The 288,358-nt window shown below is 46.0% G+C and overlaps 4 protein-coding genes across 7 annotated transcripts in view; 2 read left to right on the top strand and 2 right to left on the bottom strand.

Moving 5' to 3' along the window:
* Positions 1–1,141, bottom strand: part of snrnp25 (small nuclear ribonucleoprotein 25) — a 33,654-nt gene extending 32,513 nt beyond the window's left edge. The window contains exon 1 of one of the 2 annotated variants that reach the window (XM_060840906.1): positions 965–1,141. The gene's annotated coding sequence lies outside the window, so the exon portion shown is untranslated. The remainder of the gene's footprint in view (positions 1–964) is intronic. The other variant, XM_060840905.1, reaches the window with a different exon arrangement.
* polr3k (polymerase (RNA) III (DNA directed) polypeptide K) lies at positions 1,077–19,305 on the top strand. Its single transcript, XM_060840907.1, has 3 exons — positions 1,077–1,224; positions 2,102–2,189; positions 18,964–19,305. Exons 1-3 carry the CDS (start codon positions 1,114–1,116, stop codon positions 19,089–19,091), a joined length of 327 nt encoding a protein of 108 aa, XP_060696890.1. The 5' UTR covers positions 1,077–1,113; the 3' UTR covers positions 19,092–19,305.
* A 1,414-nt stretch (positions 19,306–20,719) lies between these two features.
* On the bottom strand, positions 20,720–48,593 carry cdip1 (cell death-inducing p53 target 1). 3 transcript variants are annotated; one of them, XM_060840902.1, is made up of 5 exons: positions 48,520–48,593; positions 33,661–33,755; positions 31,727–31,864; positions 28,575–28,857; positions 20,720–23,336 (listed from the first exon to the last, which is right to left on the bottom strand). In XM_060840902.1, exons 2-5 carry the CDS (start codon positions 33,743–33,745, stop codon positions 23,225–23,227), a joined length of 618 nt encoding a protein of 205 aa, XP_060696885.1. In that variant the 5' UTR covers positions 33,746–33,755; positions 48,520–48,593; the 3' UTR covers positions 20,720–23,224. The 3 variants fall into 3 exon arrangements, with proteins under 3 accessions (XP_060696885.1, XP_060696884.1, XP_060696886.1); XM_060840901.1 differs by lacking the exon at positions 48,520–48,593 and adding an exon at positions 48,163–48,305; XM_060840903.1 differs by lacking the exon at positions 48,520–48,593 and adding an exon at positions 48,163–48,305 and having other exon boundaries at positions 31,727–31,813.
* Positions 48,594–64,611: 16,018 nt separating this feature from the next.
* On the top strand, positions 64,612–176,838 carry LOC132825294 (uncharacterized protein C16orf96-like). Its single transcript, XM_060840397.1, has 21 exons — positions 64,612–65,130; positions 75,135–75,218; positions 83,075–83,122; positions 89,151–89,237; positions 89,695–89,775; positions 100,140–100,272; positions 107,551–107,636; positions 108,900–109,001; positions 109,213–109,287; positions 115,679–115,843; positions 118,425–118,543; positions 120,483–120,545; positions 131,355–131,444; positions 135,548–135,710; positions 155,460–155,559; positions 157,803–157,889; positions 163,247–163,330; positions 164,374–164,418; positions 165,516–165,575; positions 175,557–175,646; positions 176,639–176,838. The coding sequence occupies exons 1-21, from the start codon at positions 64,612–64,614 to the stop codon at positions 176,836–176,838; spliced, it is 2,481 nt and encodes an 826-aa protein (XP_060696380.1).
* Positions 176,839–288,358: the final 111,520 nt, after the last annotated feature.

The raw sequence follows: 288,358 nt of genomic DNA, 5'->3' as shown, positions 1-288,358 counted from the left end.
CACAAAGACATGTTGACTATGCCGAATTTATGACTCTATGACAATAGATTTTCAAAGTACCCATGCTTACTATGTTAATCTCATTAGTATATTAAAGACTTGTCAGCCTTGCCAATGGCTAAATAGTTTGGTGCTCAATCTCAGAAGAGTACACAGCGTACATGGGAGATATGATAGGGCATGGAGGGGGAATGTGGTAACATGAGTGGGATGGAGGAGAAACAGGAGATATAGAACATACAGCACAGGAATGGGACCTTCAACCCACGATGTTGTGCTGAATGTGACGCCAAGTTAAACTAATCCCACCTGCCTGCCTACAGTCCATATCCCTCCATTCCTTGTTTGTTCATGTGCTTATCTAAAATCCCCTTAACTGCTTCTATTGTATTTGCCTCCACCACCACCCCTGGCAGAATGCACGTAGGGGTATGGAGGATAGCTTGGGAAATAAACTATTCTGTGAATCAGAACATCTACACAGTCAAGCTTTTTGGATAAAACCTTCAAGTATTTTTACATAATGTAATTCAATTCTTGCACAAATCAAAGAACCATATCCTTCCTAACTTCCTAGGCACTGACAATGTACAACATATTTTTTAAAAAAAATTAACTCAGTGCTAAAGTAGACTGGAGGCCTGTGACCAGTGGAGTGCCACAAGGATCAGTGCTGGGCCCTCTACATTTCTTCTTACACCAGAGTGTTCAGCAAATTCACCTCACTTTCCATCAGTGAGGGTAAGGAAGGTTGTGGATTGTGGTAATGTCCAACACTCATGCTGCAGAGTCATCCAAGACAATCCTGAACCAGCAATGTGCAAAGCTGTTTTGTTTTTGAAAGATGAAAGCTTAATCCAGCTGCCAATATGGCAGCTCTTGACATCAACAACATCCCAGTAAAGCCCCAAACATCTTGGACACAGCTGGACCATGAATATCTCAATGTTATTTTTGACTCTACCTTGACATGGAATGAATCCTGGAATTGGGAACCATCCGGCCCCGGAACCAAACCGCGGGCACCCGCTCCCGAGCGGCTGTGGGCCGGGGGAAGGGGGAAGGGGGAAGGGGTTAGGGGTAGGCCGCTGGTTTCCGCTTCCGGCTCCGGAGATGCTGCTGTTCTGTCCGACCTGCGGGAACGTCCTGATCGTGGAGGAGGGACAGAAATGTTACCGCTTCGCGTGTAACACCTGCCCGTATGTTCACAACATCACCCGGAAGGTGAGGGAGAGAGAGTGGGGGGGGGGGGTGAGGGAGAGAGAGTGGGGGGGGGGGGGGGGTGAGGGAGAGAGAGTGGGGGGGGGTGAGGGAGAGAGAGTGGGGGGGGTGAGGGGGAGAGAGAGTGGGGGGGGTGAGGGGGAGAGAGAGTGGGGGGGGTGTGAGGGGGAGAGAGAGTGGGGGGGTGAGGGGGAGAGAGAGTGGGGGGGGTGAGGGAGAGAGAGTGGGGGGGGATGCGGAGGGGGGGCATAGAGTGGGGGGGGATGGGGAGGGTGGGGGAGAGAGTGGGGGAAAGAGATGGGGTGGGGGGGAAGAGAGTGAGACTAGGGGAGAAGTGGGGGGTGGGGAGAGAGGGAGGGTGGGGGAGGGTGGGGGGGAAGAGAGTGAGACTAGGGGAGAAGTGGGGGGTGGGGAGAGAGGGAGGGTGGGGGAGAGTGGGTGGGGGAATGGGGGGGAAGGATGGGAGTGAGGGTGTGGAGAGAAGTTTAGGGGCAAGAAGACAGACGGAGTGGGTTGGAAAGCAGAGCTGGGCAGGGAAGTGTAGAAGAGAGAGGTGACAGGGCGAAGAGAGAACAGGATGGAGGGAAGGTGGGGCAGTGAGAAAGTAATGAGCAGAGAGCAGTGGGAAAAATGTGTGAGAGTAAGTGGAGAGTGTGTTTTATTATTGCATGTGTTTACTAAAATTGTTCATACGTTGTTGATAATGTTCATATCTTAATGAGTGGGAATTGGCTTAAGTATGTAGAGTTTTGGAGACTAATGTAAATTGGAAATCAATGATTTAATGACTCTGTTCAAGGCGCTCTCCTTTGAACTTAACTTCCTTGAACTCAGTACCTCCTTGTACACTAAGTAACACAATATTTTCTTTGTATTGAAGGTAACAAACAGAAAATATCCCAAGCTGAAAGAAGTTGATGATGTGTTAGGTGGAGCTGCTGCTTGGGAAAATGTTGACTCTACCGCAGGTAAGAATTAAAACAACTTGTGGTCACACATAAGATGCAGATGGTGAATACCGGTTGTTGTATTATAATATGTTGTTGTCATGGTGTAACATTGCCTCTAGAGATCTATAGTTTTTAAAAGATAATTTAAAATTTTAGTTTATTGCTCAGAGAATGATGCATTGAGATTTCACATTTTAAAACATGTATTGTAAGAAATGAGTGTAGTTACTTAATTAAACATCTCTTTATGGACAACTTGTGACTTAACCCACAGAATGGAGTGCAATACAGGGAAAAAAACACACTTCAAACATATACTTTACACTATCCTTCATGTAGGTATTAAATATTCCCAGGATCAATTCAAAGTGATCCTGGGCCACTGGAGTTAATGCAAAGTACTGCAGATGCTGTATAGCTGAACTAAAAACAGAGATATCTGTTCATTTAAGCGGCAATTGGATAGGTACATGGATGGGTGCTTAATCTAGGATAGATGTTCGGCACAACATTGTGGGCCGAAGGGCCTGTTCTGTGCTGTATTGTTCTATGTTCTATTTCCATTTACCATTACCATTAAGACCGACACTTTATCTGTACCTTTTCTCTCCTTCCATGCACATTCGCTTCATCTTTTATTCTGGACAGCTTTTCCGACTTGTTCCTTCTGTCTCATTTTCAATAACGTACCAACTATCACTTTTCCAGCCACCTTCAATTCTGAAGAAGAGTCATATAGACTTGAACCTTTACCATTTTACTCTCTGCAGAAACTGTCAGATGTGAATTTCTTCAACATTTTGATTTTATTCTTACCCCCAAGAAATAAGTTCCTTTATAATTTTCGTGGAGACACACTTTCTGTAGCCCACACTAAATGGTTCTTCCAGGCTCATATTAGCTCCCTGTGAATTTGAGCTTTTCTACCTAAGCATGATTCCAATGTAGTAAACATTTTTGGACTTTTTGGTTACTAGCTCCCTAAATCTTAGAAACAGACAGATCATAGAGTCATGGATTAGTGGTGCTCGAAGAGCACAGCAGTTCAGGCAGTATCCAAGAAGCAGCGAAATCGACTTTTCGGGCAAAAGCCCTTCATCAGGAATAAAGGCAGAGAGCCTGAAGCGTGGAGAGATAAGCTAGAGGAGGGTGGGGGTGGGGAGAAAGTAGCATAGAGTACAATGGGTGAGTGGGGGAGGGGATGAAGGTGATAGGTCAGGGAGGAGAGGATGGAGTGGATAGGTGGAAAAGGAGATAGGCAGGTAGGACAAGTCCGGACAAGTCATGGGGACAGTGCTGAGCTGGAAGTTTGGAACTAGGGTGAGATGGGGGAAGGGGAAATGAGGAAACTGTTGAAGTCCACATTGATGCCCTGGGGTTGAAGTGTTCCAAGGCAGAAGATGAGGCGTTCTTCCTCCAGGCGTCTGGTGGTGAGGGAGTGGTGGTGAAGGAGGCCCAGGACCTGCATGTCCTCGGCAGAGTGGGAGTTGAAATGTTGGGTTAGGGGGCGGTGTGGTTGATTGGTGCAGGTGTCCCGGAGATGTTCCCCAAAGCGCTCTGCTAGGAGGCGTCCAGTCTCCCCACTGTAGAGGAGACCGCATCGGGAGAAACGGATACAATAAATGATATTAGTGGATGTGCAGGTAAAACTTTGTTGGATGTGGCAGGCTCCTTTAGGGCCTTGGATAGAGGTGAGGGAGGAGATATGGGCGCAGGTTTTACAGTTCCTGCGGTGGCAGGGGAAGGTGCCAGGATGGGAGGGTGGGTTGTAGGGGGACGTGGACCTAACTAGGTAGTCACGGAGGGAACGATCTTTGCGGAAGGCGGAAAGGGGTGGGGAGGGAAATATATCCCTGGTGGCGGGATCTTTTTGGAGGTGGCGGAAATGTCGGCGGATGATTTGGTTTATGCGAAGGTTGGTAGGGTGGAAGGTGAGCACCAGGGGCGTTCTGTCCTTGTTACGGTTGGAGGGGTGGGGTCTGAGGGTGGATGTGCGGGATGTGGACGAGATGCGTTGGAGGGCATCTTTAACCACGTGGGAAGGGAAATTGCGGTCTCTAAAGAAGGAGGCCATGTGGTATGTTCTGTAGTGGAACTGGTCCTCCTGGGAGCAGATACGGCGGAGGTGGAGGAATTGGGAATACGGGATGGCATTTTTGCAAGAGGTAGGGTGGGAAGAGGTGTAATCCAGGTAGCTGTGGGAGTCGGTGGGTTTGTAAAAAATGTCAGTGTCAAGTCGGTCGTCATTAATGGAGATGGAGAGGTCCAGGAAGGGGAGGGAGGTGTCAGGGATGGTCCACGTAAATTTAACATCAGGGTGGAATGTGTTGGTGAAGTTGATGAATTTCTCAACCTCCTCGCGGGAGCACGAGGTGGCGCCAATGCAGTCATCAATGTAGCGGAGGAAGAGGTGGGGAGTGGTGCTGGTGTAATTACGGAAGATCAACTATTCTACGTAGCCAACAAAGAGACAGGCATAGCTGGGGCATAGTCATAGAGATGCACAGCACAGAAACAGACCCTTCGGTCTGGATCATCCATGCCGACCAGATATCCTAACCCAATCTAGTTCCTTTTTTCAGCATTTGGCCCATATCCTTCCAAACCCTTCCTATTCATATACCCATCCAGATGCCTTTTAAATAATGCAATTGTACCAGCCTTCTCCGCTTCCTCTGGCAGCTCATTCCATACACGTACCACCCTCTGTGTGAAAACGGTCCCTTTTATATCTTTCCACTCTCACCCTAAACCCATACCCTCTAATTCTGGACTCCCCCATTCTAGGGAAAAGACTTTGTCTATTTATCCTATCCATGCCCCTCATGATCTTATAAACCTCAATGAGGTCACCCCTCGGTCTTCAATGCTCCATGGAAAACAGCCCCAGCCTATTCAGCCCCTCCCTATAGCTCAAATCCTCCAACTCTGGCAACATCCTTGTAAATCTTTTCTGAACCCTTTCAAGTTTCACAACATCCTTCCAGTTGGAAGGAGACCAGAATTGCATGTAATATTGCAAAAATGACCTAACCAATATCCTGTACAGTCTGAACATGACCTCCCAACTCCTATACTCAATGCTCTGACCAGTAACGGGAAGCATACGCCTTCTTCACTATCCTATCTACCTGCGACTTTTCAAGTTGTTATGAACCTGTACTCCAAGGTCTTTTTGTTAAATGACACTCCCTAGGACCTTACCATTAAGTGTATAAGTCCTGCTAAGATTTGCTTTCCCAAAATGCAGCAGCTCACATTTATCTAAATTAAACTCCATCTGCCGCTTCTCAGCCCATTGGCGCATATGATCAAGAGTTTAGATCAGTGTGGTGCTGGAAAAGCACAGCAGGTCAGGCAGCATCTGAGGAGCAGGAAAATCGACGTTTCAGGCAAAAGCCCTTCATCAGGAAAAGATCAAGATCCCATTGTACTTTGAGGTAACCTTAGGAAAGTAAAACAGTCCATAACATGTATGCATCTTTAACAGTGATAATTAATGTGAGAGAAATGTAAATTTAGAGCCAAGGAGTGGTCAGATACCACACAGAATGTACCCAACTGCGGATCAGACAGGTCAAGAGAGATCCCATGGATTTCCCAGCAGCCCAGCCAGATGGTAGTGACACTGCAGGCACTAGTGCCTTCCCCATACAGAAATAACTCTGATTTGCTCTCCGAGCTACTCTGACAGGCTGTTTCAAAACTGAGCACACCTAGATAATTCAGCCTCTCCTTCTGAGAGTACATTGCCTGGGACAGATTGAGTAGGTTAGGTCTGTGCTTTTTTGAATTTAGTGGAATGAGGGGTGACATTATTGAAACATATAAAATCCTTAAGAGGCTTGACAAGGTAGATGCAGAAAGGTTGTTCTCCCCCCTGTGGGGAGTGTGTGGGACCAGAGGGCGTTATCTCAAAATGAGGGGTCATGCAATTAAAGCAGATGAGTAAGTTTTTTCTGAAGGTGGTGAATTCATTGAATTCTTTACTACAGAGAGCTGTGTCATTAAGTATATTGAGGCCTGAGAATTTTTAATCAGTAAGGGACTTGAGGGATATTGGGTAGAGGATTGACTGACTGGCAGAAGGAAGGGAGTTGATATAAGGGGTGTCTTTTATGTGATGGTAGCTGGTGACTAGTGGAGTTCCACGGGGGTAAGTGTTGGGATCACAGCCATTCACTTTAACGGTCTGGATGAAGGAACTGAGGGCATTGTTGCTAAGTTTGCAGATGACACAAAGATAGGTGAAGGGACAGGTAGTGTTAAGGAAGTGGGAAATTGCAAAAGGACTTGGAGATACAAGGAGAGTCGGCAAAGAAGTGGTCAAACACAGACAATGTAGGAGAGTGTGAAGGTATGCACTTTAGTAGGAAGAGTAGAGGTATAAACTATTTACTAAATGGAGAAAGTCTTCAAAATATGAAGCCCAAAGAGACTTGGGAGCCCAGCTTCAGGATTTTGAAGGTTAACGTGTAGGTTCACCTGGCAGTTAGGAAGGCAAATGCAATGTTAGCATTCATTTCAGGAGGGCTAGAATACAAGAGCAGAGTTGTGCTGTATAAGGCATTGGTAAGACCGTGTTTGGAATATTGTGAGCAGTTTTGGGCCCTGTATCTAAGAAAGGATGTGCTGGCCTCGGAGGGAGTCCACTGGAGGTTTACAAGAATGATGCTGGGGTTGAAGGGCTTGTCATATAAGGAGCGGTTGAGGACTCTGGGTCTGTACTCGATGGAGTTTAGTAGGATGAGGAGGGTTCTCACTGAAACTTACAGAATACTGAGAGGCCTGGATAGAGTGGATATGGAAAAATAATATTTCTACTAGTAGGAGAGACTAGGATTCAAGGACACAGCCCCAAAGTGAAGGGATGAGGAATTTCTTCAGCCAGTGGTGAATCTGTGGAACTCATTGCTGCAGAGATCTGTGGAGGCCATATTGTTGAGTACATTTCAGACAGAGATAGTCCCCTTACTAGTCAAGAACCTCAGGATTCCAGGGAGAAGGCAGGAGAATGGGTTTGAGAAAGATATCAGCCAGGAACGAATGCTGGAGACAACTTGACCAAATGGCCTAATTCTGTGCCTATATCTTATGGAGAAACTAATAGTAGGTTACCATTTACTGTAAGGGAAATTTAGTACCAAGGGAGGGAGTTTGGCTTCAAGTCTACAATGCACTGATGGTTTGGAAGCCTGTTCCTGAAAAGGATTGCTTATTGCTCAGCAAGGGGGTTACAGCTAGGTGGATTTGAGGTTACAATTAGATCGGCCCAGATTCGTCATCCGGCACCCCCAAGTGAGGTTGAGACCCACCATGGCAGATGGTAAAACCTGAATTGAATAAAAGTTCAGAATAAAAAACTTACCTGATGCCCACCATGAATTAAGTGTTGATTACTGGAACAGGAAGTTCAGAGAGACAAATGACTTCGCCACTTGTCTCTGTGTAAGAAGAGCTTGTTCAAAGCATATGGTCAGAGTAAGCTGCAAGGTCGGAGTTAGAGAGCCTTCATCAGAGTGAGACTTGAGATAGAGTATGTAACTGAGAACTTGGTTCAAAGTGGGAATTCAGAGCAGAGGGGAAAAGATGTGCATTAATTAAAGTTTACTGTCAGAAATCAAGTCTCAACACCTAGATGTTGAGAGTGCAGGGAAAGCATCTGATGGGGGAGTAGGTTTGGTCAGTATTGCCAATCTTTTTAAAGTGCACGTTGTGTATTTAGTTTTTTATGTTTAAGTCTCCAGAGTTCTTGTCTCTCTTTCTGAGACGTAGCCTGTTAGTTTATTGTAGTGCATCTGTACTTTAAAGGTAACAAATAGGTTTTAGAATGACAGGATGGCAAGTTAGAAGGGCCGTGTGGAATGTGCTTTCTGCTGTAACTATGAAGCATGGACATTCCATGTGTGTCAGACATCTGCACAACGTATCACAGCTGTGCCAGTTTAAACTCTGGGCTTTGGAACTTGAGCAGCGGTTGGAGTCACTTGTGCATTTATGAAAAAGAAGACTATTAAGGATAGCACATGTAGGGAAGTAGTCGCGTAGATTTTATAAGTGTTACTGGCAGAGAGGGAATGGGTGACACCAGCCAGACTGAGAAAACCAAGCAGGTAGTGCAGGAGTCCCCTGGATCTATTGTGCTTTCTAATTGGTATTCCACTTTGGAAACTGGTAAGGATGTGGTTCCTTGAGGGAGTGCAATCTGAGCCAAGCCCAGGGCATCCTGAGCGACTCGGCTGTACGGAGAGGAGGAGGAAGAAGAAGAATGGAAGAACAATAGTAATAGGTTATTGTCATTGTCATGCGGATCAGACAGGCATTTCTGTAGCGTGAAACATGATGCCAGCATGGCACATTTCCTGGTGGTATATTTTACTCAGGACATCCTCTGACAGTGAGGGATCAGCCCAGACATTGTGGTCCACATTGGCGCCAGCGATATAGGTAGGAGGAAGAATGAGGTCTTGAAAGCAGATCTCAGGGAATTAAGTAAATTAAATCAGGACTTTGAGCAATAATCTCAAGTTAACTCCCTGCATGTGCTAGTGAGCATAAGGATGGGGGGATTGCTCAATTGAATACGTGACTGGTGACCTGGTGTAGGAGGGAGAGCGTCAGATTTCTGAGGAATTGGGCCTGGCTTTGGAGCAGTTGGCACCTGTATAAGCTGAATGTGTTGCACCTTAATAGTCTGGGACTAATATCACCATGGAGATTTGCTCGTGTTGTTGGAGGATGGGTTTAAGTTAACTTCTCGGGATAGGAACCTGAGCAGTAACTCGAATTGGAAGGAAGCATTGTTGGTAACCGAGTACAATAGTCCCCCATAGGAAACTAGTTAGAGAAATTAAAACATGAGATAGGAAGTAATGTACTGGCATGATTTAATGATTAACTAACAGACTAAAAGCAGAGTGTAGGAATAAATGTGTCTTTGCAGTGTAGGGTGTCACAAGCCTCAGTACGTGGGGTCCCAGTTATTGACCATATTTGGGGATCAAATATAATATTTCCAAATCTGTAGATGCTGAGTGGAAATATGTATGAGAAAGATGTCAGTAAGCTTCAGGAGGGTTTGGACAGGAATATAAAGGGTAAAAAAAATTGAGGTAATCCCACTTTGGCAGGACAAACAAATGTGCAGTGAATTTCTTAAATGGTCAGAAATCTCTGAAGGCTAACAGTTAACCTTTACTGCAAGAGGATTTGTGTACAAGAGTAGTCACGTCTGTCTTCAGTTGTATAGGAATTTGGTTAGACTGCAACTGAAGATCGGTTTGTTGTTTTACTTATCTAAGAAGTCATATTGCCATAGAGGGAATGGAACAAAGGTTCACCAGATTTCTTCCTGGGATGGCAAGACCATCCACTGAAGAAAATTGGGAAAACTGAGCCTGTATTCTGTAGGGTTTCGAAGAATGAAAATTGGAATTTCCAAAATACTAAAAAAAAGAGACACAAGGTAGATGCGACTACGATGGCTCCTCTGGTTAACATATTTAGAACCAAGGAGTACAGTTTAAAAATAAGGCAGATGCCAAGTAGGCTTAAGTCAAGGAGAATTGGTTTTCTCAAGAGAGTTGTGAACTTTGGAATTCTCTACCGCAGAGGCTGTGGAAGCTAGTTTGAGTAAGTTTGAAGGTAGAAATTGAAGGAAGGGTGGGTTCAGATTTTTGAGACATTGGGACCCGTTCTGGGGGAGGTGGGACTATTACAAATTGGATAGTCTACACCTGGGCTGGACTGGAACCAATGTCCTTGGGGGTGCTTTTGCTAATGCTGTTGGGGGGGGGGGGTTTAAACTAATGTGGCAGGTGGGTGGGAACCAAATGAGGTTCATGGACAGTAAGGAGGCAGTAACTAAAGCCGTAAGGAACTAGATAATAAAGTCAGCGTGACTAAGGGGAAGAGTAGACAAGGAGCAGATGATGAACGCAAAGGGACAGGTGGTCTGAGGCGCATTTGTTTTAATGTGAGAAATGTAGAAGGTAAGGCAGATGAACTTAGGGCTTGGATTAGTACCTGGGAGTATGTTATTGCTATTACTGAGGTTGAGGGACTTGGTTGAGGGTACGGCATGATTGGCAACTAAATGTCCCAGGATATCGATGCTTCAGGCGGAATAGAGAGGGAGGTAAAAGGGTTGGAGGAGTTGCATTACTGGTTAAAGAAGATATCATAGCTGTGCTGAGGGAGGGCACTATGGAGGACTCGAGCAGTGAGACCATATGGGCAGAGCTCAGAAATAGGAAGGGTATGGTGAAAATATTGAGGCTGTGCTATAGGCCTCCTAACAATGAGTGTGAGATATAGGTGCAAATATGTAAACAGATCATGGAAAGATATAGGAGCAACAGGGTACTAGTGAAAGGAGATTTTAATTTTTCTCAACATTGACTGGGATTCACTTAGTGTTAGAGGTCTAGATCGAACAGAATTTGTAGGGAATATCCAGAAGGGTTTTTTAGAGCAGTAATGTAAATAATCCTACTCTGAAAAGGGCCATATTGTACCTGGAGTTGGGGAATGAGCCCAGTTGGGTGGTTGACATTTCGGTAGGGCATTGCTTTGGGAATAGTGATCACAGTTCTGTAAGTTTTAGAATACTCATGGACAAAGACAAGAGTGGTCCTGAAGGAAGAGTGCAAAACTGGGAGAAGGCCAACTACAGCAGGAGCTGGGGAATATGGATTAGAAACACTTGTTTGAAGATAAATATACATTCGATATGTGGGAGGCTTTTAAAGAGAGATGAATTAGAGTTCAGGAGAGACATGTTCCTATGAAAATGAGGGATGGAAATGGCAAGATTAGGGAACCATGAATGACTGGTGAAATTGAGATTAGCTAAGACAAAAATGGAAGCACACATAAGGTCTAACCACCATATTCGTAGCTTTGGAAGGATTTCGGGAATGTCGGGCCCATCTGAAATGAGAAATTAAAATGGCCAAAGGGGCTCATGAGACATCCTTAGTGAGCAGGGTTAAGGAAAATCCCAAAGCCTTGTATTTGTATATAATGAGCAAGAGGGTAACTAGAGAAAGGGTTGGCCACTCGAGGACAAAGGAGGAAAGTTATGTGTGGAGTCAGAGAAAATGAATGAGATTCTTAATGAGTACTTTATATCGGTATTCACTGAGGGGAGGTTAGGATGTTGAGGTTAGGGATAGATGTTTGATTACTCTAGGTCAAGTTGATATAAGGAGGGAGGAAGTGTTGGGTATTCTAAAAGGCATTAAGGTGGACAGGTCCCAGGTCCGGATGGGATCTATCCCAGGTTACTGAGGGAGGCTAGAGAGGAAATAGCTAGTGCCTTAGCTTTGCAGCATCCTCGAGCATGGGTGAGGTCCCGGAGGACTGGAGAATTGCTAATGTTTCCCCCTTGTTTAAGAAAGTAGCAGGGATACTTTAGGGTAATTATAGATCGGTGAGCCTGATGTCAGTGGTAGGGAAACTGCTGGAAAAGATACTGAGAGATAGGATCAATTCCCATTTGGAAGAAAATTGGCTGATCAGTGATAGGCAACATGGTTTTGTGCAGGGAAAGTCATGTCTTACCAATTTAGTAGAATTCTTTGAGGAAGTAACAAAGTTGATTGAGGGAATGGCTATAGATGTCATATACATGGACTTCAGTAAGGCATTTGATAAGGTTCCCCATGTTAGGCTGATGGAGAAAGTGAAGTCTCATGGGGTTGCTGGTTAAAGCGCAGCAGGTCAGGCAGCATCCAAGGAACAGGAAATTCGACGTTTCGGGCATAAGCCCTTCATCAGGTGATGAAGGGCTTGTGCCCGAAACGTCGAATTTCCTATTCCTTGGATGCTGCCTGACCTGCTGCGCTTTAACCAGCAACACATTTTCAGCTCTGATCTCCAGCATCTGCAGACTCACTTTTTACTCGAAGTCTCATGGGGTCCAGGATGTTCTAGCTAGATGGATAGAGAACTGGCTGGGCAGCAGGAGACATAGTAGTGGAAAGGAGTTCTTCAAAATGTAGAACTGTGACTAGTGGTGTTCCACAGGGATCTGTGCGGGGCCACTGTTGTTTGTGATATACATAAATGATCTGGAGGGAAGTAAAACTGGTCTGATTAGCAAGTTTGCAGAACACTAAGATTGGAGTAGCAGATGGTGAAGGGGACTGTCAGAGAATACAGCAGAATATACATAGATTGGAGAGTTGGGTGGAGAAATGGCAGATGGACTTTAATCTGGGTATATGCGAGGTAATGCATTTTTCAAGATCCAATTCAAGAGCGAACTATACAATAAATGGAAAAGTCTTGGGGCAAATTGATGTACAGAGAGATCTGGGTGTTCAGGCCCATTGTTCCCTGAAGGTGGCAATGGACGTCTATAGTGTAGTCAAGAAGGCATTCGGCATGCTTTCCTTCATTGAATGGGGTATTGAGTACGAGAGTTGGCAGGTCATGTTATAGTTGTATAGGACTTTGGTTCAGCCACGTTTGGAATACTGCGTACAGTTCTGGTTACCACATTACCAAAAGGATGTGGATGTTTTGGGGAGGTTCACCAGGATGTTGCCTGGTGTGGAGGGTGCTAACTATGGAAAGAGGTTGAGTAGATTAGGATTATTTTCATTAGAAAGACGGAGGTTGCGGGGGACCTTATTGAGATCTACAGTATCATGAGAGGTATAGACAGGGTGGATAGCAAGAAACTTTCCACAGAGTGGGGGACTCAATTACTAGGGGTCATGAGTTCAAAGTGAGAGGGGGAAAGTTTAAGGGAGATATGTGTGGAAAGCTCTTTACGCAGGGGGTGGTGGGTGCCTGGTGGTTGCCAGTGGAGGCTCAGGTAAGATAGCATTATTTAAGATGTGTCTAGACAGATACATGAATGGGCAGGGAGCAAAGGGATACAGATCCTTAGAAAACAGGCAGCAGGTTTAGATAGAGGATCTGGATCGGCACTGGCTTGGAGGGCCGAAGGGCCTGTTCCTGTGTTCGAATTTTCTGTGTTCTTTGAAGCTTAATGACGGCACCCTCCAAATCCTTACCTCTGTCCAGCTGCCTGTTTCCATTACTTTGTCCAATCGTAGCCAAAGTATCATTTACAATGGTTTCTTGCTTCCACTCGAGTATTGCCCAAGGGTGTTTTGTTAGACCTATCCTCCTTAACATCTAGCTGCATGTTGGCACAGTAATTGCTTTCACATGTATGTTCATGACACCCAGCTTCTCCATCTCATCATGTCTCAACCCCTGCACTGATACCAAATTATCAGAGTGCTTATACCCAACATCCAGTAATGGCAGAGCCTAAAGTTTCTCCTGTTAAACACTGGGAAGGCTGAAGCCATGGTATTTTGTTCCCACTCTAAACTCTATTCCTGAGGCACCAACTCCAAGTCTATCCCTGGCAACTATCTGAAATTAAATAAGATTTAATTTAGTAGCTTGTTGAAGGCGCATCATCTCAGTCTTAGGGTATTGGCGATAGGATAGATGCTATTATTCTGTTCCGAGCTGTTAGGCCATGCATGTGGAGCAGGTGTAATTTGAACACAGACCTTCTGATTCATAGGGTGGGACTTTGCCACTGTGGAGACAAGAGTCCCATGTTCTTCAACCGAACTACCTGCAGTTCTTTCATCATTGACCTTCTTCCCATTATAAGGTCAGAAGTAAGGTTATTTGCTGATGATCACACAATATTCAGCATAATTTGCAACTTCTCAGATACTGAAGTAGCCTGTGTTCATATATATAAAGAACTGGGCAATGTTCAGATCTGGGATAATAAGTGGCAAATAATATTCACACTCCACAAATGTGTCCATAACCATCTCCAACAAGGGACTGTCTACTGTTTACCTTTAATATTAAATTGCATTTGTGTTTGTGCTCTTTCTCTTGGAGATGTTTTGCCACAGTGCTGCAGGAAGATCTGCTTCAGAAGCAGTGAGGAAACGGCTTGAAGCTCCTTGCGTGTTTAGAAGCATGAATGAGTGGGTCAGGTTCAGACAGACTCAGGGTTCTAGTTTTGCTTTCAGTTGGATTTTGGAGTTTGCTGTTGAAGCTGCCAGATACAGCTCTTTCTCTCTCTCCCCTGCTTGACTGTTCCTTTTGGTGTTCCTTTCTCATGGACTGGAGATGACACATAAGAAGATTGTTTTGTTGAATTTGCCTTTGCCAAGGGTGGGTTTGAGATGCTGTTAAAATATTTAATTATCGACTGTCCATTATAAGTATGATAGAGTTAAAGTTATGCCAATTCTTCTTTTGTTTGTATTTTAACTGTTGTGAGAATAAAGTGTGATTTGCTTCAAGTCTAATGGTGGACCAGTTGAATCACAATTGGAACACAGCATCTTACACTTGTCTTTAAATAAAATAAGAAGTTGGAGTTTAGGCTACCTCCTTGATATATGTTGAGGTGGTGTTTGTGGGGTGGGGAGGGGAGATACTATCACAGGCTATCAGTGTTTTAGGAATAGCCATTGACCAAATACTTAACTGGGCTAGGAATTCTGCAGTGAGTAACTCTCTTCACTCTCCAATATCTGTCCACCATCTACAAGTCACAGGTTCGGAGTGTGACGAAATACTCTCCTCTGAGTAAAGCTCCTATAACACATTTAGGTAAACATAGCCAATTTGATTGTCTCGACTCCATTTTATTACCACAAATATTCATTATCCACCGCCAATGCTCAGTGGCAACAGCATGTTCAAAAGGTACACTGCAATTGACTGCCCTTGGCTTCTTCGTTAGCTCTTGCAAACCTATGGTCCATACCGCCAAGGGCAGTAGATGCATAGAAACACCACCTGAAAGTTCTCCAAGCCACTCACCACCCTGACTTGGGATTATTTCATCAATACCACATTTGTGGTTAAATATATCCCATGTGATCTGCAATGGTACCGTACCTGCTCACCACTGCCTTCCCTGGGGTAATTATAGATGGACAATAAATGCTGGCCTTGCCAGCGACACTCCTCCCAATTTTTGGCGGGGGGGGGGGGTTGGAGGAGGAAGAATCTTTTAAAGTTGCTGCAATCATGTTTTACTGGGATAGTTATAGAGTCCTACAGCATGGAGACAGGCCGTTTGGCCCAAACTGGTCCATGTATGTACCACCCTCAGTGTAAAAGTTGCCCCTCAGGTTCCCATTTATTCTTTCTCCTCTTACCTTAAACTAATGCCCTCTACTCCTTGATTCAGACTGAGTGCATTCACTCTATCCATGCCTCTCATGATCTTTTCCACCTCTATAAGGTTCTCCCCTCAGTCTCCTGTGCTCTAAAGGAAAAGTCCTAGCTTGTCCAACCTCTCCCTATAAACTCACACCTTTGTGTCCAGGCAATGTCCTTGTAAATTTCTTCTGCAGTCTTTCCAGTTTAATAACATCCATCCTATGACAAGGTGACCAAAACTGAACACAGTACTCCAAGTGCAGCCTCACCAATGTTCTGCAACATAACTTCCCAACTTCTATACTCAATGCCCTGACTAATGAAGACCAATGTGCCAAAAGTCATCTTCACTGCCCTGTCTACCTGTGACTCTGCTTTCTGAGAACTGTGTACCTGAACTCTAAGATCCCTCTGCTCCACTACACTCCTTAACGCTTTACCATTCACCATGAAACTCCCACCTTGATTTTACTTTCCAAAATGCAAGACCTCAAACTTATCTATATCAAACTCCATTCCTTGGTCTACTTCCCCAGCTGATCAATCTCTGATAACCTTCCTCAGTGTCCACGATACCACCTATTTCGGTGTAATCTGCAAACTTACTAATCATGCCTTGTACATTCTCATCTAAATCATTGATATAGATAACAAACACCAATGGACCAGCATCAACCCTGAGGCACTCCACTAGTGATAGGCCTTCAGTCTGATAAGTATCCTTCCAGTATTACCCTTTGGTTCTTACTATCAAGCCAATTTGCAAGCTCCTCCATGTGACCTAACCTTCCAGAGCAGCCTAGTGTGGAACCTGATTAAAGGCTTTACTGAAATCCATACAGACTACCGCCCTGCCCTCGTCAGCCTTCCTGGCAACCATCAAAGAACTCTAACGAATTTGTGAGGCATGATCTCCCACTCGCAAAGCTATGCTGACTACTGGTTATCAAACCGTGTCTTTCCAAATGCATGTACATCTTATCCAAAATTTGTGCAAAGATTTGTAGCTCGGGTGCTCGTTGTTGTGGTTCTGTTCGCCGAGCTGGAAGTTTTTGTTGCAAACGTTTCGTCCCCTGGCTAGGCGACATCATCAGTGCTTTGGAGCCTCCTGCGAAAGGGCCACAATACACTGCAGTACACCAGAACTGCAAAAAGAAGAGGAGGAACACCTATACAAGGTATTCGCCAAAAACGGATACCCGCGCAACTTCATCAACAGATGCTTAAGAGAAAGACCACGGAACAAGGACATGCCACAACCCAAAGGATTAGCCACACTACCATACATCAGGAGCGTTTCTGAACTGACAGCCAGACTACTGCGACCCTTAGGACTCATAACGGCACACAACCAACAGCCACGCTCAGACAACAACTCACTAGAACGAAGGACCCGATACCCAACATGAGCAAAACTAATGTAGTGTACAAAATACCATGCAAGAACTGCACAAAACACTATATAGGACAAACAGGAAGACAGCTAACAATCCGCATACATGAACATCAACTAGCCACGAAATGACACGACCAGCTATCCCTAGTAGCCACACACACAGACAACAAGCAACATGAATTCGACTGGGACAACACCACTATCATAGGGCAAGCCAGACAGAGAACAGCCAGGGAATTCCTAGAGGCATGGCATTCATCCACAAACTCCATCAACAAATACATCGACCTGGACCCAATATACCAACCACTACAGCGGACAGCTGAAACTGACAACAGGAAGCGGCAAGGACAGACCACTATAAATACCGGAAGAAACATCAAAGAAGCGCTTCGCAGGAGGCTCCAAAGCACTGATGATGTCCCCTAGCCAGGGGACGAAACGCGTGCAAAAAAACTTCCAGCTTGGCGAACAGAACCACAACATCTTATCCCTCAATTTTCTCAATAGCTACCTACTACAGATATTATACATTTTTTTTCTAGCTCTCCATAAATCAGTCTGCAGGATTTCATCCCTATTTCTAACTATGTCATTTGTGTCAACGTGCACAATGATTCCTGGCTGTTCACCCTCCCCCTTGAGATCATTCTGCAGCCACTGAGACATCTTGGACCCCGACACCTGGGAGGCAACACACCATCCTGGATTCCCTTTGCAGCCACAATCTCCTGTTTGTCCCCCTAACCATAGAGTCTCAAAGTCCTGTTTACCTTTACCATTTCCTATTCTGCACCAGAGCCAGTCATAGTACCATCGATCTGGCTACTATTGGAGGTGTAGTAGACAATAAAGAAGGTTACCTCAGATTACAACAGAACCTTGATCAGATGGGTCAATGGGCTGAGAAGTGGCAGATGGAGTTTAATTTGCATTCTGAAAAAGCAAATCAGAGCATGACCTATACGCTTAATGGGAAGGTCTGAGGTAGTGTTGCTGAACAAAGAGACCTTGGAATGCAAGTTCATAGCTCCTTGAAAATAGAGTCGCAGATAGATAGGATAGTGAAGAAGGGGTTTGGTATGCTTTCTTTTATTGGTCAAAGTATTGAGTCCAGGAGTTGAGGTCATGTTGTGGCTGTACAGGACATTGGTTAGACCACTGTTGGAAGATTGCATGCAATTCTGGTCTCCTTCCAATTGGAAAGATGTTGTGAAACTTGATAGAGTTTAGAAAAGTTTACAAGGATGTTGCCAGGGTTGGAGGATTTGAGCTACAGGGAGAGGCTAAATAGGCTGGGGCTGTTTTCCCTGCAGCGTCAGAGCCTGAGGGGTCACCTTAGAGGTTTATGAAATCATGAGGGGCATGGATAGGTAAATAGACAAAGCCTTTTCCCTGGGGTGGGAGAGTCCAGAACTAGAGGGCATAGGTTTAGGGTGAGGGGGGAAAGATATAAAAGACGTAAAGGACAACTTCTTCACAGTCTGTTTCCATGCTGTACATCTCTATGACTTTATGCTGCTTTCCCCTGAACACAGTCATGCCCCCAACACTATCCAAAATGGTATACTTTGAGGGAAATGGCCAAAGGGGATTCCTGCACTTGTCTACTCCCTTTGCCTTTCCTCGTGTGACAAACTCACTAAAACTCTTATCTCTGAAACGCTCAGCATCTCGAATGACCCGGAGTGCATCCAGCTCCCTAACACTGTCTAAGGATCTGCAGCTGAGTGCACTTCCCACAGACGCAGTTGTCAGGGATAATGCAAGTCCTCGAGCTCCCACATCCTGCAGGAGGAACATATGACTGCCCTGCTGTCTTAACTGCTGTAAAACTAAAAAGGAAAGTTAAAGGGACTTTTATATGAACTTACCTGTACTTTTTGCTGTGTTAAGCTTGACTTTTAAATCCTCGGCCTCATTTCAAATCCCTTAATTTATTTCACTCCTTTGTATCTTTTATAAATATTCTCTAACCAACTTATGCACGGTCACCCAGATGTCATCTTGCTGCCCTAATATAGTCTGGCCAGGTGTTTCATTTTGCATCCTTAAAAAGGTGCTTATGAATGCAGAATCTGGTCAATGAAGTAGATTAGGAAGAGCTTTATTGTACACTGTGATAAAACTACTTGCACGTGAATTGCATGTAATGTGTAACAAGTGTACTGTGTTGACCTCAGTCTTACAACTATCCAACTTTTTCTTTCCCACGTGTTTATGTAGAAACCTGTCCCAAATGTGAACACCCTAGAGCATATTTCATGCAAATACAAACCAGGTCTGCAGATGAACCCATGACTACATTTTACAAGTGCTGCAATCCAGACTGTGGACATCGATGGAGGGACTAAGTTTTATACATGCTGAATCCTAACATTTGTGAACTGAAGATATTTTGAATGATGTATATTATACTCAAATTATTGGATTTGTAACTGTGATTAACAGCTGTATTTGATTTGCTTTTCTCAAGCTTTAATTCAGTTGCTATGAAAATTTGTAAACTAGCATTGTAGGAGATTACTACCAATGATTTCAGAATTTATTAAAATAAAATTGATTGCTTCTCTTTGTAGTCCTAATAACTGCTAGAAGAAGATGGACAGAGAATAGAACTTGAAAATAACATTGGACATGACCATTTGCAATAAGTACAGAAAAAAGTGGGGCTTTTATGAATAAGAGAACAGAATAGTTGAGGGATAGGAATGTAAATTAAATACATACAAGATCAATGACATAAGGGGTTTAAAAACAATGAGGCACCCTGAACCCATTTACTGTTACCAATCCACTCCCTTATAAGGAGTCATAATAAATATGTAGATGACAAAGTATCAAAAAACATCACCTTAAACCAGTCTAAGGTGACTGTTTGCCATTGGGCACCATTAAGTAAATGGCAAAATGCCTCATTGCAGAGAGGTTTTAGTTAGAAATGGATATCAAGGTAGAAGAGTAATGGGAAATAATGTCAAGCTTTAAAAAGATAACTTGGCTTAAGGCTTTCCATTCAGCTCTTGGTTTACACTAAGACATCTGTGGTATAAATGGGTATGCCTTCCTTGTGTAGGATGGTATTTAATTTGCTGACATTCCTGACTGTGGGATATTGTTATGTGAAACTGACAAAATTTTGTGGTCAGCATTTGCTGTCTTAGCTTTGACCTAGTGAATGTAACATGTACTTGTTTGTATTAAATTACAGACGGGAAATTAAGTATTTTTGTAAATAACTAATTACATGAGGAATAAAATGTAAATGTTTGGTGATATGTAGGTAACTGAGGGGCATGGATAGGATAAATATTTTCCCTGGGGTCGGAGTCCAGAACTAGAAGGGATAGGTTTAGGGCGAGAGGGGAAAGATATAAAAGAGACCTATGGGGCAACTTTTTTTTTTAAAAACAGGGTGGTACATGTGTGGAATGAGTTGCCAGAGGATGTGGTAGAGGCTGGTACAATTGCAGCATTTAAGAGGCATTTGGATGGGTATATTAATAGGAAGGATTTGGAGGGTTATGGGCCAGGTGCTGGGCAGGTGGGACTAGACTGAGTTGGGATATCTGGTCAACATGGACAGATTGGACTGAAGGGTCTGCTTCCATGCTGTACAACTCTATGACTATGACTCTAGTCTGCATCCCAAACACGCTGCTGCAAATAGGACAGAATACCAGAGTTTTTAAACAAGTTATTGGCTCAGGATTTCCTCTCCATGCACATTTAGCTCCTTTAAATGTAATAAAAAGATGGAGTGTGGTTATGAAACAAAGGCATGCAGTGAGGAAAACCAAGGGCACAGATTCAGCAATGGTGGAATTGGATAATTATCTGAATAAACCATAGCATGGGAGCAAAAGTAAGACATTCTGCTCTGCTGTTCAATATGGTCATGGTCGATCAACCAACTCCGTATCCTGTTCCTGCTTTGTCCCCATATCCTTATGCCGTTTAGCCAAGAAAAGATCAGAAGAGCTTCACGTCAAAATTGTGCCATTCGCATTTAATAATCTCCAACATGTATATACCCATTTCTACATGAGAATGCATGAACATGTACATTGTAGGAATGTTTAAACAATCAGCTTGTACACAAAAGCTGTCTCAACCAATAATGGTTTGAGTTACAGAAAATAGCCACTTGGCAATTAAGATATTTCCAGCAAGAACTTTGTGCATACCACCACTTTCAACTAGAACAAAGAATGCTTTTTAGAACAGATTTCAAACATGATCATATCACTTAAAAGACCAAAGGAAAATCAGGTACAAAAATGTTAAGATTTAAACTCAGACATTATAGAGCCAATAATCAATTTTTCCTGGCTCATTCCATGTGAAAGGTGATGAAGGCAAGTAAGTGTTAGCTTTGCATATCTTTAAAGAGACAAGAATTCATGCAAATAGTGCAAAACAAATTACCATATGTTTGAGAATTTAATTATTTGTGTTACCATTTATGCTTTAACATAAATAGTTAATTAAGCTCCAACTCAGAAGCTGTGTTACTTAATCACAAATTAGATTATTTTAAGTCAACCTATTTTTAAAGGAAATGTAACTTAGTTACTCAGGCAGCATCCTTGTGAAACAGTTAAGATCTAATGCAGTATTAAGACACAGTATGAAACAATTAATTAAATCTCTCCCACCCACGTGGTCACCAACAAAATCAGTAAGATCGGGATGACTAAAAACTGCAATTTTGGGCTAAATAAACAATTACCTGTTTTGCCTCTTTTCAAAACCAACAACTTTCACAAATGCTTTAACAATGAGAAGTGGCCTACCAAATGACCCCCACAAAACATATTCCATCTGAGAAAATAACCTGCATAGTATCCTTCCAGTGATGCACTTCAATTGATAGAACACAATTGGAGAACTATTGCATGTACATTTAGTTTGCTTTGATAACTGCTAGATCTTGTGACAAAAGGAGGGAGACAGTGTTTTGCCCTCCTGCTGTTGGTCTTTATAGCAATCTGAGCTGAGACAACAAAACTGGTTGAAACATAGCTGATATCTAAAATAATTTGTTTCTTTAACCATCAACAACCAATACATCTAATACTGACTACTTTTAATGCTAATTTGATGGCTAAATAACAGGCACATTAAAACACAAAGAACCAGATGACTGGCTGACGTAGGCTCTGGCTACTGCTTCTTAAAGATAAATACATTTTCTAATAAATGTCTTGTGTGTTGCCTCATTTGCTTTCAAAGCAGAACACATTTTGTAACAAGTCTCTGCAATTATAATACTGGAGCAAAGTGAGAGACTCACATATACTGCATTTAAGTTCTCAGCAAAGGCAATTGCAAGCTGCCAAAAATGGCACAAGCAGAGTATAATATTACATTTACATTCTGAATATATATCCAAGATTTCTGCTCTGTACAGTGTTTCAAAATGTTACTGTAAAGAACATCAGGAAATCCTGGTACAGTTCTGTATTGTAACAGACAAAACCTCAAAAAAAATTCTATTGACCCACAAAATCTAAGCTCTGCATAATTAGTCATTCAAACATGGTAATTTTTAGAACCTCTGCTGTACACACTCCATTTGGGTTAAAAATTACTTGACTGGCTATCATTGCAATATAATTACAGTCAAAATCATTTGTGACAGTTTAGAACTTTCTGAACATTTGTTTAAAATTAGCAGTCTGGCAACAACCAACTGACAAGTATTAATACTGACATTTTAGCAAAACATTTTACTTCAAAATTAAATAGTGCCTTTCTAAAGCATGCCTTCATTGTACCATTCTCAATAATCTACATATCAACTTCAAAATGTGGTGTTGAGATCTATATCAGGATGGGTTTCTAAATAAAACTAAAACTTCAGTAGGATGCAAATGTAAAATTACTCAAATGCAAGAATATTACAACAAAACACATTCATGCATATGATTCCACTAAGAGGCATTTGGGATGACAGACAAAATTATATTGTCCCCTGGAGTTTCAAGTATAAAGCCACATGCCTGTGATAATTTCTACACAACATTTTAATGATTTATCAAATTGCATACTGAAAAATAAACAGAATGCATCACAAATATCACTGTGGTGTGCAATGTTTTGGGCTAGAACCAGTTATTGTCCCTTAGTTTTTGAACACCATCAGCACAATGACCAAATATGCATATATAAATACTGAAAACCAATCGCCATCTTAAAGATAACTATGCACAGGTTTTGCTGTACAGGGAACTTCAAAAGTTAGAAAGATATTTTAGGTAGGGAATGACATTTATACTGTTTACACATAATTATACATAGGTAAATTCAACATATGTTCTGCAAGTAAGGCATTCACAGTTGCTTGAATTACAGCACAGTACCTGCTGTAAATATCACAATCATTTAGATCATTAGATTTAAATTGAACTTAAAAAAAGTGAACAATTTAAGTTGGCTGTTTTAAACTTATTCCAACACTTCTTGGACAGGATCAGGATGTTTGTTAGCATACCCGCTTGTATGTATATATGTAAGCTTTACAGTTTGGACAAGTGTGCATCACATCCTTCAGATCATCTATCAAGCAGGGGATTAAGCAGCAGCCCAAGTCACATCTAGATTAAAACAAAAAAAAATCTTTTAAAAACTTTGCAGCCACATTTCTACAACCTTAACTTGTTACAGGTCAAATTCTGGTACCGTCAAAAGGTGATTGGAAAATACAGGGCAATCCCTGTATCCGTGGAATCATTTTCTGCGTTTCAGTTACCTGCAGCCCGAACATATAAAAGGGAATGTTCCAGAACCAGGAGGCTGCCAGGAAGGTAGTTTCCCATTTAAATGAATGGGTTTGCTCCTATCCACAGGATGTTCTGGAACTATCCCCGTGGGTACAGGGAGACTACTGCATTGCAAAGACACGTTATCTGTTGCACCAATAAAGCTCCCGCACTTGTTAGAACTGCAGACTAAAATGCCAAAGTTCAAAACAGATCCAGTTCCTTTTGTATTGTTTAATTACAAAATAAAATCACAGTGCCAAAACATACACAGAAATTTCTAGAAAACTCAGTCTGGCAACATCTGTGGATAGAAAGCAGAGTTAACATTTCAGTCCAGTGGGCCTTCTTCAGTACTGACTGTAGAGATAATAACATATGACAAAAAAATGCTAAAGATAGGGTGGGGAAGAGCCAGCATTGGGTGGAGATGGAGCATTGAGGGAAATGACAGCAACTGGGCGGACAAAGGAATAGGTAATGGTCAGCCTGGGAGAATAGGGGTCAGCTAGTTGGTGACAATGAGGTAGTTATGGTAGCAGCCCATGTGATGGCAAGGCCTAGTGTGCAGGGATTGGGAGAAGGACAAGGGAGAAGGTGCGCAGGTCCTAAAATCATTGAACTCAATCTTGAGTCCTGAAGATTACAAGGTCTCCAGGTGGAAAGCAAGATATTGTTCTTCCAGTTTGTGCTGAGCTTCACTGGAGCACTGCAGCAAGCCCGAGATAAAGATTTTGGCTTCACACCAAGTGTTTTATTCTGTGGCCATATTACAAATCAAAAAACACAATATCGTGTAGTGTATTTGTCTTTAAACAAATCATAAGATTTTAAAAGGAAGATAAGATCCCACAAAAACATATGTCAGTGAAACCTAATGTTCAAGAGTCTGGGCACCAGACGCTAATTTAACCAAAATATAGTCAGAGATGTACAGCATGGAAACAGACCCTTCGGTCCAACCTGTCCATGCCGACCAGATATCCCAACCCAATCTCGTCCCACCTGCCAGCACCTGGCCCATACCCTTCCAAACCCTTCCTATTCGTATACCCATCCAAATGCCTCTTAAATGCTGCAATTGTACCAGCCTCCACCACAACCTCTGGCAGCTCATTCCATATACGTACTACCCTCTGCATGAAAACATTGCCCCTTAGGTCTCATATCTTTCCCCTCTCACCCTAAACCTATGCCGTCTAGTTCTGGACTCCCTGACCACAGGGAAAACACTGTCTATTTATCTTATCCATGCCCCTCAACTTTGTAAACCTCTACAAAGGTCACCCCTCAGCCTCCGTGCTCCAGGAAAAACAGCCCCAGCCTATTAGGCCTCTCCCTGTAGCTCAAATCCTCCAACCCTGGCAACATCCTTGTAAACTTTTTGTGAACCCTTTCAAGTTTCACAACATCTTTCTGATAGGAAGGAGACCAGAATTGCACGCGATATTCCAACAGTGGCCTAACCAATGTCCTGTACAGCCGCAACAGGACTTCCCAACTCCTGCACTCAATACTCTGACCAATAAAGGAAAGCATACCAAACGCCTTCTTCACTATCCTATCTACCTGCGACTCGACTTTCAAGGAGCTATGAACCTGCACTCCAAGGTCTCTCTGTTCAGCAACACTCCCTAGGACCTAACCATTTAAAAGGTGTAGAAGTCCTGCTAAGATTTGCTTTCCCAAAATGCAGCACCTCCCATTTATCTGAAGTAAACTCCATCTGCCACTTCTCAGCCCATTGGCCCATCTGGTCCAGATCCTGTTGTAATCTGAGGTAACCCTCTTTGCTGTCCACTACACCTCCAATTTTGGTGTCATCTACAAACTTACTAACTGTACCCTTATGCTCGCATCCAAATCATTTATGTAAATGACAAAAAGTAGAGGGCCCAGCACCGATCCTTGTGGCACTCCACTGGTCACAGGCCTCCAGTCTAAAAAGCAACCCTCCACCACCACCCTCTGTCTTCTACCTTTGAGCCAGTTCTGTATCCAAATGACTAGTTCTCCCTATATTCCATGACATCTAACCTTGCTAATCAGTCTCCCATGGGGAACTTTGTCAAATGCCTTACTGATAGCATGTAAATGTAATTTGTGGAATCACTGTTGGTAAATGCAATTCAATTCAGGAGTCTACTGTGCTCCTTGTCGTTAAAAGGCAAATTTATTCAGTAACAAGAAAACTATTCATCCAAATTATAAAACATTACATAATTCAGTTTGATATAACTGAAACTCAAACTGAAATTAAAATTTTAGTTGTTTTTAACAAGTAGTAAAACATGAAAATATATTTTACATTCATCACATTACAACTGGGAGGTATGTAAATATTAAAAGATGTTTTTCTCAGGTTAAGCAACACTTAGCCATTTTCCTTCTACAAACTCATACTTATGTGCTTCTCCATTTTGAGTGAGAGAATCTGACCCAAACAATCGTTTCCATGTAATACCACAAACATTTATTAACAAGCTCCTGGGTGACAAGAGACTCATGGTGTTAGCAGTAACCATAAAATCAGAGTTTGCTTCAACAATCTGAGAATTTCCCTTTTTGTTTAGAAAAACCAGACACTCACACAAACAAGTTTGCGTTTATATTCCCTCATATTTGTGGCAAGGTCCCAATATTTTAATTCTAAAAACTGTACTAGCATTACAAATACTATTCTGAGCCATCTAGGATTTACACAATGTGCCGAGCGCAAACTTGTCCATCCAGGATAGTACTTGCTTCAGTCAGGCATCTATTTCCTTGAAAAATACATTCTCTGACTTCTCAAGGAAGTTATTCCACTCAATTTTCTTGCAGAGATTTAAAAACAAACTCAGGCTTCTTGTACAAGTGGGGAAAAAAAGACTTGTATCCTTTGGACCCCTGGGTCAACTCGATTTTTAAAAGCAATACTCTAAGTTTATTCAGCTACATTATTTTGTATTTTTCTAATTATCTTAAGCTTCATAGTTTGTTGAAATAACTTTTTTTGGGGAGTCCCTTTCAAATGCAGCAATTTTTCTATTAACTGGCACCTGCGGGACCAGGAGAGTGCCAGATGATCAATACTCCGGATAATCAAAAAGGTCCACATAACATGGATTTTTCAGGGTTTACTGCGGTTAAGACATCAACAAGCTTCCTAAAATCAATGTAAAAAAACACAGTAAGTAATAGAAATGTACTGCAAGGGACATGCACATCACCGTTACACATTAAATACCACAATATATGCTGTAAGTACATTGTTTTAATCGGCACTCAATTGACTGGCAAAAACTAAGTTTGTAGTAGTTTTTAATCTTCCAAATTGGTTAACACTTAACAGTGTTACTGATATGTAACCTGTACCTGCCCTCTATTTTAATGGTTTACAGAGTTAAGCAATTTATTTAAAGTTAAACAAAGATGGTGGTCTGAAATGGTGGAGAAGCTCAGTACAACTAGCAGCATCTGGAGAGAAAGAAACAGTTGATGTTTTGGGGCCATTGACAAAACATCACCGTCCCCAAAACATTAATGGTTTCTCTCTCTCCCTACAGATGCTGCCAGACCTGCTGAACTTCTCTAGCATTTAGGTATTACAATTTTTAAAAAAATATTTTAAAAGAATCATACTACATTAAATTTGACTTGGGAATAATAGACTCCTTTCATTTTACGTGTTTCCTTTTTTTTTCTATTTAAATGTGTAAAACTAATTCTCTGCCTAGTTATACAGTTGACCTAAATGCATTACCAAAGAGTGAACAAACCCAAAACAAGTCAAACTGGGTGAGAAGAATGACAATATTTCATTCTTCTTTTTCAGCTCTCTGCACATCCATGGTGATTATTTCTGATGCACTGTAAATTGCTAGGGTATTTTTTTTTTGTTTAAAAAAAATGGGTAGGACATGGAAGCAGAACCAGTCTGGAATGGGGATTGAACTCTGTGCCATTAATCTGATCCAACTCTCTAGTTGTCTAACAAGCCAAGGTGTGACTGAAACCTGCAGTTAGTTATCATTACCAATCTCCTAGGTCTAATTATTTTGTTTGAAGTTATATCTCTCACCTCTGAAGGCGGCTGGAATGGGTTCAGAAACGGAGTGACCTACTGAGCATCAATAAGCAATTTGCTACTAAGTAAGTGCCACCTGAGAGTACAGTTGCCAACCATTTCCATCACTTTGCTGATCAGCCAGAGCAAATTTAAAAAGGTCTGGATTGTGTGTACAGGACATAACTGAGCAATTGTCTACACTGCTGGTTAAGTGCCAGTGTTGTGGCTGTACTGGAGCAGTTTGGCTCGTGAAAAAGCTCGTTCTGGTGCCAAAATCTTCAGCACTGTTTCTTGATTAATTGAAATACCTAAGTACAGTGAAAAGCTTTGTTTACGAGCAGTACAAGCAGATCATAGTAAGCAAGGACATACAAACCAAAGAGTGAAAAATAAGATTAGACAGAGGCATACACGTTACATCGCACAAGGCACATGCTAGGTGAAATCAGTATAAGTTAGAGTCCATTCATCAGTCTAATAACAGCAGGGTAGAAGCTGTTCTTGAACCTACTGGTGCATGTGCTCAAGCTTCTGTATCTTCTGCCTGACCAGAGGGATTGTGAGAAAGAGTTGCCAGGGTGGGAGAGACCTTTGATGTTGGCAACCTTTCTGTGGTAATGGGCTGTGGTAAACGGAATCCATAGATGGAAGATTGGCTTCTGTGATGGTCTGGGCAGGAAGTCAAAGACTGAAAATTGGTTTAATGGAAAGAACCTCTGAAAAAGACTAGTTGCACTCCACAAGATACTGTTCTGTGATCAATTCACTGATCTACCAATAATTAGGATAAAGGTGTACTGCTAAAGTTTTCAGACAATACAAAAGTAGCTGGATTAGTAAGTCAAAGCAGAGGACCAAAAGATACACTGATATCTCAGAAGAGTGGGTCACAAGTTTACACGTGAAATTCAACTCATCTTAATTCAGAGTTCCAGTTTGTGTGCAATTCTTTATAACCAAAGAAACTGCAAGAAGTTTCCATAAGCTTTCATTTCTATCATTTTTCTGTGGTAGTTACTTACCCCACAAAACAGCAGAAGAGGCAGAACAAAGTATTCAATAAGCCGACTTCATAAGTGATCTTAGTTGTAATGGTCTGCTGGCAGTGAGGGCACATGGTCTGCACTGGTGCAGCTTGAAACATTTCCCCTTGCAGCACTGTCACTGTTGTTGCAGCACCCGGGGGGACTATAACAGTTGCTGTTTGTCCAGTCTGAGGTGCATAGTGTCCAGGAGGGGGAGGATAGTGACCCGGGGGTACATAATGGCCTGGTGGTGGGTAATGTCCAGCTGTTGGATAGTAACCTGTCCATGAAAAATGAGAAAAACAGAAAGATTAGTAACGTTATCAATAAAATGTTAAAGGCAGCTCAAATTTTTATTATCTTGCCTTGCAAAAATAAAAATTTTTAATTTTAAAGTTTAGATAATTTGGTGTAGGCTCACACTAAATCTCAAACTGAGTTCCTGTAGCTCTTTGAGCTTTTGTGTCACAATCCTATGTTATTATCTATGTACTAAGCATGAATTTGTGATTGAGGTACATCAGAAATGGCACTTTAAACTTGCATAAACTACAACTGTTTTTTTTAAAAAAGTGAACAAATGGACAAAACATTAAAATTCACATTTTGGTAACATTTGACATTCTATAATGTTCACTGATAGAAAAAACTAGGTCATTCTCATGCTGTTTCACTCATATGCTGCTGCTTATCATGATTAGAATATAGATGGATTGCCTATCAATTAATTTTCCACAATTACATCTGGTTCTAAATTTATGACTGGAACATAAAACCTAGATTGTACAGTACAGAACAGCAGCTTTATTCAGCAAAGGGTACCAGGAAGGTACATAATTCAACTTCTCTCATTTTAAAAATTATTTTGGATATCAAACTTCATGAAGGCTGTAATGTCTTGGGAAGCAGCACAGAAGAGATTTATTAGAACTGTTCCAGGGATGAAGGAATTTCATTTAAGGAGAGAAAATTAAGAGGAGATTCATGACAGGGATTTAAAATGAAGAAGGGTTTAGTTAAACGAAATAAGGAGAAATGATTTCCAACAGCTATCAGTTGGGAACTGGAAGACGTTAATTTGTGAAGAAACAGAGGCAACATAAGCAAAAAAAAAATTACCAAACATATTGCTTGGTTTTGAATGCACTAGCTACTGAGTGATGGATATAGATTCCACACTAGCTTTAAAAAAAAAGTAATAACTATTTGAAGGAAAGAAAGTTGCAAGGAAAAAGAATGAAGCATGGGACAAATTGGACTACTCTTCTGGTGCAGCAACTGGGATAAATAGCTGCATTCTGTGTTATACAATCCTATACTGAGTGTATAACAGTTAATCTTGGAGCAAACTGGAATATTTAGTATCAAAATTTCCTTAATCAAGACTAATCCAGTTCTACAGATTGGTCACCATCTCAACCTGGCTTGAGATTTTTTTGATTCAGTTTACATGGGAACTCTGCAACTTGCATCTGATTGGTTTGAGTACAATTCTACTACAACCGCAGCTGGAGTATTGCGTACTGTTTGGGGGCCCTTTATCTGAGATACACTCACAGTGGGGACAGTCTAGAGAAGATTTATTAGGCTGATATCAGGTATGGAGGGTCGGCCTTACAAGGAGACGTTGAACAGATTGGGCCGATACTTGTCGGAATTTAGAAGAATGCAAAGTTCCTGTATTAAAACAGGATCTGACACTGTAGATGCAGAAAGGTTATTTCCCCTTGTGGGAGAGTCTGGGATCAGAGTGCATAATCTCAGAATCAGAGGTCACATTTAGGACAGATGAAGAGAAATTACTTTTCTAAGATTTGGAGATGCCAGAGTGATGCTCCGAAAGCTAGTGTGTTTCCAATTAAATCTGTTGGACTATAACCTGGTGTCGTGTGATTTTTAACTTTACTTTTCTAAGGGTAGTGAATTTGTGGAATTCTTTACCGCAATGGTTGAGTTGTTAAATTCAAGGTCGAGATAGATTTTTTAATCAAAGTGAATCAAGGGTTCTGGGGATAAGACAGGAAAGTGGAGTTGATGGTTATTAGATCAATTTTTATCTCGTTGAATGGAGCAGCAGACTCAAAAGGGCTGAATAGTCTCCTTCCACTCCTATGTTCTACAATCTACGCACCAGAACCAATAAGCCAATGCTTTCTCCACTGCAAGAAGAAGAATGCAGGAGTTATATGTGGTTACTAATTTATTACTGAGAAGGCTGGATTTGAAGAGACACTGTAAATCACAGACAAATTTTAAAAATAGCATGGAAATGAGGCTCTTTTTGAAAGAAAACTTATTTAGCCCTATTAGCAAAAACAAACCCTGCAAGAAAGTGTCAGCTTCTGCACAGAAATAGTGCTTACGTTTCAATTTGGTAACCCTTCATCAGAATTCAGTTCTGCTTCTACTGATACTGCTAGGCCAGCTATTTTCAACATTTTCTGTTTTTAATTTTACATGTAGGCCAGCTATAGGAAGAGGCTGAATAGGTTGGGATGTCAGAGGCTGAGGGGGTGACTGTATAGAGGTTTATAAAAACATGAGGGGATTCGATAGTGTAAAATCAAGCCGGTCTTTTTCCAAGGGTAGGGGAGTCCAAAATTTTAAAGGTGAGAGGGGCAACATTTCCACACAGAGGGTGGTGCGTGAATGAGCTGCCAGAGGAAGTGGAGTAGGTTGGTACAATTACAACATTTAAAAAGGCATCTGGATGGATATATGAATAGGAAGGGTTTAGGGAGATATGGGCCAAGTGCTGGCAAATGGGACTAGGTTAATTTAGGATATATGGTCAGCATGGACGAGTTTGACCAAAAGGGTTGTTTCTGTTAGATTAGATTAGATTACTTAGTGCGGAAACAGGCCCTTCGGCCCAACAAGTCCACATCGACCCGCCAAAGCACAACCCATCCATGCTGTATATCTCTATGTCTCTATAACACAACATTGGATTCCACCAAACCAGTTGAATACAGGAAATACTTCTGATAAATTTTTAATTGAAAAGCAAACCTGAACCCTTCACACCTTAACTCTGAATATCTACATAATAACCAGTATTGTTTCATATTTATGAAGGTTAATTCAATCAGCTGTCTATCAGATTCACAAATTCAGCAATCACGCTAAAGTTTTTGATATTTAATTACCATGTGGTGGCATACCACCTTCTGCTGGTGTGTGGAGTGGTACAAATCCTGGTTGTGCCATTGGCTCATAAGGAGGTGGTCCACCATCTGGTGGGACAGAATACCCATGAGTTTGAGTAGTCGTGGGCGGCATATGCACTGAAGAAACAGGCAAAAATATTTCCACATTGTAACAAAAAATACAACTGAAAAATTATCGTGTGAATTATTATTTTGAGGTAACATTGGCTTATCTAAGAGATAATTGTTTATCCCTCCCGAGATGATTAAGTTCCAGATTAGATTAGATTACTTACACAGTGTGGAAACAGGCCCTTCGGTGCAGCAAGTCCACACCGACCCGCTGAAGTGCAACCCACCCAGACCCATTCCCCACATTTACCCTATCACCTAACACTATGGGAATTTAGCATGGCCAATTCACCTAACCGGCACATTTTTGGACTGTGGGAGGAGACCGGAGCAGCCGGAGGAAACCCACGCAGACACGGGGAGAATGTGCAAATTCCACTTAGACAATTGCCTGAGGCGGGAATTGAACCCCAGTCTCTGGCGCTGTGAGGCAGCACTGCTAACCACTGTGCGACCGAGCCGCCCCTGTCCAACTTTCTTTCTGTTTCACAGGTTCTACTTAAGAGTCATTAATAAAACAATCAGGCAAAACTGTTGCATTTGTGAATGATGCTCAATTGCCTATACCTTTGAAAGGATGACACTCAAAAATCAAGGTTAAACTGGGAGGTGCACACCTTGTAAAACAGTAACTCCTCCACTCTTCCCTCCTCAAAACACTTATTGATGCTGTTGTACACAACATGCAAAGTCAAACTATAGGATCAACATGCAGTTAACAGTCAGTCATTGTTCTGGTGAAACTGATAAAATCAAAATATTAAAAAGACAAAATAAATTCAATGGACTGTATCAAAACAGTACTTTTGATCCTTTAAAAATTAAACTTAGAAATCCAAAATCTTGATTTACAAGCTTCATTTACCAAAGAACATTTTCCTTAATTACATTCAATAAAGTTTCAAACATTGAATCACACCATGTAAATGACTTTCAGAATTGATGTATTGTGAAAACCAAATTGTTTTCCAGTGGTAGCTTTCTAGTTACTGGTTCTGCTTTTAATTCTTACTGTCTTTCACCTTTTGCAGTTGTCCACTCTTTTACATTGTGCTATAACACTTTACCAGCTCAAGATGCGAAGGACATCCTGGTGCAAAATGTCTTGTAAACACTAAATTTATATATGGATTATTATTCATCACATATTTAATATTAGTGATTTTTAAAGATGTAATTTAAATACAAAATGTGTTTGCAAGGTAAAGCAAGTTGCCATATCAAATTAGTTTTGTAATGGATTTCAAATTGCATTGTTAATATAACCTCATTTTCTGTTCGCTTTCAATATAAAAGTGATTTTTTAAGAAGTCCATAATAATTCAGATCACACAAAAGTTTTGAAGTCTTAAAAAATTTGATGCAAATATTTCCACTAATAATGTTCAGCATGGAGACAGATTTATTCTTCAGATATCTGCAAAGTCTAAAATCCAGCACCTTTAGGACAGAAATCATGCTGAATTGGGATCTTCCTCCATCCCAATCTTTCACTTTCAGCGTCACAAGTATGTATTTTGACTGCACAAAAAGCATTTTTTTATACAAGTACTTTATGTCAAAAGGTATTCTTACAGTAAAACACTGTCCCCTATTCTCTGCAACAGTTTTGTTTTGACTTTTTGATTTATCGCCACAACGGTGATTGAAGTACACACCTAATAACTGACAAACTGTCAGACGTTTCACCTATGCTCAATTCTTTTGTAAATTCTGGTCTTTGGACTGCCCAATTTTGGGCAATATGTTTGTAACTTCAGTAAGTATTTTACAAAATATTTTAGCCAAAATATTATTTGTACCTGTTGATGGTGTCTGTCCTGGTTTCTCTTCAAGTAATGGAGCAGAAGGTCCCCCAGGATATGGAGGTGGTGGTTCTTCCGACATTATTTCACCACTATCGATTTGAAAAAAAATCAAAGAGACCAAATCTTATAAACTCAATTAACAAGGCTCCTAAAACTTGTGTAAATAAGCAAGGCCTTTTCTACCAAAATCGTTCCATTGTGAGCACTCCTGCTAAATCTCCCCACAATACTTCTGCTCCAAGAACAACAATACCAGCTTCTCTGGTCTATTCAGGTGTCAGAATGCTCCGACAAAGGGTTCTGGATTTGAAACTTTGTTGCTCTGTCTACAAGATGTTGCCTGACCTGAGTTTCTTCAGCACTCTTTGTTTTATATTTCCAGCATCTGCATTTCTTTGTTTTATTGTAAGAAAATCAGAGGTTATTCGCTTTGGCAGCAAGAATAGAGGAGCTGAGTATTATTTAAGTAAAGGCTGCAGAAAGCTACAGAACAGGGGATTTGAGAGTTTTTAAATCCATGAACCATAAAAAGCAAGCAGTCAAGTTCAGCAGGTGATAGAAAAGACAAACTGAATGATTGTCTTTATTTCAAAAGGAAAGGGAAGAGGACTTGAAAAGAGAATATAGGGAGTTAGGTTGGAAGCTAGACGGCAGGACAAGCAGAGTTGTAATCTTAATGGCTACAGGTGCCATGTGCTAGGAATAGAGAGCAAGTGCAGATTATCACGTAGCAGCACAGCTGTGAGGGGGGGGGGGGGGGCTTCAAATATGTGGATCATTTGGACACCTTCTGGGGAAGGTGGAATCTGTACAAAAAGGATGGGTTACACCTGAACTGGAAGGCACCAATATCCTGGGCAGGAGGTTTGCGAGAGCTTTTCTGAGGGGCTTTAACCTAGATTGGCGGAGAGGGTGCTGGAAACCTAAGCTACAGATCAGTTGATAGAATATGTAGTGAACAGCCAGACACATCGTGCAGAGTCTGTGAGGAGGGATAGGCACTTGATAGGGCAAAGGTGCAGTAGGTGGGATGGGTTGAAGTGTGTCTACTTTAATGCAAGTGGTAGCAGGATTAAGGCTGACGAATTCAGAGCATAGATCAGTACTTGGAACTATGATGTTGTGGCCATTACCGAGACTTAGAAGCCAGAAATAAGAAAGGCGTAGTCACTTTATTCGGAGCTTTCTACAGAGCTGCCAATAGCAACAGAGACACGGAGAACCAGATTGGGAGGCAGATTTTGGAAAGGTGCGGAAGTAACAGGGCTGTTGTCATGGGTGACTTTAAATTCCCTAATAATGATCGGAACCTACATAGTTGAAATAGTTTGGATGGAGCAGTTTTTGTCAGGTGTGTCCAGGAAGGGTTCCTGACGCAATACGTCAAAGGCCATCTAAAAGGGGAAGCCATGTTGGATTTCGCGCTTGGCAACGAACCATACTAGGTATCAGATCTCCTAGGTGGGAGAGCATTTCTTGATAGTGATCACAACTCCGTAACCTTTATGATACTCCTGGAGGGGGAATGGAGCAGACAGTATGGGAAAACATTTAATTGGGGGAGGGGGAAATTAGTGCTAATGGACAGGATCTGCGGCATCTAAATTGGGAACAGATGTTCTCAGGGAAATGCAAGACTGAAATGTACAGGTTGTTTAGGAAGCACTTGCTGATAGTCCTGGACACATCTGTCCCACTGAGGCAAGGAAGGGATGTTAGGGTGAAGGAACCTTGGATGACAAGGGATGTGGAACATCTAGTCAAGAGGAAGAAGCAAGCTCAGGTTGAGGCTGCAAGGATGTTTACAAGATTACAAGGTAGGCAGGAAGGAATTGAAGAATGAACTTAGAAGAGCTAGAAAGGGGCATGAAAAAGCCTTGGAGGGTAAGATTAATGAAAACCCTAAGGCGTTCTACTCTTGTGTGAGGAACAAGAGGATGGCCGGAGTGAGGGTAGGGCTGATCAAGGATAGTGGAGGGAACTTGTGCCTGGAGTCAGAGGAAGAAGAAGCGGTTCTTTTGAATACTTTGCTTCAGTATTTACTACCAAGAGGGACGTTGACATTTGAGAGGACAGCGTGAAACAGGCTGAAACGCAAGAACAAGCTGATTTTAGGAAAGAGGACGTGCTGAAAAGTTTGAAAACAATAGGATAGATAAAGCCCCAGGGCCAGACGGGATACAAACTAGGTTCTACAGAAACAGGGGAAAAGTCTGTTGTGCCTTTGGCACTGTCCATGAAGTAGTGCAGATGACTGGAGGGTGGCAAATGTTACTCCCTTGTTCAGGAAAGTGAATAGGGTTATTCCTGGGAATTACAGACCAGTCAGTCTTATGTCAGCAATGGACAAAGTATTGGAGAGGATTCTGAGAGATACGATTTATGATTAGTTGGAAATCCATATAATTTGATCAGAGATAGTCAGCATGGCCTTGTGAGGGCAGGCAAGCCTCAAACCTTATTAAATTCTTAGAGGATGTGACAAAACATGTTGATGAAGGTGGAGCAATAGATATGGTGTACATGGATTCTAACAAGGTGTTTGACAAGATTCTCCATGGTAGGTTAATTCTAGAAAGTAAGGAGGCATGGGATACAGGGAAACCTGGCTGTCTGGATAGAGAATTGGCTGGCCCGTAGAAGACAGAGGGTGGTGGTAGTTGCAAAGTATTCAGCCTGGAGCTCGGTGACCAGTGATGTTCCGCATGGATCGGTTCAGGGAACTTGGCTCTTTGTGATTTATTTTATAAATGACTTGGATGAGGAAGTGGAAGGGTGGGTTAGTGAGTTTGCCGATGACATGAAGGCTGGTGGATAGTGTGGAGGGCTGCACATTGACAGGATGCAGAACTGGGCTGATAAATGACAGATGGAGTTCAATCTGGAAAAGTATGAAATGATTCATTTTGGAAGGTCGAACTTGAGTGCAGAATACAGGGTTAAAGGCAGGATTCTTGGCAGTGTAGAGGAACACTGGAATCTTGGGATCACAGATCCCTCGAAATTGCTAGCCAAGTTGATAGGGTTGTTAAGAAGTCGTATGGGGTGTTGGCTTTCATTAGCTGGGGAATTGAGTTTAAGATCTGCAAGGTTATGAGCCCTGGTTAGATCATACTTGGAATAGTTTGTTCAGTTCTGGTTGCCTCATTTTAGGAAATATGTGGAAGCTTTAGAAAGGGTGCAGACGTACCAGGATGCTGCCTGGACTGGAGGGCATGTCTTATGAAGAAAGGTGGAGGGAGCTAGGACTTTTCCCACTGAAGTGAAGAAAGATGAGAAGTGACTTGATAAAGGTGTATAAGATGTTGAGAGGCACAGTTAGAGTGGATAGCCAGATACTTTTTCCCAGGGCAGAAATGTCTATCACAGGGGACACAATTTTAAGTTAATTGGAGGAAGGTTTAGGGGAGGTGTCAGGAGTAGGCTCTTTACACAGAGTGGTGGGTGCGTGGAATGCACTGCCAGCAGTGGTAGAAGAGTCAGATACGTTAGGTACATTTAAGCGACTCTTGGATAGGCACATGGAAGTTTGTACAATGAACGGTATGTAGGTTAGTCTGATCTGGGCACAACATCGATGGCTAAAGAGCCTGTACTTAAAGTCTGGTTGAAGATTTGTAGCTCGGGTGTCCGTTGTTGTGGTTCTGTTCGCCGAGCTGGAAGTTTTTGCTGCAAACGTTTCGTTCCCTGGCTAGGGAACATCATCAGTGCTATTGGAGCCTCCTGTGAAGCGCTGCTTTGATGTTTCTTCCGGTATTTATAGTGGTTTGTTCTTGCCGCTTCTGGTTGTCAGTTTCAGCTGTAGTAGTTTGTATGTGGGGTCCAGGTCGATGTGTCTGTTGGTGGATGTTCTTGCCGCTTCCAGGTGTCAGTTTCAGCTGTAGTGGTTTGTATATGGGGTCCAGGTCCATGTGTCTGTTAATGGAGTTTCCTGAGTGTGCATTCTAGTGCTGCTAGGAAGTCTGCTGTGTTGGCATCCCTGTAGTTGTATTTGAGTCCCTTGGCCAGTATAGTTCTTTCCATGTCTGTGAGCTGTCGGTGGGAGAGGTTTTTAACCCAGGTGTGTGTTGTAGTGTCCTCCTGTTAACTCCATTAACAGACACATGGACCTGGACCCCATATACAAACCACTACAGCTGAAACTGACACCCGGAAGCGGCAAGAACATCCACGAACAGACACATCGACCTGGACCCCACATACAAACTACTACAGCTGAAACTGACAACCGGAAGCGGCAAGAACAAACCACTATAAATACCGGAAGAAACATCAAAGCAGCGCTTCACAGGAGGCTCCAATAGCACTGATGATGTTCCCTAGCCAGGGAACAAAACGTTTGCAGCAAAAACTTCCAGCTCGGTGAACAGAACCACAACAGAGCCTGTACTGTTCTATGTTCCAACGGAGTACAGAAATGGAGGCTGTGCTAAAACTATACAAGGCACTAAGACCTGAGCAGGAATACAGCCAACAGTTTTAGGCACCTTAATTTAGAAAAGATACAATCTCTACTGGCATTGGAGACAATCCAGAGAAGATTCACCAGGCTGATATGAGAAGTGGAGTAGGTGGGACCCATGCTTACTGGAATTAAGCACAATGAGAGGCAACCTTATTCAAGCATACAAGACTTGTACAGGACTTGACTGGGTATATGCAGAAAGGCTGCTTCCCTTGTAGACACTAAGAAAGTCTGGGAGTAGAGGACAATCTCAAAATAAGGGGTTGCAGATTTAACATCAAAATGAAAGTGAATTTCTTCTCTCAGAAGGTAATATATTTATGGAATTATTGTTTGCAGAAAATTGTCAAGGCTGGGCTGTGCATATTCAAGGCTGAGATAAACAGGTTTCTAATCAGCAAGGGAATGTTGGTGGGGTTATTGAGAAAAGGAAAACAAAAGTTGAAAATGAAATCAGCCATGATTTCATTGAACGGTGCAGCAGTTGGGCTGAATTACCTAATTAGCTCTCTCACTTTAAGAGCACAAAGTTCTCATCCTCATGCTCAAATCTTTCCATGTTTCTTGCTTTCTGGTTCTGTCTCAACAACAGACTCCGTACTCTCATCTGAGCTCCCTTTGTTCCATTATAGATGACTGGATTCACCTTCACCCAATAGACCTCAGATTAGAGCAATCCTTCAGTATTGACCTTTGTGAATTTGACTTGAATATATCATTTAAGTTCATATTTCAATCTCTTTTCACCCGATCTCCAACTTCTCCTCCACTGAGACTTTCTTCCTCTCAATCACTTCTAAGAGCACTTCAACTAGACTCTTCACACCCTCCAGCCTGACCATACTGCAGTCATCCACTACAGATCACTTCTTGACTGCACTGTCGCAAAGATTACAATATATTTAGACTTCCCTCTGAGAAATGTCATCTTTCTAGTACAATTCGCTATGTCTAGGTTTATAGCAAAAAAAATTATAAAGTACCTTTTATTATTCGCTATTAGTAATTTTGTCATGGTAGGAGGATAACATTAATCGTACTAATCAAACAGCAGAATACTGTGGATGCTAGAAATCGGAAATAGAAATAGGAAAATAATGGAAAAGATTTCAGTAGGTCAGGCAGCATCTACACAGAGGAATTGTTCCCAATGTCTTTCCTACTGTGACCACATTTCAAGGCTTGAAAATTATTGTTCAGGGAGAGAAATCCCAGGAGGGGGACTGACAGAAATTGATCATTACTGCTTTTGAACACATGACCTCTGAAATTTCAGTTCGCAATCACACTTGGGATCACAACACCCAAATTGGAGATGCTCTAGTGTAGACGGTGCAACAGAGAAACCTTTAGGTCTGTGGTCCTTCACATTACCACAGCTCAGATCTAAATTTGAGTTAATTTCAGCACTCTCTTATTTGGGATCATTATAGTTTATTTTACATAGATGGATACAAACATCCATAAGAGACATTAAAATGGTGAATAACACTATTGCTCAAATACAGGAATAAACCTTTTTAGAGGAGAGGGTGTGCATCACTGCTATTAGTTGCAGAAACAAAATAACTTGAGAAAAAAAACTGCATTTGTGAAACAATATCTGACAAAAATACCTGAAGTGAAGTGTGGAATGAAACCACGTAGGAATTACTAAATAATAGACATAAAATTTATTGTGAAGTCCCGTATCAATGACACAACAATGCTATCAAGTAGTGTAATCAACTACGTGACCAAGACAACACAGCAACCTCTGAAACGAACTGATAACTTGTTTAAACCTCAGTCAAAGTGCCTGAAGAGTATCACCTTCAGTAGTTACTGTGTTATCCATGCTGAGAATCACCTCAATTGAGGGATAATTTGTAGTCCCTGATAATCACTACCTGTAAGCATATAGAATACAGACTTCCTTTCTGCTATTAATGCAGAAAAAGCTCATTAGGTCACGTAAAATCAATTAAGTTTGCTAACCCCTCATCAGATTTTAATAGGTATGGGACAGAGTGGGTGGAAACAAACTGTTTCTCATTCCTGTGGAATTTATTTTCAAGGTCAGTGATCGAGGTTGAAACTATTGTCAATATTCAAGATTAGATTGATGGCTGAAGGAAAATGGGTTGAAAGAATTTAAATGAGGAACTGTTAGAACTACGTACTTGCAGAGAATTTGAGCTTTATATCTATTCGTTTTTACAAATTAACATTTTATGAAGATATGATGGGGTGGATGGGAGAGTTGGAAGAGAGAGACAGAGATAGACAGACAGGGAGGGGGAGGGGGAGGGGGAAAGAAGGAAAGAGGAAAACGTGTGGTCGAGAGAAAATTTGTTTGAGAAAATTTGTTTAAGAAAATTGTTCAGGGAATGGATGAGAAAATTACTTCATAGTTCTACAATCCTATTTAGCAGTATGAGCTGAATTCTGTTTCATGTTTTCTGCAGAGAATGTCACAAGATAGATATATGGCAGAAAAGCGCTGAAACACATTCCAATTCAAACATCTAGAAAAAACGTTTCTCTGCAAACTCCTTAAGCAATCATCTCAATATTTAGCTGCTTTTTCAATGAATTTAGCTTTTTAAGAAAACATTTCTTTCCCCAGAACACCATGCAAACATTTAGCAAATTGGAAATTTTATCAACGAAGGGCTTTTTTCTGCCTCTATCCTAAACTATATTATTCCTGCCAACAAACTATTTGAGTTTGTATGCATACACTGCCTTTCTGCCTTATACTTTGATTTCAGATCCTTTGACTAAGTTAATTTCTACAACATGCTCTACAAAACCTGTAAAACATCAACTAAACTTGTGTACCAGCTAGCTATCACTTTCTGCTTCTTTAATTTTGAAGAAATATGCATCCCTTCCAGTCATTCATGTTTTTCATCAATTTCTAAACCTGTCCATCAAAAACTCTGCAAAACCTAATTTTTAAATCACTCTAAAAACACTTCCAAATCCTGTTTTTCTTTATCCCCAAACCCCCACATAAGTATCTGCAGGCCTTTAACATAATCATGCTAAGTGCAAGGAATTAAATCTTAAATCACGTCTCAGTCATGAAGATTTGGTTATTCAGCTATTCAGAATCTCTACAACATGGAAGTGGGCCATTCGGCCCATTCAAGAGCACAACAACTCTCCGAAGAGCATCTCACCCAAACCCACCTTTTCCCATAACCAATCCACCTAATCTGCACATCCCTAGATATTATGGGCAATTTAACACAGCCAATCCACCCAATCTTTGGACTGTGGGAGGAAACTGGAGCACCTGGAGGAAACCTACACAGGCACTGGGAGAATGTGAAAACTTCACTTGACAGAGTGAAATTGAACCCAGGTCCCTGCCACTGTGGGGCAGCAGTGTTAACTAATGCCAACTGCGCCACCCCATGGGGATTTTTTAATTCTCAACAACTTTTGGTTCCATATTATGAAAAGCCACTTAGTATTTTAATAGTTGTTGAAGCAAATTGTAATAATTGAGGTATGGTATGTATAGGACTTTGTAACAAAAAAAAAATGCAGCACAGTAAACTTTCTTATTATCACTTTTAAAGAAGGTCAACCTGCTCCTACGCCTCCAGGTCGAGTGGGGCTTGAATTTGGATTGCAGGTAGGGACATTTTCACAGCACTATAAGACCCCACAAAATAATTATTATAACTATTAGACCACAGGGATACTTCTATACAAACTGTCCATGTAACAATGTTCAGGTGGTTAATTAGTATGCATCAACACATTTGCTTTCCATGGTCATGTATATGTAGTTACCTCATACAGCAAATTGTTTTTACATTGGTTCGTTTGAGCTTTTCTTCCTAGTACGTTTAATTATTTTAAAAAGTTGCAAATGGAACAGATCTATTGAAAGCGTGACTTCTGCCACAAAACAATTCTAAGTGTAGTGCTAACATACATTAATATTTGCATCGACAAAATCCAAGCTAATTTATATTGCCAAGGATGATTTAAACGTCCAAATATTACACACAGACACGTTTAATAAAACTTGTCTGAATATATTTGCAAGGAGAAAGTGAGGACTGCAGATGCTGGAGACCAGAGCTTAAAAATGTGTTGCTGGAAAAGCGCAGCAGGTCAGGCAGCATCAAAGGAGCAGGAGAATCGACATTTTGGGCATAAGCCCTTCCTCATTCCTGAAGAAGGGCTAATGCCCGAAACGTCGATTCTCCTGCTCCTTTGATGCTGCCTGACCTGCTGCGCTTTTCCAGCAACAAATTTTTAAGCTCTGAATATATTTGCAAACTACTACTGCATCAAACATCAATTCCAGCAACTTTACTGTTTTAGTTCCAAAATCTAGATTCTGAACAGGCATTCCGAAGAGTCCGTTTCTGTGCTGTACATTTCGGACTCTATTCACAGCTTTCGTGTACAACATGTACCATTGTGCTGAAGAAAGTATACGTCTTCCAAATATTACACCGAGGGATGGCTGCATTTTCCCACTCACCCACCATTTGCCCCCTCTCCAAAAACAAGCAGCTGAAGTCGGTAAGAAAACAACTTGCTTTCACAGGTCTGTCATAATTATGGGCATTTTTATCCAATCGGACAGTTCTTTTTCGAGAATGTGCAATTTTATATAACACTAGTAAATGCATGGGAAACATCACTACCTGAAAACTTTCCTGCAAACTTCCCTCCAAACTACTACACGATGGTGTGTTGAAATTAAAATTGCTGTTTCTTTATCACTGGATCAAGATCCAAGGAGTTCCATTCCTGACAGCACTGAGTGCATCTAAATCAAGTGAACTGCTGTGATTCAAGAGAGCAGCTCACTACCACCTTCTCAAGGGCAATTAAGGATGAACGAATAAATTCCTGAAACGCATTTTCTTTTAGTTGATTTGAGTCACAGGTTTGGAATTATCCAAAGTGGCTTTCTAACTTGCGTCATTGCATCGCATAATAATTACATCGTGCTGGGGTAAGGAACTGGTTGTTCAATCTGGTGGATGGGATAACAAACACAATCTTGATGCCAGTAAGGACAAGGTAAGTGTTTGTGTAATTGTGCATATACTGGCAAAGAGGCAATTGATTTACAGAGCAGGAGGCCATTCATGGTTTGCTGTAGACAATCCAGTCAGTCCACTATCCCTACTCTCTCCCTGAAAGTTTATTTCTTTTGAAATGGCCATCCAATTTCCTTAGATCATCTCAACTTCCACCATCCTTATGGACAGTGGTTTCAGGTTATTTGCACTCACTGCTGAAGAAATCACTTCCTCACAACCTCCATGCATACCTTGTTCATATTTTTAAGATTTTGTTCAAAGTCCTTACAACACCAGCTAATGCAAAGTTTTCTTTGTTTATAGGATCTAAGCCTATTCTCATCTGGTACACCTACATCAAATCTTCATTCTCCTTTACGAGACAGAGTAAGCCTATCTTCACCAATCTAACCTCGCAACTAAATTTCCACACCTCTGGAATCCCCTCACATTCTCTCTAACGTGTTACAGCAGAACTGAATGCAATACTATTTGTTGGCTAACCAAAGGTTTTTGTATTCAAGTTCCCTACTTGTGTCATTTTGGGCTACATATGCTTTGCTAACCACTCTCTCCGTACATCCTGTCAAAGATTTATGTATAGTTTGGCCCCTCTACCTCAAACAGACTTTAGAACTGGGCCACTGAGTTCACATTGCCGCTCCATATCCCTTCTGCAAAAAGCAATAAACCCAGCAATTCCTTTGGCAAAGACAGTCTTCTCACCAAGAGCCTAACATGCCATACTAAAGGTGATAGGATTACTCCCTCAAACTTTATGCAACAAAGAATCTTGACAAGGAAGAAGCTCTCATGGTCATTCCTGACATGACCCTGCAGGAGTTGGACAGCAAGCCTACCATTGTAGAACGCAGCATTACCATGTATTCCACAATCTAATTCTTAATAATGGAGTCTAAAATCTTACCAGTGACCAAGATCAGGCTGGTGACTGGTGTCTTGCCAATGGTAAAGCCCAAGGAAAGATGGCATTCCACCCAAGACTATCGGAAGTGGAAAATCAATATGGCCACGACACAGAGCTTTTGTCTTTCTGTTGAAACAAAAGGTCTGTGCTTCAGGATATTCATGGTACAAACATTGTCACCTTGACTGTGTGGAGTTTGCACGTTCTTCCCGTGTCTGCGTGGGTTTCCTCCGGGTGCTCCGGTTTCCTCCCACAGTCCAAAGATGTGCAGGTCAGGTGAATTGGCCATGCTAAATTGTCCGTAGTGTTAGGTAAGGGGTATATGTAGGGGTATGGGTGGGTTGCGCTTCGGCGGGTCGGTGTGGACTTGTTGGGCCGAAGGGCCTGTTTCCACACTGTAAGTAATCTAATTTAAGTTGGAGTGGGGGAGAGGTAGAAATTACAGACATTAACAATTACCAAGGTATCTACTTCCAAATACCTTCCCAAAAAAAAACTTAACTAGTGCCTAACGTTTTGCACACCCTGGCGACACGTAGAGTTTCAGTGCAGTTTCAGAGCTGGTAAAGCAACTGCAAATATGATTTTCTCACTTTGCCAGTGACAGGAAACTCCCATGAATAGAGCAGGCAACACCAACGCCTCTGACCTATTAATGGAGTCAGCCACCTCTACCTGTACAGAAAACAAAAATCCTCCTACGCACCATTATCTTCTTACATACAAACGTGCATAGCTTCAGTTGAGTTATGATGAAGCAACAGATGCTTTCAAGATTAGCAACAAGATAGAGCATGACTGTATTCTTTATTTCAATTAATTCATGGGTTTTGGGCTTCGCAAATTTGGCAAACATTTATTCACAATCCCTAGATTCCTTGAGAAGGTGGTGGTGAGCTGCCTTCTTAAATTGCTGAAGCTCTGGCACATTCTCTCTTGGGCATATTATTCACCATGTTGCTATTGTACATTTTCAACAACTCAAATGAAAGCATATCTTTGCATACCAGAGCTAATGGCAAGATAGGCAGCATCCAAGGAGCAGGAGAATCGACGTTTCGGGCATGAGCCCTTCTTGCCCAAAACGTCGAATTTCCTGTTCCTTGGATGCTGCTTGACCTGCTGCGCTTTTCCAATAACACATTTTCAGCTCTGATCGCCAGCATCTGCAGTCCTCACTTTCTCCCCTAATGGCAAGATATTCAACCTGACAATTTAAGACCCCAGTTTAAGGGAGGCAGAAGGAAATTACAGGATATTTAGCCTGATCTTGGTTCTGTTAAGATCTTAGACTCCATTATTAAGAATTAGATTGCAGAATACTTGGAAACGTGTGGCAAAAATCAGGCTGAGTCAGCACTGCTTTGTCAAGGGGGTATTCATGTGTGACATCTGTTAGAATTCTTTGAGCAATTTACAAGTAAGTTAGACAAAGGAGAGCCAGTGAATGTGATCTATTTGGATTTCCAGTAGGCCTTTGACAAGGTGCCATTCAAGGCTGCTAAATAAGAAGAGCCCATGGTGTTAGGGGCAAAGTACAGCACGGATAGAGGACTGTCTGACTGGCAGAAGGCAATGATGACAGGAGTCTTTTTTGGCATGACAGCCAATGACGAGTGGTGTGCCAGTGGTCAGTGGTGGGACCACAAATATACATGTTAAACATTAATGATCCAGATAAAAGAATTGATGGCAAAGTTTGCAGATGACAAAGGTAGACAGAGGGGCAGGTCACGTTGAGACTGCAGAAGGAACAGGACAGGTTACAAGACAGGGTAAAGAAGTAGCAGATAGAATATAATACAGGAAAGTAAAATGTTACACACTTTTATGGGAAGAATAGAAGAGTAGACTATATTCTAAAGGGAAAAGGCTTTAGAAACGCAAGGTGATATGGCAGTCTTAATTCAGGATTCTCATAAGGTTGACATGCAGGCTCAGTTGGCAGTTAGGAAAGCAAATGCAATGTTAGCTTTCAAGAGGTTTAGAATACAAGACTAGAGATGTACTGCTCCTGGAATATTGCATGACATACTGTGATTTTCCAACACCATGCTTTTGACCAGAATTATCAAGGCTACAAATGTCATGTCAATATTGTGGACCAGCAGTAAATTAACCATAAATACAAAGCTCATGTTCTTAATACTGTCCTTTATAGCAGCAAAGGCAAAGAGGACTCTCACAAGGAAGAAAAGGCACTGAACGGTTGCCTTCCTCACAGCCTCAGACTAATATTGGACATCCGTTGACAAGAGTGTGCCAACTATAGAAGCACAGATGCATGCAGGGATCCCCAAGCTTGTCTTTGTTTCAGTACTGACTCAGGTGACTGAATCATCACTTCTTCCTGCACCTTTCTAATTTCCATGCAAATGTGCTCATCTATCCATCTCATTATGTATTACTTGAACAGACTACAGGGTCATTACAGAGAGATGACTGGTGGTGATTCAACCCGAGGGTCCCCACACCTCTGGCAAGGGGACAGGCTAAGAAAGAGAGTACCTCATGGTAACCTCAGCCACTGCGGGAAATGAACCAATGCAGAGCTAACCATCTTCCTTAAGTTGGATGTCTGTAGCATGCCCTCAGAAGAGCAACTGTACTTTTTTTTGTTTTTTCCAATATATTCTGTCCAGTGCAATAGCATCCCTATCTATTATACCCTGTCTTGCACTTTTCAGATAGTGGAGAGACACTAGGAGATTTCAGCACAGCAAGTTTTCCTCAGACTTATTGATGAATATTTTATTCATTTATTTATTTTAATTGCACTGAACAAATTGGTTGCTGCATTTACCTGAATATTGAGTATTTAGTGACTGTTAGTCAAAATTAATTGTGATTTTGGAATAAGGGAATTCAGGGAATGCAGAAAAGTGCTGATTTTAACTAATCACTGATTATAACCTTGATACACCCCATTGTTTTTTTTGAAAGTATTTAACACTAAAATCTATTAGGATAACCCTCTCACTTTAGTTTAGCTTCCTAAAAAGACAGTTTTAATCAAACAAAATCAGACACCAAAATCATACAAAGGAGATTGACTCTAAGGAGTGTCTTTCAAAAAGGAGGTAGGGCTGTATAGTGAGGTTAATCAACTGCGTGCTTCTCAACTAAAAACAAATACCAATCAATGAGCAATTAAAAACTTTCAAAAAAGGATGTGCAAGAAATTTAGTCATATCTCATGGTGGAAGGATGAGACAGTTATCATAGATGGGGGTGGGGGGGTGCTTAAATTGCATTAAAAATTTGAAGCTGAAAGATAATTTGATCCTCTGAAGTATCCGGTATCCAGTGTATAAAACAACTTAGTGAATCAAAATAGATAATTGCTTATACCATAAATCTTTTACAACCTTTAAAAATAAAACTTCTTATAAACATAAAAAGGACAACCATACAAATTAGGTTTTTAAAACAAAACCTGAGTCCCATGAAATGCAGCTACTTTAAAACCAAACAAAACCTTCAAATTCAACTGCAATGTTCACAAAAAAAAACTATTTCCCACACAGGATACTGCAATTCGACATGTGCAGGTACCTCCAAATTTTACAATCGTGTGAACATCCTCATCTGAAAATGGCAGGTAAAGAAGTCAGTCAGTCACCCGAGGTTAGATGGGAGGTTTAAAAAAAGCTATCCTGAGATTCTAAATTGGCTAGAAACAGATATCGTGAATATCAATCCACGGTACCCACAAACAAATTCAGTCCCAGCAAAATGAAGAACTGTGCCAAGTTAAAGGGATAATGCCCTCTTGAGAAGTACCGGGCAGACTTTTAAGAAACATTTGCAAATGACCAATTTTGCATTACTGTGGTATCAACCTTACATTACATTACATCCAACATGTGAAATATTCTAAAGTGGAGAATTTGGCCAGAGGTGCTTTTTCGCTCGGCTCAGGATTCGTTTCTTAAACATTTCACCGTTCCTCCAGCATGCAATCCGATCATCCAGCAAGAGCCTTGAACAACTAAATGCAGCTACACTGCTGCTGATAAAGGAAAGCCGGTTAAAGTCACTGGAAGACGGGGATTATTCACCTCCTGCTCCCTTTGCCTTACCCCCTTGGTCTCATTTGGCAGGAGGAGGAAGAGGCCGGAGCCGCGGGGGCCTCTGGGGGTTGTAGTCCAAGGGACCCCGCCGCATCCGCAATAAGTAACGGATGAAGCCGGGGCTGGAAGACTACAACTCCCAGAGGGCACTGCGAGCAAAACAATCACAACAGCCTCCAGCTCCTCGGCAAGGCGGCGGAGAGCCGCTCACTTCGGCTTAACGGTTCATTTCCTTTTAGAATTACGCCCGGGATCTGAACGAAAAGCAAACGACATCCTTTCCCCCCCCGATCACTCCGTCCTCGGAAGCCACACGCAGTTGTTACAAGACCGTGAATTGGCCACCTGTGCGGGCGAGGCTGCCTCCACCGGTCGGACCTCGAGCCGCTCTCTCCTGCCCTCAGCGTCCGAGCTCTGAGGAGGGGGGCGGGGGCCGCGACCGGGCTATCTGCGCATGCGCCCCCGAGGCCCCGCCTCTCCCCGCTGCCAACGACGTGACATTTGGACACGTGCAGCTAACCCCATTCACCAGCAAAAAGTGTTTCTGCACAGGGTGAACTGAGTTTGGAGTGAGGCAGTTCCTTCTGTGCCCTTAAAAATAGTTGAACCGCAGTATTGTTTCTTAAGCACCGCGGAGCAACTTTGCAATAATGTTGGGAGTTGCACCTCAGTGGGCATAAATAGCACAGTTTGGGTGGAGTTAGACTGCAGAAAGAGAGCAAACTAAGTGCAAAAGAATAATTGATTTTAGGCAATAGTATATGGAATTGTCTTTCAATAATGTGACAGACTAAGAATGCTTTTCATTTGTGGGACTGGGCACCAGTGGCTAAGGCTAGCATGAATTGCCCAGAGAGTAAAGAGTCTATGGGTTTCTCTGCCATGGGTCTGGAGTCACATATAGGCCAGTTCAGGTGAAGACAGCAGATTTACTTCCCTTGAGAACATTAATGACCCAGAGTTTTGCAACAATTCACAGCTCTCATATGGTTACAATTAGATTATATAACCATCAGCCATTTGCCCCATCTAGTCCACACCAACCATCCGAACAGCATCCTAAGAACATAAGGCCATTCGGCCCATCGAGTCCACTCCGCCATTCAATCATGGCTGATGGGCATTTCAACTTCACTTACCCGCATTCTCCCCGTAGCCCTTAATTCCTCAAGACATCAAGAATGTATCAATCTCTGCCTTGAAGACATTTAGTGTTCTGGTTGCCACTGCACTCTGCGACAATGAATTCCATAGGCCCACCACTCTCTGGCTGAGGAAATGTCTCCGCATTTCTGTTCTGAATTGACCCCCTCTAATTTTAAGGCTGCGTCCACGGGTCCTAGTCTCCTCACCTAACGGAAAAAAATTCCTAGTGTCCACCCTTTCCAAGCCATGTATTATCTTGTCAGTTTCTATTAAGTCTCCCCTTAATCTTCTAAACTCCAATGAATACAATCCCAGGATCCTCAGCCGTTCCTCGTATGTTAGACCAACCATTCCAGGGATCATCCGTGTAAATCTCCGCTGGACATGTTCCAGTGCCAGTATGTCCTTCCTGAGGTATGGGGACCAAAACTGGACACAGTACTCCAAATGGGGCCTAACCAGAGCTTTATAAAGTCTTAGTAGCACAACCTACCCAGATCCAACCTCTCTACACTATTTCTGTAACCCTGCATTTCCCATAGCTAATTTACCTAGCCTGCACATCTGAGGCAATTTAACATAGCCAATCCACCTAACTTGTACATCTTCGACAGTAGGAGGTAACCCAAGCAGACATGGGGAGAATGTGCAAACTCCACACGGACAGTCACCCATGGGTGGAATCAAACGCAGATCCCTGGCAGCAGTACTAACCACTGAACCATTTTGTCATTTTAGATTTTGTATTGGATTAAAATTTCACTATCTATCATAGTCCTATGCCATTAGAGTCTACTATATCTCTGAATGGTAGATATTGTAGCGTTTAGTTTTGATATGTAATAAAAAGTATGATAAAATTGCCTAAATTGGCTTCTCAGCAATGAGTCACAGAATTCTTATGGTGCAGGAGGACATTTGGCCCAGTATATCTGCAATGGCTCTCTGAGCATTTTGATTTAGTGCCAATCTCCTGCCATTTCCTCCAACCCTTGCACATTATTTGACTAGAACCAACCATCTAATACCATCTTGAATTCCCCATCAATCTGCCTGCACACACAGCATTGCGTCCCACTAAATACTCACTGTATGGAAACATTGTTTCTCACCTCACATTTGTTTTTTTGAGAATTGGTTTTAACCCAGCTCTGAATTGTTTTTGCATCATTACCAAAAGACCTGTCTACATTTGCTTCTTTAAAAAAAAACCACTTTAATCTGTGTCACCTCTTTCTTGTTCCTTTTGTGAGCATGTACAGTTTCTCTCAATCTACCCTGCCCACACCCATTATGATTTTTAGAACTTCTATCAAATCTCTGCTTAGCTGCCTTCTCTCCAAGGAAACAGCATTTTCAACCTGTCCCCATAACTGGAGTATCTCATCCCTGAAAACATTCTTGTAAATCTCTTCTGCACTGTTTCAAATGCATTCCCATCCTTCCTAACAATGTGCAATACTTCAACTGAGGTCTAACTGGTGTCTCATACCATAACCTTTTACTCTTGTGATAAAAGTATGAAGTGTCAGAGGAACTCAGTAGATTGGTCAGTATCTGTGCAGAGAGAAACAGAATCGACATTTTGGGTTTAATATGACTTCCTCCAAACAGTTCTGAAGAAGACATGTCAGATTGGAAATGTTAACTGTATTTCTTTGTGCACAGATATAGCCAGAACTGCTGAATTTCTCCAGTATTTTCTGGTCTTATTTCAGATCACCAGTATCTGCAGTACCTAGCTTTTCTCTCCTTGCTTTTGTGATCTATACTTCTCTTCATGAATACTGTGTGTTCTCTTAAAACTCTCTCTATCTGTCCTATAACTTTTCATGACATATGCCCATATACATCTAGGTCTTTTTGCTCCTGTACACCATTAGGATAGCAGCCTTTACTTTGTGCTCCCTGCCATTTTCACACTTCTCCCCAGTGCAGTTCACCTGCCACCAATATGTCCACTCCAATATGGGACTGGGAGGATTATGCAGTAAATCAGCATTGCTTTAAAGTAACTGGAAGGAGTATGCATATAAGAATCTTTAAAGGAAGTGGCCGCAAAGATATTGGAGGGATTGGTCAAAACATTCCAGAACACACTGGATTCCAGGGGAATACCAATGGATTGGAATAGCGCTAAAGCCATGGCCCTGTGCAAAAAGGGAGGAAGTCAGAAAGCAAGAAAACTTGCTAGCCTAACATCTGTCATTGGGAAATGCTAGAGTCCGTTATTAAAAAAGAATTAGCAGGGTGTTTAGAAAAACTTAACACAATCAAAGAAAATCAGCAGGTATTGTGAAAGGCAAAACATGTTTTGCAGACTCTCTAGAGTTTGTTGGAGATATAACAAACAGAGTTAACAAAGCAAAATAGCAGATGAGGTGTATTCAGATGTTCAGAAAGCACTTGATGAAGTGCCACATAAAGGTTATTGCATAGGATTGGAGCCTACTGCATTGGGGGTAATGTATTAGCATGGACTAGGAATTGGAGAACACACAGAAGACTGAGAGTCAGATTCAGATTGAAAAAACATAACTGGTAGAGTGCCACGTTAGGGGTAACTGGACCCAAAATACTGACTCTGCTCTCTCTCCACAGATGCTGAGTTTCTCCAGCAATTTGTGTTTTTGGTTCAGTCATCCAGAATCTTCAGTTCTTTGTTTTATTATATTGGGTGTCACAAGCCTCAAATATTTATCATCTATATTAATGACTTGGAGGTGAGGGCAAAGTGTAATATTTCCAAATTTGCTGAGGATACAAAAATAAGTGAGGTTGCATGTTGTGGTGAGGGCGTAAAGAAATTGCAAGGGGATATAGATAGGCCAATGGCAGGCAAATAGAGTTTAATGTAGAAAACCATGAGGTCATACACTTTGATTGGAAGAATCAAAAGGCAGACTTTTATTAAAATGGAGAGAGACTCTAAATAAGTGCATTACAGAGAGATTTGGATGTTATTGTGCATGAATCACAAATATCAGTGCACAAATGCAGCAAGTATTTAAGGGGGCAAATTGAATTTTGGACGTTATTGCTGGAAGGTTGGAGTTTAAAAACAGGGAAGTCTTGTTACAACTGTACAGGGTGTTAGTGAGGCCATAGCTGGAGTACAGTATACACTCTTGTATCTAAACAAGGATATACTGGCATAGGGAGCAAGTTAAAAGAGATTTACTAGGCTGATTTCTTTAATGAAGTTGATTTATAAAGAACAGCAAAACAGCTTTGCCTTTATTTATTTGAGGTTCAAAGAATGAGAGGTAAGCTTATTGAAACACACATGATTCTGACAGGGCTTAACATGGTAAATGTTTAGAAGATTGATCCAGTAGATGGTAAATCTCCATTTAATTCTGTTTAATGTTGAAATCAAATCCTTTGTTTGTTCACTCACGAAGCGTGAGCATTGCTAGTTGGGCCAGCATTTACTGCCCATCCCTAATTACCCTTGAGAAGGTAGTGTTGAGCTGCCTTCTTGAATTTCTGTAGCCCTTTTCTGTTGGTTGACCCACAGTGTCCTTAGGGCAGGAATTCCAGGGTTTTGACCCAGTGAAAGTGAATGAACAGTGATATGTTTCCACGTCAGGATGGTGAGTGGCTTGGAGGGGAACTTGCAGGGCATGGTGTTCCTGTGTATCTTCTCCCCTGTCCTTCTAGATGGAAGTGGTTGTGGGGTTGGAAGATGTTGTCTGATGATACTTGGTGAACTCCTGCGGTGCCTCTTATAGATTATACGTATTGCTGCTACTGAACATCATTGGTTGAGGGTGTGGATGGAGTTTCAATCAAGTAAGCTGCTTTGTTCTGAATGGTGTCAACCTTCTTGAGTGTTGTTGGAGCTGCACTCATTCGGATAAGTGGGGAATATTCTGTCACACTCCTGATTTGTGCCTTGTAGGTGGTGGTCAACTGTGAGGAGTCAGTACTGCGGTATTTCTAGCCTATAAATTGCTCTTGTAGCCATTTTGTCTATAATGGCAAGTCCAATGATAATCCATAGAATGTTGATAATGAGGGACTCAGTGATGATAACACCATTGAATATAAAGGGGCGGTGGTTCGTTTGTCTCATGTTGGCTATGTGCATTTCCTGGGCATTTGTGTGGTGTGAGTATTACTTGTCACTTGTCAGGCCAAGCCTGGATATTGTCCAGGCCTAGTTGCATTTGAACATGGAGTGCTTCAGAATCTCAAATGGTGCTGAACATTTTGCAATCGTTGGTGAACATTCCCACTTCCGATCTAATGATGGAGGAATTTGTATTAATATCAAAATTTCTCAAATTCCATAGTGCCATTCTATGAAATATCATCAATAAGCATCAAATAGATACTGGAAAAAATCTTTTTTTGACACCAATAGAACGTAGTGAGATTTGTTTTTAATTGAACACAACCTAATTTCAGCAAAATACCTTTCAATGAAAAATCCTATACTTTTGAGGCATCACGCATGTATTTAATTTCCGTAGCATCCCTTCATCATCACATGCCTCTTTAGGTGGTTTCAGAAACATTTCTCCCTGAAAATATTCATCCTGAAGAAGAGTGGGTTTTATGCCAATTGGTCTACAAACAAACTAAAAAGAGTCCAGAAGAAGAGCTAAAAAGAATTTCAGGATTACTTTTCCTGCTGGACATATCTGGTCTAATACCTATATTGCTCAGTCATTCTTATATACCTTGAGCCAGTAATCTTGCTTTAGCTTTATAAAACCCGTCTGTCAAGGTCCACTCTAGGTTTACGACAAGACTGAGTGTCTCGTATCTATTAGAATAAACTCCAAGATCCTTCCAACTTTCGAATCCCTTTAGTTTTCCCTCTTTGATTAGCTCTGGCTTATTGGCAGCCACCAAGCTTCACAGATATGAACATTTCTTCACCTAATCCTGTCTCCAATCCGAGCTGTGGCCCTCTTTTCATTGTGTAATCTATCCAAGGAATGACCTCTACTTACATTTGGATATCTTTCAGGACTAACACCGTAAGATCTCTCTCTCTCATGGTCAGCAACTCTTCCTCCACACATATGTGTTTCCTAATTGAGGAATCACTCTGAGAACAGCTATTTGAAATAAATTCCCCACAATGTCCTGAGGTTGCCATTGATCAGGAATGGAATTGGATTCGCTAGTAGCTACAAAAGCAGGTGAGTGGCTTAGTATAATGAGACCAGTAATTGACAGCCATAAATCAGGAGTGTGATGGTTTTACTCCCCGCTTGCTTGGATGAGTGGAACTCATATAGCCCTCAAGAAACTTGACACTATCCAGAACAAAGCAGCCCACTCAATTAGTATCATAGTGTCATAGAAATGTACAGCACAGAACAGATCCTTCAGTCCAACGTATTCATGCAAACCAGGTATCCTAAATTAATCCAGTCCCATTTGCCAGATATAGGCCCATATCCCTCCAAACCATTCCTGCTCATGTATCCATCCAGATGTCTTTTAAATGTTGCAAATGTACCACCCACTACCACTTCCCCTGGCAGCTGATTCTGTACACACACCATCCTTCTCATAAAAAAGTTGCCCCTTAGGTCCCTTTTAAATCTTTCCCCTCTTGCCCTAAACCTATGCCCTCTAGTTCTGGGTACCCCTCCCAACCGCAGGTAAAAGATCCTGTCTATTTACCATAAATCAGCCTCCAATGCTCCAGGGAAAACAGCCCCAGCCTATTCAGCCTCTCCCTATAGCTCAAACCCTCCAACCCTGGCAACATCCTTGTAAAGCTTTGCTGAACCCCTTCAAGTTTCACAATATCCTTCCTATAAGAGGGAGACCAGAATTCCACACAATATTCCAAGAGTGGCCTAACCAACGTCCTGACAGCTGCAACATGACCTCCCAACTCCTGTACTCAATGCTTTGACCAGTAAAGGAAAGCATACCAAACACTGCCTTCACTATCCTATCTACCTGCGACTCCACTTTCAAGGAACTATGAACCTGCACTTCAAGGTCTCTTTGTTCAGCAACATTCCCCAGGACCTTACCATTAAGTGTATAAGTCCTGCCCTGATTTGCCTTTCCAAAATGCAGCACCTCACATTTATCTAAATTAAACTCCATCTGTCATTCCTCGGCCCATTGGCCTATATGATCCTGTAGTACTGTGAGGTTACCTTCTTTGCTGTCCACTACACCTCTAATTTTGGTGTCATCTGCAAACTTACTAACTACACCTCCAGTGTTCACATCCAAATCATTTATATAAATGATAAAAAGCAGAGGACACAGCAGCAATCCTTGTGGCACTCCACTGGTCACAGGCCTCCAGTCTGAAAAGCGACCCTCCACCACAACCGTCTGTCTTCTACCTTTAAGCCAGTTCTGTACCAAATGGCTAGTTCTCCTTGTATTCCATGAGATCTAACCTTGCTAACCAGTCTACAATGAGGAACCTTGTTGAACACCTTCTGAAGTTCATAAAAATCATGTTCACTGCTCTGCCCTCATCAATCTTCTTTGTTACTTCTTCAAAAAACCCAATCAAGTCAGTAAGACATGATTTTCCATGCACAAACCCATATTGACTATCCCTAATCAGTCCTTGCCTATCCAAGTACATGTTGATTTGTCCCTACAGGATTCCCTCCAAAACCTTGCCCACTGCCGATGTCAGGCTCACTGGTATACAGTTCCATGGCCTTTTCTTAAATAAGTCACCTTTCTTAGATAGTGGTATCACGTTAGCAAACCTTCAGTCTTCCAGCACCTCATTTGTGACTATCGATTATCCAAATATCTCAGTAAGGGGCCCAGCGATCATTTCTCTAGCTTTCCATAGAGCTTAGAGTTTAGTGTGGAGAAGGACATGGAAGATATAGAATGTGGGGAAATAGATGGTGACATCTTGAAAAATGTCCGTATTACAGAGAAGGAGATGCTGGATGTCTTAAAATGCATAAAGGTGGATAAATCCCCAGGACCTGATCAGGTATCACATCCACAACTTCCACTCCCTCCATCATTAACCCACAGTACAAGCAGCATCCGAGGAGCAGGAGAATCAGTGTTTCGGACATATGCCTGACCTGCCGTGCTTTTCTAACACCACACTCTCTACTCTGGTCTCCAGCATCTGCATTCCTTACTTTCGCCAATAAAATCTACAAGATACACTGCAGAAATTCACCAAAGCTTTTTAAACAGCACCTCGCTAACCCATTACCACTTGCATCAAAAGGGCAACAGATCCATGGGAGCACCACCATGTGCAAGTTCCTATTCAAGCCATGCATCATTCTGACTTATATTGCTGCTCCTTTACTATCACTGGGTCAACATTTTGGACTCCCCCAACAGCATTGTGGGTGTGCCAACACCAAATCAACAGTGCAGTTTCAAGAAAGCAGCTTCTTAATGACAGTTAGGAATGAGCAATAAGTGCTGGCCCAGCCAGAGAAGTAGACATTCAGCCACCCCCTCCCCCCCACCCCCGAAAATTCAACAAAGTGGAGCATGTTTCAGTCAGAATTGGGGAACAACGATCATAATATCAGCAGGATTTGGAAAAGACTAAGGTTCAACCAAGCATAAAAATACTTAACCGGAGAAACCTAACTTCCATCAGTCAAAAGGCTTTGGCAGAGTACATTTCCCATTTAAATGAATGGGTTCAATCCTATCCGCAGTTTTATGTGTCCAAGGTAGGTCTTGGAATGCATCCCCTGTGGGTACAGGGGACTAATGTACAGAGATCCAAAAATAGAGTGAGAGAGGTTAAGAGGAATTTTGAGAATAGAGTCATAGAGTCATGGAAATGTATACACTGAACCAGATCCTTCGGTTCAACCCGTCCATGCCGACCAGATATCCCAACCCAATCCAGTCCCACCTGCCAGCACCTGTCCCATATCTTTCCAAACCCTTCCTATTCATATACCCGTCCAGATGCTTTTTAAATAATGCAATCATACTAGCATCCACCACTCCCTCTGGCAGCTCATTCCATAGTTGCTAACATAAAACAGAACCAAAAATTGTTTAACAATTACGCACTTCGTAAAAGTGCAGCTAAAGGAAGGGTAAGATTAATTATGGTACTAAAAGGAGGTAGGATTGTGGAGACAGGAAGCATAACTGAGCTACTCGATAAATACTTTGCATCCCTTTTCACTAGAATTGGAGTTGCTACAAATAAACAGGAAATGAGGAGTACAATAACATGTACTTCTTTTACATTTTAACCAATATATGGATATTGGATAGGATAAAGATGGAGATAGGAACTGCTGGAAATGTTGACACCACTCAAAATAGAAAAAGCACACATTTTGGTTGGGTTACACCCTTCACTGCTAAGAAGAAAGTGTGAAAATTGGGGAACTCTGACCACGATCTCCCAGTACTATTTGGATTTTTGGTGAGGAGCAGAGGATTATAAGTATTATGTGTTTGTTTTAAGAAAAGGGAGAGTGATAAAAACAGCAGTTCCGGGTCAGCGAGGCTGACACAGCAGTAGGGAAGTATTCAGAAAAGTGGGGGCTAATAGATTAGAATCGGCACAACAACTACTTATATGTAAATAACATATAGTTGCCCTTTAGGTCTCTTTTATACCTTCCCCCTCTCACCTAAACTTATGCCCTCTTGTTCTGGACTCCCCAACCCCAAGGAAAAGACTTTGTCTATTTACCCTATCCATGCCCCTCATAATTTTGTAAACTTCTATAAGGTCACCCCTCAGCCTCCGACACTTCAGTGAAAACAGCTCTAGGCTGTTCAGCCTCTCCCTATAGCTCAAATCCTCCAACCCTGGCAACAATCTTGTAAAGCTTTTCTGAACCCTTTCAAGTTTCACAACATCTTTTCGATAGGAAGGAGATCAGAATTGCACACAGTATTCCTACAGTGGCCTAACCAATGTCCTGTACAGCCGCAATATGACCTCCCAACTTCTGTACTCAATACTTTGAATGATAAAGGAAAGTATACCAAACACCTTCTTCACTATCCTATCTACCTGCGACTCCACTTCCAAGGAGTTATTAACCTGCACTCCAAGGTCTCTTTATTCAGTAGCACTCCCTAGGACCTTACCATTAAGTGTATAAGTCCTGCTAAGATTTGCTTTCCCAAAATGCAGCACCTCACATTTATCTGAATTAAACTCCATCTGCCACTTCTCAGCCCATTGGCCCATCTGTTTTAATCTGAGGTAACCTTCTTCACTGTCCACTACACCTCCATTTTTGATGTCATCTGCAAACTTGCTAACTGTACCTCTTATGCTCGCATCCAAATCATTTATGTAAATGACAAAAAGTAGAGGACCCAGCACTGATCCTTGTGGCACTCCACTGGTCACAGGCCTCCAGTCTGAAAAACAACCCTCCACCACCACCCTCTATCTTCAACTTTGAGCTAGTTCTGTATCCAAATGGCTAGTTCTCCCTGTGATCCATGAGATCTAACCTTGCTAATCAGTCTCCCAAGGGGAACCTTGACAAATGCCTTACTAAAGTCCATATAGATACATTTACTGCTCTGCTCTCATCAATCCTCTTTGTTACTTCTTCAAAAAACTCAATCAAGTTTGTAAGACATGATTTCCCACGCACAAAGCCATGTTGACTATACCTAGTCAGCCCTTGCCTTTCCAAATACATGTACATCCTGTCCCTCAGGATTCCCTCCAACACCTTGTCCACCAACGACGTCAGGCTCACTGGTCTATAATTCCCTGGCTTGCCCTTACCACATATGAAATGAGCTGCTAGAGGAAGTGGTGGAAGCTGATACAATTGCAACATTTAAAAGGCATTTGGATGGGTATATGAATCGGAAGGGTTTGGAGGGATATGGGCCGGGTGCTGGCAGGTGGGACTAGATTGGGTTGGGATAACTGGTCGGCATGGACAGGTTGGACCGAAGGATCTGTTTCCGTGCTGTACATCTCTATGACTCTATATGTAACATAATAAGGGATCTTATAAGTTAAAAGCCAATATCTTTCACTAACTTAATTGAGACGAATGATTTGCATACTTTAACAATCCAGTGCATTCAGAAGTTGAGAAGTTGGGCAAGAGGAGGTTAGAGGTGCTACTTTTCACCTCCAGTGCTTGTAGTGGTTGAGGCAATCAGCATTTTAGCATTTCAGTCCAGTGTTGTAATACGAAGTGCAAAGTAAAGTGTAGAGAAAGAAAATAAATCCAATCATCTAAAAAGTAGATGTAAATAATGTAGATTAAGGTGGCTGTGTTTTGAACAACAGTATGAGAGAATTTATGGACAGCCAAACCATCCATTGTGAACACAACTGCAGCAGATGTCACCCATGCCTCCAATTCAAACCTTCCTCTATGGATTACGAGTTGCAACACTGCCACATAGGCACTAAGGAGGAAAAGGATTGGGTTAGTTCCCTTTGGTTACACTTTGTAGGCTCATAATAAGGGCTTACATGATCAACTGTACATAGAGTAAGAAGAATCCAGAATAGATATGAAACAGAAATCTCTAGAAACTGCTCCTATCCAGTACTCTGTGAGGAGAAAGTTAAACAGTGTGCCAGTGGGATTAATTGGAAAGGAGCACAAGTGGTCAAGTCACCTCGTTCTGTGCTCTATCACTTATTGATTCAATAGATTTATGACTGCAGACCTACAGCAATGTGGCTGACTGTTAAATGCTCTCTGGAGTGGCCCAAAAGGCACTCAGTTCAAGGCCAACTAAGCGTGAGCAAGAAATGCCGCCCTTATCAGTGACGCTCACAGCCCTTAAGAGAATAAGTTTAAGTGTGATAACATTTTGTCATGCACAGAGTTTTCATTTTCAATCCTGCCTGTAATCAATATGTTTTGTACATAAAAAATATGTTTTCCTACCTTGGCATTCAGCATCCAATTAGATAATTCCAACAGCAATATTTTGAGTTTTAAAATAAGGTTATTTATTCTTAAATACTTGCCTTGATTTGCACCCAGTTTCCTCACACAAACGTGCTAACACAAACACACAGAAAGGAGGTAACATAGGGTATTGCTGTAAGAAAATATTGCAGTTTCTCACCTTGCACTCAGCAGGGCAAGGTCAAATATCAGTTCAAAGGGAAAGCAAACATTAAAGGAAGAATGCTGATTGGTTGACAATTGGACTCTAATTGATAGCAGTATTCCCATGGCGGAGCACCCATCAATATTGTAAAATCAACACTCCCCTCTTGTAGCATAAATGTTGGATTTCCCCTTGATTTGATATTTGTGTGATTTGTCCTGATGCGTGCAAGATGAAATAAACTCAACAAAACGTGTATTTTTCAATGATGCTCAAGTTCTGTACTTCCAAATGACTAATTTAACACACTGTTTAAAATGATAATAATCTTAGTACTGATTAACAATCTCCAGTCTTTTTGTGGGAATCCTACAGTTTCTAAGATGGTTTAATGTTTTAAGGTTGAAGTGAGGGTCTTGAAAAGTGAAAGGTTTTCAGTAGATTGTGTAAATTTTCAATGTAGAATTTCCAGAACTCTGATGAAGAGGCATCTCGATTCGCAACATTCGCTTGCTCTCTCTCCATTGTAGTTGCCTGGCCCACTATGATTTCCAGTTTTGTTTGTAGAATTTCCAGACATTTGCTTCTCATGGAGTCCTACAGCACAGAGACTGGCCCTTTGCCCCAAATTGGTCCATGCCAACCAAAACGTCCAGCCAGGCTAACTCCATTTCCCTGCACTTGGCCCAATTCCTCCTAAACCTTTCCTATCCATGTATTGGTCCAAATGCCTGGTGGCTGAGTGGTTTGCACTGTGCCTCACAGCACCAGGGTCCCAGGTTTGATTCCAGCCTCGGGTGACTGACTGTGTGGAGTTTGCAAATTCTCCCCGTGTCTGTGTGGGTTTCCTTCGGGTGCTCCAGTATCCTTCCACAATCCAAAGATGTGCAGGTCAGGTGAATTGGCCATGGTAAATTGCCTGTAGTGTTAGATGCATTAGTTGGAGGGAAATAGTTCTGCGTAGGTTATCCTTCGGAGGCTCAGTGTGGACTGGTTGGGCTGAAGGGCCTATTTCCACACTGTAGGGAATCTAAAAAAATCTAAATGTTGTTAATATCCCCACCTCAACCACTTCTGCTGGCAGCTCATCCCACATGTGTACCAACCTCTGTATAAAAAAGTTGCCCCTTTTATTCTTTCCCCTCTCACCTTAAACTGATGTCCTCTCGTCCTTGATTCCCCAACCCTGGGAAAAAGACTGAGTGCATTTACCCTATCCATGCCTCACATGATCTTATATACTTCTATGAGGTCTCCTCTCAGTCTCGTACGCGTTGAAGAAAGAAGTCCTAGCTTGTCTAACCTCCCCCTCTAGCTCAGACCGTTGAGTCCTGGCAACATCCTTGTAAATTTCTTCTGCACTCTTTCCAGTTTAATAGCATCCTTCCTGTAGCAAGGTGGCCAAGACTGAACACAATATTTTATGTGCAACCTCACCAAAGTCCTGTACAACTGCAAGCTAACTTCCCAACTTCTGTACTCAATGCCCTGACTGATGAAGGCCAGTGTGCCAAAAGCCTTTGTCACTGCCCTGCCTACCTGTGACTGCACTTTCAGAGAACCGTGCACCTGAACTCCAAGATCCCTCTGTCCCACTACACTCCTTAAGGCCCTAACATTCACCAGGAAACTCCTGCCTTGATTTGACTTTCCAAAAATGCAAGACCTCATGTGAACGTGAAATAGGAATAGATTGGGAATCTCCAGATTTCAAAGTATTACTGTTAATTTTCTTGGCTGTGTGCTGATTTGCACTTGTTTGGACATCTTTTGTGGATTGAAAATTTAAAATATGACATCTGTATATAGAGTCAAGATTAGACTGGTGCTAGAAAAGCACAGCAGGTCAGGCAGCATCCGAGGAGCAGGAACATCCTAATGAAGAGCTTTTGCCCGAAATGTCGATTTTCCTGCTCCTCAGATGCTGCCTGGCCTGCTGTGCTTTTCCAGAACCACTCTAATCTTGACTCTAATCTCCAGCATCTGCAGTACCCATTTCCGCTACCTGTATATGGAGCACAACAGTTCAATGTAACAATGCCTTGATCTCCAACCAAACTACAGACTTATGGGTTACGATGATGTTCCCTGGTGTGTGCTGACAACGAAAAACAGGCAACAATGACAGTTTCAGTCTCAATGCAATGTCACTGGAGTTGTCATCAAGCTTTCTCATCTTTGATGCATTTTACCAGGAAACTAATAAACAAACAATAAAGATGCACTCGTCATGATCAAAAGATGCTTTGTTTTATCTTTTTGTCCATCAACAGACAATGGTTAAAGTATAAGCAAACATTGTGGAAATATTGGGAGACATAAATATCAATAATGAAATATTAATGTGCACGATGGCTCAATGGTTAGGCACTGCTGCCTCACAATGCCAGGGACCCAGGGTTTGATTCCACCCTCGAGTGGAGTTTGCACATTCTCCCTGTGTTAGTATGCGTTTCCTCCAGATGCTCCAATTTCCTCCCATTGGCTAAAGATGTGCAGTTTAGGTGGATTGGCAATGCTAAATTGCCAATATTATCCAGGGATGTATAGGTTAGGTGAGCTAGCCATGAGAAATGCAGGGTAAGGGGATAGGTCTGAGTGGGATGCTCTTTGAAGAGTTGGTGTGGACTCGATGGGCTGAATGGCCTGCTTCTACACTCTCGGGATTTCATGACATTGTCCCATTTTGTTTACATCAAAACTGTCAGCCCCATGTGGCTGGTGATTAAGATATTGGCTAACAGAGTACAGGGTGAATTATCGTTAGAGATTGCCATCCCTGTCTACAGCAGAGATTATAACAAAGATTGGAGTTTCCATGATGTCACTGAATGTGCAATTCTCAGCAGAATCTGAAGCCCAGCCTGTTTTCTCCGCCCTGTCCTAGAACATGTATGGATGCATAGACTGCACAACTTGCCTGGTCAGATGGGGGCCGTGCAGATCCACTCAGAAAACAGGGAAGCTTGGAATCACAGAAAACTGACCCAAGACATCACCCAAGTGCCGAGATGCCTGGTGAAGTTGTAAAGGCAGTGTGGGATTCAGTTGTCTTCTACCCACACCCTTGTGTGTTCCATTCCCACTGATTGGATAGCACATTTGGGAATGTAAAGTGAAAGTGTGCTACAGTTAGTCTTGGGGAGTTGTGGGGAGGGAGATATCTATCCAAACGTGCCATGGGGAAGGTGGGGGCTATTTGACTGAACATGTCATGAGGAAGGGAATATGGGGCTATCTGTCCCAATATGCCACAAGGAAGGAAGTAGGGGGCAATCTGACTGAACGTCCCATGGGGAAGGGAAGGGTGGGGGCTATCTGTCTGAACATGTCATAGGGAAGGGAAAGGGAGGTCCAGCTGTCCCAATATGCTATGGGAAGGGAAGAGGGACAATCTGAATGAACATCCCATACAGAAGGGGAGAGGGCTATCTGTCCCAACATTCCATGGGGAAAGGAATGGGGAAGCTACCTGTGCCAATATGCCATGGGGAAGGGAGAGACAATTTGACTGAACATCCCATGGGGAACTGACATGGGGGAGCTATGTGTCCCACCATGCCATGGGGAAGGGGGGCTATCTGACTGAACATGCCATGGGGAAGGGAATGAGTGGGGAGGGGTTTTGTCCCAATATGCCATAGGGAAGTGAATTGGTGGGGGTTTTCTGTCCCCTCATACCATGGGGAAGGAAATGAGTGGGTCCTGTCCCAACATACCATGGGGAAGGGAATGGGTGGGAGGGTTTCTGTCCCAACATACCATGGGGAAATGAATGGGTGGGAGGGTTTCTGTCCCAACATGGGAAAGGGAAGGGGTGGACTATCAGTCCTAACAAGTCATGGATGAGTGTGTGTGTATGGGGTTTGTGGGGCTAAATGAAGCCTGCAGCGGTGGAAAGGTCCAAGGGTGGGGGCGGGGTGAAGGGTGGGACTGTGCTAGTTACAGCCCAAGGTGACATAGGTTCAGTCCGAACAAAGGCGTTTCCATGGGGTCAGCCTGGTCACCTAGCAACTGCGGTGTAGCACAGTTTATTGGAGGGGGTAGGGGTGCGTGGGTAAGAGAAAGGAGTGGGGAGGGGGTGTGAGAGGGAAGAGAGAGATTGGGGGGGTGTGCTGAAATGGGAGTCTCTCGGGAGTGCTGAAGGGGAGGGTGGAAGAAGAGGATCCATTGCATTGAGTTGGCCCCACTGCAGGAGGGACATCATCATCAGCAGCAGCAGGAGGAGGGGGAGGAGGAGGAGGAGGGGGGTGTGGGTGTGGGGCTGCCTGCAGGATGGCACACACATTCACCCTGTCGGAGCTGGCCAACCTGGCCATCGGCACCCCCGAGGTGGGGGTGTGCAACTTTAACGCGCTGCACGCCTTGCTGCACGGCATCCTGGAGCAGCTGCACATCGGCGACGCGCACAAGACGGTGGGCGAGGTGGAGCACGGCTTCATCAAACCGCAGAGCCCGGCCACGGTCCCCGCCTCCCCCGCCTCCCCCGCCGAGGAAGTGGGAGCCAGGTCCCCTGCCAGCCCGTCCTCGCTGGCGGTGGCCCGGTCCGGCGACAACACCAAGGCGGTCTCGCTGTTCCACCAGCTGGAGGAGAAGGTGGCCAAGCTGCAGACCGCCCTGGAGTCCCTCAGCCAGCTGCCCAGCGCCCCGGAGCTGCTTGCCCGCAGTCAGGTGGAGCCCGCTCCCATCCGCAAGTTCTCGCTGTCCAGCAGCAGCACCGGGCCGGTCAAGGACATGTGGCAGCTGATGCAGGTCAAGAAGAAAGTGGAGGCCAACGAGGAAGGGGTCAACAAGGTGAGCAAGAGCCCCACGGCTTCAGCAGCACCTGTTTGGAATCTGCTACGAAAAACAGGCTGCTTCTCTCTCTCTCCCACCAGAGTTTCAGCATCCTTTTTTTTTGCTTTTACGATCCAGATTGATTGGAACTGATAACAAAATAAAGTGCTGGAAATCACAGCGGGTCAGGCAGCATCCAGAAAGGGTGAGGGACAACAAGCTTACATTTCTGACTCTTCATCGGAGCTGTAAATATGTCAAATATTGTGCTCCATAAGTAAGAAATGGCTTGCTTTTTTAAAAAAATATTAGCCAGGACAGTACACAGAAAGCCCGTTTTTCAGTGGTGTTATCCAATCATTTACACTCAGCTCAGAAGACAGGATTCCTGATGAAGGGCTTTTACTCAAAACATTGATTTTCCTGCTCCTGGGATGCTGCCTGACCTGCTGTGCTTTTCCAGCTCCACTCTAATCTTGGCTCTGATCTCCAACATCTGCAGCACTCACTTTCCCGTCAGAAGACAGGACCTCAAGTTATTTCATCCACAAGGCATTGCTGCCAACAATGTAGCACTCCCTCAGTCCTGCACCGGAGACTGAGCTTTCTATTCTCCCCAAGGTCTAATTTTTAAACATCAGATTCATTCTTGGGTGTGGGGGTCACTGGTGGGACAAGGCTATATTTGCTCAATCCTAACCACCCTTGAGATGGTGTTGGTGAGTTGCCTTTTTGAACCACTGCAGTCCTTTGCAGTGCAGTGACACCCACAGCGCTATGGGGGGGGGGGGGGTTGGGGTTGATCCAGTGACACTGAAGAGCCGATGTCAATTCGGTTTCGTCCTCTTTCTTAGATTGGCTTGGATTTTATTTTGCAATCGCACAGAATAACAAATCCCACTTCATCTGAACTGCCAAACCTCTTTCTCCCCCAGCCCTTCATGCCCTGCCAGTATTGCATAAATGCTGCTCCCTTCTCACTCTGATGATGAAGTTAAAACTCCTCACAACACCAGGTTATAGTCCAACAGGTTTATTTGGAAGCACTAGCTTTCAGAGCGCTGCTCCTTCGTCAGGTGGTTGACAACTACCTGATGAAGGAGCAGCACTCCGAAAGCTAGTGCTTCCAAATAAACCTGTTGCTGTGTGATTTTTAACTTTGTCCACCTCAGTCCAACACCAGCATCTCCAAATCAAAAGAGCTGAAGAGTTGTCTAGACTGGCAACGATAGCTTGCTGTGTCTCCACGCATACTGCCTGACCTGCCAACCATTTTACTCTCTTTCTCCCCCAGCACTTCAACTCCTCCCACCCCAAACTATTGCATAAATGCTGGCCCTCCACAACTTCACATCAGCTGTGATGAAGAGCCATCTTAATTTGAAAGGTTAGCTTGCGCTCTCTCCACTGTGATTTCCAGCATTTTTTTTTTGTTTTCGGTTGCAATCTATCTGGATAATAAAACAGATGCTGAAACAAACCCACAGAGTGCTGGAGAAACTCTGGGGAGAGAAAAGCAACTTTTTTATTGACAAAATGTAGTGCGTTCATCTATCTTTATGTGCAATTTATAAAGCAGTTCTGTACAGTTCTTTGCAGATGAAGGATGAACAAATATTGGGATTTGAGACTGAAAACAAAAAAAAGGTGCTGGAAGTCACAGTGGGTCAGATGGCATCCACGCAGAGAGAGTGAGCTAATGTTTCGGATTTAGATGACTTTTTCAGAGCTGATGTGAAGTTGTGGAGAGGCAGCATTTTTGCAATAGTTTGGGAGTGGGGGATTGGAGTGTACATAGATAGTTCAGATTAAATAGGATTTGTTATTCCCTGCAGTTGTAAAATAAAACCCAATTCTTTCTTATACAGGACAATATTTTGTGTATTAACAGCTCTGACAGAGAGTCATCTAGACTTGACTCATTAGCTTGCTCTCTCTCCATGGATGCTGTCGACCCGTTGTGATTTCTAGCATTTTTTGTTTTCACTTCAATGTTTACATAGATTTGAGGCACCGAGAGAGTCTGACAACTGAATAGCCCTCCATTGTACAATGGCAGAAAGACCTTAGATGATAGTCTTTCCCCACTGCACCTCGGTGACAGCTATCCCAAGCTTTAGTGCATCCCTGAGCACGCACCAGTCTGCAACGCAACGTTGGGGTCAACCCTTTGCACTGAACATTTTTAGTCCAGAATGGACTTCTTCAGAACAATAAGACTCCCTTTTGAGTTTGAGTTCTGAAGAAGTCACGTTAGATTTAAAATCTTAACTGTTTTCTCTCTGTAGGTGCTGCCAAACCTGTTGAGTTTGTCCAACACTGTTTGTTCCACCTCGGTGATATACAGATGCTAGACTTTCAGTCACATTCTTCAAAAAGAAAGCCTCATGGGCTGAATAAAAAAACAACTTGGGCCGAATCAAATTTCTATAAAATTCAGCGTATTTAGGTTTGTACAGATACCAGTTGTGGCTGTATGTTCACACATTTTGGAAACTGAATGTTTTAACTTGCCTCTCAGTTACTACTTTCTACACTGCTGGGTTAGGGTTGGGTGAAATATAGACATTTTCAAATGTTGCTCCAAGCAATCCACTTATAGAGTCATAGAGATGTACAGCACGGAAACTTACCCTTTGGTCCAACCTGTCCATGCTGACCAGATATCCCAACCCAATCTAGTCCCACCTACCAGCACCCGGTCCATATCCCTCCAAGCCCTTCCTATTCATATACCCATCCAATGCCTCTTAAATGTTACAATTGTACCAGCCTCCTCTGGCAGCTCATTTCATACACGTACCACCCTCTGCGTGAAAAAGTTGCCCCTTTTATATCTTTTCCCTCTCACCCTAAACCTATGCCCTCTAGTTCTGGACTCCCCGATCCCAAGAAAAAGACTTTGTCTATTTATCCTATCCATGCCCCTCATAATTTTGTAAACCTCTATAAGGTCACCCCTCAGCCTCCACTCCAGGGAAAACAGCCCCAGCCTGTTCAGCCACTCCCTGTAGCTCAGATCCTCCAACCCTGGCAACGTCCTTGTAAATCTTTTCTGAACCCTTTCAAGTTTCACATCTTTCCGATAGGAAGGAGACCCACTTGTGGGGACAAAATGAGAGTCGGCACTCATCCTGCTCCAATGAAATAAATTGCAGATTAAATATTGTTGGGGGGGGAGGGGGTTCAAGGAATATGGCCACTCGAGGGAGGCGAATGCAACTCAAAAGAAAATTCAAGTGGCCTCATGGGTGGTACCAGTGTGAATGTTTCCTCGATGTGACTACCCCCTTCCCTGCCTGTGGCACCTACCCCCAGTCATAAACACTGTTAAAATCCCACAGTGTGTGGTTCTCAACCTAAATCCTGCCCCTGGGCTTTGGCAACTCACCCTTGTCAATATCTCTGCCTGTTGACCAGAATTAACTTTGCTCTACTGTAATGCTGTGAGGAGCATTAATTACTATTCATTTTAGACAGGCTGACCTCTTGCTAGTGAGAGTAGGAATAGGAGGATTGATCAGATGAATGTGTGGCTGAGGAGCTGGGGCGGAGGGCAGGGATCTACATTTTTGGATCATTGGAATCTCTTCTGGGGTGGAAGGTTGGGTTGCATCTAAATTAGAAAGGGACGAATATGCTGTCAGGGTGAGTTGTTAGTGCTACTCGAGAGGCTTTAAGCTAGTAAGGGGGTGTGAGGAGCATGGAGGCAGTGGGATCCAAAGAGATAGTGAGAAAAGAGATGCGGGGTCTGTACAGTAGATAAGGGGAGCAAGTTAAGTAGTCAAGGTAGGCAAGAGCTTGGCAGAGACTGAGGTAAGATGGATAAATAAAACAATATTTATTTTGATGCAAGAGGCCTGGCAGGTAAGGCAGATGAATCTAGGGTGTAGTTGAGAACATGGGAGTGGAATACCACTGCTGTTACAGAAATATGGCGCAGGGATGGATAGTCGTTGGTGTCGAAACGTGTGGTGCTGGAAAAGCACAGCTGGTCAGGCAGCATCAGAGGAGCAGGCGAGTTGATGTTTTGAGCAAAAGCCCTTCATCGAGAATGAGGGGGTGGCCTAAGTGGGCTGAGAGATAAATGGGAGGGGGTGGGACTGGGGGGAAGGTAGCTGGGAATATGATGGACAGATGGAGGTGGAGGGTGATGGTGATAAGTTGGAGGTGGAGTAGACAGGTGGGAAGGAAGATGGACAGGTAGGCCAGTTCAAGAGGGCGGTGCCGAGTTGGCAGGTTGGCTTTGGGATAAGGTGGGGGGAGGGGAGATGAAGAAACTGGCGAAATGGACATTAATCCTATGTAGTTGGAGAGTCTGAGGGTGGAAGATGAAGCGTTCTTCCTCCAGGCGTTTGGTGGTTAGGGTTTGTTAGTGGAGGAGGCCCAGGACTTGCTTGTCCTTGGCGGAGTGGCAGGGAGAGTTAAAGTGTTCAGCCACAGGGCGGTGGGGTTGTTTAGTGTGTGTGTGTGTGTGTGTGTGTGAGTGTGTCCCAGAGATGTTCTCTAAAAGGTTCTGCAAGTTGGCGTCCTGTCTCCCCAGTGTAGAGGAGACCACAACTGACACAGTAGATGACGTGATAATCTCCGTCAGATGTGGAAGGATCCTTTGGAGCCTTGGAGCGAGGTGAGGGGGGAGGTGTGGGCACAGGTTTTGCACTTCTTGTGGTGGCAAGGGAAGGTGCCAAGAGTGGGGGGTGTGTTGGTGGGGGCTGTGACCCAACAAGGGAGTCAGGGAGGGAATGATCTCTGTGAAACGCAGATGAGGTGGAGAGGGAAATAAATCCTTGGGGGTGGAGTCTGTTTGTAGGTGGCGAAAATGGTGGAGCATGATGTATTTCATTCGGAGGTTGGTATGGTGGAAGGTGAGGAGAGTTCTGTCACTGTTGTGATTGGAGTTGTGGGGTTCAAGGGCAGAGGTGCAGGAAGTGGTAGAGATGCAGTGGCGGGCATCATCGACCACCTGGAAGGGGAAATTGTGGTCCTTGAAGAAAAAGACTATCTGGAATGTTCTGTGTTGGAGTTGGTCATCCTGGGAGCAGATGCAGCAGAGGTGGAGGCATTGGGAATAATGGATAGCATTTTTACAGGAGACAGGGTGGGAGGAGGTGTAGTCCAGGTAGCTGTGGGAGTTGGTGGATTTGAAGTAGATGTCCGTGTTGAGTCTGTTGCTAGAGATGAGGAGTCCAGGAAGGGGAGGGAGGAGTCCGAGATGATCCAGGTGAACTTGAGGTCAAGGTGGAAAGTGTTGGTGAAGTTGATGAACTGTTCAACCTCCTTATGGGAGCACGAGATGGCACCAATACAGTCAATGGTGTAGCGGAGGAAAGGGTGTAGCTGTGGAAGAGGGACAGTTGCACATACCCAGCGAAGAGGCAGGCATGCGGAAATGAAATGAAAGCCACGGAGGAGTTGGGGGACATGGGTGGTGTCCCGAGCATATGTCGGGAGATCCTGGACCAAGGAGGGGGCAGGACAGTGTCAAGGTATACAGAGGCAGGTTTGGTGGGACAGGAGCAGGCTGAGAAGATGGGTCGGCTGAGGCAGTCGGCTTTGTGAATCTTGGTAGGAGGTAGAATCGGGTGGTGCGGGGTTCCCAGACTGTGTGGTTGGAGGCTGTAGATAGGAGATCCCCAGAGATGAAGTGGTTGTGGATGGTTTGGGAGATGATAACTTGGTGATGGGAGGTGAGGGCGTGGTTGAGGGGGAAGTAGGGGGAGGTATCTGTGAGCTGGTGTCTGGCTTCAAACTTCCATTGTGCCCCCCTTCCCCCTTGTCCGCTGGTTTGATGGTGAGGTTGGGGTTGGAACAGAGGGAGTGGAGGGCTGTGCATTCCGTGGGTGAGAGATTGGTCTAGGTGAGAGGGGTGGACATGTTGAGGTGGTCAATGTCTCAGCAGCAGTTGGAAATGAAGAGATCGAAAGTGAGTACAGACCAGCACGGAGTGTCCAGGTCGAGGTGGGAGAAGGGTTCATCGGAAGGTCGGTGGGAGTCCTGATGGAAAAAGTGAGCCCGGAGGCGGTGGAAGAAATGTTCAATGTCGCAAAGCGTGTCGAATTCATTGACCCGGGAGCGTAGGGGAATGAAGGTGAGGGCTTTGCTGAGGACTGATCGTTCATCTTTAGTGAGAGGGGCGTCAGGGGGGATGGTAAAAACACAGCAGGGCTGGAAGCTTGGACCTGATGTGGGAGTAGAGCAGGGAGTGAGGGCAGACACTGCCTCTGCAGCGGGTGTGGTTATGAGAACGTGGGCAATGTCATCCATGGAAACGATGCTCACCTTGAGGCTCAGTGGGGCGCAAGTGGTATCTTCGTTGGCACCTGCAGGGGTAGAAGTGATGTCAGCCGTGACGTTTGTGATGTTGTCGGTGGTGTTCTGGTGAGTGACGTCAGTGGGGATGGAAGCGGCTGACGCAGCGGCAATTCCTGGGGCAGATGTGATGTGCCGAATGGACTTTCTAGCGGTTTCAGCGGCAGTGGATCTTGCAGGGGTCACAGAAGTGGTTGCCTTGGAAACCATTGCAGTTAGGACTGGCAGCTCCATGTTCTGGGAAATAGATGCGATAGGAAGGATAGAAAGTTGGAGCAAGAAGGGGGGGGGGTGGGAGTGATGTTTTTGGTTAGGGATAATATTACAGCTATACTTAGGGAGAATATTCCTGTGAATATGCTCCAGAAGTTATTTGTGTGGAACTGAGAAATAAGAATGGGAAGTCCCCCCCCCCCCCCCCATCACCGAGTAGTCAATGGGAAACTGAGAAGCAGATTTCTCAAGAGATTTCAGACATTTGTAAGAATGTTAGGGTTGTAATGCTGGAGGATTTTAACTTGCAAAACATAACCTGGGACCGTCGTAGTGCTAAGGGCTTGGATGGGGAGGAATTTGTTAAGTGTGTACGAGAAAACTTTCTTATTCAGTATGCAGATGTACCTACTAGAGAAGGAACAAAATGTGACTGAGGTGGGGGAGCACTTTGGGGCCAGTGACCATAGTTCCATTAGTTCTAAAATAGTTATGGAAAAGGATAGACCTGATGTAAAAGTTAAAGTTATAAATTGGAGTAAGGCCAATTTTGATAGTATCAGGCAAGAACTTTCAAAAGTTGATTGGGAGAGGCTTTTCACAGGTGGAAAGCATGATGATGAGCGGCACGGTGGCACAGTGGTTAGCGCTGCTGCCTCACAGCGCCTGTAGACCCGGGTTCAATTCCCGACTCAGGCGACTGACTGTGTGGAGTTTGCACATTCTCCCCGTGTCTGCGTGGGTTTCCTCCGGGTGCTCCGGTTTCCTCCCACAGTCCAAAGATGTGTGGGTCAGGTGAATTGGCCAAGCTAAATTGCCCGTAGTGTTAGGTAAGGGGTAAATGTAGGGGTATGGGTGGGTTGCGCTTCAGCAGGTCGGTGTGGACTTGTTGGGCCGAAGGGCCTGTTTCCACACTGTAAGTCTAAGTCTAAGTCTTCTGATATGAGAGTCTAGAGGCAGTGTGTTCCTGTTAGGATGCAAGCCAAGGCTGGTAGGTGTAGGGAATGCTGATGACTCAGAGAAATTGAGGCTCTGGTCAAGTCGCAGAAGGAGTCATATGGCGGATTTGGACAGCAGGGATAGAGTGAATCCCTCGAGGAGTATAAGGGCAGTAGGAGTGTACTTGAGGGAAATCAGGAGTGCAGATGGGGACATGAGATAGCTTTGGTGAATAGCACTAAGGAGAATCAAAAAGAGATTCTACAAATACACTGAGGGCAAAAGAGTAACAAGGGAGAGAATAGGGCCCCTTAAAGATCAACAAGGCCATCTACGTGTGGAACTGCAGGAGATGGCTGAGATACTAAATGAGTATTTCGTGTCAGTATTTACTGTGGAGAAGAATATGGAAGCTAGAGAACTTGGAGAAACAAATAATATCTTGAAAAGTATCTGTATTACATAGGTAGAGATGCTGGACGTCTTAAAGTGCAGAGATGTGGATAAATCCCCAGGACCAGATAAGGTGCATCCCAGAGCTTTGTGCAAAGCTAGGGGTGTGATTGCTGGACCCTTGGCTGAAATCCTTGATTCCTCAATAGCCACAGACGAGGAGCCCGAAGACTGGTGGGTGGCTAATATGGTGCTATTATTTAAGAAAGGTGATAATGAAATGGTAGCTCAATGGTTAGCACTGCTGCCTCACAGCACCAGGGTCTCAGGGTCAATTCCAGCCTCGGGTGACTGTCTGTGTGGGAGTTTGCACACTCTCCCCGTGTCTGCGTGGGTTTCCTCCGGGTGATCTGGTTTCCTCCCACTATCCAAAGATGTGCAGGTCAGGTGAATTGGCCATGCTGACTTGCCCATAGTGTTCAGGGATATGTATGTTACAGGCATTAGTCAGGAGGAAATGTAGGGATTGGGTCTGGATGGGTTACTCTTCAGAGGGTCAGTGTGGACTTATTGGGCCAAAGGGCCTGTTTTCACACTGTAGGTATTCTTTTATTCTATAAAAAGCCAGGGATCTATAGATGAGATTAGCCATGGTAAATGTGGCGTTATGCGGAGGGGTCGGTGTCTGGATGGGATGCTCTTTGGAGGGTCTGTGTAGAACTTGATGGACTGATTGGCTTCTTTCTGCACATTGGGGATTTTGAGTAGTGGGAGGTATTAGTTGATCAAGGGGGTTGCACATGAGATGGTGATGATGTCTGTGGAAAAAAGGCAGATAAGGAGTGAGAAAAAGTGTGGCCCTGTGTCTGGTGACTTCCCGCTAAACTGTGTTGGAGAGGAGAGAATTGTTGAAAATGGAGGATGATGAGTGAGGTGTTTTGAGGCAGGGTGAAAAATTGAACTCCTCTGAGGTGTTCTATGTCAGATAATTGGAATTCTTGCTAGATTTCACCAGGCCTGGGCCTGGGACATGAGGAGTTGTTAGGGTGGGCATGGGTGGCTCAGTGGTTAGCACTGCTGCCTCACAGTCCCAGGACCTGGGTTCGATTCCAGCCTTAGGCAGCTGTTCGTGTGGAGTTTGCTCATTCTCCCCGTGTCTGCGTGGGTTTCCTCTGAATGTTCCAGTTTCCTCCCACAATCAAAGGTGTGCAGATCAAGTAAATTGGCCGAGCTCAGTTGTCCATTGTGGTAGGTACATTAGGCAGGGGAATAGCTCTGGGTGGGTTGCTCTTCAGAGGGTCAGTGTGGATTTGTTGGGTCAAAGAACCTGTTTCCATACTGTAGGGAATCTAATCTAACCTAAACCTTTGGCACCGACCCTATCTGTGCCTGGGCTTGCTTTGTAGTAGCACCAAGCGTTGCCTTTTGTAGGTTGTGGGGACCAATTGTTCTCTCCTTTACCCTTGGGGTATTAGGGGTAGTTAAAGTCTGCCACTGTCAGGACCTGCATTTCTTAGTAATTCCCTAAACATTTTCTGTTCCTGTAGCTCTCCCCCACCCAAAATACACCAAGAATTCTGTTACTGTTCTTAACTTTTGATCATTCAAGAACTTGCTCGGCTCAGGAATGTACTCCTTTGGCCTGTTGTTCCTCCTGATGGCACTCAGTGCTGAATACTGGTTTTAACCTGCTATGCTTCTAGATTTCCTGCCTCTTCACCCCCTTCCAGTGAGCAGTTACTTGCTATTTCTGGCACATTTAAGCTGAATCGTTTCTCTCATTTTGGAGATTGCAGGATTGCTGCTCTCCAGCATGGGTATTGCTCTTCTGTTAGTTTTACAGAAACACCATTAAAATTACTGGCAAATGAAATGAGAGCAGCCTGATTTATCAGAAATATCAGCACATCTTGGAAATTACATTCTGCAGCAGATTATTGCCACAGACAGTATTCTGGTGTACAAAGATAATTTGCTGCAATATCAAAGCAACATAGCACAGATTTGGAGTGATGACAGAAAATGTTACCTGTTCTAGAAAGTTCATGTTGCTCCTGAAACATTAATTCTGTTTCGTTTTCCACAGGTGCTGCCAGATCTAAAGTCTTTTAGTTGCTGTTTTATGTTTTATCTGCAATCAAAGTAATCACATTTACTTTTTGTTTCAGGCTATGACAACTTTACAAGAGTTAATGAATTCAATTAATCTATTAAATAACACGAATGAAACACTGAGGAAGGAGCTTGACAAAGTAAGTTAGTAACATACTTAATTTACTAAGAGACTACACTTCTATGTTTCCTTAATCTGACTGTGAGTAGATTCCACACTGATTAGCGAGAAAAAAAAACAACTCTTCCTCATAGTGGAAGTTTATTGACCTGCTCAGTCTTAACCCTCTAACAACCCCAATGTCCAAGTTATCCACGATGTATATGTGCTTAAAGAAAATTAATTCCACTAAAGTTTCTCTAAACTTTAATGACAATATGTTAACAAGGATGGCACGGTGGCTCAGTGGTTCGCGCTGCTGCCTCACAGTGCCAGGGGCCTGGATTCAATTCCGCCTGTCTGTGTGCAGTTTGCATGTTCTCTCCATGTCGGCTCCAGTTTCCGCCTACAGTCCAAAGATGTGCAGATTAGGGTGGATTGGCTGTGCTAACTTCCCCCATAGTATCCTGGGATGTACCAGCTTGGTGGGTTAGCCATAGGAAATGCATGGTTACAGGGATTGGGTAGAAGGATGGGTCTGGGTGGGATGCTCTTCAGAAGGTCAGTGTGGACTCGAAGGGCCGAATGGCCTGCTTCTACACTGTAGGGATTCTATAAATCTTAACAATATGATTGAGTAAATGTGAATAGTGGCTAGTCTTCATGAACTTCATTTCTTTTTACCATATTTTTGTAATGGCTTTAAAAGGCATGAGAGCTTTTATACATTTGATTTGATAGTAGATTAACTTAAAAGAGCCTCACCAATTCTGTCCTTACTTTCCCTTGAATTGCTTTGTACAAGAGGTCAAGACCATCCTCCATTGTCTTTATGCATTGCAGTGGATCCTCTAACATGTCAGCTATGACTAGCATTTACACTGTGCATTTAATAAAACAATATGCCTCAATTAAATAGCTCCCAATAAATCTTTATCCCCGATGCAAACCCCAATCTCTTTCCGCAGTAATAGATTTGCAACTTATTTACCAGATTTTATCTTGGAATAAGTTTCCACCACCTGCTTGCACTGTCACCTGACTTGGTCACGCCTTAGCTTGTCTACTGCAGAAGCCCTCAGCATTGCTTCTGTGACCTCTAAGCTTGATTATTCCTATGTTTTCTCCAAAGCTTGAAGTCCAAACATATGCAGCCATTCTACTTCACGCTGTTCACCCATCATCCTCTTGCTCCCTGTTCTAGTCTGGCTCCAGGGTGGGGAATGCCAGAACTTTTAAAATTCTACTTCTTGTTCCTAAGGATGTTCACTCAGTCTATCCCTGGCCTCATCCTCCAGTTCATAATTAGTGGCCTTGCTTTCACTTATCCAGATCCTAAGTTCTGGAATTCTCTCCTTCAACCTTGCCTTTTGTCCTTTAAGATATTCCCTTAAAACTAATCATTTTGGTTATCTGCACTAATATTTGGCTTGGTGTAAATTTTCTTGTGCAAATAACTCTGTGAAGGAAGTTGACATGTTTTATTATGTTAAATGCTCATTTTTTCAATTGTCTGTAGCCCTATGTGTGGTGTCTTCTCCTTCAAGCACGTGTTCTTGCTTCAACTCTGTTCAGTCTCTATTGCCCATCCCAAGCTGCAGTTCCATTTGCACAAAGGTGTTCATAATCCATTCCCCTCTTAGTTTCTATGTTCAGTAACTTCTTATCCTCTGTAATTTCAATCTCTGTCTCCACTCGGGCTGCTCTGAGTTTATTCTGCCTCTTCACCTCTCCTTCCAGATAAAGTTGCTCCTCATGAACATGACTGACCCTTTGACCTTGCCCAGTCTATGTTGCCTATCTATTCTCACTGTCTGAATCACAGGCCAGGTCATCTCCTCACTTGCTGTATTTCCACCTCTTCCCTTTCCAAAGAGTTATAGTCATTCCATCTTTGAATAATGCTGTTCACTAAGTCCGTAGTAATGGCCTTTTTAAACTCCCAAGCACGAATGATCAGAGGCCAGATGTTGTGAAAAGTTTACTTTTATAGCAGTCGGTCTGGACATCATAACGTGCCCTCTTGCTGCCTTGACTGTCAGATAAACTTATGGCTCATTAACTAACACCCAACAGGCACATGTTAATGCATTGAAAACAACATGCTGAAGATCACAGTGGGTCAGACAGCATCCATGGAGAGAGAACAAGCTAACATTTCAAGGCTAGATGACTCTCCTGAGATATTCTCTCTCTTTCTCTCACATACACACACACATACACATACACACATACACATACACACACACATACATTCTTGCTCAATCTTTCACTCTCACACACACACACACTTTCTCAATCTCACACTCTCACTCACATGCACATACTCTTTCTCAATCCCTCTCTTTCACACACACATGCACACACACTTTCTCAAGCATACATACACGCAGACTGTCTTTCTCAATCACACACACTTGCCCTCGCTCTCATATACACACACTCTCAATCAGACATAATCTCTCGCAATCACACGCACACACAAAATGTCTCTCTCTCTCTCACACACAAACTCTCACACACACACTCGCTCTCAATCCCTCTCTCAAACACGCACACTCTTTCAATCACACTCATACACAATCTCTCTCTCAACACACACATGCTCAATCACGCGCACACACACACTGTCTCTCTCTCTCTCTCTGTCTCTGTCTCTCTCACACACACACATACACACACTCGGTCTCTCAATCTCTCTCAATCACCACATACAAACAACCTCTCCCTCAATCACACACACTCCCTTTCTCAATTTCACACACAATTTCTCTCTCAACCACACATACGCAACCACTCTCAATTACATCCACACACACACAATCTCTCTCTTTCTCAATCTCATACACTCTCAATCACACACACACACGCACAGTCGCTATCTCTCTCAATCTCTCACACACACACTCGCTCTCTCAATCACTCACCCACACTCTCGCTCAACTTCACACACACTCTCAATTTCATGCACACTCTCTCTTTCAATTGCTGTCAATCTCACACGCATGCTCTCTCAATCTCATACACATTTTCTCAATCTCACATGCGTGCTCTCTCACTCTCACGGATGTGCTTTCACATGCGTGCTCTCTCTCACATGCACACTGTTTCTTGCATGCTGTCTCTCTCAATCACTCAGACTCTAGTGTGTGCTCTCTCAATTTCATGCTCTCTCTCTCTCTTTCTCTTTCAATTGCTCACATGCGCACTGTCTCTCAATTGCTCACATACAAAATGTCTCACTACTGCTAGTGTCACATTTCTGTTGTCCCACATGGAGCAGTGAGCATGATTATCCCCAAAATGGACACTAATTGACCATTAGGTGGATGTGAGGCAGGAATGTTACCCACAGCCCTTCTGACCTGGAACTTGCTTCTATGGAGGGAGGAAGATATCAGGGAATTCTCACAAAGCTCCCTACCTCATAATAGACCAAATGGCCATAAGATATAGGGGCAGAATGTGGCCATTCAGTCCATCGAGTCTGCTCCAACATTCAATTATGGCTGATACATTTCTCAACCCCATTGTCCTGCCTTCTCCCTGTAACTCTTGTTCTCCTTACTATTCTAGAATCAGTCTTTGCCTTAAATACACTGAGTGGCTTGGCCTCCAGAGCCGAATGTGACAAAGCGTTCCACTGGACTGAAGAAATTCCTCCTTATCTTGGATCTATTCCCTCTGAGGCTGTGTCATTGGATCCTAGTCTCTCCTACTGGTTAAACATCTTCTCCACATCCACTCCATGTCAGTATTCTGTAAATTTCAATGAGTTCCCCCTTCATCCTCCTTAACCCCATCAAGTACAGACCCAGAGTCCTCAGCCGCTCCTTATATGACCAGTCCTTCATCCTTAGGATCATTCCTGTAAACCTGCTTTGGACTCCTCCAAGGCCAGCATAATCCTTCCTTAGATACAGAGCCCAAAGCTGCTCACAATATTCCAAATGCAATCTGAGCTTATACAGTCTGACCAGGACATCTCTGCTCTTGTATTCTAGCCCTCTTGAAATGAATACTAGCATTGCATTTGCCTTCCTAACTGCCAAGTGCACGTTAACCTTAAGAGAATCTTGAACTAGGACACCCTTTGAGCTTCAGATTTCTGAAGACTTTCCCCATTTAGAAAATAGACTATGCCTCTATTCCTCCTATCAAAATGCATAATTGCCCATTTTCAACATTGTCCTCCATCTGCCACTTCTTTGCTCACTCTCCTAACCTGGTCAAGTCCTCCTGCAGCCTCCCCCCTTCCTCAACACTACCTGCCCCTCCACCTATCTTTGTGTTGTATGTAAACGTAGGCACAATGCTCTCAGTTCCTTTATCCAGATTGTTAATGTATCATGTGAGTAGTTGTGGCCCCAACACTGACCCCTGTGGAACTCCTGAAAATGATCCCTTTATCCCTTCTGCCTGCCTTCTGTCAAGTCAGCCAATCCTTTATCCATGACAGTACCTTGCCCCTAATACCTTTTATTTAGCAGCCTCCTGTGTGTCCCCATATCAAAGGCCTTCTGGAAATCCAAATAGATCACATCCACTGGCTCTCCTTTGACTAACTTACTTGCTACTTCCTCAAGGAATTCTGGCAGATTTGTCGGGCATGATAAAGCTGTGCTGACTCAGCCCTATTTTACCATGCACATCCAAGTACAAAGAAACCTTGCTTGTCCAGCAATCGATTATCTGAATTTCGGATTATCCAGCAAGGTCGTGGTGCTTGGTTAAATTGTGTTATTCGGCATTCGATTAGCCAAATATTCGATTATCTGAACAAAATACTCCCCGACCGTCTTTCTCAGTTAATTGAGGTTCCTCTGTACTCTGCATTCTCAACCATAATAGTGGACTCTAAATCTAACCAATCAAGGTCAGGCTAACCAGCCTATAACTTCCTGCCTTCTGTCTCCCTCCCTTCTTAAACGGGAGTGTTATAATAGGCATTTTCCAGTCCTTCGGGACCCTCCCTGACTCCAGTGATTCCTGAAAGATCACCACCAATGCCTGTACACCCTCCTCAGCCATCTCCATCAGAATGCTGAGGCATGATCCATCTGATCTGGGTGATTTATCCACCTTCAGACCTTTCAGCTTCTCCTCAGTGATGTCCACGACACTCACCTCTGCTCACTGACTTTATTGAAGTTCTGGTATGTTGCTGGTACCTTCTGCTGTGAAGACTGATGCAAAGCACCCATTCAGTTCCTCTGCCATTTCTTTGTTCCCCATTTTTACTTTTCCAGCCTCATTTTCCAGTGTCCACTCTTGCCTCTCTCTTATTTACTTACACATCTAAAATAAAAATCTTCTTCTATATTGCTCGCTAGCTTACCCTCATTGTTCATCTTCCCAACACTTATTGTTTTTTTCTCTTTACCCTCTGCTGGTTTTTAAAGGCTTCCCAATTCTCTGGCTTCCCACTAATCTTCACCACGCTATCTCCTTTCTCTGTTGTTGTTTTGCTGTCCCTGACTTGCCTTGTCAGTCACGGCTCCCTTTAATATGTTTCTTCTTCCTTGAGGGTGAATTTCTGTTGCGCCTCCTGAATTACCCTGAGGAATCCCTGCCATTACTGCTCCACCCTCTTCAGTGCGGCCAGCTCACCCCTTACGTCTTTAGATTTACATTTTATTGTCACGTGTGCTCAAGTACAGGAGTACAGTGAGAAGTGCCTCCTGTCGCCACACGCGGTGCCATCTTGGGTACAAAGCTACCGAGGTGCAAAAATACTCAATACAAAGTAGTAAAAGAAACAAAGTTAAAGACCTTCATAGAATGAATAGAATAATAAAGAAATATGGTAATAGAGGTGTCCCCCTCACATGTGCTGGTGATACGTCCTAAGACCTACCGCAGGTGCCTGAAGCCGCAGATACAAGCGAACCCTATCATTTAAGTGGAGCATTTACTTCCCTGGCAGCCCCGAGAATTATTTCTGGAATGTTCCATGTAATATTTTCGGGCCGTGGTAAACTGTGGATAACTGAAACCGAATCTGCAGATACTGGGTTCTGCTGTAGTTAACATTAAAGTCCCTCTCAATGTAAACTGGAAAAGTAAAAGGAATAAAGTTAGAAATTCAACAGATTTTGATGAGTGCTTGACCCGCTCTCCGGGAGACTTTAGCTGCATGTTGTTGTCACTGTCACAGGTACCAGGGGTACTGACCTCACTGCTTTGTAGTTACCTTTACTCAATTTCTTATATACTCTTAACTCAATAAGTTCACGGCCTCCCATCTCCGTCCTCGCCTGCTGTAGGCCCGGAATATTCCGTCCACTATTTCAAGTCGTGTAGCCAAATCCTAATCTTCCCTGAATATAAATGCTTCTCATTCCCCTCAATCTTATGTCATTTTTTTTTGAGCTCTGACCTCCAGGTCCCAGTCATTCATATTAAACAAGATTAGAAATGATTTTTCATGTTGATCCCCGGGGGGACTGAACTGGAGAAGGAGTTCTCTCAAGTTTGAAAAGTATTTGTTCTTCTGCGTTTCTGATTTCTTGTTAATACATGTCTCTCATCCGATTTCTATATTTAAAAAAAATAGTTCATTATCAAGTTGGACCGTGCTGTGGCAAGTGATTGACATGTGTAGAATAGAACAAAATAGCCTTTAATGCCACATCCACTTGAATTAATGCAGTGAAAAGTTTGTAATGTTGCCTCTTGGTGCCATCTTAGGTACAGAGTACCTAGTGTGTTGTCATTTATAACAATGAGTATTTTACAGTACACACAACTGGCTACAATGTGCCAAGGAAGGACCTGAGGTGATGAAAGGCATTAAATCCGTGCAAGTCTTTATTTCTAATTTCACTCCTTGCCCTTCTTGTGCTGTTTAAAGTACCTACTTGAGTCTGTATTTTACCTGGTTTTCTCCTGTATTCTGTGTTTGACGTTTGCTGTAAATCCTTTTCTTTTTAATTTTAAGCTCGGCATCCTCTACCAAGAGGATGCTGGGGAGAGCTAGTACATGGGCCACCTCCATTCCTGTGTCAGGTGGGCGTCACAGTGGCTCAGTGGTTAGCACTGCTGCCTAACAGCGCCAGGGACCTGGGCTCGATTCCAGCCTCGGGCGAATGTCTGTGTGGAGTTTGCACGCTCTTCCCATGTCTGCGCGGGTGCTCCGGTTTCCTCCCACAGTCCAAAGATGTGCAGGTTAGGTGGATTGGCCATGCTAAATTACCCCATAATGTCCAGGGATGTGTAAGTTGGGTGGATTAGTGGGGAGGGGATGGGTCTGGGTGGGGAGGCTCTTCGGAGGGTTGGGTGGACTTGATGGGCTAAATGGCCTGCTTCCACACTGCAGGGATTTAATGATTCTAAAATGGAAGATTCTGCCTTTCCCAAGACTTGGGGTTAGGAAGGATTCATAGAATTGATTGCAGCACCACTCGCTCAAAGACACTCTGGGCATGGATGTTGGCATCAGCAAATTTGAGAGTCCTCTTGGACCATGTTTTGTGACCAGATGGCACTTGTGAACTCATGACCCTGTCCAAATAAATTGAGTGTGATGCAAAGCTCCTTCAGAAAGCTGTGAAAGTGTGAAGCAGTGTCCCTGCTGGTGCCCCAGAAGGCTGCTGAATGCTCCAGGCTCCCTGCCAGTTCAATTGTTTGCACTTGTTTTACATGATGTTTGCACCAACAGATATTTCACTCCTTCCGCAGAACATTGGAGGGTGCAGTATTTTTCTTAAACAGGGGCTTCGTCCTGTCAATGACCTTGAGAAAGGTCAAGGCTAGACAACCTTAATCAGCAGCATTTTCCGATGCTGCTTCCGAATGGAAATGCACCATGCCTGTTTTTCTCACGAGACCGCAATGCTCTAATTTTGTGCGCAGATTTAGAAATTAATCTTAATCGAAAATGTTTTGTATCCATAGGCAAACCAAAGCAAAGCACAAAGTTCGGAGGAAATGTCCCGTAAAATGGTGAGTAATGAATAGGAACCGTTCAATTATTGATATTCAAGGGGGAATAGCAAAGTGAGGTTAAATTGCAGAACTGACAATGTGTTGCTGGAAAAGCGCAGCAGGTCAGGCAGCGTCCAAGGAACAGGAAATTCGACGTTTCGGGCATAACTACAGAGTGGTTTGTAATGTAAGTAGTAATGAGGTCTCGATCTAGAATGTATTCCTTGCTTTGAAGGTTTCTACCTTTGCTCAGTTGAAAGATGTGCTAAGATTAAAAAAAAACACCATTGCGTATAATTCCCTAGTGCACGAGTGATTTCACAGGATTTTGGCCTTTTTTTTATGTTCAGTGTAGTGTGAAACCACCAGGGTGGTTCGCAGTTGATTAGTAGACGGGCTTAGGAACAGGACTAGACCATTTCATCGTCCCAACCACCTTTTGCTGTCCATGAGATCGTGGTTACTTTGTGACTTGACTAGGTGTGTTTGTATTGTAGAAAGGTAAGGGGATAGGCAAGTATACAGAGGCCACAATTAGAGGAAAAAGTGAGGTCTGCAGAAGCTGGAGATCAGAGCTGAAAATGTGTTGCTGGTTAAAACGCAGCAGGTCAGGCAGCATCCAAGGAACAGGAAATTCGACGAATCAGGATTCCTGATGAAGAGCTTTTGCCCGAAACGTCGAAATTCCTGTTCCTTGGATGCTGCCTGACCTGCTGCGCTTTAACCAGCAACACATTTTCAGCCACAATTAGAGGCCACAGTTACTCCTAATTTAGATGTTCCAAATACACCCGTCTTTGTCCCATGTCGCTGAATACATTAGGTTGAAATTCATCTATTTGTGAGAGAGTTTGAAAATATTCCCACCCGTTCTATGTTGTTGAAGTGTTTTCTAATTTGCCTTCTGAAAGGTCTGATTCTAACTGTTAGATTGTGCTTCTTTAGATCATTTCATAAAGTTTTTGACAGTTCTGACCTGAGAATTACAGATATTATGAGATCACATTAAAAACCTCAGTTAACCACTAAAATGTTCGCTATTGTTTTGCAAGGCAATCCATCCAGTTCTCTCATGTAATAGAACACACAGTGTTCTGAGGAGGGTTATTCCTGTATGTCATTGATTGTATTGTTCAGTGATTGATATTATCACCATAAAGTACTGACATTCTAGAGTTATATTCTTTCATTAACATAGTTAAAGCTAAATCTGCTGTGTTGGATGTACCCCTCACCTTGTTCCTTGGCTCAATTCTGATCAAGTCAATGGAGTTCACACGATCTTCCAGATTTGAAGTTGAGAGTGTGGTGCTGGAAAAGCACAGCAGGTCAGGCAGCATTTGAGGAGCAGGGGAATCAACGTTTCGAGCAAGAGCCTGATGAAGGGTTCTTGCCTGAAATGTGGACTCTCCTGCTCCTCTGATGCTGCCTGACCTGCTGTGCTTTTCCAGCACCACTCTCTTGACTCTGATCTCCAGCATCTGCAGGCCTCACTTTCTCCCAGATTTGAAGTTTGTCGGCTACTAATTAGATGTCCTTATCGAGACTCAGATGCTGACAGGAATAATTGTTTGCCAGAGCTTTTTCTGTTTAATAGCTTTTTTATTCTGTCTTGACAACAATGACTGACTTTTTATTATGAAAAAAAATAGTGTCACAAAAGCTTCTCAGTTTAGCAATTTTAGGGACGATTTGTTGCCGGTCCCCGTTCTCAAGTTTCCCACCCTGTACGCTTCAAAGTTCCATGATGTGGAGGTGCTGGTGTTGGACTGGGGTGGTCAAAGTCAGAAGTCACAAGACGCCAGGTTTTAGGGAGAAACTGAGATGCTGGAGAGTTCGAGTCGAAAAGTGTGGCGCTGGAAAAGCACAGCAGGTCAGGCAGCATCGAAGAGCAGAAGAGTTGATGTTTCGGGCATAAGCTCTTCATCAGGAGTGTTGCAATTTACATTTACCAATATCTATAGATGTACTTAAAGGCAGAGATTTCACAAATTGTATTCCCTTGAATTCAGAATGCCAGAAAGTCATTTCACCCGAGGAAGGAACAGCACCTTTGTGGGCGGCACGGTGGCACAGTGGTTAGCACTGCTGCCTCACAGCGCCAGTGACTTGGGTTCAATTCCGCCTCAGGCGACTGACTGTCTGGAGTTTGCACGTTCTCCCCGTGTCTGCGTGGGTTTCTTCCGGGTGCCCCGGTTTCCTCCCACAGTCCAAAGATGTGCGGGTCAGGTGAATTGGCCATGCTAAATTGCCCGTAGTGTTAGGTAAGGGGTAATTGTAGGGGAATGGGTGGGTTGTGCTTCAGCGGGTCGGTGTGGACTTGTTGGGCCGAAGGGCCTGTTTCCACACTGTAAGTAATCTAATCACCCCAAAAGCTTGTGATTTTCAGGTAAACCTGTTGGACTGTAACCTGGTGTTGTGTGACTTATGACATTCTGAATACAAGGGAATACAATTTATGAAATCTCTGCTATTAGGTCTAGGTATAGGTTTTGGTGAGTGTATGTTGTACACTTCAGACCAATGTGTCCATCCTGAGGTCTGATGCTCAGGGCTGCTCATAACACCCCAGCATGTTCACCAAACAATGCCCTGGACAGCTGAAACATGACTCCTCCTCCACTTGGTCATTCTGAATATAAAGGCAAGCATTCCATTGAACTTTTGAGTATTTTCCGTCCATGTTCATAACTGATTTATTTTCACAAAACATAGAAACATAGGAAATGGGTGCAGGAGTAGGCCATTCAGCCCTTCAAGCCTGCCCCACCTTTCAATATGATCATGGTTGATCATGCAACCTCAGTATCTCACTTCTGCTTTCTCCTCATACCCTTTGACCTTTTTAGCCACAAGGGCCATGATCAGCTCCCTCGTGAATATATCTAACAAACTGGCCCCAACAGCTTCCTGTGGGAGAGAATTCCGTAGGTTCACAGCTCTGAGTGAAAACATTCTGCCTCATCTCAGTCCTTAATGGCTTCCCCTTTATGAGGAGGTTAGGTTGGATTGCCTATTGTGTCCAGGGTGTATAGGCCAGTGGGTTAGCCATGGGAAATGCAGGGTTACAGGGATGGGGTCAGTCTTTGTAGGATGCTCTTCGGAGGGTCAGTGTGGATCGGATGGGCCGCATGGCCTACTTCCATGGGATTCTACGAATGTCTATGAGGTGAAAGATGGCAAATTTGCAAGCAATGCAAAGTTAAGAATTAGGAGCAGGAGTAGGTCATCTGGCCCTGCTCCCCTATTTAATATGATCATGACTCTTCTTTAAGTGGGGTCAACTCCACCTACCTGCCCTCTCATCATAAACCCTGAATTGCTTTATTGTTCAAAAAATTATCTACCTGAGCTTTAACAATATTTACTGAGGAAGCCTCAACCACTTCACTGGGCAGGGAGTTTCATAGATTCACAACCGTCTGGGTGAAGAAGTTCCTTCTCAATTCAGTCCTAACTCTGCTCCCTGTGATTTTGAGGCTGTGCCCTTTTGTCCTAGTTTCACCTGCCAGCAGAAATATCTTCTCTACTTATATCCTATCTATTCCCTTCATTATTTTATAGGTTTCTATAAGATCCCCCCTCATTCTTCTGAATTGCAATGAATATAATCCCAGTCTACTCAGCCTCTCCTCATAATCCAACCCCCTCAACTCTGGAAACAACCTCATGAACCTCCTCCCCACCCCCTCCGGTGCCAGTACATTGTTTCTCAAGTAAGGAGACCAAAACTGTACACAGTACTCCAGGTGTGGCCTTACCAGCCTCCTGTCCAGCTGCAACATAACCTCCCTGCTTTTAAACTCAATCCCTTTAGCAATGAAGGACAAAATTCCATTTGCCTTCCGAATTACCTGTTTCAAAAGTAGACCAACCTTCTGTGATTCCTGCTCAAGAACACCCAGGTCCCTCTGCACAGCAGCATGCTGCAATTTTTTTACCATTCAAGTAATAGTCCTTTTTACTGTTATTCCTACCAAAATGGATGAGTTCACATTTATCAACATCGTACTCCATCCACCACACCTTTGCCAACTCACTTAAATTATAAATGTATCTTTGCAAAGTTTCACAACCCTCTGCACACTTTGATAGACTGTTCGTCTAGTGTCATCCGGAAATTTTGACATACTACACGTGGTCACCAACTCCAAGTCATCTGTGTAAATTGTGAATAGTTGCTGTCCCAACACTGATCCCTGAGGCACACCACTGGTCACTGACTACCAACCAGAATATCACTCATTTACCCCCAATATTTGCTTCCTGTTAGTTAACCAACCCTCCATCCATGCTGATACATTGCCTGGAATGTCATGCTTGCAGCAGCCTTTTGTGCGGCACCTTGTCGAATGCCTTTTGGAAATCTAGATACAGCACATCTACTGGGTCCCCGTTGTCTGCCTTGCTCATAATGTCTTTGTAGAATTCCAGGAGATTAGTTAAACATGACCTGTCCTTCATGAACCCATGCTGCATCTGCCCAAAGGGACAATTGTTAACTAGATGCCATACTACTTCTTCCTTTTCCCCACTACAGAAGTTAAGCTAACCAATCTATAACTCCCCACCTTCTGACTACCTCCTTTCTTTGTTAAACAGTGGTGTGACAGTTGTTGTTTTCCAATCTGCTGGAAATGCCCCAGAGTCCAGTGAACTTTGGAAAGTTACCACAAGTGCCTTTGCTATTTCCCCCACCATCCCTTTTCGTACCCTGGGATGCATTCCATCAGAGCCAGGAGACTAGGAGGAAAGTATGTTGTGAAGAAGGTACAAGGAGTTTGCAACAATTAAGATAGATCAAGTGAGGGGGCAAAAATCTGGCAGACGGGGTATAATGTGGAAATTGTTCGCTTTGGCAGAAAGGATAAAAGCAGGTTGTTGTTTAAGAGGAGAATGACTTACTACAGGATTCCAAGTTACTGCAGAATTTGGATGTTAATACTTCAGGAGTCGTGAAATATTAACATGCAGGTGGTGTATAAAATCAAGCAGGTTAGTGGGATATTACCCTTTATTGCAAAGGGGGTCAAACGTTATGTGGAATTTGCAACACACACACACAGTGACCATGATCGTGTTGAATGGTGGGCAAACTCACTGGGCTGAATGGTCCCCTGCTTCTGTTTTGTATAAAAAAAAGTTATTATTTTCCCTCCAAAATTCTCCATTCTTCTCCCTTCTAATCTGCTGATGCTTAGGAAAGGGTTGCAGGCTGCATCCACCAGAATAAACACTTCACACATCTAGCTTTTCAACTCTACGTGGTTTTCAGTGAGATTCCCCAATGTACAGGAACCCTGCTAGGTTTATTGCTCCCACCTCCTTCACTGAAGGCATTAAAGCACTTTAAAATTGGGTCAAGACATCGGACAGCAGCGTGCTATTCCACTATGTAGGGCTTCACATCAAGCCACAACCTTACTATCAATTCAGAAAAATCAGTGTTCAAACTTTTTGTCATTTACATAAATGATTTGGAGGCGAGCATAAGAGGTACAGTTAGTAAGTTTGCAGATGACACCAAAATTGGAGGTGTAGTGGACAGCGAAGAGGGTTACCTCAGATTACAACAGAATCTTGAGCAGATGGGACAATGGGCTGAGAAGTTCAGAGGGGGAAGATATAAAAGAGATCTACAGGGCAACTTTTTCACACAGAGGGTGGTACGTGTACAGAATGTGCTGCCGGAGGAAGTGGTGGAGGCTGGTACATTTGCAACATTTAAGAGGCATTTGGATGGGTATATGAATAGGAAGGGTTTGGAGGGATATGGCTGGATGCTGGAAGGTGGGACTAGATTGGGTTGGGATATCTGGTCGGCATGGACCGAAGGGTCTGTTTCCATGCTGTGCATTTCTGTGACTCTATGACCTAGTGTTCATTAATTTTCTCTCCAGCCTTATTTCCTTGCACTCTGTTGTTTGATTTAGGAGGTAATCAAGGGACCTCCAAGCTACATGGTGTCAGTGACCATGAATTTGAAATTGATTGGCATTTTTAATGATTTCTTAGTAACAAAATCCTTTTGATTTCTTCTGATTAGAATAACATCATGGACCAGTTGAGTAATATTCCAGATGGAAAAAATCTTGTTCAGTGGACTGTCCTGCAGACGATGTTGAACAAAGAGGTGAGTAAAAGATTTGGGTCACAGTTGAGGCTAAGTATTGCACTTTCAGACGCGCCGTGGGAGCTTTAGAGAGCCTGTTAGGATGACTGATTATGATTGTAATTGTTGGACCCCAAACATGGTTTCAAATCCTGTGGCGCTAGACAATAAAGGAGGGAAATTCGGCTATCAAGCCGGAATTGAGAGGTGAAATGGACAAAAGACTGGTTCAAGATATTTAATTTTTTAGCAGGGTTGTATACTTGCTAACAAGCCAGCTGCCAACTAATGGACATACAGAGAGAGAGAGATGTAGACCACTTATATTAGACCCTTACATGTCATGATGTCCTCTGGCCAAATTAAAAATCGAATGCCTTTCTGAGACGTGTGGAAAAATGTAACACTCACTAATTTAGAATCAGAGCTGCTTGCAATCAGTAATCAAATTTCACTTTCTTGTATTCTTTATTCTTAGCTTGAGTTTGATACAAAACTTAATTCGCTCAATCTTCAGAATGAAATGGTTTCTCCAGATGAAGGAGAGAGTGAGAAATCAGTAAGTGAAGTTACTGCGTCCGTAATAATTTATTTTAAGTTAATAATTCTGTGTTTGGTCTGTTGCTTTGCCATTAGAATGCAACAAAATGAATTTTAAAAATTAATTTCTGGTGTTTGCACACTTGAAGGATTGTATTCTCTGTGAAGTTGAAATAACAATCGCTCTGTGATGGTTAATGGTTATTTAAACAAATAAGCCAGGCCATGTAAACTGACTGTAAAGCTGGAAGAGCAGGCAATATATGATTCAGACTGATAGTTTGTGAAGGAAAGCTGCAAGGTAGGACTTACACACACATTCTGCACTGAAAAACTGACCTAAAGGGAGTGATAAGTCAACAAAGTGGACTGACCCATTTGCTGATACAAAACTTTAAATGATAGAATCCCTACAGTGTGGATGCAGGCCATTTGGCCCATTGAATCCACATCGGCCCTCTGAAGAACATCCCACCCAGAATTCACCCATATATTTCCTTAGCCTGCACATTATGGGCGATTTAGCATGGCCAATTCACATTACCTACACATTTTTGGACTGTGGGAGGAAACCAGAGCACCGGAGGAAACCCACGCAGACACACGGAGACCATGCTAACTTCACACAGACAGTCGCCCGAGGATGGAATTAAACCCATGTCCCTGGCGCTATGAGGCAGCAGTGCTAACCACTGAGCCACTATATGAGTATAGCTTTTTTTACAGTGGGTTTCAACAAATTATCTGGCACTCTCTCTGTATACATTCTACTGTGCCACTTATCAGGATGAACATGTTTATAAGCCACTTGGCCTTGCCTTCTGTTACTGCCTCCCTCTGATAATGTTAGACTGAACTCCTATCAGCGTCTCAGGCTGACTATCTCGCTGGTCAGAGATGATCTTCTGACCTTTTATTTATTTTTTGGGAATTGTCTATTGCCAGGACGACAATGAACATTCCCTTAAATAGGAATAAGTACAGTAAGTGGAGTTTGTGGCTTGCCTTTTAAATCAGCAAAGCCTATCAAAAGGAAACCAGCTCAGCACAAACTGTAAACAGCACTAGGATATATATCCTGTGGTCACATTGTTATTAATAGCCTGTAAATGCTGTACCATTAAAATGAAGAGAAGCTTTTGGCAATGCCAAACATTGGGTCGAAACAATAATTCCTTACAGCTCACAAAAAGGAACACTCCTAAATATGAATATGCCATTGTGGGATGGCTGATGAAAAAGTAAGCTGAACAAATGAAAGCTGCTTGCAAGTGGCTCAGTGGTTAGCACTGCTGCCTCACAGCACCAGGGACCCAGGTTTGATTCCAGCTACAGGTGACTATCTGTGTGGAGTTTGCACATTCTCCCCGTGTCTGCATGGGTATGCTCGGGTTTCCTCCCACAGTCCACAGATGTGTAGGTTAGATGGATCGGCCATTCTAAATTGCCCCTGGTGTCCAGGGATGTGTGGGTTAGCCATGGAAAATGCAGAGTTACAGGGATAGATCAGGGGGCTGGTCTTTGGAGGGTCAATGCAGAACATTGGGCAGGTGATGGCTTAGTGGTATTATAGCTGGACTGCTAATCCAGAGACCAATCCTGTCCATGGTCGAACTTGAATTCAATAAAAGTTAGGGAATTAAGAGTAATGATGATCATGAATCCATTGTTGATTGTTGGGTAAACCCATCCTGTTCACTAATGTCCTTTAGAAAGTATACTGCCGTCCTTACCTGGCCTGGACTACATGTGACTCCAGACCTCCAGTGACGTGGTTGACTCTCAACTGCCCTGTGGCCAATTACAGATGGGCAATAAATGCTGGCCTAGCCAGTGATGCCCTCATCCCACCAATGAATTTTAAAAAAAGAAATATGGTGGGCTGCATGGCCCCTTTGCATACTGTAGGGATTGTGAGACACTATATATGGATCGTTCAATAGAAAAGGGAAAGCAGTTGGATAATTTCAAAGTTAAAAATCACACAGCACCAGGTTATAGTCCAACAGGTTTAATTGGAAGCACTAGCTTTTGGAGCAATGCTCCTTCATCAGGTGGTAGTCTGATGAAAGAGCGTCGCTCCGAAAGCTAGTGCTTCCAATTAAACCTGTTGGACTATAACCTGGTACTGTGTGATTTTTAACTTTGTACACCCCAGTCCAACACCGGCATCTCCAAATCATGGATAATTTCAAGGCCTTTAAATCTCATTCGCTGGCCTTGCCTTCTGTTACTACCTCCCTCTGATGATGTTAGACTGAACTCCTCTCAGTGTTTCGAGCTGACTCTCCAGCTGATGTATCGTTTGATGATGTATTTCTGTGCTGTTGCTGGGAAATTGTATCAGCCCTAGGTTTGTCGTAAAATTGTTTCTGCAAGTTGTTTTTCTTGCTTTCTGACTTACAAAACTATCATGCCTGCTTTTGTAGTCTTAAGATGTTTGTGACTTTCGACCCATAGACAATGGTCTTCATCCACTAAGTGAAGTCCTTTTCTGATTTCTCACATTGTGCAGTCCATCATTTTACTGACAAGAAATATCTGATTTGGGGCTACATGGATATACAGGAAAATCAGCACAGGATCTACATGGAAACTAAAGGAACACTCTGGCTGCTTTAAGGAAAACCCATATCAAACTTGAGAGAATGACGGAGGGTGTGTTTACTCCCTCTTACTCCTTCCTCAAATCTGGCATCATGATGAAAATGGGGTGATCATTCTATCCACTACTTCTGTATTCCCTTTCTCAACAACAGCTTGATCCAAGAGGTGCAAGTCCTCCAATCCAGGATGCTTCAGGTGGAAGAGGTATCTGTTTTGAAAAGTGCATGCTTTGGCAGCAGGAGGACACAATTTGCTTTGAGTTTTCCAGTCTCTTTTTTTTCCCCCCTTTTGGTTTCTCTCCAGACATTGGAGTCTTGACCAACTCCAGAGAATTAAAGACCTCCAGAAGAATGATGTGGAAGGGAAGGCGTGCTGTGGAGGTGCCGGTGTTGGACTGGGTTGGACAAAGTTAAAAAATCACACAACACCAGGTTATAGTCCAACAGGTTTAGATTAGATTAGACTTACAGTGTGGAAACAGGCCCTTCGGCCCAACAAGTCCACACCGACCTGCCGAAGCGCAACCCACCCATACCCCTACATTTACCCCTTACCTAACACTACGGGCAATTTAGCTTGGCCAATTCACCTGACCCGCACATCTTTGGACTGTGGGAGGAAACCGGAGCACCTGGAGGAAACCCACGCAGACACGGGGAGAACGTGCAAACTCCACACAGTCAGTCGCCTGAGTCGGGAATTGAACCCGGGTCTACAGGCGCTGTGAGGCAGCAGTGCTAACCACTGTGCCACCGTGCCTACCCAATGAAGAAGCAGCGATCCAGAAGCTAGTGCTTCCAAATAAACCCTTTGGACTATAATCTGGTGTTGTGTGATTTTTAACTTTAGGGAAGGCAGTGAGAGCTCATCAAGGTCAGTGTAGAACCTTTCCTTGCCATCTGCAAAATAGCTCTGATGGACTGGACCGTTCTCTTTGGAGGAAGCAAAGGCTATGAAGGGATCTGGTTGCAGTGTTCGAAATCATGGGTGGCTTGGGACTGAGTGTGAAAACGTTACCGCTCCTGAAAGGATCAAGACCCACGAGGACACGGACTTAAAGTAATTTGGGAGATAAGCAATGCAGAGTTGAGGAATGGCTTTTTCACACAAGTGATAACGTTCTGTCTGAGAGTGTGGTGAAGGCAGGTTCGATCAAGACATTCAAAGGGAACTGGAAAACTGTTTACTTGAAAGAGGAACCGTATGCAGTGTTATGGGGGGAAGAGTGTGGGACTGAGTGGGATGCTTGTTGGAGAGCTGGTGTTGGCATGATGGGCTGAATGGCCCACTTCTGGACTGTAACAATTCTATGTTTTCGGAGGTGCCATCAAATTAAGATGGGTAGGCATAATGAAAGGAAATAGAGTCCACTGGCTCTGAAATCACTCTTGTTTTATGGGATCATGTTGCAAAATAATGATACAAGCTTCAAAGAATGGCCCAAATTCTTGCGAGTTGTGTTTCTCTCTTTCAAATTCTTTTACCACGCCGACAACTCACAGCTGTCCAACTTTGACAGTCCTCAATCACAGCCAACAACTCAGTGCTCTCAAATCTTGATCTATTCTGCTTCTTCAGAGATCTACCATACGTAATGTATTAACTTTAAGAAATCAGAAACACTTTCCTTTCCAAGTATTTTTGACATCTGCCATGGAAAGTAATACAGGATTGTTTATATCTTTTTGATTTTTTAAAATAAAAGATTAAAACATTCTTTTGGCTGTCCTAAGCAAGTGGAAGTGGAGACAATTGAAGAAAAAGGCTACAACAAGGGATATCCTGCTATAGTCTGCATTTCACTTAGTGAATCCCTACAGTGTGGAAGCTGGCCATCAAGTCTGCACTAACCCTCCAAAGAAAATCCCACCCAGACCCAGCCCATAATCCTGCATTTCTCATGGCTAACCCACCTAGCCTGCACGTCCATGGATACTGTGGACAATTTAGCTTGGCCAATCCATCTAACTCATAGACCTTTGGATTATGGGAGAAACTCACACAGACACAGGGAGAATGTATTAACTCCACACAGAAAGTTGCCCAAGGGTGGAATTGAACCTGGGTTCCCGCCACTGTAAGGCAGCAGTGCTAACCACTGAGCCACTCTGCTGCCCCATGAATTATGGTGACCTTGTGAACCCTGTCAATCGTTTCTCTTGGTCTCTTTGATGTGGATATGTGGAAAAGGCTGATGCCACATCAGTGGAGGGATCCCGAAACAGAATGGCAAAGAGGCCATTTTGACTGAGAGCGATGTCATAAGACACCTAGAGGCCGATTACACATCCCTCCTGAGTTCACTTCCGTTGATTTCAGTGGAAGCACATCTAACTGACACTTGAACTCGTTTTGCCCATTTCACATGATGACTCAAAGCCCACTGCTGTTTGTTTTTACAGCCTCAGGTATAAACGGATTAATAAGAGTAATCCAAGGATGTGCAGGTTAGGGTGGATTGGCCATGCTGAATTGCCCATAGTGTTCAGGGATGTGTAGGTTAGGTGCATTAGTCAGGGATAAACATAGGGTAGGGGAAAGGGTCTAGGTACATTACTGTTCAGATGGTCGGTGTGGACTTGTTGGGCTGATGGGCCTGTTCTAGACAATAGGTGCAGGAGTAGGCCATTCGGCCTTTTGAGCCAGCACCACCATTCATTGTGATCATGGCTGATCATCCTCAATCAGTATCCTGTTCCTGCCTTATCCCCATAACCCTTGATTCCACTATCTTTAAGAGCTCCATTCATTGCTTTCTTGAATAGACACTGTAGGGATTCTATTCTATTCTATAATGATTTAAATTTGATCTGTGGCCCGTAATGTTCCATGCTTTGCATCAAAGTCATCCAGAAATCCCTTGGACAATTCAGGGTTGCAGAGCGAGAACAATAATGACCTTTTTGTATAAATTGTGGTAAATATATACTAAAGTTGAATAACATTAATATAACATCCTAGTTTTTGATACACTCAGTGACCATTGAGATGATGCATGGTGATCCTTTGAGGCTTTGGATGGAGGTGACGGGGGGGAGGGGAACGTGTGGGTACAGGTTTTACACCTGAAGTGGCGGCAAGGGTAGATGCCAGGTGTGAAGCCAAGATTGGGTAATTGGCATGAAGGAGTTGGATTAGTGTACATAGCTGAACAACGAGAGTTAGTATACTTGGACTAATAATAACTATTGACTGTAACTGATGGCTTTGTAAAACACTTGCTTCCCATGATAATAAAAGGGAACCAATCATGTCAACAATAAGTGATGTTTCTTGTTTTATACAAAACAACTTAGGGACGTTGTCTTTTGTTATTGTAAATGCAACAATTGAGGACCGGAACCTTCTAACGAAACTAATCGCTGCCAACAGATGCATGAGTGGACCAACCTATTTAGAATAGAATATTGAATCCTTACAGTATTGAAATAGGCCCTTCAGCCCAACAAGTCCACACCAACCCTCCAGATAATGTCCCACCCAGTTCCATTCCCCTACCCTATTACTCTACATTTCCCTGACTAATGCACCTGAACATCCCAGAACACTATGCGCAATTTACCATGGCCAATTCACCTGACGCGCACATCTTTAGACTGTGGGAGGAAACCCACGCAGACACTGAGAGAATGTGCAAACTCCACACAGACAATCACCCGAGACCAGAATTTGAACCCAGGTCCCTGGCGCTGTGAGACAGCAGTGTTAACCAAGGTGTCACCCCAGATTATTTGACCTATTTTTCTCTAATCAGCTTGTGCAGATATATTATACACATCTGGAGTGGATGGCATTGGAACCAGGCCGTATGGTTTGGAAGCAGGGACATTACCAGTACACCACAAAAGCCCTGTTTGTTCAGGCTGCTTTTGGATTACGACTTTACTTTGTCCAGGCCTGAATTCTGCCAGGAGAAAATAAGGTGAAATAGCTGTCAGGCAGCAAAAGTGTTTTATTTGTAGCTAATGGTGCCAGCTGCCATTTTAAATGTATTTCTGACAGCATTGGGCCTGCTCCCCATCACGCCAACACTGTATGTTGAGGTGTGACGATGTTAATGCAATGAAGTCAATGTCACTCAGCGCCTGGCTGTCCGGCCCCCAAGGCCTCATCTTCACCATGGATATCCAATCCCTCTACACCTCCATCCTCCATGACCAGGGCCTCCAAGCCCTCCGTTTTTTCCTCTCCAGACGTCCCCAACAGTACCCTTCCACCGACACTCTCATTCGTTTGGCCGAACTGGTCCTCACCCTTAACAATTTCTCCTTTGAACCCTCCCACTTCCTCCAGACCAAAGGGGTAGCCATGGGCACACGTATGGGCCCCAGCTACGCCTGTCTCTTTGTTGGCTACATAGAACAGTCCATCTTCTGTAATTACACCAGCACCACTCCCCACCTCTTCCTCCGCTACATTGATGACTGCATTGGCACCACCTCGTGCTCCCGCGAGGAGGTTGAGCAATTCTTCAACTTCACCAACACATTCCACCCTGACCTTAAATTTACCTGGACCATCTCTGACACCTCCCTCCCCTTCCTGGACCTCTCCATCTCCATTAATGACAACCGACTTGACACTGACATTTTTTACAAACCCACCGACTCCCACAGCTACCTGGATTACACCTCTTCCCACCCTACCTCTTGCAAAAATGCCATCCCGTATTCCCAATTCCTCCACCTCCGTCGTATCTGCTCCCAGGAGGACCAGTTCCAACACAGAACACATCAGATGGCCTCCTTCTTTAGAGACCGCAATTTCCCTTCCCACGTGGTTAAAGATGCCCTCCAACGCATCTCATCCACATCCCGCACCTCTACCCTCAGACCCCACCCCTCCAACCGTAACAAGGACAGAAAGTCCCTGGTGCTCACCTTCCACCCTACCAACCTTCGCATAAACCAAATCATCCACCGACATTTCGGCCACCTCCAAAAAGACCCCACCACCAGGGATATATTTCCCTCCCCACCCCTTTCCACCTTCCGCAAAGACCGTTCCCTCCGTGACTACCTGGTCAGGTCCACGCCCTCCTACGAACCCCCCACCCATCCTGGCACTTTCCCCTGCCACCGCAGGAACTGTAAAACCTGTGCCCACACCTCTTCCCTCACCTCTATCTAAGGTCCTAAAGGAGCCTTCCACTTCCACATTCCTACCTGCACATCCACTAATATCATTTATTGTATCCGTTTCTCCCGATGCGGTCTCCTCTACGTTGGGGAGACTGGGCGCCTCCTAGCAGAGCGCTTTAAGGAACATCTCCGGGACACCTGCACCAATCAGCCACACCGCCCTTTGGCCCAACATTTCAACTCCCCCTCCCACTCTGCCGAGGACATGGAGGTTCTGGGCCTCCTTCATCGCCGCTCCCTCACCACCAGACGCCTGGAGGAAGAACACCTCATCTTCAGCTTCGGAACACTTCAACCCCAGGGCACCAATGTGGACTTCAACAGCTTCCTCATTTTCCCCTTCCCCACCTCATCCTAGTTTCAAACTTCCAGCTCAACACTGTCCCCATGACTTGTCCGGACTTGTCCGACCTGCCTAGCTCCTTTTCCACCTATCCATTCCACCCTCTCCTCCCTGACCTATCACCTTCATCTCCTCCCCCACTCACCTATTGTACTCTCTGCTACTCTCTCCCCACCCCACCCTCCTCTAGCTTATCTCTCCACGCTTCCAGCTCACTGCCTTTATTCCTGATGAAGGGCTTTTGCCCGAAACGTCGATTTCGCTGCTCGTTGGATGCTGTCTGAACTGCTGTGCTCTTCCAGCACCACTAATCCAGAATCACCAGGGTCATGTCTAGCACAGGCCCTGACAAGTTCATGTCGAGTTCTTGGGAATATTTTCTTTGTGGGCTTGAAGGCAAAAGAATGGCTCCCAGCCCATATTTCTCATCCACTGACCGCGAATGCCTTGGATTGCTGGCTCCGTTAACTAGCTGGTTCTGGGCCGGCCCCTGCATTAAAATCTCCCACTTCCACACGGCTGGTCGCTTTATCATTAAACACTTTGGATGGAAGACAAGCAATCAAAAACAATCAAGTAAATTGTGGTACAGAATTTAAAATAGCCAGTAGCATGATCTTTTTCAGCTCTTGCAAGCTGCATTCATGCCCTTAGTTCCAATCAGGTTTTTGTTTTGGTTTTGTGTTGAACAAGACAAAAGATCTAATGAGCAGGGAATGTAGCATTTCAAATCTACACAGTCAGTATCAGTCACTCTCAGATCAGTAAAATCACAAGTTACGTTTGGAACAAAACTTTCTGTACTCTGCAATGCCACGATGATGTACTGCAACCACAATAGATATTTTTCTGTTTATAAACACCACTGGAGTCATTCATGTTATTTACCTGCTGGATTTAACTGAGGTCTCTAAAGGACGTGAATCCAATCCATTTTTCCACAAAATCTGCAGGCATTTAACTTAGTTGGATGGATCTGTCTGTGGAATTATAAGTATTTTGTAAATAAAGAGAAATAATGAGCTTTGATAGTTCTTTTTTTTACTTAGACAAGTGTGTGTCTTGGAACACTTTGGGACTTCCATTAAAGATCACAGGTTTTTTTCATTTCATGGACTTGCTAGGCCAGTGTTTGCTGCCTGCCCTATTTGCCTTTGAGAAAGTGGTGGTAAGCAGTCCTTTAGAAGTACTGTCTTCCATTTGGTCTCAGTCCATCCACAATGCTGTGAGGCAGGAAGTTCCAGCAGTTTGACTGAGTGGCACTGAGGAAACAGTGATCCACATCCAAGTCAAGATGGTGTGCGACTTGAAGGGAACTTATAGGTGATGGTGTTCCCCATGTAACTGCTGCTATTCACCTTATATTTGGTAATAGGTCATGGGTTTGCAAAGCAGTGTTGAAGGAGCCTGGGCAAATTGCTGCAGTAGTACATGCTGTTGTTGGTATCGGGAGAGAAGATTGAAGATGGTGGATGGAGTGGCCAGTCAAGCAGGCTACTTTGCCCTTAATTGTATTGGGTTTCTTGAGAGCTGTTAGAGCTCCATTTGTCCAAGCAACTCAAGTGTATTCCATTGCACTCCTGACCTGTACCTTGTAAATGGTGGACAGGTTTTGAACAATCAGGAGGTGAGTTACTCGCTGCAAAATCCACCGTCTCTGATCTCCTCTTGGAGCCTGGTATTTATATGGGTGGTTGGCATCAGCTTTATGTTGGGCCTAACCTCAGCCAGTTTCCAAACTTCCACACAATGCGGTTATAACAGGACTGGTGTATTTTCAGAAAAAGTTACTTTCTGATTCTTGTAAATGTAAATAGAAAACTGTGTGTGTCTGTGTGTGTGTGTGTCTGTGTGTGTCTGTGTCTGTGTGTCTGTGTCTGTGTGTGTGTGTCTGTGTCTGTGTCTGTGTGTCTGTGTCTGTGTGTGTGTGTCTGTCTGTGTGTCTGTGTGTGTGTGTGTGTGTGTGTGTCTATGTGTGTCTGTCTGTGTCTGTCTGTGTCTGTGTGTCTGTGTCTGTGTGTGTGTGTCTGTGTCTGTGTCTGTGTGTCTGTGTGTCTGTGTCTGTGTGTGTGTGTCTGTCTGTGTGTCTGTGTGTGTGTGTGTCTATGTGTGTCTGTCTGTGTGTGTGTGTCTGTGTGTGTGTGTGTGTGTGTGTCTATGTGTGTCTGTCTGTGTCTGTGTGTGTGTGTGTGTGTGTGTGTGTCTATGTGTGTCTGTGTGTGTGTGTGTGTGTGTGTGTGTGTGAATGAAATGGGCACAACCACTGATTCACTTTCCCTCCCTTTACTTAAGGCTGGAACCCAACGGATAGGTGCAGCCTTAAGTGCTCTGCATCAATTGTCACACCTGGCTTCCAAACACCAAGTTCTAAAAGGCCGAGTGGATAATCTAGAAGAGGAACTCAAGCATCAAGTTGAAGAAATAGGTCAGCCACAAAATCTAGACAGAGCTAAGATTCATGAACATGACATGCCCTATCTGTTTGTGATTAATTGCCCTCCTAATTCTGGTGAAATGTTTGTCTTTTTGGGGGATGGGGGCATTATTGAATATATTATGTCCTCTGCATGAGGCTGTTTACGAGGGAATTCCCCAATCTTGGTTAGCCATGCAAAGTTTGAGTTTGACGTAGTTTGGGGGATTGTGCTGAGTCAAATTCCTGCATAGTGCTGTTGACTTCCTGTTTTTATGGGAGGAGGGAAGCCAACCTGACTACAAGCGGAGACCTCTCTCCACAAAGTTTCACTAAAATGCCCCCAAAAAACATGAGCTGCCTTTGAGGGGGAGAACAAGACTTTACACAAACAGTCTACGATTGCGAAGAGATCTTGATCAATTGGGTCAATGGGCTGAGGAGTGGCAGATGGAGTTTAATTTGGATAAATGTGGCATATTGCATTTTGGTAAAACAACCAAGGCTTATACAGTTAATGGTAGGGCCCTGGGTAGTGGTGTAGAACAGAGACACCTAGGGATTCAGGCATGTAATTCTTCAAAATTTGTGTCACGTAGACCGGGTGGTTAAGATGGCATTCAGCACGCTTGCCCTCATTACTCAAGCATTTGAGTACAGGAGTTGGAACGTCATTTTGAGATTGTAAAGGATATTAGTGAGGCCACGTTTGGGGTACTGTGTACAGTTATGGTCTCCCTGTCATAGGAAGGATATTGTTAAATCAGAGAGGGTTAGGCAAGGATTGCCCAGGATAATATTGGGATTGGAGGGTTTGAGTTATAAGGAGAGGCTGGGACCTTTCTCACTAGAGCGTAAGAGGCTGAAGGGTGACCTTATTGAGGTTTATACAATCATGAGGGGCACAGATAAGATGAACAGCAAAGGTCTTTTCCTTTGGATGGGGGGGTTCAGAACTAGGGGGCATAATTTTAAGGTGAGAGGAGAAAGATTTCAAAAGGACATGAGGGGCAATGTTTTTTCCACAGAGTGATTAGTGTGTGGAATGAACTTCCTGAGGAAGTGGTTGATGCAGGTACAATTACAGCATGTATAAGACATTTGAAAAAGGACTTGCGTAGGAAAGGTTTGGAGGGACATGGGCAGGCAGGTAGGACTGGTTTAGCTTGGGAACATGGTTGGCATGGACTGGCAGGACCGAAGTGTCTATTCCATGCTGCATGACTCTACGACTTGGTTATAGAAGCTTTTGAGAAAGGCTTTGCCTGCCATTTTAAGCAAAGGTCTTGACTTCCCTGGCCTTGGAAGATCCAGCTGGTGAAAGGCCCGAGGGGCTGGGTCCACTAATCAAGAGCCTTTTTAAGCAGGGCTTGTGGCTCCAGAGAGGAGAGTTGCTTCCTCCAGTCCCATTGAGCTTATCACCAATCCCCCAAACCTCTAGTGCAGTCAGGTTTGTTGAGGTCACAGGTGGGAAGGCAAGTGTTGAGATTGACACAGTCTGCAGAGAGATATGGACAGGTGAAGCGAGTGGGTAACATTGTTTGGGAAATGTGATAGGGTTTGGCAGGAAGCCTAGAGGAGCTGAATATTATTTCAGTGGAGAAAGACTGTTGAAAGCTACAGAACTAAGGGATTTGGTGGTCCTCGTGCAAAAAGATAGTGCCCAATTTCTGACCAGGACAGAAAATGAAATGCTGGCCTTTGTTTTGGAGGAAATGGAGTATAAAAGAGTCACAGAGAGAAGCAGCACGGAAACAGACCCTTTGGTCCAATTCATCCACACCAACCAGATAGGCTATAAATCTAGCCCCATTTGCCAGCATTTGGCTAAACCTTTCTTATTCATGGACACATCCAGATGCCTTTTAACTGTTGTATTTGTAATAGCCTCCACCACTTCCTTTAGCAACTCAGTCCATACATTCAGCACCCTCTGTGTGAAAAAGGTTGACCCTTAAGTCCATTTTAAATTTTCCCCTCTCACTCTAAACTGATGTTCTCTAGTTTTGGACTCCCCCACCCCGGGGAAAAGGCCTTGTCTATTTACCCCATTCTTGCTCCTCATGATTTCATAAACCTCATAAGGTCACCGTCCAACCCTGGCAATATCCTTGTAAATCTTTTCTGAGCACTTTCAAGTTTCACAGCATTCTTCCAGGGAGACCAGAGTTCATGCAGTATTCCAAAAGTAGCCTAACCAATGACCTGTACAGCTGCAATGTGACCTCCCAACTCCGTACTCAGTCCACTGCCCATTAAAGGCAAGCATACCAAACACTTGCTTCACCATCCTATCTACCTGTACTCCAAAGTCTCTTTGTTTAGCAACATTCCCCAGGACATTAACATTAAGTGGATAAGTCCTGCTCTGATTTGTCTTTCCAAAATGTAGCACCTCATATTTATCTAAATTAAACTCAGTCTGCCATTCCTCAGCCCATTGTCCCATCTGATCAAAATCCCATTATACTCTGAAAAAACCTTCTTCGCTGTCCGCTACACCTCCAATTTTGGTGTCATCTGCAAACTTATTAACTCTACCTTCTATGTTCACATCAGATCATGATATCCTTCAGGGAAGGAAACTGTCATCCTTGCCTGGTCTGGCTTACAGGTGACTCCAGACCCACAGCAATGGGGTTGACTCTTAGCTGCCCTCTGGGATAGGCAATAAATGCTGCTCCAGCTAGCAACACCATCATCCTGTGAATGAATGAATAAATAAAACATAAACAACAAAAAGCAGAGGGCCCAGCACCGATCCTTGTGACACTCCACTGGTCACAGGCCTCCAGCCTGAAAAACAACCCTCCACCACCACCCTCTGACTTCTACCTTCGAGCCAGTTCTGTATCCAAATGGCTAGTTCTACTATGGGGAACCCTGTTGAATGCCTTACTGAAGTCAATATTTATCACATCCACCGTTCTGTCCTCTTTGTTACTTCTTCAAGAAGGGAGGTTTAACTAAAACTGTTCAAGGCATTGGTCAGACCACAGTTGGAATACTATAAACAGTTTTGATTGCTTTAGCTAAGCATTGGAACCAGTCCAGAGAAGGTTCATGAGGCTGATACTAGGGGTGGAGAGATTGTCTTATGAGAAGAGATTGAGTAGATTGAACCTGTGTTTATAGAAGAGTGAAGACTATCTTATAAAACTACAAAATACTTTTTAGGGGACTTGACAGGGTAGATGTATAAAGGTATTGTCCTCTTGTGGGAGAATCTTGGACCAGTGGGTATAATCTCAGAACAAGGCTGAGGTATCATCAGCCACCATACTGATGGAGACAGATTGCTGGCATTCAGAATCTGCATGGCCATATTGAGTTAATGAAAGGGTAAGACAGTGTCTGACTTTGTCTAATATATACATGGAAGTGGGCATCTCAATGACGTCATGACAACTTTACCCTCTCCTCATGTTTGAGGCAGACTCCACCAGTCTCCCCACAGTTCAGATGAATTCACTTGCCAGCCCTGTCAAACACATTTGTCTGCTCTCTATCAATGTTCTCTGGGGTGCATGGTCTCTGTCGAGCTTGGAGCAGGCTGGAACCTCCGATTCAGCCTCTTCACTGCTCTCTTGCCACCATCCCATGTTACTCACTTGTAATGTCAGTCACAGACGGTCTCTCCTAAGTGGTCCCACTGGAGTGTGAGTATCTGGGCTGGTTTGTGGTAAATGTGAGTTGAAAATGTGTTGCTGGTTAAAGCACAGCAGGTCAGGCAGCATCCAAGGAACAGGAAATTCGACGTTTTGGGCATAAGCCCTTCATCAGGAATGAGGAGAGGGTGCCAGGCAGGCTAAGATAAAAGGTAGGCAGGAGGGACTTGGGGGAGGGGCGATGGAGATGTGATAGGTGGAAGGAGGTCAAGGTGAGGGTGATAGGCCGGAGTGGGGTGGGGGCGGAGAGGTCAGGAAGAGGATTGCAGGTTAGGAGGGCAGTGCTGAGTTCGAGGGATTCGACTGAGACAAGGTGGGGGGAGGGGAAATGAGGAAACTGGAGAAATCTGAGTTCATCCCTTGTGGTTGGAGGGTTCCCAGGCGGAAAATGAGGCGTTCTTCCTCCAACCGTCGTGTTGTTATGTTTTGTCGGTGGAGGAGTCCAAGGACCTGCATGTCCTCGGTGGAGTGGGAGGGAGAGTTAAAGTGTTGAGCCACGGGGTGGTTGGGTTGGTTGGTCCGGGCGTCCCTGAGGTGTTCTCTGAAGCGTTCCGCAAGTAAGCGGCCCGTCTCCCCAATATAGAGGAGGCCACATTGGGTGCAGCGGATGCAATAGATGATGTGTGTGGAGGTACCGGTGAACTTGTGGCGGATGTGGAAGGATCCCTTGGGGCCTTGGAGGGAAGTGAGTGTGGAGGTGTGGGCGCAAGTTTTACATTTCCTGCGGTTGCAGGGGAAGGTGCCGGGAGTGGAGGTTGGGTTGGTGGGGGGTGTGGACCTGACGAGGGAGTCACGAAGGGAGTGGTCAATGTGAGCCCTGCAATGGTGCGACATCGCGCCGATTCAGCATCTCTGAGAAATCTGGTTCAGCAACTTCTGCTAGTTTGATGCGATGTGTGTGAAGTAGATGAAGGATATGAGAAATGGCTCTTCCTTACTAAAGGCTGGGAAGATGGCTCAGGTTAACACAAGTACTGTACAAACTTCTGTCTGATGTTTAAGGTGAAATTTTAAGTTAGGTGGGTATCATTTTTCACCCAGCGATATTGGTTTGAGCTCCTGCTCTGCTTTTATTTCCTATATTATACTAGTTAGTGTTTTGATTCATCTTGAGGTCAGGTCATAACAGATTCTGAGGTTACAATTATTAGGTTATAAGATTGTTACAATGTGGACCTTTAACTTAGAGAAGGAAAAGGAGTGGATCATGTAACCTGAAATCTACCTCCCAATAAACTCTGGGTGGTTCCATTGTTAGAGATTAAAGGAGACCCAGACCATTTTACTGAGAAAATGCAAAGTGTTTATACTAAAAGACCAGTGTGCTAACAGAACTTCTGAAGCCATTGGAAAGTGTGGAGAATTTGAGGTTGTAAACATTGTGTTTTAAGTGTCTGTTTACTCCCAAGATAAAAGACACTGTGGGGATCTCAAGAATATCTAGTCAGTGTTTCTACCTGGATGCAAGGCCCATGTGATTGCTGTTGCCATAGAATTGGCATTTGGGAAGGGAAGGGTTTCTGGGAAAATGTTGGTCTATTTGGATACTGGAAAGGGGAGTCTGGCTATAGACAGCAAGGTACTGTGAATTACTGTGTAGGAATATGGATGGCAATTTGTGCTTGGATTAAGAAAACAAAATTCGTTACTTTTAAAAGAAAAGGGCTAGGAGATTCTGCTAGCTTGCAATCCAGGAAGGATCTCCAGGGAGTTTAAAAAAAAGCATAGTGATAATGTCACAAAACTGACCCTTTTTCTAAAAGCTGTTACTCTTCTCAAGGATACTGTGTCCTTTTTTTTCCAGAGGGGTCATAAAACCCTCCCGGCTCTGAAGTGGCTAGTTTGCTACAGAAACAGGATTTTGAGAGACCATTTGTTTATATGTAAACAGATGAGACTTCGGCCAAAGTGGTCATGTTTTAGAAGTGACCTGTATAACGAAAGGGGAGTGGTCAGCTCTCTAGCTGAGCAGTTCAGTCCAGAACTAGTTAGGAGTTCAGCTGTGTGGAAACAGAATGCTAAACTCTCTCTCTCCTTCTGCCCTTCCAACTTCTACCTGTAGGCATATGTTCCATTTTTACTGTTTTTAAGGAGGTTTGTATATATTTGGAACAGCATAATTAAGTCTAGTTGGATAGATTGAGTTCTGTAGGGGGTCTTTATTTTGTTCTTTGTGTTTCATTGTATAATTTTGTGAATAAGGTTTTGTCTGTTTTAAAGCTGAAAATGTGTTGCTGGAAAAGCGCAGCAGGTCAGGCAGCATCCAAGGAACAGGAAATTCGACGTTTCGGGCATAAGCCCTTCATCAGGGATGGCTTCATCCTGATGAAGGGCTTATGCCCGAAACGTCGAATTTCCTGTTCCTTGGATGCTGCCTGACCTGCGCTTTTCCAGCAACACATTTTCAGCTCTGATCTCCAGCATCTGCAGACCTCACTTTCTCCTTTGTCTGTTTTAAAACCTGGTAGTCAACCTAGCTAACTTACTCTGGGTAATTTTCACTGTACACTTAACGAAACAAATTGCGAAGTTATAATCTAGGCTGCCTGCTCAAGAATGTTTTGAGTGGTCTGGTCTAGTTCATAACAGAAGACATATTAGATTGAAGGGATCAGTATGGAGGTTAATTGGTGGGAACTCAGAATCCCCTCGGACTGGTTCCAGAGGGATTGATTATCTGTTAAAGGAAAATATATCTGTGTTTTCATTTGTGCTGAACAAAACACGGACTGTTTGTTCTCAGGGTTTAAAATATGAGTTACACTAAAAATATCATTAGGTTAATGGTACTTCTAGACCTTTAAGAAAAAGACGTCTTAAAATATAAAATTCCCCTCACAGTTTGCAATGCTTCCAAGCTCAGTATGGTCCACAAATGTTGAAATGGTCTCCAGTGCTCCAAGACCTAGTCCACTAATATAAATTAGGAAGAGTAAGATTCCCAATGCTGACCCCTACACAATGTCAGTACAAACATTCCTCTGGTCTGAAAAATATATCTATTAACCCTTGCTTTCTATTTCCTGTCTCTCAACCAATTTTGTGTCCATGTCGATACTGTCCCATTCAGTCCATTGTACTATAGCTTTCCTCGGAAGTCTAATGTGCATGGTCTTGTATTGAAGATCTTCTAGATGTTTGTATACACCATGTCAACAACATTAATCTCATCAACCCCGTCTGTTAATTCTTCACAGAACTTCAGTGAGTTGGTTCGCATGATTTTCCCGTAAGACTCTCCTTAATTAACCCAGATCTGTCCATGTGACTATTCAACTCAAATTATTAGGTCCACAATAAAAATTAAACTAACTGGCTTGTCATTGCTCAGTTTATCCTTACACCCTTTTCTGAACAAGTGCATAGTGTTTGCATTTCAACAGTCTTCAGGCACCATCCCTGAATTTGAAGAAGAAAATATATGGCTAGTGGCTCTGCAGAGTCAGCGAGGGAGATTCCGTTCAATGAAAACAAAGAGAAACTTTGTTCTGCTCAATCGTATTGAGTTAATTTTAAAAAATGGCAACAGCACAAGTTTCTTTTTTCCAGTTTGACAGAATCTATCTATTGTTATAGCATTGAGTATTGACTAATGACTGACTTATATTTCTTTTATTTTTAGATAAGAAAGGCCTTCCTGACGATTTGTTGATGAGGTTAGATTTACTCGACAATGGGTTACAAATTCTCCAAAATGAAACTGTTCAGGTTAGAACGGCAATTTTATATTTTCAAATTTTGTGTGTAGTATAAATTCCATGAATTTTTTTTTGGGTCAATTTTCTGATTTTGGATTGTTCTGAGGGCTGTGGGATAGCATTGTGTCCGGTAAGGTTTCTCTGCTTGCTTGGGACCTAAACGGTTTTACTGTTAAATTGATAAACCATTAAGTATGAAGTGCTAGAAGTACATCTTTAGGAAAGGCAGGTGTTAAGTTAAACAGTAGCTAACACTTACTGTTTAGTGTTAGCTACTGTTTAACACTTGTAAAAGAGAGGCTTCCAATAACATTTTCAGGATCCCAATCTGTAACTTGGTGGTGATGTATCTCAGGGATCAACGCTAGGGCCATAGTTATTTAGAATATCGTGAAGAAGACGGTTGGTATGCTTTCCTTTATTGATCAGAGTATTGAGTACAGGAGTTGGGAGGTCATGTTGCGGCTGTACAGGACATTGGTCAGGCCACTTCTGGAATATTGCGTGTAATTCTGGTCTCCTTCCTATCAGAAAGATGCTGTCAAACTTGAAAGGGTTCAGAAAAGATTTACAAGGATGTTGCCAGGGTTGGAGGATCTGAGCTACAGGGAAAGGCTGAACAGGCTGAGGCTGTTTTCCCTGGAGCATCGGAGGCTGAGGGGTGACCTTATAGAGGTTTACAAAATTATGAGGGGCATAGATAGGTAAACAGGCAAAGTCTTTTCCCTGGGATCGGGGTGGGGGGGGGTCCAGAACTCAAGAGCATAGGTTTAGGGTGAGAGGGGAAAGGTATAAAAGAGACCTGAGGGGCAACTTTTTCATGCAGAGGGTGATACATGTATGGAATGAACTGCATTTGCAACATTTAAGAGGCATTTGGATGGGTATATGAATAGGAAGGGTTTGGAAGGATATGGGCCAGGTGCTGGCAGGTGGGACTAGATTGGGTTGGGATACCTGGTCGGCATGGACGGGTTGGACCGAAGGGTCTGAACAGATGTCCATTTCTCGGCAAATGTCCTCTGACCCGAGACAGGAACAATACGATTGCACAGTAATCCTTAACTTGATATTTTTAAAGGATGCAATGTTGCCCAATATGGGGATTGAGCCCACAGCCTTGTGATTAGCACCACCCTCCAATCATTTGAGCTAACTAGCCCACCCCCCACATCCATACTGTTTCATCAATCCATTTGTTTATCCATGACCTTAACAACACAATGACCATTAATGGCACTAACAGCTGCCCTTTGCATTTCTCTCCTTATAGGATAGGGAACTGATAGCAACCCTTAAACGGAAACTGGAAGAAATGGAAGAAGACTTTGAGAGTCGCCTTGCAATATTGCAGGCCGACCACGATGAACTCCAGGTGATGCTTTCAGCTTGTATTCCTGAGAGGGCAGAGCTCGTGACTTGGTGACAGGCTCCTCATTGATTTCGGCCACATGGTTTTCCAAAGACACGCGGTCACTTGTCGAGTTTATTGGCAATGCTTTTAATTTGCTGCCAGTGTTTGTTCAATGACCTTTAACCCTCCCTGCACTTCCTTTCTCAATATTTGTGAATGTGCTTATGTGCAGGGAATTCAAGAAAAGCTCGAACTTCTTGAGGAGAAGAAGGTCGACAAAGAATTTTTGGAAATGGAGATCAATGCGGTAAGGACCTTTTTTGGTTGATAGAACAATTAGTAAATCATATAATTATGTAACACGTATCATACATCAGACACAAGGGGTGGTCCTGCCTTCTGCTGCTTTATCATTACAAAATACAGCCCACTGTTTACTTTTTCAATCCACAAGGAGTGAGGGAGGGTGGAGGGAGGGGGACACTGAGGGAGGCTGAGGGACGAGAGTGGGCAGAAGGAGAAGGGGGAGCAGTAGGAAGAAGGGGAGTGGAGGAAGGGAGGCAGCGAGACGGATGGAGGGAGGGAGGCAGGAGTGCGAATAAAGGGAAGGGAGAATGAGGTTAGCGGAGGGAAGGAGGAAATGAAGGGAGGGGAGTGATAGGGAGAGGAGGAGGGAGTGAGGGAGCAGGGGGAGTGGAGGGAGGGAGTGAGGGGAGAGGATGGAAGGAGGAAGGGTTTGGGGATTGGAAGATTGGGGGTCAGCGTTGATCAAAGACAGATCTTATTTGACTTGAGCTGTGGACCAGAAGTCGCGATGTTACACTGTGAGGTGTATACTCTCAACGAACAAACTGTGAGGAGAAGCTGGAGGAGAAAATCTATGATCAACATTCAGAAAGAAGTAAAAACAATTAAGTAGCAATCATGGGAAACTACAAATTATCATGATCTAGATGGGGAAGGGAGGGACAATATATAAAGGGCAAAGTGAGGTAAAAGTTCCAGTAAACTTTTTATTAACCAGCACCTATGGGACCAGGAATGTACCAGTTAAACCATAAGACATCGGAGCAGAAATTAGGCCATTCAGCCCATTGAGTCTGTTCCACCATTCAATCATGGCTGATAAGTTTCTCAACTCCGTTCTCCTGCTTTCTCCCTATAACCCTTGATCCCCTCGACACTCAATAACCTATCTATCTCTGTCTTAATTATACTCAATGACCCGGCCTCCACAGTATTCTGTGGCAGTGAATTCCATTGGTTCACCACTCTCTGGCTGAAGAAGTTTCTCCTTACCTCTGTTCTAAAAGCTCTTCCTTTACTCTAAGGCTAGCTGCCCTTGGGTCCTATTCTCTCCTACTGATTGAAATATCTTCATCTACTCTGTCCAGGCCATTCAGTATTCTGTAAGTTTCAATTAGACCCCTCTCATCCTTCCAAACTCCATCAAAGTCCTCAAACATTCCTCATATGTTAAGATTTTCATCTCTGGGACCATTCTCGAGAACCTCCTCTAATCCTGCTCCAGGGGTCAGTACATCCTTCCTGAGATATGGGGCCCAAAACTGCACACAATACTCCAAATGTGGTATGACCAGAGCCTTATAGAGTGTCAGAAGTACATCCCTGCTTTTATATTCAAGTCCTCTCAAAATAAATGCCAACATCGCATTTGTCTTCCTAACTACCGACTAACCTGCAAGATTACCCTGAGAGAATCCTGGACTAGAACGCCCAGTTCTCATTGCAGTTCAGACTTCTGAATTTCCTCCCCGTTTAGAAAATAGTCCATGCCTCAATTCTTCTTACCAAAGTGCATGACCTCACACTTTCCCATGTTGTATTCCATCTGCCACTTCTTTGCCCACTCTCCTAACCTTATCAAAACCTTCTGCAGCCTCCCCACGTCCTCAATGCTACCTGCCCCTCTACCTATCTTTGTGTCATATGCAAACCTAGCCAGAATGCCCTCAGTTCCTTCATCAACATCGTTGATGTAAAAAGTGAAAAGTTGTGGTCCCTAAACTGAGCCTTGTGGAACATCACTTGTCACTATCTGCCATCCTGAGAAGGAACCCTTTTATCCCCACTCTCTGCTTTCTGCCAGAAGCCATCTTCAATCCATGCTAGTACCTTGCTTTGAACATCATGGGCCCTATCTTAGTCAGCAGCCTCCCGTGTGGCACCTTTTCAAAGGCCTTCTTGAAGTCCAGGTAGATAAAATCCATTGGTTCTCCTTGGTCTAACTTGCTCATTACTTCATCAAAGAATTCTAGCAGATTTGTCAGGTGTGACCTCCCCTTGATGAAACCTCGCTGACTTTGCTCATTTTTATCATAAACCTCTAAGTATTCAGAAGTCTCACCCCTCACAATGGATTCCAGGATCTTACCACAACTGAGTTTAGCCGAATCAGTCTGTAATTTTCCATCTTTCGCCTCACTCCCTTTTTAATCAGTGATGTCACGTTAGTGATTTTCCAGTCCTCTGGGACCCTCCCTGATTCTAGCGATTCCTGAAAGATCAACACTAACACCTTCACTATCTCGTCAGCTATCTCCCTTAGAATTCTGGGTTGTAGTCCATCTGGTCCAGGTGATTTATCCACCTTCAGGCCATTCAGTTTTTTCTAGGACCTTCTCCTTTGTGATGGCCACCATACTCAGCTCTGCCTTCTTACTCTCTTGAATTTTTGGTAATTACTCGTGTCTGCCATCGTGAAGACTGTGACATGAAATAATTATTCAGTTCCTCAGCCATTTCCTTGTTTCCCACTGCTGTCTCTCAGTGCCATTTTCCAGCAGCCCATTGTTCACGTTTGCCTCTCTTTTACCCTTTTTATATCTGAAGAAACTCTTACAGTCTTATTTTATGTTGCTGGTTAGCTTACCTTCATATTTAATCTTCTCCCTCCTTATTTCTTTTTTTGTTGCCTTTTTCGGTCTTTCTCAATCTTCTGGTTTCCCACTGCCCTTTGCTACATTATGTGCTTTCTCTTTTGCTTTTATGCTATCCCTGACTTCCCTGGTCAGCCACGGTTGCCTCATCCTCCCTGTACAATTCTTCTTTTTCCTCAAGATGAAGCCCTGCTGTGTCTCCTGAATTACTCCCAGAAACTCCTGTCATTGCTGTTCCACTGTCTTTCCTGCTAAGGTCCTCTCCCAGTCACACATAGTCAATGTAAAAACACACACTAAGTAATGCAGAGGGGAACGCATAAATCACTTAAATAATAAGGCAAGTTTGCCTGAAATAAAGCTTACTCGCCGATAGCCTTCTCACTCGCACCATCATTTGACTATGCGGAGATTGCAATAAGACAGGAAACGTCCAGTATTTGAGGAGTATAACTCTTGCCAGCTCATCGAGGATGCTGGTTAAAACAGAGTTTGCTGTACTGAAAAAAAACACACCTTTTTCAATATGCTTCCAGCCCAACAGGTATTGTGGATGCTGGAAATCTGAAACACAAAGGGGAAGTGTTGGAAATGCTCAGCAATAGGTGTCAAGAACTTGAGGTCACAGTTTCAGGCTACAAGGCCAGCCACTTATGATTGGGATGTGCAGAAAAGTCTGCCCGCTCAGAGGGTTCTAAATCTCTTGAATTCCCTGCCTGTTGGTGCTGTAGGTGCCCAGGCAATGGGTATTCTCATGGCACTAAAGGATCGGCTGGGAATGAGTTGAGGTGAAGTTTAGCGACTGACGAAGCAAGCTGAATGGGGCTAAATAGTCTGTCCCTGCTCTGATTAATGCATATTATTGAAGGTGATTATAAAAGCTTTGCTTTAACATGAGCAGTCAGCTTATAATGAATTGTTCAAAGCAACATTTTTCACTTTGAAACTTACTTGTGTGTGTTTGAGTGTGTGTGTGAGACAGAGATAAATACAGTTTGTAAATGGAAAGCTGTTAGAAAGGCCTCTGTTAAATGGACGAATAGTTTTATTAGAGAGTTACTGGGCTTTATAGAGCAGGGAGGGGTAAGGTTTTATACTGCATTTTGCTTTGGGTTACTTGCCTTGTTAGTGCCATGAAGCTTAGCCTTTGACATGAAGGATCATTATCTTAAACTAGGTCTATCTCACCACCACCCTCTGTGAGTCTCCTACTGTGCTGAATTGTCAGAGTTCCCCTCCAAGCCATATACCATCCTGACATACACCATCTTCGCCAATGTTACTGGGTTAAGATCCTGGATCTGTCCCAGTAGTGTGGGGGTTACCTACAGCCCATGGACTGCAGTGGTATAAAAAGGCAACTCACCACTGCCTTCCACAGGGGATTGAGGTGTGTCCCAGTGAGCAATGCTCACATTCCATTCATGAATTAAAATACAGCCTACTTACCTGACATTCAATACTGAAAGAGCAGAAATGTGCTTCACTGAAAATGTGGGAGGAGTAAAAATTGAGGTTTGGCTCCACCTCCAAACACCAATCCTTCACAACTCTCCATGGTAACAGTCGAAGATTAAATCAGCCTGATCACAACCCTGGGCCGCAGTTGATCTTGTCATGAACTTCCAACAACATGCATGTGCTATCAGTAAGTCTCCCTGTTTCCAACTTTGTCAAACCATCGTCTTCCCTGCTCTCTCAGCTCATTGCTGCTGAACCCCTAGTACCTGCCTTCGTTACCTCTCGACTCAACTATTCCTGGCTGGTCTATCACCAGAAATCGGAAACCACCAGCCCTCTCTTGTCACTGTTGTGCACACTGACCTACACCAACCCTCCATGGTTTGAGTTTAAAATTCTCACCCTTGCTTTCACATCTTATCCATGGTGTTACCCCTCTCTACCTCTTTGACTCCCACAACCCTCTGAGATGACTCTGCTCCATAATTTGTGACTTTTTTATTCGCTCATGGGATGTAGGCATTGCTGGCTGGCAGCATTTATTGACCGTCCCTACTCGCCCTTGAGAAAGTGGTTGTGAGTTGCCCTCTTGAACTGCTGCAGTCCTCCTGCTGTAGGGGGACCGACAATGCTGTTAAGGAGAGAATCTCATGGTTTTGACCCAGTGTCTGTCAAGGAACAGTGATATATTTCCAAGTCAGGATGGTGAGTTGTGTAGAGGGAGTAGCTACTGCCCTTGTCTTTATAGATGGAAGTGGTCATGGGTATGGAACGTGCTCTCTAAAGACCTAAGGTAAATTTTTGAAGTGTGTCTTATAGATAGTACGCACTGCTGCTACTGAGCGTCGGCAGTGAAGGGAGGGGATAAGACCATAAAACCATAAGACATAGGAGTGGAAGTAAGGCCATTCGGCCCATCCAGTCCACTCCGCCATTCAATCATGGCTGATGGGCATTTCAACTCCACTTGCCAGCATTCTCCCCATAGCCCTTAAATCCTTGTGGATGTTTGTGGATGTAATGCCAATCAGGCGGGCTGCTTTGTCCTGGATGGTGTCAAACTTCTTGAGTGTTGTTGGAGCTGTCCCCATCCAGGCAAATGGGGAGTATTCCATCACACTCCTGACTTGTGCCTTGTAGATGGTGGACAGGCTCTGGGGAGTCAGGAGGTGAGTTACTTGCCGCAGTATTCCAAGCATCTGACCTGTTCTTATAGCCAGTGTGTTTATGTGGTGAGTCCAGTTGAGTTTCTGGTCAATGATAACCCCCAGGATGTTGGCAGTGAGGGATTCAGTGAAGGTAACACCATTGAATGTGAAGAGGCAGTGGTTATATTGTCTTTTGTTGCTGGTGGCCTTGCATGGCAGTTATGTGGTGTGAATATTACTTGCCACTTGTCAGTTGAAGCTTGGATATTCTCCAGATCTTGTTGTATGTGATCATGGACTGTTTCAGGATCTGAGGAGTTGTGAATAATGCTGAAGATTGTATATCCTTGATTTTAATTACTCCAACAGTGGTGGCTGTGCCTCCAGCCACATCAGCTCTAAGCTCACCATTACTGCAACTGGCTTTCAATTCCAATTTATTAATTAAGTTCCAATGAAAACCCGGATGCCCAATGCAATACCAAACTCTAATGACTGCTCCACTTAATTGTTAAATCTAGAGTTGGGAGGTCATGTTGCAGCTGTACAGGACATAGGTTAGGCCATTTTTGGAATATTGTGTGCAATTCTGGTCTCCCTGCTATAGGAAGGATATTGTGAAACTTGAAAGGGTTCAGAGAAGATTTACAAGGATGTTGCCAGGGTTGGAGAGTTTGAGCTATAGGGAGAAACTGAATAGGCTGGGGCTGTTTTCCCTGGAGCATTGGAGACTGAGGGATGGATCTTAGAGACAATTACAAAATCAGGAGGGGCACGGATAGGGTAAATAGACAAGGTCTCTTCCCTGGGGTGCAAGACTTTGAGGTGAGAGGGAAAAGATTTAAAAGGGACCTAAGGGACAACCTTTCCACGCAGAGGGTGGTGTGTGTATGGAAAGAGCTGCCAGAAGAAGTGACGGAGGCTGGTACAATTGCAGCATTTAAAAGGCATTTGGATGGGTATATGAATAGGAAGGGTTTAGAGGGACATGGGCCAGATGCTGGCCAATGGGACTAGATTGGGTTGGGATATCTGGTCAGCATGGATGAGTGGACTGAAGGGTCTGTATCCGTGCTGTACATCTCTCTGACTATGACTCTATCCACACTCGCTGCTTTGCCAGATTCCGATTGATCCATTCCAAAGGAAAGCTGGTAACTTTCAAACCCTGTCTTATTTCTCACTGCAGAAAGCTGACAAGAAAGCGCTAGATTCGAAAGTGAGTCGAACGCTGCTGGATGCAACGGCACAGCAATTAAATGCAATGATGCAGGAATTGTTGAATAAAGTGTGTGCCCAAGAAAAGGACTGGCAGAAGGTTTTGGAGAAACTTCTTTGTGACATGGACTGCAAGGTAATATGATCCAGGATTTGGTTGTGGACTTATTTCTGACCTCAACATTCTAATCATTACTAAAAGGAATTAATGAAATTACCATCCTGTCTTTGCTGCATAAATAGGTATTGGCATAAATAGTCTGTACAGTTCAAATAGGATAGGACAGTGTCTGTCTAAACTAGATATATTCAACTGAAACTGTTAACACTCACATCGGCATGAAATGACCATTTGAAAATGGGTGAAGATTCACTGTATGCTTGTGAATTTAAAGTTTCCTGAACTGATTTAGATTTTCTGAGTTCAGGTTACTGATTTGTAACAATATGAAGTGACACTTCTGTCTTTAATCTGAATCCATGTAGCAGTCTTGAAGGGTAAGCTTTTTTTAAAAAAACTGTGGTTCTGAGACTTGCTTCTCTGTGTGTACAGTCCATTGTTTCCTGAGAGACAGGGATGATGTCTGTTGCTGTGTGAGCTGAAATGCGCTTGGAGGCGTGTAAACACCGTTTTAAACGCAAATTGGGTATTGGACTCTGAGGGAAGGCTTGCTCTATTTTCACATTGGGGATGGGAAGTGAGAGTCGGTACTGTTTCTAGGACCTTGTGCACTTTCCTCCGGCTTTGAGGGAAGCAGCCTCTATCATTGGTGTGGTGGCCAGCTACCTTTCTAGTTAAGGACTGGGTCCTCGAACCTGGAGTGCTGATCTAACACCCAGCAGCTATAGAGCAGCAGCAGGTCTCTGTAAAGAATAGTTAACTGAGAGAGTCCTTCAACAGAGATTTGTTTTCCTCCACAATTAATTTTAAAACTGAAATGACAAGGGTAGAAAGAAGTTAGGCCACAACTGTTTGGAGGGGCAGGATTGGACAGTGAGACTGGGATAGTGTCTTGAGGGAGGGGGGGAGGGGATGTTAGAGTTGAAATCCTTCTTTGGCTGTAACTCCGGAAAGCCTTGTTTTGGGGGCCACACACAGGCACACATACTCACACGCACACACAAACGTGCACACACACACGCGCACACTCTCTCTCTGACACACCCTCTCTCTCTCTGACACACTCTCTCTCTCACACACACACACACATACTCTCTCTCACACACACACACACACACACACACACACACACACAATCTCTCACATGCGCACACTCTCGCACACATGCACACACATACAAACATGCACACACACTCTCACACATACACATGCACACATACCTTCTCCTCTCACACACACACACAGAGTCACTCACATGCATACACATTCTTACACACATACATTCTTAAACACTCACTCACTCACACACACACTCTCTCTCTCTCAAACACACACTCAGTGCATGTGTGTGCGTATACACACACACACACACACACACACACACACACACACACACACACACACACACACACACACACACACACACACACACACACACACACACCTCCCACCAAGGCCATAGGGCTGACCGGGTGGTTTCCCACATGGAGTGCCCACCTGCTACATCAGAGGCTCATTTCCCACCTGGACGGAGAGGCTCTCTGTGACCTTTACCAATCGGGGATGGCCTCCTCACAATACACTTAACAAGTCTCGTAATGAGAAACCTGTCCACCTTCACCAAGGAAGGCCCGAGCCAGGGTCTGTTTGGAAGCGAGCAGGCTGGTCAGTCAGTGTTGTCAAGTCCTGTTCACCTCTGCTCTGGACCGTTCAGCATCTGGCAATTCTGTCCTTGTGCTTCCTGTCAGCCTGCTCTCCAGTAACACTGCCGTTTTCCCAGCTGGGCTTTATTCTCACCTATTTCTGATACACTTTGGTTGTCTCATTTTCATTCCATGCCTGATGCCTTTCTTGTTGCCGACCTTATGACAAATTGACCACCACTTTCTTTGTCAGAAATTAAGTCACCCGACAAAGGAGCAGCGCTCTGAAAGCTTGTGATTTGAATGAAACCTGGCAAGAAAACGGGCAGCACGATGGCTCAGTGGTTAGCACTGCTGCCTCACAGCTCCAGGTTCGATTCCAGCCTCAGGTGACTGTCTGTTTGGAATTTGCACATTCTCCCTGTGTCTGTGTGGGTTTCCTCCAGGTGCTCCAGTCTCCTCCCACAATCCAATGATGTGCAGGTTAGGTGAATTCTTCAGAGGGTCGGTGTGGACTGGTTGGCCTGAAGAGCCTGTTTCCACACTGCAGGGAATCCAATCTAATTGTAGAACCTGGTGTTGTGTGATTTCCGACTTTGTCCATCTCGCTCCAACATCATCAGTTTCTTTGAAATTTGGGTCATTGAGGTTCTCCTCAGTTAATAGAACCTCAGGAAGGGAATCACTTTTTCTTATCAGTGCTTTAGCTGAAGTGAAATGAAAACTCTTAATAATGGGATGGATGGACAGAAATAAGAGGGAATGAGTTGAAAATTTAAGAAAGATGACAACTGTAACAGAAAATCAGATTAGAGGTGTGATTATTTAATGACATAAAATACAGCAAACTTGTTCAGTGGACCGGTTGTGAAATGATGTCTGGGTGTATGTTTAATGGAGGAATAACCTGACCGATTGCTGACATTGTGAAATGTGAATGTAATTTATTACAGCTGGATCGAATGGAACTGGACCCATTGAAGAAGCAGTTGGAAGATCGATGGAAACAGCTGAAGAAACAGCTGAGAAATGGCCCAGGCTTTGACGCGGACACTGCTGCTGGGTTCAGAAAGTGGGTGAAGTGAACACAGGCCTCTAAAGGAAATACAAGAGGAATCATTTTAGTGAGATGGGAATGTCCTGAAGAGATGTGAGAAGGAGTTGAGAGCTTCCACATCCATGGAACATCCATGTTTGTTAACATTTTTTCCCACTGCGCATCCCACTGAGTTACTGGCATAACGTAGGGAGAGGCCCACTATGCCAGCCCTGCAGTTGGCTGCCGGTCGCTATTAACTCCAAATGACCAGATCCCCCGCTCATCACCTAATTGTTCTGGGCCCACGGTTATGTAAGGGACTGGGACTCATGAATCAGAAGCACTAAGTCAAAGTTAATGACCCCTAAATTATGGCCAGAGTTAGTACAGAGAATTCTGTGACCAAGTACAGGAAACCGTTTGCAGAATGGGACGTATGAGCAGCGCGGTGGGTCAGTGGTCAGCACTGCTGCCTCACAGCGCCAAGGACCCGGGTTTAATTCCAACCTCGGGCGACTGTCTGTTTGTCCACTCTCCCTGTGTCTGCGTGGGTTTCCTTCGGGTGCTCCGGTTTCCTCCCACAATTCAAAGATGTGCAAGTTAGGTGAATTAGCGATGTAAAATTGCCCACAGTGTTAGGTGCGTTAGTCAAGAGGTAAACACAGGGATTGAGTCTGGGTAGATTACTGTCCAGAGAGTCGGTGTAGACTTGTTGGGCTGAAGGGCCTGTTTCCACACTGTAGGGAATCTAATCTAAAAAAAAACTGTCTGTGTGGAATTTGCACATCCCCCCTGTGTCTGCGTGGGTTTCCTCTGGGTGCTCAGATTTTCTCCCACAGTCCAAAGATGTGCAGGGAAGGTAGACTGGCCGTGCTAAATTACCCCAATGCGTCCAGGGATATTAGGCTAGGTGGATTACCCATGGGAAGCACAGGGTTCCAGGGATGGGTCTGGGTGATGTTGTTTGGAGGGTCAGTGTGGATTTGATGGTCTGAATAGCCTGCTTCGACACTGTAGGCATTCTATGATGTAGACACATAATGAACGTCAATGCAGATTTGTAGTGGGACTGAGGGGGGGGGTCTATACTTGTGGGAAGTCAGCGCATTAATGTAGCAGAGGAATCCGACGTATATAAGAGTGTGTGGAGACTTCTTGTGAGAACCTGGTATTTATTTCTCAGACGACAGGTTTGCTGTCTCTTCCGGTGTTAGTTGACTCTTCCCCAGTTTTCAAAATGCCCGCACCTTTTATATCCTTGATGACCTTTTAATTTATTTACAATCTGAATCATTCCCGGTAGTCAAAAGCCATCAGGTTTTCAGTATCTCAGGGCCCGGTTTAAATTAATTGGCTGAATTTGATCAGGCTAATTGTCTTGGTAAAAACGCTGTTTGACTGTTTTTGATACAAAATATTTCAATTCAGGCGTTCTCTGTGCACCTACACTTTAAACTGCTATTCAGGCACCAAAAAAAAAACATGATTTAAAGGGACCATGAAACGTTTCTCCCATTTTTACAATTTTACACGCACCAACTTTGCAACAGTAGTCTGATAGTTAGGGGCAGACCACTCAGGAGAAATATTAAGAAACACATTCCCACACAAAGGCTGGTCGAGGTTTGGAACTGTCTTCCACAAGTGCAGGATCACCTGTTAATCTGAGAGAGAGCATTTTCTGTTAAGCAAAGGCATGAAGGGATATAAGCCAAAAGCACTTTTGGCTATAGATCAGTCATGATCTTATTAAATGTTGGAACAGACCAGAGGGGCTGAATGGCCTCCTCCTGTTCCTATGTTGCTATCAAAAGCACATAAACCCTGCAATTATGGGGCAGTAGCTTGTTTATTAATAGATATGAATTAAGTTGATAATTTAGAAAGGACAGTGTTTGCATGAAGAAAATGATCTTTGAAACTACTTTAACGAGATTTGATGTTAATCTGTTTAACTGTTTTCCAATTTCAGGCAGTTACTTGAACGATTCAAATGCATTTCCTGTGCCAAATCTACAAGGGTGTCAACAGGCCCGTAAGTGAATGTATTTTAATAATGACCTTTGATATAGTCTGACACTGGGGGATCAGAAATGTCTGCCACTGGCAGCTGTTGTACTGCATTTGATTGGTTAATGATTTAAAGGGCCAGGCTTTGTATCCAACTGCCATTTTCTCGGAAGCCAGTGATCTTGGGGAGAAATGAAATAATGCAGGTGCTGGAAGTCTGTAGTGAAAACAGAAAGTGCTGGAGAAATTCAACAGGTCTGGTAGCACCTGCTGAGCGAAGAACAGAGTTAACATGATGACGAGAGTACTTGCTGTTTTTATTTGCAATCTTAAAGAACTAGAATGCTGTTTATCATTGGTCAGGTCGCTTTGCCCTAAGCTTTACGTGGTATGGGTTCCTTAAAGACAGCAACTGATCAAACCAGCAGCATTTCCCAGCTTGCTGGATACTGATGTATCAGTGAGGTCACGGAGAAGCTCTGGATCCGGAGAACACTACGTTGCACATGCCAGAAATCTGACATAGAGATCAAAAATACAGGGAAATAGTCAGGAAAATCTGTGGAGTGGAAGCAGGGGTAAGGTTAAAAGTCGATGACCTTTCAGGGTAAAACACACAGAAGGACGAGGATCTTGATGCCTCTCTCTGTTCAGTTCTCAGACATGTGTGAATCACTTTTTATTAAATCGACTTTTCCATTCCCCACTGACCACAATCCGAACTGTGCTTCTTACCATCCAGTTACCTTCCATAATGGACCACGTTTTGGAATCAAAATGTCAGTTGGGCGTTCTATACAGCTAAAATATCCTTTTGCAATTTTGGGGAAAAGAAAGAGGTAGTGGACATTGTTAGCTGTGCAAGTCAGGACCTATCGCTTTTAGGAGCAGTGAGTGGGGATACTTTGGGACAGGTTGGAACCAAGAGTTTCCGAGTTAAGGAGACAACAACAGCTCTTGATTAGTTAAGCTGCAGTTTGTTACAAAGTTAAGCTGTACATCCAGAAATAACCCAGGCCTACAAACTGAAAGCATCTTTCACTTCCCCTCATCCTCTCTTTCTGTGGGTTATATCTGAGGAATGTTAAACGAAATTTAACAAGAAACATCCACCTGACCAACCAGCCCAGTGAGCATGGAAGAGTTAGGCCGAAGGGTTTGTTTCTATGCTGTATGACTCTTGTGACCACCATTTTACAGTCACAGAGTCATTGTTGCTTAAATTAAAAGAGACTGAGTAACAATTTAACTCAACCTTTGTGATCTGAACTCTTCAACTTCAGTATTTTGTTCCCTCTCTGTATTTTTTCACCCCTAATAATTGAGTCAAATGAGTGTGTGTGTGTGTGTGTGTGTGTGCAGATCTAGTCTTTAAAGGGATGTACTTAAGGAGTAGATTAGTAATCCTGTGTCTTATTTGCCATTTATTAAAGTGTGTTGCAATAGATAACGTTATTTTGTATTAATGATGGAACCTTGTATTTGTCCTGAATAACAGGCAGTCAGGCTGTTGGGGGTCATCTTGGTGGTCTCTTTGGGATTTTGTATACTTTGTGATGGTTTATGGAACTGTGGGGCACATTAACAGAGCACTCTTCCCAGTGAAATCCTGACACTTACTTCACTGTAAACATGTTGGTGTTCTTGCCTCTTCACAACAAAGTCAAATATCATGAGTATTTTCAAATCACGCAGCGTATTTATTACAATGTACTTACAGCATAACAGGCCTTCCACCCAAAAGCTCTTTGAATCAGTTACTGGTCTGCCAGCCCTCTTTACTTCAACCTATCAACTCATTCTAATCCTTTCTCACTTGTGTATTTATCTAGTTTCACCTTGAACACATCTGTGCTGCTCATGTCAGATATTCTGTGTTGAAGCCATTTCCACTTGCCTTACTGAGGGAGTTTCTAATTAGGCTTATCCAAACATAAATGTGACCACATCAGTAACAGGTGTAGGCATTCACCTTCTCTAACCTGCTATACTGTTCTAGAAAATCATGACTGAACTGACTGTGGCTTCAACTCTACTTTCCTGACTACCCCCAAATTCCTGATGAAGGGTTTTTCCCTGAAACGTCGATTCTCTTGCTCCTCAGATGCTGTATGACCCGCTGTGCGTTTCCAGCTTCACACTTTTTGATTCTGATCTCCAGCATCTGTGGTCCTCACTTTCTCCTATCCCTGTTTACCCTTCACTCCCTTGTGAGTCAAGAGTGTATCTATCTCTGCCTTGAAGGTATTGAGTGACACCACTTCCACCAGCCTCTGGGCTTAAAGTTCCAAAGACTCACGACCTTTGGTGAGGTAAACCTCTTCCTCATCTCAGTGTGAAATGGAGACTGCTGCTTTTGAAGATGGCTCCCTGCGCTGGAGTTCCTCCCATATGGAGAAACAGCTTTTTTTATGAATTAATACTTTCTATCAAGTTTGTCAGCAATTTCTGAATAAGTCAAGGGTTTGAATCAGTCACTCAAGCTAAACTATCAAAACTCTATCCAACACAGCCTTGTTCAACAAATAAATTCCAGCTTCCAATCCCTGTGAGTAGAAGAATCGTACACTCTCTTGAGAAGAGAATTCTCCTGCATACAACATGTCAAATCTTTTCAGAATTTAATGTTTCGATGAGATTGTTTCCTGCGCAATCTTCCTAACTATTTGATACTATCTTTAACTTTTTTAGTTAGACATGGGCAATTCATCTTTTCCTTGGATAAAAGGTTAAAAACAATGACTGCAGATGCTGGAAATCAGATTCTAGATTAGAGCCTTTAGTTCTCTCTTTTTACTTTTTGTAATCTTTCATGTTGTCATCTAGAATCATAGAATCTCTACAGTGTGGAACCAGGCCCTTCGGCCCAACAAGTCCATACCGACCCTCCAAAGAGTATCCCACCCAGACCCATTCCCCTCCCGTATTACTCTACATTTACCCCTGACTAATGCACACATCCCTGAACACTGTGGACAATTTAGCATGGCCAATTCACCTGAGCCGCACATTTTTGGATTGTGGGAAGAAACCGGAGCACCCGGAGGAAATCCGCGCAGACACGGGGAGAATGTGCAAATTCCACACAGACAAGAGGCCTGAGGTGGGAATTCAGGGCTCTGGCGCTGTGAGGCAGCTGTGCTAACCACTGAGCCACCATGCCACTCTTTCTTCAGTTTCCATTTAATCTGTGATCATTATTTCCATTATTTCTGCCCTGTTCATCTTCTCTAATCAAATAATCACATCGTTGTGGTTCTGTTCGCCGAGCTGGGAGTTTTTCTTGCAAACGTTTCGTCCCCTTTCTAGGTGACATCCTCAGTGCTTGGGAGCCTCCTGTGAAGCGCTTCTGTGCTGATTCCTCCGGCATTTATACTGGTTTGAATCTGCCGCTTCCAGTTGTCAGTTGCTGTCCGTTGCAGTGGCCGGTATATAGGGTCTAGGTCGATGTGTCTGTTGATAGAATTCGTGGATGGGTGCCATGCTTCTAGGAATTCCCTGGCTGTTCTCTGTTTGGCCTGCCCTATAATAGTGGTGTTGTCCCAATCGAATTCGTGTTGTTTGTCATCTGAGTGTATGGCTACTAGGGATAGCTGGTCGTGTCGTTTCGTGGCTAGTTGATGTTCGTGGATGCGGGTTGTTAGCTGTCTTCCTGTTTGTCCTATGTAGTGTTTATGTCCTGTATAGGACAAACAGGAAGACAGCTAACAACCCGCATCCACGAACATCCTAGAAGCATGGCACTCATCCACGAATTCTATCAACAGACACATCGACCTAGACCCTATATACCGGCCACTGCAGCGGACAGCTACTGACAACTGGAAGAGGCAGATTCAAACCAGTATAAATGCTGGAGGAATCAGCACAGAAGCGCTTCACAGGAGGCTCGATGTCACCTAGAAAAGGGACGAAACGTTTGCCAGAAAAACTCCCAGCTCGGCGAACAGAACCACAACAACGAGCACCCGAGCTACAAATCTTCTCACAAACTTTGAAATAATCACATCTTCCCAAACTTGTACTTTTCCTCCCTCTACTTAGCTTAAGCTTTTTCTATCACACTATTTCCATTGCTGATCAGAATGCTGGTGCCAGCATGATTCAGATGAAGGCCATCCCAGTGGTACAGCTCTCACTTACCTCAGTAATTGTGCCAGTGTCCCATCGATCAATACCCATTTCTCCATACCAGTCTTTGAGCCATGTATTTAACATTGCCGTCATATTAACCTGACACCAGTTTGCTTCTGGCTTAGATGCCAGTCCTAAGATGATTACCTTTTTGAGATTTTGATTTTTAATTCAGCTTCTTCTCATATTCTTCCAATTCTTTGTGGAGTTTGCACATTCTCCCCATATCTGCATGGGTTTCCTCCGGGTGCTCCGGTTTCCTCCCACAGTCTAAAGATGTGCAGGTTAGGTGGATTGACTATGCTGTAGTGTCCAGGGATGTGCAGGCTAGCCATGGGAAATGCAGATTAAAGGGAAAGGGCAGTGGGGTGGGTCAGGGCGGCATACTGTTTGGAGGGCTGGTGTGGACTTGATGGGCTTGAATGGCCTGCTTCCACACTGTAGGGATTCTATGAAGTCATTGGTACCTAAGTAGACCGTGACCATTGTAACCTCCCCTAAACCCTGGCACTGGTCAAGCAACACAGATATCTGGACTCTATCTCTCTCTTGCCTACACAAGACTGTGCCAATGCCCGTGCTTAACACTGTCCCTATTGCCTCTACAATCCAGGTTTACTATCCACCTACTTGAATGGTTTCCTTTCCCAAGGTGCCCTGGGCAGTTTGCTCATCCACTCTTTCATCCAACACCCCGAGCCACATGGACAATTGCAGAGGGTGCTGTTCTTCTCCACGTTGGATCCCTTTATCTGCTTAACCTGCAGTCACACCCTCCTGTCCCTGAGCAAACCGAAAGACTGGGCATACCTGGAACATGGTCGCTGCATAACCTCCCCTCAGTCTGAGGTGTCACCATGCTGCAGCTTGTAATCACTGATCTGACACTCCTTGAACTGTAAACAGGAGAAGTCCAGTTAACACTGGCATTCAGGAACACCCACAGTCCACCTCCACAACACATCACCTTCCCTACCATCTTTACTGTGTCTTAGTTATACAATTAATTAACTAATTAAGTAAATTAATGTTTCAGCCGCTCCCCCTCCCTGTACAAACTTATACTTTAGTAATTTAGTAGTCTTTACCACATAAGAATACAAAAATAACAAAATCACTTGTCTCTGACTTTCCTTCTGCTAAGCACTCTTAATTATAAACTATCACTGATTTTCAACTCCTTTCATATACTCTGTCTATATGTTTGAAATTCCTCCATCTTTTTCACTTCTTTATTTTCAAGTAATTTAGAGATATTTTTGAGGTACAGGTCGTTCTGCTGAGTTTCATTAATGCGAATTCGCTGTTACACACTTGCAGAATTGGGGACACTTTCTTTCACACAAAGTTTTAACTCGTGTATTTGTTACATTACACTTCCAGCCCCATTAGTTTAAATAGTGCTGCTGTTATGTGATCTTCTTATAATGCAGAGTTGCATGAGAATTACCGTGTTATAGCAGAACCGACTATGTTGTACGATGAAGGTAGACACAAGAGATTAGTACTTCTGATATTCCTTTTGTTATACATTCCCCAGACACACTGTTTCTTGAGAGGACCAACATTCACTGTACTTCTCCTTTATAACTTCTAGTAAAAATATTATTATATTTCTAGCTAGTCTTCTCTCATATTTCGTTTTCTCCCTGTTTGCACTTTTAAAAGAATTAGGATGGCATGGTGGCCCAGTGGTTAGCACTGCTGCCTCACAGCACCAGGGACCCGGGTTTAATTCCAGCCTCTGGTGACTGTCTGTGTGGAGTTTGCACATTCTCCCCGTGTCTGCGTGGGTTTGCTCTGGTTTCCTCCCACAATCCAAAGATGTGCAGGTCAGGTGAATTGACCATGCTAAATTGCCTATCGTGTTCGGTGCATTAGTCAGGGGTAAACGTAGGAGAATGGGTCAGGGAGGGTTACTCTTTGGAGGACTTGTTGGGCCAAATGGCCTGTTTCCACATTGTAGAGAATCTAATCTGAATGATTTTTACTTCCAGTAGCAGCCCCCTTCCCCCATCCTAATCCAGCCCATCCATTCCCCATGGCAACTAACAGTGTAATCATTGCATAGTCACCAATCAATACCCATTAGTTCATGTCTTCATATTTATCATTGAGAAGTCAAGTTACGACGAGGCACTTAATAATGACCAACATGGGAGTCTGCTGCAAAATGTGGTTTAACAGAATTGATTTTTAAAAATAAGATATTGTAACATACCATTTTCACACCCATGGGCATTTACATAACCTCGGTGACCCACAAAGCTTTCATTTTCCATTTCCTACTGCTCTGACTATTGATTGATATTAATGTTGAAAAAAAAGACAGAGTCATACAGCACAAAAGACCCTCCGGTCCGACCAGTCCGTGCTGACTATGTTTCCAAACGAAACTAGCCCCGCCTGCCTGCTCCTGGCCCATATCCCTCTAAACCTTTCCTATCCATGTACTTATTTTTTAGATTTTGTAAGTGTACCCATATCCACCACTTCCTCAGGAAATTCATTCCTCACACGAACCACCCTCTGTGTAAAAAGCATTACCCCGGTGTCTTTTTTAAATCTCTCTGCTCTCACCTTTAAAATATGCCCCTTGGACTTGAACTCCCCCATCTTAAGGAAAAGATAAGTACCATTCACTCTATCTATACCTTTCATTATTTCACAAACTTCCATCAGGTCGCTTCTCAACCTCCCATGCTCCAACGAAGAAAACTCCCAGCCTATCCAGCCTTTCTTTATAACTCAAGTCTTCCATACCCAGCAACATCCTGGTAAATCTCTCCTGAACCCTCTCCAGCTTAATAATCTTCTGCCTATAACAAATACTATCTTATCGTGCCAATCCAGGGCACCGGATTCAATGGCCGTTTTCTTCCAATTCCTTTCAGTTCTTTGTTGAAGGAACACGGTTGTGGTGCACTGGTGCTACCTTTCATTCACTGGCTGAGAATTTGTTTTTTTAATGTCTTTGAAGGTCTCTCCTTCAACAGGGAAGGAATTTGGCAGAAAATGTTGTTTCGAGAGAGATTATTGAGGGAAGGCCAGGTAGCTGTTACTGGACTTTCAGGTACATCTCCACACAGGAGAAAGAATGAAAGAGAAAGAGAGAGATTTCCAATGCGTGCTCTCTACAGGCTAGAAACATCTTCACACTGCTTTATGCACAACACCGGGTCACTCAGTCAGGGGTTAATACAATGCTGTGGTCAAGCAGATCCCAATTCCTTCAGAACCCATTCACCTTCCCTGGCCACCTGTGCCCTCACTGTTCCAGTGAAAGACAACTTCGTTTATGATGCTCAATGTGCTCCATCAAACGTGGTAAAAACAAGGACTGCAGATGCTGGAAACCAGAGTCTAGATCAGAGTGGTGCTGGAAGAACATAGCAGTTCAGGCAGCATCCGAGGAGCAGGAAAATCAACGTTTCGGGCAAAAGCCCTTCATCAGGAATAAAGGCAGTGAGCCTGAAGGGTGGAGAGATAAGTGAGAGGAGGGTGGGGGTGGGGAGAAAGTAGCATAGAGTACAATAGGTGAGTGGGGGAGGGGATGAAGGTGATAGGTCAGGGAGGAGAGTGGAGTGGATAGGTGGAAAAGAAGATAGGCCGGTAGGACAAGTCATGGGGACAGTGCTGAGCTGGAAGTTTACCAACCTTTACATTAACCAAATCATCCGCCGACGTTTCCGCCACCTCCAAACGGACCTCACCACCAGGGATATATTTCCCTCCCCTCCCCTTTCCGTCTTCCGCAAAGACCGTTCCCTCCGTGACTACCTGGTCAGGTCCACGCCCCCCTACAACCCACCCTCCCATCCTGGCACCTTCTCCTGCCACCGCAGGAACTGTAAAACCTGCGCCCACACCTCCTCCCTCACCTCCATCCAAGGCCCTAAATGAGCCTTCCACATCCATCAAAGTTTTACTTGCACATCCACCAATATCATTTATTGTAACCGCACCAATCAACCACACCGCCCTGTGGCCCAACATTTCAACTCCCCCTCCCACTCTGCTGAGGACATGGAGGTCCTGGGCCTCCTTCACCGCTGCTCCCTCACCACCAGACGCCTGGAGGAAGAACACCTCATCTTCCGCCTCGGAACACTTCAACCCCAGGGCATCAATGTGGACTTCAACAGTTTCCTCATTTCCCCTTCCCCCACCTCACTCTAGTTCCACACTTCCAGCTCAGCACTGTCCCCATGACCTGTCCTACCTCCACCGCAGGAACTGTAAAACCTGCGCCCACACCTCCACCCTCCCCCCCACCCCTGACCTATCACCTCCATCCCCTCCCCCACTCACCTATTGTACTCTATGCTATGTTCTCCCCACCCCCACCCTCCTCTCATTTATCTCTCCACCCTTCAGGCTCACTGCCTTTATTCCTGATGAAGGGCTTTCGCCCGAAACGTAAATTTTCCTGCTCCTCGGATGCTGCCTGAACTGCTGTGTTTTTCCAGCACCACTCTAATCTAGGCTCCATCAAACATGACAGTTAAAACTGCAAACCTCCTCTTTTCACAGTCTCCTTGGTTCAAAACAGTATGTTCCCAGTTTTTATCCACAGTCCAATATTATATTGGTCTGCACAATATCACCTCCTCCTTGTTTCTTTTTGCAGTGGAATGAGTGAAGCTACATTAAGCCTGGGCACAGCCACTGGTTGTCCTTAATCATCTCCGATCCTACCTTGCGTCTCGGTTCATTGATGGTTTGATTTTGAAATCTCCATCCTTACTTCTAGCTGTCTGTATTACATTTTCCATCCCTGTCTGTGTGACAGTCCTGCAACACCCTGAAGATAGCTGCACTCTGATCTCTTGGTAATGTCCCTACTTTAAATTATCACCATTGGTTGTCAGACCGTCAGCTGTTCAGGTGCTGCATTCGAACAATTCCTTCCCTAAACCATGGGCAGCACGCTGGCTCAGTAGTTAGCACTTCTGCCTCAGAGCAGTTGGGACGTGGGTTCGATTCCAGTCTTGGGTGATTGTGTGGTGTTTGCATTTTCCCCCCGTGTCTGTGTGGTGCTCAGGCTTCCGTAGACCAAAGATGTGTACGTTAGGGAAATTGGCCATGCTAAATTGCCCATAGTCAGGCAAATGGATCTGGGTTGGATATTCTTCGGAGTGTCAATGTGGATCTGTTGCGCCAAATGGCCTGTTTCCAAACTAGGAATTCTAAATCTCGCTGCCTCTTTATCTTTCTTTCGACTTTAGATTACTTACGGTGTGGAAACAGGCCCGTCAGGCCCACACCGACCCGCCGAAGCGCAATCCACCAGACCCTACATTTACCCCCTTCACCTAACACTACCGGCAATTTACCCCTTCACCTAAACTGTGGGAGGAAACCGGAGCATCGGGAGGAAACCCACGCAGACACGGGGAGAATGTGCAAACACCACAGAGAGAGTTGCCTGAGGCGGGAATTGAACCTGGGTCTCTGGCGCTGTGAGGCAGCAGTGCTAACCACTGTGCCACCATGCCGCCTACTTAAGCAACTTGCCTTAATGTATGCCTTTAGCGGAACAAACAGAGGTTCAGGGAGATAAGGAGGAAACTCTAGCACTGAGCCACAGAAAGTGATTTCAGTTAAAGTGACCCAAATCTCAATTGAATATGATTTGGAGATGCCGATGTTGGACTGGGGTGTACAAAGTTAAAAATCACACAACACCAGGTTATAGTCCAACAGGTTTAATTGGAAACACACTAGCTTTCGGAGCGACGCTCCTTCATCAGGTGATTCACCAGGACAATCACCTGATGAAGGAGCGTCGCTCTGAAAGCTAGTGTGCTTCCAATTAAACCTGTTGGACTATAACCTGGTGTTGTGTGATTTTTAACCTCGATTGAGTAGGTCATATAAAGGAGAAAACTCTGCTTAAAATCTACCTCTGTGAACAAACTTTGGGTCAATGGGACTAATATCTCCTTGTGTGGCTCAGTGTCAAAGTTTGCTTCTGAGAAGTGGGTTGAGCGAACGTATTACTTTAAGGGCACAGCATGACGTTTTCCTGACTCCATTTCTAATTTCTCTCTAATACAATCACCTTAGTTCCTCAAGTGGAATCTGTTTTAATGTCGAACCCTCAGCCTGTTAGTTCTTCAATTTACCTTCCAACAGTCATGTTGATGTATACCTTGGTATAAGCATTCATTGTAACAGCACAACGTGCCAATGTGTTTATACCTGTCAGTTTAAGGGTTGCACACGTATTTGGTGAATTGCTTCCTCCAACAAAAAACTTAATCTTCTCCTTGGGTAGCACTGTCATAGACTAACTGTACAACTAAAACATGCTGAAGATTTGCCCTTGTGTAATGGGCAATAGCTTAATTGTCTCAAATAAAATGTACGCATCATTTATTTGTGATGTGTACTTACAAATAAATCCAGAACTTTGTATTCTGTAACAAAGAGTACAGAATATTCTTTGTATATTCTGTATACAAAGTGTACAGAACTTAAGTCTTTACCTTTTACTGTTAGCTATGAACTGCCAAAATAAGTGATCTAATCTGCATATATATTTCAGGACGCTTAAAGGTGTTTTACAGTGAATTGAATCCAAGAGTTGCAGTGAGCTATTGTAATGTAGCAAATCAAATACACTTGATACAACTTGAAGATGATGTTATATTTCTAAAGAGCTGAACCTTTTCTTTCTGAAATTGTTGCCCTCCAGACAGCTGATCACAATCGCTGCCTCAGCCCTCCATCCGAGAGCGCGGCCCACGACAGCACCCGAGTTAGATTCTTCAAAACAGCAGAGAGGGTAAGAGCAGAGAATGTGATCTCCACGACAGGAGCTGGGTTTGTATTGTGTTCTATTGGCTTTTACTCAAAGACATCTTGAATATTGTCTTCTGTTTCTTTATTTATTCATTTTGTGGGGTATGGGCATCGCTGGCTGGCCCAGCATTTCTTGCCTGTCCCCAGTGGCCCTTGAGAAGGTGGGGCTGAACTGCCTTCTTAAACCGCTGCAGCCCACCTGCTGTGGGTTGACCCACAATACCCTTCAGGAGAGAGTTCCAGGATTTTGACCCAGCGACAGTGAAGGAACGGTGATATGTTTCCAAGTCAGGATGGTCAGTGTCTTGGAGGGGAACTTACAGGTGGTGGTGTTTCCATGTACGTTTGTTTTTAGATGCAAGTGGTCGTGGGTTTTAGAAGGTGCTGTCTGATGATCTTTGGTAACTTTCTACAGTGCATCTTGTAGATGGTACACACTGCTGCTACTGAGTGTCGGTGGTGAAGGGAGTGAATGCTTGTACATGTGGTGCCAGTTAAGTGGGAACTGCTTTGTTCTGGCTGGTGTCAAGCTTCTTGAGTGTCGTTGGAGTTGCACCCATCCAGGCAAGTGGGGAGTGTTCCATCACACTGTGACCTGTGCCTTGGAGATGGTGGACAGGCTTTGGGAGAGCGAGGTGTGGGCCAAACATTTCCACTTCGGAGTTAAAGTATGGACATCTTGGAATGGTGTGATGTCAGCCGCGGGACATGAAGAGTTTGCTCGAGAGATTGACTGCCTTGTGGGGATTCATTTCGTGTGCGAGTGAGTCTGATGGCGACTGAAGCAGCCAATCACGTGTAGCTGGCAGAAGGAAGCTGTTGTTCCTGCCAGCAGCACCTTCCAGGATGGAACATTCTGGCACCATACATAAGGCCACTGCCCCTTGGCTTCCCTTGCGATGTCTGCAATCTTCCCACTTCACACCCTCTTGACCAAGCACACCGGCCCCAAACCGTTTGGACCTGTTAGGAGCTCCTGTTCCCCTCTGATGGGTGAGAAGGTAGCTCTGCGCTCAAACCCACGCTACCTGGGCCAATGCTGCAGAATGAATAATCAATCTTCTGCTCTCCACAAGGGCACCTTCTCACTGCAGCCTCATCGGACCATCATTAGTCTGTCTAGTTCTGCCCCTGTGCAGTCCTCAGTGTATCCCAGGCATGATGTTCCCTGAAGGGCTCACACTCTATCTCATGCTGCCAATCTGCGAACACTTCCTGGACACTGCAATTATTCACTCATCGAGTGGGTTGTGATTGCCCCCTGGTGGTGTCCTGCATGCTAATCTGGTCCTCACAATCCCTCCTGCTGTCTCAGTGCTCAATACAAAAGAGGCAAAAGCACTCATCGATGAGGGGGTGAGATGGACACGCAGCACAGGAGCTTCATCTCCGGGCATTCCAGAGGTATCCTACCCCTCCGGCTCCCCTCTGCCAATGACAGTATCCACAGCGGCTCACACTGGGTTGGAGTATGCTTCCATGTGGTCAGGGGGCTCTCGACAGTCCAATTCCCTCAATGCCCTGGCCCCAAAAGGCACAATTTGGTAGAGACTGGTACGCAGGCGGTGCCAGCTCCTGCTGCTGCTGCTGTTGGAGTTGCCCACCTCAGGTTTCCTTTGAGAAACAAGATGCCCAAAGCCATGGCAGGCCTGACCAGTGCAATCTTGGTGTGTCCTGCACGATTCTCTCAGACATCTGAGCTCTAGCTTTACCCAGGGAGAACCTATCACCTCGCAGTGTTCCCAGACCACCGAGTGGGAAGCTGCCACGTGGTGAAGGATGCAGTAAGAGGGTACCTCACCCTGGGAACTGGGACCATTCCAGTGCACCTTCCCAGAGGCAATGGGCAGCTTACCTGCTGAAAGCTTAAAGCTGAGTCTTTCTACCGTGGTCTTGATGTGATGGTGCTGCCAGCCACCACAATCCAACCCAAGCCCCTGCTCTTGCCATTCCTCCTGTTGTGTGGCGGGGACATCCAGTTGATGTCTCTGGTCAATGTTAATCCCCAGGATGTTGATAGTGGGGGACTCAGTGATGGTAATGAATGTCAGGGGGTAGTGGTGAGATTGTCTCTTATTGGAAATGGTCACAGCCTGGCATTTGTGTGGCGCGAATGTTACTTCTCGGCCCAAGCCTGGATATTGTCCAGATCTTGTTGCATTTGAACACGGACTGCTGAATGATGCTGAATATTGTGCAACTGTTGGTGAACATCCCCCACCTTCTGACCTTATGGCGGGAACGTCAGTGATGAGGCAGCTGAAGATGGTTGGGCAATTTATTGCACATTTCTGTATTTATATTATTCGAAGCCCAACTAGTGATTCCTGAATAATAATTTTTTTTAAAAACCATCTACTGGAGGCAGTGAGTTGTAATGATAAATAATTCCTATCGAAGGCATAAAGTTTTCATTTTTTTTTCATTTAGCATTTGGAGACTTCCTCAAACATTACCATGACCAGCACGGAAAGCACAAAGACTGCCAAACTGGTTTAATTAATGGGTATAGTTTAGTGATGACCGGCATGGAGAAAGTGAGGTCTGCAGATGCTGGAGATCAGAGCTGAAAATGTGTTGCTGGAAAAGCACAGCAGGTCAGGCAGCATCCAAGGAGCAGGAGAATCGACGGTTCGGGCATGAGCCCTTCTTCAGGAATGAGGAAAGTCATTCCTGAAGAAGTCCTCATTCCTGAAGAAGGGCTTATGCCCTAAACGTCGATTCTCCTGCTCCTTGAATGCTGCCTGACCTGCTGCGCTTTTCCAGCAACACATTTTCAGCTCTGATCTCCAGCATCTGCAGACCTCAGTTTCTCCTCCTTGCAAATATATTCAGACAAGCTCTGATGACAGGCATGCCTTGTAGTTGCTGCAGAATATGTATTATCAAGATATTTCAAACTTTGAGAAATCTGTCCACATTTAAGAGAATCCGATCTGTACTGGCAGTTACACTGCGTTGTCAGTAATGTACTCATTATCTTACTGAGTAAGGCGATGAAAGGTTATTGATGATTTACAGGAAGGCAGAGTTGAAATTAAACACAATTCAGCCACGATCGTACTGAGTGCTGTAGCAGGTTTGAAGGGCTGAGTGGCTTGTCCTTAAAAAAAAATTTCTCCATGTGGACATAGAGGTGGGTTAATAAGCAAAAAGGTTGACTCGATTGGGTGTCTCAGAGGCAGCTCTACAAGTGGTGGTACAATGATTAAACAGACACATGGCGATATCGATATCCAGTCCAAATACAGGAGAGAATCAGCTCCCAGCGCAGGAATCTCGGGAGCAAAATGCTGCAGATTCTGGAATTCTGACTGATCAGCAGAAAGTGGTGGAAATTCTCAGCAGGGTTGGCAGCTCCTGTGGAGAGAGAAACAGAGTTAATGCATTGAGTTGACCTGAGTTCGATTCCAGCCTCGGGTGACTGTCTGCGTGGAGTTTGCACCTTCTCCCGGTGTCTGTGTGGGTTTCTGCTGGATGCTCCGGTTTCCTCCCACAATCCAAGGATGTGCAGGTTAAATGGGTTGGCCATGCTTAATTGCCCCACAGCGTCCAGGGCTGTGTAGGTTAAGTCATGGGAAATGAAGGGTGACAGGGAAAGGGGGTAGGGGGATGGGTGGGCGTGGGATGCTGTTCGGAGGCTCGGTGTGGCCTTGTCGAGCCAAATGGCCTGTTTCCACACTGTAAGAATTCTATAAAAACGCCCTGACAATTCTTCAAGATGACACCTTTCTGGAGCGAAACATTCATTGCTCAACATGGGGTTTGCTTTAGTGAGAGATTCTGCATCCTTGTGAGGGGAATGTTTATCTCATGGACGAAGGCAGCCTTGGTGTTGAAGAAAGGAATTCACCTCAGCAGCAAATACAGCTGAGCAGCAAACACTAGCTATGCCCATTACCTATGAATGAGCCCTATTAGGGGGCTGTGAGTGCCTGTGCCCTGGAAGTAATCTTTTTAAGTTGATACAGTTACAAAAAAAAACTCGACAGAGTGGATTGTCTGCATCTCAGATGTTGATATTTTCATGATGTCCTGTTGAACATGCTGCATAACTAATTGCTGCCTATGTCTGTCTCTCTGTAGGCCTCCGTATAATGAATATTATGAAAGCCAAGTTGCCCGGAATGCCAACCGGCCCTGTGGAGGTGTTCATACTGTCACCGGCCCAGTCGGCAGGAGGAACAACCGAAATCTGAATCTTCAAACAGTTTATCAGTACGGTGACCCCAATCCCATGTACCGACGGGTAAATACCACTACTTCCACTTCGCTTTCCGCAAACACATTTAAGGCACAGTGCCCTGATTTTATAACATCATCATGTATTTTGTTTTGCAATTATTACTGACAGTACTCTGTTGACTCTATTTAAAATTTTACCTGACTAATGTTGACCAAAACCTTGAGGTGATTTGCCCTGTTGTAGAAGAGATGACCAAACGTCTCCCACATTTTCAGAGAATCCCTACATTATGGAAGCAAGCCATTCAGTCCATCGAATTCACACCAGCCCTTTGAAAAGCATTTCCCCTCGGGCCCAGCCCCACCCCTGTAACCCTGCATTTCCCATGGCCATCTTAACTAACTGGCACAGCCCTGACGCTGTGGTTAATTGAGTATGGCCAATCTACCTGACCTGCACATCATTGGAGTGTGGGAGGAAACTGGAGCACCCAGAGGAAACCCACCCAGACACGGGGAGAATGTGCAAACTCCACACAGACCCTGGGTCCCTGGCGCTGTGAAGTAGCAGTGCTAACCACTGAGCTACTGTACAATCCCTTTGCTCACAGTGTTTTCTAAATTTCATGCCGAATGATCCATCTGCAATTCTTTGACCAAGAGTCACCAGCCACCAGAAATAGTTTATCTTCACTGACAGCTTCACCTTAATATCTTGGAAATTTTAATCGTATCGTATCTTAAATGAGCTAACTGCAGGGACTGTGGTTGTGTAATCCCACTTTGTAGCACGTACCATTCTGCGAAATGTACACTGCACAAACTCTAAAGCCATTAAGTATTTCCAAAGGACTGCTCCTTGGTTGTGGTATAGCCCAGGCTTTCTGCAGATGATGCTTCTGGGGCTATAGGTGTTGTGTTCCTTAAAACATAACGGCACGGTGGCACAGTGGTTAGCACTGCTGCCTCACAGCGCCAGAGACCCGGGTTCAATTCCGGCCTCAGGCGACTGACTGTGTGGAGTTTGCACGTTCTCCACGTGTCTGCGTGGGTTTCCTTCGGGTGCTCCGGTTTCCTCCCACAGTCCAAAGATGTGCAGATTAGGTGAATTGGCCATGCTAAATTGCCTGTAGTGTTAGGGACAGGGGTAAATGTAGGGGAATGGGTCTGGGTGGGTGTGCTTCGGTGGGTCAGTGTGGACTTGTTGGGCCGAAGGGCCCGTTTCCACACTGTAAGTAATCTAAGTAAAGGCCACCAATAAATCAATAAAAGACTGCCTAATTCAAAAACAAAATCAGTGCAGAAAGGACCAGGCTGTGTCACCAGAGGTAGAGAGAAACAGAGCCTGTGCCTCTCACCCCTGCATGGCCCCTGTTCATAGAGAAGCAGAATAACAGCAACTACTTACCCTCCTGCTACGACTCCTCTCCAGAGTAGGCCTCAACCAAGCTGCTGCTGGTCTCTGATGACCTGGCACACCAAGGACATTCTGATTGGTTGACACTCCTGCCTCTTAATGTGCTGGGAAGAGTGTGATCCCGTGATGTCTCGCCAGCTGAGGGAGATAGCTTAGTCATCCCCACACTTGGAGAAAATATTGGTAAATCTCAGCCCTTTGGTCATCCTTTCTGCTAGTCACTGAAATCATAGAATCCCTACAGTGTGGAAGTAGGCCATTCGACCCATTGAGTCCACACCAATCCTCCAAAGAGCATCCAATCCAGACCCACTCTATCTCTGTAATTTCCCGTGGCTGACCCACCTAATCTTGAACACTACAGGGTAGTTTAACACAGAAAATCTACCCTAACCTGCACGTCTTTGGACTGTTAGAGGAAACTAGAGCCCCCCCAGAGGAATCCCACGCAGACACTGGGAGAAAGTGCAAACTCCACAAAGACAGTCACCCGAGTGTGGAATCGAACCCAGGCCCCTGGCGCTGTGAGGTAGCAGTGCTAACCACTGAGCCTTTAATGCTATCTCTGGGGATCATAACACTCTTACACGTCTCTTTATGAAGAACAGCTCTACGTGTCTGATAGATTTTCCATCTACACGTAAAATTAGTCTGTGTGCTTGAGGGCTGACATTACCCAATGACACTTTACGCTAAACCAAAAGAAGGGGCATGAATAGAGTGAATGGATGAGGTCTTTTCCCCAGCGTCGGGGAGTCCAGAACTAGAGGGCACAGGTTTAAGGTGGGAGGGGAAAGGTTTAAAAGGGAGGCTGATCCATGGATGGAATGAGCTGTCAGAGGAAGTGGTGGAGGCTGGTACAATTACAACATTTACAAGGTATCTGGATGGGTATATGAACAGGAAGGTTTTAGAGGGGTATGGGCCAAGTGCTGGCAGGTGGGACTAGAATAGGTTGGGATATCTGGTCGGCATGGAGGAGTTGGACGAGAGGGTCTGTTTCCGTGTTGTACATGTGTATGACTTGCAGATGCTGGAAATCAGAAACAAAACCAGAAATTGCTGGAAAATCTCAGTGAGTCTGGCACCATCTGTGAAGAGAGATCAGAGTTAATGTTCTTCAGAACCGCTCTGAGGAAGGGTCACCGGACCTGAAACATTAACTCTGATTTCTCTCTATGGATGCTGCCAGACCTGCTGAGCTTTTGCAGCAATTTGTGTTTCTGTCATTCTCCCTTCCTTTGTAGTTGCTGGTGGCCTCTCTTTCACGTATTGACCTCCCCGCCTCCCCCAGCCAATGTAGGCTAGAGTTAATGAGGTGAGATTGAGCTCAGAGATTCGCTCTGAATAATGCAGGTTTTTCCTCACCCAGTCAGGATCCAGAAAAGGGATTGACACGTGGAAATGAAGGTCAAGCCTGCATTTTAAGAAAGAAAGTCTGTGTTGCAGAAATGCAGACTTTCTCAGTCTTGTGCGGTTAGTTTAACTATTCCTGCATTGTTAAAAAATCACACAGCACCAGGTTATAGTCCAATAGGTTTACTTGGAAGCACTAGCTTTCAGAGCGCTGCTTCATCAGGTGGTTGTGGAGAATAAGATCGTAATACGCAGACTTTATCGCAAAAGATTACAGTGTAATCCAACTGAAATGATATACTGAACAGACCCAGATTGTTGTTAAGCCTTTCCTCTTTTTGAATGGGTTGCAGATTTTGGTTCATTAATATGTAAATCCCAGAACAAAGAACACAGAAAATTCGAACACAGGAACAGGCCCTTCGGCCCTCCAAGCCTGTGCCGATCCAGATCCTCTATCTAAACCTGCTGCCTATTTTCTAAGGATCTTTGCTCCCTGCCCATTCATGTATCTGTCCAGACACATCTTAAATGATGCTATTGTACCTGAGCCTACCACCTCCACTGGCAACCACCAGGCACCCACTACCCCCTGTGTAAAGAGCTTTCCACACATATCTCCCTTAAACTTTTCCCCTCTCACTTTGAACTCATGACCCCTAGTAGTTGAGTCCCCCACTCTGCGGAAAAAGCTACTTGCTATCCACCCTGTCTACATCCCTCATGATAATGTAGACCTCAATCAGGTCCCCTTCAACCTCCATCTTTCTAATGAAAATAATCCTAATCTACTGAACCTCTCCTCATAGCTAGCACCCTCTATACCAGGTAACATCCTGGTGAACCTCCTCTGCACCCTCTCCAAAGCATCCACATCCTTTTGGTTAATGTGGTGACCAGAACTGTACGCACTATTCCAGATGCGGCAGAACCAAAGTCCTATACAACTGTAACATGACCCCAAGTCCAGGAACTCTAGTCCTAGTCCTATCCCTCCTAGTCCAGGAACTCCCCACATACGTTTGGTACACCACCCATGCCCTCCATCTCCTCCAAGACTTCCATTTCCCCGGCCCCCAATGCCTCATCTTCACCATGGATATCCAATCCCTCTACACCTCCATCCGCCATGACCAGGGCCTCCAAGCCCTCTGTTTTTCCCTCTCCAGACGTCCCCAACAGTACCCTTCCACTGACACTCTCATTCTTTTGACCGAACTGGTCCTCACCCTTAACAATTTTTCCTTTGAATCCTCCCACTTCCTCCAGACCAAAGGGGTAGCCATGGGCACACGTATGGGCCCCAGCTATGCCTGTCTCTTTGTTGGCTACATAGAACAGTCCATCTTCCGGAATTACACCGGCACCACTCCCCACCTCTTCCTCCGCTACATTGATGACTGCATTGGCGCCACCTCGTGCTCCCGCGAGGAGGTTGAGCAATTCATTAACTTCACCAAAACATTCCACCCTGACCTTAAATTTACCTGAACCATCTCTGACACCTCCCTTCCCTTCCTGGACCTCTCCATCTCCATTAATGACGACCGAATTGACACTAGCATTTTTTTTACAAATCCACCGACTCCCACAGCTACCTGGATTACACCTCTTCCCACCCTATCTCTTGCAAAAATGCCATCCCCATTTCCCAATTCCTCCGCCTCCGCCATATCTGCTCCCAGGAGGACCAGTTCCACCACCGAACACACCAGATGGCCTCCTTCTTTAGAGACCGCAATTTCCCTTCCCACGTGGTTAAAGATGTCCTCCAACACATCTCGTCCACATCCTGCACCTCCGCCCTCAGACCCCACCCCTCCAACCGTAACAAGGACAGAACACCCCTGGTGCTCACCTTCCACCCTACCAACCTTCGCATAAACCAAATCATCCGCTGACATTTCCGCCACCTCCAAACAGACCCCACCACCAGGGATATGTTTCCCTCCCCACCCCTCTCCGCCTTCCGCAAAGACCGTTCCCTCCGTGACTACCTGGTCAGGTCCACGCCCCCCTACAACCCACCCTCCCACCCTGGCACCTTCCCCTGCCACCACAGGAACTGTAAAACCTGCACCCACACCTCCTCCCTCACCTCTATCCAAAGCCCTAAAGGAGCCTTCCACATCCATCAAAGTTTTACCTGCACATCCACTAATATCATTTATTGTATCCGTTGCTCCCGATGCGGTCTCCTCTACATTGGGGAGACTGGGCTCCTCCTAGCAGAGCGCTTTAGGGAACATCTCCGGGACACCTGCACCAATCAACCACACCGCCCCGTGGCCCAACATTTCAACTCCCCCTCCCACTCTGCCGAGGACATGGAGGTCCTGGGCCTCCTTCACCACCGATCCCTCACCACCAGGCGCCTGGAGGAAGAACGCCTCATCTTCCGCCTCGGAACACTTCAACCCCAGGGCATCAATATGGACTTCAACAGTTTCCTCATTTCCCATTCCCCCACCTCACCCTAGTTCCAAACTTCCAGTTCAGCACTGTCCCCATGACTTGTCCGGACTTGTCCTACCTGCCTATCTCCTTTTCCACCTATCCACTCCACCCTCCTCCCTGACCTATCACCTCCATCCCCTCCCCCACTCACCCATTGTACTCTATGCTACTTTCTCCCCACCCCCACCCTCCTCTCACTTATCTCTCCACGCTTCAGGCTCACTGCCTTTATTCCTGATGAAGAGCTTTTGCCCGAAATGTCGGTTTTCCTGCTCCTCGGATGCTGCCTGAACTGCTGTGCTCTTCCAGCACCACTAATCCAGAATCTGGTTTCCAGCATCTGCAGCCATTGTTTTTACCCTGTAACATGACCTGCCAACTCTTGTACTCAATGCCCCGTCTGATGAAGGAAAACATGCCGAATGCCTTCTTGACCACTTTATTGACCTGCATTGCCACCTTCAGGGGACAATGGACCTGAACACCCAGATCTCTGTATATGAATTTTTCCCAGGACTTTTCCATTTACTATATAATTTGCTCTTGAATTGGATCTTCCAAAATGCATCACCTCCGGATTGAACTCCCTCTGCCATTTCTCTGCATAACTCTCCAATCTATCTACATTCTGCTGTATTCGCTTCACTATCTGCCTCTCCACCAATCTTAGTGTCATCAGCAAACTTGCTAATGAGGTAACCTACACCTACCTCCAGATCATTTATGTATATTACAAACAACAGTAGTCCCAGCACGGATCCCTGTGGAGTGCCATGGTCACAGTTCTCCATTTTGAGAAACTCCCTTCCACTACTCCTCTCTGCCTCCTGCTGTCCAGCCAGTTCTCTAACCATGTAGCTAGTACACCCTTCACTTTCTCCATCAGCCTATCATGGGGAACCTTATCAAATGCCTGACTGAAGTCCATGTATATGACATCTATAGCCATTCCCTCACCAATCAACTTTGTCACCTCCTCAAGGAATTCTCCTAAGTTGGTAAGACATGTTGCCGATCACTGATCAGCCCATTTTCTTCCAAATGGGTATATCCTATTCCTCAGTATCTTCTCCAGCAGCTTCCCTACCACTGATGTCAGGCTCATCGGCCTATAGTTACCTGCATTATCCTTGCTACCCTTCTTAAACAAGGAGACAATAATAGCAATTCTCCAGTCCTCCGGGACCTCACCCATGTTCAAGGATGCTGCAAAGATATCTGTTTAGGCCCTTGTTATTTCCTCTCTAGCCTCCCTCAGTAACCTGGGATAGATCCCATCCGGACCTGGGGACTTGTCCACCTTAATGCCTTTTAGAATACCCAACACTTCCTCCCTCCTTATACCGACTTGATCTGGAGTAAACAAACATCTATCCCGAACCTCAACATCCGTCATGTCCCTCCCCTCAGTGAATACCGATGCAAAATACTCATTAAGAATCCATCCATTCTCTCTGACTCCATGTATTTCTTTCCTCCTTTGCCCTTGAGTGGGCCAACCCTTTCTCTAGTTACCCTCTTGCTCCATATATATTAATAAAAGGCTTTGGGATTTTCCTTAACCCTGCTCGCTAAGGATATCTCATGACCCCTTTTCGCCTTCTTAATTCCTCATTTCAGATTGATCCCACATTCCCGATATTCTCCCAGTTCAATCGCCTGGACCTTATGCATGCTTCCTTTTTCCTCTTAGCCAGTCTCACAATTTCACCAGTCATCCATGATTCCCTAATCTTGCCATTTCCATCCCTCATTTTCACATATCTCCTGCACTCTAATCAACCTCTCTTTGAAAGCCTCCCACATATTTAATGTGGATTTACCTTCAAACAGCTGCTCTCAATCTACATGCCCCAGCTCCTGCTAAATGTTGGTATGGCTGGCCTACCCCCCCAATTTAGTTCTCTTTCTTTAGGACCATTCTCATCTTTGTTCATGAGTATTCTAAAACTTATGGAATTGTGATCACTATTCCTAAAGTAATCACCTACTGAAACTTAAACCACCTAGCCAGGTTCATTCCCCAATACCAGGTCCAATATGGCCCCTTTCCAAGTTGGATTATTTGCATACTGCTCTAGAAAATCTGCGTGGATGCTCCTTACAAATTCTGCTCCATCTAGATCCCTAACGTTAAGCGAAGGGATGGATGAAGGGCTTTTGCCCGAAACGTCGATTCTCCTGCTCCTAGGGTGCTGCCTGACCTGCTGTGCTTTTCCAGCACCACACACTCAACTGGGATATTTAGTTGCCAATCATACCCTTCCCTCAACCAAGTTTCACTAATGGCAATAACATCATACTCCCAAGGACTAATCCAAGCCCTAAGTTCATCTGCCTTACCTACTGTACTTCGCACATTAAAACAAATGCACCTCAGATCAGCAGTCCCTCTGCGTTCATCATCTGCTCCCTGCCTAGCCTTCCCCTTAGTCACCGTTCATTATCTAGTTCCTTACAGCTTTAGTTACTGCCTCCTTCCTGTCCACTAACCACCTCATTTGGTTCCCATCCCCCTGCCACATTAGTTTAAACTCTCCCCAACAGCGTTAGCAAAAACACCCCCTCGGACATTGGTTCTCATCTGACCCAGGTGTAGACTACCCAATTTGTAATAGTCCCACCTCCCCCAGAACTGGTCCCAATGTCCCAAATATCTGACCCTCTCTCCCCTGCACCATCTCTCAAGCCATGCATTTATCCTGCCTATTCTATCGTTCCCAACCTGACTAGCATGTGACATCTATTAAGGTTTTATAGCAAAAGGTGACAGCTCAGCTCAGACAATGCATTAAAGGTGTGAGGTCAGAGTCTGTCTGTGTCCCAATCTTGAGTCCGACTGGTTCTATTTCCAAAGTGGAATTTACAAAATATTACATGGATTGACCTGCCTGCACTGACTGTCTGCAGATTGTACATTTTCTGAGCAAAGTAGAATGTATCTGCAAATATAATTCTGCAAATACAAATTCACCCCATAGACTTATATGTGTGTGTGTGTGTGTGTGTGTGTGTGTGTGTGTGTGTGTGTGTGTGTGTGTGTGTGTGAGCATGAGAGAGAGAGAGAGAGAGAGTGTGTGTGCACGTGTGAGTGCACATGAGAGAGTGTATGTGTGTGTGAAAGCTTGGTTAAGTGTGTGTGCGAGAGCATGTGAATGACAGAGATCTGCGTGTATGAGAGTGTGTGTGTGCATGTGTGGGAGATTGTATAGTGCAGTGCAGTCACCTGTAGTGTGACATGAACCCAAGGTCCCAGTTGAGGCCATCGCCATGGTACCGAACTTGGCTATCAGCCTCTGCTCGGCCACTTTGCGTTGTTGCCTGTTCCGATGACCGCTCTGGAGGATGGTCCCCCAAAGATCTGAAGCCGAATGTCCATGACCGCTGAAGTGTTCCCCGACTGAGAGGGAACACTCCTGTCCAGGTGATTGTTGCACGGTGTCAAGGTTCGTTCAGTATACCGTTTCAGCTGCATGGCACTGTAATCCTTTGCTATAAATTCTGTGTCTTATAGTCTTATACTCCACAACCACCTGATGAAGGAGCAGCATTCCAAAAGCTAGTGCTTCCAAACAAACCTGTTGGACTATAATCTGGTGTTGTGTGATTTTTAACTTTGTCCACTGCAGTCCAACACCAGCTCCTCCACATTATTCCTGCATTGTAACAGCAGTTGGACGATGGAGCTTACCCTACCTTCCTTAGCAATCCCATGGTTAATGTTTGGCTAAGCTCAACTGAATGGAGTTGTGGTTCTGGGCTCCCGTTTGCATTTTACAGGAATCACATTGTCCTTCGTTGCTTTGAGTACGGGAGTTGGGGCATCATGTTGAAGTTGCACAGGAATTGGTGAGGCCTCTTCTGGAGTACTGTGTCCAGTTCTGGTCGCCCAGTTATAAGAAGGATATTCAAACTTTGTGAGAAGATTTGTAGCTCGGGTGCTCGTCGTTGTGGTTCTGTTCACCGAGCTGGGAGTTTTTGTTGCAAACGTTTCGTCCCCTTTCTAGGTGACATCCTCAGTGCTTGGGAGCCTCCTGTGAAGCGCTTCTGTGCTGATTCCTCCGGCATTTATAGTGGTTTGTCTCTGCCGCTTCCGATTGTCAGTTGCTGTCCGCTGCAGTGGCCGGTATATTGGGTCCAGATCAATGTGTTTGTTGAAAGAATCAGTGGATGAGTGCCATGCCTCTAGGAATTCCCTGGCTGTTCTCTGTTTGGCTTGCCCGATAATAGTAGTGTTGTCCCAGTCGAATTCATGTTGTTTGTCATCTGAGTGTGTGGCTACTACGGATAGTTGGTCATGTCGTTTCATGGCTAGTTGGTGTTCATGGATGTGGGTTGTTAGCTGTCTTCCTGTTTGTCCTATGTAGTGTTTTGTGCAGTCCTTGCGTGGGATTTTATACACTACGTTGGTTTTGCTTATGCTGAGTATCGAGTCCTTTGTCCTGGTGAGTTGTTGTCTGAGAGTGGCTGTTGGTTTGTTATGAGTCCTAGTGGTCGCAGCAGTCTGGCTGTCAGTTCAGAAATGCTCCTGATGTATGGTAGTGTGGCTAGTCCTTTGGGTTGCGGCATGTCCTCGTTCCGTTGTCTTTCCCTTAGGCATCTGTTGATGAAATTGCACGGGTATCCGTTTTTGGCGAATACATTGTATAGGTGTTCTTCTTCCTCTTTTTGCAGTTCTGGTGTACTGCAGTGTGTTGAGGCCCTTTTGAATAGTGTCCTGATGCAACTTCGTTTGTGTGTGTTGGGGTGGTTGCTTTCGTCGTTCAGGACTTGGTCTGTGTGTGTGGCTTTCCTGTATACCTTTGTGGTGAATTCTCCGTTCGGTGTTCTCTGTACCATCACATCTAGGAATGGGAGCTGGTTGTCCTTTTCTTCCTCTCTCGTGAATCGGATTCCTGTGAGTGTGGCGTTGATGATCCGGTGTGTATTCTCTATTTCTGTGTTTTTAATGATTACAAAGGTGTCGTCCACATATCTGACCCAGAGTTTGGGTTGTATTTGCGTTAAGACTGTTTGTTCTAACTTTTGCATTACTGCTTCTGCTATGATTCCAGAGATCGGTGAACCCATGGGTGTTCCGTTGATTTGTTCATATATCTGGTTGTTGAATCTAAAGTGTGTTGTGAGGCACAGGTCCAGTAGTTTAAGTCTGCCGTCTTTGTTAATAGGTTCAACGTCCTGTTGTCTGTTCTGTTTGTCCAGCAGGTTGGATATTGTTTCTCTGGCTAGGGTTTTGTCGATAGAGGTGAACAGTGCCGTTACATCGAATGAGACCATGGTTTCTTCCTTGTCTATGTGTATATTTCTGATGATGTCCAAGAATTCTTGTGTTGACTGTATAGAGTGTCTGGATTCGCTGATCAGGTGTTTCAGTTTCTGCTGTAGCTCTTTAGCCAGCTTGTGTGATGGTGTCCCTGGTAGTGATACTATGGGTCTGAGTGGGATGTCTGGTTTGTGTACTTTAGGTAGTCCATAGAATCTGGGGGTGTTGTTGCTTTCCGGTTTCATTCTTTGTAGGTCAGACCTGGTTATCTGTCCATTTTTTTGTAGATTCCTCAGTGTGTTGTTAATCCTATTGGTGAGCCGAGGAGTGGGGTCAAACTCCCTCTTTTGGTAGGTGTTGGTATCTGCAAGTAGTTGTTGTGCCTTTTGAGTGTACTCTGCTTTGTCCAGTATGACCATCATTCTGCCTTTGTCTGCTGGTAGTATGATTATGTTCTTATCGTTTCTTAGTGATTTTAGTGCTTCGTTCTCCTTGGTGTTGAGGTTGTGTGTTTGTCTTTTCCTTGTCATCAGAGGTACGATACTTTGTCTCACTGTTTGTTGTGTCTCTTCTGTCAATCCATTGTTCCTGAGTGTGCATTCTAGTGCTGCTAGGAAGCCTGCTGTCTTGGCGTCCCTGTGGTTGTAGTTGAGTCCCTTGGCCAGTATTGTTCTTTCCGTGTCTGTGAGCTGTCTGTGGGAGAGGTTTTTAACCCACGTGTGTGTTGTGGTGTCCTCTTTGTTGTGTGTTAGTTTGGCCATTTTTTTCTTTTTAGTGCCGTTTTTTTGCGGTGTGTGGTCCTGTTCTGTACTATGGTGACGGCCTGTTCTATGGTCCGGGTCCATTCCTGATTGGTGGTTTTTGAAATTAACAATTTTTGGCGCACAATTTCTTGTCTGTATTTGTGGAGTCTGTTGTGAGCGTCTGTAATCATTACCTGGATCATCCTGAGTCCGTTCTGTCTGGCTGTGTCCCTGGCTTGTGGATTGTTGACTGGTGGTCTGTATCTGACACATGGTGGAAGGATTCGATTCTTTCAGCATTCGTGCCAGAGGAAACATCACAGAAGCACTTCACAGGAGGCTCCCAAGCACTGAGGATGTCACCTGGACAGGGGACGAAACGTTTGCAACAAAAACTCCCAGATCAGCGAACAGAACCACAACAACGAGCACCTGAGCTGCAAATCTTCTCACAAACTTTGAACACCTACGGGCGAGAGATGCTAAGACAAGCCAGGAAATGGGAACCGTGTGCCAACCGCCTAAGCACCACATACGAACAACTCCAGTTCCTGCATGAATGCCGAAAGAATCGAATCCTTCCACCATGTGTCAGTTACAGACCACCAGTCAACATTCCACAAGCCAGGGACACAGCCAGACAGAACGGACTCAGGATGATCCAGGTAATGATTACCGACGCGCACAACAGACTCCACAAATACAGACAAGAAATTTCGCGCCAAAAATCGTTAATTTCAAAAACCGCCAATCAGGAATGGACCCGGACCATAGAACAGGCTGTCACCATAGTACAGAACAGGACCACACACCGCCAAAAAAACGGCACTAAAAGAAAAAATGGCCAAACTAACACACAACGAAAAGGACACCACAACACACACCTGGGTTAAAAACCTCTCCCACAGACAGCTCACAGACACGGAAAGAACAATACTGGCCAAGGGACTCAACTACAACCACAGGGACGCCAAGACAGCAGACTTCCTAGCAGCACTAGAATGCACACTCAGGAACAATGGATTGACAGAAGAGACACAACAAACAGTGAGACAAAGTATCGTACCTCTGATGACAAGGAAAAGACAAACACACAACCTCAACACCAAGGAGAACGAAGCACTAAAATCACTAAGAAACAATAAGAACATAATCATACTACCAGCAGACAAAGGCAGTATGATGGTCATACTGGACAAAGCAGAGTACACTCAAAAGGCACAACAACTACTTGCAGATACCAACACCTACCAAAAGAGGGAGTTTGACCCCACTCCACAGCTCACCAATAGGATAAACAACACACTGAGAAACCTACAAAAAAACGGACAGATAACCAGGTCTGACCTACAAAGAATGAAACCGGAAAGCAACAACACCCCCAGATTCTATGGACTACCTAAAGTACACAAACCAGACATCCCACTCAGACCCATAGTATCACTACCAGGGACACCATCACACAAACTGGCTAAAGAGCTACAGCAGAAACTGAAACACCTGATCAGCGAATCCAGACACTCTATACAGTCAACACAAGAATTCTTGGACATCATCAGAAATATATACATAGACAAGGAAGAAACCATGGTCTCATTCAATGTAACGGCACTGTTCACCTCTATCGACAAAACCCTAGCCAGAGAAGGCACGGTGGCACAGTGGTTAGCACTGCTGCCTCACAGCGCCAGGGACCTGGGTTCAATTCCCGCCTCAGTAAAAAATGAGGTCTGCAGATGCTGGAGATCACAGCTGCAAATGTGTTGCTGGTCAAAGCACAGCAGGTTAGGCAGCATCTCAGGAATAGAGAATTCGACGTTTCGAGCATAAGCCCTTCATCAGGAATAAGAGAGAGAGAGAGCCAAGCCGGCTGAGATAAAAGGTAGGGAGGAGGGACTAGGGGGAGGGGCGATGGAGGTGGGATAGGTGGAAGGAGGTCAAGGTGAGGGTGATAGGCCGGAGTGGGGTGGGGGCGGAGAGGTCAGGAAGAGGATTGCAGGTTAGGAGGGCGGTGCTGAGTTGAGGGAACCGACTGAGACAAGGTGGGGGGAGGGGAAATGAGGAAGCTGGAGAAATCTGAATTCATACCTTGTGGTTGGAGGGTTCCCAGGCGGAAGATGAGGCGCTCCTCCTCCAGCCGTCGTGTAGTTGTGTTCTGCCGGTGGAGGAGTCCAAGGACCTGCATGTCCTCGGTGGAGTGGGAGGGGGAGTTAAAGTGTTGAGCCACGGGGTGATTGGGTTGGTTGGTTCGGGCGGCCCAGAGGTGTTCTCTGAAGCGTTCCGCAAGTAAGCGGCCTGTCTCACCAATATAGAGGAGGCCACATCGGGTGCAGCGGATGCAATAGATGATGTGTGTGGAGGTACAGGTGAACTTGTGGCGGATATGGAAGGATCCCTTGGGGCCTTGGAGGGAAGTGAGTGTGGAGGTGTGGGCGCAAGTTTTACATTTCCTGCGGTTGCAGGGGAAGGTGCCGGGGGTGGAGTTACATTTCCTGCGGTTGCAGGGGAAGGTGCCGGGGGTGGAGTTACATTTCCTGCGGTTGCAGGGGAAGGTGCCGGGGGTGGAGTTACATTTCCTGCGGTTGCAGGGGAAGGTGCCGGGACCCAGAAACAGATGGCCTCCTTCTTCAAGGACCGCAGATTCCCCCCAGAAATACCCTTCCACTGACACCCTCCTTCGACTGACTGAACTGGTCCTCACCCTGAATAACTTCTCTTTTCAATCCTCCCACTTCCTCCAAACTAAAGGAGTTGCCATGGGCACCCGCATGGGCCCCAGCTATGCCTGCCTCTTCGTAGGATATGTGGAACAGTCCATCTTCCGCAACTACACTGGCACCACCCCCCACCTTTTCCTCCGCTACATCGATGACTGTATCGGCGCTGCCTCGTGCTCCCACGAGGAGGTTGAACAGTTCATCAACTTTACTAACACCTTCCATCCCGACCTGAAATTCACCTGGACTGTCTCAGACTCCTCCCTCCCCTTCCTAGACCTTTCCATTTCTATCTCGGGCGACCGACTCAACACAGACATCTATTATAAACCGACTGACTCCCACAGCTACCTGGACTACACCTCCTCCCACCCTGCCCCCTGTAAAAACGCCATCCCATATTCCCAATTCCTTCGTCTCCGCCGCATCTGCTCCCAGGAGGACCAATTCCAACACCGCACAACCCAGATGGCCTCCTTCTTCAAGGACCGCAGATTCCCCCCAGACGTGATCGACGATGCCCTCCACCGCATCTCCTCCACTTCCCGCTCCTCCGCCCTTGAGCCCCGCTCCTCCAACCGCCACCAAGACAGAACCCCACTGGTTCTCACCTACCACCCCACCAACCTGCGCATACAACGTATTATCCGCCGCCATTTCCGCCACCTCCAAACGGACCCCACCACCAAGGATATATTTCCCTCCCCTCCCCTATCAGCGTTCCGCAAGGACCACTCCCTTCGTGACTCCCTTGTCAGATCCACACCCCCCACCAACCCAACCTCCACCCCCGGCACCTTCCCCTGCAACCGCAGGAAATGTAAAACTTGCGCCCACACCTCCACACTCACTTCCCTCCAAGGCCCCAAGGGATCCTTCCATATCCGCCACAAGTTCACCTGTACCTCCACACACATCATCTATTGCATCCGCTGCACCCGATGTGGCCTCCTCTATATTGGTGAGACAGGCCGCTTACTTGCGGAACGCTTCAGAGAACACCTCTGGGCCGCCCGAACCAACCAACCCAATCACCCCGTGGCTCAACACTTTAACTCCCCCTCCCACTCCACCGAGGACATGCAGGTCCTTGGACTCCTCCACCGGCAGAACACAACTACACGACGGCTGGAGGAGGAGCGCCTCATCTTCCGCCTGGGAACCCTCCAACCACAAGGTATGAATTCAGATTTCTCCAGCTTCCTCATTTCCCCTCCCCCCACCTTGTCTCAGTCGGTTCCCTCAACTCAGCACCGCCCTCCTAACCTGCAATCCTCTTCCTGACCTCTCCGCCCCCACCCCACTCCGGCCTATCACCCTCACCTTGACCTCCTTCCACCTATCCCACCTCCATCGCCCCTCCCCCTAGTCCCTCCTCCCTACCTTTTATCTCAGCCGGCTTGGCTCTCTCTCTCTCTTATTCCTGATGAAGGGCTTATGCTCGAAACGTCGAATTCTCTATTCCTGAGATGCTGCCTAACCTGCTGTGCTTTGACCAGCAACACATTTGCAGCTCAATTCCCGCCTCAGGCGACTGACTGTGTGGAGTTTGCACGTTCTCCCCGTGTCTGCGTGGGTTTCCTCCGGGTGCTCCGGTTCCCTCCCACAGTCCAAAGATGTGCAGGTCAGGTGAATTGGCCATGCCAAATTGCCCGTAGTGTTAGGTAAGGGGTATATGTAGGGGAATGGGTGGGTTGCGCTTTGCGGGTCTGTGTGGACTTGTTGGGCCGAAACAATATCCAACCTGCTGGACATACAGAACAGACAACAGGACGTTGAATCTATTAACAAAGACGGCAGACTTAAACTACTGGACTTGTGCCTCACAACACACTTTACATTCAACAACCAGATATATGAACAAATCAACGGAACACCCATGGGTTCACCGATCTCTGGACTCATAGCAGAAACAGTAATGCAAAGGTTAGAACAAACAGTCTTAACGCAAATACAACCCAAACTCTGGGTCAGATATGTGGACGACACCTTTGTAATCATTAAAAACACAGAAATAGAGAACACACACCGGATCATCAACGCCACACTCACAGGAATCCGATTCACTAGAGAGGTAAAAAAGGACAACCAACTCCCATTCCTAGACGTGATGGTACAGAGAACACCGAACGGAGATTTCACCACAAAGGTATACAGGAAAGCCACACACACAGACCAAGTCCTGAACTATAAAAGCAACCACCCTAACACACACAAACGAGGTTGCATCAAGACACTGTTCAAAAGGACCACAACACACTGCAGTACACCAGGACTGCAAAAAGAGGGAGAAAAACACCTATACAATGTATTCGCCAAAAACGGATACCCGTGCAATTTCATCAACAGATGCCTAAGGGAAAGACAACGGAACGAGGACATGCCACAACCCAAAGGACTAGCCACATTACCATACATCAGGAACATTTCCGAACCGACAGCCAGACTCCTGCGACCACTAGGACTCATAACAGCACACAAAGCAACAGCCACGCTCAGACAACAACTCACCAGGACAAAGGACCCGATACTCAGCATGAGCAAAACCAACGTAGTGTATAAAATCCCACGCAAGGACTGCACAAAACACTACATAGGACAAACAGGAAGACAGCTAACAACCTGCATCCATGAACACCAACTAGCCACGAAACGACACGACCAGCTATCCTTAGTAGCTACACACGCAGATGACAAACAACATGAATTCGACTGGGACAACACCACTATTATAGGGCAAACCAAACAGAGAACAGCCAGGGAATTCCTAGAGGCATGGCACTCATCCACAGATACTATCAACAGACACATCGACCTAGACCCAATATACCGACCACTGCAGCAGACAGCAACTGACAACCGGAAGCGGCAGAGACAAGCCACTATAAATGCCGGAGGAATCAGCACAGAAGCGCTTCACAGGAGGCTCCCAAGCACTGAGGATGTCACCTAGCCAGGGGACGAAATGTCTGCAACAAAAACTCCCAGCTCGGCGAACAGAACCACAACAAATAAGAAGGATATTATTACACTGGAGAGGGTTCAAAAGAGATTTACCAGGATGTTGCTGGGAATGGAGGGTTTGAGTTTTCAGGAGAGGCTGGATAGGCTGGGCCTTTCTTTTACTGGAGCATAGGAGGTTTATAAAATCAGGAGGGATATAGATCAGGTGAATGGCAGGTGTTTTTTCTCTAGGGTGGGGGATTTCAAGACTGGGGGCCGTATTTTTAAGGTGAGAGCAGAAAGATTTAAACAAGACATGAGAGGCAAAGCTTTTTACACACAATGTGTGGAATAAACTTCCAGAGAAAGTGGTGAATATGGGTGCAGTTACAACGTTTAAAAGACATTTGGATAAGTTCATGAATAAGAAATGCTTGGAGAGATAAGGGCCTAGCAGAGGCAGGTGGGACTAGTTTAATTTGGGATTATGGTTGGCATGGACTGGTTGGAACCGAAGGACCTGTTTCTGTGCTGTATGACTATAGGACTATGACTCTAACCTTTCAAAGTATGTTACTGGCACCATTTGTGCCGTTACAGGTTGATGTAGATCAAATTCCCGAAGAGGTAGTACTGTACTGGTAATGTCTCTACACTACTAATCCAGGTGACTAGGCTAATGGCCTGATGTCTCCTCTACGTTGGGGAGACCGGACACCTTCTAGCAGAGTGCTTCAGAGAACAGCTCCGGGTCACCCACTCCGATCAACCCCACCACCCTGTTGCTGAACATTTCCATTCCCCCCCCCCCCCCCCCACTCTGCCTAGGACATGCAGGTCCTGGGCCTTCTTCACCGCCGCTCCCTCATCACCCGACACCTCTAGGAAGAACACCTCATCTTCAGCCTCAGGACCCTTCAACCCCAGGGCATCAATGTGGGCTTCACCAGTTTCCTCATTTCCCCTCCCCCCCACCTTACCCCAGTTCCAACCTGCCAGCTCTGCACTGTCCTCATGACCTGGCCTACCCATCAATCTTCCTTCCCACCTCTCCGCTCCACCCTCCTCTCTGACCTATCACCTTTACCCCCACCTCCATCCATTTATTGCCCTCTCGGCAATCTTCTCCCCAGCCCCGCCCCCCTCCCATTTATCCCTCCACCCCTAAGGTTCCCAGCCTCATTCCTGATGAAGGGCTTTTGCCCACAACTTCGATTTTCCTGCTCCTTGGATGCTGCCTGACCTGCTGTGCTTTCCCAGCACCACTCTAATCTAGATTCCAATCTCCAGCAACTGCAGTAACCACTTCTGCTAATGCCCTGGTGACACAGGTTCAAACCCCACCACGGCATCTGGTGGAATGTGAATTTGATTAATAAATGCCCAGTTGAGAACTAGTCTCAGTGTTGGTGACCATCAAATCAGTGCTGATTGTCGTTAAAACCCATCTGGTTCACTACTGTCCTTCAGGGGAGGAAATCTGCCATCCTTACCTGGTCTGGCCCATGTCTGACTCCAGGCTCACAGCGACATGGTTAAGTCTCAACTAGCCTCTGAAATGACTGAGCAAGCCCTTAATAACAACACCCATCTGACATTTAAGAGAGATTTGTAATAATAAGTTCATAATGTACAAACCTTGATGACAGCAACATCTAGACATCAAGTGAATTTTGCCTTCAATAGTGTGACCAATGTATAAATTATTTTTACCAGTCTATTTGGGCATGTTATTCTACGCCTGCAAGGCAGGTGGGACTTAACCCAGATCTTCTGGCCAGAGATACAGGCACTGCCACTGCACTAGCCCTGCTGCCTCATAGCACCAGGGTCCCAGGTTCGATTCCAACCTCGGGCGACTGTCTGTGTGGAGTTTGCACGTTCTCCCTGTGTCTGCGTGGGTTTCCTCCGGGTGCTCCGGTTTCCTCCCACAGTCCAAAACAAATGTGCAGGTCAGGGTGAATTGGCCATGCTAAATTGTCCTGACTGTTAGGTGCATTAGTCAGAGGGAAATGGGTCTGGGTGGGTTACTCTTCAGCGGGTCAGTGTGGACTGGTTGGGCCGAAGGGCCTGTTTCCACACTGTAGGGAATCTAATCTAATCTTACTGTGTGAGAGATAATATTGAAATGATTTTCCAATGATTGTTAATTAACTTGTGACTTGTTTATATTTTCCAAACTTTACCCAATGAGAACATAGTTTGAAATAGAGTACACTCTGTTAGTTTGGCAAATATTATAAGTTTCTTGTGGAGGAGTAACACATCATAGAATCCCTATAGCCTGGAAACAGGCCATTTGGACTATAATAAACCTCAGAACAGCATCCCAATCAGGCCCACACCCTACCCTTAAACCTATATCTCATGTGGCTAACCCACACAGTCTGCAGACTGTGGGTAGTTTAGTATGACCAATCCACCTAACCCACACATCTTTGGACCGTGGGAGGAAACCGGAGCACCAGGAGGAAACCCACACAGACGTGTAGACTCCACACTGACAGTCGCCTGAGGGTGGAATCGAACCCAGATTCCCAGTGCTGTGAGGCAACAGTGCGAACCACTGAGCCACCAACCTCCCATTATGATTTTCAAGCTGATAAGATTGATGATGGTGAAAGCGGTTTGTTCATGCTTGCCGAATTACCTGTTTCCAGGCTGTAGGGATTCTATGATGTGTTACTTTTCCACAAGATGGTGTGTGTTGAAACTTATAATATTTGCCAGACATTTTCAAAATAATCTAATGTTAAAAAAATACTGTGGGCAACAGAATTTCGCAGTTATGTTAAAACAAAAACAGTTTTGCCATGATTCTGAATTTGTACTTTCTTAAGGCTGGGCCTTTGTTTTAAAGCCACTGAATTAATAAAGTTTAATTGTTGATTTGTATTTTTTCCAAATCTGCTTCCAGGAAGAGGTGGAACTTCAGGGGATAGACGGTGTCATGTACAAAGGTCGGCTCGACCCCAAACTTCCAACAATACACCAGATGCAAGATGAGGAGCCCTTAGGTAAAAGCTTATTTTCCTCTGCTTCCTACAATATGATAGCTGTCTGCTGAGTGATGCCATCAGTAATGTTTTTGAATTCATTATACTCCGTGTACGGTATGTGAACGAGCCAATTCGAACTCATGAAGTTGCACGTCCCCAATTGGTGAATTTTTTTTATTCCTTTGTGGGACATGGGCTTTGCTGGCTGGTCCAGCATTTATTGCCCCGTCCCTAGTTGCCCCTTGAGAAGGTGGTGGCGAGCTGCCTTCTTGAACCGCTACAGTCTACCTGCTGTAGTTTGACCCAAAACGCCATTAGGAAGAGAATTCCAGGACTTTGACTCAGCGACAATGAATTAACAGCGATATATTTCCAAATCAGGATGGTGAGTGGCTTGGAGGTGAACTGACAGATGGTGATATTCCCATGTATCTGCTGCCCTTGCCCTTCTAGATAGAAGTGGTTGTGGGTTTGGAAGGTGTTGTCCAAGGATCCTTGGTGAATTTCTGCAGTGCATCTTGTAGGTGATACACACCGTTGCTACTGAGTGACAGTGGTGGAGGGAGTGGATGTGGTGCCAATCAAGCGGCCTGCTTTATCCTGGATGGTGTCAAGCTTCTTAAGTGGAGCTTCATCTATCCAGGCAAGTGGGGAGCATTCTGTCTCACTCCTGACTTATTCCTTGTGGATGGTGGACCAGCTTTGGGGAGTCAGGAAGTGTGTTGCTTGGTACAGTATTCCTAGCCTTTGACCTGCTGTTGTAGCTGCTGTGTATATGTGTCTGATCCAGTTCATTTTCTGGTCAGTGGTGACTCACAGAATGATGACAGTGGGGATTCAGTGATGGTAACACCAGGCATGGTAATATGATTTGTCAAGTGGAGTCCATGCGTAATGGAAAAGGTCTCTCTTCTTTGAGAGGAGAACCCGGTGTTGGACTGGGGTGGACAAAATTAAAAATCACACAACACCAGGTTATAGTCCAACAGGTTTATTTGGAAGCACTAGCTTTCGAAGCAACGCTCTTTCATCAGATAGCTAGTGGGGCAGGATCGTAACACACAGATTTTTAAGGACAAGACCATAGTGTCACACAACTGATGCTATATATTGAACAAGTCCAGATTGCTGTTAAGTCTTCATCTTTTAGAATGAGTTGCAGGTTTTGGTTCATTAATATGCAAATCAAAGAACTTATTTTAAGTCACATTCCTGAGATAACTTAAGGTTTTATAATAAAAAGAAATATCTCAGCTCAGACAATGCATTAAAGAGTCTGTCTGTATCGCAATCTTGAGTCTGACTGGTTCTGTTTCCAAAGTAGGAATTTATAACAAGTTACATGTGTTGACTGCCTCCAGATTGTGTGCGTTTGGAACAAAATAGAACGTATCTGCAAATGCAAATTCACCCCATAGACTTATATGTGTGTGTGCGTGTGAGGGGGAGAGAGAGAGTGAGCGTGTATGTGTGTGTGCGTGTGAGGGGGAGAGAGAGAGTGAGCGTGTATGTGTGTGTGCGTGTGAGGGGGAGAGAGAGAGTGAGCGTGTATGTGTGTGTGCGTGTGAGGGGGAGAGAGGGAGTGAGCGTGTATGTGTGTGTGTGTGTGTGCGCGTGTGTGTGTGTGTGAGGGGGAGAGAGAGAGTGAACGTGTATGTGTGTGTGCGTGTGAGGGGGAGAGAGAGTGTGAGCGTGTATGTGTGTGTGTGTGCGTGTGAGGGGGAGAGAGAGAGTGAGCGTGTATGTGTGTGTGCGTGTGAGGGGGAGAGAGAGAGTGAGCGTGTATGTGTGTGTGCCTGTGAGGGGGAGAGAGAGAGTGAGTGTGTGTGTGTGTGTGTGTGTGTGTGTGTGTGTGTGTGTGTGTGTGTGTGTGTGTGTGTGTGTGTAAGAGTGTAACGTGTAGTGGGGTCACATGGTCCCAGAGGCCATTCTCATGGGTACTGAATTTGGCTATCCCTCACGTGTACACACACACACACACACACACACACACACACACACACACACACACACACACACACACACACACACACACACACACACACCTATATCTTATAGTAGTTATGGTATTCTGACCCACAGTCAATATCAGTGATCATAATGTACTTGGTCAGTTTCAGTTTGAGTGTAGAATATATATCTGCATTATAATCTGCTGTGGGATACCAAGTGTACAGTTTATGATGTTGGGGCCACGAGTGTGGAGTTTAATGTTTGTGAAATTGCCAACTATCTATCAGCGCTTCTTCATTTATCTACAGAGAAGAAAATAAGTGGAACAAAGCAACACACACCTCGAGCAGAGTCCTTCCCAGTTACTCCAAGATGTGTTTACTGCAATCAAAGCTGTAAGTTTCTCACTGTACAAAGTGCTCTTTAGTTTGGTTGTAATGTTGGCCACTGCTTCACATAACCATGTGTGGAACTTTTTGATCTTGTACATTACATGTTTCACATGACCTCCTTAGCTTAGGATTTTAAAGGCTCAGTAATTATTTGAAAGGAATTTACAGGGCGTTTTTTTTTTATTATCATGTGGCTTTTTGACATAATTTGAAGCAAAACTATTTCTCAAATTATCCAATCCAGTCCAAAGGGGAATGTTGTTGGGCTTCTAATCCTAAATACCAGGCTAACGCACTGGGCGACATGGTGGCTCAGTGGTTAGCACTGCTGCCTCACAGTGCCAGGGACCCGAGTTTGATTCCAGCTTCGGGCGACTGTCTGTGTGGAGTTTGCACATTCTTCCTGTGTCTGCGTGGGTTTCCACCGGGTGCTCCAGTTTCCTTCCACAGTCCAAGGGTGTGCTGGTTAGGTGGACTAAGCATGGGACATTACCCCGGATGTACAGGCTAGCAGGGTAGCCATGGGAAATGTAGTGTTACAGAGATCGAGTAGGGGGTTGGGATACTCTATGGAGGATTGGTGTTGGACTTGATGGGCTAAATGGCCTGATTCCACATTGTAGGGATCTATAGAATCACAGAGTTATTGAATCTGACATATGGGTTGAAATCCCACCACAACAGCTGATGGAATTTAAGTTAAATAAAATCGAACTGGAATTGAAACTTGTCTCCATGATAGTGGCCATGCAACAGCTATTGTTCTGTTTCGTTAATGTCCAATGGCTCAGTGGTTAGCACTGCTGCCTCACAGCGCCAGGGTCCCAGGTTCGATTTCAGCCTTGGGTGACTGTCTGTGTGGAGCTTACACCTGCTCCCTGTGTTTGAGCAAAAATCTGGCAAAAGGAAAATAATGTGGGGGAAACATGAAATTATCCAATTTGGCAGCAATAGTTTAAAATAAATATATTCGGTTCTGCTATAACGTGCATTTCTTCAACGCGAATTGGCTTTAATGCTGTTGAAATTTTTAGATCATTATTTGTCGAATGCGAACTTTCCTATTTGTAGAATATAGTGTATTCTCTATAAGACGATTCTAGCTCCAATAGTTTAAATGGCTATTGCATGATTTTCTTATAATGCAAGATTGCACGAATACAGAACTATCGTGTTATATCGGAACCGACTGTATTGTCTAAGTGTTGAGAGATTGCAGAGCTCTGAGATGCAGAGGGATCTGGGTGTCCTAGTGCATGAATCACAAAAGGCAGATACAGAAAGTAATTAGGAGAGCTAATAGGATGTTATCCTTTATTGTGAGGGGAATTAAATATGCAAGTGGGGAGATAATGCTACAGGCCATTGATGAGACTCCATCTAAACTGTGCAGGCCAGGTTGCCCACTTATAGGAAGGGTTTTATTATTATTAAACTATTGTGTCCAGCTTTGCTCACCTTACTGAAGGAAGGATGTAATTGTGTTGGAAAGAGTTAAGAGAAGGTTTATCAGACTAATAGCTGGAATGGGCAAGTTGTCTTAAAGGGTGCATCATCCACACCCCCTTTCTGGTTGGGGATGGATGCAAATGTGTCAGCCTTGTCTGTTGCAATGTGGGGCTTTCCCTTTATTGAGAATGAAGCAGCTGTGGAGCACCCTTCTCCTGTGAATTGTTTAGCTTTCCAGCTCTGTTCATGTCTGTAGACCGGCAGAGCTTCAGTCTGGTCAGTTGGTGATGGGATCACTTGGCTCTGTCTGATGCAGGGTGCTTCTGCTATTTTGGGATGCAGGTAGTCTGATTTGGAGCCTCCACCTGATTGGCACCTCATTTTTGGGGTGTGCTTAGTGCTACTCCTGGCATGCCCTCCTGCACTCTCCATTTGACCAGGTTTGATCCCCTGAGCTGACGGTAATGGGAGAGTGGGGAGTCAGGCCAGGAGGTTACAGATTCCAGTTGAAGACAATCCTGCTATTGCTGAGGGCCCACAGTGAGTGGTCTTGTGTTGCTGAATCTGTGCAATGTCTGTTCCATTTCCCACGGTGATAGCACCACATGGTGAAGGTTTCCTCCATAAGAAAACAGGGCGTTGTTTCCACAATGACTGTGCAATGATCTCTCCTATTATCATTGATAGATGTATCTGTGCCAGGCAGATGGGTGACGATGAGGTCAAGTGTGTTTCTCCCTCTTATTGGTTCCTTCAGCATCTCCTGCAGACCCAGCCTGACAACTGTGTCCTTTAGGACCCTGTAACGGTTGTACCAAGTCTGTCTTGGTGATCAACTTTGAGGCCACCACCCCCCTCCTCTCCCCGACCCAGAGTACATTCTGAACCCTGGCCACCCTCAGTGTTACCCTGGCCACCCTCAGTGCTTCTCCCAGTGATGTTCAGCGTTGAGAAGTTCTCCTTCATCAGGTAAGACCGATAATAATCTGCAGGAGGTCTCCTTGCCCAGAGAGCTGTAGTATGACAGATGGAAAGAGGCTGTGAGCTGGGTTTCAGAGTAAATGTTGAAGACATTGAGGACAACTGCGTCACAACCTCGCCTCCATCTGCGAGGAACCTAGGGCTGTGGCTGGTGGTCGCTGTTGGACGGAGTGAGTTATAACTCTGTGACTGTTCCAGATCATTGCTTGACCAGCCGTGGGGAACAGCTCTCCCCATTTCGGCACAGGCCCCGGATGTTACAAAGGAGGACCAGCCTTGCAGGGGGTCAGTGAGGCTTGAGTTGCTTTTGGGTCCTAGATTGATATCAGGTGGTCCACCCAGTTTCGTCCCGACTTGGTAGCGATTTTGATACAGCCGTATGCCCCTCAAGGCCACGTCAGAAGCCAAAAAAGAGCCAACCACCTTGCTGTGGGTTTGGAGTCACGGGCAGGTGAGACAGGGTAGCAATGGCAGATTTCCCTCTGTAGTATTAGTGAACCAGATTGTGTGTGTATGTGTTTTCAAACAAGATTATTTATAAAATTTCACCATCTGTCATGGTGGGTTTCAAACCCACATGCCCGGAATATTAGGGCTCTGAATTACTAGTCCAGTGACAATTCTTATCTGTGCCCCCCTCCTCCAATTCAGTCTCAGTTTGAAATGGGAGGTGATACTGCACGTTTTATATAAGTCAGACTGTATATATCTCAGTCTCATAAAAGTATCAGTCCACGTAGAATCTTAGAGTCATAGAGATATACAGCATGGACATGTACAACCCGTCGATCCAACCCGTCCTTACCGACCAGATATCCCAACCCAGTCTAGTCCTACCTGCCAGCACCCGGCCCATATCCCTCCAAACCCTTCCTATTCATATACCCATCCAAATGCCTCTTAAATGTTGGAATTGTACCAGCCTCCACCCCATCCTCTGGCAGCTCATTCCATACACGTACCACCCTCTGTGTGAAAAATAGTTGCACCTTAGATCTCTTTTATATCTTTCCTCTCTCACCCTAAACCTACGCCCCTCTAGTTCTGGACTCCCCGACCTCAGGGAAAAGACTTCTTGATTTTTGCAAACAAAACTTACTCAGACAAAAATGTAAAGATTACTGACAAAATACAAGTGTTAAACTCTTTACGAATATTCTTCTTGAGAAAGAACACACACACACACACACACACACACACACACACACACACACACACACACACACACACACACACACGTCAACATTTGCCGTAAAATGTGAAGCATCATGGTGGCGCAGTGGTTGGCACTGCTGCCTCACAGCACCAGGGACCCGGGTTCGATTCCAGCCTTGGGCGACTGGCTGTGTGGAGTTTGCACATTTGCCCCATGTCTGCGTGGGTTTCCTTCAAAGAAGTGTAGGTTAGGTGAATTGGCCATGCTAAATAGCCCATTGTGTTCCAGGATGTGATGGTTAGGCATATTAATCAGGGGAAATGTAGAGCAATAGTGTAAGGTAAAGGGTCTGGGTGAATTACTCTTCAGAGGGTCGTTGTTGGGCCAAATGGCCTGTTTCCACACTGTAGGGAGTCTATGATTCAAAGTGACAGTTAAATTTAGAAAAGAAAAGTGTTAATCACAGATTATCTGGAGGCTATTCTGTAGCTAAGGTCACTTTGCACACAAGCTATTGGCATTGGGATTTCTCCTGGATCAGGAATGGCTGGCTGAAACTTTTCTATCAGGAGACAGTGTCATCAGCTTGCCAGTTCTCCACTTGGAGTGAGGAAGTTTCCCAGGGAGATGACAATATTCAAACTTGGTATTTTCAGAGAAAAGGGAGCAGGAGTTGGTTGGAGGGAGGAGAGGGGTCGGGTTGTGTGCAGTTGGTATGCAAAGTCGGTTGCTGTGGGCAAGTTATTTCTCTGAACGGCTGTGTCTAAGTCCATTAGCCTTTATTTCCCACCAGCTGCCTGGGTCATGTGAGCTCTCTCTGAAAGTAGGGTGGGGATGGGTCAGGGTGGGCTACTCTTTGGAGGGTTGGTGTGGACTTGTTGGGCCAAGTTACCGATTTCCATGCTGTAGGGATCCTATGTTTCTGAAAGTGACTCCACCCAGGAAACTAATTAGCACCAAATGTTTGGTTTTGCCATGTGTTTTTATGTTAAGATGTCAAATCAATTATACAATAACTTGGATCACAATTGTCATGACAATTTGTGCAATATTTTAAAGTATTTTTTTGAAATCAGTTAATGCCTGCCATATTAGAGTCCAAGGGAATGTTCGCTGCATTGAGTACAGGAGTTGGGAGGTCATGTTGTGGCTGTACAGGGCATTGGTTAGGCCACTGCTGGAATATTGCATGCAATTCTGGTCTCCCTCTTATAGGAAGGATGCGAGCGATGTTGAAAAGGTTCAGATAAGATTTACAAAGATGTTGCCAAGCTTGGAGGGTTTGAGCTACTGGGAAAGGCTGGGGCTGTTTTCCCTGGAACGTCAGAGGATGACTTTATAGCCATTTAAAACACCATGAGGGGCACGGATAGGGTAAATAGACTTTTCCCTGGGGTGAAGGAGCCCAGAACAAGAGGGCACAGATTTAGGGTGGGAGGGGAAAGATTTAAAAGTGACCTAAGGGGCAACTTTCTCACACAGAGGGTGGTGCACGTATGGAATGAGCTGCCAGAGGAAGTGGTGGAGGCTGGTACAATTATAACATTTAAAAGACATCTGGGTGGGTCTATGAATAGGAAGGGTTTGGTGGGATATGGGCCAAGTCCTGGCAGGTGGGACTAGATTGGGTTAGGATATCTGGTCGGCAAGGACAGGTTGGGCCGAAGGGTCTGTTTCCATGCTGTACATCTCCATGACTGTTAAGAAGAATTTCTCAGCTGAGTATATGTTATTGAGACCTGGATAATAAATGGATCTGTTTTCTGTTTCTCAGGTATGCCTCCTCGTCCTGCTGATATCTGTTCTGCACAGCATAGGCCTATGCCTCAAGAAGCTTCGAATGTGTGCCAATGTCTGGGTGTGTCTTTTTTCCAAACGATAGTGAATAATGCTTTGAATGGGAGGTGGCTAAGCAGTGAGTGCTGGGAGATAAGCCTTCAGCACAGGCTTCTATCCTGCCAATTCATGGGCATCTCCTGGATAGACTTTGGAGGTCACACCATGAATTGTGTTTGAGTTCAGTGGACCTGTAATCAGGTTCTGATTCTGGGATTTGAGGGACGCAGGTATGAGCCTCTCAAGGTCAGCAACACAGCCAGCACCAAACCTCTTGGGGCTCCGCCTGCTCCAATTTCCCGCATCCTGTGTGCTGTCACTAAACTGGGCAGAAGCAGGGCTAGCCCAGTGTTTCCAGACTTTGCAATCTCCCTGTACATTCCTTGCCTTGGGGTAATCTCTCTGAGTCAGTAGGTTGGAAAGTCAGGCCCTCCCCAAGCTCGGGTGAAAAATCCGTTCTGGTGAAAGTATTTACCGATTAATATATTAAGTCAACTTGGGTGCTTTTTGTTTGTTAAATTCACTCATGAACTGTGACCATCAGGGCTGGACCAGCATGCCTTGCTCGTCCCTAGTTGCCCTTGAGAAGGTGTTAGCCTCCTCAAACCGCTGCAGTCCTTATATTGTGGAGACCATTAGGGAAGGACCTCCAGGATTTTGATCCAACGACAGTGAAGGAACGGCGATATATTTCCAAGTCTGGATGGTGAGTGGCTGAGAGGGGAACTTGCAGCTGTTGGCGCTCCTTTGTATCTGCTAGCCTTGCCCTTCTCGATGGATGTAGGTTTGGAAGGTGCAGTGTATCATGTAGGCAGTCCACACTGCCTGCTACATGGGGGCAGAGGGCGTGAATGTCGGAGGTGGTGCATGGAGTGCCTCTGATTGGCTGGCGGTTTGAAACTGGGATGGGGCACCACCTCCTGGTGTCCTCACCCTGGAGAAAGGTTCACCATGGAGTTGTCACTGGCACACGATTCCACCTGTTCCAACGACCTTTCAGAGGAGTTATGTTTAATATTACAGTGTAACTGTGGGGACAATTCTGATTTGGATTTTCTTTTTCAGCTTCAATATGTCCTCAGCAGCCAGGGCAAGATTCAGGAAGAAATGGTAATTATAACCTAGTGCTTAGCTTTGCACAGAGTTTCTCCTTAAACAGAAATTTGGAAATACAGAACATGGGCAAGAGAATAATCGTGACATCGGTTTTATGACTGTGCTTTCCAGGCTCCTCCTGAAGTGACCCTGATTTAAGCTTGGCCAGTGACACCCCTGTTTTAAGGCTATCCCTGTACAGGTGAGGTCTGCCACTGGCAGGTACTGAGACCAGTAGATCCTGTTTCTTAAATAAGAGTTCCCCAAATTAGCACTGTGGCGTGAGCTATCAAAGTTCCACATCTTGGTAAATTCTGACTTCTGCTCAGACCCCAGACCTTGGAAATTAAAATGTAGCATGTTAAATAGATTTTGAAAGTTCTCCTCCTTCCCTTCAAGTCCGTTCTTGACCTCTCTGTCCCTGAAATATCCCCCAACCCTGCAAGCTTCCTCGATGTTCACACTCGTCGTATTTTTGTTACATGAGAATCCTACTTTGATTGGCTCCTCTGTTGGTGGCTGTGTGTTTAGTTACCTGGGCCCTAAGGTCTGCCCTTCTTTAACACTCTCCTCAGAAACGACCTCGTTTACCATCATTTGGGCACTTGCCCTAAAATCACCATTATGTGGTTTAGTGTCAACTTTTACCTTCAAACCCTCCTCTGAGGTGCTATGAGAAAATTGATTAGCTGCAATACTCAGGTGGCACGGTGGCTCAGTGGTTAGCACTGCTGCCTCACAGCGCCAGGGACCTGGGTTCGGTTCCACCCTCAGTCGACTGTCTTTGTAGAGTTTGCACATACTCCCCGTGTCTGTGTGGGTTTCCTCCTGCAGTCACAGAGATGTGCAGTTTAAGGGTTGGCCATGGGGAAATTTGGAGTTAAGGGGATGGGATGTAGGTCTGGATGGAATGCCCTTCAGAGGGTCAGTAAGGACTGAATGCTGCCACACTGTAGGGATTCTGTAAGTCTCCTTATAAATGCAAGTTTTTACTTAAAAGGAATTGTACTACAGTTGCTGACAAGATGTATTTATGCAGTACACTCCACATATATCGTATGTAATCTGAGTGTAAACATTTATACAATTCTAACATTAGTTAATGTTTTCAGCCCCGGCAGATTCTGCATGTCCGAAGCCTCCAGACCAGGATGCTTCAAACCGATGCCCAGGTTGTTCTCATTTAATGGAAAAGAATGTTTAATTTAATCAATAATGTACTCAGAGCTGATTAATAGACATGAGGGTGTTATTTAACTCCAGTCAAGTGTGATGTTAAAGCACTGTACTGTGACCTTACCCAGAATAAGCCTTCATTTAGTTTATACTATGCTGTTTTAACCATGTGCAAGTTTTAAACAGTTCCCTAATCCAGTTAATGGCGGCTGCTTTGCTCTATTTTATTATAAATCTATACGTAAGCAGAAAGCCAGTTCTTTGCAAAGTAAATAAGTTCAAACTTGATATCTTTTTAAAAAAATAAACAGCCATTTAGAGAAACGGGGGGGATTAGGATTTTAAACAAACACAGAGTGCTGGAGAAAGGTCTGGCAGCAAATGGAGAGAAAAAGCTGGAAGGAAGGATGTGGAGGCTTTGGGGAGAGGGCAGAAGAGGTTTCACTAGGATGCTGCATGGATTGGAGAGTATGGACTATCAGGAGAGGCTCAAAAAACTCAGTTTGTTTTCTCTAGAGCAGCAGAGGCTGAGGAGACCCTTGGTGGAAATCTATAAAATGATGAGATACATAGATAGTGTTGACAGTCAAAATCTTTTTTTCCCAGAGTTGCAATGACTAGAACTAGAGAGCATGCATTTAAAATGAGAGGGGGAAAGTTCAAAGTAGATGTGGGGGGGGCAAGTTTTTTACACAGAGAGCGGTAGGAGTATCCCTGGAGCATCGGAGGCTGAGGGTTACCATATCGAGGTTTATACAATCATGAGGTGAAGAGACAAGGTTTTTTTCCCTGGGGTGGGGAGAGGCCAAAATTGGAGGGCATAGCTTTAAAGTGAGAGAGGAAGGATTTAAAAGGGACCTAAGGGGCAACATTTTCACACAGAGGGTGGTACGTGTATGGAATGAGCTGCCAGAGGAAGTGGTGGAGGCTGGTACAATTGCAACATATAGAAGGCATGTGGAAGGGTAAATGAATAGGAAGGGTTTAGAGGGATATGTGTCAAATGCTGGCAAATGGGACTAGATTGATTTAGGATATCTGGTCGGCATAGACGAGTTGGACTGAAGGGTCTGTTTCAGTGCTGTCCATCTCTATGACTCTATGGACTATGCTGCCAGAGGTGGGGTTGGAGGCATGTACGATAGGAGTGTTTAAGTGACTTTTAGATAAACACTTGAATAAACAAGGGATGGAGGGGTATGGACCAAGGGCAGGCAGAGGGGGTTAGCTTTATTTGGCATCATGCTCGGCACAACATTGTGGGCCGAAGGGCCTGTTCCTGTGCTGTACTGCTGTATGTTCTAAGTAGGTGCTGCTAGGCCTGATGCATTTCTCCAGCATCTCCGTGTTTGTTTCAGAATTCCAGCAATATGCAGTATTTTAAGTTTGTAAGTATTTTCGGATCGACCTGTTCAGAGGTGGTATTACACACCTCTGATGAAGATGTTAAGATGATTTCAGTTGAAAGAATAAAAGATTGAGACGTTTTGAGCATATTTTGACCTGAGTGACCATGTGACGCAGCCGCTATTGATTCAGTCACCTTTTGGACACCTCACCTGATTTTCATTTCCATACTTTCAGTCAATAATAGGCATTGGAGGCAGTAACACCCATTGACATTTCACTGTGTTAGGGAGTGTTCTTCACTGAGACATGAGCCACCCAATGGTAATATAAAATTACACCATTTTATTTAATAAGCATTTGAGAAGTTGGTAACATCATTACAGAGATAGTGTTGTAGAGCTTTTACAGTGTGGAAGAGGCCTTTCGGCCCATTGATTCCATGCCAGTTGTTATGCCATCTGTCCATCTATTCTATTCTCATTTCCCACCTTGGCCCATATTCTTGTCAGCACATTTCGAGTGCTCATTTAATTAGTTCTTAAATGTCTTTTGGGTTCCTTCCTCTACCATGGCTTTTAGACAATGGGGTCCAGATGTCTCTGGGTGGGGGAAAGGTCCTCAAGACCCTTCCATACCTCCAGCTCCTTAACTTGAATGGTTATCGATCTCTCTATCAGGGGGAAAGATTTCTGTCTATCTATCCTGTGTCTGCTCCTCAGAACTATGGACACCCCAACCAGCTCTCTCCCTCTCTGTCTGTCTCTCTCTTTCCCTCCCTCTCGCTCTCCACCTCCTCTACTTGAAGGAAAACAGACCCTCCCTATCTAGTCTCTCTACATGTCACTCCTGGTGAATTTCCTCTGCACCCATTCCAGTGCGAACACATTCTTCCTAAAGTGTGCTGATCAGAACTTCACACAGTACTCTAGCTGGGGCCTGACTAATGTTATATACAGCTCTGTCATCACCTCCTTGCTGTTGGATTTGGAAACTGTGCACATATGTCTGAGCTGGTAGCTTCCTCAGAGTAAACTGAGACCATGTCAGTTGATTTATTCCAGCATTTTGCCTTCCGTGATGTAGACATGACATAAAAGGCTTGGTTTCAACCTGTATGAGGCCAAATTCAGTTTAGGTGTCAGAGTTGGTACTTTCCTCAGGAAACAGTGAATCTCTGGAGCACAGCACTGTCCCAGCGCAGGAATGGGGGAACACACAGCACTGTCCCAGTGCGGGAAGGGGGGAAGACACAGCACTGTCCCAGTGCAGGAAGGGGGGAACACGCTGTACTGTCCCAGTGCAGGAAGGGGGAGACACGCAGCACTGTCCCAGTGCAGGAAGGTGGGAAGACACAGCACTGTCCCAGTGCAGGAAGGGGGGTAACACGCTGCACTGTCCCAGTGCAGGAAGGGGGCTACACGCTGCACTGTCCCAGTGCAGGAAGGTGGGACACACAGCACTGTCCCAGTGCAGGAATGGGGGAACACACAGCACTGTCTCAGTGCAGGAAGGAGGGAACACGCTGCACTGTCCCAGTGCAGGAAGGTGGGAAGACAGAGCACTGTCCCAGTTCAGGAAGGGGGGGAACACGCTGCACTGTCCCAGTGCAGGAAGGGGGTAACACACAGCACTGTACCAGTGCGAGAAGGGGGGAACACACAGCACTGTCCCAGTGCGGGAAGCGGGGGAAGACACAGCACTGTCCCAGTGCAGGAAGGGGGTACACACAGCACTGTCCCAGCGCAGGAAGGGGGAACATACAGCACTGTCCCAGTGCAGGAATGGGGGAACACACAGCACTGTCTCAGTGCAGGAAGGTGGGAAGACGCAGCACTGTCCCAGTGCAGGAAGGAGGGAACACGCTGCACTGTCCCAGTGCGGGAAGGGGGAAACACGCAGCACTGTCCCAGTGCAGGAAGGTGGGAAGACACAGCACTGTCCCAGTGCAGGAAGGTGGGAAGACACAGCACTGTCCCAGTGCAGGAAGGTGGGAAGACGCAGCACTGTCCCAGTGCAGGAAGGGGGGTACATGCTGCACTGTCCCAGTGCAGGAAGGGGGGGGAACACACAGCACTGTCCCAGTGCGGGAAGGGGGGGAAGACACAGCACTGTCCCAGTGCAGGAAGGGGGGAAGACACAACACTGTCCCAGTGCAGGAAGGTGGGAAGACACAGCACTGTCCCAGTGCAGGAAGGGGGGTACACGCTGCACTGTGCCAGTGCAGGAAGGGGGGAACACGCTGCACTGTCCCAGTGCAGGAAGGGGGGAAACACGCAGCACTGTCCCAGTGCAGGAAGGGGGAACTCGCAGCACTGTCCCTGTGCGGGAAGTGGGGAACACACAGCACTGTCCCAGTGCAGGTAGGGGAGAACACGCTACACTGTCCCAGTGTAGGAAGGGGGGAACGCGCAGCACTGTCCCAGTGTGGGAAGGGGGGAACACACTGCACTGTCCCAGTGCAGGAAGGGGGTACACACAGCACTGTCCCAGCGCAGGAAGGGGGAACATACAGCACTGTCCCAGTGCAGGAATGGGGGAACACACAGCACTGTCTCAGTGCAGGAAGGAGGGAACACGCTGCACTGTCCCAGTGCGGGAAGGGGGAAACACGCAGCACTGTCCCAGTGCAGGAAGGTGGGAAGACACAGCACTGTCCCAGTGCAGGAAGGTGGGAAGACGCAGCACTGTCCCAGTGCAGGAAGGGGGGTACACGCTGCACTGTCCCAGTGCAGGAAGGTGGGACACACAGCACTGTCCCAGTGCAGGAAGTGGGGAACACGCTGCACTGTCCCAGTGCAGGACGGGGGGAACACACAGCAATGTCTCAGTGCAGGAAGGGGGAACACGCTGCACTGTCCCAGTGCAGGAAGGGGGGAACACGCTGCACTGTCCCAGTGCAGGAAGGGGGGAACACACAGCACTGTCCAAGTGCAGGAAGGGGGGAACACAGCACTGTCCCAGTGCGGGAAGGGGGAACACACAGCACTGTCCCAGTGTGGAAAAAGGGGGAACACACTGCACTGTCCCAGTGCGGGAAGGGGGAACACAGCACTGTCCCAGTGCAGGAAGGGGGGAACACGCTGCACTGTCCCAGTGCAGGAAAGGGGAACACAGCACTGTCCCAGTGCAGGAAGGGGGGAACACGCTGCACTGTCCCAGTGCAGGAAGGGGGGGAACACACAGCACTGTACCAGTGCGAGAAGGGGGGAACACACAGCACTGTCCCAGTGCGGGAAGGGGGGAAGACACAGCACTGTCCCAGTGCAGGAAGGGGGGAAGACACAGCACTGTCCCAGTGCAGGAAGGGTGGAACACACAGCACTGTCCCAGTGCAGGAAGAGGGGAACACGCTGCACTGTCCCAGTGCAGGAAGGAGGAAACACGTAGCACTGTCCCAGTGCAGGAAGGTGGGAAGACACAGCACTGTCCCAGTGCAGGAAGGGGGGTACACGCTGCACTGTCCCAGTGCAGGAAGGGGGGTACACACAGCACTGTCCCAGTGTGGAAAAAGGGGGAACACACTGCACTGTCCCAGTGCGGGAAGTGGGGAACACAGCACTGTCCCAGTGCAGGAAGGGGGGGAACACGCTGCACTGTCCCAGTGCAGGAAGGGGGAACACAGCACTGTCCCAGTGCAGGAAGGGGGGAACACGCTGCACTGTCCCAGTGCAGGAAGGGGGGGAACACACAGCACTGTACCAGTGCGAGAAGGGGGGAACACACAGCACTGTCCCAGTGCGGGAAGGGGGGAAGACAGAGCACTGTCCCAGTGCAGGAAGAGGGGAACACGCAGCACTGTCCCAGTGCAGGAAGGGGGGAACATGCTGCACTGTCCCAGTGCAGGAAGGGGGAAACACACTGCACTGTCCCAGTGCAGGAAGGGGGGGAACACACAGCACTGTCCCAGTGCGGGAAGGGGGGGAAGACACAGCACTGTCCCAGTGCAGGAAGGGGGGAAGACACAACACTGTCCCAGTGCAGGAAGGGGGGAACACACAGCACTGTCCCAGTGCAGGAAGGGGGGAACACACAGCACTGTCCCAGTGCAGGAAGGGGGGAAGACACAGCACTGTCCCAGTGCAGGAAGGGGGGAAGACACAACACTGTCCCAGTGCAGGAAGGGGGGAAGACACAACACTGTCCCAGTGCAGGAAGGGGGGAAGACACAACACTGTCCCAGTGCAGGAAGGGGGGAACACACAGCACTGTCCCAATGCAGGAAGGGGGAACATGCAGCACTGTCCCAGTGCAGGAAGGGGGGAACACACAGCACTGTCCCAGTGCAGGAAGGGGGAACATGCAGCACTGTCCCAGTGCAGGAAGGGGGGAACACACAGCACTGTCCCAGTGCGGGAAGGGGGGAACACACAGCACTGTCCCAGTGCAGGAAGGGGGAACACACAGCACTGTCCCAGTGCAGGAAGGGGGGAACACACAGCACTGTCCCAGTGCAGGAAGGGGGGAACACACAGCACTGTCCCAGTGCAGGAAGGGGGGAACACACAGCAAAGGTGTTTTAGTCCTTCTCGTTTACACACATTACTGAGGCCATATTTAAAATTAATTTGTGGGATGAATTAGTGATATTGCTAGCTTGGTCAGCATTTATTGCCTGATCCTGTACCTATTGCCCTTGAGAAGGTGATGTTTAACTGTTACCTTGAACCACTGTTGTCCATGTAGGTAGACCCACAATGCCCTTAGGGAGGTAACACGTAGATCTAGATTCTGGATTAGTGGTGCTGGAAGAGCACAGCAGTTCAGGCAGCATCCAACAAGCAGCGAAATCGACGTTTCGGGCAAAAGCCCTTCATCAGGAATAAGGGCAGAGAGCCTGAACCGTGGAGAGATAAGCGAGAGGAGGGTGGGGGTGGGGAGAAAGTAGCATCAGTGGGAGAGGGACTCCCTGAGATTCCTGTAGAGAGAGAAGGAAAATGTCTTCAAGGCAGGCGCCATCTATCAACCCCTCAGGAAACGAACAGGAAATGACATCACCACAAACCCCAGGAACCCCATCCAGGAGAAAGATATAAATAGAAAGCAGGAGACACCAGCTTCGCTTCACTTGGAGGTCGCCACTGATGGTGCTACCTAGCCAGGTAATGAAACATCTGGATATCAAACCTACAGCTCAGCGAGCAAACCTACACCCTAAACCTCAACCTGAGCTACAAACCGTCACAAACCTTGCGAGGTAACTCAAAACAGTTCTGACCTCTCACTGGTGACACCATATTGGGCAGATAATGGAGAGCAGGCTTGATGGGTGCCAGTGTGGTGTGGCCGACCTGTCTCCTTTATCCAGAGAGTTACAATGTATAAAAAAGAACTCTTGACTATCTCAGCACTTGGAGAGACAAGGATTAATCAGGCATAGTTAGCATGGATTGTTAAAGGAAGGTCGAGCGTAACAAATTGGATCAAATGGTTTGAGGCATTAACCAAGAGCTTTGATAATCTTGTGCATTTTCTGTAGCCTATATGAGGCTTTAATTAAGGTGTGCCAAGAAAGTGAGAGCCTGTACGCTCCATGACAAAGTAAACTGGTGGAGTGGCAGGAAGCAGATGGTGGTGGTAGAGGGGTGTATCTCTGCCTGGAGGCCTGTTTCCAATGTACTTCCACAGGGCTCAGTGCTGGGCCTCTGCTGCTGATGATGCACACTAACGATTTGAGCTGAAATGTATAGGATAGGATCAAAAAATTCAAGGGTATCAAGATTATTGGCAGGATGGTAATTAATGAGGAAGACAGCTGCAAACTACGGGAGGATAGCAACAGACTGGTCTGGTGGACAGAGCACTGGTCAGTGGAATTCAATCTGGGACAGTGTGAGGTAATGCTAATAAGGCAAGAGATGACTGTATGAAGAGTAGGTTCACCCTGAGCAGCTCCGTGATGCAGGACTCTGCATTCTACGGTCTGTGTCCCAGGATGGGCACTGAGACAAACATCGACTGTGCCTGGAGGACCATCAACTCGGTGAAGGATGCTGTTTGGTCTGCCCGAAACCTGTTGGCCTTCCAGATTTGACCCTGACCGACTGTTGCAGACTGGCACATTCTGAGATCCAGGAGTACCTGCTGAGAGACGCACTAAAGCCTGGGGCAGCTGATGCCAAGGCGCAGCGGGGAAAGACCACCGTCTGAGGTCTTTTGGCCAAAGTTAACTGGGCGTCCATTCAGTTATCGGACCCTCCTGCTGCCTCAAACTGATGTAAACATAATCTTGTAGAAGTAAGAGAAGACTTTGGTTTGTTGGATAGAGTCAAATTCCAAGGTTTGTGTGTTTTCCTTGAAGTGTCACTGTACAGAACCAGACTGCATTTGTGGCTATGTATACATATAAAGATTTTTTTTTATGAATAAAGTATATTTTTCAAATAATAAGAGTAGTAGGGACCTAGGAAGTACTGAAGATCACAGGGACCCCTGGCGTGCTGCATACCCACAGTCCCTGAAGTTAGCAGGGTAGCTAGATAAGGTCATTAAACAAACATATGGGATACTTGCCTTTATAGGAGAAAGTGAGGCCTGCAGATGCTGGAGATCAGGGTTGAGAGAGTGGTGCTGGAAAAGTGCAGTAGGCCAGGCAGCACCCGAGGAGTAGGAGAATCGACGTTTCAGGCGTAAACCCTTCATCAGGAATTCCTGATGAAGGACTTATGCCCAAAACGTCGAATCTCCTGCTCCTTGGATGCTGCCTGACCTGCTGTGCTTTTCCAGCAACACATTTTCAGTTTCCTCCCACAGTCCAAAGATGTGCAGGTCAGGTGAATTGGCCATGCGAAATTGCCCATAGCGTGAGGTGCATTAGTCAGAGGGAAATGTGACTCTTCGAAGGGTCGGTGTGGACTGGTTGGGCTGAAGGACCTGTTTCCACACTGTAGGGAACCTCATCTAATCTAATCATAATCTTAAATCCTTCAATCTGGTTTCCTCTCATCCTTTGTTACTCCCAGGAAAGCAACTCCAACCTGTTCAATCTTTCAGCCCAGGCAACATCCTGGTAAATCACATCTGCATCCTTTCCAGTGTAATAACACCCTCCCTTTAAAGTTGCCAGAACTGCATGCAGTACATCAGAGTTTTATGCAGTTCCAGGATAATCACCCTGCTCTAGTATTCTATGCCTCTTCTATTAAAGTCGAGATTGTGGTGCTGGAAAAGCACAGCAGGTCAGGTAGCATTCGAGGAGCAGGAGAATTGACATTTTGGGCATAAGTCCTTCATCAGGAATTCCTGATGAAGGGTTTATGACTGAAACGTCGATTCTCCTGCTCCTCGGATGCTGCCTGACCTGCTGCGCTTTTTCAGCGTCGCTGTCTCAACCCTGATCTCCAGCATCTGCAGCCTCACTTTCTCCTATAAAGGCAAGTATCCTATATGTTTGTTTAATGACCTTATGTAGCTACCCTGCTAACTTCAGGGACTTGTGGGTATGCACGCCAGGGGTCCCTGTGATCTTCAGCACTTCCTAGGTTCCTACTACTCTTATTATTTGAAAAATATACTTTATTCATAAAAAGTGGTCAGTAATCAAGGGGCATAGGGTGGTAGGTATCTGCCTGGAAGAATGGGAAAGCCAGAAACATTTGTAACATTGATACAGCATTTAGATGTATTGACATCACGTCCAGTGGGATAGGCCAAAATCTGGAAGAGTGTAGTTGGAGTTTTAATAACTGCAGCAGCCACCATGAGCCAAATGGCCTCCTTCTGTGCTGTATATCTACAGCCTGAGTATCAGAGAAGCCCAAACACTAACACTGATACATTCTAGGATTTATTCACCTGGGAATATGCACAGAATCGAACTCCCAATTCTGGGAACCTTCTACTGCTGGTGTTCTCTCACTCAGGAACAAGGGAAAGGAATCTCAATCCACAGGCTTCACAGATAAAGGGAAGACGTTTAAACCATTCCGTGGATAACATTTTGGCCAATTTTGAGCATTTTAATCTTCAGGATTATACAGTCTTTGCCTTTCTGGGGGTGCTGGCTTCTGTAAAACCTTTACTGATCCATATTTCAGCAAATCTTTGTGGCCGAATTGTCTTTTGCATCGTGAAGAAAGATGTGATGTTTGTTTGTTACTGTCCTCAGTTCCAGCCTGCGCACAGATTGAATACGTTTTTGCAGTCACTATGTTTATACCTGCAGTGTTCAAATACCAGTCATACAGTGTTACAGTCATTAGTTCTCACATCTCTGTGGGTTTTAGTATGTAACTGTGTCTGTGTAACATCTCACACACTGGAGCACGGCAGTGTGCTGCTGCAGGTCGTTTGACTATTTCTATATTGAATGGAAAGGCTGTGAGTTAGAATGAAGTCACAATAAATGACTAAGTAAATGAGTGAATATGAATCACTTAATTTGCAGCTTTATAAATAGAACAGCGATTTGCCGTTGTCAGATTGAAGCATTAACTGTCTAAACCTAGTTGGGTAAACGTACAATTTATTAAACAGTGCATTTTATAACAAGTGGAATAAGAAACAGAATATTGCCAAATCACGCCTTATTTATAATGAATTATGATTATTGAATGGTACTTATTTAATTGTTCAAATTATTCTGGGTGGAGGGGGATGAGGTAACGAGTTATTATGTTGATTGTTTTAAGGAAAAGGTTCGGTGAAAGTATTTTGCCCTCAGAATGCAGCTGAAGACGCCAATCGCTCGACCACAACTAATTGCAATGCTAAGTCACTCGGTGAGTTGGTCATTTCCTTCAAGCAGTTGTTATGCCAATTCAAGGGTTGAACATCTTCCCATCAAACCAGAACACTGCATTCTAAAGGACCAATTGAAATATTAAGTTAGATTAGGTCTTATTGTCACTTGTACAGGAGTACAGCAAAAAGTTTACAGGGTCACCAGTCCCAGCACCATCTTAGCTGCAAGGTACCTAGGTCCAAAATATTAGGTTTAAAAAAACATAGAAAATAAAGAAATAGGAAAATGAAACTAAGAATAAGTTCAACATTACAGGATGTGGTGGATGCAGGTACATTTGCAATGTTTAAAAGACATTTGGGGAAAAAAAAGGAATAGGAAAATGTGGAGGAATATGTGCCAGGAGCAGGCAGGTAGGAATAGTTTAATTTGGGGTCACGTTTGGCATAGAATTCCTACAGTGTGGAAACAGGCCCTTCAGCCCAAAAAGTCCACACCGACCCTCCGAAGAATAGCCCAGCCAGACCCATTCCCTACCCTATTACTCTACATTTACCCCTCACTAACTACCACATCTAACCTTCACACCCCTGAACACTGTGGGCAATTTAGCATGGCCAATTCACCTGATCTTTGTGACTGTGGGAGGAAACCGGAGCACCCAGAGGAAACCTACACAGACACGGGGACAATGTGCAAACTCCACACAGACAGTCGCCCTGAGGCTGGAATCGAACCTGGGTCCCTAGGACTGGGAGGCGGCAGTGCTAACCGCTGAGCCACCATGCTGCCCTAGTATCCTGCCACTCTGTCTGTGGTAATGATGCTGCACTACAGCAAGGTGCCGCAAAGCTGTAACACCAGGTCCATACCAATATTGGCAGGCTGTCAGTACTTGCACATGGACACTCTGGCAATGCAGATCCTAGCAGCAAGACAGGAGCTCCAATCTTGGTACCGGGAGCTGATATTCCGTTTTGCTGTTCTAAATAAGTAGAGAATGATTTGATGTCTTACAATTGCCAGCAGGTGGCCAAGGCAGCCCTGGGGGCCTGGGGGACTTTGGCCGTTGGTGTGCCCTGGCAGAACCCTGGCAGCCACTTCCACGATGCCGCTGGATAAGGGCCTGGAGACCCTTGGCTGGTGATCCCGGGAAAAAGTTGGCAGCGAGACGTCAGCCAGAGGGGAGAGAATTGAGAGATTGGAGCATCATGGGGAAACCCAGCTAGAGAACTGTGTGGAGTTTGCACATGTCTGCATGGGTTTACTCCAGTTTCCTCCCACAGTCCGGGGATGTGCAGGTTGGGTGAATTGGCCATGCTAAATTGCCCATAGCGTTCAGGGATGTGTAGGTTTCGGGCATTAGTCTGGGGAAATACAGAGTAATAGGGCCAGGGAATGGGTCTGGATGGGTTACTCTTCAGAGGGTTGGTGTGGACTTGTTGGGCCAAAGGGCCTGTTTCCACACTGTAGGAATGCTATGATTCTGTGATCACTCTCTCAACTCCAATTAAAAAATGAGATAAAGCAAGTGATTGAAATAGTGCTCGGAGTGTTCCGCACACATTTTGGAGAGCAGTATTCTGGCACAGATTTGTGGCAACAATGGGGCAGAATTTGGAATGTGTATTCTCACCAAACTGCACAGCTGTATTTCAAGAATTTGCTATTCTCAAACTCAAACCCAATTGAAATAAGTTGTGACAGGTATCCTACCTTTCACCTTGCTTCCTGAACTCTCGTGCAGTGCCCCTGTGTTCCTTGTCAAAGAACAATGTGTGAATATATGAGCAGCACCATCCCTGTGACAGACCGCTGCCTCTCTGTTGCCGGGTGGTGATGCAGCACTGCGACACTGCCCTGCTGCACGAGTGCCCTAATTGTGCAGCCCAGTGCTGAGAAATGCAGCCGTGACAAAACCACCTGTTTTTACACTGCCACCATATGTACCAATTTCTCTGTTCACCCCACAAGCCCCCCCCCCCGATCCCATCATCCTCACCACCCTCCCATTTTAGTAACTCATCCAGAAGGTAATGGTACCTGTGAATACAAGGTGAAAAGTAGATCTTAGTCGCAGAAAACTGTTGCTACTTAAAGTCGCAATCATACAACACGGAAACAGACCCTTCGGTCCAACCATGATCCCAAACTAACCTAGTCCACCTGTCTGCTCCTGGCCCATATCCCTCCAAACCTTTCCTATTCATGTACTATCCAAACCTCTCTTAAACGTTCATAGCATCATAGAATCCCTACAGTGTGGAAACAGGTCCTTCGGCCCAACAACTCCACACACCCGCCCTCCAAAGAGTTATCCCACCCAGACCTGTTCCCCAATTACTCTATATTTATCCCTGACTAATGTACCGAACCTACACACTCCAGATTTCCAGGATTCTGATTTCCAGCAACCGCAGGTCTTTTGGTTTTTGGAAAGTTGAACCCCTTGTGGTTCCTGCTTCACCTTTGACAGAGACTGTGTGGAGCTGTTCACTGATGGTGAGTCGGGGGACCATGAAGAATGGGGAATAACCTGAGCTGAGATTCCACATTAGTGTGTAATGTACTTGCAATGGCTCTCGGTAACCTTCCTTTCTGGTGATTTTTTTTTTGTTTGCCTAGCTTGTCCACCACGTGCTGCTGACCAGCCTTGTGCTCCTCGGGCTGTTGAACAGCCTTGTCCAACCTCATCTCAGTAGGAGATCTAGGAGGACTGGTGCTGAGTACGGAGCGGAATATGAATTCTCATCCGACTTGAAAAGTGAAACTGCCATTATCCGACAAAACTACAGGATATTCACTCAGAAGGTCATTTTCATCATCAACACTGCAATAATTATTAATATTCCATTTAATTGTAACAGTCTGGGGTTAGTAGTAGTCTGGCTAACGTCACGTTTGGAAATTAATAAAATTCTACACAGATGGAAAGAGGCAGAGTTACTTTTGGTCTGTAGGTCATGGGATTTAATATTCCTGAACAGGGACATTAATTGTTTGCCTTTTTCTTGAAAACTGTGTAGTTCAAAGATACCTTTGTTCTTGAGCACAGCAGCCAATGTGTTAGGTTCATCGTGTTGCTGCAGATGTTTCCTTCAAAACTCGCCAGCTAACAGCAGAAGTCTTCATTTGTATTTTCTTACCCCCTTTCTGCACTGTCCTGACAAACTAAATCCCCTTTGTCATTCCTGAGTGCAGACATTTCGGGGATTTGAACCTGAGGCCAATTCAGGAGATCTATAGTTCATCCCAAACTACAAAAATGGATACACTACCACCTTACTAAGTAAAGCACAATCACTACAGTTGCCTGCTTATGTCTTAGACCAGTGCAAGGCGACTGCTTTGACCCCAAAGAGCACAGTGTCTTGCAATCTAAATTTATTGTATACTTTTTTTAGAATAAGATGAGAAAAGTCAACCTTTCTGTGGTTTTAATATTCCAAGATCCTCCCCTCCATGTGCAATTATTCAGTGTCTGCTCGTTCTATCCCCTGCTAACATGGATGGGGAAATCAGGAACCTCACTTTATAACTCAAATGCCAGCACAACTCTTGAGAATTTTATTCCTCCTGCCGCTGTTTTCCCCATGTTCTGTTACTTTCCCTTCTTATTAAACTGCTGCCATCTCTCCATCTCTCTCTGCATTGTGTTTCGCCAGTTATTAATGGGGTTATAGGCTTGTGTTTTAAGAACATGACACCTTAATGCAATGTTTTGACTTATTAGACACAGAGAGATTTTCTTTCACGTTTCACTTTGATCATTGTATAAAGAATAAAGTTGTTATTGTATGTTTCCTGTACAATGATGGAAATGGTTTTTAATACCTCTGAAGGAGGTATTAAAATACTCCTCCTTCCTGATTTCATGTATTCAAATGAGCCTTTCAGAATTCTACCCACTGGTGGGACCAGTTACCATTTCAATTTTATCCTCGTGCTAATTTTCTGACAAGCCTCTCTGATACATTCAAGTACTTAATGCTGTCATCAAGCTGAGGAAAGCTGCCCTGGTTAAGTAAGGGGCGTCCTGGGCAGTTTGTGAGACCCTCCTCCACCTATGGAGTGTCTGCTTAATTTGGCGAGATTTGGATCCCGCACCATCTGCAGGTCACTCATTTACATACAGCAGAAGCCCATTGTAATATGGTTCAATGCATCAAGCATTTGCTTAAAGCCTGGGGGAGTCTTATGGCTCCCCCCTTCCCCAAAAGAGGGAGATTTGTTTAAATCTTCAATTTTGCACGTCGCAAGATGGGAATAAATACACTTCCTTATAAGACCATAAGACATAGGAGTGGAAGTAAGGCCATTCGGCCCTTCGAGCAGCCTGGCTTTTATTTGGACCCCAACCATCCATGTTCTAATGGGTTTTCACCACAGTTCTGTTCCCTTCCAGTGGTTCTAGGGCTCATGTGAAACTTTAAATGTTTTGTAGAGTTTGTTGGCTTTGTAAAGCCCTTCTGCCATCATGTATTTATGAGAAAGACCATGTGGTGGTTACGATTACTGTGAAAACCCTCAGGCAACTGCACTGATAGTAACACTGTGAAAATTGTTTCAATATTAAAGGAATCCACAGAGTTAAAAGTTCTGTGTAGAGTACATTTGGGGTTCTGGTCCACATTTAATGAGACTACCCACTAGGGGGCAGCAGACCTTCAATGTCTGACACTATGGTATGTCAAGGGCTTTTAAGTAAATTCCCATTCACTGGGATGAACTCTAGCCAGAGCCCAGAGTTTATGCAGCAATCCTTTTGCTATTTTCTATTTTCATGACATTACTTAAATGTGATGCTTGAGCACTATATTTATTGAGGAGGGGCATGGATAGGATGAATAGCCACGGTCTTTTCTCTGGGGTGAGGGAGTCCAAAACGAGAGGACATAGGTTTAGGGTGAGAGGGGAAAGATATAAAAGGGACCTAAGGGGCAACTTTTTTCCACACAGAGGGTGGAGCGTGTCTGGAATGAGCTGTAGGAGGAAATGGTGGGGGCTGGTACAATTTAAAAGGCATCTGGATGGGTATATGAAAAGGAAGGGTTCAAAGAGATATGGGCCAAATGCTGGCAAATGGGACTAGATTAATTTAGCATATCTGGTCAGCGTGGGTGAGTTGAACCGAAGGGTAGGTTTTTGTGCTGAACATTACTATGACTCTATGACTAGAAGGTTAGGAAAGATTTTCAAAATTGATTCTTGTAGATTCTTGGATTAGTAAATTAGTACAGCAAATAACTCCAGGTTCCAACAGAGTTAATGCTTTGAATCCCAATATGAAATAGAGTTAACAGAGAGTTGGATTAACTATGATCCTATTGCATGACAGAACAGGCTCGAGAGGCTGAATGGCCTCATCCTGCTCCGATTTATTATGGTCTTAGAGTCATAGAGATGTACCGCATGGAAACAGACTCTTCGGTCCAACTTGTCTATCCCAACCAGATATCCTAACCTAATCTAGTCCCATTTGCCAGCATTTGGCCCATATCCCTCTAAACCCTTTCTATTTATGTACCCATCCAGATGCCTTATAAATGCTGTAATTGTACAAGCCACTACCACTTTCTCTGGCAGCTCATTCCATACACGTGTCACCCTCTGTGTGAAAAAAGTGCCCCTCATGTCCCTTTTAAATTTTTCCCCTCTCACCCTAAACCTATGCCCTCGAGTTCTGGACTCCCCATCCAAGGGAAAAGACCTTGTCTATTTATCCTATCCATGCCCCTCATGATTCCATAAGGTCATCCCTCTACCTCTGATGCTCCAGGGAAAACAGCCCCAGCCTATTCAGCCTCTCCCTATAGCTCAAACCCTCCAACCCTGGCAACATCCTTGTATCATCCTTCGGTGATAGTGATCACATCTTCCTCAACTTTACTCATGGAGAGTGTTAGGAGCAGATGGTATGGGAAAACTTTTAATTGGGGGAGGAAGAATTATAGTGCTCTTAGGCAAGAACTGGGGCATCTAAACTGGGAACAGATGTTCTCAGGGAAATGCATGGCAGAAATGTGGAGGTTGGTTAGGAAGCACTTGCTGATAGTGCTGGACACGTTTGTCCCACTGAGGCAGGAAGGGATGGTAGGGTGAAGGAACCTTGGATGACAAGGGATGTAGAACATCTAGTCAAGAGGAAGAAGGAAGCTTACTTCAGGTTGGAAGGAGGATGTATTGAAAATTTTGAAAAACATAAGGTTAGATAAGTCCCCTGGGCCAGATGGGATATACATTAGGTTCTACAGAAAGCAGGGGAAAAGACTATCATGCCTTTGGCAATGATCTTTGCATCCTCACTGTCCACTGGAGTAGTACCAGATGATTGGAGGGTGGCAAATGTTATTCCTTTGTTCAAGAAAGGGAATAGGAATAATCCTAGGAATTACAGACCAGTCAGTCTTACGTTAGTGGTGGGCAAAGTATTCGAGAGGATTCTGAGAGACAGGATTTATGATTACTTGGGAAACCATAGTTTGGTTAGAGATGGTCAACATGGCTTTGAGATGGACAGGTCATGCCTCACAAACCTTATTGAATTCTTCATGGATGTGACACAACACATGGATGAGGTGTACGTGGGTTTTAGCAAGGTGTTTGATAAGGTTCCCCATGGTAGGCTCATTCAGAAAGTAAGGAGGCATGGGATAGAGGGAAATCTGGCTGCCTGGATACAGAATTGGCTGTCTCATAGAAGACAGAGGGTGGTGGTAGATGGAAAGTATTCAACTTGGAGCTCAGTGACCAGTGATTTGCACAGGGATCTGTTCTGGGACCTCCTGCTCTTTGTGATTTTTATAAATGACTTGGATGAGCAAGTGGAAGGGTGGGCTAGTAAGTTTGCTGATGACACAAATTTGGTGGAGTTGTGGATAGTGTGGAGAGATGTTGTAGATTGCAACAGGACATTGACAGGATGCAGAACTGGGCTGAAAAGTGATTGATGGAGTTCAACCTGGAATAGTGTGAATGATTCACTTTGGAATGTCGAATTTGAATGCAGAATACAGGGTTAAAGGCGGGATTCTAGGCAGTGTGGAGGAATAGGGGGATCTTGGAGTCCGTAGATCCCTCAAAGTTGTCACCCAGGTCGATAGAGTTGTTAAGAAGGCGTATGGTGTGTTGGCTTTCTTTAGCAGGAGTATTGAGTTTAAGAGCTGCAAGGTTATACTGCAGTTGTATAGAGCCCTGGTTAGACCACTCTTGGAATATTATGTTCAGTTCTGGTCACCCCATTTTGAGAAACATATAGGAGCTATGGTGCAGAGGAGATTTACCAGGGTGCTGCCTGGATTGGACTGAAGAATGGTTGAGGGAGCTAGGGATTTTCTCATTGGAGTAAAGAGGATGAGAGATGACTTGATAGAGGTGTACAAGATGTTGAGAGGCATAGATAGAATGGATAGCCAGAAACTTTTTCTCCAGGGTGGAAATGGCTATCACTAGGGGACAGAATTTTAAGATAATTGGAGGAAGGTTTAGGGGAGATGTCAGAGGTAGGTTCTTTACACAGAGAATGGTGGGTACATAGAATGCACTGTCAGCAGTGGGAGTAGGGTCAGATACATTAGGGACATTTAAGCCACTCTTGGATAGGCACATGGAAGATAGTACAATGAAGGGTATGTAGCTTTGTCTGATCTTAGAGTGGGATAAAAGGTCGGCACAACATTGAGGGCCGAAGGGCCTGTGCTGTGCTGTACTGTTCCATGTTCTAAATCTTTCACGTTCTGAACCCTTTCACGTTCCACCACATCCTCCCACATGTCACAACCCAATGCTTACTTGACCTCTTACAGAACTTTACTGGGCGGCAGTGGTTAGCACTGTTGCCTCACAGCACCAGGGACCCAGGTTCAATTCCAGCCTCGGGTGACTATCTGTGTGGAGTTTGCACATTCTCTCAGTGTCTGCGTGGGTTTCCTCCGGGTGCTCTAGTTTCCTCCCACAGTCCAAAGATGTGCAGGTCAGGTGAATTGGCCATGCTAAATTGCCCAGAGTTTTAGGTACATTAGTCAGAGGGAAATGGGTCTGGGTGGGTTACTCTGCGGAGGGTTGGGCCGAATGGCCTGTTTCTACACTGTAGGGAATCTAATCTTAAAAAAACGGTGTATTCCTTTAATAACCAAACAGTTTTCACTGTGTTACCTGTAAGAGTTTGAAAACAACAACTATGTAAGAATATAACAGATGTTGTCTGTGATTATGCTAAGACTATATAAGGCTGTACCTCAAACAATAAAGAATTGGACTTTCAGTTTTCAATCTCGTCAGTGACTGCTTTAAAATCCCTGCTGTTATCACAACATGTGAAGCTGGAGAGTAAGGGAGTGGGTCTGGGTGGGATGTTCTTTGGAGGGTCAGTGTAAAATGGCCTGCTTCCTCACTGGGGAACTCTGTGAGCCAAATGGCTGCCTGTTGTATGATTTTGATTTTATTAAATAAGCTGTTAGTTCAGCCAATGCTTGGGTCAAGCTTTTCGGGGTTTAATGCATTTTTTGAGAGTATCTACGTCCAAGTTTGCTGTTGAGAACAAACCATGCGCCTGTTGATAACTTGTCTAAACTGAGCTCATCGTTCCCTTTGTTAAGAACCAACCTCTACAGGAATGGGCCCTGTCCCACTGGGTCTGCACCAGGTGGTGAGGGAACCAACAAGAGGGAAAAACATCCTTGACCTCATCCTTACCAATCTCCCTGCTCTGCAGAAGAGTCTGTTCATGACCGTATTAGAAGGAGTGGCTATTGCACAGTCCGTGTGGATATAAAGCCTAATCTCCGCGTTAATCATGTTGTGTGGCACTACCACTGTGCTAACTGGGACAGACATGAACCGATCTAGCAACTCAAGACTGGCCATCCATGAGGTGCTGTGAACCCATCAACAGCAGCACAACCTGTAACCTCACGGCCAGGCGTATTCCCCGCTCAATCATTACCATCAAACCTGGCCATCCAGGTGTGGGAGGGACATGCCAGGGGCAGCACCAGGCTGATAGAAAAATGAGGTGTCACCCTGGTGAAGGACTATTTGCCTGCCAAACATAGAGTGATAGACGGAGCTAAGCGATCTCATGACCAACAGAGCAGATTTAAGCTCTACAGCGATGCCACATCCAGTCGGTGGTGGATATCAAACGACTCAATGGAGGTGGTGGGCTGAAGTTTCCTGATGAAGGGCTCTGGCCCGAAACATCGATCCTCCTGCTCCTTGGATGCTGCCTGACCTGCTGAGCTTTTCCAGTAACACACTCTCGACTCTGATCTCCAGCATCTGCAGCCCTCACTTTCTCCAAGTTTCCCCTTCCTCAACGATGTAAGAGCCCAGCACGTCAATGCAATCACTGGAGCATTTCCTACAAACTCCAGCCAGAAGGAGATGGGATTCCTTACAGTGTGGAAACAGGCCCTTCGGCCCATCAAGTCCACAAGTACTGAGTGGATGATCCATCTTGGCCTCTTACCGTGGTCCCCAGCATCACAAATACCAATCTTCAGCCAATTCAATCCACTCCATGTGATGTCAAGAAATGGTTGAAGAGACTCAATACCGCAAAGGCTACAGGCCCTGACAGCATTCCGGAACAGCTCTGAAGACTTGTGCTTCAGAACTTGCTGCACACTGAGACAACCTGTACTGACGTTCTTTGTTCCCTTCCAAGATGTGGGCATCTCTGGCTGAGTAAAAAATGAGGTCTGCAGATGCTGGAGATCACAGCTGCAAATGTGTTGCTGGTCAAAGCACAGCAGGCCAGGCAGCATCTCAGGAATAGAGAATTCGACGTTTCGAGCATAATCCCTTCATCTCTGGCTGAGCCAGCATTTATTGCCCATCCCTAATTGCCCCAGGAGAAGGTGCTGGTAAATTGCCTTCTTGAACCACTGCAGTCCCTGTGGTGTAGGTAGACCCAGGGAGGGCATTCCAGGATTTTTGGCTCAGCGACAGTGAAGGAACGGCGATATATTTCCAAGTCAGGATGATGAGTGGCTTGGAGGGGAATTTCAGGACAGTTACAACACTGGCATCTACCTGACAATGGTGACAAATTCCCAAATATATCCTGTACACAAAAAAAATGTACAAATCCAATCCGAGGAAATCATCAGCCTGCTCTCAATCATCAGCAGAGTGATGGAAGGGGTCATCAGCAGTGCTATCAAGCAATAACCTGCTCAGTGACGCCCAGTTTGGGTTCCACCAGGGCCACTGACCTCATTACAGCCTTGGTTCAAACTTGGACAAAAAAGCTGAATTCCAGAGGGGAGGGGAGAGTGACAGCCCTTGGCATCAAGGCTGCATTTGACTGAGTGTGGCATCAAGGAGCCCTGGCAAAACCAAGACCAATGGGTATCAGGGCAATTTCTCCAGTGGTTGGGAATCATACCTGGCACATAGGAAGATGGCTGTGGTTGTAGGAGGTCAATCATCTCAGCTCCAGGACATCTCTGCAGGAGTTCCTTAGGATACTGTCGTTGGCCCAACCATCTTCAGCTGCTTCATCAATGATCTTCTCTCCATGTTCAGCACCATTCGCGACTCCTCAGATACTGAAGCAGTCCTCATCCAAAAAAAGAAGCAAAACTTGGGCAGGTTTGACTGAGAAGTGCTAAATGGAATATGTGGTTAGATGTGGCTGGACTGCGGAGCTAATGCCTTATCCACTGGCTGTGGAATTCTATCCATCATCTGCAAGGCACAAGTCAGGGGTGTGATGGAATACCCCCCACTTGCCCAGATGCGGGCAGCTCCAACAACACTCCAACAAGCTTGGCGCCATCCAGGACAAAGCAGCTCGCTTGATTTGCACTACACCCACAAACATCTACTTCCTCCATCACTAACACTCAGTAGCAGCAGTGTGGACCATCTACAAGATGCACTGCAGAAAGTCACCACAGCTCATTAGACAGCACCTTCTAAACTCAGGACCCCTTCATCTAGAAGGACAAGAAAAATGGGAACGCTACCACCTGCAAATTCCTCTCCGAGTCACTTACCATCCTGATTTGGAAAGATATTGTCGTTCGTTCACCATCACTGGGTCAACATTGTGGGTCTACCTACAGCACACGGACTGCAGCAGTACAAGGCAGCAGCTCACAACCACCTTCTCAGGGGCAACTGGGGATGGCAGAATATCTGAGACGGTCCAGGTAAATTTGAGGTCGGGGTGGAAGGTGTTGGTAAAGTGGATGAACTGTTCAACCTCCAACTGGGGATGGGCAATAAATCAGCCAATAATATCCACGTCTCATGAATAAAATAGCCGTGCCGAAGAGAAGCATTGTTTGAGGGGGTGGGGTAATGATCGGGGTGGAAGATGGTGACCAGAGACACTATTGATGATGGGAAAGACAAGTGTTGATGGAGTGTTAGTGATAGTGGAACTGGAAGCAGTTAAGTATGTTGGATCAAGGTTAACACACCTGCTCCTTCTGACCCACAGGATGTGCTGCAAAGGCACTTACCTTGTGTATTCAGTTTGGCTGCACACGGTTGGGATACCTGGTCGGCATGGACGAGTTGGACTGAAGGGTCTGTTTCTGTGCTGTACATCTCTATGACTCTATGTTGTCAGTGCATTCATGCAATAATAACCCATACAGCTTCCACATAGCTGGGAATGAGCTCCACACACATCAGCTTGGGACACTGACAGTGAATCAACCAGACCTGAGTACCGAGGGGAGAGGCTCACTCTCCGGGGAAAAGACAAGCTTGCTTTCAATGCCTTGCAGACCACAGTTGTCCATTCTGTTCTCTGGACTCCAACCTTCAAAGAAACAGAGGTAAGATCTCGACTGCAAATTCCGCCAAACTGCCACAGGGTGGCATCCTGCTGACCAATCTTCACAGATTCCCACATCAGAGCAGGGCTCGTGTCCAGACAGTCCACCTCCAATCTCCGGAATATGGGTATCCCCTGCTTTTCGAGCATTTCTCTTTATGTCACTTTGCTTTGACGAAAGACCTACATTAGAACCTGTTTTCGCAAATCCCAAGGAGATTTTCGCTTTATGGAAAACAGCGAAATATAAATTTAAAATCTGATTGAAGATTTGTAGCTCGGGTATCCGTTGTTGTGGTTCTGCTCGCCGGGCTGGAGCGCTTCACACGAGGCTCCAACAGCACTGATGATGTTCCCTAGCCAGGGAACGAAACGTTTGCAGCAAAAACTTCCAGCTCGGCGAGCAGAACCACAACAGCGAAATATAAATCATGCACCTCTGCTTTATGCCGTTTTCAGCTTAGGAAAGATTTCTTGGGAATGCTGTACATTTGGATAGTGAGGGATACCTGGACCTACTCCTCAGTCATTTCCGATAGCATTTTATCCACACCTTTTATCATCTTGAATACCTCAATTTGATCTCCCCTCGTTCTTCGAAATTCCAGTGAGAATAGGCCGAAACTGTTCAATCTCTCTTCATATGACAAACCCCTCATCTCTGAGATCAATCTAGTAACCTCCTCTGAACTGCCTCCAATGCCATTACATCTTTCCTCAAATAAGGGACTAAAACTGTGCACAGAATTCCACGTGCGGTCTCATCAATACCTTGTATAGTTGCAATATTATATATTCTATCCCTTTCGCCATAAAAGCCAACATTTCATTTGCTTTCTTTATTATCTGCTGTATCTGCATACTTACCCTGATGTCAGAGACTGCTTACCCAGTCCATCCCATCAGGCATTTCATTAAGAAACCCCCATGAGTCTTTGGTGTGAACTTAGCATCTATCTTTTCCAATCAACAGCTGAATATGCCCTCTGTGAATGAATGACTTTATTGTCAGGTGTGTTTTACAGCAAGAAAAACAGTAAAATACAATTTTATAAAATAAAATCCTGATGAAGGGCTTATGCCCGAAACGTCGAATTTCCTGTTCCTTGGATGCTGCCTAACCTGCTGTGCTTTAACCAGCAACACATTTTCAGCTTTAGTAAAATACAATGGAAAAGCTTTTCCACTGCCGCCACAATATGGTGCCATTTTGAATAGTTTTAAGAAGATAGAAAAGGATATAACTTAAAGAGGGTCCATCAGTCCTGAGTCCAGCTCATCATCAACAACATCTGCGACCCCTGACCCCATCTCCCCTCCTGTGCCTCACCGTCATCTACACAGGACGTCACCATCTTTGGCCACCGGGCTGATTCACCTCCGCCAATGCCTCACCACCATCAGACCCACCATCGGAGTTGCATCTCTCGCTGACCCCACCTCATGAAAATTGTCTTGATGCCCTTCTGCTGCCGCAGCCGCCGCCAGACCCAAACAACGACCAAGTCGCCAATCGTCAGACGCCAGCTTTTGCGGCTTGGCCTACATTGCCTCTCCCAATTCCGGTGCCTAAATATTGGGGCTCACTTGTCACCACCACAAGGTCCATACTGGGAATTCCTTGCCACCACCAACTGTAGTAAAGGAAAGTAAGGCTAAAGTAAAGAAAAAAAATTAAAAAGAGAAAAAAGGAAAGGAGAATAGACAATAGGTGCAGGAGTAGGCCATTCTGCCCTTCGAGCCTGCACCACCATTCATTATGATCATGGCTGATCACCCTTAATCAGTATCCTGTTCCTGCCTTATCTCCATAACCCTTGATTCCACAATCCTTGAGAGCTCTATCCAACTCTTTCTTAAATTAATCCAGAGACTGGGCCTCCACTGCCCTCTGGGGCAGAGCATTCCACACAGCCACCACTCTCTGGATGAAGAAGTTTCTCCTCATCTCTGTCCTAAATGGTCTACCCTCTATTTTAAGCTGTGTCCTCTGGTTTGGCACTCACCCATCAGCTGAAACATGTTTCCTGCCTCCAGAGTGTCCAATCCTTTAATAATCTTATCTGTCTCAATCAGATCCCCTTTCAGTCTTCTAAACTCAAGGGTATGCAAAGCGCAGCAGGTCAGGCAGCATCCAAGGAGCAGGAGAAATGACGTTTCGGGCATGAGGAAGAAGGGCTCATGCCCGAAACGTCGATTCTCCTGCTCTTTGGATGCTGCCTGACCTGCTGCGCTTTTCCAGCACCACATTTTCAGCTCTGATCTCCAGCATCTGCTATCCTCACTTTCTCCTCAAGGGTATACAAGCCCAGTCGCTCCAGTCTTTCAGCGTAAGGTAATCCCTCCATTCCAGAAATTGACCTCGTGAACCTACGCTGCACTCCCTCAATAGCCAGAATGTCTTTCCTAAAAGTTGGAGACCAGAACTGCACACAGTACTCCAGGTGTGGACTCACCAGGGCCCTGTACAGCTGCAAAAGAACCTCTTTGCTTCTATACTCAATCCCTCTTGTTATGAAGGCCAGCATACTATTAGCCTTCTTCACTACCTGCTGTACCTGCATGCTTACCTTCATTGACTGGTGTACAAGAACACCCAGATCTCTCTGTACTGCCCCTTTACCTAAATTGATTCCATTTAGGTAGTAATCTGCCTTCCTGTTCTTGCCACCAAAGTGGATAACCATACATTTATCTACATTAAACTGCATCTGCCATGTATCTGCCCATTCACCTAACTTGTCCAGGTCACCCTGTAATCTCCTAACATCCTCCTCACATTTCACTCTGCCACCCAGCTTAGTATCATCAGCAAATTTGCTAATGTCATTACTAATACCATCTTCTATATCATTAATATATATTGTAAAAAGCTGTGGTCCCAGTACTGATCCCTGTAGTACCCCACTGGTCACTGCCTGCCATTCCGAAATGGAGCCGTTTGTCACTATTCTTAGTTTCCTGTCAGCCAACCAACTTTCAATCCAAGTTAGTACTTTGTCCCCAATACCATGCGCCCTAATTTTACTCACTAACCTCCTATGTGGGACTTTATCAAAAGCTTTCTGAAAGTCCAGGTACACTACATCTACTGGATCTCTCTCGTCCATCTTCAGAGTTACATTCTCAAAAAACTCCAGAAGATTAGTCAAGCATGATCTCCCCTTCATAAATCTGTGCTGACTCTGACCTATCCTGTCACTACTATCCAGATGTGTCGTAATTTCATCCTTTATAATAGACTCCAGCATCTTTCCCACCACTGAGGTCAGACTAACTGGTCTATAATTTCCTACCTTCTCTCTCCCACCTTTCTTAAAAAGTGGTACAACATTAGCCACCCTCCAATCTGCAGGAACTGATCCCAAATCTATCAAACTCTGGAAAATAATCACCAACACATCCACGATTTCCCGAGCCACCCCCTTCAGTACCCTGGGATGTAGACCATCAGGCCCTGGGGATTTATCAACCTTCAGACCTAACAGTCTCTCCAACACCAATTCTTGGCAAAAAAAAATTCCCTTAAGTTCAGGTCCTTCAGCCACTGTTACCTCAGGGAGATTGCTCGTGTCTTCCCCAGTGAACACAGATCTGAAGTACTAATTCAATTCTCCTGCCATTTCTTTTTCCCCCGTAATATATTTCCCTGTTTCTGTCTTCAAGGGCCCAATTTTAGTCATAACCATTTTTTTGCCTTTCACATACCTAAAAAAGCTTTTACTATGCTCCTTTATATTTTTGGCCAGTTTACCTTCGTACCTATATTTTTCTCTGCATATTTCCTCCTTAGTAATCCTCTGTTGTTCTTTAAAAGCTTCCCATTCCTCCGTTTTCCCACTTATCTTTGCTATGTTATACTTTTTCTCTTTTAACTTCATATGTTTCTTAACTTTCCTCATCAGCCACGGCCACCCATGCCTCCTCCTAGGATCTTTCTTCCTTTTTGGAATGAACTGATCCTGCATGTTCTGCATTATACCCAGAAATATCCGCCATTGTTCCTCCTCTGTCATCCCTGCTAAGGTATTGCATCACTGAACTTTGGCCAGCTCCTCCCTCATAGCTCCATAGTTCCCTTTATTCAATAGAAATGCTGTCACTTCCGATTGTACCCCCTCCCTCTCAAATTGCAGATTGAAGCTTATTGTATTATGGTCACTACTTCCCAATGGCTCCTTCACTTCGAGGTCCCTGATCAATTCTGGTTCGTTGCACACAAGGTCTCAGAGCCCCACTCTGTCGCCATCTTGAGCACGTTTCTACAGTGTAAAACATTCAGTAAAGCACTAACGCAAACGTTAAATGTTTCTGAATGGTTCTGGTAAACACCAGGTTACATTTCCAGAGGTGTACTCCACAGTTATCATGGAGTGCACGCGCAGGTGGCTGTCACAGTCAGGTCTGGGTGAAGGGGTAAACGCTGCCATTCTGCAGTTAGTGTGGCCGCATGCACAACACATTGTGTTGGCGAGTGCGTACTAATCCTGACAGGGGTCAAGTGGCCTTCATGATATTCATAGTATGCCAATATACTGTACCATACAGTCTGAGTGTCCTGTTGTTCTTCAATATTCCACAAGGAGGCAACAGACAGCTGTTGGAGTGCAAGGTGTACAAGGCCTATGACCCAGCCTTCTCCCAAGTGACCAGGCATGGACAACATGGAGTGACCTCAACCCCACCAGAAATATCCTAGAGCGCATTATCAGTGTACCACAGTGAAACATCCAGTGCTGGACTGTATTGGGGGTGGGGGCGGGGGTGTGAGGAGTGGTGGTGGGGGTGTTGAGCCATGTATAAGATATTGGTACCACTGGTTGGGCCAGCATTTAATTTACAGCCTTTTGATTTGAGTGACTTGCTTGGGCTTTTTGAGAGCTAACTGTGGGCCTGGAGTCACATGTAGACCCAAAGCTGTTGTCCATAGTCTCACGGTGGCACAGTGGTTAGCACTGCTGCCTTGCAGCGCCCGGAGACCCGGGTTCGATTCCAGACTTGGGAGACTGAATGTGTGGATTAGAACAAACAGGCCATTCAGCCCAACCAGTTCACACTGACCCTCAGAAGAGTAACCCTCCCAGACCCATTTCCCTCTGACTAATGCATCCTCCACTATGGGCAATTTAGCATGGCCAATTCACCTAACCTGCACATCTTTGGACTGTGGGAGGAAACACAAGCACCCGGAGGAAACCCACGCAGACACGGGGAGAAAGTGCAAACTCCACACAGTCAGTCACCTGAGGCTGGAATTGAAGACCGGTTCCTGGCGCTGGGAGGCAGCAATGCTAACCACTGGGTCAAGTGACTTGTGTTTACTGATCCCCTCACATTGAACGCACAGAAAGATGTCAACAAATAATCTAGTCAGGGAGTCTTTATTCGACAGCTTTATAATAGAGCCACTGAGCGAGCGGCCTTCAAGCTGAAGGCTAGCCTGAAACATGTGCTTGCCTGACCCCAGCCATTCACTTTTAAGGTGTTTCAGTGGAAACTGGGTTAGAGATTGCAAACCCTGAGTCTGAGTGAGAAAGCAGACCATGTTGTGACACATTGTTGTCAGAGAGCCGTTTAGGATTTGGGCACAGTGTTGTACAAATCACAGCAAGTAAAATCTCAGATGCCTCTTCCTATTACAAAGCCGGTCAAATAATGACTCCCTGACGAAAATTGTTATTGAGAGTTTTCTGTGGATTGAGTGTGAGGTGTTCAGTAAACCACGACATTTGCTGGTGAGTGTTCCCGGGTGTAAAATGGCATTGTCAGTCTCTCCATGTGTTGGTCTGCCATTGGGTGTCTGCTTCAGGAACTGGCAGGATAAGGATCAGATCTTTCCGAAACATTCCAGACCAGCATGTCCCGACGTTGGAGGCAGGAGCTGCACATAGGCTCACCACCAAGCAGCCAAGGGGGGGTTTTAAATGGGTGGTATCAACTGTTCCCCCCAATAGACACTCCCCTTCCTGAGAGATACATCAGCCTTGATGGAAAGGTGGAGCAGACTCAATGGGCTGAATGGCCTAATTCTGACACTCAGACAGAGGAGCACCCACATCACCCTCACCCTCTCTCACTACCCTCCACCTCCCCCCCGCTCACTTTCCCAAGTCTCCCCCATCCTCACTCATCTCCCCTTTAACCTCCCAGGTCTCCCTCGCACCACCACACCCTCACTCTCCCAGGTCTCTTGCTCCCCCCTCCACCTTCACACAGCCATGTCTCCTCCCCCTCCTCCAATACCTTCATCCTCCCAGGTCTCCCTCAAGCACTCCCCCCACCCTCATTCTCCCAGGTCTCTCGCCCCCCCCTCCACCTCCACACAGCCACGTCTCCTCCCCCTCCTCCAATACTTTCATCCTCCCAGGTCTCCCTCAAGCACTCCCCCCACCCTCATTCTCCCAGGTCTCTCTCTCTCCCCTCCACCTCCACACAGCCATGTCTCCTCGCCCTCCCCTCACTACTTTCACCCTCTCAGGTCTCCCACGCATCACCCCGCCCCTACCCTCACTCTCCCAGGTCTCTTCCCTCCTCCACCTCCACACAGCCATGTCTCCTCGCCCTCCCCTCACAACCCTCACTCTCTCACTCCTCCACCCTCATTCTCCCAAGTCTCCCTCCACCCAGTAACAATGTTCCTGCCTCAAAGTGGGGTCATGGTGGAAACGGTTGGGAAGTTGCTCTCATACAGTGACTATGAGAAAGTGAGGACTGCCAATGCTGGAGATCAGAGTCGAGAGTGTGGTACTGACTGGCTGTGCTTTTCCAGCACCACACTCAAACAGTGGCTATGTACCTTTCCGCTCGGAGCTCTGTATTCCAATACTGTCTGGAAAATTAGTTTTCCAACAATGTCTTCCCCCATGTTCTGCACACTACACACAACCTATGAGATGGAAATCAATCCTCAGGTCAGGTGTGAACTCAGTCACCATCCTGTAATACCAGAACTCTGTGAACAATGACCTTAATGCTCCTTACGTTTGCAGTGAACACTAGAGGGAACCAGCCAAGTATATCCCTACCACATGGTCTGTGTGATGTTGGAGGACTGTACTTCCTATTATGTGTATGTCATAGGCCCAAACACTTTTCTTCATCAATGACCCTTCTACACAAGGTCAGCAATGAGAATGTTCACCAATGATTACACAATGTTCAGCGCTACTCATGACTCATCAGATACTGAAGCAGTTCATATCCACATGTCGCGATATCTGGATTGGGTTGGATAAGTAACGTTCTGCCTATCTCCCCATAACAGTCAATTACGTGACCATCACTGAAGCCATCACAACACTTTGTGGACTTACTGTTGACCAGAAACTCAGCTGGACCAGATACTGTGGCTACAAGAGCAGATCAGGAACCGAGAATTCTGTGATGAGTAACTCACCCCCTGACTCTCCAAAGCCTGTCCACTATATAAGGAACAGGTCAGTTGTGCAACGGAATACTCTCCAGTTTCCTGGATGAGGGCAACTGTCCAACAAAACAGAAAAAATAAACCCAATGAGATCCAGGGCAAAGCAGCCTACTTGATGACAATAAGATATAGGAGCAGATTTAGGCCATTCAGCCCATTGGCTCTGCTCCACCTTTCCATCATGGCTGATGTATCTCTCAACCTCATTCTCCTGCCTTCTCACTGTAACCCTTGCTCCTCTTACTAATCAATGACCTATCTCTCTCTTAAATACATTCAATGACTTGGCCTCCATGGCCCTTTGTGGCAATGAGTTCCACAGATTCACTGCTCTCTGGCTGAAGAAATTCCTCCTTATCTCACCTCGAAAGCATTGCGCCTTCCCTCTGAGGCTGTGCCCTTGGGTCCTGGTGTCCCCTACGAGTGAAAACATCTCCTCCATGCCTGCTCTATCCAGGTCTCTCAGTATTCTGTAAGTTTCAGTCAGATGACCCCCTCATCCTTCTAACTTCCATTCAGTACAGACCCAGAGTCCTCAAGTGTTCCTCATTTGACAAACTCTTCAGCCCCAGGATCAACCTCCTGTAGATCCCCATGAAGTCTACACACCCTTCCTGAGATACCGGAGCCAAAACTGCTCACAATATTCCAAATGCTGTCTGACCAGAGTGTTATACAGTCTCAGCAGTTCATCTCAGCTTTTGTATTCTAGCCCTTTTGAAATGAATGCCAACATTGCAATTGCCTTCCTAACTACCAACTGAACTTGCATGTTAACCTTAAGAGAATCCTGAACTCGGACTCCCTTTGCGCCTCAGATTTCTGAAACCTTTCCCCTTTTAGAAAGCAGTCTATGTCTTTATTCCTCCTACTAAAGTGTATAACCTCACACTTTCCCACATTATATTCAATCAGCCACTTCATTGCCCATGCTCTGGACCTGGTCCAAGTCCTACTGCAGCCTCCCTGCTTCCTCATCTCTCCTTGTCCCTCCATCTATCTTTGTGTCCACCACCTCATGCACCACTTTCTTGATGACTCTGATCAATGAGACATAGGAGCAGAGGTGTGGACACACTGCAGCCACTCCCCCAGGCTCCTTGAACAGAACCTTCCAATTGCACAGTCACTACCTTCTAATACAACAGGGTCAAAGTGTCACACAAACAACTAACAAGGAACAGGGTCTGCCATGTTGAATAAGGTTCCTTCCAAGGATTGATTATCTGGGCAAGGGCAGAATGCAGGAACACACTCTCTTGTAAGCAGTCTGAGCCTGCTAAGAGGGTGACCCAGTGGCTAGCACTGCTGTCTCACAGCGCCAGGGACCCGGGTTCAATTCCTGCCTCAGGTGACTGACTGTGTGGAGTTTGCACGTTCTCCCTGCATCTGCGTGGGTTTCCTCCGGGTGCTCCGCTTTCCTCCCACAAATGTGCAGGTTAGGTGAATTGGCTGTGCCAAATTGCCCATAGCATCCAGGGATGTGAAGGATGGGTAGATGAAATGTGGGGATATGGGGGCGGGTCTGGGTGGGATGCTCTTCAGAGGGTGATGTGGACGCAACTGGCTGAATGCCCTGCTTCCACACTGAGGGGATGCTATATGTAATGCTCAAATCCAAACTGAGTATCTGAAAGATGGTAACAAGATTCCATTGGAGAAGTTAGGAGAAGGTGTGATACTTTTGAGGATGGTTAGAAGGAGTCTGCCTCGTGAACGACTGATGTATGGCATCCACTGATCCTGAAATGGAATCATATAAATGGAGGGGGGGGGGGGATGTTGAGGAGGGGTAATCGAGGAGATGAGAGGGCTGTTCCAGGTTGAAGAGTGTCAACTCTAGCTCTACACCTCAGCCAACTTGAGAGATGATGAAAAGAGAGATTGTGACCACAGATCAAACTGTCCGTCACGAGCCTGGCCATCCCTCCATCCAATCCGACATCAATAAAGCTTCTCATTGCTTCCAGCTCCCACATCCTCAATATATATTCTGTACATTCACGAGAATGGACCAGCGAAGACGTCATTGGTCCTGGAGCTCCTCCATATCCCCAGCAGCCTGGTCACATGGTACTACACCCTCATGTCCTTCTGCCTCTGAGAATGGACACACCATGACCACAGGGAGGCTACACAGGATGTACACAGGTGTAGAAACCTGCCTGACCTTTATTCAGTGTTCCTCTATCTATCAGGCACATTGAGGGCTCAGGTTTCAGTATGATACACCTCCCAGCCAAGGCTTGGTCAGACAATTACACAAACCTCTCTCCCTCCCTCCCTCACACTCGCTCCCTCACACACCCTCCCTCACACTCCCTCCCTCACACTCGCTCCCTCACACACCCTCCCTCACACTCCCTCCCTCACACTCCCTCCCTCACACTCGCTCCAGCACATTCTGTCCCTCACAATCTCTCTCCCTCATGTTCCCTCAATCACACACACTCTCTCCCTCTCTCACCTTCCACCATCTCACACGTCAGCTCACACTCACGCACCCTCCCTCCCTCACGCTCCCTCACTCCTTCACACTCCCTCCCTCACACTCCCTCCCTCACGCTCCCTCCCTCATGCTCTCTCCCTCCCTCATGCTCCCTCCCTTCCTCATGCTCCCTCCCTCACGCCCCCTCACACTCCACCCCTTCCTCACGCTCCCTCCCTCCCTCACACTCCCTCACTCCTTCACACTCCCTCCCTCACACTTCCTCCCTCACACTCCCTCCCTCCCTCACACACGCTCCCTCACGGACCCTCCCTCACGCACCCTCCCTCCCTCACACACGCTCCCTCACGCACCCTACCTCACGCTCCCTCCCTCCCTCACACACGCTCCCTCACGCACCCTCCCTCACGCACCCTCCCTCACACACGCTCCCTCACGCACCCTCCCTCCCTCACACACGCTCCCTCACGCACCCTACCTCACGCTCCCTCCCTCCCTCACGCACCCTCCCTCACGCACCCTCCCTCCCTCACACACGCTCCCTCACGCACCCTCCCTCACGCTCCCTCCCTCCCTCACGCACCCTCCCTCACGCACCCTCCCTCCCTCACACACACGCTCCCTCACGCACCCTACCTCACGCTCCCTCCCTCCCTCACGCACCCTACCTCACGCTCCCTCCCTCCCTCACGCACCCTCCCTCATGCACCCTCCCTCCCTCACACACGCTCCCTCACACACCCTACCTCACGCTCCCTCCCTCCCTCACGCACGCTCCCTCACGCACCCTACCTCCCTCACGCTCCCTCCCTCACACTCCCTCCCTCACGCTCCCTGCCTCACGTTCCCTCCCTCACGCTGCCTCCCTCCCTCACACTCCCTCCCTCACACTCGCTACCTCACATTCCCTCCCTCACGCTGCCTCCCTCCCTCACTCTCCCTCCCTCACACTACCTCACTCGCGTTCCCTCCCTCACGCTCCTTCCCTCCCTCCCTCCCTCATGGTCCCTCCCTCCCTCATGCTCCCTCATGCTCCCTCCCTCACACTCCCTCACGCTCCACCCCTTCCTCACACTCCCTCCCTCACGCTCCCTCACTCCTTCACACTCCCTCCCTCACACTCCCTCCCTCACGCTCCCTCCCTCATGCTCTCTCCCTCCCTCATGCTCCCTCCCTTCCTCATGCTCCCTCATGCTCCCTCCCTCACGCCCCCTCACGCTCCACCCCTTCCTCACGCTCCCTCCCTCCCTCACGCTCCCTCACTCCTTCACACTCCCTCCCTCACACTCCCTCCCTCACGCTCCCTCCCTCATGCTCTCTCCCTCCCTCATGCTCCCTCCCTTCCTCATGCTCCCTCATGCTCCCTCCCTCACGCCCCCTCACACTCCACCCCTTCCTCACGCTCCCTCCCTCCCTCACGCTCCCTCACTCCTTCACGCTCCCTCCCTCACGCTCCCTCCCACACGCTCCCTCCCTCCCTCACACTCCCTCCCTCACGCTTACTCCCCCAGGCTCCCTCCCTCACACTCCCTCACACTCCCTCCCTTCCTCACACTACCTCCCTCATGCACACTCCCTCCCTCAAGCACCTTCCCTCCCTCAGGCACACTTCCTCCCTCACGTTCCCTCCCTCACACTCCCTCCCTCACGCACACTCTCTCCCTCATGCTCCCTCCCTCCCTCACGCTCCCTCCCTCATACTTCCTCCCTCACGCTCCCTCCCTCCCTCACGCACACTCCCTCATGCTTCCTCCCTCACGCTCCCCCCTCACGCTCCCTCACTCCCTCCCTCACGCTCACTCCCCCACGTTCTCTCCCTCCCTCACACTCCCTCCCTCACGCTCCCTCCCTCACGCTCCCTCCCTCACGCTCCCTCACACTCCCTCCCTCACACTACCTCCCTCATGCACACTCCCTCCCTCAAGCACCTTCCCTCCCTCACGCACACTTTCTCCCTCACGCTCCCACCCTCCCTCATGCTCCCTCCCTCAGGCTCCCTCACTCCCTCCCTCACGCACACTCCCTCCCTCAAGGATCTTCCCTCCCTCAGGCACTCTTCCTCCCTCACGTTCACTCCCTCACACTCCCTCCCTCACGCACACTCTCTCCCTCACGCTCCCACCCTCCCTCATGCTCCCTCCCTCCCTCATGCTATCTCCCTCATGCTTCCTCCCTCACGATCCCTCCCTCCCTCATGCACGTTCCCTCCCTCACACACACTCCCTCCCTCCCTCACAGTCCCTCCCTCCCTCATGCACACTCCCTCACACTCCCTCCCTCACCCTCCCTCTCTCACGATCCCTCCCTCACGCTCACTTCCTGCCTCACGCACCCTCCCTCCGCTCCCTCCCTCCCACACACTCCCTCCCTCCTTCACGCCCCCTCACGCTCCACCCCTCCCTCATGTTCCCTTCCCCACTCTCCCTCCCTCACACACACTCCCTCCCTCACGCTCCCTCCCTCACGCTTCCTCACTCCCTCCCTCATGCTCCCTTCCTCCCCATGCTCCCTCACTCCCTCACCCACGCTCGATCCCTCCCTCATGCTCCCTCCCTCACGCTCCCTCCCTCCTACACGCTCCCTCCCTCACGCTCCCTCATGCTCCCTCCCTCACGTTCCCTCCCTCCTACACGCTCCCTCCCTCACGCTCCTTCTCTCCCTCACGCTCCCTCCCACCTTCATGCACACTCCCTCACGCTTCCTCCCTCCCTCACACTCCCTCCCTCACGCACTCTTCCTCACGTACGCACCCTCCCTCATGCCCCCTCCCTCCCTCACGCAAACTCCCTCCCTCAAGCACACTCCCTCCCTCACACACACTCCCTCACACACCCTTCCTCACGCCCCCTCCCTCCCTCCCTCATGCTCCCTCACTCCCTCCCTCACGCTCCCTCTCTCCCTCCCTCACGCTCCCTCTCTCCCTCCCTCACGCTCACTCGCTCCCTCCCTCACGCTCCCTCCCTCCGTCATGTTCCCTCACTCCCACCCTCATGCTCCCTCCCCCACGCTCACTCCCTCACGCACACTCCCTCACACTTCCTCCCTCCCTCACACTCCCTCCCTCGCTCACGCTCCCTCCCACCCTCATGCACACCCCCTCATGCTTCCTCCCTCCCTCACTTCCTCCCTCCCTCACGCAAACTCCCTCCCTCACGCACCCTTCCTCCCTCATGCTCCCTCCCTCACACACCTTCCTCACGCACACTCCCTCCCTCACGCTCCCTCCCTCATACTCCCTCCCTCACGCACACTCCCTCCCTCATGCTCCCTCCCTCACGCTTCCTCCCTCACGTACACTCCCTCCCTCACGCACAGTTCCTCCCTCACGCTCCCTCCTTCACACTCCCTCCCTCACACTCCCTCCCTCGCACACACTCCCTCCCTCACGCTCCCTCACTCCCTCACGCACCCTTCCTCCCTCACCCTCCCTCCCTCAAGCACACTCCCTCCCTCACACTCCCTCCCTCATGCTCCTTCCCTCCCTCACACTCCCTCCCTCATGCTCCTTCCCTCACCCATACTCCCTCCCTCATGCTCCTTCCCTCACCCATACTCCCTCCCTCATGCTCCCTCCCATCCTCAGCTCCCTCCCTCACGCACCTTCCCTCATGCACACTCCCTCACGCACACTCCCTCATGCTCCCTCTCTCCCTCATGCTCCCTCCCTGCCTCACGCACCCTCCCTCCGCTCCCTCCCTCCCTCACACTCCCTCCCTCACGCTCCCACCCTCCCTCACGCTCCCTCCGTCACGCACACTCCCTCCCTCATGCTCCCTCCCTCACCCTCCCTGCCTCACGCACCCTTCCTCACGCACGCACCCTCCCTCCCTCACCCCCCCACATACTCACTCCCTCCCTCACGCTCCCTACCTCACGCTTCCTCCTTCACACTCCCTCCCTCATGCACCCTCCGTCCGCTCCCTCCCTCACTCTCCCTCCCTCATGCACCGTTCCTCAAGCACACTCCCTCACACTCCTTCCCTCCCTCATGATCCCTCCCTCACACTCCCTCCCTCCCTCACTCCCCCTCCCTCACGCACCCTTCCTCAAGCATGCACCCTCCCTCACGCAAACTCCCTCCCTCACCCTCCCTCCCTCACGCTCCCACCCTCCCTCATGCTCCCTCCCTCACACTCCCTCCCTCACGCTCCCTCCCTCCCTCACCCTCCCTCCATCTCCCTCCCTCCCTCATGGTCCCTCCCTCACACTCCCTCCCTCCCACACGCTCCCTCCCTGCCTCATGCACCCTCCCTCTGCTCCCTCCCTCCCTCACGTGCTCTCCTTCACGCTCCCTCCCTCAGACTCCCTCCCTCACGCTCACTCCCCCACGCTCCCTCCCTCATGCTCCCTCACACTCCCTACCTCCCTCACGCTACCTCCCTCACGCACACTCCCTCCCTCAAGCACCTTCCCTCCCTCACGCACACTTTCTCCTTCACACTCCCTCCCTCACACACACTCCCTCACCTTCCCTCCCTCACGCTGACTCCCTCATGCTTCCACACTCCCTCAAGCTCCCTCCCTCATGCTCCCTCCCCCACACTCCCTCCCTCACGCTCCCTCCATCACACTCCCTCCCTCCCTCATGCCCCCTTCCTCATGCACCCTTCCTCACACACGCCCCCTCCCTCACACTCCCTCCCTCACGCACACTCCCTCCCTCATGCTCCCACCCTCCCTCACGCACACTCCCTCACGCTCCCTCCCTCCTACACGCTCCCTCCCTCCCTCACGCACCCTCTCTTCCTCACACACCCTCCCTCCCTCACGCACCCTCCCTTCCTCACGCTCCCTCCCTCACGCACCCTTCCTCCCTCACACACACTCCCTCCCTCACGCTCTGTCCCTCCCTCACACTCTCTCCTGCCCTCAAGCACACTCCTTCATGCTTCCTCCCTCCCTCATACTCCCTCCCTCACGCTCCCTCCCTCCCTCATGCACCCTTCCTCCCTCACACACACTCCTTTCCTCACGCACCCTCCCTCCCTCATGATCCCTCCCTCACACACACTCTCTCCCTCATGCTCCCTCTCTCCCTCACGCACCCTCCCTCCCTCACGCTCCCTCCCTCCCACACACACATTCTCTTACACACTCTCCCTCCCTCACACGCATTCTCTCACACACTCCCCCTCCCTCACTCGCAATCTCTCACACGCTCTCCTTCCCTCACATGCATTCTCTCACACACTCTCCCTCCCTCACACGGATTCTCTCACATGTTCCTTCTCCCTCACACGCATTCTGTCACATGATCTCCCTCCCTCACATGGATTCTCTCACCGTGGGCGGCACGGTGGCACAGTGGTTAGCACTGCTGCCTCACAGCGCCTGAGACCCGGGTTCAATTCCCGACTCAGGCGATTGTCTGGGTGGAGTTTGCACGTTCTCCCTGTGTCTGCGTGGGTTTCCTCCGGGTGCTCCGGTTTCCTCCCACAGTCCAAAGATGTGCGGGTCAGGTGAATTGGCCAAGCTAAATTGCCCATAGTGTTAGGTTAGGGGAAATGGGTGGGTTGCGCTTCAGCAGGTCGGTGTGGACTTGTTGGGCCGAAGGGCCTGTTTCCACACTGTAAGTAATCTAATCAAGTTCCCTCTCCCTCACACACATTCTCTCACAAGCTCTCCCTCCCTCACACGCATTCTCTCTCAAGCTCCCTCTCCCTCACACGCATTCTCTCACACGGTCCGTCTCCCTCACACGCATTCTCTCAGACGCTCCCTCTCCCTCACACGCATTCTCTCACACGCTTCCTCTCCCTCACACACATTCTCTCACACGCTCTCCCTCCCTCACACTCATTCTCTCATACGCGCCGTCTCCCTCACACGCATTCTCTCACACGCTCCCTCTCCCTCACACGCATTCTCTCACACGCTCCCTCTCCCTCACACACATTCTCTCACACTCTCCCTCCCTCACATGCATTCTCTCACACGCCCCCTCTCCCTCACACGCATTCTCTCAAATGCTCTCCCTCCCTCACACGCATTCTCTCACAGGCTCCTTCTCCCTCACATGCATTCTCTCACATGCTCTCCCTCCCTCACATGCATTATTTCACATGCTCTCCCTCCCTCACACTCATTCTCTCACACGGTCCCTCTCCTTCACACGCATTCTCTCACATGCTCTCCCTCCCTCACACGCATTCTCTCACACGCTCTCCCTCCCTCACATGCATTCTCTCACCCTCACCCTCCCTCACACACATTCTCTCACACGCATCCTCCCCTTCACATGCACTCTCTCACACGCTCTCCCTCCTTCACACGCATTCCCTCACACGCTCTCCCTCCCTCACACGCATTCCCTCACACGCTCTCCCTCGAATGTTAGTACTGACTGACATCCCGTTATTATCGCCTTATTTCCTAGCTATATGCTATTTTCACATCTCTTTTTTTCTTAATCAATGCTTCACTGTCTGACAGAACCCTGCATTAATAATGTCATCACATTTAAATGGCTTCTTTCAGTGGAGATTTTAAACTCATCTTTTCCTGACCTTTTAACCTTCCTGTGCATTCCTGCCAAAAGGAAGTGACTCCTTGTCGATGATGTGCTGCTGAGCTCATTCTCTTGGCCATTGGTCAATTTGAGCCTTGACTCAAACACCGCCTTTGAATGATCATTTGAACAGGATGATATTCAGAGCAGCTGCAGACTCCTGGCTGCAGTCCGACTGTAATTCAGAGCTCTTTATTTCTTATTTAATACACTGACAAGAGCTGTCATGTTGAACTTTTAACTTATTTCTTTGTTTTTCTACAGTTACCTAAGATTTAGGTACCTTGTACCTAAGATGGCCCTGTGAATGGTCACTTTGTAACTCCTACTGTACAGTGCGTTCTGCCTTAATGCAACAGTGGTGTTGCTCTGCAACTGTAGAAAATCATGCTATTGAAGATCATTGTAGAACATTGTTATATCCTTTCACTAGGAAGTTTGTGTTATCCCAACAATGTCTGCAATTTGTCAATCGCATTATAGCCAATTCATATTGGTGACATGCGTGTTATACCAGAATGACTTGTACCTGAGTACACGTCACATTAAAACCGAATTCTAAATTCTTGATTAGTTATAGACTTTGCTGGAAAATTGGACCAGTTGACCTCGTCATGCCTGATTTCCTATCACCTCCTTTACACAACTGGCCAAAGTCAAACTTGCCCCCAGTAGTCCAAGGATCATAAAAGACGACATTCCACCGTTTCATAAAGATTTTGTCGACTCTAAGTAGGATTTCACACAGTAACAATGATGACCATCGGTATAAGAACTGTGGGATATAGGTAAAGTAGTGTTCCTTCTGCAATCATAATTACTTATGCGAGGTAAATGAACTCACACCAGTGTGTAATCGTTTCAAGTAAGAGCTGAATCAACAAGAATGAAAACTATGTGGAGGAAATATATAATTGTTTCTGTATTAGCTAAAATGTGTATACAAGAATGAAACATGCCTGAAACAATGGTAGACAAAGAGATAAGGTGCTGTGAGGGTGTATGTTAAGCCAGATATGCCTGTACAAGCAGTAATTATAACCATCCGTTCCCCACTTTTGCAAAAACACAAAAACAAACCCCAATTAAAAGGTCATAAGGATCAATATGGTTGGGGAAAGGGAGGAAATGTGGGGGAAATAGATAGCAGTGAAGAAGGATATATGTAACAATGGGCCACAGCAGGATGTGGTGAAATGGCTGAGTATAACTTGTACTTTGTTATGCACAAGGCCGGAGAAGGCAGGAGATAAACAATCGTAATGGGCACCGGGTTAGGAGGAGTAAATCCTCTATAAGGTATGTACTTGCTAAACTCTGCGTGCCCTATTTCAGGCACCACGCTTGCAAGTGTCTAATAAACACACTGATTGCTTCAGATCTTGTCTCAGACTGAAATTATTGAAGTGAGTGAGCTACGTTTCTCACAGAACTAATGCAGACTCTCAGAATGAGAATAATTTGTATGAGAGAACATATAGAACATAGAACATTGCAGCACAGTTCAGGCCCTTCAGCCCTTGATGTTGCACTGCCCTTTGAAACTAATCTGAAGCCCATCTAACCGAGACTATTCCATTCTCATCCACTTGCCCATCCAGTTATCACTTAAATGGCCATAACGTTGGCGAGTCTACTACTGTTGCAGGCAGTGCATTCCGCGCCCCTACTACTCTCTGAGTAATGAAACTACCTCTAACATCTGTCCTATTTCCATCACCCCTCAATTTGAGAGAGGCAAGAACAGAAGTTAATTATTTGGTCAACCGACTTGATCTTGAATAAGATCTGGGATATTGAGCTCGCCTCCGGAATGGTGTTCTTGATACTATTATTGATAATTGTAAATACCAATCTGGTTCACTAATGTCCTTCAAAGAAGGAAATCTGCCATCCTTCCCTGGTCTGGCCTACATGAGACTCCAGACCCACCGCAATGTGGTTAACTCTGAGCCTCTCAGTTTCAGGGCACTTGGGGATGGGAAACAATTCCTAGTCTTGCCAGTGACATCCACATCTCCTGAACAAATACACTTTTTTAAAAAATCTAATTTACAAATTATTGTGATATATACATATGAGCAGTGCTCATGACCAAATAATGGACTTGTTTGGATGTTCATTTGTTCTTAATACGTATCTTTGGTGTTGCTATTTCTGCTTCAGGTTGCTATTCTCGGCTTTTTAATGGACAGGTCTTTGCTTTTACTTTCCTTTTGTGATTAGCTAACGGGATGAGGATGAAGTCAGGGCAGGACTTTGGGGAGTCTGGGGAAGAGGTCTTTACCCCTGGACAATGGTTGGTTAACCACCGATAACCTGAGGCACACACCACAGGCTCCTCAGGATATCAACGGATCCCGAAGTGTAGTTTCTCAGGCGGGTTTGTAAGGGGGACAAGAAAAGTAGCATTCAAGAAGGAACTTAGGCAAGGTGTAAAATTGGTTGCCCCCCCCCCCCCCCCCCCCCCCCCCCGCCCTTCTAGTTATTAGGCGAAAGTGAGGACTGCAGGTGCTGGAGATCAGAGTCAAGAGTGTGGTGCTGGAAAAGCACAGTCAGTGAGGCTACATCCGAGGATGGAGGTTTCAGGCACAAGCCCTTCATCAGGAATCTTCCCGAAATGTCGACTCTCCTGCTCCTTGGATGTCACCTGACCTGCTGTGCTTTTCCAGCACCACGCTCTCTCCCCTCCTAGTTATTGTCTTACCAAGTTATTTGCAAACACAGTGTCTTATTCAACTTTGAACTGACCTTACAACTTCACAACCCATCCTTCAGAAAGATTGCCTCAGTTTGTTAGGTACATTGCCTGTGACCCTTGTGCTGATGCCCTTCCCTCTTTTAGAATTGTCATCCCAGCATTCTCAAGGTCAGTCTCATGTCCCTCACAGACTATTAACGTCAATTACTTCAAACCTCTGTTATCCAGACTCTATTCCGGGCGCTTCTCATTCACCAACTGTGCTTCCCTGTTAAACTATACTGCAGTTTAACATTGTCAATTCTCCAAAGATCTTCCCTTCTCTATCACTGGCACTGCCTCTTCCCCAAATTTTACCTACTGCAACACGCAAACCCAAACTCCCTACCCTCCAAGATCTCCATGTTACATATTCCCTCCCTTTCCCCCACTGCTTCATCATCATAGAATCCCTACAGCCCATCGAGTCCACACAGACCACCTGAAGAGACCCAACCCCCCCCACCCTACCCCTGTGACCCTGGATATCCTATGGCCAACCCACCTGAACCTGCAAATCTTTGGACTATGAGAGGAAACCCCACACAGACACGGGGAGAATGTGCAAATCCACACAGACAGTCGCCTGAGGCTGGAGTCGAACCGAGGTCCCTGGTGCTGGGAGGCGGTGCTGCTAACCACTGAGCCACCGTGCCACCCTAACCATACCAGAAGTCATCAATGAGCCATGCTCATGAATCCTTTCTGTGAACCCTCTTCCCTCTTCTGTCTGTACCTACTTTTCAGACCACCTCTCCAAATCAAAATGTTGGTGCCGTGACTCTGATCTGAAGTAACTGTGTGAACTCAGTTGCTTTTATGAACTAAAACTGTGGCTAAAAGATGAACATATTTCCTATAAAGCTGGCTGTAAACTCAGATTGAGTCATGGTTCTGAAAGGATTGAGTTCACATTGAGCCAATGTTAGAGACCATTACAACAGAGCAAGTTTGATCAAACTGTTTCATTCCCATCTGATAAACATACAACTTCAAGGGCAAATAAATGATTCATTCTAATGTCTGAGTAAGTGCTGTCACTGCAGATGGGCTCTCACACATGCAGTACATTGGATAAACTAAAATCTTACTGTAAACCATAGCACACACAAACTTTCCACCATGCATACAAAGGAATGTATGTCTGGTTCTGTCAAAGTCTGTGCGCTCAATGCAGCTTTTGCAAAAAAAGCCTGAGGTAATTTGAAATAATTGGAGCTTTACAAATCCTGATTTTTCAGAATAAGCATTTACATCCAAAATCAAGGTCCTGAGAGCGGAACACTTAGATAACCTAGGAGATTGATGGTCATCTATGATAGTGAGGGCAAAAAAACATTGAGGTATTGCATCTACCATGATTATATTGAATGGCAGAGGAGGGTTGATGGGCTGAATGGCCTACTCCTATACCCACCTTCCTCTCCTTTGACCCCAAACTAACAATAGGTTGCAGCTGCTACACTAAGTGAAGGATTAAGTGGATTATTACAGATTATGGATGTTCAGGGTGACCATCATGAATTCTCCACATGCATCATCTTCCCGAGCTCACAGAGGAGATGTCTCAGACATGACATTGGCATTGCATTTACCTGGAGCTGAGATTTAAGGTAGGGTGGTTTCTATGCATTCTTAGCGTGTGGCCAAATAGTCTGAGCTCACGCAGGCTCATGGGATTATTTCTGCATATTCTGGAGGGAGGTGGCTAATGTCAGCCAATCCCACTAATGCATCGGTCTGCTGCAAGGCTCCCTGATCTCCAGCGGGCACTTCCCTTAGACCTGTCAGTACAGTGTGTCTGCCAGCAATAACACTGTCTCAGGATCGAGGTACTCAGATCCACTTTTCATTCATTCGTTCAGAATTTATTACACTACCTCAAACTCATAACCTTGACACTTGCTCTTTTTTTTCCTGATTTAGCAATGGGTAAGTTCTATCCAATCTTGTGCTCTAATTCTGGGGAGGAAGTGGTACATTAGTAATATTACTATCAGCCCTGGGGTGTAGTTTCAAGTCCCGCTAATGTCTGTGCTGTATAAAGCCGCTGAATTTTTTTTCATTCACAGGATGAGGGTGTCGCTGGCTAGGCAGCATTTATTGCCCATCCCTAATTACCCAGAGGGCATTGAGAGTCAGCCATGTTGCTGTGGGTCTGGAGTCACATGTAGGCCTGACCAGGTAAGGATGTCCTTTTCTAAAGGACATGAGATGTTATTTTTCCGACATTAGACTCTTAATTCCGGAATTTTTTTTTTGTTGAATTCAAATTCTACCATGGCAGGATTTGAACCCTGATGCCCACAACGTTATCTGGGTCTCTGGATTAACAGTCCAGCAATAATACCACTAGGCCATTGCGTGAGACATAATAAATAGTTCACTCTTTTTCTCTCTCTCTCTCTCTCTTTCCCTTGATGCTGCCAGAGTTTCTCCAGCAATCTCTGTGTTTGTTTCAGATCTCCAACATCTGCAGGAAGGAGAAGGAAATCTGCCACCCTTACCTGGCCTGGCCTACACGTGACTCCAGACCCACAGCAATGTGGTTGACTCTTAACTGCCCTCAGAAATGGGCATGATAAGCCACTGGATCTGGGGAAATTAGGGACAGTTCACAAGTCCTGAACTTGCCAGGAACCAATGAAAGAACTAATAAAAAACACAAGAATACAGTCCATTTTTAAGAGTAGTTGAATTGTTTGGTGATTTTCATCTTCACTTATTCATTTGCAAGGTGCTGATGTCACTGGTTGTTAATCCTACAGCACGGAAACAGACCCTTCGGTCCAACCAGTCCATGCTGACCATAATCCCAAGCTAAACTGGTTCCCACCTGGCCAATAACCACCCAAACCTTTCTTACTCATGTACTTACCTAAGTGTCTTTTAAACGATCCCACATCAACCACTTCCTCAGAAGTTCATTCCTCACACGAACCACACTCGATATAAAAGATTTGCCTCTTGTGTCTTTTGTAATCCTCTCTTCTCCCACCTTAAAAATGTGCCTCCTCCTCTTGAAATCCTCCATCCTAGGGAAAAGGCAACTACCATCAACTCTACCTACACCTCTCATTATTTTATAAACGTTTATAAGGCCACCTCTCAACCTCCTACGCCCAATGAAAGAAGTTCCGGCTTATCCAGACTCTCATTATAACTCAAACATTCCATATCTGGCAGCATCCTAGTATATCTCTTCTGAACGCTCTCTAGCTTAATAATATTCTTCCTGTAACTGAGCGACCAGAACTGGACACAGTATTCCAGAGGAGACCTGATCAAGGTCCTTCACAATCTCAACATGACATCCCGATTCCTAGGAGAAAGTGAGGACTGCAGATGCTGGAGATCAGAGCTGAAAATGTGTTGCTGGAAAAGCGCAGCAGGTCAGGCAGCATCCAAGGAGCCGGAGAATCGATGTTTCGGGCATAAGCCCTTCTTCAGGAATGAGGAAAGTGTGTCCAGCAGGCTAAGATAAAAGGTAGGGAGGAGGGACTTGGGGGAGGGGTGTTGGAGATGCGATAGGTGGAAGGAGGTTACGGTGAGGGTGATAGGCCGGAGTGGGGGTGGGCGCGGAGAGGTCAAGAAGAAGATTGCAGGTTAGGAAGGTGGTGCTGAGTTCGAGGGTTGAGACTGAGATAAGGTGGGGAGAGGGGAAATGAGGACTCTGGAGAAATCCCAACTCCTTTTTAACCACCCTGTCTACATGTGATGCAAACTTCAAAGAATTATTTACCTGAACCTCAAGGTCCCTCTGTTCTACAGCATGACCCAGGATCCTAATATGTCTTTCTGTTTCTGCCTCTGAGTGTGCAGGACACTGTGATTGGAAGGGAAACTAACTAATAACTAACCTTAAAGTGAAAGATATTCACAACAGCAACACCAACAAGATCTATTCTCTGTCTAATTTACCTTCTTAAGATTCCAACCAATTAATATCCAATCAACAGTATGCAGAGGCCAGTTCAGAGTTAGTAGAAAGTCAGAATGAAAAGTGTGATTATTCCATCAATGTTAACCATTTTATACCAAAGTCACATTTAACCTGAAATCTGTGCAAGTTGTTGTACTTCTTACAACTCAGCATTAACCTATCAGCTCTCTCCACAGATGTTGCTTAGCCCTGATGAAGGGCTCCGGCCCCAAACGTCGATTCTCCTGCTCCTTGAATGCTGCCTGACCCACTGAGCTTTTCCAGCAACACACCGTCGCCTCTGACCTCCAGCATCCACGGACCTCCCTTTCTCCCTGTTGCTTGGTGTTGCTGAGTGCTCCCTGAGTGTCCCTAACCTGCACAACCTTCCTGAAGACAGAGAAGAGAAAATGTAAAGAACTTGCCACAATTATCTTGACATCCGTGCAGTGCATTACTTCTCAATGAGAATCCTCTAACCAAGTGTCATGTTTGAAATGGACAATTTGTTCGAAATAGTAAACTTGCTGCTCCCACACAAGAAAGAGTGATCTAAATTAAGTAGGATTCTGCCTTATTTCGCCATGACAATCCCTGACAACAAACAAAGTTATTTTAGTCCAGGCATTACTCTGGGTATATGAAGCTATTCCTGTTAGTTCAACCTGTTTATATTTTTAAATGAAACAATCCCACAGTAATTTGAGTTAAGCATCAAGTTAAATAGCAATTGGAGGATTTTAATTGCAGCTTGCAATTATTCAGTCATATAAATTAAGTAGCTTTAACAGAAAGAGGTTGTTTATTGACCTCGGCTTTGTAATTTGAGACAATTGGCAGCTATCTGTACAACGCTGAACAAGGTGAAAAACCCATATTTGCGCAACACTTCAGATGATGTCAGAATGCCTCGAAGCCAACTTTGTGACTGTGTTATGAAATTATATCATATTGAATATTGCTTTGAGAACTGAAATTTGAAGAAACTATGTGTAATGCCGGGGCGGGGGCATTTAAAGGTGAGAGGGAAAAGTTCAAAGGAGATGTGGAGGGCAAGTTTTTTTATGCAGAGTGTGGTAGGAGTCTGGAACACGTTGTCAGAGGTGCTGCTGGAAGCAGATACAATTCGGGACATTTAAAGGTCTTTTAGTCAAGTACATGAACGTGCTTGAAATGGAGGGTTCAGACCAAGAGCAGGCAGAAGGCATTGGTTTAATTTGGCGTCATGTTCAGCACAACATCATGGGCCGAAGGGCCTGTTCATGTGCTGTACTGTTCCCTATTCTACATTTTAAACATAAGATGCCTGGAAGTATTGGAACCTCATCACATCACGGCTTCATGGAAATCATGGGACTTGAAATAATTGCTGGTCATGGCTGCCCGAACATATTGCAGGAGAAACCCATGAGTGTTTTGCACTGAATATTGTGGCTATTATATTTGAACAGTGTTTGCAAGCTTGGAATTTGTGGTTGGAATTAACTGTGGATAAAGGCTTAGAGAGTATGGGAGCACAATCTGATGAGCACCTCACATGGCACTCCCATAGCCAGCTAAGTGACAGCCCAGGCCCCCGACACTCAGAGACTAGGTAACAGTCCCCGGCCCAGGCAGGAGAGGGGCCTGGGGATGTGGGCAATCAGGGATTTCATCCTCATGCTCGGGGAGGGACAGCAGCAGCTGACAGGAATGTGGGAGGAATGGCCCTCATTGCCCAGAAGCTACAGCAGTGCAGTCGACCGATTGGCGCTGCCATGGGGTGCAAGGCCCAGCCCCCTCAGGGTCTGCTGGAGAGGGGTACACACCCATTGCTCCAACCTCAGGACCAAGGGCATGGTGACAGGAGCATGGGGAACATTGACCCCCCAGTGCTGGTGCCCTCACAAGGGATAGTGCCAGAAGGTACCCAGCCAGAGGAGGGCCACACACTGTCAACCACCAGAATTATCCAATCAGGATGCTCCTGAGGCCTTGGTTCCCCCCTCCCCTCAACCTTCACCCTGTCTGCCTCCCATCTGACCCCACAAGGTCACTGCCAAGAGGGTTCACTTGCCATTGGTGGGCGGCACGGTGGCACAGTGGTTAGCACTGCTGCCTCACAGCACCAGAGACCCGGGTTCAGTTCCCGACTCAGGCAACTGACTGTGTGGAGTTTGCACATTCTCCCCGTGTCTGCGTGGGTTTCCTCCGGGTGCTCCGGTTTCCTCCCACAGTCCAAAGATGTGCAGGTTAGGTGAATTGGCCATACTAAATTGCCCGTAGTGTTAGGTGAAGGGGTAAATGTAGGGGAATGGGTGGGTTGCACTTCGGTGGGTCGGTGTGGACTTGTTGGGCCGAAGGGCCTGTTTCCACACTGTAAGTAATCTAATCTAATCTAAGAAGACCCTAGTCATCTCTGGACCATCCAGGCTCAATCACCCCTGAAGTCTCATAATCCAACCTCCAGGCACAATGGGCCCTGCTGTTGGGCAGGTCCCCTCAAAACATATCTGAGGGGATAGGGAGAGCACTGGGACAGAGAGGAGGAGGAAAACCTACTGAGGGGCACTTTGGTGTCCCGGGTCACAATGCCCTGTAACCACTTCCTTATCCAGGCGACGGATCTGACTGTACATCTGTCAGCTTTTGTATTCGTTCACGTAATTTTGGCATCATTGGCTGGTCCAGATTTATTGCCCATCCCTAGGTGCTGACCTGCCTCCCTCAGACAGCTCATGTCTCTCTGGTGTCATACAAACTCTTGGGCAAACAGCAGATCTCACCCTCAGGATAACTGGCAGCCTCAGGACTGCCACAGAATCCCTCACTTCATCCCATCCTGCACTGTTCCAGCTGAATTCTACAGGAAAACCCACCGAGGACGTGTCCATGTGCAAATCTGAGCTTCATCTGACATTAGCCCCTCCCATCCCCAACCAGAGACAGATCCCTGACTCACAAAGGGACCAAACTCCTCTTTCCCCATTTTCCAGGTGGAAACTCAAGTTAGTCATACAAGAGCTGGAGGCATTTGTCCAAACTCCATTCCACATGGTAGAAGCAGACAGGCTGCTGATTCTTCCTTAACTGCTGTTTTTTTTTAAATTTCAAAAATATACTTTATTCATAAAATTATTTCAATATCTTTACAATTGGTGATGCCATTCTTATGCACACATTGCATTTCTTTACACACAGAGATCGGAATTAATCATTCGTATCTACAAGTCTGTACATTGACCATCCAGATATTCTGCTGAAGCGTCAGCAGAGCCCAAATGACTGCATGGGCCCCCTGTTCTTAGGCAGGCAGATGTTACACAGGGTCTTTCCCCACCGCGCCTTGGCGGCAGTTGCCCCAGGCTTCAGCGCGTCCCTCAGCACGTAGTCCTGGACCTCGGAATGTGCCAGTCTGCAACACTCAGTCGGGGTCAGCTCCTTCAGCTGGAAGATCAACAGGTTTCGGACCACCCAGAGAGCGTCCTTCACCGAATTGATGATCCTTCAGGCACAGTTGATGTTCGTCTCGGTGTATGTCCCGGGGAACAGGCCGTAGAGTACGGAATCCCGCGTCATGGCACTGCTCAGGAGGAACCTCGACTAACACCACTGCATTCCTCTCCAGACTTCCTCTGCATAGGCACATTCCAGAAGGAGGTGTGTGACAGTCTCGTCCCCCCCGCAGCCGCTTCGAGGGCAGCGTGCGGTGCGGCTGAGAGTCCAGGCGTGCATAAATGATCTCACAGGCAGAGCCCTTCTCACCAACAGCCAAGCCATGTTTTGGTGCTTGTTGGAAAGTTCTGGCGATGAGGCATTCTGCCAAATGGCTTTGACAGTCTGCTCAGGGAACCGCTCGATAGGATCTGCCCTCTCCTTTTCCCGAAGGGTCTCAAGGACACTATGCGCTGACCACTTCCTGATGGACTTGTGGTCAAAGGTGTTTTTCTTCATAAACTTCTCCACGAAGGGCAGGTGGTACGGAACAGTCCAACTACTCGGAGCATTCCGCGGCAGCGAGGCCAGGCCCATCCTTCGCAACACCGGGGACAGGTAGAACCTCAGTACGTAGTGACACTTGGTGTTTGCGTACCGGGGATCCACACACAGCTTGATGCAGCTGCACACAAAGGTGACCATCAGGGTGAGGGTGGCATTGGGTGTATTTTTTCCCCTGTCGCCTAGATCTTTATACATAGAGTCCCTTAGGACCCGGTCCATTTTTGATCTCCATATAAATTGGAAGATGGCCCAGATGATGGCATCGGCACAGGTTCTGGGAATAGGCCAGACCTGTGCTACGTACAACAGCAATGACAGTGCCTCACACCTGATGACCAGGTTTTTTCCCGTGATGGAGAGCGACCGTAGCTTCCATCTGCCCAGTTTCTGCCTCACTTTGCTGATACGCTCCTCCCAAGATTTGGCGCACGCTCCAGCCCCCCCGAACCAAATACCCAGCACCTTCAGGTGGTCGGTCCTGACGGTGAAGGGGATCGAGGATTGGTCGGCCCAGTTCCCGAAGAGCATGGCCTCGCTTTTGCCTCGGTTTACCTTGGCCCCCGAGGCCCGTTCGAATTGGTCATAGATGCACATCAGTCTGTGCATGGACAGCGGATCCGAGCAGAAAACGGTGACATCATCCATGTACAGGGAGGCCTTAACCTGCAGGCCCCTGCTGCCAGGAATAGTCACCCCTCTCAGGCTCACATCCTTCCTGATGGACTCGGCAAATGGCTCTATGCAGCACACAAACAAGGCAGGAGAGAGAGGGCAGCCCTGCCTGACTCCAGATCTGACTGGGAAGCTATCTGATTCCCACCCATTGATTGAGACTGCACTGACGATGTTGGTGTAGATTAGTCTGATCCAATTGCAGATTCCCTCCCCAACGCCCATTTAGGAGAGAACATCTCTCATATACCTGTGTGATATCCTGTCAAAGGCTTTCTCCTGGTCCAGGCTGATCAGGCAGGTGTCCAACCCTTTGTCCTGCACATAGATGATTGTATCCCTGAGAAGTGCGAGACTCTCAGCGATCTTCCTGCCCGGCACAGCACAGGTTTGGTCAGGGTGGATCACCGACCCCAGAGCAGCCCTGACCCGGTTGGCGATTACCTTTGACAGGATTTTGTAATCCGCATTGAACAGTGAGATTGATCTCCAATTTCTGAGTTCCTCCCTCTCCCCCTTCCACTTGTAGATGAGGGTGATGATGCCTTTCCCTCATGGATTCACTCATGGTACCTGCCCGAAGCATACTGACATACACCTCCAGCAGGTCCTGGCCAATCAGGTCCCACAGAGCGGAATAGAACTCGACCGGTAAGCCGTCACTTCCGGGAGTTTTATTCTTTTCAAAGGACTCGAGGGCCTTGGTCAGCTCGTCCAGAGATAGCGGCTGGTCCAGCCTCTCGCGTGTTCTGTCGCCTAAGACCTCCGTGATAGAGGACAGGAACGACTGGGAGGCCGCGCTGTCGGTCGGCTTCGCGTCATACAGACTGGCGTAGAAGGATTTACTGATCCTCATGACGTCAGCCTGAGATGACGTTATCGAGCCATCTTCTTCCTTCAGGCTGCTGAGCACAGAGCTCTCTTTGTGCACCTTCCGGAAGAAGAAACGTGAGCACGTCTCGTCCTGCTCCACCGAGCCGACCCTGGACCGGAAGATTATCTTGGAGGCCTCTGAGGCAAAGAGCGAGGCTTGCTGGCCCTTCACTTCCTTGAGGTCCTTCGTGACATCGACCCCATCGTCTCCAGCAGGAGCAGGTTCTGCATACTTTCCTGGAGCTGGGACAGTTTTCCCCACCTCTCGCTCACCTCCTGAACACCTTTGAGGATGAAGAACCTCTTGATGTTCCTCTTGATGTTCCCACCAGTCCTCTGGGGACTTAAAGAGGGGCTTCACGGTTCTCCAACCTGCATAGTCCTTCTTGAGCTCCTCAATGTTTCCTGGGGTCAACAGCTTAGTGTTCAGTTTCCACGTTCCCTTACCCGCCCGCTGTTCATCCTGTAGGTGACAGTCGGCCAGCAGGAGGCAGTGGTCAGAGAAGAACACCGGCTTGACGTCGGTGGATCTAACCGAGAGCGTTCGGGAAACAAACAGGTAATCTATCCTTGAGCGGACAGACCCATCTGCCCGTGACCAGGTGTATCTACGCTGCGCTCCATCTGCGGGGGTGCTGAAGACATCGTGCAGCTTGGCATCTTTTACCGTGTCCATCAGGGCTCTGGACGTGGCGTCCAGTTTACTGTCCCCCCCGCCCGATCGTCCATCTGCATCAATGATACACCTGAAGTCTCCAGCCAGAATGACCAGCCTGGACGTAGCCAGCAACAGTGGAAGCTGCTGCAGGAAGGCCAACCGTTCACTCTTACCCACTGGGGCATTCACATTAATCAGTCTCAGGGGAGCATTCCTGTACATGATGTCGGTGATGAGGAGGCGCCCGCCCACCACTCCTTAACCTCAGAGATGGTGAAGTTGCCTTCTCGCAACAGATACCCAGGCCAGAGGAGCGGCTATCATTGCCCCCTGACCAAACTGACGGCCCATGGACCCTACAAGCTCGACCAATGTGTTTTATTCCAGTTATAGGGGGCATATTCCTTACCATGTGCTCTTCCCTCATTCTAGAATTGCACTGCACATCCCCAGACTTAAAACCACCTCATCGTTGCTGTTATATCTCGAAGCTGCACCTGAAATGAAATCAAAGTGAGAGGAGAAAGATTTAGAAGGGACTGGAGGGGCAATTTTCTCACACAGAGGGTGATTCGTGTGTGGAACGAGCTGTCAGAGGAATTGCTCGGTGCAGATACAGTTGCAACATTTAAAAGACATTTTGGGCAGGTACGGTTTAAAGGGAGACGGGATAAACGCAGGCAAGTGGGACTAGCCTAGCTTGGGAAACTTGGTCGGCATGGTGGAGTTGGGCCGAAGGGTCTGTTTCTGTGCCGTACGACTCTATAAAATCAAACTGCTGGGGGAATGAAAATCAAATTCCAGTCCCAAAGAAAGCAAACGTGGCTTCCGTTAAACAGGATATTAACCAGAGTCTGATGAGAACTGCTTTTGCCTCACTTGTGATCTGATGGCAGTCTTATTGGCACTAATTAAAGTTGTGTCAAATGGAAACAGTAAAGGCAGACAGAGACTAAAATATCAAATGAACATCCATTGCTTTCAGATAGATCTCGCAGGAGAAAATCTCTGATAGCGTCTAACATAAGGAATTAGCAACTTTAAAACATAATAGCAGATATGCTTATTGGTTAGAAATAAAATAACGATACATTTCTACTTGTTGAGCTGACTTTGAAATATCTTAACAATGGGTGGAGAGGGAGAGGCAAAAGATCCTCTTTAATATTTCATTTTTGACTCCCAATTAATATGAGGTTTCTGTTCACCTCAAGGTATTAACTTCACTTGGTTAACCACACACTATTTGGATAGCGTGTTGGAGTGGTTGCTATGGGAGTGAGGCAGGACTGTGGGACGGTTGCCGGGTACAGTAGCTTTCAGGTGTTACTCCTGTGAAAAGTAGATGTTCCCACTTGATAATCTGTGAACTAATGCTATCCAGAAAGCATTGGAGCTTGTTCACTTGGCTCCCAGTCTGACTGGGGAAACGGGTTCTCTCAGTGTACAGCAGTATTGGCAGACAGGGCCAGGATAAGGAATATACCAGCTTGATGCTGAGTGTATACCATGCTGAAAAAGACAGAGGAACTACCGTCACCCTGCAAAAACACCCCATGGACGTCCTGATCATTGACTCTCAGATAACACGACATTCACTACAACCAACTGGAAAAGGATGAGGGAGACCTAACATCAGGCGAATCCATCACAAATGTCCACAAAATGTGCTGTTACCCAACTCTGCAGTGGCAATCTCAGCAGCTATCAACTCATGTTGTTTTAACTCAACAACAACACTGCAGGAGAACAGTTGTCAGCCTAGGATTCTGGGGAGGACTTAAACCCTGTCCTACAGTGCAAGACAATTCCGATTCCAACAAGTGAAGGTGGGAGCTTTCTTTCATGTTCCTTTCTGTCCTTTCAGGAACCACTTCCTTTCTGGCTTCCAAGCAGGGATGTAAGGATTTCTGAAGGCTCGGAGAACACATTTGATGGTAGTCAGTTTGAGAAGCCAAATAAAATGGATGGTTCATTGTGATTTCTAAGGTACTGGCTGTAGTTCCAATCCACAGACTCCAACCACACCAGCTTCCAGATCTTTCTGCAGCTATGCTAATGTTTCTCTGGGTCCTCACCCAGGCTTGAGCAATCAAGCTCGGTGAACATCAATAGCAAACAGACTTAGGTAATCCAGCCCAGAGCAATTGAACGCTGCAGTCAAAATCACTGTGAGAGTGAATCTGGTGGAAGCCGGCTGGAGAAACGCTGCTGACAGAGTCGGCAGAGCTTCACTCACCCTGGATCTCTCAATGGTGTAAGGTCCACTCCCCAACCCCGATCACTCAACGGTGTCTGTGCTGCTGGGTCCACTTGAGTCTGTGCTACTGAAACCCCATTTCCACCAATCCCCCTAAGAATTCCCTTTTCCACAATCTTTCTAAGCGGAACCTACCTAATTATCAATAACAGAGTGTAACCCATGGGAGGGTCTTAACAAGAAGAGGAACATGTCCCACCTCACAAGAGGGGTATGGATAGGGTAAATAGACATGGTCTTTTCCCTGGGATGATGGGAGTCCAGAACTAGAGGGCATAGGTTTAGGGTGAGAGGGGTCAAATTAAAGGGGACCTAAGGGGTAACATTTTCATGCAGAGGGTGATGGTGTATGGAATGAGCTGACAAAGGAAGTGGTGGAGGCTGGTACAATTACGGCATTTAAAAAGCATCTGGATGGATATATGAATAGGAAGGGGTTAGAAGAATATGGGCCAAGTGCGGGCAAATGGGACTAGATTAGATTAGGATATCTGGTTGGCATGGACTAGTTGGACAGAAGGGTCTGTTTGTGTGCTGTACATCTCTCTGACTTAATGACTGTAAGATGTAGTTGATTGTATGATAGCAGTAAGTGCAAATAACATGAACTACTAAGGCACAATTACAACTATCAGCAGTTAGAGAGGTCACATCTGTCTCCATTAGGACTTCATGCTAGATTACCTGATTCTCCATCCAAAGACATTGTCACATCATCACATTGGATGGAGCTAATGTAATTTCCACGTTAACTCTTCCAGAACCGTTCTGAGCTTGGTTTAACATTTTGTCTAAAACATGGCAACTCTGCATTGCACGAGGAGTCTCAATGTGGATTTCTGTCCTCAAGCCCCAGTGTGAGACTTGAACCTGGAAACTTGACATGCAGAACCAAGTGCTGCCAACTGAACAATAGAACATAGAACATAGAAAAATATAGCGCAGTACAGGCCCTTTGGCCCTCGATGTTGCACCGACCCAAGCCCACCTAACCTCCACTAGCCCACTATCCTCCATATGTCTATCCAATGCCCGTTTAAATGCCCATAAAGAGGGAGAGTCCACCACTGCTTCTGGCAGGGCATTCCATGAACTTGACTCGCTGGGTAAAGAATCTACCCCTAACATCTGTCCGATACCTACCTCCCCTTAATTTAAAGCTATGCCCCCTCGTAATAGCTGACTCCATCTCTGACACTTGGCATAGTGTGCCAAACAAGGATAGAAAGGTATCTGATCCAGGTTGGTAGGATTTATACCTACTTTTGTCTTATGTTAGAAAAATCCCTTAACATTGTGCAGGAATCTTATGGACACTGTGTCTCAAGCTGTTTCACAGTCATTGTTACCGCACTCTTACAATGCTTGAGACCCATAAGTAAGGGAGTTGACAATGAGTTTTGTCCAGCATTATCCTGACTTCAACCTGATTACCTTACCTGACTACCCTAAGGGGTAGTGCCTTATTCAAAAATTGGAAACACAAATAGATTCAGCCTTGTTTGTTAAATGCTACATCAAACCCAATCAATTTGGCAACAGAATGCATATGTAAGGCTGGCGGTGTTTCTGGTTTCGGTGATTCTGTTGCTCATTTAACTGCCGAACAGACACCTTTTCACAGGTTTCTGTACGTCTCTGCCGGCTATCATTTCCATCAATGTCGAAGATATCCCGTTGTGATTTGAGAGCTTGAGATAGGAAAGGCAGGGAAGGAGGTTGGGACAATTAACCATTGCAAAGGTCACAAAGAGAACAAGGATGACAGAAATGAGCCTCAGTCCCTGAGAATGTTACTGTGACTTTGATTAGGGATATGTCAGTGCTGGGAAACTTTGACTGGAAAGATTCCAAAATGGAGTGGTGGGAACGAGGGACACAGATAAGGGGATGGTGAGGTTGGAGGTGGTGACTTCAGTGAAAAAGGAGACCTTGGGTTCTTTCCACTTACTTTGGGGTTAACCTTAGAAGGAACAGGGGAAATGAACTAGCAATGGAGCCAGAAGGTCGCATTTCTGCTGTCTAAGTCGACCCTGGAACGTTGGGAGATTCTGACAGAACAAGATTGTTCTGTTTCCAATTTTTAAATTCATTTGTGGGATCTGGATATCGCTGGCTGGGCCAGCATTTATTGCCTGTCCCTAGTTGCCCTTGAGAAGGTGGTGGTGAGCTGTCTGATTGAACCACTGCAGTCCACCTACTGTGGGTTGACCCACAATGCCCTTAGGGAGGGATTTCCAGGATTTGGACCCAGCGGCAGTGAAGGAATGGTGATATATTTCCAAGTTGGGATGGTGAGTGGGATGGAGGGGGTACTTGAAGGCGTTCCCATATATCGGCTGCCCTTGTTGTTCTATTTAGAAGTGGTCGTGGGTTTGGAAGGTGCTGTCTGAGGATCTTGGGTGAATTTCTGAAGTCCATCTTGGAGATGGTGCTCACTGCTGCTACTGAGAGTTGGTGGTGGAGAGAGTTACGTGGGCTGCTTAGTTTTGCATGGTGCTAAGCTTCTTGAGTGTTGTTGGAGCTGCACCCATTCAGGATAACTCAATCAGATCAGAAGGATGGATGACAAAACCAACTCTATCAAATCTGTGTGTGTGTGTGTGTGTGTGTGTGTGTGTGAGTGTTTGTGTGGAGTGTGTGTGAGTGTGTGTGTGGGTGTGTCTGGAGTGTGTGTGAGTGTGTGTGTGTGTACCTTTGCTGAGGCAGAAACTATGAAGACCACATGATGGAGGACGCTCAGGGTTGAAGAGAGTTAAGCAAAATCAAATGAAGATATATTTCAAGACATAATTACAGTGAGCTAGAAACAGCTTAGACTGAATTTCCATTAAGGATGGAGCATTTCAATGATGTTTCCTTCCCAATTCCATTAATCCCATGCTGTGTATGAAACAGATTTTTACGCACTGTAGATAGCAAGTATTTTAAAAAGCTGCTGTAAGGCAACATTCTGTACACTTCTGAGGCCTGTGAATTCGGATGAACATTATAGTTATAGCATGTTGTCCATAGGTAGCAGTATTGCTCTATCTTTAATGCATGAGGATGTCAAGCAGGCCCGACATTGCAGAAGATGTAAGTGAGACATTATTTGGGAAGGCGGAGGTAGAAGGTGACAGCACAGTGCACACATGCTACATCTAATTAACCACAAAAAGTATCTTATCTTGGAGAGCCACAGATATGCTGTGGCAATACTAGAAGGAAAATAACAGGATTGGCTTATTAAGAAAGGTCTCCTGCACCACTTCATTAGATGAATTAATTGAAAACAGCTTACAATGTCAGAGCAGTCACACGCCCCTTCACTTGTTAATATTTAGTGTCGGAAGCAGTTTAGAGAACGTTCACTCTCATGATTTGACCGGTTTTGTCACACGGCGGGTGGTTAGGGAACTCTCAAACTGGGCCAAGCTTTCCCAGGTAGGAGCGAGAGGGCAAGGGGTAAAGACTACTGTCACATGCTTCACAGAACACAGCCACACAATCGCTGAGCTATTAAGACAGAGTTACACCTCCGACACTGTCGGAAATGCTTAATAATCAGTGACACGTTGTTAATGAAGAGCCAGTTTCAGTCCAGCATTGGATTGTTGGTGTGGACAGTCAGGGAAATGGAACTCCTCCTGCCAATCATTGTGGTTAGTAAGATATAATAATGTAATTGTAGCAAGTGTGGTTAAAGAGCGAGGTCACCATTACATTTTCACTCAGACTAAAATTACTAGATATCTCTTCCTCGAAGCAATCATATCCTTCCAAAGGAGAGTAAAATTCAACACCTGCACTCAATTCAGTCATATTTCATGCAGAAACCTTTCTGATGTTTCACACAAGCAAGTAATATGAGGGTTATGTCTTCTTCCAATGAAAGCAATTTGAGTGCAGTTTTGTATGGATAAGATGAGTTATCCTGACTTCAGCACGCTCATTATTTCCAACCTGAGATGTGTTAAAATGTCTTTATGTCCTACTCCCTCTCATGACTCTGCCAGATTCCATCGTTTGTGATATCTGTCTCGGTTTCTCTCGAGTGAGTTATGCAGATTGGGCTGGGAGCAGTGCATGGCTCGGGTGTCCCTGCAGATTGGGCTGGGAGCAGTGCATGGCTCGGGTGTCCCTGCAGATTGGGCTGGGAGCAGTGCATGGTTCGGGTGTCCCTGCAGATTGGGCTGGGAGCAGTGCATGGCTCGGGTGTCCCTGCAGATTGGGCTGGGAGCAGTGCATGGCTCGGGTGTCCCTGCAGATTGCCGGTGCATTGAGCGTCTCTGATGGCAAGTGCATCATGGACAATGTTTCCAGAACATAATGTGGTGAGGGTACGTGGTGACAGAGCCCCACAGTGTCATTACTTGGCCAGAGGCTGACTGAGGATAAATTCAGAATCCTTTAGGAATCTCTCACTGGTTTGTGATCGGCAAACATCGGACAGTTACAGAAACACATTCTTCTCTTTGCAGTGTGAAACCAAGCGTGAACTACATTTGCCATTGTGTACGGTGCAGAAAGAGTCCTCTTTGGCTTCTCCTCTCATGGGATGGGGAAGTCAATGAAGAGGCCAGTATTGTTGGGACTGAGTGACTTACTCAGCCATCCCAGAGGCCAGATAGAAATCACCTGTTATTGCTGTGGATCTGAACAAAGGATGGCCTTTTGATCAGTTTTTTTCAGCAATCAATATTGCTTTCAAGGTCACCCTCCCTGAGGTTAGCTTTTGTATTGCAGAATTTTATTCACTGAATTCAAATTGCCTAGTTACCATGGCAGGATTTGAACCCTTGTACCCAAGGCATTAGCTTGAGCCTCTTTGTTGTGGTCCAATGACATTACATGACCATTAGCACCCCCATCGTCCCTTATTATCTACTCAATTATCATTCCTCACCTAAACTTGCAATCATAACCTAATTTTATCCCATTTGCCAGCACTTGTAAACTCTTCCTATTCAGATACCCATCCAGATGCCTTTTAAATGTTGCAATTATACCAGCCTCCACCACTTCCTCTGGCAGTTCATTCCATACACGCACCATCCTCTGTGTGAAAAAGTTGCTCTTTAGATCCCTTCTAAATCTTTCCCCTCTCACCCTAAACCTATGCCCTCTAGTTCTAAACTCCCCCACCCCAGGGAAAAAGATCCATGCCCCTCATGATTTTGTAAACCTTTATAAGCTCACCACTATATCAAATCTCATTAACTAACTACCCCATCACAAACTTGATTGAGTTTTTTGAAGAAGTAACAAAGAGGATTGATGAGGGCAGAGCAGTAGATGTGATCTATATGGACTTCAGTAAGGCATTCGACAAGGTTCCCCATGGGAGACTGATTAGCAAGGTTAGATCTCATGGAATACAGCGAGAACTAGCCATTCGGATACAGAACTGGCTCAAAGGTAGAATACAGAGGGTGGTGGTGGAGGATTGTTTTTCAGACTGGAGGCCTGTGACCAGCGGAGTGCCACAAGGATTGGTGCTGGGCCCTCTACTTTTTGTTGTTTACATAAATGATTTGGATGTGAGCATAAGAGGTACAGTTAGTAAGTTTGCAGATGACACCAAAATTGGAGGTGTAGTGGACAGCGAAGAGGGTTACCTCAGATTACAACAGGATCTGGATCAGATGGGTCAATGGACTGAGAAGTGACAGATGGAGTTTAATTCAGATAAATGTGAGGTGCTACATTTTGGGAAAGCAAATCTTAGCAGGACTTATACACTTAATGGTAAGGTCCTCGGGAGTGTTGCTGAACAAAGAAACCTTGAAGTGCAGGTTCATAGCTCCTTGAAAGTGGAGTCGCAGGTAGATAGGATAGTGAAGAAGGCTTTTGGTATGCTTTCTTTTATCAGTCAGAGTATTGAGTGCAGGAGTTGGGAAGTCCTGTTGCGGCTGTACAGGACATTGGTTAGGCCACTGTTGGAATTTGCAAACAATTCTGGTCTCTTTCCCAACAGAAAGATGTTGTGAAACTTGAAAGGGTTCAGAAAAGATTTACAAGGATGTTGCCAGGGTTGGAGGATCTGAGCTACAGGGAAAGGCTGAACTGACTGGGGCTGTTTTCCCTGGAGCATCGGAGGCTGAGGGGTGACCTTATAGAGGTTTACAAAATTATGAGGGGCTTGGATAGGATAAATAGACAAAGTCTTTTCCTTGAAGTGGAGGAGTCCAGAACTAGAGAGCATAGGTTTAGGGTGAGAGGGGAAAGATATAAAAGAGATCTAGGGGCAAATTTTTTACGCAGAGCATGGTACGTGCATGGGATGAGCTGCCAGAGGAAGTGGTGGAGGCTGGTACAATTGCAACATTTAAGAGGCATTTGGATGGGTATATGAATAGGAGGAGAAAGTGAGGACTGCAGATGCTGGAGATCAGAGCTGAAAATTTGTTGCTGGAAAAGCGCAGCAGGTCAGGCAGCATCCAAGGAGCAGGAGAATCGATGTTTCGAGCATGAGCCTGAAGAAGGGTGTATGAATAGGAAGTCTTTGAAGGGATATGGGCCGGGTGCTGGCAGGTGGAACTAGATTGGGTTGGGATAGCTGGTCGGCACGGACAGGTTGGACCGAAGGGTCTGTTTCCATACTGTACATTTCTATGACTCTATGACTCTAAGAATCTGATGATGACCATTGCCGATATTCGGGAAAAACCCATCTGGTTCACTGATGTCCTTTAGGGAAGGACACTGCCATCCTTACCTGGTCTGGCCTACATGTGACTCCAGAGCCACAGTAATGTGGTTGACTTTCATCTGCACTTTGTGCAATCAGGGACAGGCAATAATGCTGGTCTGGCCCACAAAGCCCTCATCTCCTGAATGAATAAAACACCATTCACCTCTAAAACGTGCATTTTGTGACTTGAAGTGGGAGTTACAGATATTCGCTGTTAGGAATTTATGAAATTGTCTCATTGCGAACAGAGTTAAACATTTAGGTTCACTATCATGGAGCAGTCTTAATATTCAGGGTTGAACTCTGTCCCTGGCTCTAATTAAGATGAAATATCTGATATTAGAGTCAGAGAGGGTTACAACACACAGAGAAAGGGTCTTTGGTTCATCAAGTCTGTGCTGATCAAAACAGGCAAACCGGGACAGGACTTATGCACTTCATGGTAACGTCCTGGGGAGTGTTGCTGACAAATAGACCTTGGAGCACAGGTTCATAGCTCCTTGAAAGTGGAGTCTGGGGTAGATAGGATAGTTTGTGATGAAGCTATTCCTTTAACAAGGTTATGAAATCCTTGGCTTTTTTTTTCAGAAATGACACAGACTCTGAAAGGTTGGGGGATGGGGATGGGGGCATTGAAAGATTTTGGGGCCAATTTGGTAATAGCGAACAGATACTGCCTCAGGCAGAAGGCTTCCATGTTTTAAAAAAATCACTGTACAATGAAAGGGGAGTGGCCAGTTCCCCCAGCTCAGTCTTTCTCAGGTTTGGTTTGGTTCTTAGCAGTAGTCTGAAAAAAGCTAGTGGAGCCAGAAGAGGTAGGTCTAGGCTCTCTCTATCGCTTCTGACTTCCTTCCTGTAAGAACCTGGGTTTGACTTTACCTTTTGAGCCAAGGGGTGTTTATTGGGATTGTTGCAAGCACTTAGAACACCATCATTAGGTTGGGATAGTCTGTTGGGTTTTTGGAGAGGTTAAATTACTCGGTATTCTGTTTTCTGTTTGTGTTTCATTCAGCAATCTTGTAAATAAATTCTGTTTTGTTTGAAACTAAGTGGTTTGACTAGCTGATTCTGTCCTGGAAAACCCACTTTACACCTGCTTAAAACAACGAGCAAACTTAGGGTCCAGGCTACTTTCTTGAAATGTTTGGAGATGTCTGGCCTGGTCCTTCATAGTGAAGAAGGCATTAGGTATGCTTACCATTAATAGTCAGAGTATTGAGTGCAGGAGTTTGGAGGTCATGTCGTGGCTGTACAGGACATTGGTTAGACCACTTTTGGAATATTGGGTAAAGTTCTGGTCTCCCTGCTATAAAAAGGATGTTGTGAAACCTGAAAGAGTTCAAAAAAGATTTACGAGGATGTTGCCAGGGTTGGAGGATCTGAGCTATAGGGAGAGGCTGAACAGGCTGGGGCTGTTTTCCCTGGAGCTTCAGAGGCTGAGGGGTGACCTTATAGAGATTTATAAAGTCATGAGAAACATGGATAGGAAAAATAGACACGGTCTTTTCCCTGGTGTGAGGGAAGTCCAGAATTAGAGGGCATGGGTTCAGGGTGAGAGGAGGAAGATTGAAAAGGGACCTAAGGGCATTTTTTTTTCACACAGAGGATGGTGCGTGTATGGAATGAGCTGCCAGAGGAAGTGGTGGAGGCTGGTACAATTGCAACATTTAAAAGGCATCTGGATGGGTGTATGAATAAGAAGGGTTTGGAGGGATACGGACTGGGTGCTGGCAGGTGGCACTAGATTAGTTGAGAATATCTGGTCGGCATGGAGGAGTTGGACCGACTGGTCTGTTGCGTGCTGTACACCTCTATGACTCTATGAGTCTATAACCCCATCCCCCCCACCCCCCGATCTCTTTTTATCCTATTTTCCAGCATTTGGCTCATAGTTTTGTGTGCACATCTTCATTGTGATGAGGGTTTCTACCTCTCCCACCCTGACAGGCAGAGAGTTCCAGATTCCCACCTCCCTCTGGATGAAAAGACTTTTCCTCCCATCCTGCCAACACCTTTCTTGTCACACTCAAGATTCATTCTGTAATGATTCAGCGCACGTGCTCTTGACTCATTCATCTCTGTGAATCGGTGACTCTCTGACTGTGTGCCACCGAGCTGTGTTAATGAGGAGATCCCATCCTACTTTTCGCCAGTGTTGTTACATTCTGACTTTAAGCTGAGGAGTGGACAACGGAAGCAGAGATTCCCATGCCCTCCGGTCGGCCTGCTGAGGGCTTCCAGAATTTTCCGCTGTCACTCTTGGAGTTTGTGTTCCAGCTTGCGCATCTTGCCTGAGGGATGTTGGAGTCAATCCCACCACCACCACCCCCCGCAACCACCCCCCTCCCCCCCCCCCCCCCCCCCCCCCCCCCACCACCCCATTCAGTGCCTCCAGGACTTGGAGAGGCAGGCAGGAACAGAAAGTGTGTCCACACTTGACATACAAAACAGACACATTCCGCCCTGGAAACGGGGAGTGAGTTAAAAACAAAGCAACATGTTCTCCCCTCACAATGACAAGATGTACTGCCCCTGAGCACTGCCTTTTGAAGTATTTTTGAACAGTTCTTCCTCAAACAGTCACAATCAGCAATGTAAAGATGTTATTGCAATACCAGTCATAACACTGCCTATTTCTATGTGCATAATTACAGTGACAGATGCTACACTTTATTCCATTAATAACAAGACCAGCAACGAACTTTCTCTCATGGAACTACCCTTCCTGTGATTTAGTTTCATGGGAAGTATTCCCTGCCAAAACAAATGAAAAACATTTTCCAGCTCCAGTAGAAATCTGTTGGAAATCCTGTAATGGAGTCCCTGCCTTTGTTCTCCACACACCTTCTGATATGTGTGCACCTGAGAAAAAGCACTGTTTACGCAGACCAGGAGTTCATTTTCCATAATGGATTTTTAGAATCAAAATATTTGCCCAAGGACACAAAAACACGGTCATGTGTCACAGCTGTCGTGTTGTTGAGGCAGAGAAAAATCAGAGTGTTGACAATATTTTCAGATTATTTGACACTGAGAGTTTCTGTGTGTTTAGGAAAGCTCAGTGTGAGACAATACAAATTGAGCCCGGACAGACTAACTGCGAGCCACAGTGTGAGTCATGGAATTGGCAAGGACCCGGTAAACTAAGAAATGTTCAGGACAATATATCTAGAAGGAAAAACACCATGCACTTTTACGTCACCACAATTTTGGTCTTCTTATTTGTGAAAGGATATGCAAAGCAGTGCAAAGAAGGTTCACTCATTTAAGGTTTGGGACAAGGAAAGGTCAAACAGGTTGGACTGTATCCTTTGTAGATCTTATTGAGCCATATAATGGAAAGCACTGCTGATTCCCAGCACCAGGGGCCTGGGTTCGATTCCAGCCTCGGGGATTGTCCATGTGGAGTTTGTACATTTTCCCCTTGTCAGTGTGGGTTTCCTTCACCTGCTCTGGTTTCCTTCCACAGTCCAATGAGTTTAGGTGGATTGGCCCTACTAAAGAGTCCATCGAGGGATGTATAGGTTGGGATGTATAGGTTAGCCATGGGAAATGCAGGAATAGGGTACTGGTGGGCTGCCCTTTGAGAGGTCAGTGTGGACTTGATAGATGGAATGGCTCCACTCTATTGGGATTCTATGAGAATGTTGACAAGGAGATAGAGACCATTGGGTCTGCACTGCCAATGAGATCATGGCTGATCTGATGATCCTCAACTCCACTTTCCTTAAAAATCTTTGTTTATCTCAGCCTTGAATAATTCAGCATGGAGGGGCCTTTTTGGTAAAGTCACCAGCCTCTTAGAGAAAAAAAATCCACCTCATCGTTGTCTTAAATTCAGATTCATTATCTTAGTCCTAGACTCTCCGACAAGAGGAAACAACCGCTCCGTATCTACCCTATCAAGTCCCCTGAGAATTTTATATGCTTCAGTAAGGTGGACTCGTCACTGTTAAATGAGCATAGTCCAACCTAATCAACTTCCTTTCATTAGACAGTTCCTCCGTGCCTGGTATTAGCTGAGAGAATCCTTTCTGGATTAGGCTGAGGCTAATGGGCCCAGTTTAAAAGTAAGAACATAAGAACTAGGAACAGGAGAAGGCCATCTTCCCTTTGAGCCCGCTCCACCATTCAATAAAATCATGGCTGATCTTTTCATAGCCTCAGTATCACTTACCCGCCCTCTCACCATAACCCTCCATTCTTTTGCTGTTCAGGACTCTATCTACCTTTGGCTTAAAAACATTGGGTGATTGCTGTTGTAAGAGAGAGAGAGAGAGAGATGAAAGAAGGTTATGATGCTTTGGAAAGTATTTCCTCCCCAGAATGGTGTTGTGGAGAGGGGTGTGTTACAGAATGGGAATGGAAGTGTCATCGCAGCAGAGATAGATTTGCAAACCAGGGAATGAAAGCTGGCTGGGAATGTGGAGTTGAGATAGCATGCAGATCATCTATAATCTGATTGAGCAGCAGAGTGGTACTGTGTGGGCTGATCCTGCCACTAACTTGCATGCTGAGGTGTTCCAACTTCAACGAGTAGCCTGAGATGCTTTGCAAGGAGGGAGAAACAGAGGCTAACACAACAGGTGAGACCATTAACGCAGATGATCAGAATCTGGGTTGAAGCATCTCGGTATACGGATTGGGGGAAGCTCATTTTAGCTCTTTGAGCCTTCTCTGTCCTTCGATAATATTCTCATCAACTCAACTGTGTCCTCAACTAACCACCACCCCTCCCCTTCCCAGGCAAGACGTAGTTTGACAAGACTTTGAGGAGGAAAGACTACCATCTCTTGGGGAAAGTCATTCCCCATGGTGGCTCAGTGGTTAGCACTGCTGTCTCACAGCACCAGGGACCTGGGTTCGATTGCAACCTTGGACGACTGTCTATGTGGAGTTTGCACATTCCCCCTGTATGCTGGTTAGGTGTATTGGCCATGCTTATTTGTCATAGTGTTCAGGGATGTGTAAGGCTAGGTGCATTAGTCAAGGGTAAATATAGGGGAATGGGTCTGGAGGGTCAGTGTGGTCTTGTTGGGCTGAACGGCTTGTTTCCACACTGTAGGGAATCTATATTCGATATCATCGACTAAGAGACTCCTCAGCGAAATTACTTCTGAATTTCAGTCATTCCTCAAACCACAAGATTTTCTCAATCCTTTCGTGTGAGTCATTTCCCTTCAGGAAACAGAGAGAAAATATTTAAAAATAAAACATAATCAAGGCAAGTATGTTTTCGCATATCACATGTTTACTGACAGTTACTTTTTAACTCACTCATGTGTCATGGGCATTGCTGGCTGGGCTAGTGTTTATCGTCCATTCCTAATTACCCTTGAGAGGGTTGGTGGTGAGAGGCCTTCTTGAACCGCTGCAGTCCCTTAATGCCCTTAGGAAGGGAATTCCAGGATTTCGATCCAGGCACACTGAAGAAATAGCGATATATTTCCAAGTTAGGATGGTGAGGGACTTGGAGAGGAGTTCGCAGGTCATGGTGTTTCCATGTATCTGCTACCCTTTTCCTTTTGGATGAAAGTGGTTGTGGCTTTGGAAGGTGCTGTCTAAGAAGCCTTGGTGAATTCCTGCAGTGCATCTTGTAGATAGTACACACTGCTGCTACTGAGTGTCAGTGATGGGGGGAGTGGATTCTTGTGAATGTGGTGCCAATCAAGCAGGCTGCTTTGTCCTGGATGGTATCAAGCTTCTTGAATACTGGTGGGGCTGCACCCATCCAGGCAAAGTGGGGAGTATTCCATCACACTCCTGACCTGTACCTTGCAACTGATGGACAGACTTTGCAGAGTCAGGAGGTGAGTTACTCGATGCAGGATTCCTAGCCTCTGACGTACTCTTTTTCCACTGTTCTTATGTGGTGAAATAGTTTACTAGAGGGTGTTGAAATAGCTTACCAAACATGTTTGACTGATTACTATGATCTTTTCTGTCTGACTCATTAGTCAATGTACCTGGTGGGAGGGATGTTCTCCAATGCCAACTTTTATGGTGACTTTATTTGCACTTTATGTGTACCTTTGCTTGAGGATCCAACATGATTTGAGATAAATATTCAGTGTTTGATTTTCATTAAAAGACAATTATTGAGGATGCTGAAGTAAGAGCAGAAAATACCAGAGAAACTCAGCAGGACTGGCAACATCAGTGGAGAGAGAAACAGAGTTAACATTTTGAGTCTGGTATGACTCATCTTCAGAACTGAGTTCAGAGTGGTGCTGGAAAATCCCTTCATCAGGGCTTTTGCCCAAAAGCGTTGATTTTCCTGCTCTTCGGATGCTGCCTGACCTGCTGTGCTTTTCCAGCACCACTCTGATCTAAACTCTGGTTTCCAACATCTGCAGTCCTCACTTTTGCCTACTCATTTTCAGAACTGTTATACAGTCATAAAGTCACACAGTTGTACAGCACAGAAACTGACCCTTTGGTCCAACTCGCTCATGCCAACCAGATATCATAAATTAATCGAGTCCCATTTGCCAGCATTTGGCCCATGTTCCTCTAAACACTTCCAGACTTTAAATGTTGCGTTTGTACCAGCATCCACCACTTCCTCCTGCAGCTCATTGCGTACCCTCTATGTGAAAAAATTGCCTCTTAGGTCCCTTTTAAATTTTTCTCCTCTCACTTTCAAACTATGCCCTTCAGTGTTGGACTCTGCTATGCTGAAGAAAAGACCTTGGCTATTCACCCTATCTATGCCCCTCATGGTTTTATAAATCTCTGTTCTTCAGAGATTCATACTATCTGATCCCGCAACCAACAGATCAGGTCTGCAGTCCTACTACATCCAGTCATGAAGGGTTGCGAACAATTAAATAACTCACTGGAGGAGAAGACTCCACAAATATCCTCATCCTCAGTGATGGAAGAGCCCAGCACATCAGTGCAAACGATAAGGCTGAAACATTTGCAGCGACCTTCAGCAAGAAATGCTGAGTGGATGGTCCATCTCGGCCTCCCTCAGCATTACAGATACCAAAGTTCAATTCACTTCACATGATACCAAGAAACAGTTAAAGGCTGGACACCGCAAAGGCTATGGACTCTGACAACATTCTGGCAATAGTACTGAAAACTTGTGCTCCAGAATTTGCTGCTCCCCTAGCCAAGTTGTTCCAGTACAGTTACAACACTGACATCTTCCCGACATTATTTGCACTTTATGTGTACCTTTGCCTGAAGAGTGAACATAACTTGAGATAAATATTCAGTGTTTGATTTTCATTAAAAGACAATTATTGAGGATGCTGAAGTAAGAGCAGAGAATTGCCCAGGTGTGTCCTGTCTACAAAAAGCAGGACAAATCCAACTTTTTTTTTCGATTGGATTAATTACAGTGTGGAAACAGGTCCTTCGGCCCAACAAGTCCACACTGACCCTCCAAAGAGCAACCCACCCAGACCCATTCTCCTACATTTACCCCTTCACCTAACACTACAGGCAATTTAGCATGGCCAATTCAACTAACCTGCACATTTTTGGACTGTGGGAGGAAACCGGAGCACACCCACGCAGACACGGGGAGAATGTGCAAACTCCACACAGACAGTTGCCTCAGGTGGGAATTGAACCCGGGTCTCTGGCACTGTGAGGCAGCAGTGCTAACCGCTGTGCCACCATCTCTTGGTCAATTCCTACCCCATCAGTTGAACATGTGTTGCTGGTTAAAGCACAGCAGGTCAGGCAGCATCCAAGGAATAGGAAATTCGACGTTTCGGGCATAAGCCCTTCATCAGGAATGAGGAGAGGGTGCCAGGCAGGCTAAGATAAAAGGTAGGGAGGAGGGACTTGGGGGAGGGGCGATGGAGATGTGATAGGTGGAAGGAGGTCAAGGTGAGGGTGATAGGCCGGAGTGGGGTGGGGGCGGAGAGGTTAGGAAGAAGATTGCAGGTTAGGAGGGTGGTGCTGAGTTGAGGGAACCGACTGAGACAAGGTGGGGGGAGGGGAAATGAGGAAACTGGAGAAATCTGAGTCCATCCCTTGTGGTTGGAGGGTTCCCAGGTGGAAGATGAGGCGCTCTTCCTCCAACCGTCGTGTTGTTATGTTTTGCCGGTGGAGGAGTCCAAGGACCTGCATGTCCTCGGTGGAGTATACTCTCCATCATCAGTAAGGGGTCATCAACAGCACTATCGAGCAGCACCTGCTCAGCAATAACCTGCTCAGTGATGCCCAGTTTGGGCTCTACCAGGGCCACTCAGCTCCTGACCTCATTATAACCTTGGTTCAAACATGGACAAAAGAATTTCAGAGGGGAGGTGAGATTGTCAGAGCCATTGACATCAAGGCTGTATTCGAACAAGTGTGGCAACAAAGATCCCTAGTATAACTGGAATCAATGAATATCAGGGGACAAACTCTCCACTGGCACAGAGGAAGATGGTCATGGTTGTTGGAGGTCAGTCATCTCAGCTCCAGGTCATCTCTGCAGGAGTCCCTCAGAATACTGTCCACGGTTCAACCATCTTCAGCTGCTTCCCTCCATCATAAGGTGAGAAGTGGGGATGTTCACCCACAATTACACAACATTCAACACTATTTGCGACTCCTCAAATACTGAAGCAGTCCATGTTCAAATGCAACCTGACCTGGACAACATCAGACTTGGGCTGACAAGTAGCAAGTAACATTCATGCTACACAAATGCCTGGCTATAACCGTCACCAATAAGAAACAATCCAACCACTGCCCAGTGACACTCAATGGTGTTATCATCATTGAATTCCCCACTTTCAACGTCCCAGGGGCTATCATTGATCAGAAACACAACTGTACCAGCCATACAAACACAGTGGCTACAAGAGCAGGTCAGATGCTAGGAAGTAACTCAGCTCCTGACTCCTCAAAGCCTGTCCACCATCCACAAGGCACTAGTCAGGAGTGTGATGGAATACTGCCCACTTACCTGGATGGTTGTGGCTCCAGCAATACTCAAGAAACTTGACACCATCCAGGACAAAGCAACCCACTTCATTGACACTCCCTTCACCACTGACACTCAGTAACAGCCCTGTGTACTATCCATAAGATGCACTGTAAAAGGTCACCAAGGCTTCTTCAGCAGTACCCTCCAAACCCATGACCACTTCCATCAAGAAGGACAAGGGCAGCATACACCACCTGGAATCCACTCACCATCCTGATTTGGGAATAGATCATGTTCCTTCACCATTGCTGGGATACGATTCTGGAGCTCCCTTCTTAACAGTGCAGCTGGTGTAGTGCAATGGCTCAAGGAGGCAGCTCACCACCACCTTCTCAAGTTCTGACATAGCCTACCCTTACCACTCACACTGTCATGAGAAGAGGGTCACAGTAAGCAGTTTTGATAGGCAGGCAATTTAATCCATCACTTTAAATAGACTAACCCCACTGCTGTGGTTGTGTGGCTAGGTGAGAATAATGATGGCAATACATAGTAAGATTTCACAAACATTCACATACACAAGCATTCACATACACAGTGACACCTGAACACACTCATAATCATTCAAAAACACACACATGCACACATACACATGAATCGACATACACAGATATATACCCCATATACATACACACAAGTGCAGGCTTAAACGCGCGCACACACACACACACCCCTTGCTTATTAGAAAGTGACAGATATAATCACACATTCAAATTCACAACCAGGTATATAGACATACACACATACTCACACTCACAGGGCTCTGTGCACAGACAGACACACGCGCACATACACGCACACACACAGACACACATGCGCATCATCACAGACCCTACCCAGAGCCTAGTCATAAGATCATAAGACCATAAGACCATCAGAGCAGAAATTAGGCCATTCAGCCCATCAAGTCTGCTTCGCCATTCAATCATGGCAGATATGGTTTTCAACCCCATTCTTCCGCTTTCTCCCCGTAACCTTTGATCCCCTTGACAATCAAGAACCTACCTATCTCAGTCTTAAATATACTCAATGACCTGGCCTCCACAGCCTTCTGTGGCAGTGAATTCCATAGATTCACCACTGTCTGGCTGAAGATGTTTCTAAAGAGTCTTCCCTTTACTCTAAGGCTGTGCCCTTGCGTTCTTGTCTCTGCTGCCCAAGAAAACACCTTTCTAACATCCACTCTGTCCAGGCCGTTCAGTATTCTGGTCACAGAAGCAGAAAGTCTGATATCCATATCTCTTCTCTTTACTGAGCCACAACCTTTAATCTCAGCCCTAATACCTTGTCTCCATTAGATGGGGCTGTTCATGTTTTGACTCACATATCCTTTCTGTGGTCTCTGGTGGTGTTGAGTGTGAGGTTAGCTAGTGTTGTTTACAGTTAGAACTGTCCTCATGGGGATGTGGAATAAAGCCAGGAAATGTTGGGCTGGGCCAATAGGAATTGAAAGCAAATAAGATTGGACAAGTGGGAGTAGATTCTGAGTTTTAGTGTGTCTATACCTGTGTTTCACTAGTTTAAATTACAAATTTCTTCAAAACGCTTTTAATACCAATCTTGAGGCTGGTTGGCCACCTGAGCTGGTAAAGGAGCCCTATTAATTATTCCTAAAAACATCATACCTATTCGGCAGATTGCAGCTTTGCTTTCTCCCCAGACGTAAAGGTTTAATTTTTTTTTGGATATATGTTACCCAGGGAAAAATCAGGCAGTGTTGAGGACTAAAGGTTAAAGAAAACGGAAGTGCTTTTTATGACAGATTTTTGCTGATAAAGATTTCAAGTTGCTTTTTTAAAAACATCAAACATTGTAATCGTTGAATGTGTGAAGACTTCCTGTAAATCTGTTTGAGGCCTCTGATATCAGTTGTTTTTATACAAGTCAAAGGAGATCAAAAGGCCAGTCAAACACACAGGCAGTTGGAGGATGTGACAGGTGGATTTGGAGAGAAGGCCTGGCCTAGATTTAGAGATCAATGGTAGGCCTCAATGCACAGTGAGCGACAAATCAAACAATCGCCATTTTTTTTGCCTGTGATTTTCTGATGATAAACATCAACAGAAGGAATTGCCTCAGGCAATGGTGCCCAGGATTTACCAATAAACCATTCAACACAGCAAGGGGCCCGTGGGATGGTGCATTGCTTGTGATAGGGAAGGACATGGAAAGTCACAATCCTGATTTGCGACAATTTTCAGACGTAATCGAGAGCTAGATCCCCCAACACAGCGCCCACCCCGCCACCCCGCCACCACCACCCTACTTCCAACCCTCCGTGCCAGTCTGACTGCTGGAGATACCAACCAACCTCAATTGCAGCCAGTCCCAGTAAGTTCATAAGTCCTGCTAAGATTTGCTTTTCCAAAATGTAGCATTTATCTGAATTAAACTCTATCTGCCACTTCTCAGCCCATTGGCCCATCTGATCAAGATCCTGTTGTAATCTGAGGTAACCCACTTCACTGTCCACTGCACCTCCAATTGTGGTGTCATCTGCAAACTTACTAACTGTACCTCTTATGCTCACATCCAAATCATTTATGTAAATGACAATAAGTAGAGGGCCCAGCACTCCACTGGCCACAGGCCTCCAGTCTGAAAAACAACTCTCCACCACCACCCTCTGTCTTCTACCTTTGAACCAGTTCTGTATCCAAATGGCTAGTTCTCGCTGTATTCCATGGGATCTAACCTTGCTAACCAGTCTCCCATGGGGAACCTTGGTGAATGGATTACTGAAGTCCATATAGATCACATCTACTGCTCTGCCCTCATCAATCCTCTTTGTTGCTTCTTCAAAAAACTTAATCAAGTTTGCAAGATATGATTTCCCACACACAAAGCCATGTTGACTATCCCGAATCAGTCCTTGTCTTTCTGAATACATGTACATCCTTTCCCTCAGAATTTCCTCCAACAATTTGCCCGCCACCAAAGTCAGGCTCACCGGTCTATAGTTCCCTGGCTTGCCCTTATCACCCTTCTTAAACAGTGGCATCACGTTAGCCAACCTCCAGTCTTCTGGCATCTCACCTGTGACTATCATTTCTCTAGCTTCCCTCAGAGTTTTAGGGTACACCTCATCAGGATCTGATGAGTTATCTACTTCTATGTATTTCAAGACATCCAGCACTTCCTCCTCTGTAACATGGGCATTTTGCAAGATGTCACCATCTATTTCCCTACGGTCTATATCTTCCATGTCCTTTTCCACAATAAATACTGATGCAAAATACTCATTTAATATCTCCCCATTTTCTGTGGCTCCACACATAGGCCGCCTTGCTGCTCTTTGAGGGGCCCTATTCTCTCCCTAGTTACCCTTTTGTCCTTAATGTATTTGTAAAAACCCTTTTGGATTCTCCTTAACTCTATATTTGCCAAAGTTATCTCCTGTCCCCTTTTTGCCCTCCTGATTTCCCTCTTAAGTATACTCCTACTGTCTTTATACTCTTCTAAGGATTCACTCGATCTCTCCTGACTATACCTGACATATGCTTCCTTATTCCGTTTTGTGAAAATGCTCATGACTGTGACATCTCAGAGCTCTCCCGGGATGCTCTTCTCCTTCCAGGTAACGCAGACAAGGGGCATGTAGGAGGCGCCTTGCCTCCGCACTTCAATGCATCACGTCTGCTCCAGCAGTCTGCTGTTCTTGAGCTGGCAGACGGCCTTCCCCTACTTCGGGCAACGCTGGAGTGCTGCTGAGCTCATGGCTAGGACAGAGGAGGCACTCCGGTGATACTCTCAAGGCCTCACTGAACTGCGGCATTCCCACAGAAAAAATGGAAAGAGCCTAAGGAGCAGGCCGCCCACCCAATCCCGTGACCACCTTCAGCCCCAAGTGTAGCAGAGTTTGTGGTCTAGCCACCTAAGGAGTCACCCTGAGAGTGGAAGGGGGCCATGCTTGTCTGTGAGGGACCCGCCGATGACGAAGTGTGTAAGTATACATGCGTTTAATTGTATGAGACATTGGTGAGGCCTCTTCTGGAGTACTGTGTCCAGTTCTGGTCGCCCTTTTATAGGAAGGATATTATTAAGCTGGAGGGGGTCCAGAAGAGATTTACCAGGATGTTGCTGGGAATGGAAAGCTTGAGTTATAAAGAAAGGCTGGAGAGGCTGGGACTTTTTTCACTGGAGTGTAGGAGGTTGAAAGGTGACCTGATCCAGGTTAAGAAAGTAATGAGGGGTATTGATAGGGTTAATGGTAGTTGTCTTCTCCCTCAGATGAGCAATTTCAGGATTAAGGGGCACACTTTTAAGACAAGAGGAAAGAGATTTTAAAAAGACATAAGCGGCAATTTTTTTACATTGAGGGTGGTTCACGGCTAGAGTGAACTTTCTGAAGAGGCATTGGGTGTGGGAGCAGTTAAACGTTTAAAAGACGTTTGGGTAAGTACACAAGTAGGAAAGGTTTGGAGGGATATGGACCAGGAGCAGGCAGGTGGGACTAGTTTAGATTCCCTCCAGTGTGGAAACAGGCCCTTCGGCCCAACAAGCCCACACCAACCCTCTGATGAGTAACCCACCCAGACCCATTTCCCTCTGACCAGCGTACCTAACACTATGGGTAATTTAGCGTGGCCAATCTACCTGACCTGCACATCTTTGGACTGTGGGAGGAAACCAGAGCACCCAGAGGAAACCCACGCAGACACAGGGAGAATGTGCAAACTCCACACAGACAGTCATCCGAGGCTGGAATCAAACCTGGGACCCTGGTGCTGTGAGGCAGTAGTGCTAACCACTGAGCCACCATGCCCCCATTTAGCCTGCCATTAGGTATGCTTGCCTTCATTGGTCAGCGCATTGAACATAGGAGTTGGGAGGTCATGTCTTGGTTAGGACATTGATTAGGCCACTTTTGGAATATTGTGTGAGATTCTGGTCTGTCTGCTATAGGAATGATGATGTGAAGTTTGAAAAGGTTCAGGAAAGGTTTACAAGGATTTTGCCAGGGTTGGAGGGTTTAAGCTACAGGGAGCAACAGCCTCAAAACAGAATAGGCTAGGGCTGTTTTCCCTGGAGTGTCAGAGGCTGAGGGATGATATTATCAAGGCTTATAAAATCATGAGGGGCATGGATAGGGTAAATAGACAAGGTCTTTTTCATGGGGGTGGGTGAGTCTCAAACTAGAGTACATACATTTAAGGTGAGAGCGGAAAGATTTAAAATGGACCGAAAAGGTAACATTTTCATGCCGAGGGTGGTGCCTGCATGGACAGAGCTGTCAGAGAAAGTGGTGGAGTCTGGTAAAATTACAACATTTATCAGGTATCTGGATGGGGAAAAAGAATAGGAAGGGTTGAGAGGGATACGGGCCAAGTGCTGGCAAATGAGACTAAACTAATTTAGGAGAAAGAACATAGAACATTTCGGCGCAGTACAGGCCCTTCAGCTCTCGATGTGAAATCAATCTGAAGCCCACTTAACCAACACTATTCCATTTTCATCCTTATGCCTATCCAATGACAACTTAAATGCCCTGAAAGTTGGCGAGGCTACTACCGTTGCAGGCAGAGCATTCTATGCCCTTACTACTTTCTGAGTAAAGAAACTACCTCTGACATCTGTCTTCTGTCTATCACCCCTCAATTTAAAGCTATGTCCGCTCATGCTTGCCATCACCATCTGAGGAAAATGGTTCTCACTGTCCACCCTATGTAATGCTCTGATAATCTTATATGTCTCAATTAAATCACATCTTAACCTTCTTCTCGTGAAAGAAAAAAGCCTCAAGTCCCTCAGCCTTTCCTCATAAGACCTTCCCTCCATACCAGTCAACATCCTAGTAAATCTCCTCTGAATCCTTTCCAAAGCTTCCACATCCTTCCTATGATGTGGTGACCAGAACTGTACGCACCAGAGTTTTGTACAGCTGCAGCATAACCTCATAGCTCCAAAACTCAATCCCTCTCCCAATAAAAGCTAACACACCTTATGTCTTCTTATCAGCCTGGGTGGCAACTTACATGGATCTATGTACATGGACACTGAGATCTCTCTGTTCATCTACAAGAATCTTATCATTAGCCCAGTACTCTGTATTCCTCTTACTCCTTCCAAAGTGAATCACCTCACACTTTTCTGCATTAAACTCCATTTGCCACCTCTCAGCCCAGCTCTGCAGCTTATCTATGTCCCTCTTTCCTCACTGTCCACAATTCCACCAATGTTAGTGTTGTCCGTAAATTTACTAACCCACCCTTCTATGCCCTCATCCAGGTCATTTATAAAAATGACAAATAGCAGTGATCCCAAAGCAGATCCTTGATGTACACACTAGTAGCTGAACTCCAGGATGAACATTTCCCATCAACCACCATCCTCTGTCTTTTTATAGCTAGTCATTTTCTGATCCAAACCATTAAATCACCCTCAATCCCATGCCTCTGTATTTCTGGCTATAGCCTACTGTGGAGAACCTTATCATAAGTCTTACTGAAATCCATATCCACCACATCAACTGCTTTACCCTCATCCACCTGTTTGGTCAGCTTCTCAAAGAACTCTATTAGATTTGTGAGGCATGACCTTCCCTTCACAAAACCATGTTGACTATCCCTAATCAAATTATTTCTCTCTAGATGATTGGAAATCCTATCTTTTATAATCATTTCCAACACTTTACCCAGAACCAAAGTAAGTCTCACTGGTCTGTAATTACCAGGGTTGTCTCTCCTCCCCTTCTTGAACAAGGGGACATTTGCTTTCCTCTAGTCTTTTGGCACTATTCCCATAGACAATGACGCCATAAACATCAAAGCCAAAGGCTTTACAATCTCCTCTCTGCTTTCCCAGAGAATTTTAGGATAAATCCCATCTGGCCCAGGGGACGTACCTATTTTCACAATTTCCAGAATTGCTAACACCTGCTCCTTGTGAACCTCAATCCTGTCTAGTCTAATAGTCTGTATCATTGTCTTTTTCCAGTGTGAATACTGATGAAAAACTTTCCTATCTCTTCGTACAACTTCCCACTACTGTCCTAGATCGGCCCTAATCTTACTCTAGTCATTCTTTTGTTCCTGATATACCAAGCTTCAGGGTTTTCCTTGATCCTATCCACCAATGACTACTCATGTCTCCTCCCAGCTCTTCTTAGCTCTCTCTTTAGGTCTTTCCTGGCTAACTTGTAACTCTCAAGCACCCTAACTGAGCCTTCACGTCTCATCCTAACATAAGCCTCCATCTTCCTCTTGGCAAGTGATGCATTCTTCAGTAAACCACTTCCTCCCTGCCTGACAGGTACATACTCATCAAGGACATGCAGCAGCAGCTTTTTGAACAAGCTCCACATTGCAATTGTGCCCGTCCCCTGCAGTTTCCTTCTCCATCCTATGTATCCTAAATCTCGCCTAATCACATCATAATTAAAAATCACACAACACCCGGTTATAGGAGAAAGCACAGAATACAGATGCTGGAGATCAGAGTCGAGAATGTGTTGCTGGAAAAGCACAGCAGGTCAGGCAGCATCCGAGAAGCAGCAGAATCGACATATCAAACATAAGACTAATGAAGGGCTTATGCTTGAAACCTTGATTCTCCTTCTCCTTGGATGCTGCCTGACCTGCTGTGCTTTTCCTGCAACATACTCTCAACATCAGGTTACTTGGTTTATTTGGAAGCACTAGCTTTCATAGCGCTGCTCCTTCATCAGGTGGTTGTGGAACATAAGATCATAAGACACAGAATTTATTGTTGCATGACACTGTAATCTTTTGTTATGAATTCTATGTCTTATGATCATATGGTTCACTACCACCTGATGAAGGAGCGTCGCTCGGAAACTAGTGTTCCCAAATAAGCCTGTTGGACTATAACCTGGTGTTGTGTGATTTTTAACTTTGTCCACCCAAGTCCAACATCAGCACATCATAATTGCCTTTCCCCCAGTTATAACTCTTGCCCTGCATTATATCCCTATCCCTTTCCATCGCTAAAGCAAATGTAACTGAATTATGTTCTCACCCACCACCAAATCTAACACCCAGCCTGGTTCATTACCCAATACCAAATCCAATATGGCCTCACCTCTTGTTGATCTATCTGCATCCTATGTCAGGAAACCCTACTACACACATTAGACAAAAGCTAACCCATCTAAAGTGCACAAACTGCAGCGTTTCCAGTCAATATTTGGAAAATTAAACCCCCCCCATAATGACTATCCTGTTACTTTTGCTCCAAATCATCTTTTAGCGAGTTTTGAGAAGGTTTGTAGCTCAGGTGAGGTTCTGGATGTAGGTTTGCTCGCTCAGCTGGAAGGTTCATTTTCAGACGTTTCGTCACCATACTAGGTAACATTTTCAGTGAACCTCCAGATGAAGCATTGGTGGTATAGCCCGCAGACAAACCAATGGAACACCTATGGGATCTCCAATATCAGGGTTCTTAGCAGAGGCAGTAATATAGAGACTCAAATAAACAGCTCTGCCAACTATCCAACCCAAACTTTGGGTCCGCTATGTGGATGACACCTTTGTCATCACTAAACGAAACAAATTAGAGGAAACCTTCAAGGCCATCAATAATACCCTTACTGACATGAAGTTCACCAAAGAGGAGGGAAGCAACAACAAACTGCCATTCCTAGATGTCACAGTCGAGTGAACAGCCAATGGGGAACTTCAAACCAGTGTCTACAGAAAAACAACACATACGGACCAAATACTGAACTACAGAAGCAATCATCCCAACACCCACAAACGAAGCTGCTTTTGAACATTATTTCAATGAGCCACCACACACTGCAGCACAGAGGGATTACACAGAGGAGGGGAAAATCACCAAAGCAGCGTATTCAAAAAGGACGGGTACACAATGAACACAATCTGCCGATTTCTCAGCAACAAACCCAAGCAAGCAGACAAAACGCGTCCAGAAACCCTAGCCACTCTCCCCTACATCAAAGACATCTCGGAAATGATGGCCAGACTAATCAGACCCCTTGGCATCCTGGTAGCCCACAAACCCACCAACACACTAAAACAGCAGCTAATGAACTTGAAGGATCCTATACAGACAACAAGCAAAACTAATGTCATTTACAAAACACCTTGCAAGAATGGAAACAAACACTACATTGGACAAACAGGCAGAAAACTAGCCACCAGGATACATGAACATCAATTAGCCACAAAAAGACATGACCCTCTCTCACTAGTCTCCTTACATACAGATAAGGAAGGACACCACTTTGACTAGGACAACACATCCATCCTAGGACAAGCCAAACAGAGACATGCACAAGAATTCCTAGAAGCATGGCATTCCAACCAGAACTCTAACAAAAAACACATCGAGTTAGACCCCATCTACCACCCCTGGGAAAAGGAATAGGAAGTGACTTCACCACAGGAAATGACGCCATCACAGGAAATAACATCACAAACCTAAGGACATAAATAGAAAGTGGGCTACAACCACCAGTCCTTTATCCAGAGGCTCACGGAAAATGTTACCTAGTATGGTTACGAAACATCTGAAAACGAACCTTCCAGCTCAGCGAGCAAACCTACATCCAGAATCATCTTTGCTATCCTATCCTCTACATCTCTGGAACTATTTAGAGGCCTATAGAAAACTCCCAAAAGGGTGACCTCTCCTTTCCTATTTCTAACCTCAGCCATACTATCTCAGGAGTCCTCATCAAATGTTCTTTTTGCCTCCATAAAACTGTCCTTGACTAACAATACTACACCACCCCCTCTTTTACCACCTTCCCTGTTCTTATTAAAACATCCAAACCATAGAACTTCCAACAACCATTCCGTTCCCTTCTCTGTCCATGTCTCTGAAATGGCCACAACACCGAAGACCCAGGTACCAACCCATGCTGCAGGTTCACCCACCTGATTCGGGATTCTCCTGGGTTGAAGCAGACACACTTCAAACCACATTCCTGCCTGCTGGTCCGCTCCTGCGACCTTGAAACAGCATTTATGACCTCGCTACTCTCAACCTTCTGTGTACTGAAGCAACAATTCAGGTTTTCATCCTCTGCTGAATTCGTTTAAACCCTCCCAAATAACATTATCAAATTTCCCCCTCACCTACCCCAGAATGAGCCCCAATTATCCAGGTACCTGAATCCCTCCTTCCTGCACCATCCCTTTAGCCATGTGTTCAACTACTGTCTTCCTATTCCTCGCCTCACGAGCATGTGGCATGGACAACAAACCAGAGACAACAATTCTGTTTGTTCTCGCTCTAAGATTCCACCCTAGCTCCCTGAATTTCTGCCCTACTTCCCCATCCTTTTCCCTACCTATGTCGTTGGTGCCTACGTGGACCACGACTTGGAGCTACTCCCCATTCCCCTCTAAGATCCCGAAAACACACTCCGAGACATCATGAACCCTGGCACATGGGAGGCAACACATCAACTGTGAGCCTTTCTCATTCCCACAGAACCTTCTATCTATCCCCCTAACTATGGGGTCCCTAATGACTAATGCTCTACTCCTCATCCCCATTCCCTTCTGAGCAACAAGGACAGATTCTGTGCCAGAGACCTGTACCCAATGGTTTACTCCTGGAAAGTTGACGTCCCCAACAGTATCCAAAAGGGTATACTTATTATACAGGGGAATGGCCACAGTGGATCCCTGCACTGCCTGCTTCTTATACCTCCTAACAGTCACACAAATATCTTCATCCTTAGGAGTAACTACCTCCCTGTAGCTTTTATCTATAACTGTCTCTGCATCTCTATCTGGTCGGCATGGACAAGTTGGCTGAAGGGTCTGTTTACATGTTGTATGACTCTATGACATGACTTCTTTAAGGTGTGTGTGTATAAGTGGCTGGGTCTGCATGAGTGTGTGTGTTTATATGTCCGTGTGCATGTGAATGTGTGTGTGTGTGCAGATATATATATATGTCTATAGGTGTGTGTATAAGTATACATGTTTATGTGCTTGTGTGTGTATGTCTGTATGTATGTCTGTGTGCATGTGAGTGTGTGTGGGTGTAGCTATGTATAAGTCTAAAGGTGTGTGTATAAGTATGTACGTATACGTACGTGTGTGTATGTCTGTGCACTTGTGTATGTGTGTGGGTGTGGGTGTAGATATATATATAAATCTATAGGTGTGAGTGTATATAAGTATGTATGCATATGAGCGTGTGCATGTGTGTGCACAAGTATGTATGTGTGTATGTGTGTATAAATAGGTGTGTATAAGTATATGTGTGAATGTTTTTGTGTTTGGATTTGTGTGTGTGTATAAGTATGTGTGTGTCTAAGTTTGTATGTGTGAGTGTGTTTGTGTCTGTGTGTGTATAAGTATGTGTGTGTGTAACTATGTGTATGTGAGTGTGTGTTTGTGTCTGTGTGTGTGTAACTATGTGTATGTGGGTGTGGGTGGGTGTGTGTGTACTCCCTCAGATTGAAGGTGACACTTGTGCCTGTCAATTCTTGTCTTTGGGATTTTTTAACGCAGGGAGGCTGTTGCATTGTAGCTGCCTTCCAGTTCTTGCTCTCCCGCCTAGCATCCACCCTTGGCATACCTGAAGGATGTGAAGATTAATAATCAACCTGCCCGGTGACATTGGAGCGCACCTTCTGTAGCCTGAGGTGGGACTTGAAGCCAGAGAGAACAGGAGGATTAAAAAGATAAGAATATATATGCATATGGAAAACAGTCTGCAACAGGAAAGCATTTAAAGTTGTCTGATAATCCCTCCACAAAGCAAGTTATTCCTGATGCAGATTGGAACATGCCTGACCTTGCATTAAGAAAGTACTGGGGTGTGGAAGCCAATAAAAACAGCCGAGAGTGGTGCCGGAAACTTTCAATGTTATCTGAGGCCTACGTTTAACATGGAAATCAAGGAGTGGTGTACAAATATTCAAACTATTTCCTTGCCATGTAATCACACTGTAAATTCCTGTCCTTTGTCTCCCGTTGCCATTCAGTGCAGCATTGCAGAGGGATTCCCCAGGCAACAGCTATCGTCAGTGGCACTCTCGGTGCTACTGCATAGAGGCAACATTGAAACCATTTCTTAACAATGTGAACTCTGATGCTGTTCAGTCCTGTTCTATTATAAAGAAAGGAGCAGTAAGCTCCTACACACTTTGCCAAGTGCTAAACAACCCATCCCAACTCTGGAGGGCAGGTTAATGTCAGTTCCAGCCTGTTTATTTTGTGTGAGTGGCTCCTAACTGTGTTGTATTGAGGTCACTCACCTCCCTCCCCAGCCCCTGGCAGTTTCAGTTAAATAGGGAGAGGGTGCATCTCTAAAAGCAAGCCTGCATTCTTCCTCTGTTTGTTAAAACACTAACTGAAGTCTTTGGCTGTACAGGTGAGGAGGGGGAGGACCGCTCACCCTGACTCCCTCTGGCTTGTTTTTGTGAGGTCAGCCTTGCTTGATGGAGAGGGTCAGAGTGAGAGCAGGAAGTGTCCTTGAGCAATACGCAACAGGATCTTCTATATCCCTGTCCCTTCATGTTATCATTTCCACCAAGTCCTTCCCTTCCATCAGAAGCTTTCTACATTGTAGGGAGAGCCAGAATTGAACCAACAGCTGAAACTTGGTGACACTTTCTGCTGACAGTGTCCTAGCTATCTCAGGCCTTGGTGCACCATCTATTGTGAAAGGAGCTGCTATGACCTGTGTGCTTAGCTGTCTTCCAAGCTTCCCAACCAACCTTGTTCCTCTGAGGGTTACCCTCCAAGGGTTAACTCCTGGCTGGATTGCAGACTGGTAGAGGGCTCACTGCTGTGGCAACTACCTGGGCACCTCACAGAAACGTAGCCAGACATCCCCTTCGTGTTTCTGAATGGCCTCCCTCTCTCCAGCCAAGCATCGTTGTCTGGTGCCTTGTTGGGCAGTTCCCTAGGCGACTAATCACTGCTCCAAATCCCAAATTCCATTCTGTTAACTGCTCAGGGCAGTGGGGAAAGTGAAAGAGATAACCTTTAAAAATGGAACTTCCCTCGTGGCTGGGTCCTGATGTGCCCTCTGTCGGACTGACAGGAGGCAGCGGTGGAGAATTTAAAGGCCATTGTGACTTGCGCAGTGACTGGTGCCGTATGAACCACTGATCCAGGTGGTGGTTGCATTGAGAACCATCCTGAGTAGCTCCGGATAGTGAGTGCCCTCTTCCAATAGAGGGCACTGCACAGGGCATTTGACTATCTTGGAGTGGGACTAAGATCAAGGTAGCACTATAGGCAGTGGTGCGGTGGTAATCTCACTATAAATTGGGAGAGGGGAGTGTGCAGTGGGACCTGGGCGTCCTTGTGCACGTCGCTGAAGGTAAGCATGCAGGTGGTAAAGAAGGTAGACATGGTTCGTTGGCCTTCATTGCGAGACATTTTGAGTATAGAAGCAGGGATGTGTTGTTTCAGTCATACAAGGCCCTAGAATATTTTGTGTAGTTTTGGTTTCCTTATCCTGAGGAAGGATACTCTTGCTCTCGAGAGAGTGCAGCAAGGGTTTTCCAGGCTGGGGATGGTGGGACTGACATAGGAGGAGAGATTGACTGGGTTAGGATTGTTTTCACTGGAGTTCAAGTGAGTGAGGAGGGGAATCTCATAGAGACTTAAAGAATTCTGACAGGACTAGACAGGGTAGAACCAGGAGTCACAGTCTGAGGATTCAGGGTGGACCATTTAGGATGGAGATGAGGAGACATTTCTTCACCCAAAGAATGGTGAGTGTGTGGAATTCATTACCACAGGAAGTAGTTGATGCCAAAACATTGAATGTATTCAAGAGGCAGCTAGATATAGCACTTGGGGGTGAATGGGATCAAAGGTTATGAGGAGAAAGCAGGATTAGGCTATTGAGTTGGACAATCGGCCATGATTGTGATGAATGGCAGAACAGGCTCGAAGGGCCGAATGTTTCTATGACATAGTAATTCAGACCCCATTCTAAAGCCCTGGGGACATGGGTTCGAATCTCACCATGGCAAACTGCAAGAAATATTTGGAATTAAAAGGTGTCGTAATGGTGATCCTGTCATTTAAAGACCTGTGTATTCCATAATCCCCTTTAAGGAAGGAGGTCTGCTGTCCTTTCCTGGTCTGGCCTCCAGCACGTGACTTAACGGCCCAGTAAATCATTCAGATCAAGGGGCAATTACTGGTGGGTAATATATGTTGGCCTAGCCAATGTGCTCACATCCCTTGAGCACACTTTTACTCTCTCGCTACAATTTCTATGATGGGCCTGTTACAACGTTCCAACACAAGCTGGAGGGACAACACCTCATTTTACACTTTGACACTTTATAGCCCTCGAGGACTTCATGCTGAGTTTAACAACTTCAGAACATGACCTCCGTCTTGATCATAACAGATCCCTCAACACACCCCTGATCAACACTCCAACCCGTGTTCACTTACATCCTCTTGGCTCTACTCACCCCAGTGTGAACCCATATTTCCCCTTTTCACACCTATCATTAACACTGATTTTACATCTCAATTTCTCTTTCCCACCATTTGCACCACCTTTGTCTTTTCCTCCGTGGTCTCTCACCAACTGTTTCCACTCACTCCTCCCTTTCTGTCAACGACATAAAAACCACCATCTCAAGCTCCTGTCATGTCACTGGACCCGAAATATTAATTCGTTTTTTTTCCCCCTCTCCTCGGTCAGACCTGCTGTGTTTCTCCAGCAATTTCTCCAGTCATTTCACATTGCCATTTATTCCTGCTGAAACCTGGTCCTGTTGGACAAGGACGGGTTTTAATTCTGCTTCAGAAATGATAACGATACAATTCTTGTGAATACCTAATAAGGCTGTGTCACTTTAGAGAGAAATGGAAAGAGTTAATGCACTTTCAGGATATTGCAAAAGTGTTTTTACTTTTGCATTGTCATCAATGTTCCGATAACAGATAATTGGGTCTCTCTCTGCCTCTAATCTCTCCATTTATATCAAAGAGATGACTTGTACCTCTATGTTCATTAACTGATTAATAACTTCCTCTTTCTTGAAACGTGTCATTTATTACTCTCCAGCTCTGATAACACGCTGTTTCCTTTTTTGCCAATCAACATCATAACATTTTCATAATTCTCCACCCTTTAGTTGCTGAAAGCAAAGTTCTAAACAAAATGGATTGGGCATTTTAGATTTGAATCCATAGAAATAGGGACAGGAGTAGGTCCTTCGAGCCTGCCCCATCCTGCAATATGATCATGGCTGATCGTGTCTGCTTTCTCCCACATACCCCTTGATCCCTTTAGCTGCAAGGGCCGTGTCCAGCTCCCTCTTGAATATATCTAACAAAGTGGCCCCAACAGCTTCCTGTGGGAGAGAATTCCTCAAGTTCACAACTCTCTGAGTGAAGACATTCTTCCTCATCTCAGTCCTGAATGGCTTCCCCCTTTATTCTTAGACTGAGACCCCTGAGGAATGTCTTTCCTAATACCAGGAGACCAAAACTGCACACAACACTCAAGCTGTGGCCTCACCAAGGCCAAGGATAACCCTAATCAAACAGCCACAGTCCAGTACCTGCACCATTTACATGAATAGGGAACAGCTTCAACCATCAACCATAGTGTGCAAGTCCAAATGCTTCCTGCAGAAAGGTTTCTTGATGCACTGACCGTTCTCACAATCCTAAGCTCAAAGAGAGGTCCTGAGGGAGGGTCAAGCATCATTGAACACATTCTTAGAATAAGCAGTAGGTCAGTAAGGATTGAGACATGGAAGAATTTCCTTACTCAGGGTGGGGAATCTCTGGTTTTCTCTATCCCCAGTGGGCAGCAGAGGCTCAGTAACCAGTTATGTTCCAAAGCGTTGTATAAGGACCACCATGTGATGATGTCTCACTGGGTATAAATATTACAGTGCGGACAGAATTGAGGGGAATATAGAATCACATGGAGAGCTAGGCAGAAGGCTGATTGTGCAGGCACGTACATGAAGTAGAAGCACATACCATTCCTTCACTGTTGCTAGATCAAAATCCTCGAATTCCCTCCCATTGTGTGTCTATCTGCAGCACATGGACTGCAATGGTCAAGCAGGCAGCTCACCGCCACCTTCTCAAGGTCAAGGAGAGACGGGAACATGAGGTGGTCAAGTTTATGAAATTGTGTTAAGATGAGATTAGATCGTTGTTGTGGTTCTGTTCGCCGAGCTGGGAGTTGTTGTTGCAAACGTTTCGTCCCCTTTCTAGGTGACATCTTCAGTGCTTGGGAGCCTCCTGTGAAGCGCTTCTGTGCTGATTCCTCCGGCATTTATAGTGGTTTGAATCTGCCACTTCCGGTTGTCAGTTGCTGTCCGCTGCAGTGGCCGGTATATAGGGTCTAGGTCGATGTGTTTGTTGATAGAATTTGTGGATGAGTGCCATGTTTCTAGGAATTCCCTGGCTGTTCTCTGTTTGGCCTGCCCTATAATAGTGATGTTGTCCCAATTGAATTTGTGTTGTTTGTCATCTGAGTGTATGGCTACTAGGGATATTATAGGGCAGGCCAAACAGAGAACAGCCAGGGAATTCCTAGAGACATGGCACTCATCCACAAATTCTAACAGACACATCGACCCAGACCCAATATACCGGCCACTGCAGCGGACAGCAACTGACAACTGGAAGCAGCAGATTCAAACCAGTATAAATGCCGGAGGAATCAGCACAGAAGCGCTTCACAGGAGGCTCCCAAGCACTGAGGATGTCACCTAGAAAGGGGACGAAACGTTTGCAACAAAAACTTCCAGCTCAGCGAACAGAACCACAACAACGAGCTACAAATCTTCGCACAAACTTTGAGATTAGATCATTGATTGCTATGTGTAATAGTATTTAATCTTAATTTGCAATAAACAGTTTTTATAATGAAGATCAAGTGTGCAGACCTTGTCTAATTCTCACTCAAGAGACAGTGAAGGACTGCAGATGCTGGAGGTCAGAGTCGAGAATGTGTTGCTGGAAAAGCACAGCAGGTCAGGCAGCATCTGAGGAGCAGCAGACTCGACGTTTCAGGCCGGAGCCCTTCATCAGGAATTTCGGGCTCTGGCCCGAGGCGTTGATTTTCCGGCTCCTCTGATACTGCCTGATTTGCTGAGCTTTTCCAGCACCACACTAGTCCTCAATCAGTCCATCTTGAACCCGAATTTCTGGTTCTGAGCATAAGAGCACACAACGAAAGAAAGATGGAGATCAATAGAGTTCTGGAAATCAAAAACATCAAGGGATATAGAGAGAACATGGACTAGATGGCACTGAGGTATTAGAAATGATGTAATAGTGAAGACACTGAAAGACCTAATCTGCTCTTGTGTTTCAGATGGATGGTTAAAAGAAAATTAGAAATGACACTCGCTGCCTGTCAATAAAACTTACATTATGTTTGAATAAAGGAAAAGATGCCAATTAAGTTGATGAATTGAGCAAGTTTTGTTTGCATCGATGTCACCGTCTGTTATTTCAGGAAAAACAAGGTGAAGCAAATGCAGGAAATCTGAAACAAAAAATTCCCCAGAAATAGTTGGAAATTCTCCCTATGGAAAGAGGCACAGGGTTTCCCAGCCTGAACTTGCCTTATCCTGTGGAGACAGGGAAACATGAGCTCCCACTGGTAGCTAACTTGCCCAGGGACCAGCCAAGGAGTGGCAGTGGGAATTTTCTGGCCTGTGGGAGCCAATCCATCCCGCTATTGATGGGGTCGTTTTGAGCAGCAATTGGAATTTCATAGATCCTCCTAAATCCTTCAGAGCCTTTGTATAAGCATTTTTATTTTATCAATTCAGTGTCTCATGGGATTATTCACCAGGCCAGCATTTACTGCCTGTGCCTAATTGCCCTTGAACTGCGTGGCTTGCTCAGCCATCTCACAGAGCAGTTGAATGTCAGTCACATTGCTGTAGGTCTGGAGTCACCTGTTAGGCCAGACCAGGTGAGGAAAGCAGCTTTCCTCCCTAAAGGACGTCAGTGAACCGAATTGTTGTTTTGTGACAATCACTGGTCATTTTCCAGTCTCCATCACTGACACCAGCTTTACATTCCAGATTTTATTAACTGAACTTAAACTCCACCAGCTGTTTCTCTTTTCATCCATTGACTGGATGAAGGCCTCACTGGCTAAGCCCGCCCTAATCACAGAGAGGGCAGTTAAGAGTCAACCACATTGCTCAGATCTTGAACCACGAGTAGGCCAGACTGGGTAAGGATGACAGCTTTCTTCCCTAAAGGGTGAAGTGGGTGATTTTGACAATCAACAATGGATTCACGACAATCATTGGGCTATTAATTCTAGATTTGTTCTTTTTTTAAAAATTATATTCAAATTCTACCATCTAACCATAGCAGAATTCGAATCCAGAACATTACCTGGATCATCGGTTCAGTGATATTACCATGAGGCTGTTGCTGCCCATTGTGGCAGGATTTGAACCTGTTCCCACAGGGCATTAGCCTGTGCCTCAGATTACAGGTCAATGACATTACTGCGATGCCCGCTGGGAGGTGATTGTTGTGTGTCACTGAGGTGTGTCAATAAGATATTTAGAGTTTCACAACTGCAAATATCCTGACTGCCCTTAGTGTGGGGAATGGGAACTACAGTGGCATAAAGGGATTTCTGACTGTTGCAGAGGCCAGTGTGTGGGAAGTTTTGTCCTCAGGATCATGTGAGGCATTTACTGCCATCCATTGAGAGTTGAATGCTGCGTGGGGTGCCCCTTTCCACTGGAGTTTACCACCTCCTGTCAGGAGGAGAGTGAGAGAGGAATTCCGCATGCATATTGGCACAATGCGGGCACACATGTGGATGGCACATTGGAACAGTAGGCAGCTGAGTGCATGAAGAATACACTTGGCCGCGCAAAGAGTCCACAGACAAAGTAAAAAAACACCTTCATGGACGTGAGGGAGTAGCATTGTCACGGCTGAAGATAATGCTTGACTAGACAGTTAGTAAACTGGAGGAGAGGTCAAGGACTCTCCCATATGGCAGGAACCCATTGTGACTGTGGTGCTCAAACTTCCCCACCCCAGGATGGCTCCAAGGTCCAAATGGTGGCAGGGCCTTGCAGTGTAAGGCTCACCGCCCAATCACGCAGGGCTGATCCTAAGAGCTGGCAAGACAGCCGAAGCTTCAAGCTGAACTCAGGCCGAGAGACCAATCAGTGTCAGTTCTGAGAGGGCTCGGTGGCAGGAAGGGGGATGAGGTTTAAGACTACACCCTCATGGCCACAAGGTTCCCTCAGGATAGGCCAAGGCTTCCATTGATTGGCCAGGCTCCCATTCCCTGTGGATTTGTGGCCCACAAATACAAACCCTTCGTTAGATTCCCATGAAGCTGCCAATTTACCTTCATCCCAAGACAGTCCTGGGTGTTGCCTGTTCCAGAGAGCCCTTTCTGGATAAATCCTGGGTTGTGAGTGCTATCCACTGGGAGCCCCAACACCAGGACAGAGAAACCTTACAGCCACCAGCAGTTATGTCCAACAACGAGGATTCTATAGGCAACTGGAATTTCAGATATTTGGATTTTTTTTGCATTCACACACTGGATGTGGGTATCACTGGCTAGGCCAGCATTTAATGCCCATCCTAGAGGGCTGTTAAGGGTCAACCACATGACTGTGGGTCTGGAGTCACATGTAGGCCTGACCAGGTAAGGACAGCAGTTTCCTTCTCTCAAGGACATTAAAACGGTCAAAATTGGAGGCAGTTAGGATTCACCTGGACTTCAAATAAACTTAATAGTTGCCAGTGGAAATACTTTGATGAACAATGAAAGCAGAAACATGCTATAATCCGAGAAAGCGTTCGGAATATCAGTGCCAATAAGTTTGCTATTGAGCTGCGGAACTGTGGGTGGAAAGATCAGGGTATCAGCAGCATTAATAACGAAGGGATTTTAAAATAAGCTGAGAGTCCACACCGTGGGGACTGATGGTGACACACGTGCTCATTTTAATGCAAATGAGAATGCTTGCCCAAGATAATAACAGGAAGTTTTAACACCAGTCAGATAAATGCAGTTAAAGAAAAGTCAACTGAAATTTTGCATGTTCTTCCTGTTCTATTTAAAAATGAACTCATATAGAAACCCAACCAAAACATACATCATAACTTGTCAAATGTGAAACACCAGGGGGGTTTCCAAATGTCTCTTTTGCTGTTTCTCATTGCTGTAGCTCACTGTGGTAATTAGAAAGAACTGCTCACTTTAGACAAGTTCAAAATAAATAAAAGGGCATACCAAACACACCTTAAAACAAGTGGCAACATAAGTCTTGATGACTCAACCTTTTCTGGTCCTGAGCTAATTCATGCACAATTGAACAACAGGCCGGTTTTGGAAGCCTAGTTCACTAAAGCAGTAGAGTGAGTTACTAGTTAAGGCACATGTTTCTGTCCTCTCCTGTCAATCAACTAATGTTTCACATCATTTTTTCCACATTCCCCAATGACACTCGTCACCCTGCTAGTCCCAGAACTGAGCACAAAATGACAATTTTCTAGCCATTGCACCTGGAGAGGCTGGTCTCTCCCATTCCCCTGTGTTTTGCATTGGCTGATAAAATGGGGCAGCATGGTGCCTTACAGCACCAGCGACCTGGATTCGATTCCTGCCTTTGGTGACTGTCTGTGTGGAGCTTGCACAGTCTCCCTGTGTCTGCGTGGGTTTCCTCCCACAGTCCAACAATGTGCAGGTCAGGTATATTGGCCATAGTGTTAGGTGTGTTAGTCAGGGGTAAATATAGGGAATGGGTCTGGGTGGGTTACTCTTCAGAGGATTGGTGTGGACTTGTTGGGCCAAAGAGCCTGTTTCTTACTGTAGGGAATATAATCAAAATACACCAAAATTATTCCGGCAATTACCATTTGCTGAATTTTCTAATGCAGTGACAAATAGAGCCATCAGCCATCTACTAGTTGCCACAACTCGATCTCAAACTAGTTGAATTAGTAAATAGTTGAACTTTTCAAGGTAGCCTTCCTAAAATGAACTCATGTAGGAACCCAACCAAAACATACATCTTCATCATTATCAAGAATAAAATGCAATCTTTTTAATTAAAATAAATCCCGCCCATCTTGACCTAGCGTGTTGGATAGGATGCCTTATTTGAATTGTCAGAGTTTCTGATCACCTTCCATTTTAATGTTGCGTATTCAAAATGAAGTTATATTGTCCAGATTTGATTTGATTTGATTCATTGTTACATGTACCTAAGTAGAGTGAAAGTTTTGTTTATGAGCAGTATAGTCAGATCATAGCATACAACGGCATACAGATTACAGAATGTTTAAACAGAGAGAAGGGTACAGGGTTACAGCTGCACAGGAGGGGCTCAGAGCAAGATCAACATTATCTGAAGTTAGAGAGTCCATTCAGCAATCGAACAACAGCAGGGAAGAAGCTGTTCTTGAACCTGTTGGTGCGTGTGTTCAAGCTTCTGTATCTGGAAGACATTATCGTCTGGGTGGGAGAGGTCTTTGATCATGTTGGTAGCGTTTCCACAGCAACAAGAAGTATAAATGGAGTCCATGGACAGGAGGTTAGCTTGTGTGATGGTCTGGGCTGTATACCACAACCTTCTCTAGTTTCTTACAGTCCTGGGCAGAACATTTGCCATACCAGGCCATGATGCACCTGGACAGCAGGCTTTCTCTGGCTTGTCTGTAAATGTTGGGGAGGGTCCTTATGGACATACCGAATTTGCTAAGGCTCCTGAGGAAGAGGAGGTGTTGTTGTGCTTTGGAGGTCCAGGCCAGATTGTCCGTTACCATCACTCTGAGGAACTTGACACTCTCCACCCCATTCACCTCAGCTCTGTTCATGTAGCTAGGGGGCGTTTCCTCCTCCTTTCTTCCTGAAGGCAATGATCAGTTCTTTCACTTTGCTGACATTGAGAGATTGTTATCATTGCACCACAACAATTCTTTCCTGTATTCTGACTCATTGTTTGACATCTGGCCTATAACGGTGGAGTCATCAGCAAACTTGTAAATGGCATTCATATGAAATCTGGCCACACAGTTGCAGGTGGAGAGGGAGTACAATGGGGAGCTGGGTATGCATCTTTGCGGGACACCAGAGTTGAGGACTTTTGTGGAGGAGGTACTGTTGTCAAGCTTCACTGTGGGTCAGGAAGCTGAGTGTTGGTCTGGACAAAGACTTCAATGCAGATTCACATCCATTGCTCTGTGGAAATGGACATGGGGCTAACATTTCAGTTCTCTCCAACAAGGGTGAACTTCTAGGCTAAACTTTACCACAGACTTCAAGACCCAAGCAATGTTAGACCAGAATGCATATCCCAATTCCATGCTTGACAACAGCTAGCTGAAAATGTGTTGCTGGAAAAGCGCAGCAGGTCAGGCAGCATCCGAGGAGCAGAAGAATCGACGTTTCGGGCATGAGCCCTTCTTCAGGAATCCTGCTCCTCGAATGCTGCCTGACCTGCTGCGCTTTTCCAGCAACACATTTTCAGCTCTGATCTCCAGCAGTTCTCATGTTCTCCTTGACAACAGCTAGACAAACCAGTGATTTTACTGCAGGAAGCCTATTAGAGGCCCCTTCCAGCGAAGGATGACAGACCACTCAAACTGGCAGCTCTAGAGCCTTAGCAGTCTCACAGGAAGAGGTGGGTGCTGCTCAGGTATGTTGGTGATCTTAAGGGCATGTCAACAAGGATGTTTCTCAGGCAGGACTGTACAGTGTCAGACATATAGAGTCATAGAGATGTACAGCAGGGAAACAGACCCTTTGGTCCAAGCCATCCATGCTGACCAGATATCCCAACCCAATCTAGTCCCACCTGCCAGCACCCGGCCCATATCCCTCCAAACCCTTCCTATTCATATACCCATCCAAATGCCTATTAAATGTTGCAATTGTACCAGCCTCCACCACATCCATACACAGCTCATTCCATACATGTACCACATTCTGTGTGAAAAAGTTGCCCCTTAGGTCTCGTTTATATGTTTCCACTTTCACCCTAAACCTATGCCATCTAGTTTTGGACTCCCTCACCCCAGGGAAAATACTTTGTCTATTTATCCTATCCATGCCCCTCATGATTGTATAAACCTCTATATGGTCACCCTTCAGCCTCCAATGTTCCAGGGAAAACAGCCCCAGCCTGTTCAGCCTTTCCCTGTAGCTCAAATCCTCCAACCCAGGCAACATCCTTGTAAATCTTTTCTGAACCCTTTCAAGTTTCACAGGATCTCCCCGTGTCTGCGTGGGTTTCCTCCGGGTGCTCCGGTTTCCTCCCACAGTCCAAAGATGTGCGGGTCAGGTGAATTGGCCACGCTAAATTGCCCGTAGCGTGAGATAAGGGGTAAATGTAAGGGTATGGGTGGGTTGCGCTTCGGCGGGTCAGTGTGGACTTGTTGGGCCGATGGGCCTGTTTCCACATTGTAAGTAATCTAATCTTTCCAATAGGAAGGGGACCAGGATTACATGCAATATTCCAACTGTGGCCTAACCAATGTCCTGTACAGCTGCAACATGACCTCCCAACTCCTGTACTCAATACTCTGACCAATAAAGGAAAGCATACCAAACAACTTCTTCACTATCCTCTCCACCTGTGACTCCACTTTCAAGGAGCTATGAACCTGCACACCAAGGTCTTTTTGTTCAGCAACACTCCCCAAGTCCTTACCATTAACTGTATAAGTCCTGCTGAGATTTGCTTTCTCACATTTATCCTTACTAAACTCCATCTGCTACTCCTCAGCCATTAACCTATCTGGTCAAGATCCCATTGTAATCTGAGGTAATCTTCCTCGCTGTCCACTACACCTTCAATTTTGGTGTCATCAGCAAACTGACTAGCTGTACCTCTATGCAAGATATTTAACTGAATCACAGGGCAGGAGAGCAGCAATCCCATGCCAGGGGGCCTGGGTTCAAACCCCACCACGGCAGATGGTGGTTTTCAATTCAATAAAAAATAACTGGAATTAAGAGTCCAATAATGGCCATGGATGCATTGCTGATTGTCAGGAAAAGCCCATCTGCCTCCCTAATGCTTTTGAGGGAAGGAAACTGCCATTCTTACCTGGTCTGGCCTCCACATCACTCCAGGCCCACATGCAAAGTGGTTGACTCTTTGCAGCTGTTTAGGCAACCATGGGTGGGTATTTTGGATTCTACAGTATTCTGAAGTCTCTCCATGGTCTTTAGTCTCATGGTTCACCACTGATATCTGTTGTGCTTTTCACTGTTAGAAAAGAGTCCTCTTTCGTGACAAAACCCCAGACTTTGGTGCTATCCCAACTGAGTTTGATAAGGCTGGATGCCAATGCCTCACTAAACTCTGTCAGTCCCTGTAGGAGCACTGAGTTATCCTGCAAGAAAAGATGGCTCCATTGTCCACCTGTACAAATGGAAAGGAACTTCCCAACCTTGCGACAAAATCATACAGGAATCTCACTCCTGGCCAGCATAAGCAAATATTTCATTGGAAATGCTCTGTGGATTGCTTAGTGAATAGTCTCGGGAAGGATTTACTGCCAGGGAGTGCTTTTGGAGAAGGTTGAGGAAACATTGATACGCTGCTTACAGTTAGACTGCTCTAAGACATATACCAAGAAGGGAATGTGAGCCACATTTAATGGTCTGACCAAAGCCACGGACATGGCCAAGCCATGAAGATGTATGGGAAGTAATGGAGACCCTGAGAAACTCATCACAACAGTTTCCTGGCAACACATGGAGACACGTCCGTAATGATGGAGAGTTCACACCCATTCCCGCTCACTGATGGAGTTAAACAGGACTGCACTCGATAACTACCCCACTTCAGCTTGCATTCACCAGCAACACCCACCAGAGATGTTCAGGACCTGGCAATGATAATCAGAGATGTTCCTGACCTGGCAATGATAAACAGAGATGTTCTTGACCTTGCAATGATAAACAGAGATGTTCTTGACCTCGCAATGATAAACAGAGATGTTCCTGACCTGGCAATGATAAGCAGAGATGTTCCTGACCTGGCAATAATAAACAGAGATGTTCTTGACCTCGCAATGTTAAACAGAGATGTTCCTGACCTTGCAATGTTAAACAGAGATGTTCCTGACCTGGCAATGATAAACAGAGATGGTCCTGACCTTGCAATGATAAACAGAGATGTTCCTGACCTTGCAATGTTAAACAGAGATGGTCCTGACCTTGCAATGTTAAACAGAGATGTTCCTGACCTCGCAATGATAAACAGAGATGTTCCTGACCTTGCAATGTTAAACAGAGATGTTCCTGACCTCACAATGATAAACAGAGATGTTCCTGACCTCGCAATGTTAAACAGAGATGTTCCTGACCTTGCAATGATAAACAGAGATGTTCCTGACCTGGCAATGTTAAACAGAGATGTTCCTGACCTTGCAATGTTAAACAGAGATGTTCTTGACCTGGCAGTGATAAACAGATATGTTCCTGACCTCGCAATGATAAACAGAGATGTTCCTGACCTGGCAATGTTAAACAGAGATGTTCCTGACCTTGCAATCATAAACAGAGATGTTCTTGACCTGGCAATGTTAAGCAGAGATGGTCCTGACCTGGCAATGTTAAGCAGAGATGGTCCTGACCTGGCAATGATAAACAGAGATGGTCCTGACCTTGCAATGTTGAGTGGAAGTTGCTCGATCTGACATGACTCCAGCCAAAAAGAAAGCTTCACAATTTCCTTCTGTCTGATGACCGCGCTCTAGCTGCCGATTCAGAGCTGGAGACACAACATGGTGCAGACCTCTTCCCCGTTACACCTGACTACTTCAGCCTTATGACCCTGGGGAAGAATACAGCAGTGAGCTTCAAGCCTGCTTCAGGCAAACCTGATCTTGAGCTCGAGGTTTCCGTCCCTGTCAGCAGGGGGAGCATCTGGGCAGCATGCCCTGGCAATGACAGGACACATGCACAAATCGCCATCCTCTGACAGACTGTGAGCATCGGTCTCAGAATGAAGAGCATTAAATCTTCCTGCCAGAGTGGAAGTCTTTAGAGGGGGGAACATTTGCTAATGCTGTTCGGTGCGGGGGAGGTGGGGTGGTTTAAACTAATGCAGCAGGGGGATGGGGACATGAATTAGAGTTCCAGTACACAGGAGGTTGAGCATAGTGAGGTCAAGGATAGGTTTATAAGGTCGCGAGAGGGCACTGGCAATCAGGATGTTGGTTTGAAATGTCTGTACTTCAATGCCAGGAGCATCCAGAAAAAGGTGGGTGAACGTGCAGCATGGGTTGGTACCTGGGACATCGATATTGTGGCCATTTCAGAGACATGGCTAGAGGAGGGACAGGAATGGTCGTTGCAGATTCTGGGATTTAGATGTATCAGCAAGAACACAGATGATGGTAAAAAGTGCTTGGGGGGAGGTTAATCAAGGGTAGTATTACAGCAGCTGAGAGAAAATTTGAGGACTACTGAGGTAGTTTGGACTAAGGTTAGAAACAGGAAAGGAGAGGTCACCCTTTGGGAGTTTCTATAGGCATCCTAATTGTTCCCGGGATATAGAGGAAAGGATAACAAAGATAATTCTCAACAGGAACAATAGTAACAGGGTAGTTGTTATGGGGGTCTTTAACTTCTCCAATATTGACTGGTAATACTAGTTCAAGTATTTTAGATGGGTCAGTTTTTGTTCAGTGTGTGCAGGAGGATTTACTGACACAGTATGTAGACAGGCCCACAAGGGGAGGTGCCATATCGGATTTGGTACTGGGGAATTAATCCGACCAAATGTTAGAGATAGAGGTAGATGAGCACTTTGGTGAAAGTGACCACAATTCGGTTTGTTCACAATGGGCAAGGATAGATATATATCGCAGGGAAAAAAGGTATAACTGGGGGAAGGCAATTGTGATGCAATAGGATGCAGAGGATGGGGAAGGATATTGCAGGGGATGGACACACGTGAAATGTGGAGCTCATTCAAGGAACAGCTACTGCGGGTCATTGTTAGGTACACACCTTTCAGGAAGGGAGGTAGTTGTAGATAGCGGGAGCCATGGTTGACTACAGACGTTGAAGCTCTCGTCAAGAAGAAGATGGTGCCTTATATGAGGATGAGATGTGAAGACTCAGTTAGGGGGCTTGAGAGTTATAAGTTAGCCAGAAAAAAATCAGAAGAAGAGCCAGGAAGTGATTTTTTGGTGGATAAGATCAAAGAACATCCTAAAGCCTTCTATAGGTATATCAAGAATAAAAGACTGACTAGAGTAAGATTAGGGCCAATCAAAGCTAGCAGCGGGAAGTTGTGTGTGGAATCTGAGGACATAGGGAAGAGCTTAATGAATACTTTTCGTCAGCACTCACATTGAAAAAGGGCAAGGTTAGTGAGAATATGGAGATTACAGGCTACTAGATTGGTGGGATTGTGATTGACAAAGAGGAGGTTTTAGCAATCTTGGAAGATCTAAAAATAGATAAGACCCCTGGGCCAGATGGGATTTATCCTCGGAATCTCTGGGAAGCCACGGAGGAGATTGCAGAGCTTTTGGCTTTGATCTTCATCTCATCATTATTGACAGGAGTAGTGCCAGAAGATTGGAGGATAGCAAATGTTGTTCCCTTGTTTAAGAAGGGGAGTCAGGACAATCCTGGTAATTATAGGCCAGTAAGCCTTACCTCGGTTGTGAGTAAGGTGTTGGGAAAGGTTATAAGAGATAAGATTTATAATCATCAGGAAAGGAATAATTTGATTAGGGATAATCAGCACAGTTTTGTGAAGGGTATGTCGTGCCTCACAAACCTTATTGGGTTCTTTGAGAAGGTGACAAAACAAGTGGATGAGGGTAAAGTGGTGGATATGGTGGATATGGATTTCAGTGAGACGTTTGATAAGGTTTCACATGGTAGGCTATTGCACAAAATATGGATTTTCGGGATTAGATTAGATTAGACTTACAGTGTGGAAACAGGCCCTTCGGCCCAACAAGTCCACACCGACCCGCCGAAGCGAAACCCACCCATACCCCTACATTACCCCTTACCTAACACTACGGGCAATTTAGCATGGCCAATTCACCTGACCCGCACATCTTTGTGACTGTGGGAGGAAACCGGAGCACCCGGAGGAAACCCACGCAGACACAGGGAGAACGTGCAAACTCCACACAGTCAGTCACCTGAGTCGGGAATTGAACCCGGGTCTTCAGGCGCTATGAGGCAGCAGTGCTAACCACTGTGCCACCGTGCCGCCCACTGAGGGTGATTGAGGGTGATGTCGCGGTTTGGATCAGAAATTGACTAGCTGAAAGAAGACAGAGAGTGGTGGTTGCCGGGAAATGTTCATCCTGGAGCTCAGTTACCAGTGGTATGTCTCAAGGATCTATTTTAGGGCCACTGCTGTTTGTCATTTTTATAAATGATCTGGATGTGGGCGTAGAAGGATGGGTTAGTAAATTTGCAGACGACACTAAGGTAGACAGAGTTGTGGATAGTGCCAAAGGGTCTTGTGGATTACAGAACGACATAGATAAGATGCAGAGCTGGGCTGAGAGGTGGCAAATGGAGTTTAATGCGGAAAGGTGTGAGGTGATTCACTTTGAAAGAAATAAGAGGAATGCAGAGCACTGGTGTTATTGATAAAATTCTTGGCAGTGTAGATGAACAGTGAGATCTCGGTGTCCAGTTGCATAAATCCCTGAAAGTTGCCACCTAGGTTGATAGGGTTGTTAAGAAGGCATTTGGTTTGTTGGTGTTTATTGGTAGAGTAATTGAGTTTCGAAGCCACAAGGTCATACTTCAGCTGTTCAAGACACTGGTAAGGCCACACCTGGAGTATTGTATACAGTTCTGGTCACCACATTATAGGAAGGCTGTGGAAGCTTTGGAAAGGGTTCAGGGGGGATTTACTGGGATGTTACCTGGTATGGAGGGAAGGTCTTATGAGGAAAGGCTGAGGGAAGTGAGGTTGTTTTCATTGGAGAGAAGAAGGTTGAGAGGTGACTTAATTGAGATGTATAAGATAATCAGAGTGTTAGATAGGGTGGGCAGTGAGAGCCTTTTTCCTCAGATGGTGAAGGCTAACATGAGGGGATATAGCTGTACATTGAGGGTTGATCGATTTAGGACAGATGTCAAGAGTAGTTTCTTCACTCAGAGATTAGTAGAGGTATGGAATTGCTTGCCTACAATAGTAGCTGACTCGCCAATGTTAAAGGCATCTACATGGGCATTGGTCATACATATGGATACAGTGTAGGTCAGATGGGCATCAGATTATTTTCACAGATCGGCACAACATTGGGGGCCACAGGGCCTGTACTACACTCTAACGTTCTACGTACAAGCTTCAGTCTGGGATATGCTGTCATGGAAGCCAAGGTTAGAGCTACAAGGACACTCTCAATGGTTAGTTTCAGAGTATGTGCAAACTCCATACAGACAGTTGCCTGCGATGAGAATTGATACCAGGTCTCTAGTGCTGTGAGGCAGCAATGCTAACCATTGTGTCACCGTGCCGCCCCGTATTAATTCTATCTCTAACATAGCATTTGTGCAAACTTTGTTCTTATTTTCTAGTAAAGATCCCACATTCTTGTTTCACCAATCCTTGCATATGTAAACAGCTTAAAATGATTGCTGATGATTGCACAGTGGTCAGCACCCATCCAAACCTCTCAGTCTGAAGCAGACCATGCCCACAAACAGTAAAGACTTGGGCAACATTCAGGTTTGGGTTTACAAGTGCATGTTACCACAGCTCCCCTGTGGCCAGCAATGTCCAGTAAGAGAGCATTCAACCGTCTCACCAACCATCTGCTCTTGATGGTCTGAGGAGACTATGGCATTGTCTTATTGACTGCTGACCTCATTTTCCAGGCAGAAACATTGAACTCCTGGCCAGCTGGCAGTGCAGTCTGTTACCATGTCTGTCCCAGGAAGGGCACGCAATTGAAAACATACTTTAAAGTAAACTCATGCTCACACAGAATTTTAAGGAGAGTTGGAGAAGGCAAATTATAATATAACAGGAATGCGGGAACAGTATTACTCATTGTATAGTGACATATAACAGAGCAAATTGATCATTCTGATATTCCCCTACTTTGCATCTCAAAACCCACCTTAGGCCTATTTCCAAATCTTTAAACTTATGTACTTTTCTATCTCTGTGTTGAAATCAAGATTCCTAATATGAATGATTCACTGGGAACTTAAAAGCCTGCGATGCATCTTCTGTCCTTCATTTCCTTGTTCATGCATGGTGGCACGGTGGTTAGCACTGCTGCCTCACTGCACCAGGGACCCGGGTTCGATTCTGGCCTCCGGCAACTCTCTTTGTGGGGTTTGCACACTCTCCCCATGTCTGCGTGGGCTTCCTCCCACAATCCAAAGCTGTGCAGGTTAGGTGAATTGTCCATAGTGTTAGTGCATTAGTCAGAGGGAAATGGGCTTGGGTGGGTTACACTTCAGAGGGTCGGTGTGGACTTGTTGGGCCGAAGGGCCTGTTTCCACACTGTAGGGAATCGAATCTAATCCTTGCCCTTAGAAACTACAGGGTTCTAAACCCCATGCGTAATTGCTAGTCCCCAGTTTTAAATTAGAGAAATTACAGTGTGGATTAGGCCATTTGGCCCATAAGTCTTTTGATGGTCCCTTTGGTCACACAAGACGGCTCCCCAGCAATCCCTCCACGGGCCCACCTTGGTCAGAATTTCTTCCTCTCTCATGTGTCTATCCAATTTCTCTCAAAGTATGTCGATACCATTAACTTCAACCGTTTCCCTGTGGTCATGAGTTCCACATCCTAACAGAATAAAGAAGTTTCCTGAATTCTTTATTTGATTTAGTAGCAGCGACTGGATATTTATACCTCTTCGCATGGTCTCTTCCACATTTCATTTTCCACATGAGTCTTTATAAACCTTTCAAGTGTCCTCCACAAACTTGATTTCTGCATTTTAGAAATGATGAAAGAAGATCACTAGGAACTCCCCCCACGCCCCCTCCCAATCCTGATGTTGCATTTCCCCTTCACAGAAATACCACCCACTCTTTTTAACTAAAGGCCGATGAGTTTCTGGCTTCACTGGAATATTCTGGTTTGAATTTAAGAATTTCTCTTTGAATGCTCACATGAGAAGTGGCTGTCCCCTGGACACTGACATTTATTACCTCTCTCAAACAGACTCAGTGGCCAGCACTGCTGCCTCACAGCGCCAGGGACCCAGGGTTTGGTTCCAGCCTTGGGTGACTGTCTGTGTGGAGTTTGCACATTCTCCCTGTCTCCGCATAGGTTTCCTCCAGGTGCTCTGGTTTTTTTCCAACAGTCCAAAGATGTGCAGGTTAGATGGATTGTCCATGCTAAATTACCCATAGTCTCCAAGGATGTGTTGGCTAGGCGGGTTAGTCATGGGAAAATCCGGGGATGGGCTGGGTCTCGTTGGGATGCCCTTTGAGGGATCAGTGTGGACTTGATGGGCCAAATGCCCTGCTTTCACACTTGAAAGCATGGGTTCTCTGGTTTGTTTTGGAGGTAAATGGAGACAATCACAGTTTTTGGCATTAACAATAATGTGTAGGCCAGCTTAAGTAAGGGTAGCATGTTTCCTTCCTTACAGGACTTCAATAAACCAGATGGGCATTTACAGTGGCTTCATCCTCACCGTTAGACAAATCATTTTAAAAACGTCCAATTTCATTAGCTGTTTTTGAAGAGGGTGGGCGGGATGGGGGAAGGATTTGAACCTGAAGCCAGAACATTGTCATAGAGTCATAGAGATGTACAGCAGGGAAACAGACCCTTCAGTCCAACTTGTCCATGCTGACCAGATATCCCAACCCATTCTAGTCCCACCTGCCAGCACCCAGCCCATATCCCTCCAAACCCTTCCTATACATATACCCATCCAAATGCCTTTTAAATGTTGCAATTGTATCAGCCTCCACCACATCCTCTGGCAGCTCATTCCATACACGTACCACCCTCTGTGTGAAAAAGGTGCCCCTTAGGTCTCTTTTACATCTTTCCCCTCTCACCCTAAACTTATGCCCTCTAATTCTGGACTCCCCGAACCCAGGGAAAAGACTTGGTCTATCTACCCTGTCCATGCCCCTCATGATTTTATAAACCTCTATAAGGTCACCCCTCAGCCTCCGATGCTCCAGGGAAAACAACCCCAACCTATTCAGCCTCTCCTTATAGCTCAGATCCTCCAACCCAGGCCAATCTTTTCTGAACCCTTTCAAGTTTCACAGCATCTTTCTGATAGGAAGGAGACCAGAATTGCACACAATATTCCAACAGTGGCCTAACCAATATCCTGTACAGCTGCAATATGACTTCCCAACTCCTGTACTCAATACTCTGACCAATAAAGGAAAGCTTACCAGACATCTTCTTCACTATCCTATCTACCCTTGACTCCACTTTCAAGGAGCTATGAATCTGCACTCCAAGGTCTCTTTGTTCAGCAACACTCCCCAGGACCTTACCATTAAGTGTATCAGTCCTGCTAATAATTGCTTTCCCAAAATGTAGCACCTCACATTTATCTGAATTAAACTCCATCTGCCACTTCTCAGCCCATTGGCCCATCTGGTCCAGATCCCGTTGTAATCTGAGGTAACCCTCTTCGCTGTCCACTTCACCTCCAATTTTGGTGTCATCTGCAAATTTACGAATTAGCCAACCTCCAGTCTTCTGGCACCTCACCTGTGACTATCAATGATACAAATATCTCAGCAGGGGTCCAGAAATCACTTCCCTAGCTTCCCACATGTCCTGGGGATTTATCCACTTTTATGTGTTTCAAGACATCCAGCACTTCCTCCTCTGTGATCTGGACATTTATCAAGATGTCACCATCTATTTCCCTACAGTCTATATCTTCCAAATCCTTTTCCACAGTAAACACGATGCAAAATACTCATTTAGCATCTCCCCCATCTCCTGCAGCTCCACACAAAGGCTGCCTTCCTGATCTTTCAGGGGCCCTATTATTTCCTTAGTTACTCTTTTGTCCTTCATTTGTAAAAACCCTTTGGATTCTCCTTAATTCTATTTGCCAAAGCTATCTCAAGTCCCCGTTTTGCCCTCCCTCTTAAGTATACTCCTACTGCCTTTATACTCTTCTAAGGATTCACTCGATCTAACCTGTCTATACCTGATATATGCTTCCTTCTTTTTCTGAACCAAGCCCTCAATTTTTTTAACCATCCAGCATTCCTTACACCTCCCAGCCTTTCTTTCACTCTGGCAGGAATATACTTTCTCTGGACTCTCATTATCTCATTTCTGAAGGCTTCCCATTTTCCAGCCGTCCCTTTACTTGTGAACATCTACGCCCAATCAGCTTTTGAGAGTTCTTGCCCAATACTTTGAGCTCTGAGTCACCTGTGATATAATGACTACTCCAGCCCTCTCCTGAGGGCTACTGTAGAGCTAATGATGATGAAACAAGTATCTCCTTGTTTACTGACACATTCTGTAAGCTGTTGGAGGATGAACGGCTGTCATTTCTCATCACGGTTTCAGAATCAAGGAATCAGCAATTTCCATGAGAGATAGCTACAATTTCAGGATTTCCATTTTTTTTTTAACCTACGTTAAAAGTTCTTAAGATCTTTCAGAATGTTAAGGCACTGTATATATGCCAGTAGTTTCTAAGATCCCAGATTGTTTTATTTATTCCAAGTCAGGGCTCATTTTGAAAGTGTGCTGCTGCAGTCAATCATTCTATATTCTTGTGAATCATTACAATGACATATCAAACACAAGAATGGCACCAGATCATATTTCACTCGCATTCCCACTGATACATGTTGAAACTCACACCGGTTTAAATTGGACACAGTGCTGAGAATTCGGGTGAAGTGGGAGGACAGAGATACCCAGAAGTTTCTTAAAAACACAATTAACATGTGGCATATGTTGAGGCGGCATATCGTCAGTGTTGCCCAGATAAGCATGAATGAAATGGACTGAGTAATCTTGTGAAAGTACACAAGGTTTCGTTATTAGTAATGATCGAGAAATCAAGCCGGCTTGTGAAAGCACACACCATTGAGTGAAATTCTACCCGCAGTTCAGTTTCGGTTCTGCTCAAATCTGTGAAGCCTCAGGCAACTCTCTGCAATATTTAATTTTTTTATAAAAATGCAAACTGTGACATTACTCTGTCCCATGCACAAAGGAGGGGCTTTGTGGTAACAGAATGATAATGGCACGGAGCGGATTTCAACAGAGTTTGCTAATCTGAAGAAAGTTGAGGGAACATGTTGTGAAATACAGAGTTAAAAAAAAACCCACAGGCATCACAGGATTCGGGGAGAGGTTTATTGACAATAATGTGGTGAAGTAAAAAGAGTTGAAAGATGCGATTGAAGGTCATATGCTATGCACTCATTTGTGGATTTATAAATGAACTGGAAAATCACAGGATATGCTCAGAGTACATGAGGGCATTTTGGAAATAAATATGCAATCATTGTTATCAACTTATAAAACTCAGTAATCCACGAAAATAACTCCTGTGCAGATGAGTTTTGCACTTTGAAACTATGCATCATTTCTCAATGGTTTTGGAAGTGTGCTGGTTGTTAGTTTGTCAGTTAGATAAATAATGACAAATGTGGTCATTTAATTATCTCAGAGTTTAAAGGCGGTCCGACTGGAAAGCTTTCGGCAAACATTTCTTTGTTTACAAACAGTGTGGCTTGATCCGGTGCCACGATTGGGTCAGCTGTGCATTGTAAAACAAATTCGGTTTGACTGCTTAAGGTGCAGTACCTCACCTCCAGCACACAAAAAAAATCCCACAATACTCCAAATTCAGCATGCTCACATTAGCGCAAAATTCAGCTCAGGGATTTGGAGGTGAAAGTGAGCACTGCAGATGCTGGAGATCAGATTCTGGATCAGTGGTGCTGGAAGAGCACAGCAGTTCAGGCAGCATCCAAAGTGATTTCGCTGCTCCTTGGATGCTGCCTGAACTGCTGTGCTCTTCCAGCACCACTGATCCAGAATCTGGTTTTCAGCCTCTGCAGTCATTGTTTTTACCTGTTGGAGATCCCTCAACGACATGCAGTTCCTGGGCCTCCTCCACTACTACATCCAAGCCACCCAATGCCTGGAGGAAGAACACTTCCGCCTTGGCATCCTCCAAACCATGGCGTCTATGTGGATTTCACGGGTTTCCTCATTTCCCCTCCCCCTGCCTTATCCCAGATCCAACCCTCCAACTCGGCACTGCCCTCTTGAACCTGTCCTACTTGTCCATCTTCCTTCCCACCTATCCACTCCACCTTTCCCTCCGACCTATCACCATGCCCCTCCCTTCGGCCTACATCTACCTAGCACCTTCCCAGCTACCTCCCCCCGAGCCCCACCCCCATCCTCCTACTGATCTCTCCCACTGATGAAGAAGCAGCGCCTCAAAGGCTAGTGTTTCCATATTATCCTGTTGGACTATAACCTGGTGATGTGAGTTTCTTAACCATATTGATGAGGGCAGTGCAGTTGACATGGGCTTCGGTTAGGCCTTTAACAAGGCCCCATGTGGAAGGCTGGCGCAAAAGGTCAGATCCCATGGGATTGAAGACAACTTGGAAAACCGGATCCAAAATTGGTTTGCAGAAAGGAGGCGAAGAGTGATGGTGGAGGGGTGTTTTTGTAATTGGAAGCTGTCACCGGTGGGATCAGTGCTGGGACCCTTGCTGCATTTTGGATGTGAATGTAGAAGGTATAATTAGTAAGTTTGCAGAGGACATGAAAGTGAGCGGTGCTGTTGATACTGAGGAGGAAGGACTCGGGCTACGGTCTGATATTGAAAACAACAAATGCTGGAGATCACAGCGGGTCAGGCAGCATCTGTGGAGACAGAGCAAGGTAATGTTTCGAATCGAGATGATTCTTCCTCAGAGCTGACGTGAAGTGTGGAGGGGACAGCATTTATGTGATAGTGGGGAGTGGGGGAGGGGGACGTTGGAGTGCTGGGGGAGAAAGGGTGCTGACAGTACAGATTAAGTGATCAAGATATAAGAATGGCAGAACAATGGTGTGTCTAACTGCCACACTGGAACAGGGCAGGCAGTCCCACTGGAGTGCGAGAGGTGGGGAGAGAAGACATGGTGACAGAGGATGTAACAGAGAAGGATAATAGAAGGAATAGGCTCACCATTTAAAGGTGAACTCAATATTAAATCCAAAAGGCCATAAAGTGCCTAGTCTGAAGCTGAGATGTTGTTCCTCCAGTTTGCGCTATGTTTCACTGGAACACTGCAGCATGTTGAGGACAGACATGTGGGCATGTGAGCAGGATGCTGTGTTGGCTACAAGAAAGTTGGGATCCTGCTTTCACACTGACTAGAGATGCTCCACAAAGTGGTCACCCAGTCTGCATTTGGTTTCTCCAATGTAGAATAGGCACATTGGGTGCAGTGAATACAATACACAAGATTGGAGGAGGTCCAGGTGAAATGCTGCTTCACTTCGAAAGGTTGTTTCGGTCCTTGGATGGTGAGCAGGGAGGAGGCGAAAGGGCAGGTGTTTCACCTTCTGTGGTTACATGGCAAGGTGCCGTAGGAAGTGAGGTGGTGTTGGTGTTAGACTAGGGTGTCCTGGAGGGAACGATCGCTGCGACTTACAGACAATGGGGTGAGGAGAAAATGTGTTCAGTGCTGGCATTCTGCTGGAGTTGTCTGAAATGGAGAAGAATGATCCCTTGAATGTGAAGATTCAGGAGATGAAAAGTCTGATATTGATCAACTAGTAAATTGGGCAGCATTCCAGGCTGATGGAATTTAATCCTGATAAGTGTGAGGTGATGCATGTTGGGAGGTCTAATAAAGGAAGGATATATACAATAAACGGTCAGTCCCGAGGGAGTACTGAGGGACAAGGGGACCTTGCTGTACAAGTCCATAGATCCCTGAAAGTGTCAGTGCAGAGACAGCAGGATGAAGAAGGCATGTGGGATATTTGACTTCAATAGCCAGAGCATAGGATTTGGTAACTAGGAAGTCTTAATACAAATTTATAAAACATTGCTCGGGTCACCACACTATCGGAAGGATGTGATTACACTGGAGAGGGGACAGAGGAGGTTCACCAGGATTCTGCTGGGGATAGAAGGCCTCAGTTGTGAGGAGAGACTGGATAGACTGTGTTTGTTTTCCTTGGAGCAGAGGAGGCTGAGGGAGTGGGGATCTGATTGGGGGTGTACTGAGTTTGAGAGGCACAGACAGGGTAGATAATGAGAATCCTTTCCCCATGGCAGATGTGTCTAAGACCAGAGGGCATCGGTTTAAGGTGAGGAGCAAGTGCTTCAGAGGAGATCTGAGAAAAATCTCATTCATCCAGAGGGTAGGAGAATGTGCTGCCTGAGAGGGTGATGGAGGGAGGTCTTTTCACAATAGTTAAGAACCATCTGGACTTACACTGACAATGCCAGGGCATAGTAGGCTATGGATCCAGTGCAGGTAGACGGGATTTGTGCAGTTTGCTGTTCAGCAGAGACAGTGAGCTGTATGAATCTATGACTATCTATGATTCTTCTTTGGAATCAAAGAAAGAGATTTCAGACTGAAACATTTACTCTGCTTCTCTCTGCACAAATGCTGCCAGACCTGCTCACTTGCCTCAGCACGTTCAGTTTTTATTTCTGACATCAGTATTTGTTTCACGTTGTGAAACTGTTATCGGGACAAACTAGCCAGTAGAACATTATGGCCATTACATGGGATGTTGAACAGTCCATTTAATTGTTCTTGTCTTACAGATTGATCGATATCCTTTTGTCTTGGTTCCTTTCAATCTTGGCTGGTATGATGAGAACCCGGGCCAGATGGGATTTATCCTCGGAATCTCTGGGAAGCCAGGGAGGAGATTGCAGAGCCTTTGGTGTAGATCTTTATGTCATCATTATCGACAGGAGTAGTGCCAGAAGACTGAAGGATAGCAAATGTTGTTCCCTTGTTAAAGAAGGGGACTTTGGACAGCCCTGGTAATTATAGGCCAATGAGCCTTACTTCGGTTTTTTTCAGGTTACTTACAGTGTGGAAACAGGCCCTTCGGCCCAACAAGTCCACACCGACCCGCCGAGGCACAACCCACCCAGACCCATTCCCCTACATTTACCCCTTCGCCTAACACTATGGGGAATTTCCCATGGGCAATTCACCTAACCTGCACATTTTTTTTGGACTGTGGGAGGAATCCGGAGCACCCGGAGGAAACCCACGCAGACACGGGGAGAATGTACAAACTCCACACAGACAGTCACCTGAGGTGGGAATTGAACCCAGGTCTCTGGCGCTGTGAGGCAGCAGTGCTAACCACTGTGCCACCCACGGTTGTGAGTTAGGTGTTGGAAAAGGTTGTAAGAGGTAGGATTTATAATCATCTGGAAAGGAATAATTTGATTATGGATAGTTAATACAATTTTGTGAAGGGTAGGTCATGCCTCACTAACCTTATTGAGTTCTTTGAGAAGGTGACAAAACATGAATTCGACTGGGACAACACTACTATCATAGGGCAAGCCAGACAGAGAACAGCCAGGGAATTCCTAGAGGCATGGCATTCATCCACAAACTCCATCAACAAACACATCGACCTGGACCCAAAATACCAACCACTACAGCGGACAGCTGAAACTGACACCCGGAAGCGGCAAGGACAGACCACTATAAATACCGGAAGAAACATCAAAGAAGCGCTTCGCAGGAGGCTCCAAAGCACTGATGATGTCGCCTAGCCAGGGGACAAAACGTGTGCAACAAAAACTTCCAGCTTGGCGAACAGAACCACAACAACGAGCACCCGAGCTACAAATCTTCTCACAAACTGTGACAAAATAGGTGGATGAGGGTAAAGTGGTGGATGTTGTGTATATGGACTTCGGTGAGGCGTTTGTTAAGGTTTCACACGGTAGGCTATTGCACAAAATACGGAGTTTCGGGATTGAGGGTGATGTCGCAGTTTGGATCAGATATTGGCTAGCTGAAAGAAGACAGAGGGTGGTGGTTGATGCGAAGTGTTTATCCTGAAGCTGTTATCAGTGGTGTGTCTCAAGGATCTATTTTAGGGCCACTGCTGTTTGTCATTTTTATAAATGATCTGGATGTAGCATAGAAGGATTGGTTAATAAATTTGCGGATGACACTAAGGTAGGCAGAGTTGTGGATAGTGCCAAAGGATCTTGTGGATTACAGAACGACATAGATAAGATGTAAAGCTGGGCTGAGAGGTGGAAAATGGAGTTTAATGTGGAAAGGTGTGAGGTAGTTCACTTCAGAAGAAGTAACAGGAATGCAGAATACTGGGCTAATTGCAAAAGTCTTGGCAGTGTAGATGAACAGAGGGATCTTGTTGTCCAGATGCATAAATCCCTGAAAGTTGCCACCCAGGTTGATAAGGTTGTTAAGAAGGTATATGGTGTGTTGGCATTTACTGGTAGGGGGATTGAGTTTCAGCTGTCCAAGACACTGGTAAGGCTGCACCTGGAGTATTGTGTACAGTTCTGGTCACCGCATTATAGGAAGAATGTGGAAGCTTTGGAAAGGGTTCAGGGGGGATTTACTGGGATGTTACCTGGTATGGAGGGAAGGTCTTATGACGAAAGGCTGAGGGAAGTGAGGTTGTTTTCATTGGAGAGAAGAAGGTTGAGAGGTGACTTAATTGAGATGTATAAGATAATCAGAGGGTTAGATAGGGTGGGCAGTGAGAGCCTTTTTCCTCAGATGGTGAAGGCTAACATGAGGGGATATAGCTGTACATTGAGGGTTGATCGATTTAGGACAGATATTAGGGGTTGTGTCTTCACTCAGAGAGTTGTAGAGGCATAGAACGGCCTGTCTGCAACAGTAGTAGACTTGCCGATGTTAAGGGCATTTAAATGGACACTGGACATACATATGGATAACAATGGAATGTTGTAGGTTAGATGGGCATCAGATTATTTTCATAGGTTGGCGCAACACCGAGGGCCGAAGGGCCTGTTCTGCACTGTAATGTTCTATGGTCTATGTTCTGTCAAATACCCTTGGGAATTAAAACACAAACATATCAACAGGAAATGGCTTCCTGCTGAGAGGGAAGCCAACTAGTCAACTTCTCAACCTGAAACCTTAATTCTGATTTCTGACCATAGATGCTGCTGGACAAACCTGCTGAACCTTTCCAGCAATTTGTGCTTTTTGTTTCTCATTTTCTGTTCCCTTTTCGTCTTTTGTTTGATATTTCCCTGACTCTCTGCAGGTGTGACATTCTATGTCCCCACAGCAGACTCTGCCAGCCATCGCTGAACTTGCATCGACGATTGCTGGTGGTGTGGTCACCTTCTCTTCGAAGATAAATGTTGGAATTGAAGTCCACTGTGTCCATAAGATGATCTGAGGTCTACACAATGTCATTGGTGTGCATCTGGAGTCGCATGTTGGCCAGACCAGGTAACTTCCATCCTGAAGGATGTTTAACATATTTGTGGAATTTTTTTCTAGGATGGTCAGAGGTGACCATTACTGAGATTTGCTTTCTCTTCTACACTTATCATTCAAATTTAAATTCCAGCTCCTGCTCTTGTAGATTTGAGCAGGAAATTCGCCCAGGCCGCTGGGTTACAGGTCCAGTGATACTGTCTGCTGCCCTGCTGCCTCTGTAACGTCCTTCCCCCATCTACTTACAGAGCAGGCCTTGTGCTCTCTCTCATAACCTCATGTTGGAGAAGCTGTTCACCAAGTTCCTCAGGCGCTGAACCATCTTTCGGAGCGGTGACACTTCCTCAGGTGACCATTAACACGTCCGTATGTCACTGCTCAAGTATGCCATGGTGGGGCTTCACCCTGGGCCACCTAAACCAGAGGTAGGGACACTACCACAGCACCATGTATGGAGGTTACATGTATTGTATCAGGAAAATTACTCCTAATCCTCATCTCAGCATTGTCAGTGTTCAGTTTCGTGCTTAAAGCACATTTAGTTCATGATCGTCACCAATTTGCCCTGAAATTGAAGACTTTTGAAGTAGGTGTGCCTTATTAGCAAAGCCCACAATTAGCAGCCACATTGACCTTTCTGAGAAATAATCCTCTGATGGGATCTTCCCGTTCAGTGTGAGCTGCTGAGATGTGGGTCTCAAATCAGCCAAGACTCCTGTTCAGTGCAACCGCACAGGTCGAAGCAGTCGTGGGTTAGAAAGCTGGAGTTTGGTTACATATTGGTTAAAATACCAGGAAAAGACATTTCTTTTCATTATAAGTAACTTCAGCATTTATCGAGTTGTAGAGATGTACAGAGTTATAGAGTCAGAGAGATGTACGCACGGAAACAGACCCTTTGGTCCAACTCATCAACATATCCTAGATAAATCTAGCCCTGTTTGCCAGCATTTGGTCCATATCTCTCTTAACCCTTCCTATTCATATCCCCATCTAGATGCCTTTTAAATGCTGTAATTGTACCAACCTCCACCACTTCCTCTGGCATTTGTACACACACTACATTTTGGGTGAAAAAGTTGCCCCTTTGGCCCCTTTTAAACCTTTCCCTCTCAACTTAAGCCTGTGTCCCTGGTTTTGGACTCCCTCACCCCGGGGAAAAGACCTTGTCTACTATTGCACGGCTTAATTTTCAGGCTCTGCAAACAAATGGTTAGAGAGGTCAATTCTACCTGTGTAGCAGCTGTTTTAAAATATCTGGTTAATGAGAACCAGCATTTTCCCTACATCTATAGCATTGTGGTATAAACTGGGCTTGGTTAGCGGAGTGGTTGGTTTATAATGCAGTGGATGCCAATGGTGAAAGTCCAATTCCTGGAATGATTGAGGTTATCACATAGGATTCCCCTCTCGGCTTCTCCCCTCAACTGAGGTGTGGTCTCCCTCAGGATTACTACCAACTGCCATCTCTCTCTCTCGAACAAGAGACTAGGGCTGTGGTGATTTCAGTCACAAGCTGCTGCCCTTTGAGCTTGTCAGTAGGTTTCCTCCACTCAGGAGCTTGATAATATAGAGAACCAGCTCATTTCTTCACCTTGACCTGAGGGCTGGGTGCAAACAGGAACCAGCTATTTAATAAAACCCACTCTGATGGTTAAAGTTTCCAAGCCTTGCACTACTTTCCTGGCAACATCGCCCTTTTCGGACATGACTGAAGCACTTCCTCATGGTATTTTTGTCGGATATTACAAAATGCACTGTTTTTATTAAAAAAATATCCTTGTATATGTGAGGCGGCACAGTGGCTCAGTGGTTAGCACTGCTGCCTCATAGCAACGGAGACCTGGGTTCAATTCCAGCCTCAGGTGACTGACTGTGTGGAGTTTGCACATTCTCCCCGTGCCTGCGTGGGTTTCCTCCGGGTGCTCCGGTTTCCTGTCACAGTCCAAAGATGTGCAGGTCAGGTGAATGGTTCATGCTAAATTGCCCGTAATGTTAGGTGCATTAGTCAGAGGGAAACGGGTCTGGGTGGTTTACTGTTTGGAGGGCCAGTATAGACTTGTTGGCCGAAGGGCCTGTTTCCACACCGTAAGGAATCTAATCTATATAAAAGATCAGTAAAGTAGTTCGGTCCTGTGCAGTAGGATCTCAAAGAAACAAGGGGAGCGATCGCCTAATGGTATTATCAATGGCGTGTTAATCCAGAGACCCAGATAATAGTCTGGAGACCTGGGTTCAAATCCTGCTGTGGTACATGCTGGAATTTGAATGAATAAAGAACGAAAAAGAGAAAATGTGGAAGTAAGAGTCTAATGATGACCATGAATTCATTGTCGGAAAACCCCATCTGATTCACTCATGTCCTTCAGGAAAGGAAACTGCTGTCCTCACCTGGTCTGGCCTACATGTGACTCCAGACTCACAGCAATATGATTGAATTTTAACTGGCCTCTGGGCAATTAGGGATGGGTAATAAACGCTGGCCCAGCCAATCATGCCTTCATCCCATGAATGAATGAATAAATTTAAAAAAAAATTGGAGTTTGACTCTATCCCAACAAATCAAATGCATCTCTGTCTTGAACCAGACTATATTCAGATGCGCTGGGAGGGTCTGATATCTGAATGGACCCTCCTTCATCCTCAGCAGGAAGACCTCAGACAGTGGTCTTACCCCACTATGCCTTGGCAGCAACTGCCCCAAGCTTGAGTGTGTCCCTCAGTATTGTTGCGGTGCTAGAGGAGGCCCATTGTCTCTGCTCCAGTCCTATTACCAAGTGCTATTTCCCCATTTCCCTGCATGAAAATTTGTATCCAAATAATCAGCCCATGCCCTCTTGAATTGCTGGATCCAATATTGTGGATTAAGATCTATAAGGTACAACTGGATCTTACTTAAATTCCTAGTCCCCGGTTAAATGGTCTAACCCTGTTCACCTACAATCCAGATGATCTAGGAACTTCAACCTGCACTGAGATAAGAACACTTGGGGCACAAGTGCCACCCTCTGAGAGGTGCCAGCCAATCAGAGGCTGGTAATGCTGAAGGACAGTGCCAACGTGGAGATGGGAACCTGCTGCTGTGCCCAACCCCATTCCCAAGGCTTCAGATCATGGAAGGATAGAGGGATGGAAGGTGGGTCGGAGGGTCTTGGGGTTGGTGTTGGCAGGGATAAGTGTTGGTAGAGGGGGTTGACAGTAAGGGTAGGAGACCAAGCCTCCACTCTCCCCTTGGCCAGCCTATCACATAGACACTAAGTGCCTTTAAATGAGGGCTAGCCCCTTTGGAGCCTAAAGGCAACCCACCCTCACGTATATGTATATGACACCCAGTGATGGGGCGAGTTTTCCCAAGTTCTTACCATTCCAGACAAATTGTGAAACTCCTGGGTGAAGGAGACATGAACAGACTCTCCATTTTTTATCACTCACCCCCCTCCCCAACCCCCCACGCCCCCACTCACCTCCCCACCCACTCACACCCCCATCCCCCCCACGCCCCCTTACTCACCTCCCTCACCTCACCCCCCCCAAATCCCTCCCATCACCCCCCCACGCCCCTACCCTCACACCCCCAACTCACCCCACCCCCCCCACACCCCACCTCACCCCACCTCACCCACCCCCCACACCCCACCTCACCCCACCCCCCACACCCCAACTCACCCCACCTCACCCCACCCACCTCCCCCCCCCCCCCCACCCCCACCCCACTGCCTTAAGGGACTGTAAGTCTGAAACCTTCAGTTTGCTTTTTTTCTAATTTATTCCTAAATTTTTGCGCTGAGGTAACTTGTTCCTAAGATGGCGCCATAAGTCCAGGCCCACAATGTTTCTCTGTACTCATGTGAGTACATGTGTCAATAACGTTCATTCTAATTCCAGTTCTAATTCTAATGCTGATTCTCCTCATAATTCTGGATATTGTTTCCATTTAAACAATCATCTAATTCCTTCTTGAATATCTCAGTGGAACCTGCCTCCAGCACATTTCCAGATTCTAACTGCTCGCTGTGCAAAGCTGTTCTATTCTCATATCACATTTGCTTCTTTTGAAAATGATACTTTCTCTTCCCTCCCGTCCTCAATCCTTTTACAAGAGGGACGTTTCTCCTGGTCTATTGTCATGAGGAGCTTGGATAGACTGAGCAGCCAACGTCTTTTCCCCAGAGTGGGGGAATCCAAAACTAGAGGGCACAGGTTCAATGTGAAAGGAGAAAACTTGACAAGGGACCTAAGGGGGAGCTTTCAGACGCAGAGGGTGGAGAAGCAGGAGGGGACCAGTAAGCCCCTTGGGACTGTACAGGGAGAACATGGCCGATGTGCTTTCCATGACCTGCCTTGTCTCCATAAACTTGAACACTTTGAAACAAAGTACTTCTTGTCTGTGGGGATCTGGCAGAATGTAGTCTACAACACAGTGACATACAGTGTAGTCTCCACAATCAGGCCCCACTTTGGACATTTCAAGAATAAAAGAGAATAAAAAGGTAAAGCTGAAGGAGTCCGTCTGTGTTGTATCACCTCCACCGTCAGTCCTTGAGTCCTGAAGACGCCGACCAACGGCACCCTTCCCACCAGCTGTGTCAGACCCACTAACGGCAGGCACCATTTCTTCATCATTCAGCCCACCTTGCCTACAGGCCCCCAATGCAGGATACCGTACTGGACCAACACTCACCCCTCAACAACCAGGAGTCACCATTCCCTGCCCTCAACCTCATGCTGCACTGATAACATTGCCTCACTGACAACCAGGATTTATGGGTCCACAATAACCAGGAGTCCCAGCTCCAGGCCCACTACAACCAGGAGTCCCAGCTCCAGGCCCACTACAACCAGGAGTCCCAGCTCCAGGCCCACTACAACCAGGGGTCCCTGTCCCAGGCCCACTACAACCAGGAGTCCCAGCTCCAGGCCCACTACAACCAGAGGTCCCTGTCCCAGGCCCACAACAACCAGGGGTCCCTGTCCCAGGCCCACAACAACCAGGGGTCCCTGTCCCAGGCCCACAACCACCAGGGGTCCCTGTTCTGGACCCACAACAACCAGGAGCCCCTGGCTCCACTGCCAGACCATGCCACTTCCTTGCCAGGTGTTCCACTCTGGGTGCCCTGCCCCTCAGTGCCCTCATTCTCCAACACTGCCAACAGGGAGAAAATGAAGAGCAAGAAAAGGAAAAGAACCACGACCAAAAGCATAAGGAAAGAAGGGGGGAAGCAGCAGTCCAGAGCGGACGGGCTCAGGAGCCCAAAATAAATGCCTAGCCTTGCCGGCTCCGCCATCTTGAATGTTGATGACCGGAATGGGAATGGAGGCAACATGGAATGTTGTGGTTCTGCTCGCCGAGCTGGAAGTTTTTGCTGCAAACGTTTCGTTCCCTGGCTAGGGAACATCATCAGTGCTGTTGGAGCCTCGTGTGAAGCGCTGCTTTGATGTTTCTTCCGGTATTTATATTGGTTTGTTCTTGCCGTTTCCGGGTGTCAGTTTCAGCTGTAGTGGTTTGTATATGGTGTCCAGGTCAATGTGTCTGTTGATGGAGTTTGGGGATGAATGCCATGCCTCTAGGAATTCTCTGGCTGTTCTCTGTCTGGCTTGTCCTATGATAGTGGTGTTTTCCCAGTCAAATTCATGTTGCTGGTTGTCTGAGTGTATGGCTACTAGAGATAGCTGGTCGTGTCGTTTTGTGGCTAGCTGATGTTCATGGATGCGGATTGTTAGCTGTCTTCCTGTTTGCCCTATATAGTGTTTTGTGCAGTCCTTGCATGGTATTTTGTAAACTACGTTAGTTTGGCTCATGCTGGGTATTGGGTCCTTTGTTCTAGTGAGTTGTTGTCTGAGCGTGGATGTTGGCTTGTGTGCTGTTATGAGTCCTAAGGGTCGCAGTAGTCTGGCTGTCAGTTCTGAGACGCTCCTGACGTATGGTAGAGTGGCTAGTCCTTTTGGTTGTGGCATGTCCTCGTTCCTCGGTCTATCTCTTAGGCATCTGGTGATAAAGTTGCGTGGGTATCCGTTTTTGGCGAATACCTTGTATAGATGTTCCTCTTCCTCTTTTCGCAGTTCTGGTGTACTGCAGTGTGTTGTGGCCCTTTTGAATAGTGTCCTGATGCAGCTTCGTTTGTGTGTGTTGGGGTGGTTACTTTCATAGTTTAAGACTTGGTCTGTGTGTGTTGGTTTCCTGTGTACCCTTGTGGTGAATTCTCCGTTGGGTGTTCTCTCTACTAACACGTCTAGGAATGGGAGTTGGCTATCCTTTTCCTCTTCTCGTGTGAATCGGATTCCTGTGAGTGTGGCGTTGATGATTCGGTGTGTTTTTTCTATATCTGTGTTTTTGATGATTACAAAGGGGTCATCAACATATCTGATCCAGAGTTTGGGTTGGATTTGTGGTATGGCTGTATGTTCTAACCTTTGCATAACTGCCTCTACTATGAGTCCCGAGATTGGTGATCCCATGGGTGTTCCGTTGATTTGTTCGTATATCTGATTGTTGAATGTAAAGTGTGTGGTGAGGCACAGGTCCAGTAGTTTAAGTATGCCGTCCTTGTTGATAGGTTCGGCCTCCTGTGTTCTGTTATGTATGTCCAGTAGGTTGGCTATTGTTTCTCTGGCTAGGGTTTTGTCAATTGAAGTGAACAGTGCCGTCACGTCGAATGATACCATGGTTTCTTCTTTGTCTATGTGTGTATTCCTGATGACGTCCAAGAATTCCTGTGTTGATTGTATGGAGTGTTTGGATCCACTGTCTAGTGAAACACCTAGACCGAGGAACGAGGACATGCCACAACCAAAAGGACTAGCCACTCTACCATACGTCAGGAGCGTCTCAGAACTGACAGCCAGACTACTGCGACCCTTAGGACTCATAACAGCACACAAGCCAACATCCACGCTCAGACAACAACTCACTAGAACAAAGGACCCAATACCCAGCATGAGCCAAACTAACGTAGTTTACAAAATACCATGCAAGGACTGCACAAAACACTATATAGGACAAACAGAAGACAGCTAACAATCCGCATCCATGAACATCAGCTAGCCACAAAACGACACGACCAGCTATCTCTAGTAGCCATACACTCAGACAACCAGCAACATGAATTTGACTGGGAAAACACCACCATCATAGGACAAGCCAGACAGAGAACAGCCAGAGAATTCCTAGAGGCATGGCATTCATCCCCAAACTCCATCAACAGACACATTGACCTGGACACCATATACAAACCACTACAGCTGAAACTGACACCCGGAAACGGCAAGAACATCCATCAACAGACACATCGACCTGGACCCCACATACAAATCACTGCAGCTGAAACTGACACCCGTAAGTGGCAAGAACAAACCACTATAAATACCGGAAGAAACATCAAAGCAGCGCTTCACACGAGGCTCCAACAGCACTGATGATGTTCCCTAGCCAGGGAACGAAACATTTGCAGCAAAAACTTCCAGCTCGGTGAGCAGAACCACAACAACGGACACCCGAGCTACAAATCTTCAATCACATTTTAAGCAACATGGAATGGACAGCAGGCTATGGGGTAGGAGTGGAATGGGGGCTGGCTCAAAGGGCCGAATGGCTTACTCTGCTCCTAATTTCTGGGGGAATAGAACATAGAACAGTACCGCACCGTACAGGCCCTTCGGCCCACAATGTTGTGCCGAGCATTTGTCTTAATCTAAGATCAGCCTAACCTACACACCCCTCAATTTACTGCTGTCCATGTGCTTGTCCAGCAGTCGCTTAAATGTCCCTCATGTCTCTCACTCTACTATCACCGCTGACAGTGCATTCCACGCACCCAACACTCTCTGCATAAAGAACCTAGCTCTGACATCTCCCCTCTACCTTCCCCCAATCACCTTAAAATTATGATCCCTCGTGACAGCCATTTCTGCCCTGGGGAAAAGTCTCTGGCTATCTACTCCATTTATGCCTCTCATTACCTTGTACATATCTATCAAGTCACCTCTCTTCCTTTCTCTCTCCAGTGTGAAAATCCGAGCTCACCCAACCTCGCAATACGGGAAGAGTGGTTGAGCATTTTGAGGGTGCTGTCCTTTCATGCTGAGTACATCCAAGAATCCTAAGAAATGGCCCCCAACGGGAAGCACGTGATTGAAGCCGGGATCAGTGAGATTGTTGGGGAGGAGGGAATCCCTCTGGGAGTATCGTGAACATGGAGCCAAATGCAGGACCTTGTGAAGCTCAGCACAAAGACTGCTTCCTCTTCCCGTAGGCTCACACACTTTCAGCTGGAATGAACTTCCTGCCAAATTGGAAACCACAGGCCTGTTGGGATTTCTAGGCCGGAGTATCCCCTCATTGGAGCTGACAAACTCCAGCACTCGACGCTGGGAACGTTACTGCCACAAAGGTTAAGAGATCCGGGAGTAATCCACGACGAAAAGGGTTAGCTGAGGAAATATAAATAAAAGAAACACAGCCGAGCTGGAGGAATGTAAACAGATGGCAGGGTATCAACTGTTTCACTGGCGGACATCTGATAAGTTTGGATGTTTAGATAGCAGGTCAGAAAGCAGACTACCAGGAATGTACACAGTTGAGCTGACAACTGGTATCCAGGTTTTGGTAGCAATGTTTGTTTTCTGGACCCCACAGTTCACAGGAAAGAAGGTAAATGGGGTAATACGGTGTGCCCAAGGACTGAGCGTTAATCTAAGCACCGGAAAAGAATGTATCGCATTGACAAGCTGAGACGGACCATTAGTTTACTGATACCAGGGCAATGCCTCAGATCCTTTGCAATATAATCTAACACTGGGATATGAGGGATCGGGGTGTACACGTAGATAAATTATTGATGGTTGCACAACAGGTTTCAGAGATCAGGTAACACAGCCTGCAGCATTCCAGGACTTTATTAACACAGGGACCAAGGCACCAGACCTACCAAGGGAGATGGAGGTTTAACCGGAAGGTCACCACGTCTCAGACGAGGGGGAGAGAGGTTGAGAAGGAGGATCCTTCATGGTGACCTCAGCCACTGAGGGGGATGTTGGGAATCACCAGCAAACCATCCAGCGAACTGAGGCCCAGGTACAAACCCAGGCCCAGCGTGTGGGTCCTGGAGCAGCCTGGGCCCAATGTGTGGGTCAGGTTCTGGTGCGGCCTGGCCCAGTGTGTGGTTTGGGTTCTGGAGCAGCCTGGCCCAGTGTGTGGTTTGGGTTCTGGAGCAGCCTGGCCCAGTGTGTGGGTCAGGTTCTGGAGTTCCCTAGCCCAGTGTGTGGGTCAGGTTCTGGTGCGACCTGGCCCAGTGTGTGGGTAGGGTTCTGGAGCAGCCTGGCCCAGTGTGTGGGTGGGGTTCTGGTGCGGCCTGGCCCAGTGTGTGGGTCGGGTTCTGGAGCAGCCTGGCCCAGTGTGTGGGTCGGGGTCTGGAGCAGCCTGGCCCAGTGTGTGGGTCAGGTTCTGGAGTTCCCTTGCCCAGCGTGTGGGTCGGGTTCTGGAGCAACCTGGGCCAGTGTGTGGGTCCGGTTCTGGAGCAACCTAGCCCAGTGTGTAGATCGGGTTCTGGAGCAGCCTGGCCCAGTGTGTGGGTCGGGTTCTGGAGCAGCCTGGCCCAGTGTGTGGGTCGGGTTCTGGAGCAGCCTGGCCCAGTGTGTGGGTCGGGTTCTGGAGCGCCTGGCCCAGAGTGTGGGTCAGGTTCTGGAGCAGCCTGGCCCAGTGTGTGGGTCAGGTGCTGGAGTTCCCTGGCCCAGTGTGTGGGTCGGGTTCTGGAGCAGTCTGGCTCAGTGTGTGGGTCGGGTTCTGGAGCAGCCTGGCCCAGTGTGTGGGTGGGGTTCTGGAGCAACCTGGCCCAGTGTGTGGGTCGGGTTCTGGAGCAGCCTGGCCCAGTGTGTGGGTCAGGTTCTGGAGTTCCCTTGCCCAGTGTGCTGGTCGGGTTCTGGATCAGCCTGGCCCAGTGTGTGTGTCGGGTTCTAGAGTTCCCTGGCCCAGTGTGTGGGTCGGGTTCTGGATCGGCCTGGCCCAGTGTGTGGGTCGGGTTCTGGAGTTCCCTAGCCCAGTGTGTGGATCGGGTTCTGGAGCAGCCTGGCTCAGTGCTTGGGTCGAGTTCTGGAGCGGCCTCGCCCAGTGTGTGGGTTGGGTTCTGGTGCAGCCTGGCCCAGTGTGTGGTTTGGGTTCTGGAGCAGCCTGGCCCAGTGTGTGGGTCAGGTTCTGTAGTTCCCTAGCCCAGTGTGTGGGTCGGGTTCTGGTGCGGCCTGGCCCAGTGTGTGGGTCGGGTTCTGGAGCAGCCTGGCCCAGTGTGTGGGTCAGGTTCTGGAGTTCCCTTGCCCAGTGTGTGGGTCAGGTTCTGGAGCAACCTGGGCCAGTGTGTGGGTCCGGTTCTGGAGCAACCTGGCCCAGTGTGTGGATCGGGTTCTGGAGCAGCCTGGCCCAGTGCGTGGGTCGGGTTCTGGAGCAGCCTGGCCCAGTGTGTGGGTCGGGTTCTGGAGCAGCCTGGCCTAGTGTGTGGGTGGGGTTCTGGAGCGCCTGGCCCAGAGTGTGGGTCAGGTTCTGGAGCAGCCTGGCCCAGTGTGTGGGTCAGGTGCTGGAGTTCCCTGGCCCAGTGTGTGGGTCGGGTTCTGGAGCAGTCTGGCTCAGTGCTTGGGTCGGGTTCTGGAGCGGCCTCGCCCAGTGTGTGGGTTGGGTTCTGGTGCAGCCTGGCCCAGTGTGTGGTTTGGGTTCTGGAGCAGCCTGGCCCAGTGTGTGGGTCGGGTTCTGGATCGGCCTGGCCCAGTGTGTGGATTGGGTTCTGGGGTTCTCTGGCCCAGTGTGTGGGTCAGATTCTGGAGTTCCCTGGCCCAGTGTGTGTGTCAAGTTCTGGTGCGGCCTGGCCCAGTGTGTGGGTCGGGTTCTGGTGCAACCTGGCCCAGTGTGTGGGTCGGGTTCTGGAGCAGCCTGGCCCAGTGTGTGGGTCGGGTTCTGGAGCAGCCTGGCCCAGTGTGTGGGTGGGGTTCTGGAGCAACCTGGCCCAGTGTGTGGGTCGGGTTCTGGAGCAGCCTGGCCCAGTGTGTGGGTCAGGTTCTGGAGTTCCCTGGCCCAGTGTGCTGGTCGGGTTCTGGATCGGCCTGGCCCAGTGTGTGTGTCGGGTTCTAGAGTTCCCTGGCCCAGTGTGTGGGTCGGGTTCTGGATCGGCCTGGCCCAGTGTGTGGGTCGGGTTCTGGAGTTCCCTAGCCCAGTGTGTGGGTCGGGTTCTGGAGCAGACTGGCTCAGTGCTTGGGTCGAGTTCTGGAGCGGCCTCGCCCAGTGTGTGGGTTGGGTTCTGGTGCAGCCTGGCCCAGTGTGTGGTTTGGGTTCTGGAGCAGCCTGGCCCAGTGTGTGGGTCAGGTTCTGTAGTTCCCTAGCCCAGTGTGTGGGTCGGGTTCTGGTGCGGCCTGGCCCAGTGTGTGGGTAGGGTTCTGGAGCAGCCTGGCCCAGTGTGTGGGTGGGGTTCTGGATCGGCCTGGCCCAGTGTGTGGATTGGGTTCTGGAGTTCTCTGGCCCAGTGTATGGGTCGGGTTCTGGAGCGGCCTGGCCCAGTGTGTGGGTTGGGTTCTGGATCGGCCTGGCCCAGTGTGTGGGTCGGGTTCTGGAGTTCCCTGGCCCAGTGTGTGGGTCGGGTTCTGCAGCAGTCTGGCTCAGTGCTTGGGTCGGGTTCTGGAGCGGCCGCGCCCAGTATGTGGGTTGGGTTCTGGTGCAGCCTGGCCCAGTGTCTGGTTTGGGTTCTGGAGCAGCCTGGCCCAGTGTGTGGGTCAGGTTCTGGAGTTCCCTAGCCCAGTGTGTGGGTCAGGTTCTGGTGCGGCCTGGCCCAGTGTGTGGTCGGGTTCTGGAGCAGCCTGGCCCAGTGTGTGGGTCAGGTTCTGGAGCAGCTTGGCCCAGTGTGTGGGTCGGGTTCTGGAGCGGCCTGGCCCAGTGTGTGGGTCGGGTTCTGGAGCGGCCTGGCCCAGTGTGTGGGTCGGTTTCTGGAGTGGCCTGGCCCAGTGTGTGGATTGGGTTCTGGAGTTCTCTGGCCCAGTGTGTGGGTCGGGTTCTGGAGCGGCCTGGCCCAGTGTGTGGGTCAGGTTCTGGAGCAGCTTGGCCCAGTGTGTGGGTCGGGTTCTGGAGCGGCCTGGCCCAGTGTGTGGGTCGGGTTCTGGAGCGGCCTGGCCCAGTGTGTGGGTCGGTTTCTGGAGTGGCCTGGCCCAGTGTGTGGATTGGGTTCTGGAGTTCTCTGGCCCAGTGTGTGGGTCGGGTTCTGGAGCGGCCTGGCCCAGTGTGTGGGTCGGTTTCTGGAGTGGCCTAGCCCAGTGTGTGGATCGGGTTTTGCAGTGTCCTGGCCCAGTGTGTGGATCGGGTTCTGGAGTGGCCTGGCCCAGTGTGTGGGCCGGGTTCTGGAGCGGCCTGGCCCAGTGTGTGGGTCGGTTTCTGGAGTGGCCTGGCCCAGTGTGTGGATTGGGTTCTGGAGTTCTCTGGCCCAGTGTGTGGGTCGGGTTCTGGAGCGGCCTGGCCCAGTGTGTGGGTCGGTTTCTGGAGTGGCCTAGCCCAGTGTGTGGATCGGGTTCTGCAGTGTCCTGGCCCAGTGTGTGGATCGGGTTCTGGAGTGGCCTGGCCCAGTGTGTGGGCCGGGTTCTGGAGCGGCCTGGCCCAGTGTGTGGATTGGGTTCTAGAGTTCCCTGGCCCAGTGTGTGGATCGGGTTCTGGTGCGGCCTGGACCTGTGTGTGGATCGGGTTCTGGAGCGGCCTGGCCCAGTGTGTGGGTCGGGTTCTGGAGCAGCCTGGCCCAGTGCATGGGTCGGATTCTGGAGCGATGTGGCCCAGTCTGTGGGTCTGTTTCTGGTGCGTCTGGCCCAGTGTGTGGGTCGATTTCTGGAGCGGCCTGGCCCAGTGTGTGGATCGGGTTCTGCAGTGTCCTGGCCCAGTGTGTGGATCGGGTTCTGGAGCGGCCTGGGCCCAGTGTGTGGGTGGTGTGGTTGAGCAGCCTGGGCCCAGTGTTTGGGTTGGGTTCTGGAGCGACCTGGGCCCAGTGTGTGGGTTGGGTTCTGGAATGGCCTGGTCCCAGTGTGTGGATCGGGCTCTGGAGGGGCCTGGCCCAGTGTGTGGGTTGGGTTCTGGAATGGCCTACCCCGGTGTGTGGGGAACAGGGACTCCTGGTTGTTGTGGGCCCAGAACAGGGACCCCTGGTTCGGTTCTGGAGCGACTTAGCCCAGTGTGTGGGTCGGGCTCTAGAGTTCTCTGACCCAGTGTGTGGGCCGGGTTCTGGAGCGACTTGGCCCAGTATGTGGGTCAGGTTCTGGAGCGGCCTGGCCCAGTGTGTGGATCGGGTTCTAGAGTTCCCTGGCCCAGTGTGTGGATCGGGTTCTGGTGCGGCCTGGACCTGTGTGTGGATCGGGTTCTGGAGCAGCCTGGCACAGTGCATGGGTCGGGTTCTGGAGCAGCCTGGCCCAGTGCATGGGTCGGGTTCTGGAGCGATGTGGCCCAGTGTGTGGATCGGTTTCTGGTGCGGCCTGGCCTAGTCTGTGGGTTGGTTTCTGGTATGGCC

The sequence above is a fragment of the Hemiscyllium ocellatum genome, chromosome 20 (assembly GCF_020745735.1).
Source record: "Hemiscyllium ocellatum isolate sHemOce1 chromosome 20, sHemOce1.pat.X.cur, whole genome shotgun sequence".
Lineage (NCBI taxonomy): Eukaryota > Metazoa > Chordata > Chondrichthyes > Orectolobiformes > Hemiscylliidae > Hemiscyllium > Hemiscyllium ocellatum.
The sequence above is the reverse complement of the archived record's forward strand: the minus strand, read 5'-3'. Positions and strand labels throughout refer to the sequence as shown.

Coding starts and splice junctions, on each gene's coding strand:
- polr3k (XM_060840907.1), top strand. CDS start 1,114: ATGCTGCTGTTCTGTCCGACCTGCGGGAACGTCCTGATCGTGGAGGAG. Junction 1,225..2,101: donor TTCACAACATCACCCGGAAG/GTGAGGGAGAGA, acceptor TTTGTATTGAAG/GTAACAAACAGAAAATATCC. Junction 2,190..18,963: donor AAATGTTGACTCTACCGCAG/GTAAGAATTAAA, acceptor GTGTTTATGTAG/AAACCTGTCCCAAATGTGAA.
- cdip1 (XM_060840902.1), bottom strand. CDS start 33,745: ATGTCGGAAGAACCACCACCTCCATATCCTGGGGGACCTTCTGCTCCA. Junction 28,858..31,726: donor AGGTGGTATGCCACCACATG/GTAATTAAATAT, acceptor TTTCATGGACAG/GTTACTATCCAACAGCTGGA. Junction 23,337..28,574: donor CTCTTCTGCTGTTTTGTGGG/GTAAGTAACTAC, acceptor GTTTTAATCTAG/ATGTGACTTGGGCTGCTGCT.
- LOC132825294 (XM_060840397.1), top strand. CDS start 64,612: ATGGCACACACATTCACCCTGTCGGAGCTGGCCAACCTGGCCATCGGC. Junction 89,238..89,694: donor AGACGATGTTGAACAAAGAG/GTGAGTAAAAGA, acceptor CTTTATTCTTAG/CTTGAGTTTGATACAAAACT. Junction 109,288..115,678: donor TGGAAATGGAGATCAATGCG/GTAAGGACCTTT, acceptor TTCTCACTGCAG/AAAGCTGACAAGAAAGCGCT.